We start from the raw sequence: 288,358 nt of genomic DNA on the forward strand, positions 1-288,358 counted from the left end.
ATTTTCCACAGTTTATTGTGATCCACACAGTCAAAGGCGTTGGCATAGTCAATAAAGCAGATGTAGATGTTTTTCGGAACTCTCTTGCTTTTTCCATGATCCAGCGGATGTTGGCAATTTCATCTCTGGTTCCTGTAACTTTTCTAAATCCGGCTTGAATATCTGGAATTCATGATTCATGTACTGTTGAAACCTGGCTTGGAGAATTTTGAGCATTACTTTACTGTGCTTTATTAAACCCATCTTTGCCTGAAATGTCCCCTTAGTATCTCTAACTTTCTTGAAAAGATCTCTTGTTTTTCCCATTCTGTTGCTTTCCTGTATTTCTTTGCATTGATCACTGAAGAAGGCTTTCTTCTCTCTCCTTGCTATTCTTTGAAACTCTGCATTCAAATGGGTATATCTTTCCTTTTCTCCTTTGCTTTTGGCTTCTCTTCTTTTCACAGCTATTTGTAAGGCCTCCTTAGACAGCCATTTTGCTTTTTTGCATTTGTTTTTCTTGGGGATGGTCTTCATCCCTGTCTCCTGTACAATGTCATGAACCTCCATCCATAGTTCATCAGGCACTCTGTCTATCAGATCTAGTCCCTTAAATCTATTTCTCAATTCCACTGTATAATCATAAGGGATTTGATTTAGGTCACACCTGAATGGTCTAGTGGTTTTCCCTACTTTCTTCAATTTAAGTCTGAATTTGGCAATAAGGGGTTCATAATCTGAGCCACAGTCAGTTTTTGCTCTCTGTATAGAGCTTCTCCATCTTTGGCTTCAAAGAATATAATCAATCTGATTTCAGTGTTGACCATCTGGTGATGTCCATGTATAGAGTCTTCTCTTGTGTTGTTGGAAGAGGGTGTTTGCTACTTTATTTTATGGCATCTTACTGTTATCTAATCTCTTGAGGTTATTTACATACCTTGAATCTGCATGGTGAAAATGCTACATAATGATTTAATACATACATACTCTTTACAACTTCATGGTTAGTGACATCACATTGATAGCCTTGAATTGACCACAGTAGAAGTATTTACACCAGTGTTTTTGTTGTCTAATTGCTCAGTCATATCTGACTCTTTAATGACTCCATGGATTGTAACTCCTCTGTCCATAGGATTTGCCGGGTCAGAATACTGGAGTGGGTTGCCATTTCCTCCTCCAGGGCATCTTCCTGACCAAGAGATTGGACCCAAGTCTCTTGCTTGGCATGAGGCACAATATACACCATGGTGAAGTGACAAATGCTACCACTCAGCCTGATGTTAAACATTTACTAATAAACCTCTGATCAAGACTAATGTTTGCTATAGGCTCTAACGCTTTCCTAGCCTGCTGATTAAAGGAAAGGAACTTAAGGGTGAAAAAGATGGAGAGTGTGAGGGGAATGAGAAGGAAATGAAAGTAAAAGGGAAGGAAGAAGACAGGAAGAGAAGACAGAAAAGCGTCAATCAATGTGTTAATCGGAATGTGGTGTTTTTCCTCCCAGATAACTGTGATGCTCCTCTGGCGTCCTCCTTGCCCCGGGCTTCCTTCACCAGTTCCTCAGAGCTGTCTAGTAGCCATGGCCCTGGCTTTGCAAGTCTTAATCGCAGGGACGGTGAGTCTGCAACTGTTTGCTGTTCCTCTACCTTTTTAGTTTTAGAACAGGTTATAGAAGGGTGACTAATCAAGTGTGCTGGTCAGGAATAACTAAAACAACACATGTAGAACCAGGGTCACAGCCACTGGGGAAAACTGAATAGGCCACTGAGTATGTCTGTGAGATGTGAAGCTGCCATAGGATATGATGGGAAAATGACTTCATGCCAGGACTTGGCCTGAGGAGACCAGGTGAAGACTGCTACTGAAAATAAAGGTCCCCTACCTATTAGTGGGAAAGGAGTTAGTGACTTATTTTTTGGAGAGATATTCATCCACTTTTGCTACTTGAATGCTGTTGAGTAAATTACTTTTTCTGTTGCACAAATATTAATTCAGTGGTTTAAATACATTAATATGTACATGCAAAGCTTAAATGTTTTGATGTTTTTTTAAGAGATAGATTTTTTAAATGAAAGATTTATCCAGAAAGTAAAAGTTAAAATTAACCATCTCATGTAAAAGCACTGCTGTAAACTCTGGAGATACTACTAGGAGATTGACTGTGTTTCTCCCTCTTTGAAATTTTCTAAGATTAGTGTTTAAGTCTAGCTTGAATTTACTGTGTCCTTAAGAATCAAATTCCAAAACCTAGTAAGTGATCAATAAATGGGCAGGGAAAGGTAAGAAAACAGGTGAAGAAATTCATTGAACTCATGGTGGGAGGGCATGTCCATTAATTGCCCACCTTCATGATCTTTGCCCAGGAAAAGGAATTTTTATGGGCAGATATTTACTCCTCAAAGCATCATTCATAATCTAGATTTCAATGAGATCAATTAAATTATCAAATTACCCATTTTTGGTCTGATGGTTACTCTAATATCAGTTTATCATATAAACTTTCCAGTGGTTGCCCTAAAATTGTAAAACCTAAATAAGCCATATTTAATTAGTTTAAAGAAGCTCAAGGGGCTTGTGTGTTGTGTTTCAAATTTGCATATGTCGAATGTGTTTATGATTCAGGACTCTACTATTGTCAGTATGGTAGCACTGGAAAGTTTATAAACATTAGAAGGGAAAACCGTGAAGTTTAAGATGAACTTATTTCTATTATATTTAATTAAAAAATTAATAACTCAGTATGATAAGCCATCATTATAAAATGCTAAGTACAAAGCTTATCTTCTATATTTAAACTACTCTCTTTGCAAATTTAAATTAATTAAAGAGAGTGGCAATCAGCTAATGAGGTTTTTTTTTTAATGGTTGTTGCTATTCTGATTGCATATAGTGTAGATTTTGCTAAATATTTCTAGATGCTACCAACTGATTTCAGACCCATTTCTAAAGCATGCTTTAGATAGCACAATTTATCAATATTCCTTCTAAAGGATTATTTATGTGTGTGTTTTCTGTTAAAAGTCAGCATGTTGGAGTCTTTTTTTGCCATTTCCTTTGCCTTGGTGAATGCTGGAGAACATATTCCTTCACTTTAGATTACTGTGAGGTAAAATATGGATAGTATAAAATGTGGATGAGCAGAATGAGCATAATGATGACGGTGATTCTTAATATATAGTAGTTTTAGCTTTTAAAAAATATTTTGTGTATGATCTAGCAATGAAAATCATGTTGGACTCCCTGATATATGGTTAAAATTCCCTTGGTCTATGTTATGATATTCGCAGGTTTTAAAGAAGGTGGTCTGTCTTACATTCCTAGTTTCTTATTTTGCCCAGAAGTCACTGAACTTCTAGAATGTTCATTAGAATTAGAAATGTCTCCAATATTATAGCTTCCACCAAGAGCTTTATACATAATAGCCCATCACTTTGTCTACCTGATATATAAAAGTGATAAGAGAATAATCTATGTATAACTTTTGATTGTGTGAGTGTGTATCTATCTATAAATTTGACCCCATGTATAAACCAAAGTCAAAAAATTCAAAATTGAAGGTATGTGATGATTTTAAAGTACATCACTGATTCAACACATAAAAATACTTATTTATTAGAATTTATTGCACATTTAATGTTTTTCATTTTATGTATTTTTTGCTTTTACATTTTATTTATGTATTTATTTTGTTTTCTATTAATTTATGAAAAGGAGTAAACTATTTCTTAGAGAAGACTTTCCTATAAATAGAAAAAAGAGATCTGTGAAGGATATTGAGAGGGATGAGCAGAGAAGTCAGGGTAGATCCATGTGTTTCCAGGGACAGGCAGAACCCAAGCAGAGAGTCTAATCATATTGGCTGCTGTTGTTTCCATTAATATTAAGTTGATATTTCCTAGAATTATGTTACCAAACATTTCTCATAAAAATAAGATTGCTGAAATCTGTATATTCTAAATAAGAATGTTGTAATATAACTTCATTTTTTTCATCTAAAAAATCTAAGGAAACTTTATCCAGTTTATCCAAGTTTTTCCAGATGAAAGTTAAAAAAACAAAACCCAAACCAAAGACTATCTTAGGGTAAACCATTCTGGACTTTCATTCTGTATCTTGCATATAAAAATAGCCTTTTGTTTTTACAATTATTGTTACTCCTCAGACTGGCTCTGTAGCATTTCAGATTCCACATCGCTGTGTTCTCTTTAATCATGTGATCTGTAAACACAGGTGTGATAGTGAAATATGTGGTTCTGACCAGAAGCTAATTGAAGTTGATTAGAAGGACGTATTGGAGAAGGCAATGGCAACCCACTCCAGTACTCTTGCCTGGCAAATCCCATGGACGGAGGAGCCTGGTAGGCTGCACTCCATGGGGTCTCTAGGAGTCGGACACAACTGAGAGACTTCACTTTCACTTTTCACTTTCATGCACTGGAGAAGGCAATGGCAACCCACTCCAGTGTTCTTGCCTGGAGAATCCCAGGGACGGGGTAGCCTGGTGGGATGCCATCTATGGGGTCATACAGAGTCGGTCATGACTGAAGCGACTTAGCAGCAGCAGCATAAGGAAGTATACACACATTTGGGCTTCCCTGGTGGTTCAGCTGATAAAGAATACATGTACAATGCAGGAGATCCCAATTCAATTCCTGGATTGGAAAGATCCCCTGGAGAAGGGGATAGGCTACCCTCTCGAGTATTCTTGGGCTTCCCTGGTGGCTCAGATGGTAAAGAATCTGCCTGTAATGCAGGAGACTTGGGTTTGATCCCTGGGTTGGGAAGATTCCCCTAGAGGAGGGCATAGCAACCTACTCCAGCATTCTTGTTGCAGGAAGGGGGAGTCCTTCCAGAGCCCGAAAGTGGGCTCTTGTCTAACACTCAGAATTAAATTGTCCAAAGAGACACATGTGCTGATAAAGCAAGAGATTTTATTGGGAAGGGGTGCCTGGGTAGAGAGCAGTAGGGTAAGGGAACCTGGGAGAACTGCTGTCACGTGGTTTGCAGTCTTGGGTTTTATGGTGATGGGATTAGTTTCCAGGTTGTCTTTGGCCAATCATTCTGACTCAGAGTCCTTCAGGGTGGCACATGCATTGCTCAGCCCAGCAAGAAGGATTCCGGGAGATGGTTGGACACATGGTGTCACCTCTTGACCTTTCCCAAACTTTTCCTGTTGGTGGTGGCTTATTAGTTCTGTGTTCCTTACCAAGACCTTCTGTTGCAAAACAACTTATACAAGTGTTTACTAGGGTGCCTGGCCAGGGTGGGCAGTTTCAGTCAGTGTGCTTCCCCTATCACTCTTGGCTGGAGAATCCCCATGGACAGAAGACTGGCAGGCTATAGTCCATGAGGTCCCAAAGAGTCGGACACAACTGAATGACTAAGCACAGCAGCATACACACATTTTGTTTGAGGCTGATAGCTCAGTTTCTCTGTACACTGGTGCTGAATTGAATCTAAGAAAGAGTGAAAGGCTGTTGTTGAAACACGCAAAGATGCTGGGATTCTTGGCCTCCAGAGGAGAAGAATTCAATCTGGGGTCAGAAAAGAGGCTTGATGGCTCGAGTTTTGTGTAATAAAGTTTTATTAAAGTATAAAGGAGATAGAGAAAGCTTCTGACATAGACATCAGAAGAGGGTAGAAAGAGTACCCGCTTGCTAGTGTTAGCAATGGAGTTATATACTCGCCAGTGAATCCAAAGAATGTCTGGAGGTTGTAAAGACCTCACCAGACCTACTCCCATAATTTACATTTTAAGATAACAGGATTAGCCAGAAGGTTTAATCCAGAGACAGTCCTCAGGCAGGATACATTATTGTTACATAACTTCCAGATGTTCAAGCTGGTTTTAGAAAAGGCAGAGGAACCAGAGACCAAATTGCCAACATCTGCTGGATCATCAAAAAAGCAAGAGAGTTCCAGAAAAACATCTATTTCTGCTTTATTGACTATGCCAAAGCCTTTGACTGAGTGGATCACAATAAACTGTGGAAAATTCTTCAAGAGATGGGAATACCAGACCACCTGACCTGCCTCTTGAGAAATCTGTATGCAGGCCAGGAAGCAACAGTTAGAACTGGACATGGAACAACAGACTGGTTCCAAATAGGAAAAGGAGTATGTCAAGGCTGTATATTGTCACCCTGCTTATTTAAATTTTATGCAGAGTACATCATGAGAAACACTAGGCTGGAAGAAGCACAAGCTGGAATCAAGATTGCTGGAAGAAATATCAGTAACCTCAGATATGCAGATGACACCACCCTTATGGCAGAAAGTGAAGAGGAACTAAAAAGCCTCTTGATGAAGGTGAAAGAGGAGAGTGAAAAAGTTGGCTTAAAGCTCAACATTCAGAAAACGAAGATCATGGCATCTGGTCCCATCACGTCATGGGAAATAGATGGGGAAACAGTGCAAACAGTGTCAGACTTTATCTTTGGGGGCTCCAAAATCACTGTAGATGGTGACTGCAGCCTTGAAATTAAAAGACGCTTACTCCTTGGAAGAAAAACTATGACCAACCTAGATAGCATATTGAAAAGCAGAGACATTACTTTGCCAACAAAGGTCCATCTAGTCAAGGCTATGGTTTTTCCAGTGGTCATGTGTGGATGTGAGAGTTGGACTGTGAAGAAAGCTGAGTGCCAAAGAATTGATGCTTTTGAACTGTGGTGTTGGAGAAGACTCTTGAGAGTCCCTTGGACTGCAAGGAGATCCAACCAGTCCATTCTGAAGGAGATCAGCCCTGGGATTTCTTTGGAAGCAATGATGCTAAAGCTGAAACTCCAATACTTTGGCCACCTCATGCGAAGAGTTGACTCATTGGAAAGGACTCTGTTGCTGGGAGGGATTGGGGGCAGGAGGAGAAGGGGACGACAGAGGATGAGATGGCTGGATGGCATCACTGACTCGATGGACATGAGTCTGAGTGAACTCCGGGGGTTGGTGGTGGACAGGGAGGCCTGGCATGCTGCGATTCATGGGGTCGCAAAGAGTCGGACACAACTGAGCAACTGAACTGAATCCTAAGGAATGTAGAGGGAAAAAAAGTTTGTCCTTTCTTCCACCTTGAGAATTCCAGACCCCTCTCCCCTTGGGGACCCCTAGACTTCTTATCAACCTGCCTAGGAAATGACTCTCTCAAGAGTTTGGGGTGAAGTAGTAAAGGATAACTTTATTACTTTGCCAGGCAAAGAGGGCCACGGTGGGATTAATGCTTTTAAAATCATGTGTCCACACTTCGGAAAGATAATGAGAGTTTTTATAGCAGTTGTTCAAAGAGGATGTGATCAGGTCATGGATGTTCTTTTGATGGTTTGGTGGTGAGGTAAATGGAGTCAACCTTCAGGTCCAACTGGCCTGGGGTTTCCAGGCTTGTGGGCAGCATACTGTTATTAATCATTAACTTCTCCCACCTCAGGGCAGCTTCAGTATCTGCAAAATAGCTCAAAGATACTGTTGTGTATATCCATTGATAGGGAAACAGGACCTTGTCCAAAGGCTGCTCTTGACTGTTTCTTCCTGGTCTCACATCCCTCCCTTCCCTAATTAACAACTGCATGAATCTGCCCACTGGAACTCAGGGGAGGTCATAGAGGCTGAATGAAGGCTGTTTCCTGTAATCAAAGAAATGAGGGACATAGAAAGTTGTGCTCAGGAGCCCCATAGGGCCCTGCATGGTATCATGTTCTTTTTTGTTTCTCCAAAATGCTTGCATAAACCATCATTCCCAGAAAGAGGAACCACTCTATTCATGGCCCAGATGCTGAAATTCATGCACTCTACTGCAGCAAGCCACTCGTCAGTGACAGTGCAGATGAGATTGCTTCAGATTTACCTTGATCAAAAGTGACATTTCAGATTGCTGTATTGTGTATTGCCAACAGAAAGTAGATGGAAACAAGCTGAAATGACTGGATGTTTTCCTTTCTCTTTGTAATTCTTCACCTTTCTCATACTGAGACATTGATCCCATTTCCTCGAAATAGACATATATTTTGGTGGAGCCAAGAAAGATTTTTGTCTAAAGTTCCAATACAGTGAATGACTAAGCATTTTAGTACTATTCTCAGTTTTAAGATACTTATTTTTCAAGTTAGGAAGTACATTTACTAGTACAAGTTAACTCAATAGGTTCTAGCAGAAAATAAAGATGTATTACATTAGGAGAAAATGCTTAGACCTGGGCATTAGACAGTGAACATTTTCTTATAACCTGCAACGTCTGATTATTTGGATTCTGCAGTATCCCAGATAAGATATGATATAAAACTCACTCTTTGTTATAACAAAGTTAAAAAAAAATGGAAAGAGTAAATAATAATTTAAAATGTCTAGGAATATGTCAATTCCTGATATAAATCAGAATATTACATCAAAAATTTCTGATTCAAATCTTATAAAAATTAACTTTCCCCTCATATTTTTTCATAGAATCATAGTTCTCAAATATTCCTATCTTTTATTCACAGGCTAGAAGCCTGGTAGAATTGGTCAGTATTCCCAAATACTAGTCTGAGCAATTCAAATTGCCATAAAAGAGCTTGTAAATCAAATTTTTATAGATATATGAATATACTGGAAAATTTTTGCTCTGGATGTCAGATTTTGCATTCTGTTTGTCTGTGCTTCTAAAAGTTTTTAGACCAATTAAGGCCAATACACATTTTTTCTTGAAGCCACCATTTTTTTCTGTTGTTATTATAATTTTTTAAACAAGTGATCCTGCAGATGCACTGTGGTTGTTGAGTGCAATGAATAAGCCAAGTGTAACAGCATCTGTAAAATAACTGACATACTAAGGCCTGGGCAGCACGGTCCTGACAACCATGTAACTTTACTAAATCACAGCTCCTCTAAAATGCATGATTGTAGGGACTTCCTTGGGATCCAATGGTTGACTCACGATTCCAATACAGGGGACTTAGTTTCAATCCCTGGTCAGGGAACCAAGATCTCACATGCCATGGGGCAAGGCCAAATAAATAAATAAAATAATAAAATGCATGTTAGTAGCATGTGGGAGGAGAAACCATCAAATCCTAGAGTTTGTGCAGACCGGGCCATAGAGTTGTCATATGGAATTGCACAGAACTCATCTTTTCTGATCCTTCCATGGTCCTTTTCAAGATCTAGAGTCTTCAGTTTACCCCCGTAGAGCCTAAGGTACTAGATGACACAAACCAGAACAAACCAAGCATGTTTTCAGTGACGTCAACAACCTCCAGGGAGACAGTGTTGTTGTTTCTGTCTATCATGTAGCCCAAATTATAGAACTACCCCCCAAATAAGGCAATCTTCAGTCTCTTTTGGATTCATAGCCTCTTTTGAACAGAAGAACATCTTCCAGGGATGCTCAGATTTTTTTGCTCCTACTTCTTTCCAAGACAGTATTTGGGTTTACAGACAGGTTCCTGCCCTCATGGAGCTGAACAGTGGGAAGGGTGCCCCATGTTGGGGTCTCAGGTCCTTGTTATCTACTGAGGGACGTTTGTCTGCTCTTAACTCTGGGGGTTACTGGGCACCCATTCCTGAAACCTGTGGCAGATATACCTCTTGGTAAGATCATGTTCCCAGGGAATAAGTCACTGTCCCTTTGGGAATCTGTCTGGTGTCACTCCTTGCCTCCTTGACGCCTGACCTTGAGTCTCATTTGGTTTCCAGCCTGAATTACCTTGATTATAGGTTTAATTTGTCTTTGTCAATTTAACCTGTTCAGATTCAGTCAGACTCTCATTTAACTTCTATGCCCCCTTTTAATGGCCTGTGGGGAATTCTGGGTCACTATGTGGGGGGGTGGGGTGGGACAGGGAATCCTTTGAATGGTTTTGTCCTATCCAGAAGTGACCTATCAGCTTGTTGGCCAGAGGTGGTCACATAGCCCCTCTCAACCACCAGGGGGCATGTAAGTGCAATCCTCCCTGTGCCTGGAGGGAGAAAACCAGAAATTGTTGAAAACTGTTAGTAATGACTGCACAGCCCCTACAAGGTTCAGTTCAGTTCAGTTGCTCAGTAGTGTCCGACTCTTTGCAACCCCATGAATCACAGCATGCCAGGCCTCCCTGTCCATCACCAACCCCCGGAGTTCACTCAGACTCACATCCATCAAGTCTGTGATGCCATCCAGCCATCTCATCCTCTGTCATCCCCTTCTCCTCCTGCTCCCAATCCCTCCCAGCATCAGTCTTTTCCAATGAGTCAAGTCTTTGCATGAGGTCGCCAAAGTACTGGAGTTTCAACTTTAGCATCATTGCTTCCAAAGAAATCCCAGGGCTGATCTCCTTCAGAATAGACTGGTTGGATCTCCTTGCAGTCCAAGGGACTCTCAAGAGTCTTCTCCAACACCACAGTTCAAAAGCATCAATTCTTCGGTGCTCAGCCTTCTTCACAGTCCAACTCTCACATCCATACATGACCACAGGAAAAGCCATAGCCTTTACTAGACGGACCTTTGTTGGCAAAGTAATGTCTCTGCTTTTTAATATGCTATCTAGGTTGGACATAACTTTCTTTCCAAGGAGTAAGCATCTTTTAATTTCACGGCTGCAATCACCATCTGCAGTAATTTTGGATCCCCCCAAAATAAAGTCTGACACTGTTTCCTCTGTTTCCCCATCTATTTCCCATGACGTGATGGGACCAGATGCCATGATCTTTGTTTTCTGAATGTTGAGCTTTAAGCCAACTTTTTCACTCTCCACTCTCACTTTTATCAAGAGGCTTTTTAGTTCCTCTTCACTTTCTGCCATAAGGGTGGTGTCATCTGCATATCTGAGGTTATTGATATTTCTCCTGGCAATCTTGATTCCAGCTTGTGCTTCTTCCAGTCCAGCGTTTCTCATGATGTGCTCTGCATAGAAGTTAAATAAGCAGGGTGACAATATACAGCCTTGACGTACTCCTTTTCCTATTTGGAATCAGTCTGTTGTTCCATGTCCAGTTCTAACTGTTGCTTCCTGACCTGCATACAGATTTCTCAAGAGGCAGGTCAGGTGGTTTGGTATTCCCATCTCTTTCAGAATTTTCCACAGTTTATTGTGATCCACACAGTCAAAAGATCTATTATCACCCTACAAGGTGATTGCCCCAAATTCCAAATGGGCCCCAGAAAGCCTCTCCTCTGCTTGTTTATGCCTCTCACTTTCTTTATCCCCCTGGGACTTCATTCCTGAACAAGGTGTCTGAATCACTTCTCCCACCACCTTTTACCCTTCCTCCATTTCCCTTCTTTCCCACAGTCCTCTGGGCTTCCATCTCTTCCTGACAAAGAGGGAGACACCACACGTACTGTTTCCTATTTTCTGAGTTGGTCTTTGTCCTCCTTGTCTTCTCTAGAGCATAAGGGGATAGTGATCACTGGCTAACAGGATTTGCTTGCGAGAGGAGTGAAAAACACAATGGATTATCTTTGCAGAATTATGTCTGTGTTTATAACCTGCACAGTAAGTATCTCAAGGTGGCAACAATTTTGCCATAGTGTTTTTTCCAGGAGTAAATACTACCTATGACGTACTTGACAACTTCCCCAAAGGTATGTAGAAGCTCATCTAAGCACTATCCAAATTCTAAAATAGTTGTCTAGCAAATTCAGCTGTTTTTTTTTCCCCCAAAGTAATTCACTTTTATGTTGTGTGTAATATACAGAAATGTTCATGAAAGTTATTTACTTTACAGTATGTATCCTTGAGATGAATGAGGGCAAGTGGCTTAGTCAGTAAAGAATCTGCCTGCAATGCAGGAGACCCAGGTTCAATTCCTGGATCAGGAAGATCCCCTGGAGAAGAGAATGGCCACCTACTCCAGTATTCTTGCCTGCGAAATTCCATGGATAGAGGAGCCTGGTGGGCTACAGTTCACGGAGTCGCAAGAGTCAGACATGGCTTAGCGAGTAAACCATCACCATCCTGAATACACCATGATGTCATTGTTTATTCCACTTTTAATATTGGCATCCCTATGAAGATATGCTTTGCCCCATCACCTCATACTACTTTACTCATACAATGTAATTCCATTGCTTCTCTTGGGGATATTCCTTTTTTCTTTTTTGGAGTCATGAGGAAAGACATCCCAGTTGAGGTGGTCTTCAATCCTGCCAAAGGGGTGAGGTTCAATTAAAAACCATTCATGAGGCATGTGGTATCACTCAAGATACAAGAGTCCCATGTTAAAGCACAGAGCAACCCTGAATTGCTAGTTTAACTGGTGACATAGAAACTGATCCAGGAAGACCATAGCCAGTGACTAAGGCTGATGGAATATCTTAGTGGAACCTTTTGTCAGCTGCTCCTACCTTTGCTCTGAACATAATGAGGAGCTTTGGACCAGTTGCTGACTGGAAGATGGTATTTCAGGGGTTTCCTGTTCTCTCTACAGTGTGATTTTTGCAGTGGATTCCTCCCTTGTTGCTGTGTTTCCTTCAAGGAAATCCAGTGGAGGGGCTTCGCCCTGACAGATAATAGTTCCATAGTCACCATCTGCAGGGCTCCAAAATCACTGTAGATGGTGACTGCAGCCATGAAATTAAAAGAAGCTTACTCCTTGGAAGGAAATTTATGTCCAACCTTGATAACATATTCAAAAGCAGAGACATTACTTTGCTAACAAAGGTCCGTCTAGTCAAGGCTATTGTTTTTCCTGTGGTCATGTATGGATGTGAGAGTTGGACTGTGAAGAAGGCTGAGCGCCGAAGAATTGATGCTTTTGAACTGTGGTGTTGGAGAAGACTCTTGAGAGTCCCTTGGACTGCAAGGAGATCCAACCAGTCTATTCTGAAGGAGATCAGCCCTGGGATTTCTTTGGAGGGAATGATGCTGAAGCTGAAACTCCAGTACTTTGGCCACCTCATGCAAAGAGTTGACTCATTGGAAAAGACTGATGGTGGGAGGGATTGGGAGCAGGAGGAGAAGGGGATGACAGAGGATGAGATGGCTGGATGGCACCACTGACTCGCTGGACGTGAGTTTGAGTGAACTGGAGTTGGTGATGGACAGGGAGGCCTGGCGTGCTGCGATTCATGGGGTCACAAAGAGTCAGATACGACTGAGTGACTGAACTGAACTGAACTGAACTTACTGGGGATGAATGCCAACTCTCCCCCAAATGCTCCTTTATCAGTTGTATTTGCATTTTGTGATGCTTAGGTCTAATCCTTTTTGCAGTCTCACTTTACTGCTCTGTTTTATATAACAGGTTCTCAGTACATACTCTTTTTATCCAAGGCTTTCACAGTGTGCTTACAAAGTGTAATGAATACAGCTAAATAACATCACTAAAGAAAATGTAACTTTTACCATCAATGGAACTTTTTCCAGAGGCTTCTGGCTGAGTGGGCAGTCAAATATGGATGGACAATTTAGTTCTCATGGTTATTTCCCTGACATGATTCTATACTGTATTTAATTGAAAAAGGAGCCATTGACTTAAGAAGTGTAATGGCGTGTCCGTGGGAAGTGGTGGGGGCCTTGGAGTAGAGTGCCTGGCCTCCTGGCCTTCTGGGCATCCTGGATTCCCCACCGTTCTCTACATATCAGAGGGAAATGATGCCTATTCTGAGTGACCCCACAAATGATCCGGACTCATATCTGTTCTGAGCAACTCAGGGGCCCTCTGAAAAATGTACAATGATGCTTTTATAGAATTAGACCAGATCTCAGAGCTGCACCTTTGGTAAACATGAAGATTTCATAGGAGATGAACAAATAAGCTTGGTCATACACGTTATTTAGTCATAATGAAGTACTACTACATGTTTGGATGGTTTATAGGCTTGCTGGGCAATTCTTATTTTATTTCTAAGATGAGAAATTAGCAGAATCGTCTTATAGTCTTATGAGTACAGAACTTCAAATAAGAACTGAAAAGCTAAAAATCAACTCAACTCTGATTGCCTCTCTACTGTATGTTTTCTAACACTTGGTTAGGAGTGTCAGATTGGTTTACAAAGATTTGGAAGGATGGATTAATTACAGCTCATGCAGGTAGGATATCTCAGGCTCCTGTCTTGTTGTGGCAAGAATTTAAAACAGACTGGTTTACAGCTCAGTTACAGCTCAAGCAGACAGATCTTTTATTAGACAGTGAATAGTACACTCCTGAGAGGAGGGAGTACCTGACCCTGAAGGAGTGGCCACGATCTCTCTTGCCTTTCCCATCTTCTCCTCTTGGTTCTGCCTTGTGAGAGGTAGGGCTTGTACCAGCCACCAATCAGGAAAAGGAATGCAAATAGATGTATGCTCAAGGCTGGCTGACAGTTGCAAGTTACATAACAGTAGGCTTTATTGCACATGACTTTCCCATAATTTAGTCTGTTATAATCTGATGGATATATGTATAGAATAGTTATGAACCCTTAATGGGCCCCTGGCTGCCTAAGGTCACTTGAGGACGCATCTGTGCATCAAGGGCACCCTGTGCTGGAGTTGGAGAAGCCCCTGTGGTTAGTTTGTATCCACTATGTGCCTAGAATGCTTGTGCAGCAGTTGGAAAAGTCTCTGTGGTTACTTTTGTAGCGTATCTGTGAGCTTTCCTGGGCATGTCTGGGTGAGATTTAGAGCTCAGCTTGCATCCCTTTAGGCTAGGCCCTCCCTTGTTGCTAATGCCTAACTCCCTCCCTACCTAACATTAGTGTATATGAGAAGCAAAACAAAACACACAGTAGCAATGGATATTTCTTTATTTTATGCAGAAAGAGCTGCAGCAGTGAATGTTAAATGCCACAGGCATTGAAAGTTGTCCCTTGGGATGCTTCAGACAGAAATTCAGGGAGTCACAGGTGAACAGTCACACTGTGTTTTTTTCCCCTTAATACTACTGGCATTTAACTGAAATCACAAATTAATCAGTATACACTTTAAAATTTTATTTTGAATTGTCTTCTTACAAAGCCATCACAGGGTATGTTTGCATTTAGTACAGGAACGTGTTTTACTAGGCTGCTATGTGATTTTTTTCCCCCTTATGGATGCACTTTTTGGAAAACGGTCTGTTCTCTCCTGCTCAGGCTGCTAGCAGATTGCTGGGAGCACAGCAGAAAGGGGATCAGAGGTTACCTAGACAGGTCCCAGAGGCAAAGTTTCTGTGTTTTCTCTACATCTTTATAGTCAGGAATGGTATATGTAGATAGTTGAAACTGCTTCTTAAGAAATCAGAGCTGGAGCAAATGCTTAAATTTTCCTCAGCTCTGTAGGTGGGGTTGTGACAAAAACATCAGTATTTAAAGCCCAGAGATCTCTGAGCAGGCAGGTCAGAGAGCATCCCCAGGGCCTGCCCACCCATCAGCCCCTCTTGCCTGTCATTCCTGGTTCTCTCATCCTCTCCCTACTCACCCAGCCCCACCTGGAATCAGTAATATGTCTCCTGTGAATTTGCTGTTGTTGTTCAGTTGTTAAATTGTGTCTGACTCTTTATGATCCCATGGACTGCAGTACGCCAGGCTTTCTTGTCCTTCACTATCTCCCGGAGTTTGCTCAGATTCGTGTTCATTGAATCAGTAATGCTATCCAACCATCTCATACTCTGCTTTCCCCTTATTCTTTTGCCTTCAATCTTTCCCAGCATCAGGGTCTTCTCCAGTGAGTCAGCTTTTCACATCAGGTGTCCAAAGTATTGGAGCTTCAGCTTCAGCATCAGTCCTTCCAATGACTATTCAGGGTTGATTTCCTTTAGGATTGACTGGTTTGATCTCCTTGCAGGCCAAGGGACTCTCAAGAGTCTTCTCCAGCACCACAATTCAGAGGCATCAATTCTTCGGCACTCAGCCTTCTTTATGGTCCAGTTCTCACATCCATACATGACTACTGGAAAAACCATAGCCCACCAGGCTCCTGTGTCCATGGAATTCTCTAGGCAAGGACACTGAAGTGGGTAGTCATTCCCTTCTCCAGGGAATCTTCATGACCCAGATATCAAGCCTGGGTCCATCTGAGTCACCAGGGAAGCCTCTTCTGTGAATTACGATGCATTTAAGTGAGGAAAAAAAACACACAGAGCTTGATAAAATTCATTTGAGACAATGTAATGGAGATCTTGAAGGGAAACTTTCCTTGGTGACAGTTTCAATTTAGCCATTTACTTACTTGACATATAGATGCCCTGGAGACGGGTGGGTCTCTTCGCTTCAAATTAACCCATTTGACATTGGTCCCTTGGGTATTTCTCTGCTCTGAATCTTGTTGAAAGTTGAGGAAGGCATGAAATTATTTTTCTTTTCAGCTCTGGGTAATTTCCCTCTCGGCACAAAGCTGACAATCTTTATGAAAGTTCATGCCCCGTGGTCATCAGGAGCAGGGGTCATTGTCTTTGTGGTCAGTGACCAGGATAATTAAGGCCCCAGTTGAGAGTTTCCTGTTTAACCTTTCCTCTCCTCCAAAGACACAAGTCACTGCCTGTGTCTGAGCCAACCAAAGGTGGGGGAAGCAGTCACATAGGAATAAGTGGAGACAAATCTTCCAATATATCTGCCAATTGTTTGCTGTTTTTTTAGTCCCTGAGTCTTGTTCAACTCTTTGGGACCCCATGGACTATAGCCTGCCAGGCTTCTCTGTCCATGGGATTTCCCAGGCAAGAATACTGGAGTGGGTTGCCATTTCCTTCTCCAGAGGATCTTCCAGACCCAGGGATTGAACCTGTGCCTCCTGCATTGGCAGGTGGATTCTTCACCACTGAACCACCTGGGAAGTCCATGTCTGCCAGTATAGAAATATTAAATACAGTCTGGCTATCAATAAACAAACAATACTGAACAACTGACAAATCACAGAGATACGTTCTTAGAAGGGGTAGAGAATGAAAAGGGAGCTAAGCTTTAATAAAACACCCTCATCAGAACCTAAAATGGTTGTTTCTTCTTTGCAAAGCAGAGACTGTAACACCTGTCTTACTAGCAGGGTGTGTGTCAACACTTGGAGCATCTGGGAAGGTCCTTAGCACATCCCATGCTTGTGAGAAGTTTTGGCTACTTCATTTTCTCTCGTTTATCTCGTTTATTGTGGAACAGTGGTTCAGCTCTACTGGTCAGTAAAACTGCTCGGTGCTCCCTGACAGTGTTCGGGTTATACTTGTGTATTTCTCACTTTTTTCAGTCATTAGAAAAAAAGGCAGTCACCTCGGTGGACTATGTGGATGAGCAAAAGCACAGTAACTCACATCGTCAGCCAGCAGGTATCTGGGGATTACCCCGTGGCTGTGTTACCTAACTGAAATGAATTGCCCTATGGCACAGGGGATTCTGCAGTTTCATTACTTTAGCAGAGTACCTACTTAATCAAATAGCTTAATTTGCATACCTCCTCACCACAGGTAAGGGATATGAAGTGTTCAAGGTCGATTACCTGCAGATGTTGAAGACTGGTTGACAGAGATGTAGATGTATCTGTGAGAGAGAGGCTGGTCCCGAGGCAACATGCTGGAAACATGCTGATACTTTTTAGTCTGATGTGCTTCTGTACATGTGGTACTCATAACATGTTAATGTTACTTCCTGACTTCAAAAGAGATTAAAAATGACACAGAAAGATTGTCAAGTTTTTTAAAGAAGTGTATCATCAGTACATCCTTTGATACTAACTAATATAAGTCAGAATACAGGACATTTAATAGTTTCTCAGAGATTTAAAAGGATTCATAAAAAATTTTGTATGTAGAACCTCTAAGTTAAAAAGACAGCTAAATGCCAACACCTAATATTTGACATATTTTGGTTACAAAATTACAGGCAATTGCCTAGTAATGTTACTTGGGACTATTAGTTAGCCCTCAGGTAGAACTCAGAGGGACTTCTCATTCATCAGATATTAGTTGGGACCTTTGCACAAATGAATAGAAGTAGCAGGAAGGTGTTGGGTGATGATCAGTCCTGTGATTAAAGACAAAGAAAGATTGAGAAACTTTCACAGGTTGTAGAACACTAAGGAGACACAGCGACTAAATGCAACACAGGATCCTGGAACAGAAAAGTGAGTTAGTAGGAAAACCGGAGACATCAAAATAAAGTTGATCATTTCTTTAACCTTGTACCAGTGTTAATAGCTTAGTTTTGATCAAAGTGCCATGGTGATGTCAGAAATTAACATTAGGAGACATTAGGCAAAAAGTAGACAGGAATTCCCTACCCATCTTTGCAACTCTTTTGTAAATCTGAAATTATTTCAAAATAGAAAGTTTAAAAATGTATTACAGAACAACCAAAAATGTGGCATATTTAAGATTCTGGATCAAAAGAAAAGATATTGTGCTTGTGAAACAGTGAGAAGAAACTTTATAATATTGGAACAAAGATTTACTACAGGAAATGAGGAAGTCACAGAAAGAATCTGTAAGCGTCAGACTTAACTAAGGGTTATACATGCAGTGCAATTAACAGAGGACGTAGTGAAGGGATAGATATGCCCACTTGCTGGTGACTTGCTGGCCATAGCTCCACACACTGATGTAAGTACCCCACTTCCGTTTCCCTTTGAGCTATCCTGTAACCATGTCACACATCTCCTGATGTGCACGGAGTCATAACAGTTTTAGTAAACAGGGTGTGGATGTTAATAATTGCCCTTAATAAGAAGATAATAAATGTTGCCTACAGTATCAGGCTTTATTATGAGAGTCTCAAATTAGGTGTAAGAATAATGGGAAAAAACTTTTAAAGCTACTTTTTTCATGTTAGGGGTTGTTTACATGACACTGTTTTCTGGACATGGATAATTAGCAAAATATCAGTTCTAGAATTCATTTCAGATCTATTTCCCAATTTTATATTGCATAATAATTTAAATGAACAAAACGTATTATATAATATGATATCTAAATCCAAATTCAAAACTCATGTTTCTAATAAATGGAAGAACAAAATATACCAATAATACATTCTCAGAAATCTGTAATTCTTTGGTTTCTTCCCGGCACTGGTGAAAACAAAGCCCAGTGATTTCTACTTTGCACCTATTTTCATCAATATGCGAGAAACTCCTTATTGTTAGCCTCCTCTGGATTCTCATTCATCCTCCCTCCTGCCTGTTCAGAACCCTCGCTCCCCTGCACAGAAATTAATTTCATCTTCACCACTCCCATGTTGCCTTTCAAGTTATTCTTTGAGTTGTTCTCAAGTTATTCTCTCTGAGTTCATGAGCACCTTGAGTGCAGGGCTATGCCATAACTATCTTTGTTATCCCAGTACTCAACACTGTAGTTCCTCATGTTAGGAATCCAGAACTAAGATTTTCTAGTTCTGCTATAGCCTGCATATTTTCCTTATGGCCAACAGAGGGCAAGTCATGCATTAAAGCCAATAAAGACACTAGTTCCAAGCACTGATGTGATGGCCTGTTGTCCACCTGTTATATTAAGCACTTTTACTTAGTGGGACCCCCAAACTACAAAGAATTAGGGGTTACAGACCATCCAGTTAATATAAGCTCCATTCATTTACACTTAACTTGTGTTTTTATTTTTATTTTTTTGTATAAGTGTGTGCAATTATGAGGCATTATATAAGGAAGAATGTGAAACTATGATTTTTATAAATTTCATTTATGATACTATTCTTCCAGGTTAATAAAAATTTCAAAGATTTCTCCATCTTTATCATTTTTCTTTTTTCTATTCCCCACAAAAAGGAGCTGGTGGTTGGTCTCCTCTTGTGTCAAATAAATACCAGTGGCTGCAGATTGACCTTGGAGAGAGAATGGAGGTCACAGCTGTGGCCACCCAGGGAGGATACGGGAGCTCCGACTGGGTGACCAGCTACCTCCTGATGTTCAGTGATGGCGGGAGGAACTGGAAGCAATATCGACGAGAGGAAAGCATCTGGGTATGTGCATCTATTGAAAAGCAGTCTGTCAGAGTATGCACTATGCCAGTTACAACATTTTGCTGCCCATCTGTCAGGTCAAGTACAGAAACAGAGCCTCCTAAATTACTCAAAAATATTCCCACTGAATGTAAGGCACAGGTGACATTTTAGAATACACTGTCTATGTATAATTTATGAAATAAGTAAAAAGTAAAATAATGTAGGGGGAATGTCTTCCCATTGTTTCTTCAAACAGTGTGTAGTCTAAGGTTTAAATAAATCATATGCAGCTCACTTTATTTTTGTTTAATATCAGGCACAGTAGTTTGTATTGCCTGAGCACATTTTGATTAAAACATATTCATTTTTTTTTCTGTGCCTTCTGATAAATTGAAATTTCTAAAAGACTCAGAACATTTAAAAATTGATGTAATGGAGAGTCTTTCTGTGGAGGACTTCTTGAGGCATGTGTTGAGTTCCTGCTCCAACAGGAACCCAAGCACTGTGTGGCTCCTTGTAATTTATGGACAGTATATGGTTAGGATTCGTTGAATCATAACTACTTTAATTTACATCAGTGACATAGTTTCTATTCTGATCACATGCTCATGCTCCTTTTAGAAGAATTAAGTTTTGTTTGCTTAACTTTTGGAATTTTAAAATATATGTAATCGACTACATAGTTAGGGTTTCATATCTTTAAATCACAGTTTGCTCCAAGTGAAAAGCTTCCAAAGAAGAGTGTTGTAAAGATCTGCCCAGGGTTTGCAATTTGGTGATGGGGCAACCAATGGGCTGGGTGGGGTGTGGGGTGGTGTGGTCTGAAGATTTGTCAAATGGAGACAAAATTACTTTTTTCCTTTTTATTAAAAATGTAATTTAGGAATTTGAAGGAGCAAAGAATGAACTGTTAGTGTTTAATGGGGACAGGGTTTCAGTTTGAGAAGATGAAAAATTCTGGAAATGGGTGTTGGTCATGGTTGCACAGCAGTGTGAATGTTAATGTCTAGAATTGTGCATTTCAAAATGTCTAAAGGGCTAAATGTTACATTATAGATGTTTTACCACAATAAAATATATACAGTGTGTCTTCCATTTAACTTAGTCTAAGGATGTTGTAAAACTTAATTTTTTTTTCTGAATTGTCATGGTAAGAGGAAAAATGTCAGGTAAAAACCTATTATCAATAAGGCTAATAGGCAACAAAATGATAATACGACTTGGGTAACAAATTGCCCTCGTTTGACTTTCCTTAGACACTAATGTTATGTTAAGACCTAATAGATTGTGGTCTACTTAATTTTTTTGTCTCTGGAGCGCTTATTATTAAGTTTGTCAGTAAATGCTGATGTAAATTGAATCAAGAAGAACTAGTTAATTATCTAACACTAATTAAAAGAATAAAATGGGAAGGAATTTGTGAGTGTTTTTAGGGCTGCCTGACAAAGTTTCCAAACAAGCACTTGCCATGTATATAATTGGAAGCAGTTATTCAGTTCAGTTCAGTTCAGTCACTCAGTCTAGTCCGACTCTTTGCGACCCCATGAATCGCAGCACGCCAGGCCTCCCTGTCCATAACCAACTCCCGGAGTTCACTCAAACTCACATCCGTCGAGTCGGTAATGCCATCCAGGCATCTCATCCTCTGTCGTCCCCTTCTCCTCCTGCCCCCAATCCCTCCCAGCATCAGAGTCTTTTCCAATGAGTCAACTCTTTGCATGAGGTGGCCAAAGTATTGGAGTTTCAGCTTCAGTCCTTCCAAAGAACACCCAGGACTGATCTCCTTTAAAATGGACAGATTGGATCTCCTTGCAGTCCAAGGGACTCTCAAGAGTCTTCTCCAAAACCACAGTTCAAAAGCATCAATTCTTCGGCGCTCAGCCTTCTTCACAGTCCAACTTTCACATCCATACATGACCACTGGAAAAACCATAGCCTTGACTAGACAGACCTTTGTTGTCAAAGTAATGACTCTGCTTTTGAATATGCTATCTAGGTTGGTCATAACTTTCCTTCCAAGGAGTAAGCATATTTTAATTTCATGGCTGCAGTCACCATTTGTAGTGATTTTGGAGCCCCCCAAAATGAAGTCTGTCACTGTTTCCACTTATTCCCCATCTATTTGGCATGAAGTGATGGGACTGGATGCCATGATCTTAGTTTTCTGAATGTTGAACTTTAAGCCAACTTTTTCACTCTCCTCTTTCACTTTCATCAGGAGGCTCTTTAGTTCTTCTTCACTTTCTGCCATAAGGGTGGTATTATCTGCATCAGATCAGATCAGATCAGATCAGTCGCTCAGTCGTGTCTGACTCTTTGCGACCCCATGAATCTCAGCACGCCAGGCCTCCCTGTCCATCACCAACTCCCAGAGTTCACTCAGACTCACGTCCATCGAGTCAGTGATGCCATCCAGCCATCTCATCCTCTGTCGTCCCCTTCTCCTCTTGCCCCCAATCCCTCCCAGCATCAGAGTCTTTTCCAATAAGTCAACTCTTCGCATGAGGTGGCCAAAGTACTGGAGTTTCAGCTTCAGCATCATTCCTTCCAAAGAATATCTGAGGTTATTGATATTTCTCCCAGCAATCTTGATTCCAGCTTGTGCTTCATCTAGCCCAGCGTGTCTCATGATGTACTCTGCATAAAAGTTAAATAAGCAGGGTGACAATATACAGCTTTGACGTACTCCTATTTCTATTTGGAACCAGTCTGTTGTTCCATGTCTAGTTCTAACTGTTGCTTCCTGACCTACTTACAGATTTCTCAAGAGGCAGGTCAAGTGGTCTAAGGTATTATTTAAGAATAAGCAGGTTTAACTGTATAACACAGGGAACTTTGCTCAATATTATGTGGCAGCCTGGATGGGAGAGCAGTTTAGGGGAGAAAGGATATGTGTATATCTATGGCTGAGTCTGTTTGCTGTCCACCTGAAACTATCACAACATTGCTAATTGGCTATACTCCAATATGAAATAAAAAGTTTTTTTTTTTTAAAGAATAAGTTAAAGTTAAATGAAGCACTTATAAAAACTTTCTACTTATAAAGAGAAACTTTATTCAAAATTGCATATAATTTTTCAAAATTAGGTAACTAATGGTTGTGCTTATTCTCTCAGTCATATGCAATCTTTGAAGCCCATGGACTGTAGCCTGCCAGGCTCCTCTGTCCATGGGATTTCCCAGGCAAGAATACTGGAGTGGGTAGCCATTCCTTTCTCCAGAGGATCTTCCAGACTCAGGGATCAAACCCTCATCTCCTGCATTGCAGGCAGATTCTTTACTGTCTGAGCCTTCAGGGTGCCTGCTTATTCTTCTTGTATGAATTAAGGTTTATGTTTTTCCCACCTTCAACTCCATTTGATTGAGAAAGTGTGAAAATTCTTATTTTTCAGTGAATCAGGTTCTAGGGGAACCACATCTAAGCATCACCTTCTGTCAGTCTGTTTAATGATCAAGTGCCCTGTGGAAGTAGGGTCAAGAATGGTGGCGTTGTTAATACTAGACCATACAGGTGAGGACAGAAGGATCCCTCAGATCTATGCATCGTATCACACAGAAAAGACTGGTGAAGTAGCCTGCCTCCCACTCCTGAACTTATATAAATAGAGACCTGGCCTACCCTGCCTGTGCCCCCAGCACTTCATGGTGCCTGGGTCTGAGCAGAAAGTTGGTCAATGTTTGCTGAATTATTGAGTGAGTGGACTCTATCTTCTGGCAGCTTGCCTTTCTTGAGCTCTCTGCTCTGTGCTTCTCTGTAGCCCTTTGTCCCAGCTTGTAGCCCTTGGTCCTTGAAGGTCTAGTGTAGGTGTTTCTCCTCTCTTAGCATTTTTAGTTCCTTTAGGAAATGGGCTCATCCTTGCATCTTCAGCATTCATTATCATGGGGTAAGTGAATTCACCTCTTACTCCGGGCCCATTGTACACAATTGGCATTGACAGCAGTAAGTCTTACTACTTGATAATTATGAATTATACTTTCAGTTACTTTAAAAACATTAGGCACAGTGAGCCACCCTTATCATGAGTCTTGGGAATGGGCCAGCCTTGCAAGCAGGCCTTTCAGATGGTAGCAGTCAGAATTTCCCTGCTGACTCTTCTGTGTACATGCTCACTTACTTCCTTGTGGGTGTAGGACTGCAGCCCTGGAGGCTGTTAGCTGGGGGCTGGTCTTTGCTCCTAGAGGTCTCCTGCCTCCCTTGTGCTTTCTGTGTGGCCTGCTCTTGCAGCAGCAGGTCAAGTCCCTTTCACCTGGTGATATGTTTCACATTAACATTCATTGATGGGTGACTGCTTCCATGGCTAAATTAGATTTCTGTTTGAAAATAACCAAATAAATCACAGTACTCAGAACTGTAAAATACACTCTAAAAGGATTTTATTTAAATAAAATATAGGACTGTGTCTTAAATGAAGGTAAAATTATTGCCATCTCTTGCCAAGTGGTGCCCTACTTCTCAGGACACACACACTCTTTTGATGTGCAGAGTAAATGTCCTCATTTGAAATGCAGTGGAAGAGATATCACTGAAAAAAAAAAAGGTGAGAATAAGGGGTTCATTTCCTATAAGATGTGAACAAGCATGGATTATAGTCCGTTGGGAAACCAGGTGGCTTGACAAGGCTTGATACTGAACATTCATAGGACTTAGAAGATGTTTGTAAGTTCAGTCCAACTAAATAAGAAAATGGCCAGAATCTTCAGATGCTGAGGGTCATGGAACAGCACTGAAGTGAACAATACAACAGATCAGTGATCACTGGCAAAGTTCAGTAATGTTTATTTTATTTTTTATAATTAACTTATTTTATTTATTTTTTGATTATTTTATTTATTAATTTTTGGCAGCACTGGGTCTTCATCGCTGCATGTGCTTTATCTGGTTGCTATGATCAGGGGCTACTCTTCCTTGCAAAGCATGGCTTTCGTAAGTGGTGGCATGTGGGCTCAGTAGTTGTGGCTTGCGAGCTCTAACTCACAGGCTCAGTAGTTGTGGCACACATGGGCTTAGTTGCTCCCTGGCATGTGGGATCTTCCCAGACAAGGGATCAAACCCTTGTCCCCTGCATTGGCAGGCAGATTCTTAACCACTGGACCACCAGGGAATTCCCAGTCATGTTTATTTTCTACTTTTCCCTGAGAATAAATCAACTAACACATATCAATCTACTGTGATTCTTGGATTCAGACAAGAATTTTGTGAGGCAGTCCTTGTGTATCAGGATTCTTATCTATAGGGCAATGTGAGCTCTGAGTTCCATGGGGGCCTCTGGACCAGGCTGGGGAGAGGTGTGGGCTCCATCCACTCTCCTGCTCTGGGGTTGTGGTCTGTGAGCATGCCTGGTGGGCAGGAGAGGTCCGTGGGTGGGCAGTCTAAAGCTCTGACGTATTCCAGGTGGATGTCAGGGCTCCAGCTCCATCCCTGCCTACCTGAACATCTGTTAGGTCTTCCTGGGGCTCTGTCACAGACTTTGACCAGTTATCTTTTTCAGGCTACTAGCCTGCCCTGACTTTGTCTCTTCTCCCTCTCAGTTCCATTTGGTGGGAACAGTGGGCTGACTCTATAAAAGCCAGACTGATGCACCCTCTCCCGTCAGGCGACCATAGCTAATAGCTTGCTCTGCAATGGTGTCCTTTTGTCGAGGCTCATCTGGCCCATTACCACTGGGTCCCTGCTCAGCCATGGGCACCTTTCCTCCTAGAGGGTGTTTTTTTCTTCTGTCTTACTTTGGCTTCACTCTCATCATCTGTTTCTCCCTCTTTTCTTCTATCCTTTTGTTCTTTATTTTTTCATCTATCATTAAATATTTTTCTCCTCATTTCTCTCTTCTCTCCATTTCCTCCTATATTCTCCCTCCTTTCTGTATTGCTACAAACTCTAGAGAATCAACTCAAAGCAGTCTAGGTACTTGCGAGTCCAGTGACACTGAGAAGGGGAGGATTTAGCTGGGTCTCTGGCATGGTTGTAACTAGGAATCAGCCCGGCCTTGTACCTTCTGTGAACTGGCTTCTGATATTCATGTTTTCCTGTACTGGCTCAGAAATCTGAGGAAACATGCTGACTTCTGTGGCTCTGGCTGAGGGTCATCTCATATCTCATGGCTTATGGCCAGAGAAAGAGCTGGTCTGATCAGGACAGCTCTCAGACTACCCTGTACCAAGCACTGAAACCCCTGGGTTGGTAGGTGGGGCCATATAAGGACTTCATGTCCACCCTGATGAGAGCACTTAGGAGGGAGAGATGTTGGGAGGGCCATACTATCACATTTCCTGTTTGTTTGTGTTTTTTTGGTCTCTCTTTCACTCTCTCCCCATGACCTTTTGCTTTCTTTTCTATTTCTCTGGTTTCCTCTTCTCACACATCTTATCTTTCTACTCCTCTCTTTCCCATTTTCTCTACAAAAGAAAGGACCTAGACTGCTATGGGTCCTGCTAATCAGCAGGTGGCCAATGGACCAGCAGCATCACTTGATAGATCTTGATAGAAATATGGACTTTCAGCCCCCACCCAAATATATTGAATAGAATCTGCATTTTAACAAGATGACCAGGTGATTCCAGTGCAGTTTAGACTGTGAAAAGGACAGACTGGAATGACCCAAGTCCCATCTGTGGGGAAAACTGTTCCGCACCTTAACCTAACCTCCAGCTTTCCAGATCAGAGGGGACTGTGCTCCCTGCTTGAGGATGTAGCTCATCCCACCCATGTGTTATGCTGGGCAGGTCATGCTTTCTGTAACAAGACTTCAGGAACCTCACTTCAGTAATATTTGGCTACAGGCCATCCTCTTTATCCCTGATAGTCACCAACCTCATGGGGTGAAGCCCAGGTATTTTTTCATTGTTATCAATAAATAACAAGTGGTTAAAGTTAGTTCTACCTTGGAAAACTATAATATACCCTGACTCTACACTCTGCATTTGTTAGGGGTTTATTCTTCATATGAAAAACTCATCAGAACTCTAGTTCAAAAGTTACACTCTATGAATTTAAGATGGAAGTTGCTATTTGTAAGGCAATGAACTTAGATTTTTAAGTGGATAAAGTGGATTTTTCTTCCTATGCAGGCCCTTTGCGTGAAAAAAGACATTCTTCTAAGAAATGAGTGGCAAAATATATTTGAGAAAGATAAGAAAAGAAATGATTTGAAATAAACATAAGTTCTAGTATAAATAATTCCATTTAAGGATTTCTTTTGCCTTGAAAAAATAAGTAGCAGTAGGTCCTTAAATGAATATAAAATAGAGCAAATCATCTGAAACTTTGTTCTTCTTTGGATAATTTCCAACCTAGAACACCAAGTAGACTAATTAATGAGATTAATTAATATTGAATTGAAAGATTCACAAGAATTGCACAGTGTTCTAAGAGAGCAACAAAGGTGAGCCCAAGGGTGTAGGGTAGAAAAAAGACAGGGAAATATTGGAAGCATGAGGGTTGTGTTGGAGGCCATTTGTTGGTTATATATGCACCAATTTATTTTAGAGAAAGAGCTGATGCACACATGGCAAAATATTTACCTTGTTAAAATAGATCTAGATTGTTGGTACATGTATATCTGTTTCGGCAGGGATGTTTGAAATGTTGCATAATCAAATTAATAAAACATATTGGATTCAAGTTTAAATGAATTATGTTTACTTGGTATAAATAGAAAGATCATATGACTGTGTGTAGTTTCAAAATAAAGAGGGATAAAAGCAGTGTTGAATCAGAATAAGAAAAACTGGACTCAGAGACAAGGAAGAGGGTTTGTATGTAAGGAAGTAGGTACTATGCTACATGTGAAGCTCTGTCGAGATAGAAGGAGCAGAAATTCTCTTGACAGAGATTTCTGCTAATTCAGTCATTAAATATATGTTGGTTTATTTCAGGTCTATGTTGATACATTTATTGCTAATGAGTTGATGACCCAACAGAGCCAATCCCTGCATCAGGTAGGAGGTTGCTCAGAAGGGTCTGCCGAGTGTACCTCGGCTGTCTGAGGCTTGTACTAGTTCTGGACTCATTGATTTCAAGTTTGGCTCTGAGACTGGATGGTTTCGAGCACAGCAGGAGCAACACTTCAGTGATTCTGTATTGATCTCTTCCACGTCCTTGGCCTTGGTGAGGACATGGCCTTCCACTTCCTAACCATCCACATCATAGACGTGGAATGCATTGATTTCTAAGGCAGTGACTGTGTACCGAGGTCAGTCTTGTTGATTGCATTTACCATCACGGACCACAGTTGAATTTTCTGTACACATCTCCCCCTCCTGGGCTCTGAGAGCTATTAGTTCAGGGATTGATTGCCCCAGAAGGCCAGGCCTATTACAGTTTCTCAATAAGGAGTTGTTAGATTGAGTTAAGGAAAAGTTGCTATTCTCAAACAGACCTCAACCCAGATGGTTAGTTAGGTTAAAACTTAGCCAACCATGTGATGCTGCTTATATGATGGGAGGCTTTCAGTGCCAGGTCTAACAAGAGGCTTGACACTTTTCTCCCACAAAGTTGTACCAGGATGATGCCCTATTGAACCAAAGACAGAGGTAGTCCCATTTGCCCTTCACTGCAGGTCTCAGTGACAATAGAGATGAACACTGGATTTAGTCTGTCAAAACTGTTCAAAGTTGGAAAGTTTGAGGCAGAGCAGTGAATGAATCTGATCTGTGACAACAAAGTAATTGATGGGTCCCCAGAAGCCTGGGATCCAGTATAACAACTGCTTCTTGCCAGGCTGACTGCATCCAGTGGGTGTGGAGCATCCTTCCTTCCATTTGTCAATTACAGTCCTTCCCAGTCTGAAAACCTTGGCTCACATCCCTTTCTCCTTGTATGAAAATTGCTTAGACTCTCCCTTCTTTTTCTACTCCTAGGAATTTTTGTTTTTATTTCTCAAGTATCACTATTCTTTTACCATATTTATTCATCTCATGCCTATTTCACATCAATTCTGGCATCAAGGACTACAGTTTGTTTATAACTATATCCCTTGACTGCAGCCATGAAATTAAAAGACTCTTACTCCTTGGAAGGAAAGCTATGACCAACCTAGATAGCATATTCAAAAGCAGAGACATTACTTTGCCAACAAAGGTTCGTCTAGTCAAGGCTATGGTTTTCCCTGTGGTCATGTATGGATGTGAAAGTTGGGCTGTGAAGAAGGCTGAGCACCGAAGAATTGATGCTTTTGAACTGTGGTGTTGGAGAAGACTCTTGAGAGTCCCTTGGACTGCAAGGAGATCCAACCAGTCTATTCTGAAGGAGATCAGCCCTGGGATTTCTTTGGAAGGAATGATGCTGAAGCTGAAACTCCAGTACTTTGGCCACCTCATGCGAAGAGTTGACTCATTGGAAAAGACTCAGATGCTAGGAGGGATTGGGGGCAGGAGGAGAAGGGGACGACAGAGGATGAGATGGCTGGATGGCATCACTGATTCGATGGACGTGAGTCTCAGCGAACTCTGGGAGTTGGTGATAGACAGGGAGGCCTGGTGTGCTGCGATTCATGGGGTTGCAAAGAGTTGGACATGACTAAGCGACTGATCTGATCTGATCTGATCTTGTACAGACTTTATTGCTTTGCAAAAGTAACGATTTTGCTTATCTGAATTGCCATGTGTTGTCAGGTTGAGAGGAAGGGATGTGGTGGCAAGTAGAATTTTAAATATGTAGCAGGATAAACAGCAACTCTTGAGACATCTTACAAATTACAATTTTACCTTTCACAGATTGAAGTTGTTGCAGAAGTGGTGTTATTGGAGATCTATGTAAATTAGGGTATGTTTTATGAAAAAGGTAAATCTTAAACAGTAACATGGACAGAGTATGGAAGAGTTGTGGGGGAAATTGCTTTATAAGTAGAATTTTTTACCCATTTGGGAGAGGACACTGTTTTTAAGCAAGAATGTTGTTTTTAAGCAGGAAAAGTATATGATGGAAAAAGTAAATTTTTACCGAGAAAGGTACTCTGGCAGCACACCCATCTTAAGGAAATGTTGCTGAGCCGACTTTTAGGACGGTGGAAGAAAGGGCAGCTCAGGGAGCATCCTTCCAGGATTTCATGGAAATTCTTCCTACTGACTGCAGTTCTGGCACTTAGCTTCATTAAGACTGAGTTTCATAGGGAATGACTGTTAAAGTCTACAAAGTCTACAACTTTCACACATAATATAAACATAAAGAATGCGCAGATATGCTGTGTACTTCATGGGTGATTTCCTGGGTCTGTAGTTCTGACATAAAGACAGGTATTTGGTATAGTTTGGTACCAGACTAACTGGGCTCTTGAGAAAATGGCCCACAGTGGCGGCAGCGTGAGTAGAGTGACGCCACGTTCACAGCCCTCTGCGGTTTCTGCACTTCCAGTTAAATTTTCTACTGTTGATGCGGACCACATTTTATAAATTTGTACAAACAAAAGCACTAATGGAATTTCTTAGTTATATTTATTTATTTTTGGTCGTACTGGTTCTTCGTTGCTGTGTGCAGGCTTTTTCCGGTTGCAGTGCAAGGGCTTGTCCTTGCTGTGGCTTCTCTTGTTGCAGAGCACAGGCCCCATGCACATGGGTTTCAGCAGCTGCAGCATGTGGTCTCAGTCGTTGTGACTCACAGGTGCTACAGCTCATAGGTTTCAGTAATGGTGGCTTGTGGGCTTAATCCTGGACCAGGGATGGAATCCATGTCTCCTGTGTTGGCAGGTGGATTCTTATCCACTGTGCCACCAGCATGGGACACAATAATGAAATTTTAAAATTTTGCAAAAAGGAAGACAGGCTTTGAGGATTTTTTTTTAATATTAATATAGGAGTCTCAAAATTTTGAGAAAATAAGAATTTCTGATGAGCAAACATCAGACTTTCAGAGCAGTTATGATTAGGACAGCAGTTGAGAAGCTGGATGCTATTCAGTCATGTTTAAAGGTCTCAGACAGAAAGAAATATTGGTTCGACCAGGGGCCAGACAACTTCCCCTGTGAACGGACAGATAATAAATATTTTTGGCTTTGTAAACCTTATAGTCTCTCTTGTGACTGCTCAGCTATGCTGTCCTGTGAAAGTAGCCACAGGTAATATGTACTAATAAATGAAGGAGTGTGGCAGTGTTCCAATAAAACTTTATTTACAAAGCTATGCAGTCAGCTGGTTCTGGGTTTAGGTTGTTTATCCCTGGTCTAGTCCATTTTAAAAAATCTATTTAAGGTGTAATGTAGGGATCCAGTATGAGAAATGAAAATTATAGCATCAATGTGACACAGTATAACCTCTCAGACTTGCATTCCACAGAATTTTGCTAATATTCCTGCTTAGGACAGTACTTTTCAAATTGTATCCTAGGAAAACTTTCTTTTCATTGTAAATGTATGCATGTAATTTGATGTCTTTCAGGATAAGATATAAATACTACATATCTGACCTATGATATCATTACATCACACTTAGCGTAAAACTAAGTTTAAAAAAAAGAATCAGTTTAAAGAAAAATGTTAAAACAGTAAGAAGTGCTAACCCACACTGAGTACTTAGCAAGCGCCTGACACTACTTCATGTGTTTTATACATATTTATTAAATATATCCTCATACCAGCCCTCTAATGCCCAGTTTACAGAAAAGGACGCTGAGGTATGAAGAGTTCAAGTTCAGTATCCTAGACTCACAGAGCTTGTTTGTGAAGTCACAAAGGTTTAAACTCCAGCTGTCTGGCCACAGGGCCCACATTCAAACCACCTTGCCACAGTACAGAGGGTTCATGCTGGAGAGGGATAAAACGATGGTGCAGAATGGGGATCCTCTTCCTTAGGACACGGGAAGCAGGCACTCTCAGACAGTGCTAGCAGCATAACATGTCATAAAATGGGTTCATGTTCAACTCATGTCTCCTGCATTGGCAGGTAGATTTCTTTACCACTGAGCCACCAGGGAAGCCAAGATGCTCAAAACGTATACCCAAAGCAGGATCTGGAAGAGATGTTTGCACACCCATGTTTATCACAGCATCGTGCACATCCTTAGAAGATGATTTCTATCAACTTAAGTGTTCAAAAGCACCCACAAAAATACACCCACTATTTAGAATTCTGAAGATGGCAATCCAAAAAGAGTGGTGCTATTAAATTCCATCAATATATTGTCTACACCAAGTAACAATTCTACGAGTTAGTCCCACCAGAATACTAAGAGATGAGCAGAAAGTGCCTTTGAGAAAATTAAGTACATTGTTTATAGTCATGATCCAGTAGTCTGTCAATCGGTGAATACATAAATACTTCATTTTATGGAATGATATAATATATGGAATTCTTTCCTTTCAAAACAAAGAAGTTACTTAATTAATCTATTTATTTATTTGAAGTAACATGGGTTTAAAACATTATATAATTTTCATGTGTACAACATTATCAAATACATTTACTGATAAAGAGCTTTAAGAAATAATTTTTTATAGCAAGGAAAGAGTATGTATTTATTGTGTTTCCATTAGAAATTTCCAAGATGAACATATACATACATGTGCATACAAATATATAGAGACTATTTCTGGAAGCACACAAGATAAATTATGAATAGCATTTCTCATTTTGGGTAGATATGAAATGAGTAGGCAATTAATGCTATTTTTAAACTACATACATGTATTGCTGCTCAATTAGATACAAATTTTGAAAGGATTGAAGGAAAAAACAAAGGAAATACAAAGTAGTATCTTAATTCTGGTAAAGAATTGTTCTTCAGTTGCTAAGTCATGTCCGACTCTTAATGATCCCATGAACTGCAGCATGCCTGTCTTCTCTGTCCTTCACTATTTCCCTGAGTTTGCTCAAACTCATGTCCATTGAGTCAGTGATGCCATCCAACCATCTCATCCTCTGTCACCCCCTTCTCCTCCTGCCCTCAATCTTTCCCAGCATCACAGTCTTTTCCAGTGAATCAGCTCTTCGCATCAGGTTGCCAAAGTATTGAAGCTTCAGCCTCAGTATCAGTCCCTCCAATGAATACCCAGGGTTGATTTCCTTTAGGATTGACTGGTTTGATCGTCTTGCAGTCCAAGAGACTCTTAAGAGTCTTCTCCAACTCCACAGTTCAAAGCATCAATTCTTTGGCACTCAGCCTTCTTTATGGTCCAACTCACATCCATACATGACTATTGGAAAAACCATAGCTTTGACTATAAGAACCTTTGTTGGCAAAGTGATGTCTCTGCTTTTTAGTACTGTCTTTAGTGCTGTCTAAGTTTGTCACCAATATTTGCTGGATTATAGAGAAAGCAAGGGAATTTCAGAAAAATATCTATCTCTGTTTCATCAAATACACTAAAGCCTTTGACTGTCTGGATCATGACAAACCGTGGAAAGCTCTTAGAGAGATGGAAATACCAGACCATCTCTCCTATCTCCTGAGAAATCTGTATGCATATCAAGAAGCAACAGTTAGAACCCTGTATGGAACAACTGATTGGTTCAAGATCAAGAAAGGAGTATGACGGGGCTGTCTGCTGTCACCCTGTTTGTTTAACTTATACACTGAGCACATCATGAAAAATGCTGGGCTACATGAGTCACAGGCCAGAATCGAGATAGGCAGGAGAAACATCAACAACATCAGATATGTGGATGATACCACTCTAATGGCAGAAAGTGAAGAGGAATTAAAGAGCCTCTTGATGAGGGTGAAGGAGCAGAGTGAAAAAGCCAGCTTAAGACTAAATATTAAAAAAATACCATGGCATCCAGCCCCATTAATTCATGCAGATGGAAGGGGAAAGGTGGAAGTAGTGACAGATATCCTCTTCTTGGGCTCCAAAATTACTGTGGATGGTGACTGCAGCCGTGAAATCAGAAGATGATTATTTCTTGGCAGAAAATCCATGACAAACCTAGACAGTGTGAAAAGCAGAGACATTATTCTGCTGACAAAGATCTGTATTGTCAAGGGTATGGTCTTCCCAGTGGTCACGTAAGGTTGTGAGAGCTGGACCATAAAGAAAGCAGAGCATCAGAGAATTGATGCCTTTGAGCTGTGGTGCTGGAGAAGACTCCTGAAAGTCCCTTGGACAGCAAATGAGTGGAAAACTCATTTGATCAGCAAACAGATCAAATGAGTCAATATTAAGGGAGATCAACCCTCAATATTCACTGGAAGGAATGATGCTGAAGCTGAAACTCCAGTATTGTGGTCATCTTTTGCAAACAAATGACTCATTGGAAAAGACCCTGATGCTGGGAAAGATCGAGGACAGAAGGAAAAGAGGGTGTCAGAGGATTAGATGGCTGGACAGCACCACTGATGCAAAGAACATGAACTTGAGCAGACTCTGGGAGATGGTGAGGGACAGGGAAGCCTGGCATGCTGCAGTCCATGAGGTGGCAAAGAGTTGGACGTGACTGGCAGACTGAACAAAAACAACTAGTTTTGTCATAGCTATTCTTCCAAGGAGCAAGTGTCTTTTAATCTCCTGGCTGCAGTTAACGTCTGCAGTTATTTAGGAGCGCAAGAAAATGAAATCTGACACTGTTTCCACTTTTTCCCCATCTGTTTGCCATGAAGTGATAGGACCAGATACCATGATCTTCGTTTTTTGAATGTTGAATTTTAAGCCAGCTTTTCCACTCTCCTATTTCACCTTCATTAAGAGGCTCTTTAGTTCCTCTTCACATTCTGCTGCTGCTGCTGCTGCAAGTCGCTTCAGTTGTGTCTGACTCTGTGTGACCCCATAGACAGCAGCCCACCAGGCTCCGCCATCCCTGGGATTCTCCAGGCAAGAACACTGGAGTGGGATGCCATTTCCTTCTCTGATGCATGAAAATTAAAATTGAAAGTGAAGTTGCTCAGTCGTGTTCGACTCCTAGCGACCCCATGGACTGCAGCCTACCAGGCTCCTCTGTCCATGGGATTTTCCAGGCAAGAGTACTGGAGTGGGGTGCCATCCTCTTCACATACCAGCAATTAAAGTGCATGGCACCTGCTTATCTTGCTGTTATTGTTCGGTCGTCCAGTCGACTATTCTCTGCATTCAGTTGGATATATCTTTCCCTTTCTCCTTTTCCTTTCATGGTAAAGACTATAACATTAAATTTACCATTCTTACCATTTTTAAGTGTACGATTCAGTAGTGTTAAGTATAGTCATAGTGTTAGAAATAGAAATAGATCTGTGTAACTTTCTCACCTTGTAAAACAAACTGAGTAAACACAAAGTTCCCGCCCTGCCCCTAGCCATTGGCAATCCCCTTTCTACTATCTGTTTCAGTGCTTGTTGGTGCCTTAGATTCTTCACATTAGTGGAATCCTACAGTATTTGCCCTTTTGTGGTGATTTATTTCACGATGCATAATGTTCTTTTGGTTTATCCATATTATGTGAAAGTTAAAGTTGCTCAGTCGTGTCCAACTCTTTGTGAACCCATGGACTGTAGCCTGCCAGGCTCCTCTGTCCATGGAATTCCCCAGGCCAGAATACTAGAGTGGGTAGCTGTTCCCTTCTCCAGGGGAACCTCCCAATCCAGTTATTGAACTGGGGTCTCCTGCATTGCAGGTGGATTCTTTACCAGCTGAGCCACCAGGGAAGCCTGAATGTATGTAAATAGATTCGGTATCATTTTTACAGTGAATATATTCCTAATACAGGCTTTTAGATGGTATGGATAAGAAAAAGTACTATTTCAACTTAGAGAAAACATTTTAGGTGACTTTCTTTTTTTAACGTGTGTCATTGAAATGTGGTTGATTTATAATGTGTTAATTTCTACTGTATAACAAAATGATTTAGTTATATATCTGTATATATGTATGTGTGTGTGTACATATCCCTGGGAATGGTTACCTACTCCAGTATTGTTGCCTGGAGTATTCCACGGACAGAGAAACCTGGCAGGCTACAGTCCATGGTGTTGCAAAGGGCTCAACACAACTAAGTGACTAACACACACACACACACACACACACACACATATACTTTTGCGACCCCATGGACTGTAGTTCACCAGGCTCCTCTATCCATGGAGATTTCCTAGGCAAGAATGCTGGAGTGGGTTGCCATTTCCTTTTCCAAGGGATCTTCCCAAAACAGGGATTGAACCCGAGTCTCCTGCATTGCAGGTAGATTCTTTCCTGCTGAGTCACCAGGAAATATATATATATATATAATTTATATATATTCATAATTATTTTTCATATTCTTCCCATTATTATCACAGAATATTGAATATAGTTATCTGTGCTATGCAGTAGGACCTTGTTGTTTATCCATTCTATATATAATAATTTGTATCTGCTAATCTCAAACTCCTACTCCATCCCTCACCTACCTTCCCTCCACTTTGGCAACCACAGTCTGTTCTCTATGTCTGAGTCTGTTTCACAGATAAATTCATCATTTGTGTCATACTTTAGATTCTGCATATAAGTGTTGTCATATGATATTTGTCTTTCTCTGACTTACTTCACTTAGTAGGTCCATCCATGTTGCTGCAAATGACATTATTTTATTCGTTTTTTTTATTACTGAGTAGCATTCTATTGTATATATGTATCATATCTTTATCCATTCATTTCTTGATGATCATTTATGTTGTTTCCATGTCTTTTGGTTATTGTAAATAGTATGCAATGAACATTTTGGTGAATTTGTCTTTTTTAATTATAGTTTCCTCCAGATATATGCCCAAGAGTGAGATTGAAGGATTATATAGCTACTCTATTTTTAGCTTTTTGAGAAACTTCTGTACTGCTTTCCATGGTGACTGTACTAGTTTACATTCTCACCAACCATGTAGGAGGTTTCCCTTTTCTCCACACCCTCTCATTTGCTATTTGTGCTTTTTCATGATGGCTGTTTTGACTGGTGTGAAGTGGTACCTCATTGTAGTTTCTTGTGTAATTTTGATTTGCATTTCTCTAATAATTAGCGATGTTGAGCATCTGTGTTGGCCATTTGTTTGTCTCCTTTGGAGAGATGTCTATTTAGGTCTTCTGCCCATTTTCAACAATGTTGTTTGTTTTTTGTCTTTGAGTTGTATGAGCTGTTTGTGTGTTTTGGAAATTAAGCCCTTGTTGGTTGCATTGTCTGCAAATATCCTCCTCACTTCCACATGTTTTCTTTTCATTTTGTTTATAGTTCCCTTTGCTGTACAAAAGCTTGTAAGGTTGAATGGATCACATTTGTTTACTTTTGCATTTATTTATCTTGTCTTGACATAAGAACACATTGGTATGATTTATGTCAGAGAATGTTTTGCCTATGTTCTCTTCTAAGAGTTTTTTGGTGAGGTGCTTTTCTTCTTGCATATAAAAGAGCAGGCTGTCTCTGGGATTATATTACAGAGATTTGTGTGTGTGGACAGAAGTGCGCTTGTCTACCATGTTGTGTAAGTATCTATAGGGTGAAGCTCCAGACATGAAGCACATGACTCATCTTCCATTCATATTCCCAATTACTCTTTTGCCGTGCTGGAGATTCTGTGCTTATTTCTTTAGGAGGGATCAGTTAAGAGCCAAGGAAGAGAAGTTTTGAAAAAGGGTTGAAGGTCAGGACATTTTTCTAGAAGGGGCTATGAACAAGAAAGAAGAAGGGCCGGCAGTGGAAATATGAGACCTTAGCCTCACACTGCATCTGTGACCCAGAGACAGAAGTTCAAAATAAATCAGTTTTGATGCATATTAGGCAAGTGGAGTTTATTTGGATTTGAACTCCTGTCTTCTCTTTTGTGTTTTTTTTTTTTTAATGTTCCTAATCATTCAGCCTGAGTGGCTTATCTTCCTTTCAGAGCTTTGAACATTTTAATGATTCAATATCCTTCTTTTTTAAAAAAGAAGAGAAAAATTATGTGAGCAGTAGAAAGAGCTCCCTGGGGAGCTCTTGTGTATGCTGCAGCAAAAGCTTTATTAGCTAAAGTTCCCACTGATGGAAAATTCAGACATAGGAAAAGCTCCTGCATATTATAAGTAAATTTGAGAGCTACCAAAAATATCTTCAGAATGCAATGCAAAATTACTGTGGCAACAGGTTTTCATCCTCATATCCCCAAGTAATAAAAAGTGAAATGGTCAGTAAATTACATCACCAGGCTTTCTGTCCTTCAGTTCAGTTCAGTCACTCAGTTGTGTCCAACTCTTTGCGACCCCATGGACTGCAGCACACCAGGCTTCCCTGTCCTTAGATTAAATAAATAAATAAATAGATGAATCAATTATTTGAGGAACCTGGAAGTGACATCCAGGGTCTTTTGTAAAAATGCCTATCAAACACCCTGTATGTGTGTGTGTGCTCAGTCGCTTCAATTGTGTCCGAATCTTTGTGGCCCTATGGATTGTAGCCCACCAGGCTCCTCTGTCCATGGGGATTCTCTAGGCAGGAATACTGGAGTGGGTTCCCATGCCCTCCTCCAGGGCATCTTCCAGACCCGTGGATTGAACCCACATCTCATGTCTCCTGCATCGGCAGGTGGGTTCTTTATCACTAGTGCCACCTGGGAAGTCCCATCAAATACTCTAGGGCACCTTCAAATGGAAAGGGATTAAATCTATCCCTGTATTAGTTTCCTAGGGCCACTGTCATGAAGTAGCGGAAAGTGGGGGGCTTAAAAAAACAGAAATTCTGGAGGCTAGAAGTTAAAAATCAATGTCTTGTCAGGGCATGGTCAGGATAAACGTCTCTGGAGAACCTCTTCCAGGTTGTTGTCTTAACTTATGATGTTAATAGTAATTCTTGGAGTTCTTTGGCTTGTAGATCATCATTGCAATCTCTGCCTCCATTGCCATGGGCTTTCTTCCTCTGTATCTTTATCTCATCTTCCCTCTTTGTGTGTCTCCCCTCTTCTTTAGACTTTCCTGGTGGCTCAGATGATAAAGCATCTGCCTACAATGCCTCAGATGATAAAGCATCTGCCTACAATGCCTCAGATGATAAAGCGTCTGCCTACAATGTGGAAGACCCAGGTTCTATCCCTGGATTGGGAATATCCACTGGAGAAGGAAATGGCAACCCACTCCAGTGGTCTTGTCTGGAAAATCCCATGGATGAAGGAGCCTGGTAGGCTACAGTCCACAGGGTCACAAAGCCTGGTAGGCTACAGTCCACAGGGTTGTAAAGAGTCGGACATGAATGAGCGACTTCACTTCACTTCCTCTTCTTATAAGGACCCAGGTCATATTGGATTAAGGCCCTCTGTCATGACCCCATCTGAAACTGATGACATCTGCAAAAGCAAAATTTCCAAAGAAGTTCACATTCACAGGTTCTGGAGTTAGGATTCCAATATATCTCATCATGGCAGTTGTCTAGAAGGACAGAGGTGTGCATGTGTACTAAGTTGCTTCAGTCATGTCTGACTCTTTGCAACCCTATGGACTCTAGTCTGCCAGCCTCCTCTGTCCATTGGGATTCTCCAGGTAAGAATATTGGAGTGGGTTGCCATGCCCTTCTCCAGGGTATCTTCCCCGCCCAGGAATCGAACCAGCATTTCTTATGACTCCTGCATTGGCAGGAAGATTCTTTACCACTAGTGCCACCTGGGGGTGAAAGTGAAGTCTCTCAGTTGTGTCTGACTCTTCGACCCCATGGACTCTAACCTACCATGCTCCTCTGTCCATGGGATTTTCCAGGCAAGAGTACTGGAGTGGGTTGCCATTTGCTCAGGGGATCTTCCCAACGCAAGGATCAAACCCGGGTCTCCTGCATTGTAGGCAGACGATTTACCATCAAAGCCACCAGGGAAGCCACCTGGAGGGTAGCTGTAGTCAAATTACGCTTATTGAAAAGAAAATGAAGCACTTTCTCATGTTGCTTGTTGTGCCCACTCTTTGTTAGGGGAGAAGAGGATTAATCTGGAATTGATAAGAAATGTTTCTGGACCTCATAGCAAATAGAATCTGAGAAAATGAGCAAACAGCACCCTGGAGTGCTACAGGGAGTAGGATCTAGAAAGGGAGACTGGAATTTGAGTCAATGTGAAGATCAGTTGGTATCTAACATTTACTGAGTGTTCATTGTGAGCCAGGCATGGTTTTAAGCATTTCAGGGGCATCATATCATTTAATCTTTCTCCATGAGTTTCTTCATTTTACAAAGAAACTCTGAAGCTCAGTTACACAATGATCAATTTCTATGTTACTCTGGAATATTCTAAGGTATGATTGAAGTAGCCCTTTATTTTTCTATTATTATTATTTATTTTTTATTACCTTTAATGAGATAAATTCCCAGAGCTCACAGAAGAAAGAGAAGATGGAAGGGAGGAAGACTTTATAACATCATCATGTTTGTGGTGAGGCAGAGGCAAGTCTGAGTCACCTGAGGGCTGGGTTTAGGAGGTAAGAGTGTGCCCAAGGATACTGTTCAGAAATGGTATGGAGAATTGCCGACCTCAGCATACTGAATGAAAGTCTGTGTGCCGTGGTTTTGTGGCTATCCCAGCTCAGACTGTGCCCCTGTGCTTAGGGGTCTACCATCTTTGTTCAAGGTTCCGGACAGAAACAAAGACGCTGAATTTTTGGTGCCTTTGTAAATTCTGTCTGTTTACTGGGAGTGAGATGGAAACTATACCCAGATGTTCCTGCCAGGTTTGGAGCGAGTTCAGTGTTGAACAAAACACATTCCCTGCTTCATAAAAGAGTGCTCAGCTCAAGACTTGGGGCATCTTGGTTCACAGAAATGAGAAACAGAGCAGTTTTAGGTCAGTCTTTGCTTTTATGCACTTTTGTCTGGGCACAGCATCTCTGAACATCAGTTTTTTCAGTCTCTGTCCTTTATTGGTCCTTTACTCAGTCATAGGAAGCCCTCAAGATGCATGCAGATGTATGAATGAGCGAGTGCTCAGTCATGTCCAACTCTTTACGACCCCACGGACTGTTGCCCACCAGGCTCCTCTGTCCATGGAATTCTCCAGGCAAGAATACTGAGTGGGCTGCTGTTTCCTTTTCCAGGGGACCTTCCTGATCCAGGAATTGAACCATATCTCTTGTGTCTCCTGTGCTTGCAGGTGGAATCTTTGCCACAGAGTCACCTCAGAAGCCCTTCCAGATGTATATTAGTCCCTAAATCAATCTGAACCCAAAACCTGGTCCTTAGTACTACCATAGGCCAAAAAACAACCAGGAAAGGGAAGGAAGGATGAAAAGAAGGTGCAGGTGGGAGGTGCACAGGTAAGGGTCCTGGTTCAGCTGTCACCTGCAGAACAGAAGCAAGTTGTCACACCTTGCTTTCTCTGCCTCCAGGTTGGAGCCTAGAGAGCTTGACTGGATTCAGTTCTGTCTATTAAAAAGTTGCTAGGTCATTTTCAAATTTTATTTTATTTTCTCATTTACACTTAGTTTGCAGTTGAGCTTGTTTGGGTTTTGCTTTCTCCTTTTCTTCTCTTGATTTGGCTTTATTACTTTCAAGTAATACTTTTCTTTCAATCACCATTTTCTTCTTATTAATGCTATTTTACATTGCTTGCTGAGCGCCGATTTTGTTACCCTCACTGCTGTTTTGTCTTCTTGGCAGCCCCCTGAGACGATCTATTTACTACACTGTGTTCTCCAAGAAACTGTGGAGAGGCTGCCTAACAGACAATCTCCTGAGAGACTTTCTGTTATCCATTTTCAATGGGAAGCAGTTTCAGCCAGAACTAGGTAATTACCCAGTTTCATAGTAGCTGGGTAATACAAGCATCCAAATCATAGGGGGTGGGAGGATGTGAATTCTGAGCATTTATTTTGATCGAATCATGGGTGTAACTTTTCCTCTTTTGGCTCCTGACGTGGATTAATGATTCAGAGGTCGTTGTGTGTATGCTAAGTTCCTTCAGTCGTGTCTGACTCTGTGCAACCATATGGACTGTAGCCTGCCAGGCTCCTCTGTCCATGGGCTTCTCCAAGCAAGAATGCTGGAGTGGGTTGCCATGCCCTTCTCCAGGGGATTTTCCCATCCAAGGGATTGAACCTGGCTCTCTTATATCTCCTGCATTGGCAGTCGGGTTATTTACCACTAGCGCCACCTGGGAAACCCTCAGAGGTCATTACCTTAATATAAAAAGGTGTTCATGCTGGCAAGAGCTAGATAAGCTAGTAGGCATTTTGTGACTCTCACTATATTCCCTGGTAAGGAATGAGAAATTATGCCACGTGTCCTGCCACTGTGTGACACCAAATAAGGTGCAATGTCAGCGGGCTTCATGTGACGTGAAGCTGAGAATGGGTGTGTTGGCAGCCGCCCAGAGTGCCTGGAAATCTACAACCGTGGCTGGGATGAGTGGTTGCCCTTAACCACAGGAGGTTCATATGCAGGAAACTTGGTGATACTCTTTGTATCAGTCTGGGTCATAGTGATGACATTCACATAAATGAAAATGCTCCTTTTCTTTGTTTAAATTTTTGTGATTATAAAATATACATAACATACAATTTACCATTTTAAGTATTTTAAGTGGCATTAAGTACACTTACTTGTGTTTCTGTCACCCCACTATTCATCTTCAGAATTTTTGAGAAATAAAAGAACTGATATTTATTGAATGTGTGTATTTTTATATAATTTTAAAGGTTACACTCCATTTACAGTTATTACAAAATATTGGCTATATTTTTCATGGCATATATCCTTGTAGCCTATCTTACATCAATAGTTTATACCTCCCACTCCCCACTCCTGTTTTGCCCCCCCTGACCTGGTAAACACTATTTTTTTCTCTGTGAGTTTGATTCTGTTTTTTGTTATATTTACTAGTTTCTTGTAAGTTTTAGATTCCACATGTAAGTAAGAAAGAGAAAGACAAGAGTTCCAGAGAATAGCAAAGAGAGATAAGAAGGTCTTCTTAAGTGAACAATGAAGAGAAGCAGAGGAAAGTAAGAATGGGAAAGGCTAGAGATCTCTTTAAGAAAATTAGAGATACTCTAACCCTAAACCCTAACCCTAACCCCTAACCACAACCCTAACTGTAACCCCTTAGCCTTTGTCCATGCAAAGATAGACACAATAAAGGAAAGAAATGGTAAGACTTTAGAAGCATAAGAGATTAAGAAGAGATGGCAAGAGTACACAGAAGAACTATACAGAAAAGATTGTAATGATCCAGATAATCACGATGGTGTGGTCATTCACATAGAACCAGACATCCTGAAGTGTGAAGTCCAGTGGGCCTTAGGAAGAATAACTATGAACAAAGCTAGTGGAGGTGATAGAATTCCAGTCGAGCTATTTCAAATCCTAAAAGATGATGCTGTGAAAGTGCTGCACTCAATATGCTGGCAAATTTGGAAAATTCAGCAGTGGCTACAGGACTGGGAAAGGTCAGTTTTCATTCCAATCCCAAAGAAAGGCAATGCCAAAGGATGTTCAAACTACCATACAATTGTACTCATTTCACATGCTAGCAAGGTAATGCTCAAAATCCTTCAAGCTAGACTTTAGTAGCACATGAACTGAGAACTTCCATATGTACAAGCTACATGTAGAAAAGGCAGAGAAACCACAGATCAAATTTCCAACACCCATTATGTCATAGAAAAGGCAAGGGAATTAAAAAAATATCTGCTTTTACTTCATTGATTAGGCTAAAACCTTTGACTGTGTGCTTTCCGGTGCTTAGTCGCTCAGTCATGTCCAAGTCTTTGTGACCCCATAGTCCATGGGGATTCTCCAGGCAAGAATACTGGAGTGGGTTGCCATGTCCTCCTCTAGGGAATCTTCCCAATCCAGTGATTGAACCATGTCTTCCGCATTGCAGGTGGATTCTTTACCATCTGAGCCACCTGGGAAGCCTTTGACTGTGTGATTCACAACAAACTATGGAAAATTCTTAAAGAGTTGTAAATATCAGACCACCTTATCTGTCTCCTTAGAAACCTGTATGCAGGCCAAGAAGCAACTGGACATGAAATGATGGACTGGTTCAAAATTGGGAAATGAGTACATCAAGGCTGTATATTGTCATCCTTCTTATTTAACTTACATTCAGAGTCCATCATGTGAAATGCTGGCTGGATGAATTACAAGTTGGAATTAATATTGCCGAGAGAAATATCAACAACCTCAGATATGCAGATGATAACACTTTAATGGCAGAAAGTGAAGAGGAACTAAAGAGCCTCTTGATGAGGGTAAAAGAAGAGAATGAAAAAGCATGCTTAAAACCCAACATCTGAAGAACTAAGATCACCGCATCTGGTCCCATCTCTTCATGGCAAATAGAAGGGGAAAAAGTAGAAACGGTGACAGATTTTATTTTCTTGGGCTCCAAAATCACTGCAGACATTGCCTGCAGCCATGAAATTAAAAGATGCTTGCTCCTTGGAAGAAAAACTGTGACAAACTTAGCAGCATATTAAAAACCAGAGACACCACTTTGCTGACAAATGCCCATATAGTCCAAGCTATGATTTTTCCAGTAGTCATGTATGGATGTGAGAACTGGACTGAGCACTGAACGATTGATGCTTTCAAATTGTGTTGCTGAAGAAGACTCTTGAGAGTCCCTTGGACTGCAAGGAGAATCAGCCAGTCAATCACAAAGGAAGTCAACCCTGAATATTCATTGGAAAGCCTGATGTTGCAGCTGATCCTCCAATACTTTGGCCACCTGATGGGAAGAGTCAACTCATTGACAAAGACCCTGATGCTGGAAAAGATTGAGAGCAGGAGGAGAAGGGAGTGACAGAGAATGAGATGGTTAAATGCAACATAGACTCAATGGACATGAGTTTGAACAAACTCCTGGGGATAGTGAAAGCTGGGAAGCCTGGTGTGCTGCAGTCCAAAGGGTCACAAATAGTTGGACAGGAATTAGCGACTGAACTCCAACATCAATGTAATGCTGTTTTAGTCCGTTTCTTGTAGTTTACTTAATGCTTCTATGGAGAAATGAGGCCTTCAATTTCTTTGTCTGTTGCCTAGCTCACATCACTCACTTTTATTTTTAAAGTATCACATCTTTTTCAGCATGTGCTGAGGTGTACATTTTCACATTTTGTAATTTTTGCCTGTCTTTTCCTATATTTTTAAAATGAAAATAAAAACAGGAACATATCCTCATCACTGCTAGAATAAAAAGAAGCTTTACTCTACCAGAATACCCTGTGAAGTGTCTACAAGGGCCTTTTAAACTACATGTATCAGTTTTTCAGAGAACCAATTGACCTTGTATGACTGGAGATGCTTCCCCTCAAACACAGGTCTGCTTCCTCTGTTGAAGGTGGTGTTGGTCTCTCCAGATGGTGCTATAAATGGAACCCAGCATGCCTGCACACCCCCACAGAAATTCAAGGGCACTGACAATGCTCCCAAGCCAGTACTTGTTCAGGAGGTGACAGAAGTACTATAAATATAAAACATGCCAGTTTCTAAGGCAGCCTTCACTCCACATAGGAAGTATGTGGCCAGAATTTGATTTGATAAAAAACGAGTGTCAGTTAGAAGCCAGCATTGACCCCTTGCTCCTTTAATGACTTCATCTAACATCTTTTTGTTGACCCACCCAGACGTGTCTTATCCTGTGTCCAGCTATCATTGGCTCTGCAAGTCCCCTAAGACTTTCCCTCCTCCAGTATCTGCTCCCTTCAGGTGACCTACACTTGACCATTTTCTATTAGATGTTTCCTGAAGGCCATCCTGATGTGATTCTAACAGCCTGGGCTGAGCACTGCCACTTCATGAACTCACTAAAGAACACATTCCTGTGGGTCATGTTCTCCCAGCCCAATGACTCTAAGAAGCTCCAGCACAGAGGCTGCCAGCAAATGCTGGGAGGAGCCCTTGGTGCCACAGGCAGGCAGCCATGGCCCCAAACCAAGGGCTTCTTCCAGGAGAGACGCCCCAGGAGGGAAAGGTGGGTGTCTCCCCATGTGGACAGAGGGACAGCTCACCTCTCTGACCTCAGGCTGGAGAAGGTGGAGAGTTCAGGACTGTGGAAGTCTCTGCAGGGCACTTGCTTCCTTCCTGAGAGTCTGTGTGACCCACATACAAGCAAGGAGGTGAGATCCTGCTCATGTCTCTCCCTCGAGAGTGGAGTCACTGTTACTGGAAATCTGCCCTCACCCTAATTTCATTGTGGCTGGTTAGAAAGCAGGAAAAAAGCAAAACCAAAACCTGACTGTGCTCCAGAAGATACATGAGCCTGCATCTGTATGTAGCACCTTCTAAAAACAGAAGAGTGAAAGTGTTAGTCACTCAGTCGTGTCTGACTCTTTGAGACCCCATGGACTGTAGCCGACCAAGCTCTCCGTGGGCTTTCCCAAGCAAGAATACTGAAGTGGCTTTCCATTTCCTCCTCCAGGGGAGCTTCCCGACCCAGGGATCAAACCCAGATCTTCTGCACTGCTGGAAGATTCTTTACCATCTGAGCCACCAGGCTTATTATAGCACCTTCTAAGAATTGGAATTCTAATTCCAAATGAAATGGTCTCTATTTTAACTCATTACTGATTAACTCATTACTCATAACTCATTACTCATAACTTTCCATTTCATATACAGTCTTTAACAATAGATCCCTGTTCTGTGTTCTGAAGCAAATCCCCTAGCCTTGCCTCCCAACCCTGTGGGGCCAGGAGAGGCATTTTCCCCTAGAAAAGTGGGAGTATTCTGTCCCACTCTGTGCTTTCCTGAGTGCCCTCTCCCCTGGTCTGTTCTTGGGACTCCGATCTCCCTTCCTTACTCTGATCCTTACTCTGACACTCCAGGGCCCTCACAGGGTGGCCCTGACCCAGACTCTTCTTTCTTAGCCATCTTGTTTCCTATGCTTCAGCTGGGTAGAAGCAGGAAGTTCTACCCAGCATCCTGCTTGTCCTGAGAGCGCTCTGCCTCATTCCAAGTCTTGGCCTTTGCATGGAGTTTCCCTTTATTGGAAATGCTCCTCATCTCCTGATAACAGTTTAAATTCCTCTTCGTGATTAAAGTCAGAAATCTGTGGCCTCTTTCTCCTCTGAGCATTGCCTGATTTCCCAGCAAACGCATCTGTTGTGGCTCCCTCGAGGGTCAAGTCAGGGGCCATGTGATGCTAGTTTTGGTTTCTGCATTACCAGCCTGCATGTCCCTGAGCGCACAGCGCTGTCTCATTGGTCTCTGCCTTGCGTGTTTCCTCATCAGTTACTCTTTGTAAATGTTGGGAGTGAAACATTTACCACATTTCTGGTTGTAAGCTGCTGCTGCCTCATAAGATAACTTTATTAAAAGAAGTGATTCATAGAGTACAGAGATTACTGTAGCTCAACCAATGGTGGGGGACAGGGTTGATACAAATTTCTTCTTGTTTTTAGTGCCAAATCACCAGAGTGATGCTTAAAGGCAAGGACAGTTCTGCTAATCTTTGCAGAATAATTTTTTAGTTCACAAAAATCATTCATTCTAAGCCTAAAAAGTAGTATGTGAGATAAGCATATGGTTAATTCATCCAAAAGCAAATTTTTATAGTCCCTGGACATTGTGATGCACTTGAATCCTCTTGGAACAGGTTGAAATTTAAACTGCATTGACGATTTCTGAATTGCTTATACAGTAACATACCATAGTTCTATAACCTGATTTAATAGAATGAGATTTCAAAATCACATGCAAAATGGAGCAAAAGCCAAACTGACTCTTTTCATATTAATTAAATGATAACAGTGGGAAGTGTGATTGTCCTTTTCATGAAACATACCAAAATTATATGTTATATTACATTCACTTGGCACAAAATGTCTTTAAAAAATAAATTGTAAGCACAAAACAACCCGAGGCATACGCTTGCACAGTTTTAGTTGCGTGTCTGCCTGTGCATGACTGACATCCCTGACAGCTTGCAATTCATGTTGACAAAATTATTCACTGTTTTAAAAGGATATAGCAGAAGGATGGCTTCTTATGCCTAAATCACTTGTGCATGGTCCCCACTCTAGTGCATTTTGCACAACAGGATTTTATTAGTCATAAACCATGGCTGATGGTCATGAGCACTGGGGTTAATGGGAGAAATAAAAATAAAGATGGGGCCTGAGAAGCTGAGCTATTGTGAGTGAATGTCCAGGAAACAGACTGTCTAATAGCTTATTAGGTATCTAGGAGCCAACAGAACCTTCTAGATAGTCTGTGTAGAAGAGAGTATAGCTTTCCCAAACTGCATATATTTGGAATTAAAATTCCATTTGCTGCCAGTATCATTGTAAATGAAGGAGTAAGTCTCCCATGTAGGGTCTTAAAGGACCACTGCAATATTTCTACAAAAGAAATTAAAGGGTTTATTATACTCACAGATGCTTGAGAGGGAGGCAGGGCATACCTCACCACACAGCAGCCACCTACCTGTGGGGAGTTGAAAGAGAGGACCTCAGGCAAGTCTTGGAGGAGAAAGGAAGGCTTGAGAAGATTTCATTGTTTCCTGGAATGTCTAAGTCATAGTCAATGTGTGTGCTTAGTCACTAAATTGTGTCCAACTCTTTTGTGACTCCATGGACTGTACCTTACCAGTCTCCACTGTTTATGGAATTCTCTAAGCAATAATACTGGAGTAAGTTGCCATTTCCTCCTGCAGGGGATCTTCCTGACCCAGGGATCCAACCTGCATCTCTTGCACCTCCTATATTAATAGGCACATTCTTTACTACTGCATCACCTGGGAAGCCCAAGGTTACAGTCAGAGGAGGGGAAAAAGGAAATATTGTAGCAGGAAACAGCCTGAACACACTGGCACACTGGGTTCCCTGAGTGGACACTCACAGCCTGTTTGTGTTGAGACAGCAGAGAACTAGGAAATATAAAACAATTTACAATCCAATCATCTTCACTCTTTATTCTCATTTTCAACCTTATTTTCCTTCCTCAAGGTGAGAGAAGCAAGACTTTGCTGTTGCTCAGGGAAGTTCCAAAATGTCCAATCCTTAGTCTTCTGAAAGTTAGGGAGAGGAAACGGACATCCTATTAGTTAATGGTGATGCGGCATTGAAATACCAGACATCCAGCTGAGGTTTCTATGGTGCCCACTGGGCTCATCAACACCCAGCTACGGGCATTTTTCAGACTCCTCAGTGCATTCATTATAATGCAAAAGAAAAGAACACCTTGTCTTTCTGTTTTTGTTCCTTCTGTCACTGTTTTTATTCTTGTTGTTGTCTTTCAGTCGCTAAGTTGTGTCCGACTCTTTGCAATCCTGTAGACTGCAGTACGCCAGGCTTCCCTGTCCTTCACTATCTCTTAGAATTGGCTCAAAATGTTATTCTACCTTGCCTCATTCTATAGACTGTTGGCCATGGAACTCTGGTGTAGTTTTTCATTTTATATATAGCATCAATACTTCTTCCCTCCTTGGCAGGGGTAGTCAGGGAGTCACTGTTAACATCTGTTTTGTACAAGAAATTGGAAGTTCATGGAGATTAAGAGATTTATCCAAGCCAGAATCACAAGAGGTCAGGAATTCTTAGTTCTTGTGACTTAAAAAAAAAAAAATGTCCTCTACCTAAATTCATCGCTGCCTCACTAAGGTTATATGAATGGAAAACATGGGCAGAAAAGGCTCTGAGGGCTTCAGTACCTGGGCATCCATCACGACCTCCAGGTAGGGAGTCTAGGGGCAGCAGTGCTGAGAGTATTCACTGCCCTCAGTCTCCCTCTTTACTCTCCTGGGCTGAGGTAGGACTCTGTGGGCAGCTCATGTGGTCCTCCAGGCCTCTCTTAATGGGTCCAGCTTTGAAGCCGAGATGCAGACCCCATGGGGCCTGTAAACCACCTGCCAGTTTGCACAAGGATGACAGGCACTCAGTGATGGGACAGGCAGAGCTTGCACAGAAGCAACGAGGCAGTCAGCTGCTCCTCTGTGCTTACTTGAACCTTTGAGAAACACACAAGGAACTGAAAATGCCATCCTTCTATCAGGACATCTACCACACTTGTATTGCTTTCAATTTATAGCATACTCAAAAACACAAACTAAAAGCTTCTTCAAGGCAGAAAAACAGGAGCGTTCTGCCTTTGAATATTCCTACAATATCTGAAGTTAGTATTTAAAATGAGAAAAAAAAAATAGTTGAAGTATTGTTCTTAAAATCACCCAGTAAGCAGCTATAAAATTCTTTAAGAAAAATAGCTCAGGACAGAAATATAATAGAGACTGCACACATTCATGAATTTATCTGCCTCCTAACAAGCCCAACCTGTGAAGTGTGGAGCATTTTATATGTTAGAGGCGTAATTATAAATCGCTAAAATACTCACTTGATCATGCTGCAGTACATTTTTATTGCTTTACTTGAATGCTCACTTAAGATTTTTCTCTGAAATGTACTCAGAGCAGAGACAGTTATACAATAAAAGTGAGAAATTGTAAGAGCATAACACTGTCTTAGAAAAAGTCCATATAGAAACCACTTACTCAGGCACAGCCTTTCCACATGTTTTATGTTCTGTCCACGGAGCTAGCCCAGGGCAGAATAGTAAGGCGGTCAAAGAAAGTGTCCTGTCATTTCCCTCTTGCCAACTCAAACATCAACATCTTCTCCCACTCTTTCAGTGCCAGTTGCTCTCAGGTGAGAATAAAGGAGGTGAAAATGTGAGCTCTTTTAGGAAAACTCTTTCTCTGTCTCCCCCATCCTTTGCAGAGCCTTGCACGATGCCTGCTGGCAACTGTGGTCCAATAATATTGTTGGATGGATACATGGATGAGAGACCCTGACTTAGAAGAATGCTGCAAAGGGTAGTTTCGTTTCAGAAAGACACCTCTTAAGATGGAAAATCTTTGAAATTCACAGTAAATCAATATTTCAATGCCATAGTGGCTCCTTAGGAGGAATAGAACAGTTATTTTGAGAGACAGTGGCCATTTCTGGTATATTTCAAGTCACACCTCATAGTTTGCTCACTGTTTATAAATTTCATGCAGTTCATCATATCATCCTTTTTTATAGTTTGTCTTCTATAGACCTTTAATCATTTGCACTACCTATAGTAGTCAGGTGTCAGGTTTGAATTGTTAATTTTGTTATCTTGTTTTTTTTTTTAGCATATTCATGAATGATATGGAGAAGGCAATGGCACCCCACTCCAGTACTCTTGCCTGGCAAATCCCATGGACGAAGGAGCCTGGTGGGCTACAGTCCATGGGGTCGCGAAGAGTCGGACACGACTGAGCGACTTCCCTTTCACTTTTCACTTTCATGGATTGGAGAAGGAAATGGCAACCCACTCCAGTGTTCTTGCCTGGAGAATCCCAAGGATGGGGGAGCCTGGTGGGCTGCTGTCTATGGGGTCACACAGAGTCGGACACGACTGAAGTGACTTAGCAGCAGCGTGAATGATATAAATCTTTGCTTTTATTTGTTTGTAAAGAATATATTATACTACATTATACTATATTTGCATTTCTGAAATTTTTATAGCTAAGATGTGATAAAGATAAAGGAATATCTCCTAAGCTAAAATGGGGAATTTTCTTCTAACGCTTCAGTCTAATGTCTGCGAAATGATCCAGAAGAAAAGTGATAATAAGCAATTTTCTTTACAAACTAAGAAACATCAGTGAATTCCTCCTTGCATTTCAGACAGTCAGACTGATTGAATTCATGTTTAGGTGAGAAAGACTATGTCACTGAGAAAATTAGGTGAGGTTATATAAGCACTGTATGGATGTGAGAGTTGGACTGTAAAGAAAGCTCAGCGCCGAAGAATTGATGCTTTTGAACTGTGATGTTGGAGAAGACTCTTGAGAGTCCCTGGGACTGCAAGGAGATCCAACCAGTCCATCCTAAGGAGATAAGTCCTGGGTGTTCATTGGAAGGACTGATGTTGAAGCTGGAACTCCAATACTTTGGCTACCTGATGCTAAGAGCTTACTTATTTGAAAAGACCCTAATGTTGGGAAAGATTGAGGGCAGGAGAAGAAGGGGACGACAGAGGATGAGATGGTTGGATGGCATAACCAACACAATGGACATGGGTTTGGGTAGACTCTGGCAGTTGGTGATGGCAGGGATGCCTGGTGTGCTGCGGTTCATGGGGTCGCAAAGACTCGGACACGACTGAACGACTGAACTGAACTGATATAAGCACTTGTGCTTGGCTCAGGACTTCATTTATGGGAAGCACTCCACAAGGACACAGTGAAATGGTTACTTCTCTTGGTAGCTCCCATATATATGAATAAACTTTTTCCCTTGTTAATTGGTCTTTTGTCATTTTAATTTGCAGGCCCCTAATTACTAAACCTAAGCTGGCAGAGGAAAAGTCTGCTTCCTGACAGTAGCAGTTGTTTGAAGAATAATGCCATCATTTCCTGTGACTATGAAATCACAAGGTCACAGATTAACCTGCATACTTAGCAAGTATAAAACATTCTCTGAGTTAAAAAATAAGATCATCAAAGCATACTGAAGCATTGATAGAAACATTTTGAAATGATGAAGATCTGACTGTACAAATAACATAGTATGCCATGCCATGCTCATTTGCATCAGTCATATCTGACTCTTTAGGACCCCATGAACTGTTACCTACCAGGCTCCTCTGTCCATGGGATTCTCCAGGCAAGAATACTGGAGTGGGTTGCCATGTCCTCCTGCAGGGATCTTCCCAACTCAGGGATCGAAACTGAGTCTCTAGCAATGCAGGCGGATTCTTTACTGCTGAGCTACCAGGGAAGCCCATAATAAACTATAAAAAATGGTTAAATTTAGTGCTGGATGAAAGAGTGGATTCTTCATTCTTTAAGCTTTTGTGTATTATTTGAGTTTTCTAGCCAGGCATGTCAGTGTCTATTACTTGTTTTATATGTCACCAGGGATTTTCTGACTAGTGAGATCATAGACTATATTTTTATTGTTATTTTCTATCAAAAAGCAATGTAATACATACTATTTTTAAAAAGGAAGCAAAGGAGAACTTCTAATCATGCATCAATAAAAAAAGAAAAGAGCAGAAATGTATAAAATAGCAGATCAATATGTTAAAATATATAAACATTTCCATAGTGACTTGAATTAAATAGATTATGTCGTTGCAGATGTTTTCATACACATTCTCTAGTAAGTCTTCTGGGAGATAAACTTTAATCTTTCCATCCAGAACTTTGGAGTGTCTGACCCTTTGCCCTATTTGCTACATGTTAACCGAAGAATTGATGCTTTTGAACTGTGGTGTTGGAGAAGACTCTTGAGAGTCCCTTGGACTGCAAGGAGATCCAACCAGTCCATTGTAAAGGAGATCAGCCCTGGGTGTTCTTTGGAAGGAATGATGCTAAAGCTGAAACTCCAGTACTTTGGCCACCTCATGCAAAGAGTTGACTCATTGGAAAAGACTCTGATGCTTGGAGGGTTTGGGGGCAGGAGGAGAAGGGGACGACAGAGGATGAGATGGCTGGGTGGCATTACCGACTCGATGGATGTGAGTTTGAGTGAACTCTGGGAGTTGGTGATGGACAGGGAGGCCTGGCGTGCTGCGATTCACGGGGTCGCAAGGAGTCGGACATGACTGAACTACTGATCTGAACTGAACCTGCCATTTTCATGGATGCCATAGAAGACATGAGACTTCTGGGTCAGAGACAAAGGTCTCTATTTCCTACTTGGTTACTCATCAAGCACCACAGGCAGCATGAGTCTCAGAATATCTGCCTTGGTTCTCCTTCACCCTGAGTCACACAGAGGCCATGTGGGTAAGCCCAGATGGATGTCGGCATGCACAATGGGTTATGTTGCAAGATCTCGGGGAATCAGAATCTTTTGGGAGGTAACAGTGCTTGCCCTTTGCTTTGGAAGAAGACGTTATCTTACAAGGCTGTTTTCTATATAAACATCTTTGGAAAGAGAGCTGGGAATAAAGGGCAGTTGGTGCTTCTCTTAATAGGATGTGCAGAAATGCGAGAAACCCATGGCAAATTGTCTTACCTCTGCTCTGACACACTCACAGACTTTTACTTTTCTTATAAAATAGCAATTATATGTTGCAAATGACTTATTTTACATTTGCTTAAACTTAGTTTTCAAATATATATTTCTTTATCCTGTTTTAAAATTAACTCCTCTTGTGTAAGAGTTAATTTTGCACTTATAGTATGAATCAATATGACCCTAATCATTCTGGTTTAACTGTATTGCTGACTCAGATTTAAAATGCTGAGAAAAAAGCACCTCTATTTTATCATTAAAACTACCAAAACAGCTTTAAATGCACAATTAGTTTAAAAACAGCTGTTTTATCTTGACATATTTTTAAACATATTTGGCTAAATCCTACTTAAGTTAATACTTCCTTTGAAAACAGAATTGTGAAAAGCACTTTGAATGCATTATTATTTTTCTGCAGAAATAATAGCAAAATCTTGTGGCAGTAGTATGTCTCTCTTATAAATACAGTGTAGGATAAATCTAAATATCTGATTTGAGAAGAAAATTTTGAATGGAGGAATTTTTTATTCCACTGCTGCAGGATTGTCTGTATGTTGTATGTTTAGTTGCTCAGCCGTGTCCAACCCTTTGCAATCCCATGGGCTGTAGCCCACCAGGCTCCTCTGTCCATGGGATTCTCCAGGCAAGAATACTGGAGTAGGTGGCCATTTCCTACTCCAGAGGGTTTTCTGGACTCAGGGATCAAACTCCTGTCTCTTGAGTCTCCTTAACTGGCAAGTGGATTCTTTGATCACTAGCACCGCCTTGGGACTCTTTTTCTTTTCTTTCTTTTTTTCTGCTTTTGGACACAATATATAGCCATTTATTGTTTTGGGTCCATTTCTAAAATTTCATAAACAAAGGATAGATGTAAAGTCATGAATTTTGAAGAAGCGTAATTAGAATAATAGAACATAAAATACTTATCATTTTGAAAATAATTCATAGACAGGATTACATTATCTATCTATCTGGTCATTAACCCACATAACATTGTTCCATTTTTAAACAATCCAGTAATAAGGGAATAGAGAGGGAGAGAGAAAGGGAGAGAAAGAGGGAAAAGGAAGGAGGGAGAAAAGAGCAGAGAGAGAGAACCCTAACAGTATGTACATTCTTGTGACACTAAGTATTGTAACTTTTCATGGACTGATTTTAAAAGACAGCTAAGGAGTGTCATATATATGTTAAAGATTTGTAGAAATGTGATGGTTTTGAAATGCTGCAATTTCTAGCTTTACTTGTTAAAGATTTTCAGTATTTCTTGCAACTAAAGTAAAATTTGATAAAGAATAAGCTTTTAGGAAGTTTAAGAGATTTGTTTTAGAAAGTACTGATTTACAAATATGGTAAAGAAGAAAAATATTTCTTCAAGATATTCCAGTGGGGGGAGAATTCATAAATGATATTAATATCATGTGCTTCAATCTCATCTGTAAAGTATATGGCATAATTTCTTACATCTTTTCAATACTTCTATAGAAATAAGAAGTCCATAAGGGACTCACTGATCCAAGTCACTCAGCAAGACCACCAGAGCCCAATCCAGAAGCTAAGAGTATTATTTTGCTCCACCTATGGTCACAAAATACCACATTCAGATGGTTTAAACAACAGAAATCAGTGTTTTCACACTTCTGGTGGCTAGAAGTCCCAGACTAAGGAGTTGACAGGGTTGTTTTTTTTCTGAAACCTCTCTGCATGGCTAACAAATGGCTGGCCTCTTGTTGTGTGCTCACAACCATCAGTCTTTCCACTGTGTGCAGGCTTCCCTGATACCTCTCTGCGTTCAGACTTCCTCTTCTAGTAAGGACACCAGTCAGATTGAATTAGGACTGATGCTAATGGCTTCATTTTACCGTTAGTCACATCTTTAATGACCCTTTCTTCAAATACAGTCACAGTCTGTGATACTGGGGGTTCGGATTTCAACCTATAAATTTGGGGGTGGCATGCAGTTGGGCCCATTCCCTAACATTGGAAGTATTTTAATGTTGAACTTTAGAACCGGACATGAAACAACAGACTGGTTCCAAATAGGAAAAGGAGTACGTCACAGCTGTATATTGTCACCCTGCTTATTTAACTTCTATGCAGAGTACATCATGAGAAATGCTGGGCTGGAAGAAGCACAAGATGGAATCAAGATTGCTGGGAGAAATATCAATAACCTCAGATATGCAGATGACACCACCCTTATGGCAGAAAGTAAAGAGGAACTAAAAAGCCTCTTGATAAAAGTGAAAGAGGGGGAGTTGGCTTAAAGCTCAACATTCAGAAAACGAAGATCATGGCATCTGGTCCCATCACTTCATGGGAAATAGATGGGGAAACAGTGCAAACAGTGTCAGACTTTATTTTTGGGGGCTCCAAAATTACTGCAGATGGTGACTGCAGCCATGAAATTAAAAGACGCTTACTCCTTGGAAGAGAAGTTCTGACCAACCTAGATAGCATATTCAAAAGCAGAGACATTACTTTGCCAACAAAGGTCCATCTAGTCAAGGCTATGGTTTTTCCAGTGGTCATGTGTGGATGTGAGAGTTGGACTGTGAAGAAAGCTGAGCGCTGAAGAATTGATGCTTTTGACCTGTGGTGTTGGAGAAGACTCTTGAGAGTCCCTCGGACTTCAAGGAGATCCAACCAGTCCATTGTAAAGGAGATCAGCCCTGGGTGTTCTTTGGAAGGAATGATGCTAAATCTGAAACTCCAATACTTTGGCCACCTCATGCAAAGAGTTGACTCATTGGAAAAGACTCTGATTCTTGGAGGAATTGGGGGCAGGAGGAGAAGGGGATGACAGAGGATGAGATGGCTGGATGGCATCACTGACTTGATAGGCATGAGTCTGAGTGAACTCCGGGAGTTGGTGATGGACAGGGAGGCCTGGCATGCTGCAATTCATGGGGTCGCAAAGAGTCAGACATGACTGAGTGACTGAACTGAACTGAAACTCATGTTGGTATCACTTTAAGTCAACAAAACTTCTTATTGGAAATCTTCCTGCTGCTGTTGCTAAATCGCTTCAGTCATGTCCGACTCTGTACGACCCCATAGACGGCAGCCCACCAGGCTCCGCTGTCCCTGGGATTCTCCAGACAAGAACACTGGAGTGGGTGGAAATCTTCCTAATTCTATACAAATCACCCAATTTGCATATTACTATTTTCAATGTCTACAGCAGGCCACTGGGTTAGTGCTATTATCCCAATAGTCTCAAAATGATCTACACTCAGAGTTAAATACTTCAATTCCTTTAATTTTGTTTATTTAATTACTTGAAGCTGCCAATAGAGTATGCACATCATCCAATACTCATTTGAGGCATTCCTTATAACACTAACTACATTTTATTCTTGTAGGTTACTCTTGAAATATTGGAAGCTAGTTTATTTGTCAAAACTAAATTTGTGCCCATGTATCAAATTACATGTAGTTTTATTTGCAGTGTTCTGGCACTGTTTTCAATAACAATACATTGATTTTAAAAATATGGTCTTAATGGAAATAATTTTTCTTGGCTTTTTAAAAATCTCTTTTAAACCTCTTTGTCCCCCTCCCAAATATGTTTCCAGATGTCTTCTAAAATGTTTTCTTCCTGATCATTTAGAAAGATTGGGAAAGAAAGAATATTGAGAAACTTGGCCTGTGCTTTTGCTGCACAGGAAGGGTGACTTGTCTTTCATCCTGGTGATTTAGTTGCCAAATCATGTCTGATTCTTGTGGTCCCATGGACGGTAGCCCATTAGGCTCCTCTGTCCATGTGATTTCCCAGGCAAGAATACTGAAGTGGGTTGCCATTTCCTTCTCTAGGGGGTCTTCCTGATCCAGGGATTGAACCCAAATTTCTTGTGCCTCCTGCATTGGCAGGTGGGTTCTTTAGCGCCCCCTGGGAAGTCCATCTTTCACCCTAGATTAATATTTCAAGCATGAGGGAAAAAACAGTTAAAAACCTGTAACTTTAGCAATGTGTTTGAAAAATATTTGATAGAATATTAGAGTGGGTTGCCATGTCCTCTCCAGGGGATCTTCCTGACCCAGGGATCAAACCTGCACCTCCTGCATCTCCTGCATTGCAGGTGGATTCTTTTATCCACTGAGTCACCTGGGAAGTCCAGGAAAAGTATGCACTTAATCCATATTTTCAGTTTTGGTTTACAGCCTCTTGGTGGAAGCAAGTCACCAAGCAAAAAAATAAAACAAAAACAAAGCAAAAAGAAGCAGCCATCTCTATGGGTCCTACCACCTTCTTCTGCAGCAAGAGGGAACCTAAGCTGCCTCATAGTGGAGCACAGCTACACCACACAGGAATCTACAGCATCTGGGCCTGGAATAATCCAAAAACCAGGGCCAATGCAGGTATGTGAAATGAAGTCCTATATGGATTAAGTGCATACTTTTCCTGGACTTCCCAGGTGACTTAGTGGATAAAAGAATCCACCTGCAATACAGGAGATGCAGGAGGTGCAGGTTTGATCCCTGGGTCAGGAAGATCCCCTGGAGAGGACATGGCAACCCACTCTAATATTCTTGTGTGGAGAATCTCATGGACAGAGGAGAGTGGAGGGCTACAATTCATGGGATCACAAAGAGTCAGACATGCTGAAGCAACTGAACACACATACACATGTACTTTTCCCAACACATTGACCACAACCTGACATTTTCACGGCAGAATGTATTATATAAATGTCTGGAAAGAAAATGTTTTAAGTGTACTTTAGGTAGATGTTTGCTTAATCAAGCAGAAGCAGAGATTATTTTCTTATTTTCTGGAACATGTTGAGGTAAAAGTATCTACACAAGGGAAAACTTTAGAGTTCCTCTGGTACAAAGCACCCTTCTTTGGATGAACTGAAGTCTCAAGGAGTGAGTAATCAGTCCAGGTCACATATTTGACATCATGAACCAGGTTACTGAATTTTCAGCTCACTTGATAAAACTAAAGTGAAAGGAGGATACTTTCCTCAATTTTATTCATGTATAAATAATGTAGTATTTTGCAGTTCATGAAGATGCTAAAAATAATTAACAAGAACATCTGTTTTAAAGCTATTGAGTACAACTTTTTCATGGTCCAATTATAGGAAATCATTTGAGTATACATTTTTGTGGTCTGTGAGTGTCTGGAAATAACATGGACAAAGTATTATTATTTTGAACAATTATTGGTATTCCCACATTACTCATGAAGAAGCTGAGAGTTGGGAATGTAAAATGTTTTGTCTGTTCATAGTCCAGCAATTAAAAGGGTCGGAATTAGAACTTGGGGATTCCTGTGCACCCTCTTCATCCCAGCAACATCCTACCCCTTACCTCAGGGGTGGCAAAATGCAATTAACATTGTGCTTGAATTATGGATGCCAGAATTCCTAGTGGCACAGAGTAGAGACAGTCTTCATTTATTTCTAATGCATTGAGACCTATTTCTAGAAACAGTGCCTCTCACATCTTGAAATAAAGAATTGATAAAAATCTTTCTTAAGACACAAATACTTCAAACTTAAAATGATGAATGCATTATAGGCATCTTGAAGGTCATTCAACACAGAATTGTGATGACTCACATTACACCAGAGACCTTGGCCCAGCAAGAGCCTCTTACCAATTTTATTTCATGTTTGTTTAGATGCCACTGATGTGATTGCTAAGCAGACTAAATGGGGACTTAGTAGCTTTTCAGAAATATCATCAATTTCTAAATAAATTATTTTGGAAACACTATTGTAGCATGTGAGTGGACCCCAAGCCACAGATTTCAGTCACTTTCATGCATAGTGAAAGCTTGTGGAAATCGAAAACTTTATCAAACAATGTTTGTTCTTAATTGTTGTTGCTGTTCAGTTGTTTAGTTGTGTCCAACTCTTTGTAACCCTGTGGACTGCAGCATGCCATGCTTCCCTGTCCTTTACCAACTCCTGGAGCTTGCTCAAACTCATGTCCATCAAGTCACTGATGCCGTCCAACCATCTCATCCTCTGTCACCCCCTTCTCCTCCTGCCTTCAATCTTTCCAGCATCAGGGTCTTTTCTAATGAATTGGCTCTTGGCATCAGGTTGCCAGAATATTGTAGCTTTAGCATCAGTCTTTCCAATGACTATTCAGGACTGATTTCCTTTAGGGTTAACTGGTTTGATCTTGCAGTCCAAGAGATTCTCAAGAGTCTTATCCAATACCACAATTCAAAAGCATCAGTTCTTCAACACTCAGCCTTCTTTATGGTCCAACTCTCACATATATACATGACTACTGAAAAAACCATAGCCTTGAATAGATGGACCTTTGTGGGAAAATGATGTCTCTGCTTTTTAATATGCTGTCTAGTTTTGTTATAGCTTTTCTTCCAGGGAGCAAGAGTCTTTTAATTTTATGGTTTCAATCACCATCTGCAGTGATTTTGGAGCCCAAGACAATAAATTCTGTCATTGTTTCCACTGTTTCCCCATTTATTTGCCATGAAGTGATGGGTCTGGATGCCATGATCTTCATTTTTTGAATGTTGAGTTTTCAGCCAGCTTTTAAACTTTTCTCTTTCACATTCATCAAGAGGCTCTTTAGCACATCTTCACTTTTCTGCCATAAGGGTGGTGTCATCTGCATATCTGAGGTTATTGATATTTCTTACCTCAATCTTGATTCCAGCTTGTACTTCATCTAGCCTGGCATTTTGCATGATGTACTCTTCATATAAGTTAAATAATCAGGGTGACAATATACAGCCTTGACGTACTCCTTTCCCAGTTTGGAACCGGTCCTTTGTTCCATGTCTGGTTCTAACTGTTGCTTCTTAACCTGCATACAGGTTTCTCAGAGGCAAATAAAGTGGTCTGGTATTCCCATCTCTTTAAGAATTTTTCAGAGTTTGTTGTGATCCACATTGTCAAAGGCTTTAGGGTAGTCAACGAAGCTGAAGTAGATGTTTTTCTGGAATTATCTTGCTTTTTCTATGATCCAGCAGATGTTGGCAATTTGATCTCTGGTTCTTCTGTCTTTTCTAAATCCAACTTGAACATCTGAAAGTTCTTAGTTCACGTACTGTTGAAGCCTAGCTTGGGGAATGTTGCGCATTACTTTGCTAGTGTGAAATGAGTACAATTGTGCAATAATTTAAACATTCTTTGTCTTTGCCTTTCTTTGGGATTGGAATGAAAATTGACCTTTTCCAGTCCTGTGGCCACTGCTGAATTTTCCAAATTTGGTGGCATACTGAGTGCAGCACTTTAATAGCACCATCTTTTAGGATTTAAAATACCTCAGCTGGAATTCCATCACCTCAACAAAATATTCAATTGGAATGCCCTTAAGTTATTGAATATTGAGTCTATATCAAACTAAAGAGTTTCTGGTGATCAATAATGGAAAACATTGTGTTGGCTTTTTAAAAAATTATATGATAACTAACAGGATAATGCTATTAAGAAAATGCTTAGATGATAAGCCTTTTAAATTCCTTACGCTGACTTATAAAAATTCCAGGATAGATAGTCTTGTTCCTTCTTTACACACGGAAATACTGACTCCCACATGGTTACACAGGTAACAAGATGGAGAAAAGATTTTTTTGAAGCCTACTGCCACATGTTCATTCTGCACAGCATTGACTCACCCACTATCGAATCTCTGAACCTACAGTAGGTCTTCTGAGGAAGCACCAGTGGCTGATTTCTCTCTGAGGATTTTCATCCTGTTCACTCAGTTCAGTTTAGTCGCTCAGTTGTGTCCAACCTTTTGTGACCCCATGGACTGCAGCAGGCCAGGCCTCCCTGTCCATGACTAACTCCTGGAGTTTACTCAAACTCATGTCCGGTGAGTCGGTGATGCCATCCAACCATCTCATCCTCTGACATCCCCTTCTCCTCCCACCTTCGCTCTTTCCCAGCATTAGGGTCTTTTTCAATGAGTCAGTTCTTTGCATCAGGTGGTCAAAGTATCAGAGTTTCAGCTTCAGCATCAGTCCTTCCAATGAATATTCAGGACTGATTTCCTTTAGGATAGACTGGTTGGATCTCCTTGCAGTTCAAAGGACTCTGAAGTGTCTTCTCCAACACCACAGTTCAAAAGCAGCAATTCTTCGGCACTCAGCCTTCTTCACAGTCTGGAAGTTCATGGTTCACGTACTGTTGAAGTCTGGCTTGGAGAATGTTGAGCATTACTTTGCTGGTGTGTGAGATGAATGCAATTGTGGGGTAGTTTAAGCATTCTTTGCAATTGCCTTTCTTTGGGTTTGGAATGAAAACTGATCTTTTTCCAGTCCTGTGGCCACTGCTGAGTTTCCAAATTTGCTGGCATATTGAGTGCAGCACTTTCACAGCATCATCTTTTAGTATTTGAAATAGCTCAAACTGGAATTCCATCACCTCCACTAGCTTTGTTCGTAGTGATGCTTCCTAAGGCCCACTTGACTTCACATTCCAGGATGTCTGGCTCTAGGTCAGTGAACATACCATTGTGATTATCTGGGTCGTGAAGATCTTTTTTGTATAGTTCTGTGTATTCTTGCCACTTGTTCTTAATATCATCTGCTTCTGTTTAGGTCCATACCATTTCTGTCCTTAATTGTGCCCATCTTTGCCTGAAGTGTTCCCTTGGTATCTCTAATTTTCTTGAAGAGATCTCTAGTCTTTCCCTTTCTATTGTTTTCCTCTATTTCTTTGCATTAAATGCAGAGGAAGGCTTTCTTATCTCTCCTTGCTATTCTTTGGAATTCTGAATTTAAATGGGTTTATCTTTCCTTTTCTCCTTTGCCTTTTACTTGTCTTTTCATAACTGTAAGGCCTGCTCAGACAATCATTTTTCCTTTCTGTATTTCTTTTTCTTGGGGATGGTCTTGATCACTGCCTCCTGTATAATTTCATGAACCTCCATCCATAGTTCTTCAGGCACTCTGTCTATCAGATCTGATCCCTTGAATCTATTTGTCACGTCCACTGTATAGACATAAGGGATTTGATTTAGGTCATACTTGAATGGTCTAGTGATTTTCCCTACTTTCTTCAATTTAAGTCTGAGTTTGGCAATAAGGAGTTTATGATCTGAGCCACAGTCAGCTCCCAGTCTTGTTTTTGCTGACTGAATAAAACTTCCCCATCTTTGGCTGCAAAGAATATAATCAGTCTGATTTCAGTATTGACCATCTAGTGATGCCCATGAGTAGAGTCTTCTCTTCTGTTGTTGGAAGAGGGTGTTTGCTATGACCAGTGTGTTCTCTTTGGCAAAACTCTGTTAGTCTTTGCCCTGCTTCATTCTGTACTCCAAGGCCAAATTTGCCTCTTACTCCAGGTATCTCTTGACTTCCTACTTTTGCATTTCAGTCCACTATAATGAAAAGGACATATTTTTGGGGTGTTAGTTCTAGAAGGTCTTGTAGGTCTTCATAAAACTGTTCAACCTCAGCTTCTTCAGCATTATTGGTCTGGACATAGCCTTGGATTACTGTGGCATTGAATGGTTTGCCTTGGAAATGAACAGAGATCATTCTATCGTTTTTGATATTGCATCCAAGTACTGCCTTTTGGACTCTTTTGTTGACTATAATGGCTACTCCATTTCTTTTAAGGGATTCTTGCCCACAGTAGTAGATATAATGGTCATCTGAGTTAAATTCATCCATTCCAGTCCATTTTAGTTCACTGATTCCTAAAATGTTGATGTTTACTCTAGCCATCTCCTGTTTGACCACTTCCAATTTGCCTTGATTCATGGACCTGACATTCCAGGTTCCTATGCAATATTGCTCTTTATAGCATCAGACTTACTTTCATCACCAGTCACATCCACAACTGAGTGTTGTGTTTGCTTTGGCTCCATCTTTTTATTCTTTTGGGAGTTATTTCTCCACTGATCTCCAGTAGCATATTGGGCACCTACCAACCTGGGGAGTTCATCTTTTAGTGTCCTATATTTTTGCCCTTTCATACTGTTCATGGGGTTTTCAAGGCAAGAATACTGAAGTGGTTTGCCATTCCCTTCTCCAGTGAACCACATTTTCTCAGAACTCTCCACTATGACCCATCTGTCTTAGGTGGGCCTACATGGCATGGCTTATAGTTTCATTGAGTTAGACAAGGCTGTGGTCCATGTTTTGGTGTTGACCATCTGGTGATGTCCATGTGTAGAGTCTTCTCTTGTGTTGTTGGAAGAGGGTGTTTGTTATGACCAGTGCATTTTCTTGGCAAAACTCTATTAGTCTTTGCCCTGCTTCATTCCGTATTCCAAGGCCAAATTTGCCTGTTACTCCAGGTGTTTCTTGACTTCCTACTTTTGCATTCCAGTCCCCTATAATGAAAAGGACATATTTTTGGGGTGTTAGTTCCAGAAGGTCTTGTAGGTCTTCATAGAACTGTTCAGCTTCTTCAGCATTATTGGTCTGGGCATAGACTTGGATTATTGTGGCATTGAATGGTTTGCCTTGGAAATGAACAGAGATCATTCTATCGTTTTTGATATTGCATCCAAGTACTGCCTTTTGGACTCTTTTGTTGACTATAATGGCTACTCCATTTCTTTTAAGGGATTCTTGCCCACAGTAGTAGATATAATGGTCATCTGAGTTAAATTCATCCATTCCAGTCCATTTTAGTTCACTGATTCCTAAAATGTTGATGTTTACTCTAGCCATCTCCTGTTTGACCACTTCCAATTTGCCTTGATTCATGGACCTGACATTCCAGGTTCCTATGCAATATTGCTCTTTACAGCATCAGACTTTACTTTCATCACCAGTCACATCCACAACTGAGTGTTTGCTTTGGCTCCATCTTTTTATTCTTTTGGGAGTTAATTCTCCACTGATCTCCAGTAGCATATTGGGCACCTACCAACCTGGGGAGTTCATCTTTTAGTGTCCTATATTTTTGCCCTTTCATACTGTTCATGGGGTTTTCAAGGCAAGAATACTGAAGTGGTTTGCCATTCCCTTCTCCAGTGAACCATGTTTTGTCAGAACTCTCCACTATGACCCATCCATTTTAGGTGGGCCTACATAGCATGGCTTATAGTTTCATTGAGTTAGACAAGGCTGTGGTCCATGTGATCAGATTGGTTAGTTTTCTGTGATTGTGGTTTTAAGTCTGTCTGCTCTCTGATGGAGAAGGATAAGAGGCTTATGAAAGCTTCCTGATGGGAGAGACTGACTGAAGGGGAAACTGGGTCTTGTTCTGATGGGCAGGGCCATGCTCAGTAAATTTTAATCCAATTTTCTGTTGAAGGCTGGGGCTATGTCCCCTCCCTGTTATTTGACCTGAGGCCAAACTATGGTGGAGGTAATGAAGATAATGGTGATGAATGCTACACTCAGTGCCCCCAACCCTACAGCAGGCCACTGCCAACCCATGCCTCCACCAGAGACTCCTGGACACTCATGGGCAAGTCTGGGTCAGTCTCTTTTGGTGTCACTGCTCCTTTCCCCTGGGTCTAGTGTGCACAAGATTCTGTTTGTGCCCACCCAGAGTCTGTTTCCCCAGTCCTGTGTGAGTTCCAGTGGCTCTGTGGTGGGTTAATGGTGACCTCCTTCAAGAGGGCTTATTCCATACCCAGGTCTACTGCACCCAGAGTCCTTGCCCCTGCAGCAGGCCACTGCTGACCTATACCTTCACAGGAGACACTCAAACACAGTTCTGTCTCAGTCTCTGTGGGGTCTCTGAGTCCTGGTGCACACAAGGTATGTTTGAGCCCTCTGAGCATCTCTGGTGGTTATGGGGTTTGATTCTAAATGTGATTTCGTCCCTCCTACCATCTTGCTGGGGCTTCTCCTTTGCCTTTGGACGTGGGATATCTCCTCAAAGTCGCTCCAGCACCACACAGCCACTGCTCCAGTGGCTTCCCTGGTAGCTCAGCTGGTAAAGAATCTTATTCCTACAAGCTTCATTTTTTTTTACTTGTTAGAACAAGGCAAGAGTAAACCTTTGTTCCTGACATTCTGTGCTCAGCCTGTGCATTTATGCCTGTTCTGGAAACATGAAAGCAAAATTATATAACGATAGATTATGCCACATTTAAAAAAGAATAAATGTCAGCTTATGTCTTCTTTGGAGAAATGTCTATTTAGTTCTTTGGCCCATTTTTTGATTGGGCCATTTATTTTTCTGGAATTGAGCTGTAGGAGTTGCTTGCATATTTTTGAGATTAGTTGTTTGTCAGTTGCTTCATTTGCTATTATTTTCTCCCATTCTGAAAGCTGTCCTTCACCTTGCTTATAGTTTCCTTTGTTGTGCAAAAGCTTTTAAGTTTAATTAGGTCCCATTTGTTTATTTTTGCTTTTATTTCCAATATTCTGGGAGGTGGGTCATAGAGGATCCTGCTGTGATGTATGTCGGAGAGTGTTTTGCCTATGTTCTCCTCTAGGAATTTTATAGTTTCTGGTCTTACGTTTAGATCTTTAATCCATTTTGAGTTTATTTTTGTGTATGGTGTTAGAAAGTATTCTAGTTTCATTCTTTTACAAGTGGTTGACCAGTTTTCCCAGTATCACTTGTTAAAGAGATTGTCTTTAATCCATTGTATATTCTTGCCCCCTTTGTCAAAGATAAGGTGTCCATAGGTACGTGGATTTATCTCTGGGCTTTCTATTTTGTTCCATTGATCTATATTTCTGTCTTTGTGCCAGTACCATACTGTTTTGATGACTGTGGCTTTGTAGTAGAGCCTGAAGTCAGGCAGGTTGATTCCTCCAGTTCCATTCTTCTTACTCAAGATTGCTTTGGCTATTCGAGGTTTTTTGTATTTCCATACAAATTGTGAAATTATTTGTTGTAGCTCTGTGAAGAATACCCTTGGTAGCTTGATAGGGATTGCATCGAATCTGTAAATGCTTTGGGTAGTATACTCATTTTCACTATATTGATTCTTCCAATCCATGAACATGGTATATTTCTCCATCTATTAGTGTCCTCTTTGATTTCTTCCACCAGTGTTTTATAGTTTTCTATATATAGGTCTTTAGTTTCTTTAGGTAGATATATTCCTAAGAATTTTATTCTTTTCGTTGCAATGGTGATGCAAAGATGCTCAACATCACTCATTATCAGAGAAATGCAAATCAAAAGCACTATGAGGTACCATGTCATGCCAGTCAGAATGGCTGCAATCCAAAAGTCTACAAGCAATACATTCTGGAGAGGGTGTGGAGAAAAGGGAAGCCTCTTACACTGTTGGTGGGAATGCAAACTAGTACAGCCACTATGGAGAACAGTGTGGAGAGTCCTTAAAAAACTGGAAATAGAACTGCCTTATGATCCAGCAATCCCACTGCTAGGCATACACACCGAGGAAACCAGAATTGAAAGAGACACGTGTACCCCAATGTTCATCGCAGCACTGTTTATAATAGCCAGGACATGGAAGCAACCTAGATGTCCATCAGCAGATGAATGGATAAGACAGCTGTGGTACATATACACAATGGAGTATTACTCAGCCATTAAAAAGAATACATTTGAATCAGTTCTAATGAGGTGGATGAAACTGGAGCCTATTATACAGAGTGAAGTAAGCCAGAAAGAAAAACACCAATAGAGTATACTAACGCATATATATGGAATTTAGAAATATGGTAGCAATAATCCTGTATGCGAGACAGCAAAAGAGACACTGATGTATAGAACAGTCTTTTGGACTCTGTGGGAGAGGGAGAGAGTGGGATGATTTGGGAGAATGGCATTGAAACATGCATAATATCATGTATGAAACGAGTCACCAGTCCAGGTTCAATGCACGATACTGGATGCTTGGGGCTGGTGCACAGTGACGACCCGGGGGGATGGTATGGGGAGGGAAGAGGGAGGAGGGTTCAGGATGGGGAACACATGTATACCTGTGGCGGATTCATTTTGATGTATGGCAAAACCAATACAATATTGTAAAGTTAAAAAAAAAAGTCAGCTTAGTAAAAAATATGAGATCATTTCAGTAATAAACCCTAGATGTCAGAGTGGGGTGTTACTAGAGATATGTTCTACTCCAAATTAATTCACTTAAATTTCTGTATCTTTAAGAAATGTATCATTTATTTATTTTCAAAGGAACTATTAATAGTTCTATATAAGACAAAATAATGTAATTTCTTAAAATTAGAATAATTTATGATAATCCCATGGGTACAGGTATGTATGTGCTGTGCTTAGTCACTCAGTCATGTCTGACTCTTTGTGACCATAGCCCACCAGGCTCCTTTGTCCATGAAAATTCTTCAGGCAAGAATATTGGAGTGGGTTGCCATTCCCTCCTCCTGGGGATTTTTCCAAACCAGGGATAGAACCCAGGTCTCCTGCATTGCAGGCAGATTCTTTACCATCTGAGCCACCAGGGAAGCCTACAAATACTGGAGTGTGTAGCCTATCCCTTCTCCAGGGGATCTTCCACACCCAGGAATCGAACCAGGGTCTCTTGCATTGCAGGCAGATTCTTTACCAGCTGAGCTACCAGGGAAGCCCACATGTATGTATACATATATACATACATACAATTCAAATATTGATTAGGATTAAAATCACGTATAGTGAATGTTTTGTATGCAGATCGCAGAAACTGTAAACAGTAAGTTCTTACGCTCCTCTATTCATAGACTATTAGCATTGGTTATTCTCACTTGAAGTATTTCTCAAAAGAGTATTCTGTCTTAAATTTCAATAAAACAAAAAGAGAAATCCCTTTTGTTTTAGAACATTATCATCATACCAATCTGAAATACAGCTTGTATTCAATAAACAGAGTACTTCAGAAAGAAGTAATAATGTATAAGGAAAATTTTAAAAATAAAATATCATTCCTAGCAAATAATTTGATTTCCTAGCTATGCTAAAATAAATATCAACTTTACTTCTTAGCTTCAATTATAATGTTGGAATTACAGTGAATGTAGAAAGTGATGTTCCTTTCCAGTTTACCTGGATGTCATAGATATTATGGAGTAGGAAATGGCAACCTACTCCAGTATTCTTGCCTGGAACATTCCATGGACTGAAGAGCCAGGCTTCAGCAATACATGAACCATGAACTTCCAGATGTTCAAGCTGGTTTTAGAAAAGGCAGGGGAAGCAGAGATAAAATTGCCAACATCTGCTGGATCATGAAAAAAGCAAGAGAGTTCTAGAAAAACATCTATTTCTGCTTTATTGATTATGCTAAAGCCTTTGACTTTATTGTGTGGATCACAATAAACTGTGGAAAATTCTGAAAGAGTTGGGAATACCAGACCACCTGACCTGCCTCTTGAGAAACCTATATTCAGCTCATGAAGCAACAGTTAGAACTGGACATGGAACAACAGACTGATTCCAAATAGGAAAAGGAGCACATCAAGGCTGTATATAGTCACCCTGCTTATTTAACTTATATGCAGAGTACATCATGAGAAACGCTGGGCTGGTGGAAGCACAAGCTGGAATCAAGATTGCCAGCAGAAATATCAATAGCCTCAGATATGCAATGACACCAACTTTATGGCAGAAAGTGAAGAGGAACTAAAAAGCCTCTTGATGAAAATGAAAGAGCAGAGTGAAAAAGTTGGCTTAAAGCTCAATATTCAGAAAACGAAGATCATGACATATGGTCCCATCACTTCATGGGAAATAGATGGGGAAACAGTGGAAACAGTGTCAGACTTTATTTTTCTGGCCTACAAAATCACTGCAGATGGTGATTGCAGCCATGAAATTAAAAGACACTTACTCCTTGGAAGGAAAATTCTGACCAACGTAGACAGCATATTCAAAAGCAGAGACATTACTTTGCCAACAAAGGTCCATCTAGTCAAGGCTATGGTTTTTCCAGTAGTCATGTATGGATGTGAGAGTTGGACTGTGAAGAAAGCTGAGCGCTGAAGAATTGATGCTTTTGAACTGTAGTGTTGGAGAAGACTCTTGAGAGTCCCTTGGACTGCAAGGAGATCCAACCAGTCCATTCTAAAGGAGATCAGCCCTGGGTGTTCTTTGGAACACTGAAACTCCAGTACTTTGGCCACCTCATGCAAAGAGTTGACTCATTGGAAAAGACTCTGATGCTGGGAGGGATTGGGGGCAGGAGGAGAAGGGGATGACAGAGGATGAGATGGCTGGATGGCATCACTGACTCGATGGATGTGAGTCTGAGTGAACTCCAGGAGTTGGTGATGGACAGGGAGGCCTGGCGTGCTGCGATTCATGGGGTCACAAAGAGTCAGACACGACTGAGAGACAGAACTGAACTGAAACTCCCCAATGGCTTTCAGGGGAAGATTTTTAAAGATAGGTAAGGAAAGGGGGTTTGTGAGGTATGTGATCAGCTCATGGACATTCTTCTGATTGGTTGGTGATGAGATAATCACAAGTCAACATCATCAACTTCTGATTCCAACCCATCTGGGATCTATGTGCTTACGGCAGCACACAGTTAACTTCTTGCCCCTAGTGGAGGTTTTTATATTTTCAAAACAGCTCAAAGGACATGGCTCAAAATAATATCTATAGCCCTTGAGGAGCTACTAAAGGTCTTTAACTTTAATAGCTAAAGGTCTTTAACTTTAATAGCTAAACTTATTATTTTGCTTTATTTCTTTTTTTTTTTTTTTTGCATTTTTTCACTTCTATGATTAAATTTACTCTTTGGAACTCAGGGAAGGCCTAGGAAGCTAAAGTTTCTCTATAGATAGGAGACAAGTGGAGGGCATGGTGCAGGGGAGTCTCTTCCAGGAAGGTCCCATGTGATCCTGCTTGGTTTCACATGGTTTCTCTTTGAAGGCAGAGACAAAAGGAATTCTTTACAGATGACTTGTGATGCTCTTTCAGATTGTCATGAAACTTCAGGACAGAGATTGATGTACAGTTGTTAATGTACCAAGATTGGCAAGATGGCAGAGGTGAGAGGGAAGTAGATTCTATAATATGAGGCAGCTAGATTCATTTCATCTGGAACCCACCCATCATTTTTTAAAGTACAGTAAACTCTGGGGCTTCCCCAGGGGCTTAGTGGTAAAGAATTCACTTGCAATCCAGGAGCCGCATGAAATGTAGGTTTGATCTCTGGGTTGGGAAGATCCTTTGGAGAATAAAATGGCAGCCCACTCCAGTATTCTTGTCTGTAGAGACCCATGGACAGAAGAGCCTATAGGGGCTACAGTCCATGGGGCTGCAAAGAGTCAGACATGACTGAAGCGACTTAGCATGAGCTCACGTACAATAAACTCTGGGCTTACCAGGTGGGAAGCCTGGGAAATAGTAAAGAATCCACCTTCCAAGCAGGAGATGTGGATCTAATCCCTGGGTCAGGAAGATCCCCTGAAGAAGGAAATGGCAACCCACTCCAGTATTCTTGTCTGTAGAGTCCCATGGACAGAAGAGCCTACAGGGGCTACAGTCCATGGGGCCTCAAAGAGTCAGACACAACTGAAGTGACTTAGCATGAACTCACATACAATAAACTCTGGGCCAAAGCCTTTGACTGTGTGGATCACATTAAACTGTGGAAAATTATTCAAGAGATGGGAATACCAGACCACCTGATCTGCCTCTTGAGAAATTTGTATGCAGGTCAGGAAGAAACAGTTAGAACTGGACATGGAACAACAGACTGGTTCCAAATAGAAAAAGGAGTTTGTCAAGGCTGTATATTGTCACCCTGTTTATTTAACTTATATGCAGAGTACATCATGAGAAACGCTGGACTGGAAGAAGCACAAGCTGGAATCAAGATTGCCAGGAGAAATATCAATCACCTCAGATATGCAGATGACACCACCCTTATGGCAGAAAGTGAAGAGGAACTCAAAAGCCTCGTGATGCAAGTTAAAGTGGAGAGTGAAAAAGTTGGCTTAAAGCTCAACATTCAGAAAACGAAGATCATGGCATCTGGTCCCACCACTTCATGGGAAATAGATGGGGAAACAGTGTCAGACTTTATTTTTCTGGGCTCCAAAATCACTATAGGTGGTGACTGCAGCCATGAAATTAAAAGACGCTTACTCCTTGGAAGGAAAGTTATGACCGACCTAGATAGCATATTCAAAAGCAGAGACATTACTTTGCCAACAAAGGTCCGTCAAGTCAAGGCTATGGTTTTTTCCTGTGGTCATGTATGGATGTGAGAGTTGGACTGTGACGAAGGCTGAGCGCCGAAGAATTGATGCTTTTGAACTGTGGTGTTGGAGAAGACTCTTGAGAGTCCCTTGGACTGCAAGGAGATCCAACCAGTCCATTCTGAAGGAGATCAGCGCTGGGATTTCTTTGGAAGGAATGATGCTGAAGCTGAAACTCCAGTACTTTGGCCACCTCATGCGAAGTGTTGACTCATTGGAAAAGACTCTGATGCTGGGAGGGATTGGGGGCAGGAGGAGAAGGGGATGACAGAGGATGAGATGGCTGGATGGCATCACTGACTCGATGAACATGAGTCTGAGTGAACTCCAGGAGTTGGTGAGGGACAGGGAGGCCTGGCGTGCTGCGATTCATGCGGTAACAAAGAGTCAGACACGACTGAACGACTGATCTGATCTGATCTGATCTGACCAGGTGGGAAGCCTGGGAAATGGTAAAGAATCCACCTGCCAAGCAGGAGAAGTGGATTTAATCCCTGGGTCAGGAAGATCCCCTGAGGAAGGAAATGGCAACCCACTTCAGTATTCTTGCCTGGGAAATCCCATGGACAGTGGAGCCTGGCGGGCTACAGTCCATGGGGTTGCAAAGAACCAGGTGCAACTAAGTGACTAAACAACAGAACAGTAAACACTATTAAATAGAGGTTTGCCAGGATGACTGGAGAAGTTGCATTGGAATGCACTTCCTGTGTGTTGGAGTTTATGCTGTGTTTATGCAAGCTTTCTCACCTACATATAAGTCTTTTTAAAATGAATAAGTCATTAGTAACATATCTGTAATTGATGTATATGTCTACAACAATACCATCCATTTTTTTGATTTCCCTAGTTTCTGATATTTACATTAAAAACAACACCATGAAAAAGAAGTCATACTGCTTATAACAAGTTTCTTTGCTCTCATGCTGACCCCTTCTAGCATGAAGCCAGATGCCCAAGTTGAGAAATCACACCTCTTATCTTGTGGCAGGTGGCGTTGGTGTGTTTCCCCAAGCACCTTCTAAATGCTGATAACTTGGGGCAACCTGACAAAGCACAGTGAACACAGATCAAAATTTGAATCCCCATGATCTTGTCCTGGCCACAGTGGAGAATAGCTGTCCTGCCTGCATAGACTCTTCATTTCCTTAGGCTTGAGTTTTGCATTGGTGGTTCAGCAGTGAAGAATCTGCCTACAGTGCAGGAAATGCAGGTTCAATCCCTGGATTGGAAAGATCCCCTGGAGGAGGGCATGCCAACCCACTCCAGTATTCTTGCCTGGGAAATCCCATGGACAGAGAAACCTGGCAGGCTACAGTCCCTGGGGTTGCAAAGAGTCAGACATGTCTAAGTAACTAACATTTTTGCATTTATAAGTTAAGGGTTTTGAACTAGAACACTGGTCAGATCCCCCCCACCTCTCAAGTTTTAGGGTCAAGGATTCTTTTTGTACATCCTGGAAGCTGACATTGTGCTTGTTTGTCCTGAAAGTGAGGTTGTGTGTCTTGACTACTTGGAGATTAGGAAATGATTTAGGTGGGGGCTGAGCCACTTTCTAAAAGCAAGTCTTGGAAAGCAGCAGTTTTATAGCCAGTTTAATGGTGCCATTGAAGCTTAAACTACCCTACAAACAAGGAAAGTTTAGATGATGATGACTAATCCAGGCATTGAAGAGAGATTGTCACATGCCTCAAATATTAGCAGAGTTGCTCTAAAGCAGCCATGAATTTGCATACTAACAAAGTGAAGCATTGTTTGCCATTATTAGCCTGTGAGGTGAGAGCAGGAAGATGGTATTATGCAGACACATTGATTCCTTTCTGTGTTTTCTCTCAGGGTTTTCCAGGAAACACAAATGCAGACAGTGTGGTACACTACAGACTCCAGCCTACCTTCGAAGCCAGATTCCTGCGCTTCCTCCCCTTAACCTGGAACCCCAAAGGCAGGATTGGGATGCGGATTGAAGTGTATGGATGTGCCTACAGTAAGTGGCGTTTATTCCTCAAATGAAGTTTTTGGTGGAGTGTTGTGTTCTAAACACTAAATTGAAAACGGAACTTGACTTTTCAGCTTTTTAAATATCTGTGCAGGCAGAGCTGATTTTATGGAAAGTCTTAATAATATTACAGTTATTTTAAGGTTGAATTCGGAGGAGGACCCGAAATGAGCTTTAAAATCTTAGATTGTCAGAGGTTAGCCGAATACCTGTTATACAGCAGGCACTTCATAAAATAAACAAAGCTCAAATTAAGAGCAGTTATATTTATTGTGATTGATGGAATGATCCTCCTGTGGGAGAACAGGTAAGAACAGATGTCCCCATGTTCCCTGGTCCCCATGGTGACTCACTTTTCTCTGTACTTGCGTCACTGTGGAAACTTCTTTTGAACATCAATTATGTTTTATGGCTTCTGGCTTTTCCCCACTGACAATAAAAATAAAGATGCTGGCAGTCAATTTGAGCATAAAGACAAGCATAAAAGCATTCCATGAAATACATGGGGGATCAAATCTACAGCTGCCATTTTGAAGGTCTAGAATATTCTGGTATTTTGTAAGTGAACACAAAAATGAAAAAATTAATTTAAAATATAATCTTCTAGAAAACTGGAAGAATGACCTGAAGAATAAGTTGGTTGGGAACATCTTGGGGTTTTTGTCACACTTCATTCTGTCCCTGATCAAAGGATTAACTTTGTAGAGAAGTGTAACCATAAGATATACCATACACAGGATATTTAATATGTCAGATCCTGCCCCCTGCAACATTTTCTCCTTCAACTCCCACTCTAACCAAATGAATTCAGTATAGTAGTAACCTCACTGCTTCAGAAAAGAAAGAAACCAAACCTTTGAGAAATTAGATGTTTGCGAGAGCTATTACATATTGGATCTAAGATTTAAAACTGTCTTTTTTCCTCATTTTGTATTCACGACTACCATTCTATTCAGACATTGATTTCTTTATTCCCTCACTGGTCATATATGAATTTATCTGCAGAGAACTGAGTTGTATGTAGAGGATGCTTTTGAGATTATTTATTTCTTTGTCAGGAGTTTGTGAGAAGTCATAAAATCATACAAAGCAAATATATTTTAACATGATGATGGGGCATGGGGAATAGAGGGGTTGGGTTGGAAAAGGAAACTTTTTCAAAACAATTCAGTTTTCAAAATAAAGGTCATGGGCAGTGAGACGGGGGTAGGGATGGTGCTTGTTAGACAAAACCACATATATAAACTGGGGGAGTAGGAATTTAGTGTTCCTGTGGTGCAGGGATGGGCGTGGGCATGAGTTGTTGAACAGCGGAGATGTCAGTTCCACTTTGATAACCCCCATAGACAATGGAGATGATGGCATCTGGTCCCACCACTTCATGGGAAATAGATGGGGAAACAGTGGAAACAGTGTCAGATTTTCTTTTTCTGGGCTCCAAAATCACTACAGATGGTGATTGCAGCCATGAAATTAAAAGACGCTTACTCCTTGGAAGGAAAGTTATGACCAACCTAGATAGCATATTCAAAAGCAGAGACATTACTTTGCCAACAAAGGTCTGGCTAGTCAAGGCTATGGTTTTTCCTGTGATCATGTATGGATGTGAGAGTTCGACTGTGACGAAGGCTGAGCGCCGAAGAATTGATGCTTTTGAACTGTGGTGTTGGAGAAGACTCTTGAGAGTCCCTTGGACTGTAAGGAGATCCAACCAGTCCATTCTGAAGGAGATCAGCCCTGGGATTTCTTTGGAAGGACTGATGCTAAAGCTGAAACTCCAGTACTTTGGCCACCTCATGCGAAGAGTTGATTCATTGGAAAAGACCCTGATGCTGGGAGGGATTGGGGGCAGGAGGAGAAGGGGACGACAGAGGATGAGATGGCTGGATGGCATCACTGACTCAATGGACGTGAGTCTGAGTGAACTCCGGGAGTTGGTGAGGGACAGGGAGGCCTGGCATGCTGCAATTCATGGGATCACAAAGAGTCAGACATGACTGAGCAACTGATCTGATCTGATCTGATCTGATAGAGAATGGGTGGTTCTGGAGCTGAGGCTCACCCAAGCCACCCATCCCACATTCAAGCGTCACCTTCAGCCTCTGTTTCATACCCCTTCCTAATGGCATGTTCTACTCTGGCTCTGCTTCCTAACCCCACCTCAGCTCTCTAGTGTTTATGAGTCCGTGGACCATTCAGCACAGATGGTGCTGGGTTGCCATCAACCTATTTTCCCTCTTTCTGTTGATCATTTCCTTCCATCCTTTCGGTTCTGGGGTCTGTCAGTGTGCTCACTGCTGTGATGGCTAGGATGCCTGATGTTTAGAGTTTCTCTTTGATCCCATGAAATTAATGTCTCCTTCTCCCATTACTCTGGAAGCAACTTCAGGTTTACTGACTTCAAAGCAGAACATGCTCTTTGATGGGGATTTGCTGTTAGCTTGATGTTCTTGGTGAAGAGATACTACTCCAGTTTCTTGGGTTAGAGGTCAGTACCAGGAAGATCAAAGCTGCGTGTCTGGTGCCTGGAAGGGCCAATTGACTGTACAGCTGTCACGGAACCCATGTGCATCCTAAATTCAGCAAACATGAACTGTTGGGCATAAGGGACTCCTAGCATAAAAATGCAAACAGGAAATAATCATCACTTGTAAAACAACACAAAATATATTTCTCAATATTAGTGGCTCTGTTTGTCTTCATTCTTATTATTAATAATGATTCAAGTGTAGCACTTTGCATTTTTATTTTTGGCAGTAATTTAATCTGATTTGGTTTATAGCTCAAAGTGATAATTATTATCTTTTTTCATGTGTACTTCCTCTGCCCTGTTGTTAGTGAGAGAATGTCCAGATTGCTTATCTCTTTTTAGTGTCATCTTTTTACATTCCATTTACAATGATATTTACTATTCCTATAAACACTGAATATCTTCATGGCTTCTTGGGTTGGCATATATATTTTCACTAACTGAAAAGCCTTTCCCCCATCTCTAGAGTAAAAGTGGAAAGTGGCAGGTCTTCTTAGAGTCCCTACTGACCTACACACCAAGGCCAGGATCTAGTATAGGACTCTTCACTTTCCCCTACCCCTCCCCTCTCTAGCATTCCCATCCATTCAAAGTTAACATTTCTTATGTACTTGTTCTAGGCTATCTATTCTACTCAAAATTGTTCTCTGAGCTTTCATCCCATTTCATAAATTTTCAGCAACATTTACATACAGTCTGATCAATTCCAACTTGACATCCTTGACACAGGTCTATGAAGCCCCAGACATCTGCTCAGTTGCTTCAGTCATGTCCGACTCTGTGCAACCCCATAGACTGCAGCCCACCAGGATCCCCCGTCCCTGGGATCCTCCAGGCAAGAACACTGGAGTGGGTTGCCATTTCCTTCTCCAATGCATGAAAGTGAAAAGTGAAAGTAAAGTCGCTCAGTCGTGTCCAACTCTTAGCGACCCCATGGACCGTAGCCCACCAGGCTCCTCCATCCATGGGAGTTTCCAGGCAAGAGTACTGGAGTGGGTTGCCATTGCCTTCTCCGCAGACATCTAGATAATTCTCTGCAGTTTCACCATCATTTCTTTAATGAGGTTGTTAGTCATCTTTTGATTCTTTTCTGCCGTTTACTTTGACTCCACATGTTCATATTCAGTGTCATTCTCAAGTGTTCCCTCATCATATTGTGTTGTATTAGCCCCACAGTTGTAATGAAATTTTATATTCATCACTGTGTTTATTGTTGGAGTGAGAGAGGGAAGAAAGGAAGAGAGGAGAGGAGGGGAGAAGAAATGAGGGACATAGTTCATAAATTCAGAAATGTAGACTAGATAGGCACAGAATGGGGACCCCCATTGGGGTCTACAGTCATCCAAGTGGCACTTCCGTCCTGTGTCAAATCATGCATTGAAAATCAAATGGGTTAAGAGGGAAGAGAAGAAGGGACTAGAACATGTACTTGCCTGTTTTAAAACCTTGTGTTTATTTTACTTAAAAAAATACATTGATTGTTGCAGTGAAAAATGTTCTTTGTAACAACAGCACCATGTGTCAATGTTTATAAACCTGTTCCTAATGTTTTATAAAAATAAAGAATGTTTATTTTGTAATATTTAGGGAGAATGTTGAGAGAAAAGTCTGCATATGGAACTTCCTTCTGTTAAGCACTGATTCTACTCGAAGTAGATTTCAGTTTCGAAAATGCATTAATAGGAATAGAGGAACATAGGATGAAAGGATAAGTAGTCACCATGACAAATAAAAACTCCGGAAGTTAATAATGATCTTTAGTCATATGAGAGAATGCTGATCTGTATTATCCATTACAATTATGGAAAAAGTAGAAAATATTCAAACTAGATTAGAGAAAGTATTAGTTCAATACATGTTTATAAAACTTTTACCCCATGCAAGCCACCCTGCTGAATAAAGTGAATAAGGCACAATCTTTGTCCCCCAGATACTAAGGAGTGAGTAGAGGTGAAGGGAATTGCCTATTCTTTGTAGATCAAATAAATTTGGGCATGGATTTCTCATTCTCAATTTGTGTCCAAGTATAAAGATTCCCTGGAGAAGGGAAAGGCTACCCACTCCAGTATTCTGGCCTAGAGAATTCCATGGACTGCATAGCCCATGGGGTCTCAAAGAGTTAGACATGACTGAGCAACTTTCACTTCACATAAATAGAAGATGGGGCTTCCCTATTGCCTTAGTGGTAAAAAATCTGCCTGCGATGCCAGAGATGCAGGTTTGATCTTTGAATCAGGAAGGGCCCCTGGAGAAGGAAATGGCAACCCACTCTAGTATTCTTGCCTGGAGAATCCCATGGACAGGGGAACCAGGAGAGGTACAGTCCATTGGGTGGCAAAGAGTCAGACATGACTGAAGTGACTTACTACTAACAATAATGATGTAGCCCATGCCCATTGTGGACTAGACATGTCTCAGACATTGCTATACATACTGTATAGATAAGTTTTTTAGTAACAATATAATTAGTGTTGTGTGGGAGAGACTTCTTTATCCTTTTACAGGTGAGGAAACTGAGGCACAGAGAGGTTGAGTAAGTTTTCCACTATGGAACCAATATTCAAATCCTTACAGGACAACTTCACAGATTCTTTCTATGAGCAACTGTTCTGTGTTATGAAGGGCTGTTTGTGGGACCAGATCCAGAGGCTCTAAATATATCAGCACTAACTTATTCTCCCTGCTGATAAAATGGCAAGCATGTGTGGGTTTTCTTTAATAATATTGTTACTGATGCATTTATCAAAATATAGCCTCAGTTAATAAAGCAAATGTTTATAACATGTGACATTGGAAAACTACTTCCTATTTTCAGCTAAATATTACATTTCCCCTACTCTTTTTGGAATGTAGGTTCTGTACTCTTACAATAGAGGAAACTATTGTTTTCTATTTCAACACATAATGAGTGACTTCTGTGTCAAGTACCCCAATTGTTTAAATAATTGAATTGCATACAAAAGCATTTTATAAATATGAGGATTTCTTGTAAAAGTTAAGTATGATGCCAATTGATAATTTAATGCACTATTTTGGTGTTTTCATTCAAATAAATATAGTGGATTATTTGTATTAGTTGTGGGCATATAACATTTGATTTGCTCTTATAGGAGTACAATAGCAAAAATTTTATGCTTAGGGGACTGGTGGAAACAAGTTCATCTTAGCATTCATTACCAGTAAGCCCTGAGATGTGAAAGTTGGCTTCTGCAGGTCATGGCATGATTGATGATTTGAAGCTAAAGACAGCCTCTACTTAGTGGAGATTAAACTCAAGGAGGATCACCAAGGGTTCTCCCCCATTCATATTGGGAGAGCTCATTGCTGCTGACTTACTGAACAAAATGCTCTCTATCCCAAAATATGACTATCTTTAAAATTTTTACATTTAGCTTTTACAAATCATGTTTCAGTATTTAGTGCTAAAATTTAAAATATACATATATATTGACTTGCCAATTTGTTTTCAAATATCCAGATTAGTTTATGAACACTTGGTAGTGAATGATATTTTATAAAATAGATTCTGTTCAATGAGGCTTATTATAACTGAGTTTCCAATCTAAGTATTCTATGTGATCATGTGTATTCTTATTTGTTGTGTGGGCTTACCTGGAGGGCTTCTTGGTTAACACTGCAGCCCAGTTTTTGAACCATGGTTGGCAACTTTCCAATGCCTATGTGTAAATTTTGTATGAAGAGTATTTATTGTGTGATAGTTTGATACCTAGATAATCTTGATTCTTTGCATTCTTTCTTTCCAAACACTTTCACCAGAGAAGTCTTTGTTTCTCCTATCTCCATCCTGAGCTCTAAAAGATTTCCTTGTCACTGTAGTTTCCTAGCAACCCACAGTAAGACATTGGATATTACAGGTGCGATTGGTTTTTCCTGATAGTAGAAATGAGAAAGTGAGGGAAGAACTGTTAGTTCCAGGAGGGCTGGGCCATATCTGTCCTCTCCTGTCTTGTCCCAGCATCCAGCAGAGTTTGTAATACTTGCATCAATATCAACTGAAAATAAAGCTGTGCTTGTGGAATGGATGGAAATTAGTTTGAGGTTGGGGGATAGGGAAGATGGAAAGAAGTGTTTTTTTTAATAAGAAAATTTCGTTATACCAAAGCAAAATCCTTGCCAAAGTAGAATTTGAAGCTATGGAAGACTGTGTATAGAAACCAGTCTTTTATATTATATGCAGAAATATATAGCCAGGAGAAGAAATATTGACCTATTCTTTACCTCATAAAATATATATTCGAAAATAGTCAGAGTATATTGAATTATGTAATAGGAAAGTCAACAAAAATAATGACATTTGTGATTTCCTATATAAAATAGGATTTTTGATTTTTCAATCATAGAAAAGTCACAAAATGTCTGGTTGGGAGTTCATTCTTACTGGTTGACCATCAGGAGCCAGGTCCAGGAATAATCGCTAAGTGGTTCTGCTGAGTGGGGATGGCAAACTTCTGTAAAGGATCAGCCAGCAAATGTTTTTTGGCTTTGTAGGTTCTTATACTCTCTGCCAACTCTTCTTTGTTTTCAAGCTTGATTCTTTTTAAATAAATCTTGAAAAATTAGCTCATGGGACTGTACAATAACAGGCTGCAGCGTGATGTGGATGGTTTCAGATGAAGGGAAGTTTAAAAGTCTAGATTTCTAAAAGCAATTTTTGAATTTTATCTCTATAGTAACCTCTTCAATTGAGCTCAAGTTATTATCATTTAAGATTTTAGTTAAACTGTAACAAGATACATGATTTTTAAGTGGTTACATATCTGTATTATAATTTAGTCACTTTAGGCTTAAAAAATCTGTCAAAATACATGTTGAATCTGCCTCATAAAATATAATTTGATGACTCACATGTGGTTAATTGTTCTAGAAACTAGTGTTAGTGATCACATTAGAAAGAGAGTCAAACATTAGGATAAAAGAATTTTTTTAAGCCATGTTTTTGTGTTTATATCACATAATACATTTTTCATGACTCCATTTTGCCTGAGGAGAATATTCTGGGAAATATAATTTAGGTGATTTGGAGCAGTGGTTCTTAAAATATAGGCATAGATCAGCAGCATCAATATCACAGGGGACTTTTTAGAAACCCAGATACTCAGGGCCGCCCCCCTCACACACACACACACACCTGGTCAGTCAGAAACCCTGAGATGGGACCCAGCAGTCTGTGTTTAACAAACACTCCAAGAGATTCTGATCCCTAGAATATGAGTATTACTATTACAAAGCAATACAGCAAGAGGGAATGAGGAAAAAAAAAATTCAATCAAAATAATCCTGGGAAAATCACTTACAGAAAAAAAATTTATTGACTGACTGCAAAAATAAGCATTGCCTTTCAGTGACACATAAACTGTACTGCAAAAATGTAAGAGCATTTAAATTCTTTACTGTCAAGTTTTCATTAGTTTATTATTATCTAATACTCTAAGGGACACATTTGAATTTAACAGAGTTATGTTTTTATTAATCATGTTTATTTAATTATGCAACAAAGAACAATTGTTTGATTATATGGCTTAGAGACAGAGTTAAGAGTTTATATATTTTACATTTTATATGTGAATCTAAGAGAAGAGGTGGCAAGAATACACAGAAGAACTATACAAGAAAGATCTTCATGACCCAGACAACCACAATGGTGTGATCACTCACCTAATAGCCAGACATCCTGGAATGTGAAGCCAAGTGGGCCTTAGAAAGCATCACTATGAACAAAGCTAGTGGAGGTGATTCCAGTAGAGCTATTTCAAATCCTAAAAGATGATGCTGTGAAAGTGTTGCACTCAATATGCCAGCACATTTGGAAAACTCAGCAGTGGCCACAGGACTGGAAAAGGTCAGTTTTCATTCCAATCCCAAAGAAAGACAATGCCAAAGAATGCTCAAACTACCGCACAATTGCACTCATCTCACATGCTAGTAAAGTAATGCTCAAAATTCTCCAAGCCAGGCTTCAACAGTACTTGAACTGTGAATTTCCAGATGTTCAAACTGGATTTAGAAAAGGCAGAGGAACCAGAGATCAAATTGCCAACATCTACTGAATCATTGAAAAAGCAAGAGAGTTCCAGAAAAACAGCTACTTCTGCTTTATTAACTATGCCAAAGCCTTTGACTGTGTGGATCACAACAAACTGGAAAATTCTGAAAGAGATGGGAATACCAGACCACCTGACCTGCCTCCAGAGAAATCTGCATGCAGGTCAGGAAGCAACAATTAGAACTGGATATGGTTTCAAATTGGGATAGGAGTACGTTAAGGCTGTATGTTTTCACCCTGCTTATTTAACTTATATTCAGAACATCATACGAAATGTCAGACTGGATAAAGCACAAGCTGGAATCAAGACTGCCGGGAGAAATATCAATAACCTCAGATATGCAGATGACACCACCCTTATGGCAGAAAGCGAAGAACTAAAGAGCCTCTTGATGAAAGTGAAAGAGGAGAGTGAAAAAGTTGGCTAAAAACTCAACATTCAGAAAACTAAGATCATGGCATCTGGTCCCATAACTTCATGACAAATAGTTGGGGAAACAATGGAAATGGTGAGAGCCTTTATTATTTGGGGCTCCAAAATCACTGCAGATGGTGACTGCAGCCATGAAATTAAAAGACACTTGCTCCTTGGAAGAAAAGCTATGACCAACCTAGATATAGTATTAAAAAGCAGAGACATTACTTGTCCAACAAAGGTCTGTCTAGTCAAGGCTTTTTTTTTTCCAGTAGTCATGTATGGATGTGAGAGTTGGACTATAAAGAAAGCTGAGCGCCGATGAATTGATGCTTTGAATTGTGTTGGAGAAGACTCTTGAGAGTCCCTTGGACTGCAAGGAGATCCAAACTGTCCATCCTAAATGAAATCAGTCCTGAATACTCATTGGAAGGACTGATGCTGAAGCTGAAACTCCAATACTTTGGCCACCTGATACGAAGAACTGACTCATCTGAAAAGACCCTGATGCTGGGAAAGATTGAAGGTGGGAGGAGAAGGGGATGACAGAGGGTAAGATAGTTGGATGGCATCCCCGAATCGATGGACATGAGTTTTGAATAATCTCTGGGAGTTGGTGATGGACAATGAAGCCTGGCATGGTGCAGTCCATGGGATTGCAAAAAGTTGGTTCAGTTCTGTCGACTGAGCGACTGAACTGGACTGACTGACATGAATCAAACTTCTGCATTTTTCAAAAGGTACCTGCATAAAATGGATGATTCTTTTTAAGCTGTGAATATAAAGGGTTTTCTGGAAATAGTCAAAGTGAAGTGAAGTCGCTCAGTCATGTCCGACCCTTTGCGACCCCATGGACTGTAGCCCACTAGGCTCCTCCATCTATGGAATTTTCCAGGCAAGAGTACTGGAATGGGTTGCCATTTCCTTCTCCAGGGGATCTTCCTGACCCAGGGATCGAACCTGGGTCTCCCACATTGTAGGCAAATGCTTTACTGTTTGAGCCACCAGAGAAGCCCACAGATTGAAAGAAATGAAAGTTGCTCAGTAATGTTGGATTCTTTGCGACCCCATGTGCTATACAGTCCAGGAATTCTCCAGGCCAGAATACTGGAGTGGGTAGCCTCTCCCTTCTCTAGGGGATCTTCCCAACCCAGGGATTGAACCCACATCTCCTACAATGAAGGCAGATTCTTTTCCAGCTGAGCCACAAGGGAAGCCCTGGAAATAGTTAACCTGAATGAAATGCATGTCCATGTACACATTAGACACAGAGTACTTGGCAAAACAATCTTCCTAGTGTGCTTAAGGTACAACACAAAATAGCCGTGCCCTTTTGTGCTGTCACGGAACCAAAATGTTGGAATAAAAATACATCCCTGTTTAGTGAGAACCCTTTAATATGGTCTGCAGTAGTATTTAGTATATCTGGTATCTTTATGTGTGTCTTTTATGGCCAGACAAAAATATATTAAAGTGACTGCTTATGTGAGAATTGTTAAAAGTCAGTTTCTGGTTCAGAAATAATTAAGCCCTTTACATTGAATGACACTATTATTAATTTCTTATCAGTCTGTGAGAACTAGTATAGCTTTTCAGAAAAACAGAAATGTTGAATGATTATTAAATGTACAAGGAGATTTTATTCAGGGGAAATTGACTTTAACTTTTTTTCCTGATCTTTGTTATTTACAGGATGGAAATAGGCCAGTAAAAGATAGGAGAAATTGAAATTAACCAACATTTCTAGCTGATACATTTTGGGGAAGATGTGAGAAAAGGCAAACAGTCGAGTTTAGATATGTCAAATATGTTAGATACTCTAAACAAGCCAGAGATATGCTATGTATGTATATGTGTGTGCTGACTTACACATTTCAATGCACTAATAAGACTATATTATAATTAGACCACATTAATGTCTTCCATTGTAGGATCCGAGATGGTTCATTTTGATGGGAAGAGTTCTTTGCTGTACACATTTAATCATAAATCCATGAATCCAATCAAAGAAGTTATTTCTCTGAAATTTAAAACCAGAGAGAACAATGGGATTCTACTCCACAGAGAAGGACAAAATGACAAACACATCACCCTGGAGTTAGTTAAAGGAAAACTCATCTTATTTCTTACTTCAGGTAAAAAAAAAAAAAAAAAAAAAAGGTGTTTCGGGAAATACTATTTAGATGAAAGTATCTTTTGTGATGAATTTTTCTTCACAATTAAGTAGTTAATTTAAAACCAGAGTACTTTTGGATGTGAGGGTGATCTGGCTTGGCTAGAAAGGTGTTCCCTTCCTCCCTCACAGCTCCATGTGCGTTCCTCCCGCACATGGAGGAACATGTTCCTCCCAAAGCTGTGCACTTGGTTGAAGAGGACCACCTTCTCCTCTAGAGGAGGGCCGTTCTTTGGCCAAGGGTATATGCATAGCTTTGCTTCTCTGCTAGAACCTCAAAATAAGCTCTCAAGGTCCATCTGCAGGAGAACGTAGGGTCGTCAAGCTTCCAAGACTCCAGACACATCCAAATGAGGCATTCCATGTGGCAGTCTGCCTTTCTTTAAAAAACAAAACAAACATACAACAAAAAAGAACACTTTTGTGAAAGAAAGCAGACCCTATAAATAATTATTCTGAAGACCAGAACTGTCCAGGCAAATGGACACATGGTCACCTACAGTTGAGCTATACTAAGAACAGCATGTGTGATCTTCAGTATGCTTTTATGTAAAAAGTTTTATTTCTTGATAATCATGTAAGATCAGTAGTAGATGCTCAATAAATAACCCGATAATATGATGGCAAGGGTGGCTTATCAGAAACTTTTGAAGTAGTCCTATGAATGAGGACCTAGGAAGAAAATATTTTCAAGAAGAATGAAAATTCAGTACATAATAATAATAAAACAAGTTAGATAGAAGATGTTACTCAATATCAAAGAAGATTGTATTTAAGATTAAGATAAAAGCAGCTTGCCAGTTCTTGGGATAAAAGAATGTAAGGAAAGTGTAACTGATGTGAAAAATGCTAAACCTGAAAACATTGATAGAAATCATGGTATTGAGCTAGATGGAATGGTGCATTTACACTTCCTTTCTTCTCAGGTCATACTCACTTGCCCTCACCTGATGCTCTCATGCTGGGCAGTTTGCTGGATGATGAACACTGGCATTCTGTTCTCATTGAGCTCCTCAATACAGATGTCAACTTCACTGTGGACACGCACACTCATCATTTTCGGGCAAAAGGAGGGTCCAATTATGTGGATCTCGATTATAAGGTGTGAAATGACCTTTTAAGTATTACAGATTTTATCATTTGATTGCAGCGTAATCTTCTAGAGAAAATACTACTACATTGAAAAGTTCCCTTTCCTAATAATTCAGAATTCTCATAAAATATTTCCTATGTGTGGTAACTTCACACTGGACGATACATGCTCAAGCTATTGAGACATTTTATTCCTTACAGATGTTAGTCTTCACATGAGAGTAAATACTTGTTAAATTTAGGAAATCCATACATGAAGACCTACCAGTTCAACAAAGAATATTTTTAAATGCATTTGTTCACACAGTTCTTCTGTATTCCATCTGGTGTTTGGCTGTGAATATTACCTTGGAGATTTCTTTGTTTTAGGGCAATCCTAAACAGAATTAGCTACCTAGGATAATTTAGAGAAGTAATCCACATATATTCCAATCTGAATTTTTTAAGTAACAAGAAAGCCAAATGCACAGATCTCAGAATACTGTTTTTTGGGGTTTTTAAACACCTGACGATATTAGCAGTATGTTGTCCATGTGTGTCTAATATACACTGAAATGCATTGTTTGTTCTGCCAGTTCTGCTGAGCACATCTGTCAGCAAACCAGGTTTCAACATTCACTTGGTATGAGTGGCCTCAGCAGCAGAGATCAGCTGGAGATTCTGGTCTTGAATGATATTAGTGGCTTTGTAATTCTCATCTATCAGAGTTGTGGCAAAGAGCAGGATCTCACAGTCTAGTTTATAAAGTCGAATATCATCACAGTAGGCTGCCTTGTCACAAAAATTGAAATTTACGGTGAGCATAAAGATGCAATATTCCCCATCAACAAAAATAACAGAACTATATGAGTAGCAGCAAATTATAAGAAGGATATTTAATATATTTATCTCAATCTAATAAATAAAGCATTGGTAAATACATATAAAATATCCTTTGAAATTAGCATAATAATATAAAATAATGCCAAGCAGATTTGAGACAATTACCATTATACCTGATAATCATACATGTTTAGTCAGATAATCAGAAAATCATTAAACAATGTTATTTATGTCATTTTTTTCTTTCTAAGATCAGCTTCGGAGGGATTCCTGGACATGGAAAATCAGTGGCATTCCCACATAAAAACTTTCATGGCTGTTTTGAAAATCTCTATTATAACGGAGTGGATATCATTGATTTGTCCAAGAAACACAAGCCACAGGTCCTCATCATGGTAAGAAAGTCTATACGCAAGTTCAAGAGAAAAGGGAACTGCAGTTTGATTGATTCAGCTTTAAAATATACCTCTTCTGAAGGCAGGGAAGGTACAAATCACATGAATCGTTATCCTTAGATATCCTTGGGGAATTGGTTCCAGGACCCCCGAATTGGAGCAATGGATGCTCAAGTCCCTTGTATAAAATGGCACAGTATTTGCATATAACCTAGTCATATCCTCCCATATACTTTAAATTGACTCTAGATTATGTATAGTACCTAACACGATGTAAATGATATGTAAATAGTTGTAAATACAATGCAATTGTTATGTGAGTAGTTGCTGGTGCTGGTCAAGTTCAAGTTTTGCTCTTTGGAACTTTCTGAAATTTTTCTTTCTAAATATTTTCCTGGTTGGTTGGTTGCATATGAGGATGCAGAACCTGGATATACAGAAAGCCTACTGTACTTTTTCAGTTTATGTGTGGTTTCGTTTTCATGTGTTTGTGGAAATAGATGAATAGTTTCACAAAAATGTTAAAGTGCAATCATATTAAGGCATTTTAATGCAGTGTTTTTCTTTTCAGTTGGTTTCTTCCTTCTTTCTCCATATTCTCCACGTGGCTACAGTCCCTCTGTCAAGCTGGGATGTTACTAAGCTAATATTTGTCCTTCCTTGTTTGGTCCATAGTAATGGAATCCTCTATAGATAGATAGACTCATACTCACACATGTATTTATGAATCTGTATGCTTCCACATTTGACATTGTTTACAAAAAAATCATTTTATAAAAGTTTTTCTCCATCTAGATTTTTTGATTCAACGATACCTTGTACGAATTCTTTTCCATTATCAGGAATAGTTCTACATTAGAATGTCTACATCACTATCCATTAGGAAAACGTACCATTATTTATCTAGTCATTTCCTACTCAGGGCATTGCTCTATCTCAACTTTTTTTACCACTATAAGCTGACAGTGCACATGTGTGCTCAGTACAGGGGCTTCCCTTTTGATGGGATAAAATTCCAGAAGTAGAATTTCTTGGTCACAAGTTTTATACAGTTTTACATTTTAATAAACGTTGTTGGATTGCTTTCCAAAAAGCAATAACATGACATTTTCCACCAGCAATGTATGTTAGAGCCTTCTAGCACATCTCAGACAACCCTCATATAACCCTGCCAGCTCAAGGAACATGAACTAATATCTCTTTGTTACTTTGTGTTTATGGGACTACTGGTGAATTAAATAATCTTCTCACCTGTTTTTTTGTCCATTTGGACTTGTTTTTCTGATCATTGTTCACTCTTATTCTTTTGCCTAATTTTTATTTTATTTCTTTAATTTTTGGTCAATTTACAAGACAGTTTTATATTTGATAGATAACCCTCTGTCATTCATGGTCCATATATTGTTTCAGATTTATCAATCTTATATTAAATATTACATAATATGTTGAGTTTATAAATATTTTCACTTATATGTGGTCATTAGGTCTGTATATTTCTTTATAGCTTTGGAGTGTCTCTAAAACCCTATAATCTATACATGGTCTCATGGGTTTTCCTGTAAGAACTTTTAATTGGTTTTATTTAGTTTTTAAATAAAAAAAACTAAATCTTTGATATTTATTCTTTATGTGATATAGGATTAATTTTTGTATTCTACCTGATAGATATCCATTTGGTCCTACACTATTTAATAACTAACCCACCCTTTATTCCACATAGCTGAATTTCCTTACATACTAAGTTTTACCAGGTGGCTCATTGGTAAAGAATCCACCTGCCAATGCAGGAAATGTAGGGGATGAAGGCTCGATAGCTGGGATGGGAAGATACCCTCGTAGGGGGAAATGGCAATACACTCCAGTATTCTCGCCTAACAAAATCGCGTGGAAAGAGGAGCCTGGCCAGCTAAGTTCATGGGGTTGAGAAGAATTGGACATGACTGAGCACACATACATGCTAGCTTTATTAATATGTAACTATATAATGTATATTGTATATTATTTATGTATTATAGCTATATATTATATATTAATATATAACTAATATATTCTCAGATGTTTTTGTGAGTTCCTTATTCTGTCCCATTGCTATGTATATTCCTATATCAATAACACACTGATCTGCTTACAGTAAGTTCATAGTATGCTTTGCTATCTGTTAAGTTCTGTCTCACTGGTTTTTTATTTGCATTATTTTTTTTGGAGAGGAAGAGTAATGTTTGGGTATGTATTCTGCTATCTGAAATCTATAGAAAAGTTTTTAATTTCAGACAAAATTCTTTTAGAGGGTTTAATTGGAATTATATTGAGCCTGTCCCATCCAAGCACTATGATTAAAAATAGTGTGTTCTTGGAGCAGTAGACATATCATAAGGATTAAAAATACCTTTAAAAACAGAATTATATACAAATAAAAACAGCCTGCTAGACAGATCAGATTTTAGGCTGGGTGACAGCCTTGGGTGATTTGGTTTGTAAGAACTTCAGAGAAGAGATCAGCCTACCTATGGCAGGACCAGCCTGGCCACATTCTTTTCTTCAGACATGCAAAAGCACATCACTTATAATCACATTTACATAATCAAGACAAGTACAAAAAAGTTCTTGGAGTAAGTTATCCTTTGTGCTAGCCTTCACATTGGAGAAAAACATCTAGCACCTCAAGAGAGGAAAATTGTCTCTTTTATGTTGTATCCCACACCCAGCATTGTTGCTATTGTTGTTCAGTCACTCAGTTGAGTCTCTTTAGGACCCCATGGACTGCAGCATGCCAGGCTTCCCTGTCCTTCACTATCTCCCACAGTTTGCTCAGATTCATGTCCATTGAGTCTATAAGGCCATCCAGCCATTTCCCATCCTCTGTGCCCACTTCTCCTCCTGCCCTCAGCATCAGGGTCTTTTCCAATGAGTTGGCTCTTCACATCAGGGGGCCAAAGTATAGGTGTTTGATCATCAGTCCTTCCAATGAATATTCAGGGTTGATTTCCTTTAGGATTGACTGGTTTGATCTCCTTGCTGTCCAAGGGACTTTTTAGAGTCTTCTCAAGCCCTATTCAAAAGCATCAATTCTTTGATGCTCAGCCTTCTGTATGGTCCAGCTCTCTGGTACGTGTGAGAACGTACCATAGTTTGGACACCCAGCATTAAGTCTGGGAAAGATTTGGCTCATGATTCCTTTGCAAATGCTTAGTAATGGAGATAGACAGTTCCTCAGAAACTCATAAATAGGTTTGCCCAGCTGAACAGCACTTTTTCTTTTCATTTTTATGTTTATATATTTTTGGCTGCATTGGGTCTTCATTGCCCTTTCGTTGCTGTGCATGCACGGGCTTTCTCTAGTTGCGGTGAGTAGGGACGATTCTCTAACTGCATTGCATGGGCTTCTCACTGTGGTGGTGCCTCTTGTTGCAGAGCGTGGCTCTAGGGCTCACAGATTACAGTTGTGGTGCATGGGCTTAGTTGCCCCGCGGGATGTGGGATTCTAGTTCCTGGACCAAGAGTCGAACCCACGTGCCCTGCATTGACAGGCAAATTCTTAACTACTGGGCTACCAGGGAAGTCCTTGAACAGTGCTTTAAGGGACCTATAAGGTAAATCTGGATTTAAGTTTGATGGGGAAGCCTCATTTTAAAAATCCTAGATTGCTGAATTGTTGATAAGAAATTCAGTAAGTCTTGGAAAATCTGTTGTCTGTGAAATGGAAGCATTCCAACTGTGCTTTCCTAAAGTCTGTTTCACTGTGTTCACAGGGAAATGTGTCCTTCTCCTGCTCACACACACAAACTGTCCCCATGACTTTTCTGAGCTCCAGGAGTTACTTGGTGCTGCCAGGCACTTCCAGAGAGGACAAAGTGTCTGTGATCTTCCAATTTCGAACATGGAACAGAGCAGGACTGTTGCTGACCAGTCAGTTTCAGCACAAGTCAGGAGCTCTCATCCTTGTTCTTAGTGATGGAAAACTCAAGCTGCGTCTCTCCCAGCCTGGACATCCAGCCAGGGACATCACAGCAGGTAATAAATGTCCTCCCTGAGATAACGCATAGGTATTTGTTGTGACTGTATCTTCTTGCATGTAAACCTAAGATGGGTAATCTTTAAAATAAATGAATGGTTGAATACATAAGATGGTCATAATCCTACTAGAGAGAACTAGATTGCTTTTTCCTTTGAAATAGGTAACTCCAGGCTGTTGGTGTGTCAGTCAATATGATGTAGCATAATTATCAAAAGGTTTAAAAATAAATGATCATAAACTTGTGGTTACCAAAGGGATAAATTAGGAGTTTGGGATTGACGGATATTCACTACTATTAATAAAAAATGGATAACCATTAAGGACCTACTGTTATAGCACAGGGAAGTTTACTCAGTATTTTGTAATAACCTATAAGGGAAAAGAATATGAAAATGAATATGTATATTTATACATATATATGTATATACACGTGTGTATATATGAATCACTTTGCTGCACACTTGAAGCTAACACAACATTGTAAACCAACTATACTTTAATAAAAAATTAATGAAAGAAAAAATATTTATTTGTAAGTTTGAGTTAGAACCTAGAAGTAAACTTGAATTACTGGAAGGCATTAGACTATCCTAAGGAATCTTAAGAAAATAGATTTCTTTGAACTGTTTTTTAAACCTGTATACACATTGATTTTCAAAATATTATAAGTTACTTTTCTTTCTTATGTCTGAGCCATTGCTTCCTTTGTTCCTACTTGTTTTTGGTGAGGCTGCTTCTAAATGGGTGAATGTTCTATAGTTTCTTGAGAAGAACCTGTTTATTTCTAGACTCACTTCTGAGTCGTGTTATTTTTTAACTTTGGGGACTGCTTTACATTTAAAACTGATAAAATTTAAACCTAGGTAGACTTATGGCATGTCATTCCTTGAATGTTTCATGTGGAAGGCCTGTCTTGTCTGATCTCTGGTTATCAGTTTGGGACTGAAAAGCTAGGAATGAAGACTAAATTTTCCTTTTTTTATATAAATAAAAACATATATATGACGATTAGCATGTAAATGAACAGAGTCCACAGTGTCAATTCAGATTCAGTCAACTGCTTAAATCTTGGCTCAGCGGTAAACTATCTGCCTGCAATGCAGGAGCCACAGGTGACGTGGGTTCAATTCCTGGGTCAGGAAGATCCGCTGGTGGAGGAAATGACAACCCACTCCAGTATTCTTGCCTGGAGAATCCTATGAACACAGGAGCCTGGCAGGCTTCAGTCCATAGGGTTGCAAAGAGTCAGACATGACTGAGGCAACCTAGCATGCACACATAATTTACATGTAATATGAACTAAAAGAGATAGCTTTTTAGTGTTGTTCATGTGGGTACACACTGTCCTTCCCCGCCCCCCACATATATATGTCAGGTATTGAATATTTTGTAAGCTGGCACTGACACAACACATAAATATTTTATTGCACTATTTTTAAAGGTTTTACAGTGTAATGTGCCATTTTTCAGAAGCAAACCAAAGGTGAATTTCTCGAGATGCTTGCTTCTTACTTTAGCAACATTTGAAAGGGAATCTTTTATGTAGTTGAAGTAGATGGAAAGTAAGACAGGCTGCAAATTTTTTTCACTTTAAATGTTGTATCAAGTACCCAAATGTGTACCAAATTGAAACTTAAATTTCATTAAATGATATTGAAAAAGCATCTTGTATCCTATTTCCAGGTTATAGATAATTTTTCCTAATAGTTATCTCAAGATAGTTCTGAAGAACTGGAGAAATGTACCAAAGGTGTAGATTCTAGTGCATGTGTGTTTCTGGGGCAGGGCTAGGGAAGTGGGTCATAGAAACAGAGGAAAAGTAGGAGCAATAAAGGAAAAGGAAAAAATGAATGTCTGTATTCACCCTTTACGACCGAGGATAAGATGGCTGGATGGCATCACCGACCTGATGCGCATGAGTTTGGGTGAACTCCAGGAGTTGGTGATGGACAGGGAGGCCTGGCGTGCTGCGATTCATGGGGTCGCAAGGAGTTGGACATGACTGAGCAACTGAACTGAACTGAACTGATTCACCCTTTATAAGAAAAGACACAATTCTACCCTTTGCTATGTTGTATGTAGTGCTATGGTCATTATCCTCTGTTATTAGAATAAATTATTTGACTTATGAGGTGGTGTGTGAGAGGACTCCTCTCCCTTGCATATTTCCAGGTCTGCCTTTGATAAGCAGCCCACTTGTTCTCCTGAAGCCTCAGGGTCTTCGTCTTTAAAATGACACTAATAGGTGTTATGGTGAGAATGCAGGGATTTAACGTATTTAAACGCTTGGCACCATAGGGTCAATCAGTAATAACACAACAACCATTAGTTATCAATATTTCAACACTAGCATTACAATCATGGCATCACCCCCAAGATTGAGGCCTTTAGAGGGATTGGAAGGGTGTGGTAGAATTAGCATCATATCTATAGTTGCACAAATCAAAAGTCCAAAATCTATTTTCTGGTCTCCATCTATCCTTTGACAATCATGTTGCCTGGGAAACAGACTGTCCTTTCATCAGAAGTGGGCTAAATTGAAATCACACTGAAGAAAAACAAAGGATGAGATTTATAATGGAGAGAAGGAGACAATGAATATAAATGCCTGCATTTTATTTTTAAATTAGAATGGCTAATTTTTACTAAGAACAGTCTTGTGTCACATAGACGGATGACATCTACTACAAATTCAAGATATTCTGGAGTGCTTTCTGCAAATTCTCCATGTGAAATACCTCAATATGCTAGATCAGTGGTCCCAGCCTTTTTTGGCACCAGGGACTGGTTTTGTATAAGACAGTTTTTCCACAAACCTGGTGGGGATGATCAACTCCACCTCAGATCATCAAGCATTAGATCCCAGAGGTTGGGGACCCCTGTGCTACATAGAGAAAGACAGAGAGAGAGAGAAAGTGAGACAGAGAGAGAGAGGGAAGGAAAAGGTGGTTGGGTAAAGGAGAGAAAGGAAATATTTCACAAAATTAAACTAGGTTTTAGTGACAGATTTTAAGTGAATATAGTTATTATACTGACAAGTATACGATATAACAATTAAGATAAACCCCAAATGATAAGGCTGAAAAGAACATGTAGAGATTTTTTTTTTCTGGTTCATCCTCTTTAGCTTTAAGATTACAGAACTTCTTTCAAAACTTTATTTCAGGTTCAGTTTCATAATATATGTTTTAAGTGTCTAACTTGAATCCTCCATATTCTAGTTTTCAACTTTTCTCATTTTTTTTCATGAATGTTGAATCTTCGAAAATATTTCTGACTTCACCAATAAAAAACAAAAAGCAAGAGTGCAGCATTTTTACTGTCTGCACATGGTAATAGTAACTAGTGACTTTAAAGCTATCCCCTTCCTGAAAATGAAAACGTTTTGGGATGCATTCTAACTAATATTTAACAGTATGAGAAAAACAAAATTTTAGCTGCTTCACAGCAGGATCTTTGAACTTCTGGGTCATGCTGGAAACATTTCTGGCTCAAGTGGATCTTACATGTGTGCCAAGTCGTGTCCAACTCCTTGTAACCCTATGGACTATAGCCCACCAGGCTCCTCTGTGCTTGGGATTCTCCAGGCAAAGATACTGGAGCAAGTTGCCATTTCCTGCTCCAGGAAACAGAGTGGTTTGGAGTGGATTAGATTGGAGTGGATATTGGACTGGATTGCCATTACTTCCTCCAGGTGATCTTCCTGATCCAGGGATCGAACCCGTGTCACCTAAGCTCCTACATAACTGGCAGACTCTTAATTGCTGAGCCACAGGGGAAGCCCCAAGTAGATCTTGGTGGTGGTAGTTTAGTTCCTAAGTTGTGTCCAACTCTTGTGACCCCATGGACTGTAGCCTGCCAGGCTCCTCTATCTGTGGGATTCTCCAGGCAAGACTACTGGAGTGGGTTGCCATTTTCTTCTCCAGGGGATCTCCACCCAGAAATTGAACCCAGGTCTCTTGCATTGCAGGCAGATTCTTTATCAACTAATCTATGAGGGAAGCCCCAAGTGAATCTTGAGTCCAAGTCATTAATGAGAGATCCAGCAGGAAAAAAAAAAAAAAAAAAGCTGGTTTGAAGAGCATTTGAAGGACATGGATTTATATGGTCACATGGGTTGTAAATACCAAAATGTGATATTAATTAGATAAGACTGGTTAACTTTCTATCAGAAATATGCACTTATTTTTGAGGGGTAGACTAAAATCCCCACTATTCTCTAACATAACTTCTAATTCATAAGATCAACTTCTAAACTTACAGAGCTGTAAAAAGTCTGTACCTTTAACATTTGTAAAATGTGTTAGTTAAATATATTGGGACATACCAGAAGATGCTCAGATTGGAGTCGTTCAAGCTTACTAGTACAGTCAGTCAGTCAGTCAGTCAGATCAATTGCTCAGTCGTGTCCGACTCTGCGACCCCATGGACTGCAGCATGCCAGGGTTTCTTGTCCATTGCCAACGCTTGGAGCCTACTCAAGCTCATGTCCATCGCATCAGTAATGCCATCTAACCATCTCATCCTGTCTTCCCCTTTGCCTCCTGCCTTCAATCTTTCCCAGCATTAGGGTCTTTCTAATGAGTCAGTTCTTTGTTTCAGGTAGTCAAAGTATTGGGGTTTCAGCTGCAGCATCACTTTCCAATGAATATTCAGGACTGATTTCCTTTAGGATTGAGAGGTTGAATCTCCTTGCAGTCCAAGGGACTCTCAAGAGTCTTCTCCAACACCACAGTTCAAAAGCATCAATTCTTCGGCTCTCAGCTTTGTTTATAGTCCAACTCTCACATCCACACATGACTACTGGAAAAAAAAAAGCTTTGACTAGATGGACCTTTGTTGGTAAAGTAATGTCTCTGCTTTTTAATATGCTGTCTAGGTTGGTCATAGCTTTTCTTCCAAGGAGAAAACATCTTTTAAATTTCATGGCTGCAGTCACCATCTGCAGTGATTTTGGAGCCCCCCAAAATAAAGTCTGACACTGTTTCCATTGTTTCCCCATCTATTTGCCATGAAGTTATGGGACTGGATGCCATGATCTTAGTTTTCTGTATCTTGAGTTTTAAGCCAAGTTTTTCACTCTCTCTTTCACTTTCATCAAGAGGCACCTTAGTTCTTCGCTTTCTGCCATAAGGGTGGTGTCATCTGCATATCTGAGATTAATGATATTTCTCCTGGCAATCTTGATTCCAGCTGTGCTTCTTCCAGCCCGGCATTTTGCATGATGTGCTCTGCATGTAAGTTAAATAAGCAGGGTGACAATATACAGCTTTGATGTACTCCTTTCCTGATTTGGAACCAGTCTGTTGTTCCATGTCCAGTTCTTACTGTTGCTTCCTGAACTGCATACAGATTTCTCAGGAGACAGGTCAGGTGGTCTGGTATTCCCATCTCTTTAAGAATTTTCCACAGTTGTGATTCACACAGTCAAAGGCTTTGGCATAGTCAGTAAAGCAAAAGTAGATGTTTTTCTGGAACTCTCTTGCTTTTTCAATGACCCAGTGGATGTTGGCAATCTGATCTCTGGTTCCTCTGCCTTTTCTAAATCCAGCTTGAACAAGTGGAAGTTCACGATCCATACACTGTTGAAGCCTGGCTTGGAGAATTTTGAGCATTACTTTACTGGCGTGTGAGATGAGTGCAATTGCGTGGTAGTTTGAGCATTCTTTGGCATTGCCTTTCTTTGGGATTGAAATGGAAACTGACTTTCCCAGTCCTGTGGCCACTGCTGAATTTTCCAAATTTGCTGGCATATTGAGTGCAGCACTTTCACAGCATCATGTTTTAGGATTTGAAATAGCTCTACTGGAATTCCATCACTTCCCCTAGCTTTGTTCATAGTGATGCTTCCTAAGGCCCACTTGACTTTGCATTCCAGAATGTCTGGCTCTAGGTGCGTGATCACACCATCGTGATTATCTGGGTCGTGAAGATCTTTTTTGTACAGTTCTTCTGTGTACTCTTACCACCTCTTAATATCTTCTGCTTCTGTTAGGTCCATGCCATTTCTGTCCTTTATTGTGCTCATCTTTGCATGAAATGTTCCCTTGGTATCTCTCATTTTCTTGAAGAGATCTCCAGTCTTTCCCATTCTGTTGTTTTTCTCTATTTCTTTGCACTAATTGAGAGGAAGGCTTTCTTATCTCTCCTTACTATTCTTTGGAACTCTGCATTCAAATGGGTATATCTTTCCTTTTCTCCTTTGCCTTTAGCTTCTCTTTTCTCTTTCTTTGTAAGGCCTCATATGACAACTATTTTGCCTTTTAGCATTTCTTTTTCTTGAGCATGGTGTCAAAAAAATCAAGTAGTCATCTCACTGTTGCTTTTCAATGAATGAAAATTGATTTTTTTTTATGACCCTCTTCCTTGTTGACCAAGACAATTTCTAAAGATTCCAATTATTCCTGCCCCCACCCCCTGAATTGAAACATTCATGTCTGGGGCCTGCTGTGCAAGCTGCAGCGGCCTCCTGTGGAGGGGACAAATCCCTTGCTGTTAGCCAAATAACTCATTTTGGCCACTGGCATGCGAGCAGAAGGGGCCTGTGCCACATCTGACTAGAAACTGCCAACACCATAGCAAGATTCTGCCAGATGCTGTTTTCTCTGCAGAAAGACAGGGGGTCGGCCTGTGTATTAGCCTGGTGCTGCTTGAATGAATGCCTAGAGCACAAAGGATAGAGAGCCAGGCGGCCTGGGGCCAGATCAAGAAACAAACCCTAGCTGTTACTCATTGAAACTTTGCTGTTGTTTATGTCCACAAAATAGCCTAGTAGAAGCTAACACACACACGCTGTGTGGGTGAGTGTACTGGGACACCTAAGGCTTGATGTATTTGCATGATGCAGCACTGGGTTTTCATTCAATAGAAGACCCTACAAGTTGGTCTGTAGTAGATGTTAGAGTCATGCACAGTTGGTGGGCAGTCAGTGATTCAACTAATTTATCATTCCAGCTCCATCACTTGAAGAAAATATAGATATTTCATCTGATAGATTCAAGAGACAATGACCTGCTTTGAAGGAATTAATAGTAGTTTTAAAAATTGATAGGCTTCCCAGGTGGCTCAGTGGTAAAGAATCCATCTGCCAATACATGAGACACGGGTACAATCCCTGGGTCAGGAAGATCCCCTGGAGTGGGCAATCCACTCTAATATTCTTGCCTGGAAAATCCCATGGACAGAGGATCATGGAAGGCTGCAGTTCATCAGGGCACAAAGAGTTGAACACAAACATGACTGAGCGTGCACGCATGTGGTGTGATGATAGCTGGAATACATTGTATCTTATTTGGAAAGAAAAACAGAAAATGTAAAAATGACATAAAACGAAAAACAATTCCTGCAACCAAAAATGAAGGTTAATATTTAAGAATATTTCTTGCCACCCTTTTCCATCTTTATCCAATGTTTGAATATGTACAGACACACTTTAATGTAATGCTTTTATAAACTTTTATTCTATTCTATGAATTTTCATGTTTTATTAATACTTAAATTGTTATTTTTAAAGACTGTCAGTATATTTTTTTAAATAGTCTGCCAAGAATATTATAGATAATGACAATATATGAAAGTGAGAATAAGTTTTTATTTTTATAGCTTGCATTTTTGGAAACTATCAGCATCACAAACTATCAATGGGCTAGATGAGGCTAAAATATATCCAATGCCATGTAATTGGAAATACTTTATGATTTCATGATTGTTCAGGGTCATTCATAGAAATTTTATTCTCTTAAGGCCCTAGGACTGAAACAAACCAATGCTGTGTTTTTCAAAGCAGGATGAGTGATGCACTCTTCTTTTCACTTTACCCCTTCATTCTGATTTCTTTCTTTGTCCCCCCGCCTGCTTTTTTTTTTTTTATGTGCATCTTTTTGACTAAACTGAATGATGAGAAACTGAAGTATATCCCTGGCACTGTGCATAGAGGCCATAGTAATCCTTAACTGAACATAATCATTTTTGTTATTACATAAACAAATACCAGACAAGCCAGTCCATGACTGATGGATCAAACACAAGGATCCTCTGCAACCACAAAATTTACTCAAAAAGACCCTCTTCCAGCTGACATGGGTAGCACCTTCTTCTAGATAAGCATGACCAACATACCACATAACCTAATTGCCTGCTTAGAAGCCCCCAGACAAGTCCACATCTATCCTTCACCTTTCTCTGTCTCTCTGTGTTCCCTGTGGGGCATTCTTCATTGGTCAACCAGCTGAGTGACCTAGGTGGGCTTCAGGTGAGTTCTTGGTGGTCTGTGGAAGGTGGCCCAAGGTATGCATCATATTGTTTTCAAGTACTTGCTCTGTTGAGGTATTAACAAGGTTTATAGGAATTTATTTTAACCCATTTTGTTTACTTCCAGGTGCTGGATTAAATGATGGGCAGTGGCATTCTGTGTCCTTATCTGCAAGAGGGAATCACTTGAGTATGATGGTGGATGGTGAGGCAGCCTCCATGGCTCATTCCTTGCGTGGGCAGATTGAGTCAGGCGACACCTACTATTTGGGGGGTAAGTGAAGGGAACTGGGCTGCATTGGCGGTCAAACCATCTTTACCTTTTATGCTCCTGCCTTCTAAGGCAATTCATATTTTTACATGAAAATTAATAGTGAAGAATGATTTTTCTCTTTTAGTTATAGTCATTGAGAATTTTGAGTGATCAAAGATGATAAATTGTGGTCTAAAAATGAAAGCCAGATAGATGGCCTTGTTTAAAAGTGCACATCATAAGGTTGGTTTTAAATTTGGCATTTGTTTTCAACTACGGTTGCATATTGCAATCACCTGGAAGGACTCAAAATGCTGATGCCTGGATGCATCCCCAGAAATTCTGATTTACCTGGTTCCATGCTGTGTGCTTATGCCTAGTTGCTCAGGTGCATTCTTTACCTGCAGTGTGGTCTGAGCCACCAGGGAAGCCCAAGAATTCAGGAGTGGGTAGCCTATCCCTTCTTCAGGGGAACTTCTTGACCAAGGAATTGAACTGGGGTCTCCTGCATTGCAGGCGAATTCTTTATGAGCTGAGCTTCTAGGGAAGCCTGACCTGGACAACCGGTTTTTGAATACTCTCTGGTGATTCTGTGTGGAGGCAATACTGAGGGTCATTGCTCTCTATTTCTTACCTTTAATACCTTGCCATCAGGAATTTTCCTAATGCCAAATGACGCTTATAATCTTTCCTTCAGCTTTTATGTGCCAGGTTTTTTTGCTGCATGGAGGTGTTCTTCTGCCTATTGGCTTCTTTTCTGCCCAGGGCCTGGCTACTCAAAGTGTGGTCCATGGACCAACAGTATCAGCATCATCCAGCAGCTCTTAGAAATGCAGATGTGCCATCCGGACTTCCTGAAACAGAATCTGCATTTCACCAAGATCCCCAGGAGGTCTGCTGCATTTTAAAATTTAAGAAACTTGGACTTCCCTGGTGGTTCAGTGGTTGGGATTCTGCCAATGCAGGGGACACAGGTTTAATCCCTGGAACGGGAGGATTCACATGCTAAGGCAGCTAAGCCCATGCACTACAACTGCTGAAGCCCAAGGCCTTAGGGCCCATGCTCCCCAACCGGAGAAGCCACCCCAATGAAAAGCCCACAACCACAATAGAGGGCAGCCCCTGCTCACTGCAACTAGCAAAACCCATGTGCAACGAAGACCCAGCACAACCAAAAATAAATAAGTAAATAAATAATTAAAAGAAAAAGATGTCTATTCCCACTGCCTAATACAGAAGGGCATCATTATATACAACAGAGGAAGAGATTAATTCAATGGCTGTTAATATGTCATGCACGCATATTCAGTCGTGACCGACTCTTTGCGACGTTATGGATCATACCCTCCAGTCTCCTCTGTCCATGGGATTTCCCAGGCAAGAGTATTGGAGTGGGTTGCCATGCCCTCCTCCAGGGGATCTTCCTGACCCAGGGATTGAACTGTGTTTCCTGCATCTCCTGCACTGCAGATGGATTCTTTACTGCTGAGCCACAGAAGAAGCCCATTAATATGTCACTCATTGCTTAGTGATGGATTTTACCAAGACATCACCAGTCCATCTCCCTGGGATGTAGTCAGTGGGTGTTTTGTCTGCTTAGTGAACCTTGATTGAGTCCATCCAGGATCTTTTCCACCAGGGAGGGGGAACTTCTGGGGGTAATAAATCTCCATCCCTGGAGCATTCAAGTGAAAAATCCTCAGCCACTGGAAGCTTAGAACTGTCAATAGTAAGACTTATTTTTAATCTTGGCTTGAAGCCCTCTCTGACATTATTGCTGTTTTGCATTTTATACTTTTTATTTTTTTCTAAAATAAGTTTGGAATCATGGTGGAGATAGCTTGATAGCTCAACAAGAAAGTATAAAATTCTCCCTTGAGAATTGACAATAAGTACATCAACCGTCAATTGGGTTGTTTAATCTTTGAAGTCTCCTAAAGCAAACTTCATGGGGAAAGGTGGAATTGTGCCAGCAGCTTTAAAAGTTAAGATTGCTTGCTTTTCTTGTTTGCTAAATGTGATGCATTTCTGACCCAGATACTCTTTTAAACCTTTACACTTAAATGATAGGTTTTATAGCTCAAGAGAGGAACAAATTCCTTCAAAGCTAAATAAAGAATTTATCCAAGAACTGTAACTTAAAAGATAAAATATTTTGAAGCACTGACAGATACAGAAAGAACAATCTTGTCTACTGTTTAATGACACAAAATAAAATACCTTTAACATTTTGTATTAAAAAGTAAAAGAAAAATACTTCTCAAATCATCTTTTGTATTGAACATACTGCATACTCAGAATGCATGGCTACTTGAGAGTAGGTACTTTCCATAAATATTTACATACTGATGCAACATGAGTCAGTTGTTACTGTGAAATAGATCATATGCACACACTTTAAAAAGACTGTAATATTTCATAAAAAGAATATATATGGGTGCATCCTCTTGTCTACAAAATTAGCCACTACAATACTTGAGGCTTCTGTTGCTCCTCTAGACTTTCATTCCCCTAGTTAAGTATTACTCTGCTTTTTTAAAGCCAATCTTTGTATATTGCTTTTTAAATAATCTATCATCTATGTAGATAACTTTAAACAATAAATTGTCTTGTGTTGCCTCACTTTTAACTTTTTTAAAGAGGATAAACCTGCGTTCATTCTTCTGTGACTTGCTTTTTCTGTTCTACATTAGTTTTTGAAATCCAGCCATGTGGCTATGAATAGCTGAATTTAATTAATTTTCATGGATGTGTGGCTTTTTGATGCATATTGTACCATATTTTACTCTTCCATTTTATCATTTTATGTTGATGGACATTTTGATTGTGCCCATTTTTATTTTAAAAATGCTGTAAATATCAGTGTAGCTGCTAAGAGACATCTTGCCAGTGATTTTTAAGTTTTTCCTTATGCATAAACTATCTGACTCCTAATAAGTGCAGTTAATTTAGTGAAACAACATTCAGTACTGGGGTTTTAGTGGCGTGCTCCAATGGTTAAGATGAATGAATGCTCAAGAACCCACAGGTGTCCCACTGGTTGTGCACGTACACCTGGCCTTTGGCTTCATTACTATCTATTCAAGGATCCTAGAGAGCTAGAGGAAATGTGTTGAAAAAGATGTAATAAGCCTTTCTTATGTATTTTCATAAAATTGTGTTGATATACAAAGAACTGTCTTGTTAATATGGTTTCCAAGAAGAAACAGTGTTCCTAAGACGAGTAGAATTGCAAAGTTTAAATATCCCACGAGATGGCATAACGACTTTTCTTCATTACAACTTTCCTGTTTTTCTATTGTAATTCTGTGTTGGCACTGAGTGGCAAAAATAGGACTTGCAATCACAGCACTTTGTTCCTAACTAGTGTATATTTAGAGTAGCCTCTATAAGCATAGCTATAAATATCTAGTTGACTCCTACAGAACAGTTTCAGACACTGATTCAAATGAAGCCAGTCAACTGTATATTTTACACCAACATAACAGCATCTTTTTTCCTAGAGAAAGAATATATACTATTAAAATTCAAGTAAAGCCTTTTCCAGATTAAAACAAACAAAGTAAAACCAAAATGGACTAATTTACTGATGTTAAATAAAAAGATAGATACTATTTTTACTCAAGGAAAACCAGGAGAGGCAGGTCTAGGACCAATGAGCATGAAGTTCTGATTCTCAGTAGATTTATTATATTCACAATTTTTATGCACATGTAGAACCTTTGCTCAAGGTTTCCATATTTGTCTCCATGATATGTTGGACTTTCCAATGCTGTTCTGGGTAAAGTAGGGTAAGTCAGCTACAGCTTGAGCTCTACTCCTGAAAACTCTAATGTCCAAAGGGTAGCTTCTGTCAGTATCTGTTTACTTACCTTCTTGCTCAGTGTCTGTAAGTACCAGAATATGTATGATGTTGACAAAGAAGTGAAGTTCATCCAGTCTATGCTCTGTAGCAATATTGAGACTAATAAAGTCAGTGTTCCTGGGTCATCTAGGTGAAAACCAGTTAATGATATTTGAGTTTTCAAGGAAAACAATACTCCCTGTTCTGAAATACTACTTGACCAGGTTTTCTTCCCATTACTGTTTTTCCTGATGGACAGTCAACTGCAAGTTTCCAATTATCATTATATGGTCAGTTGAATTTTGTTGTGATGCTTCCCCATGAAAGCAGACTAGTATGGCTTGTTATTACAGTTTCTTTTTTTTTTTTTTAATTGAAGGATAATTGTTTTACAGTATTGTGTCGGTTTCAGCCAAACATCAACATTTTTTGTGTTGTTCAGTTGCTAAGTCATGTCCGACTCTTTGCGACCTCTTGGACTGCAACATGCTAGGCTTCCCTGTCCTCCATTATCTCCCAGAGCTTGCTCAGACTCATGTCCATTGATTTGGTGATGCCATCCAACCATCCTGTCCTCTATTGTCCCCTTCTCTCCCTGCCCTCAATCTTTCCCTGGATCAGGGTCTTTTCTAATCAGCTGGCTCTTGGTATCAGGTGGCCAGAGTATTGGAACTTTAGCGTGAGTCTTTCCAATGAATATTCAGGGTTGATTTCCTTTAGGATTGACCAGTTTGGTCTCCTGCTATCCAAGGGACTCTCAAGAGTCTTCTCCTGCACTACAATTTAAAGGCATCAATTCTTTGGGGCTCAGACTTCTTTATGGTCCAACTCTCACATCCATATATGACTACTGGAAAAATCATAGCTTTAACTATATGGACTTTTGTCAGCAAAGTGATGTCTCTTAATACACTATATGGGTTTGTCATAGCTTTTCTTCCAAGCAGCAAGCATCTTTTAATTTCACAGCTGCAGTCACTGCCCACAGTGATTTTGGAACCCAAGAAAATAAAATTAATAAAATCTGTCACTGTTTCCAGTTTTTCCCCATCTATTTACTATTAAGTGATGGGACCAGATGCTGTGATCTTAGTTTTTGGGATGTTGGGTTTTAGCCAGCTCTCCTCCTTATAGTTAGGGTGACCATATAATTTCAGGACACTTTAGCAATGAAAGAGGTGATTTCAGTGATTATTGCAGGATCACAGCCTAAACCAAGGCTCTCTGGCCACCTGGAAATCTCTATTCCATCTTGGCCTGGCAATCTCAGAGCGCACTATCTTACAGTAAAAAGGATCATCTATAAAATAACAATATTTCTAAAAGTCCCATCAGAATTCTGTGACCTAGGTATCACTTTTTATCACTTTTTAAAATTTTATATACCCTCCTGGGTGTCTTTTCGGGGCTGTGCTGGGTCTCTGTTGAGGCATCCAGACTTTCTCTAGCTGTGGCACACAGGCTTAGTTGCCCCGCTGCATGTGGGATCTTAGTTCTCTGGCCAGTGATCGAACCCACATCCCCTGCACTGGAAGGCAAATTTTTAATCACTGGACCACCAGGGAAGTCACAAGCTATCCCTTTTTCCTTTTTGCCTTTTCTTAGTCTGAACTTTTTTTTGTAATTTTCCTCTAACAGCAGTTTCACTAATAGTCCACCGTACATAAATTTTTGGTGCCTGCTATTAGGGGTAGTGGAAAGTAAAGCTTTAATAAATTCCCTTCTATTGAATCTTTGTACTGCTCAATAGCATACTTGCACTACAGAGTTGGGGAATATTAAGTAATGTTCAAAATCCCCTGAGTGTCCTTCTGTGAAATGTTAGCAGGCCAGTGAGCCTATGACAAGTCTAATGAAGTCTCATCTGAGGACCCATTCTGGTGTATTGACATAAATGACAATTTATCTGTCATCCTCAGAGGTACTTAAACTTCTGAGTCCCTCAATCGTGATGGATATCTTTCATTAATTTAGCAGTAACTACTCATTGTCCACTTCACTGTCCATCCCAAATCAGGTCATTGATGAATGGCCCACTAGGGCTGTGGGGCAACCATCTGTATGGAAAAATGGCTCCTGCCCCGAGCTTCTCTTGGGCTGTGGTACCCTTACTTCTTGACTTTTATATCATAGTTGGAGAATAGAACACTCATTGGTTTGACCTTTCCTTCTCTGAAGTTTCACTTTCAGAAAGTTTTCCTTGTGACTAACTGGATATGGTTTTTCTTTGTCCTAACAGGTATAGTTAGATACTGTGATGTGTTCTGGATGAGTTTGAGGATGACGATCTGGAGAAAAGGAAGAAAACAGAAAAGGATTAACAGGGATTCCACAAAATTATTTACTGACTTCATGTTTCCTATGTTTTATCCTATCATTCTTAGTTACTTAGTGCAGTAAGTAGAAGTCACCTAGATGATACAAGGGCTTCCTAGGTGGCTTAGCAGTAAAGAACCTGTCTGCCAGTGGAGGAGTTGTAAGAGACATGAGTTCGATTCTTGGATCAGGAAGATCCCCTGGAGGAGGGCATGGCAGCCCACTCCAGTATTCTTGCCTGGAGAATCCCACAGACAGAGGATCCTGGCAGGCTATGGTCCGTGGGGTCGCAAAGAGTTGGACATGACTGAAGCGACTTAGCATAGCACACAGCACAGCATATAACGTGTAAAGATATACCAAGTTTCTTCCAAATATATCCAATCCTTCAGAAATTCTCTTATAAATGAAAATGTGTGTGTTTTCACATAAGACAAGAAAATGGTAAAGGAAAGCTGCAGAGTTAAACAGTTCTTTATGATATAATGTTCAAATGGAAACGTCAAAGTCCCTTTGAAGTTAATTTCTGAGGTTTCATTGTGCCTTTCCTGGTTTCAACCTGATGCAGTCCTTGGTTTGTTTTGAATTCTATTTGTCAGAAATACAAACCATTAAAGCCCCAGTCACTGAAAGAAAAGTATAGAAAAACTGTGTGTATTTTATGAAAATTCTTAGGCAGAAAGCTAGCATCCATTATGCAGGAACAAGAAGAGGCTCTGTCTTCAGTTCTTGCTCTTTGAAAGTACACCAGCAATTTCAAGACACAAGTACAAAGAGAGATGAATGAAAAACACATAAGTACAATGAGCAAAATCTTTACTTTACAAAATTACTTATTCCTTTTGATTTAAAAAATAAGAATCTTATAAAATAACCCCAAACTGTAAATATTAACATAAGAATTTCTGAATATTAAAATTATTGGAAAATACAAAGCAAAATAGTTAAAATAGTTCTATAAGTGATATAAATGAAACATTGTAAGGCAAAGCATAAATAAAATAGGTAAATTTCATGTCAAGCATAAAATTTGCTTGACGATTTTTGGGAATTATTACAATGTTAATCATTTAGAATATTGTCCTTGTTTCATATTTGCAGATGAAAATAAAGTGTTCAATTCAGTTAAACACTTTGAGCTTTTTTCCCTTGTAGAGTTGTAGCTTTCATTCTGTAGGAAGCTGCCTCTGCATGGGAGTTTTGCGTGTGGGTGGGTTAGTAGGGGTAATTCTTTGAAACAGCACCTGGAAGGTTGAAAGAGTAACTGTGATGGGCAGAGAGACAAGTTGAACTGCAATGCAGTTGCAGAAGAAGCCTCTGAAGACCCCAAGGGGTTCTCTGAAGCAGGCATGCACTTTAAGGAGGTCCCAGTTGAAAAAATGGTGTGCAGCCCCTGTGTTGCGTCACTCCATTGCATCCTCGGGCACTGTTGTTCCTGAGGACAGACACAGCCTTATGAGAGTAGCTCCCTGCAGCCCAGCTGTTCCTAGGGAGGACCTCAGTCTTGAGTAGAGGGGAGTAATGCGATCTGGACTCTGTACAGCAGGTTTCTCCAAACTGTTGCCTTTTTCAGAAGCATTTCACGGTGACAGCATCCTCTTAGCCTAACTTTCCCCATCCTCTCCTACATTGTCAGTCTTGCAGTAGACGAATCTAAGAACCTGTGATTTCTTTAGGAGACAATTTAGGGGAGGGTGAGAGGACACTCTAAACCCTGCTGGCCTTACAAGTGGAAAAGAAGGTGGCTCTGGACCCCACTTGCTTTGATTTTGATTTTAAAGTCTTGTCCTTGTTCATAATCATTCTAAGAACATTATCTCTTGGGAGACCCAGGAGGATAAAACAGAACTACTCTGTAGGAATTATGGTTGGTAACTGTACAGCAAACCAAGTAATGTCTGTAACAGAACTTGTAAATTTTACTCTTATTATTGAAATTAATCAAAGGTCATTTCTTTTTTCCATAGAACATTGTGTTGCTTGTTTTCTCCATTATTCACAATGCTATATAGTTATGAGATATTGTTAATTTGTTTGTCTATTCATGTTGAAATATATTTGACTAAAATGCCTAATTAAAAAAATAAAAGTAAGTATAAATTACTATTAGACCAGTTATTATCAGAAGTGTTTAAAAATATGCCTGTGAATTCAAACATGTGGATATTTAACAATATTTAGATGAATGGAGGGTATCCAGGTCAATTCTCAATTTAAGATTATTTTTAAGCATTTGAAATTTATTAAGTCCTCTTATGCCTATAATTTTTTTTCTGATTCTGCTTTCACATGCCTTTAGTTCATCTAGTTTAACATCATACTAAAAGGAGTGATGTCTTAAATGTACTTTCAAAAAAGAAATCAGACTGCTTAAATTAAAAGTGAAGTAACTCTGTTTGTCAGATTTCACATCTTCCCTTCCTCTCATCTCTCTGTAAGCCTGGCTTTAGTCATTATTTTTACAGTTTACCAATACCAACACATTTTGTTCCTGTCAGCTCTCCACCACCCTATCCATGAGTGATGTGCCCTTCTCAAATTATGTTTTTCAGTAACTAAATTGTGTCCGGCTCTTTGGGACCCCATGGATTCCAGCATGCCAGGCTTTCCTGTCCTTCACTATCTCCCAGAGTTTGCTCAAACTCATGTACATTGAGCCGGCGATACCATCCAACCATCGCATCCTCTGTTGTCTCCCTCTCTTCTTGCCCTCAATCTTTCCCAGAATCAGGATCTTTTCCAATAAGTCAGCTCTTCAAATCAAGTGGTCTAAGTATGGGTGCTTCAGCGTCAGTCCTTCCAATGAATATTCAGAGTTGATTTCCTCTAGGATTGACTGGTTTGATCTTCTTGCTGTCCAAGGAACGCTCAAGAGTCTTCTCCAGCACAATTGGAAAGCACCAGTTCTTCGGCTCTTGGCCTTTTCTATGGTCCAACTGTCACATCTGTACATGACTACTGCGCAAACCGTAGCTTTGACTAAATGGACCTTTCCTGGCAAAGTGATGTGTTTGCTTTTTAATATGCTGTCTAGGTTTGCCATAGCTGTTCTTGCTTCAGATGTCTACTAGCAAATGGAGGTAACAATTTTTGCTAATGAGAAATACTGTACAATATTTTTTCATAACTGTTTTTATCTCCTCTGTCTCCGTGTTCATTCAGGCTGTCCTGACAACAGTTCTCATCCTGGATGTACTAATTCCCTGGGTGGATTTCAGGGCTGCCTGAGGCTCATTTCCATTGGCGACAAAGCAGTGGATCCCATATCCGTACAGCAGGGGGCGCTAGGGAGTTTCCGTGACCTCCAGATAGACACCTGTGGCCTCACAGATAGGTAGGCAATCTCACGTCAGCATGCCAGTTTTCAGGGTGTTTTTTGTTTGTTTGTTTGTTTGTTTTAATGTTTAATTGGAGGGTATTTGTTTTACAATGTTGTGTTGGTTTCTGCCATACAACAATGTGAACCAGCCATAAGTATACATGTGTCCCCTCCCTCTTGAACCTCCCTCCTTCCCCCACCCCATCCCACCCCTCTAGATTGTCACTGAGCACCAGCTTGAGTTCCCTGCATCATATGGCAAATTCCCACTGGCTACCTGTAAATATTTTATATATGGTAATGTGTATGTTTCAATGCTACTCTCTCAGTTAATCCCACCCCCTGCTGTTTTCGATTTTTGATAGTAGACTAGAAACAAATAAGCTGGTGAAAGGGAGCATATTTTTGCCCTTTCTCCATTCCCAATATTCCATTCCATAGGGGAAAATTATATTTATACAGAAAACAAAAACGAGAAACTTTAAGTAATCGTTTATTTCCAATGATACTTGTTTAGAATACACACTGTCATGAATTTTCCTTGTATATGCCTCCAGGCTACTGAATTCATACAGAATACTATTGATGCTGTTATAATTATTGATGACTGTATACTTTAGAAATTTCTAACACTTCAAAGACAGATTAGAATATTCTAAAGAGATATGGAGGACCCAGAAATAAAAATTCTGTGTGGTTAGCTGCATTCACCTTACATTCTCTATTCTATAGGAAAAATGAAAAGTAACTCTTTGATAAAAGTTGAAGCTTTAGGGATTTCTAGTGATGGACAATACTGAGCGACTTCCCTTTCACTTTTCACTTTCATACATTGGAGAAGGAAATGGCAACCCACTCCAGTGTTCTTGCCTGGAGAATCCCAGGGACAGGGGAGCCTGGTGGGCTGCTGTCTATGGGGTCGGACACGACTGAAGTGACTTAGCAGCAGCAGCAGCAGCAGCAGTGATGTGGTAAACACAGCAGAGTGGACAATATTCAGTTGCCACATATTGAGCAAAGTACTCCACTTTACTGGAGAAGATTAGAAAGGCAAAGCTTTAAAACAATAACATAAAAAAAAAAAACAATAACATATTAAAATTTCTAAGCATTACAACTTTACCAAAGTTATTTGTTAGCCATACTATCAGACTTGTAAGTAATTTTGGCTAAAAGGGATGGCTTAATCATCACACATGCACCTTTTTTCTGTGCCTAGTATGTCTGACTTTTCTGCAATAGCAGTGCATTAAGTTTGTGTTGAACAAATGTACACACCCCGGACATCCCCACACATCCACACATAGGGCACTTTTCAAAAGTTCACACTGCACAGAGTCCGTTGTGGAGTAAATCTAACCCAAATTTAACACTAATTGAAATTCCCTGTCATTCCCAATTAACTACAAGTTACAGCGCAATCTAGCAATGTATGAGAAGATCACAAATTCCCAGTATGTAAAATACTGACTCAGAAGAACTTGATGCTTTAATGCAAATGCTCATGGCTGTATGTTCACATTCTATTCATTTGTAGTGGAAAAGAAGATTTAAATAATTTAGACAAAACTCTCAATACTAATTTTCAGATTATAAAAAAAAATTGGCATAGGAACTATAGCATCATCTGTAGGTTTTAATTGCAGTCATTTCTGGAATCTTGAGTCTTGGGAGAGGGTTAGAAATGTTCTTTTGGACGTAGACTGCTGCCCTCACCCATGGGAATGACTTAGTAGGGCAAGAGGGTGAGAGATCAAGTTCACAGGCAGTAGCAGGGTTGTCACTTCAGTCAGGAAGCTCAAAGAAAGTTATTTTAGTGCCTGGAGAATTCCATCCCAGCATATGTTGCAATCACGATATTTTTCACACATAATGTTGGTCCCTTTGTGCATAAAAATTTCTTGTCCAAAAATAAAAAAGCAAACAAACATATCTATGTGTGTGTGACCAAAATAGAAAATAGAAACATTTTCCACATCACATTTTAAGAAGATTTTCAGATATATGTACTAATCTAGGGAGACTTCTGTAGTGTTAAGCTATCTTCTATAAAATTCAGGTTCCTCTGTAAGTGGGTATAAAAATAGCTGGGGGCACTTTGGATGGCCTGCTGCTGCTGCTGCTGAGTCGCTTCAGTCATGTCCGACTCTGTGCGACCCCATAGACGGCAGCCCACCAGGCTCCCCGTCCCTGGGATTCTCCAGGCATTGGATGGCCTATATAGTCACTAACTGTAATTTTTTATGGCTCAACATCTAAAGACATGTCCTTATTCTCCATTCTTCTTATTACCAAAAATGTTCATTTTCCTCAGCCCTTTAGTCCATACCTACTAACTGCATGTCCAATGTACCATGAAATAGATTCACTTAAAAGCTCAGCAAAGCAGACACCCACACCTGGGCTGTCTTTGGGCGCTGTGTACTGTGACCGGCCATCCGCCTAGCCCACGGCTCTGCCTGCCCCGAGCAAGTCTTAATGTGCTCAAGTGAAGCTGAGCTTTATTATTAAAATGCAGCTAGTTTTATAACTTCTATCCATCAGGCACAGGAATTAATAATTCATAGCGGCATTCCTCCTCACACTGCAAATACTGCAAAGATGTTTGAAATCTAAGGGGTGCTTAGAAAACCTTCCTGAGCCACACAAAGACTTGTGCTCATGACACTCTGCCTTCCTGTGGCTCTGATGTCACTTTACAGGAAAGAGCTCCCTGTCCTTTGGGACGAGGCTGTGGGGTAAGGATAGCAGTGAGGAGAGATCGTGTCTTATACTCTTTGGGTTTTGGCCATTAGGATTTCACGTGGTGTGACTCAGGCTACATAGCCCTTTTCAGGTTCCTCTTAGGCTCAAGTATTTGCCATCTGCAGTCATGGACTGTGTTGATGGGGTCACTTTTTCCAGTTCCACTGCTTTTGATCTAACATTAACCTTCTAAATGCTAAATGCAAAATTGTGAAACATACATCTTATTTTTTAAATAAATAATACATTTAAAAGAAAATTAATTACCACAAACTCAAACATTTGTTTTTGAAAAAATCTTATACCCAATTTTAGATAACCCTATAATATTCTTTATCATAGAAGAGTCATCTTCATCCTATTAAAAAGTATGAAATCTATTTAAGTGAGATTTTAGAGAGTTTCAACTTATAAAAAAAAAAAAAAAAGAAAAGCCAAGAAGCTGCTTTGTTCAAATGAGGTGCAAAGGGGATGGGCCATGCTTGGGTCAGGTCACCTCTTCAGCCCCAAGAGGATCTGCAGAACACCATCTGAAATACCACCACTCCAGATACTTGGTGACTTTGCTCTTGACTGTCCATTTCTTTAACTATTATTGTAATTTGCTGACTGTCAAATTATGGATAAGGGCTTCCCTGGTGGCTCAGTAGTAAAGAATCTGCCTGCAATGCAGGAGACTCAGATTGGATCCCAGGGTTTGGGAAGATCCCCTGGAGAAGGAAATGGCAACCCATTTCCAATATTCTTGCCTAAAAAATTCCATGGACAGAGGAGCCTGGCAAGCTACAGTCCATGGGGTTGCAAAAGAGACACAATTTAGAGATTTAAACAACAACAGCTAAGGTATGGATGCCCCATCCTATGCATTCACCTAGTAGACCTCTTCAGAAAGATAAACAATGTGGATACCATTTATTCTACATGTGAATCCCACTGGTATAAACTGATTTTGAAGCTCACAATCTTAAAGTTGACAAACGGGTTCTGAAATTTGTCAGTAATTAACAATAAGCATGTCCAGGAAATATTTCAAAAATCTAATATTTATCCTTTTATTTTTTTAAGTAAAAATGAGTTTGCCTATTTCTAGTTCTTACTGACAGCTGAGATTTTTTTCTATACTTTTCCAAAGAAAGCCAAAATAGTTGTTTGGTTACATCTACTGGAATTTCAGTGTTTGGGTGCATAATTTGTACAGTATTAGAGGAGAAAAAAATCATTAAATAGCCAGATGTTCCCTTTCATCTTTTGTTTTTCCTACTTTCTTCCTAATGATGTTTGCTTTGCCTTTTCTGATTTCCTGATAAGTGACTGTAGGGGAGCAGAGTGGGATGAAATGGGAGGTGTATGTTGATCTCTGTGCATTTCTACATGTTCACACAGTACTGTCTTCCAAGCAGAGTTCCTTTCATTACTATAAATCTCTCTTGTTCTTAGTACAATTTGTAGTAGTTTGTTATGGCACTAACAGAAAAATAATACAATATTTATGTAAAATTATTTATAAATTTATACACACATATTTTGGAGAAGGAAATGACAACCTGCTCCAGTATTCTTGCCTGGGAAATCCCATGGACAGAGAAGCCTGGTGGTGCAGTCCATGGGGTTGCAGAGAGTTGGACATGACTGAGCAATTAAGCATACACACACATTTTTTTTTTTTGAGTGAATTTCATATACTTGCCTGTATTGATTGAGTCCCTTACAATGAACATTTTTAATTAATACACTTCATTTTTTTAGAGCAGTTTTAGGCTTGCAGAAAGTATAGAGAGTTCTCCTCTATCTCCTCTTTTTCCAGTCTCCCCACACAGCAAGATGTATTTTTAACATCTTGCATTATCATTGTACACTTATTAGAATTGATGAACTGATACTGATACATTCTTGTTAACCAAAGTCCCTGCTTTACATGGGCTTCCCAGCTGGTAAAGAATCCACCTGCAATGTGGGAGACCTGGGTTCGTTTCCTGGGTTGGGAACATCCCCTGGAGAAGGGAAAGGCTACCGCTCCAGTATTCTGGCCTGGAAAATTCCATGGCCTATAGTCCATGGAGTCGCAAAGAGTCGGATAAGGCTGAGTGACTTTCACAGACACACTGATTTACATTATAGTTCATTCTTGGTGTTAGACAGTTCTATGGGGTTTTACAAATGCATACTGTTATGTCTTCACCATTATGGTATCATGTACAGTGGTTTCACTGCCCTAAAAATCTTACATGCATCACCTATTCAATCATCCCTCCCTTTTCCCAACCTCCGGCCTGGAAATCACCAATCATTTTACTCTCTTCATAGTTGTGCCAATTCCAGGATGTCATGTGTAGGAATCATGTGCTACATACATAGCCTTTCATTTAATAACATGAATTTAAGACTCTTCCATCTGTTTTGTGACTGTACAGCTCATTTGTTTTTAGTGCTAAACAATATTATATACCACCAGTTTATCCATTCACCTGAAGGACATCTTGGTTCCTTCCAGGTTTTCACAATTAGCAAAGTTACTATAAAAATTTATGTGCAGGTTTTTGTATGGAAGTTTTCAGCTCATCTGAGTAAATACCAGGGAGCCCAATTACTGGATCATGTAGTAAGAAGATGTTGAGTTTTGTGAAATATTGTCAAACTGCCTTACAGAGTGCCTGTGTCCTTTTGCATTCCCACCAAGAATGAATGAGAGCTCCTGTTATCCTCATCCCTGCCGATATTTGGTGTTGTCAGTGTCTTGGATTTTTGCTTTCCTAACAGGTCTGTAGTGTTATCTCATTGCTTTAATTTGCATTTCTCTACTGACATATGATTCTGAAGATCTTTCTGTATTTTTATTTGCAGTCTTGTTACCTTCTTTAGTCAGGTGTCCATTCACATCCTTTGCCCAAGTTTTTAATTGGTTATATTCTTCTTGTTGAATTTTAAGTGCGTGCATGCGTGCTCAGTTGCTGTCGTGTCAGATTCTTGCAAACCCATGGACTGTATAGCCTGCCAGACTGACTCCTCTGTCCATGGGATTTTCAAGACAAGAATATTGTAGTGGGTTGCCATTTCTTTCTCCAGTTCTTCCTGTATTTTATACCCCAATCTTTGTTAGATACATGTTTTACAAAAGCTACCTATTAGTCTGTAGCTTATCTTTTCATTCTCTTAGTGTGATTCATAGAAAAGATTTTTTTAATTTTACTGAAGTGCGGATTACCATTTTTTTCTTTTGTGGACTGTATCTGAAAAGTCATTGTCAAACCAAGGTCACCTAGATTTTCTCCTATATTATATTCTGAGAGCTTAACTGTTTTGCATTTTGTATTTAAAAATTCTGAGATCTAGTCTGAGTTCACTGTTGTGAAAGATGTAAAACCTGTGTTTATAATATTATTTTTTTGCATGTGGAGGCCCAGTTGTTTTAGCATTATTTGTTGAAAAAATTGTCCTTTCTTCAGTGAATTGCCTTTGCATCTTTGTTAAAGATGAGTTGACTACATTTGTGTAAACTTGTTTCTGGACCTTCTATGCTGTTTCCTTAGTCTTGTTTGTTCTTTTGCCAGTGCCACATGGCCTTGATTTCTTCTGTAGCTTTATAACAAGTCTTGAAGTTGGGTAATGTTAGTTCTTTGATCTTTTTCATTTTTAATATTCTCTTGGATCTTTTACTTTTACATATAAACTTTAGAATTAGTTTGTTGACATCCATAAAATTACATGCAGTGATTTTGATTAAGATTCTTTGCCGCTATAGATCAAATTGGGAATAACTGAAATCTTGACAATTTTGAACCTTACTCTCCATGAACATGGAATATCCTCACTTATTTAGATTATTTTTGTTCATCAGAATCTTATAGTTTTTCTCATATAAATCTTGCATATGTCTTGTTATATTTGTATCCAAATATTCTATTTTTTGATGGTGTTAATGTACGTGCTGTGTTTTTTATTTTAGGTTTCAGTTCATTGTTCATTTATAAGAAATAATCCTGCACCTTTGCTCTCATCACTTATTAGTTTCAGAAGTTATTTTGTTTATTATTTCAGAATTTCTACATAGACAATCATGTCATCTGTGAACAAAGATAGTTTTATTTCTTCCTTCCCAGTCTACATATCTTTTATTCCATTTTTTGTCTAATTGCATTAGCTAAGACTTTCAGTATGATGTTTGAATAAGAGTGGTGAGAACAAATCTTTGCTTTACTCCTACACTTAGAAGAAAGCATTTTTGCTCCTATACTTAGAAGAAAGCATCTTGTTTCTCTCCAATAATATGACATTGCTCTAGGATTTTGAAAGGTTTTTTTTAATCAGTTGATGAAATTGTATTACTAGTTTCCCTAGGTGTTTTGTTGTTACTGTTTTTGTTTTGTTTTTTTTTTTATCATGAATTGGTGTTAGAGTTTGTCAAATACTTTTTCTGCATCTATTGATGTGAACTTATAGTTTTTCTTCTTTAACTTATTTGTGTAATAGATTGCATTAATTTTCAAATTATTTTTTTCAGATTTTGGAGCAGCCTTTATACTTGCAATAAATTCCACTTGATTATATTGTATATATTTTTATACATATTTGAATTCAATTTTCTATTACTTTGAGGATAGCATTTATTTGTGATAATGAAAAATTAAATAACCTCTTACAATTAAAATTTTAATCTTATAAACAAACATTAAAATCTCACCTTTGATTTTGAGAAGTGAGATGTAACAGTGTCCATGAGACATAAGTGGTTATTTGGTTTACCTGAGTGATTTTGTGGTTTATTCAATTACATGGGGAAAAATAAAAATAAGGCCCTCAGTCACAAGTGCTCTCTAATTCCTGAGGGCATTTTCAGTCTGACTAAAGTTGATGACATTCAGAATCCCTGGTACTGTGATACTACATGGATAAAAAAAAAAGTGTCTCCATTTTCCTGCCTTCTTCCCTTCTCTTTAAAATGTTTTCTTATGTACTAAGTCAACATGGCAATATATTACAGTGTGGTATACATAATACATCAGCTAGTTTTGGCTGCACAATAGATTATCTTTAAAACATACTAGCCCCAAACAGCAGCTATTTGTTTATCTCACAATTCTGTATTTGCTGCTGGGCTCTCTTGTGCATCTGTGGTTGCCTGAGGGTTCAGCTGACAGCTGAACTTATAATCCTCCCATTCACTTGTCCTATGGTTTAGAACCCACCAGAGTGACTGGACCACATAAACCAACCCAGGTTTCTCCATGTGGTTGTGCTTTCAGGGTTCAAAACTCAGTAAGAGAGAAAGCCCACTGCCTGGGCACTTTTCTAGCCTCTGCTGTGTCAGTTTGCTGACGCCTCATTGATCCAAGCAGGTCACACGCCCAACCCTGATTCAAGATGGAGAAGTAAGCTATACCTTCTGATGGAAGTATCTGTAGGTCGCACTGCAAGGACATGGAAGCAAGGACAGAAAATGTGCTATTTGTGGCCACTGCAGGCAATTTATATCCTTAGTCATGTATGAAATTAATCTTGCCTTATTTGTGAAAAGGCAAACACGTTTTCTGATGTAATGAGATGTGTAGAAAATTTGCCTATCATAAATACATGACAGCTGGTAGCATCTAATGGATTTTTTAGTCTGTAATTGATATTACATTTGGAAATTTCTATGACAGACCCAGCAAGTGTTGTCCATGTTAAGTTTTCTGGTCAATTCACTGTTGTTATCTATCTTTCAGTACAACATTTTAAGATACAATTTATCATCACCAAATGTGAGAAACAGTGCTGTGTCTGCTTTCTCCTAGGTGTTTGCCCAGCTACTGTGAACATGGGGGTGAATGTTCCCAGTCCTGGAACACCTTCTCCTGCGACTGTGCACACACTGGTTACACGGGTGCCACCTGCCATTCCTGTAAGCCTCGCACTCCTTTGTCCTGATTTCCATGTAGCTGTTTTTCTTTCCATTATTTTGTGTATATGTGCATGTCTGTGCAACTCCGTGCTAGAAAGCAACAACAAAAATAGTTACTTTAGACATTAATTTTTGTCTGATTTATTTAATTTTTTTTACCTTTTATACTTTTTATTTTGCATTATTTCATATGAGTGGTAAGGCAGCTTACAGAAATACATGTATCCTAAGACAGGAAAAATAGTAGGTGAAAGAAAATAAGGATAAGAAAAGAAAATATAGTCAAAGGTAAAAATAAAATCTAGAATTCATGTTTTATAAACAACGTGTATAAAATTAAGCAGGAAGAATCTCAGCAGTGCAGGGTGGAAGCTAACCTGATTGGGTTTCTCAATATCAGTAAGAAGCCAGGTGAACACTCGGGTCCCTTTGGAATCTTGATGTTCTTTGTGATGATGGTGGTGGTTAATATACTGGAACTTACCATGTACTTGCATAATTCTAGCTCTCTTATTTCAACTCTTTTAATCCTTGAAACAACTCTAGGAGATAAATGTCCAATTATCTGTGTATTGCACTTGAGAAGCTAAGTTGTTTACCCAATGTCACACTCTCGATCACCTCTCACTGGTGTTTCTTTTGTTTGGAACATCAGTCTCTTTTCTGAAGAAGTAGTCTTTCATCTTTAAAGCTAACAAATCTTTATGGAGAATAATCCATTATCTACAAGAAACTTATGACAGAAAGCCCTGAAATGTCCTTGGTTTTCTAATTATTGGCTGTTGTTTAAGCTTTTGTTTTATTGTTTTCCTTATTTCCTTTTCATTACTGACACTTCTGAAGCTTTCTCTCATAGCACCCCTCCCTTTTGGTCTTTAGAGACAGCATGATATGAAAATTCACTCATCTCACCGCATTCAGTCCCTCCTACTGGGAGAATACATTGCACTGTTAAGAACTCTTCCCTGTGAATTATTTAATTGTATTTCCACATAAGGGAGAAAGACAGAAATTGGACTGGCATAAATTTGTCATTTTGGGAAGTGTATCCCAGGAAGGCAGGCATTGGGGTGAGAACCCTGAGTCCCCACCACTACCAGGGTTCTGCAGAGGAACTCCAAGTCTCTTGGAAGACAAAGGGAGATGATTCATGCCTTAAATATCCCCTAAACAAGTTCAGCCAGAGCAATCCTACCTGCAACTCAATTTGCTATACTAGTGCCAAGTAAGAATTTACCAGAATAACTATTTATTTGAAAGGACCTAGACATCTGGGAAACCTGAAGCTAAGTGATTTTGCCCAGTCACAGTTTGGAATAGGGTAATCTCTTTCTTAGAGTGTTCTGCATCATACTTATATGAAGAAGATACCAACTGAATATTAATGATTAAGGAGTGATGGCTAAATGCTATCAGTAACTGTGATCTAAACATCATTCCAAACAACTCTGTATCATAAAGATTTAAAACTAACAGATATATATTATGTATTTTATATATATTATACATCCTGTTACACATATGTTAGGTTTTTTGCTTGTGGCCCATGATTTGGTCTAATAATTGAATTGACTTTCTTGGAATTCTGCAATTGATCAGTCACATGAAGATGAGCTATTACCAAATCAATGTAAGTGATCATAAGACCATTATTTTGGAGTCTAAGCACACAATTAGTACATGTGTATGTTCTTGTTTAAAGCAAGTTTTCTCCTAAGTCATTCCTCCACTACTCTTGTTTTCCTAGGCAATTGCAGCCCCAACACAACACAGACACTGTTATCAATCTATGTGTATCCCTCTGGACACTTAGGTGGTTATAACCATGTGTATATATGATAGAAATGTCAACGTGAGTGGCCAAAATGCAAGCATGGTGGAAAAGCAATCCAAATTGCTTTTCCATCAGTGTCTCTGTGTCTATCAGTGTAAATGATGGTAACCATGCTGTTGAGTTGGGGGAAATCTAACTTGATACATTTGATACTTGGCCATATTTAATAAAAGGATTTTTTCCTTTACAGAATCTCTGGACAAAAAGCATTCCCTTCATGTTCTTGTTCTTTGAGATGCGAGAACAACCACTCCTAAACTTCTCCCAGGATTTTTCTTGATTATTTGAAATAAGCAAAGTTAGAAATGTAGGTAATCCAGTCATTATAGCATGGCATAAAGCCATATCCTACTAGGATCACTCTAGTTTGTGGATCTTGTCTAACTACCACCTGAGTCTCTCTGTGTGGATGCCAGATTGGATCCTTAGAGCTGACTTAAAGACCCAGTCCAACTCTGTGCCAGAATTAGTGCCACACTTCCCTCCCAGCAGCCGTTAGCAGCTTTTCAGGTTTTCAAAGGGTCTTTCCTGTCAAGGTAAAGGGGGATGCTCAAGAAAGCTGTTACTTGACTGATCATTCATTTAATGCATGCTGAATATTAATTGAGTTCATCATCTACAGATGCTAATCACTTGCCTTGTAAAACATTCATTGTATACATAGAAAATTCATTTATGAATTAGGATAAATTGAAACTACAAAGAGACTTTTCATATATATTATATATATTTCTTTGAATTTTGATTTTCTTGAATAATCATTTCCAAAGCATTTTAGGATGTTTCTTTTTAAAATGAACTTTAAAAACGGAATGAAGTAGAGCTGCTGATTTGTGAAATCCATCTCATTGAAAAAAATGCATTTCATGTGGAAATTGTCTTAAGTAAACAAAGAGTATAGTTACTGAGTAATTTTTTTAAAATAGCATGATTATTAGATAATAACATATCATTTAGGGAGATTAAGCCAATGCATTTCAGATGCTTAGATATTGTGAAACAGCAAAGAATTAGACTAGAGTAAATCCAGTTACCCTGATTTTGACAGGAATTCTGTGTTTCTAGAGCATAAGGTATTCAGATCCACATGTCCCATAGTGATACTTCTTAAAATCTTTCACTCTGTGCCTGAGAATCTTTATGCTACCCGAGTGAAACAGGGGAACACTCCTCTAGAGAATATGTCCCTGAGAGCAAGGCAGAATGAGTGTTACTGGGGAAAATATCACTTAATTAACAACATGGAGGGATGCATTCTATTGTCGTTCCTGTCTGAGATCTCTGTCCTCTGCAGCTCTCTACGAGCAGTCATGTGAAGCCCACTGGCACAGAGGAAACTCTTCAGGGCTCTATTATATCGACTCAGATGGAAGTGGCCCTCTGGAACCATCCCTGGTATATTGCAACATGACAGGTATGCTAATAAGCTTTTTTAATGACAAACTCATGTAGCTGTGTATGAAAAATCCATATGCAGTAAGCACAGTTTACCTAGTGGCAGCTTTACTTAGATGTGCATTTTGATTGTAATTGTAATATGATTGTTAAGAAGTATTAAATGTAATGTTCTAAAATAGTTAAGAGGTGGTAATTAAAAGTTATGTCATTATTTTCCTGGAAATGTTCTTTATTTATGCAAAAATTAGCAATAAATCACTGTTTATTAATCTACAACATAAAAGGGTAAACTTTATTTCTTAGTTCATGTCAATAAGTGCCAAAGTCTTAGGAGAATGTTCACTTCTTAAATTTATGAAAATATCCATTTATATTCTTTTGAATCTGTAGTCAGGTGAGTTTATCTGTGTGCATGTGTGCTAAGTCACTTCAGTCATGTCTGACTCCTTGTGACTCTATGGACTGTAGCCCACCAGGCTCCTCTGTCCATGGGATTCTCTAGGCAAGAATACTGGAGTGGATTGTCATGTCCTCCTCCAGGGGATCTTCTGGACCCAGGGGTTGAACCTGCATCTCTTATGTCTCCTGGGTTGGCAGGAAGATTCTTTACCACTACCACCTGGGAAGCCCTGAGTTTATCTAAGGAATAATAAATGTTTCTAAAGTGTATATGGACTTCCCAGGTGGCACAGTGGTGAAGAATCCGCCTGCCAATGCAGGAGGCACAAGAGACCTGGGTTCAGTCCCTGGGTCAGGAAGATCCCCTGGATTAGGAAATGACAACCTACTCCACTCTTCCTGCCTGGAAAATTCCTTGGACAGAGGAGCCTGATGGGCTACAAGTCCATGGGGTCACAAAGAGTCAGACATGACTGAGTGACTAACACACACACCAAGTGTATAACTTCATCTAATAATACTATTCATGTGCAACTATGTAAATAATATTTCATCTTCCTTAAAAACCTGATTATTAATATGTGTTAAAGGACTTGTGTTTACATAGTGTTTATGACGCCTTTAATTCTTTAAAACTTTCTAATTTAAGCTCTCTGCCTAAATGTATAGGAGCACAAAGGACCAAAACTTCCACTGCAATGAATGACAACTGCCCTGATGGAACTGATACAAATTTTTTATACCTCTTCTCTACCTGTATCTGTATGTGTTTGTACCCATAAATTTTTCTCCATGCTCATATAAAGTTTGCCCAATAAAGAGGACAAAGCTCCTTTAGAAAACTTTCTGTTACTCTAGCAGTGTAGCCCTAACAGATACTTCAACAACCACAGAATTTGAGTGCAAATTCTGAGATAATTATCAGAAAAAAATCAACTATATATGGTTCTTAGGTAACTATAAATTAGTTATAATTTGGTTTCTCTGTTGTTATGGCTCTATATCACTGGGGAAGGGTTGCAGATCTCACGAGGAGATTATTTATGGGTAAAATTATAATGATGGTTTGTGAATAGCTTGCAATCTCAATGTGGTTTTTATATAAATACCTATTGTCATTCCATACATGAAAAAAATCTAAGCATTTTTGGCAGTGGTTAATATGTGATCTGATCTAAATTCAGTCAAATATGTATTCCAGTCCCAAAACCACCCCCGAAGTTGTTACAGAAGATGCAGGAACTCCCAGGGCATTGCACTGGGTGTGAGTATGGCTGTTTGGGGCTTTTAGGCAAATATTTTATCATAAATACTGACCAGAATATTGCAGTGTGATGACAGAGTTAAATACATCAACTTACTTTTACTGAAAGATATGTGATCAGTGAAATATGTGAAGAAACGGCCCAGGGGATCTTTCTAGATATACTGGATTCCAGTGGTTTATAACCTTCAAGTGATTCGATTTCTGCTTTGATTTGCTTTCATTACCATGACTCAAGTGAATGCCAAGAATAAAGAAAGCTAAATAAAGAAGCTAGCATCCCAATAATACATTTCCTTTATATCAATTAGGTTCTTAATTATCAAAAAGTCTAGGGCATGTTAAAGATTTTCATATATATTATCTTGGGTTAATCCTATGAGCAGAGTTCCATGTACACTGAAAAATTCCAAGAATCATAGAAAGGTAGCTGCTGATGCTGCTAAGTTGCTTCAGTCGTGTCCGACCCTGTGCGATCCTATAGACGGCAGCCCACCAGGCTCCCCAGTCCCTGGGATTCTCCAGGCAAGAACACTGGAGTGGGTTGCCATTTCCTTCTCCAACGCATGAAAGTGAAAAGTGAAAGTGATGTTGCTCAGTCGTGTCCGACTCTGTGTGACCCCATAGACAGCAGTCTACCAGGCTCCTCCATTCATGGAATTTTCCAAGCAAGAGTACTGGAGTGGGGTGCCATTGCCTTCTCTCATAGAAAGGTAGAAATAATCCCAAATAACATGTCCCAAGATGAGTAAAGTTTCAAAGGTATTTGCTGATAATTAACTGTTGGCAGGCTTGGTAAGGCTGAGGTCAAGTTTATAAGTGTGCCAAGAGAAATAACTGAGAGCTGATTGCCTGATCTTCTCCAGTTTATGGTTGTAATAAAAGAGAAACATTTTAATCATCATAGTGAACACATGATCTAAGCTTTGCCATGAAGCTTTAGTTGTGCATATTTCTAAAGCCCATTTGGAGTGTGTAACTATCTCAAAGGTGTTCTGTTTTGATACTGATTGCTGCAATAGTGGATACATTTTGATTCCCTGGAAATGCTATTACCTCTTCAGAGTGAACCTAGGTCCCTACCACCATAGACAAGAATAATTATCAAAATGCAAAGGGACAGTAAAAACAAATGCTCAGCTTTTGATTTCAATTAACTTAGGATAATACTTGATGATATATAAGCATGTTTTTCTTACCCTAGAGATAAGAAAGAACCTCTAAAAAAGGGAGGGAAAAGGTAAAATCTACTGATTACCCATCCTGATTAATTTATACACATGATGGCCTTGAAAACTGTCTGCCAAGGACATGAATCATTCCCTTTCCCAGGGTGACGTGAAGAAATGTCCAAGTTAAGGCACAAAACTGAAGAGATGCAAGAAAACTTTTTTTTTTTTTTTTTAACGAGGATATATTCCTTTAATTTTGGGAACTGGAAAATTCCTTTAATTCGGTCTATGCTTGTATAACACAAAGATGACCAAGAATCCACCAGCCAACCCCCCCCCCGCCCCAATCTGATGTTCAGGCCTGTTTGTAAGTGGCCGGCCACACACGTGTGCACATGGCTATTAGGTAGCTTTTCCAAACAACTCAATGAAAAAAGGTCGTATTTATATGTATAGAGATTGTATATATATATGTATGTATGTAGATAAAACCATGGCAATCTTCATTCCAGCCCAACATAAGAAATCACACACCCGGTGCCACTCACCAAATACCCAGCAAATGCAGGACATGCCATTCGAGGGTCTTGTCTGCTCATCATGGGCAAGAAAACTTCTGACAACATTGAACACGAGTGCTCAGCGCCTGCCCTGAGCCGACACAGCTGGGGTCATAACAGACGGTGAATCTGAACACCTCCCTCCCATGGTCTGGGGCACTTTTTTGGGTGGGGAACCAAACCCTTGCCAGAAGCAAATCAAATACATGGCATGTTATAAGGCAGTGGGTGCTGTGAAGTGGAACAAAGCAGGGAATGGGGCACAGACTGCAGAAGGAAGGGTTACAGTTTTAAATAGAGAGATCAGAAAAAGACTCAGTTGGAAAGTTGACATTTTCACTTATTACATCAAAGCAGTGGCACTGAGACAAGAGGAGGTGGAGCCTTCACGGGGAGGGAGCAGACAAGGGCAGAAGGCCTACAGCCACAGGGAGCCTGGCCTGTTGGACAGACCCAGGTGGAAGGACCAGGAGGTGGCCTTTCCTCAAGTCATGTGGCTGGAAAGGGGCTGGTCCAGATTTCACACAGTTATGACCTTTAACCATCATGATGCACCAAGGGGAGGCAAGGAGACCAGTTAGGACTTTGCTCTAGTAATTTAGCCAAGATGGTGGTGATGGTGGGGAGCAGGGTAGGAGAGAGGAGGAGGAGAGAAAGATTGCTTTAGAACCACCCGACTGGATATGGACAGAGAGAAAGAGAGGCATCAAGCAGGGCTCCCCTGTTTGGATCTGACCCCTGGAAAGAAGGTGCAGTTATTGTTTATGGAGATGGAAGGACCATGTTTTAATGGAAGACCAGGATTCCAGTTGTGAACATGTGAAGTTTGGTTTGCCTGTTGGTCATGTAATTAGATAGTAGGGATCTCTTGTTTATAAAAACAAGTGTAATATATCTTCTTAAAGCTTACTGGTTGGTTATAATATCCTTGGCGATACAAACTTTAAAAAATATAATTTGTACTGTGATTTTACAAATTAACCTGACCAGCAGGCTGTTATTTGCTTTACTGTCACTAGTGGACACAGTCCAGCAGGATGAGGCTTTTCCAGGTCCCTACATGTTTGTCCCCCTAGGGAAGCTCTGCTTTCTACAGAAGGATCCTTTGGCAGCATCCAGGAAAGGCTGTATTATTATTATTAAGCTTCTCTACAGATGCTTAGGGTTTTCCAGGTGGTGCTAGGCTAAAGAACCAGCCTGCCAAGGCAGGAGACATAAGAGATGTGGGCTTGATCCCTGGGTCGGGAAGATCTCCTAGAGAAGGGCATGGCAATTCACTCCAGTATTCTTGGCTGGAGAATCCCATGGACAGAGGAGCCTGGGAGGCTACAGTCCATGGGGTCACAAAGAGTCAGACAAGACTGAACACAGCACAGCCCAGGGATGCTTATTTGCACACAGGTTTAGAAACCACAGTTGTGAAGCTGAGGAGCTTTGATTTCAGTGAGCACAGCCTCCTCTATCTTCAAAAAATTAAAACAGAATGGGAGTAAAGGGCACCACACAGTGGAGAAATAAAACTAATGGAGATGTAAAATTTTGGTGCTGCTATTTATTTCACAGTCCAAGCAATTATTCTGTTGTTCCTATTAATGTAGGTTGCTGTGGGTGAGGTTGCACGATCCATCATTGAATCCTTGTGGCTATGATTTGTCCACAATGCAACAAGAATTGTTCACATGTATTAAGATAAAGTCTAAGACATTAATTCTCTAAAGTAAATATTTTCTAAACACTCTAACTTAATCTTGGAAAGTTTTAAGAGCTCTAAGGTGTATGTGTGTATGTGTTCATGAAAATCATTGCTAATAATTTAATGATTTATGTTGGTATGTAAATGTCTATTATTAAAGCATACTTAGTAACTATGCCTTTATATTACATTGCAAATGAACAAACATTAAGTCCAGATTATTGTATCACTATGACTTTTGCATAATTAAGTTTTTTAGAAAAGTTTGTGGTTGCCTAACTCTTACCTAAAACTCCTGAAATTAGTGTCGTCTTGTTCTATGTGAAAAGATTAATATTCTAAGAGTTCTATAATTGCAATTAAGGTAGAGAATCAAATGGATCATGGAGCTGGAGTGCAAGAGTTAAATATTTCAGTGAAGATTTCCAAATAATATTAAATGCCAAGGATTTTTTTAAAACTCAAAGCCATAAAGAAAGCAGTGGCATACAGGCCAAATGACCAATGACTACCTCCAAAAGCTAGGCAACAAAATATTTAACTGAAAAATTTAAAAATCCAGATTGTTCCTAGAGAAAATCCAAAGAATGAGTCAGGGTTATAGCTCAGTGGTAAAGAATCTGCCTGCCAATGCAGGAGACTTGAGTTAGATCTCTGGGTCTGGAAAATCCCCTGGAGTAGAAAATGGCAACCCACTCCAATATTCTTGCCTGGAGAATCCCTTGGACAGAGGAGCCTGGTGGGCTACAGTCCATGGGGTCACAAAGAGCTGGACACTACTGAGCAGGCACACACACATAGCTAAACAGTTCTTACTGATCCAGGGGTCACATGAGTTGCCCTCAAAGTCTTTGTATTGATAGAAGAAAGATCTTAGGGTCCTGATTCTGTTCTTCCAACCTGGAAATATTTATGTTATAGTAATTTCTCCTTCTCCATAGGCTGCAGTGCCTGTGGACAATTAAACATTCTTTAATTATTCAAAAAACAAGTACTAACACTTGGAAAAATATACCCCAAACAAAATTCTAAACCAATGATTAAAATTAAATCCTTGGTAATAGCCTTCAGAAATGTAGTCCTAGGACCTACAAAAAAATCCTATAAAATGACACTCTTCAAGTCTTTTTTAGCACCTTTAGTACTGAGACATCCACAACAAGACAGAAAATGAAATATTTTGAATGGACTGCTTGTGAAATTTGTTGATGGGTCTATTCCCTTTCTAAAGAGAAGGAACAGAACATGATTTCTTTGATGACAATATGAGGAGGGTCAATATCTCTCCCCACTGAGATGGAGATGACTGTGTCCACACTATACCCAGGATGTTATTATTAGTCACTCAGTCAGTCTAACTCACTGTGACCTTATGGACAGTAGCCCTCCCAGCTCCTCTGTCCATGGAATTCTCCAGAGAAGAACACTGGAGTGGGTAGCCATTCCTTCTCCAGGGGTTCTTCCCAATGCAGGGATTGAACCTGCATCTCCACATTGCAGGCAGATTCTTTACAAACTAAGCCACCAGAGAAGCCCCAGGGTAGTTGTTTGCTATTATAACGTCATAGTTGTGAGGTTCAGAAACTGGGTCTTAGACAATGCACTGTGAGAATGACTGTTGCTGGAAGAAAAGGGGTTGCAGTCAGAGCAGTGACTCAACTTCCGGTCCATAAGAATCCCTGGAGGCTTAATGAACAAGCTGAGGACTGGGTCTATTGCCTCCCTGACCATTCCCCCTTCAGATCTTAATTTATTGACTACTGCTACTGCTAATTCACTTCAGTTGTGTCCGACTCTGTGCGACCCCATGGACGACAGCCTACCAGGCTCGCCCGTCCCTGGGATTCTCCAGGCAAGAACACTGGAGTGGGTTGCCATTTCCTTCTCCAATGCATGAAAGTGAAAAGTGAAAGTGAAGTCGCTCAGTTGTGTCCGAATCTGTGCGACCCCATAGACTGCAGCCTACCAGGCTCCTCCATCCATGGGATTTTCCAGGCAAGAGTGCTGGAGTGGGGTGCCATTGCCTAACCAGTTAATAATGCAGAACTTTTTACTCATTATTATTGTTGAGTCACTCGCCTTCATGCAAACCAAGCAGTTGTGTTTCTTTTCTTGAGACATAGTTGATTTACAAGGTTGTGTTAATTTCAGATGTACAACAAAATGATTTAGTAGTACAGACATCTATATCTATTTTTTTCAGATTTTTTCCCCTTATAGGTTATTACAAAATATTGAATATAGTTCCCTGTGTTGCATAGTAGGTCCTTGTTGATTATCTATTTTATATATAGTAGTGTGTATTTTGGAGAAGGCAATGGCAACCCACTCCAGTACTCTTACCTGGAAAATCCCATGGACAGAGGAGCCTGGTAGGTTGCAGTCCATGGGGTTGCAAAGAGTCATACACGACTGAGCGACTTCACTTTCACTTTTCACTTAAATGCATTGGAGAAGGAAATGGCAGCCCACTCCAGTATTCTTGCCTGGAGAATCCCAGGGACTGGGGAACCTGGTGGGCTGCCGTCTATGGGCTCGCCCAGAGTCGGACATGACTGAAGCGACTTAGCAGCAGCAGCAGCAGCAGTTTGTATTTTGTTGTTGGTTCAGTTGCTCAGTTGTGTCTGACTCTCTGCAACCCCACGGACTGCAGTATGCCAGGCTCCCCTGACCTTCACTATCTCCAGGAGTTTGCTCAAACTCATGTCCATTGAGTTGATGATTCCATCCAACCATCTCATCCTCTGTCACCCCCTTCTCCTCCTGCCCTCAATCTTTCCAGCATCAGGGTCTTTTCTAATGAGTTGGTTCTTTGCTTTAGGTGGCCAGAGTATTGGCGCTTCAGCATCAGTCCTTCCAATGAGTATTCAGGGTTGATTTCCTTTAGGATTGACTGGTTTGATCTTGCTGTCCAAAGAACTCTCGAGAGTCTTCTCCAGCACCACAGTTCGAAAACATCACTTCTTCAGTGCTCAGCCTTTTTCATGGTCCAACTCTCACATCCATACATGACTACTAGAAAAACCATAGCTTTGACTGTCCAGACCTTTTTTGGAAAAGTAATGTCTCTGCTTTTTAATATACTGTCTAGGTTTGTAGTATGTATATTTTGAATCTAAAAAATGATACAAATGAACTTATGTTACAAAATATAAATAGACTCATAGACATGGGAAAGAAAATTGGTTACCAAAGGTGAAAGTAGGGTATAAATTAGGAATTTGAGGTTAAAATATATGCAATTGTGTTTCTTCAACAGCCATTTTCCTGTGTCGGAAACTGTGTCAGGTCTCCAGCACTGTGGTTTAGCAAAGGGCAGTCAGTCCAGTTGTCTTACACACAACACAAGCTATTTTTGGAGCATGAGAAGTAGATTTATTACTATAAGAACACTTATAAGAGATGTAAGCAGTAAAGAGAGGGGATTCTGCCAAGCTATTTTTTTTAAGTCCTTTATAGGCTGGGTGCTGATAGCCCCATATGGCTATGTGTTTAACGTTAGTATAGATTTTCTTCCTTTCTTCTCTCTTTTGCTTGAATTCCTGTCTTGGCATAACCAGACAGCTCCCTTTTCAGTTACCCATTCAGTTCATACATTTATTCAATCATACACACTTTATACTACGAAGTTGCAGGCACTAAGCTATATGTGAGGAATGAAAGGGAAAGTAACTGTTCTCATAGACCTTCAGATGAATGAGATAGACAGATGTTAATTCAACTAACGAATAATGTTATGAATATCATTAGTTCTACATTTCCTATTTTAAGTAGATATCAGCACTTGTTGGAAATTTGTCAAAAAGAGGTGGTAAGTGTAGACTGGAGAGTTCATTCATGAGTAAATGCATAGTTGCTGCAACATATATTTTCTTTGCTTGTAAAAAGTTGGGATTTCATTGTTCTCTGCTCTGCTCTTGAAAATTGAGATTGGCAGGAAGCATAGCATTATTGTGCATTCATTACATGTAGCAAGTTTTGTTTGGAACTAGTGTTTCTTACAAAAAATGTTTTAAAGTTGAAATGTTGGAATTTTTAAGGAAAATGAAAGAAGAGCTGCACTTTGATGATTATCATACATAGTGAACCTGCATTTCTTTTATACTGGCTTTTGCCTGGAAAGAACTCTTTTCCACCTCCACTGGGGAGACATTATTCTGACTTGCCTCTTGACACTTCTAAAGGTAGTTTGTAAAACATGCAGCGTGGTGTGATTGGCAATGCAGAATTTCTGGGGCAGGACTTGTCATTGTGCCCAAAGGGTTAAAAAACAAATGCTTCAGAAAAGCTTATTTTCCTGCTTTTCTGTCAGCCACACAGTCTGCCCCAACCTTGTGGGTGGGCATAGTGAATGGTCTGGATGAACAATAAAAATATAGATGCTCAGAGGGCCGCTAGGCCAGAAACATGCCAGGTTCACGGCCTTAGCATTCAAAGGTGGCTAGAATGATAGCATTTGGTCTTCAGCATTTACTAAATACGGAATTGGAGTCTCAGAGATTTTTTTTTTACTTTTCTAAGACCATTCCTCCCCTGTGGCTCAGCAGTAAAGAATCCTCCTGCAATGCAAGAGATGCAGCAGGAGCTGCAAGTTCAATCCCTGGGTCAAGAAGATTCCCTCGAAAAGAAAATAGCAACCTACTCCAGTATTCTTGCCTGGAAAACCCCCCGGACAGAGGAGGCTGGTGGGCTACAGTCCATGGGGTTGCAAAGAGTTGGACATGACTTAGTGACTAAATGAGACCATAGGTTATAACCCATATCTCTTATTGACCATGACCCTGTACTCTGTCTGTATCTAATTTTATGAATGAATTATATAATGTGCTCTTTGAGAAAATTATTTTGCTCTGGAGCTGTATGATGGGCTGACACACAAGGGGAGATATTAATATCTTCCAAAAACTGAGCTCCTAGGAGGTTCCAGATATGGGGCCAGGCACATATATGTATTGCCTGAAGACAATGTAAGTCATGTTGAGTAAATGTCCATTGTTGCTAAATAGCAGATGTCTGTCCTTATGAATGAGCAGACACACATTCAATGTGGCCTAGTAAGTGAAAGCATCATCCTCTGAAATCCCAAGAAAGAAGGCTGTGAAGTAGCTACATTCCCTTGAAGCTATCAAGTTGTATCCTATAGCATTTTCTTGTGTTAAAATATTAAAGTAAGCCAGAAAAGCCTCAAGGCCCCAGAATTACGGCAGGAACGGCAACCCTTATAAGGATGCTCCTATAAATATTAATCAGGAGGGACCCGAGATGTGGGGCCAAGATGAGTGCCATCTCTGGGCCCCCCAGGGCCTGGCAACTGTCTCCCTAGAGCTGTCATCGCTTCTCTTTGGTAAAATGCACACACCAGTCATCCTCAGCTTTGACAAACAGATGACATGGCAGGGACCAAGGCCTCTGCAATCTAGGGCAGGGCCAGGTGAGAGCTGACCATCTTCCTCAGGACACCCTCTGAACATCTGGAGTAGTGGGCTTGGCCTTTACTGGCCCTATGAACACATAAATGACCAGGATCCAGTTCTATTTTTGTTGGAAATATAGGAGAGGGCTCAGGTGAGTAAGACTGTCTGGAAAAATTACAGACCTTAGCACTCTGAGAAGTTTACTCAGAAAGCTCAGTGACTTACACTGTATTACTTAGAAATGTGTGGCTAAATTACATAGTTTCGTGAATTTAGTTTTGCAAGTGAGTTTTTCTAGACTTCCATTTCCTTATCTGTGTGGCAAGAGGGTTGAGGTGAATAAAAATGAAAGCTAGTTGTAATGATATTTCTCTCTGTATAGTAGTAACACAATTTTTAAGAAGGCTGTCTTGGGTCTCTATTGTTGTTGTTCAGTCCCTAAGTCATATCTGACTCTTTGCAACCTCATGGACTGCAGCATGCCAGGCTTCCCTGTGCTTCATGATTTCCCTGAGTTTGCTCAAATTCGTGTCTATTGAGTTGGTAATGCCAGGCAATCATCTCATCCTCCTTCAGCCCCTTCTCCCCCTGACTTCAGTCTTTCCCAGCATCAGGGTCTTTCCCAGTGAGTCGATTCTTCACATCTGGTGACCAAAGTATTGGAGCTTCAGCTTCAGCATCAGTCCTTCTAATGAATATTCATGGTGGATTTCCTTTAGCAGTGATTGGTTTGATCTCGTTGCTGTCCTTGCTGTTCATCAAGAGACTCTAATTCTTCCTCGCTTTCTGCCATTGGGTGGTATCATCTGCATACCTAAGGTTATTGATATTTCTCTACTGTAGTATTCAGATTATCTTTGTGGGTTCAGGAATGGCTGCTAGTGTTTACATCTGTCTATCCTTATTTATTACCCTGATTGCATCTTCTTGACTAGCCCTATCTGGAGATAGATGTGACAAATTAAGTCATCTGTCATTTTGCCTTCTCAGTCTTCTCAGAACACGTACCCTCTTCTCATCAGAAGAAACAAAGGCAGATGGCTTAATTTTAAAAAATGTTCTATTTGGACACAAATGCAAAATGCTGGGCTCGATGAATCACAAGCTGCAATCAAGATTGCCAGGAGAAATATCAATAACCTCAGATATGCAAATGATACCCCCCTTATGGCAGAAAGTGAAGAGGAACTAAAGACCCTCTTGATGAAAGTGAAAGAGGAGAATGAAAAGGCTGGTTTAAAACTCAACATTCAAAAAACTAAGATCATAGCCTCTGGTCCCATCATTTCCTGGCAAAGAGATGGGGAAACAATGGAAACAGTGACAGACTATATTTTCTTGGGCTCCAAAATCACTGCAGATGGTGATTGCAGCCATGAAATTAAAAGGAGCTTGCTCATTGGAAGAAAAGCTATGACAAATCTAGACAGCATATTAAAAAGCAGAGACATTACTTTGCCAACAAAGGTCCATCTAGTTGAAGCTATGGTTTTCTCAATAGTTATGTATGGATGTGAGAGTTGGACTGTGAAGAAAGCTGAGTGCCGAAGAATTGATGCTTTTGAGCTGTGGTGTTGGAGAAGACTCTTGAGAGTCCCTTGGACTGCAAGGAGATCCAACCAGTCCATCCTAAAGGAAATCAGTCCTGAATATTCACTGGGAGGACTGATGCTGAAGCTGAAACCTCAGTACTTTGGCCACCTGATGAAATGAACTCACTCACTGGTAAAGACCCTGATGCTGGGAAAGATTGAAGGCAGGAGAAGGGAATGACAGAGGATGAGATGGTTGGATGGCATCACCAACTTGATGGACTTGAGTTTGAGCAAGCTCCAGGAGTTGGTGACAAACAGGGAAGCCTGGCATGCTGCAGTCCATGGGGTCCCAAAGAGTCACACATGACGGAGCGACTGAACTAACTGAACACAAATTGGACTTCATTTCAGGCATCTGTGGGAAAAGGAATTTTTACCTTCACTTTCTTTGAGGTTAATTTCCAGATCATGAGTGATGAACCTACCAACTATAAAGGCATCAGATTTTTCATAATGAAGCCTTATTTTCTGTCTACTTCTCAGAGAAATAGAAATGAGTATAGTAGATATGCTTTCAATGTATATTTACCTGAATGTGTAAAATAAAGAGCTGATTCTTTTTCCATAACTGATTGTTTTGCTATAAAAGACTCCTTGTATAGTCCAGAGGTCTATTATAAAGTGTAAAATGTGTTGCCAGTTGCAAAGTGGATATAACTTGGCAAAAAGAAAAAGCAAATCAAACTGAAGGATAGCATATGATATGGTCGGTGTGATTACTATGAAACATCAAACCAAACCAGCAAATTAACTTGGCTACAGGTTCATTTGTCCAGGCAAAATGGTTGACCAAGTGCTACCAATGGTCTCCCTGCTCCTGTGCAGAGGAAAGACCCCACTGAGTTCGATTAACATGTTCTGAAAGGGTCTAGTTTAACGATAGTTCAAAATTCGTGTTTAAATTTGCCCATGATTAAAAAGTAGCTCAGTCAGTAAAGAGTCTGTCTGCAATGCAGGAGACTGGGTTCAATTCCTGGGTCAGGAAGATCCCCTGGAGAAGGAAATGGCAACCCACTCCAGTATTCTTGCCTGGAGAATCCTACAGACAGAGGAGCCTGGCAAGCTACAGTCCATGGGGTCGCAAGGGTCAGACATGACTTAGCAACTAAACCACCACCACCACCAAAATTAGTTACTTCAGGTCCAAAGCTGTGCTTCAGACTACCTTGAATAACAGCTAAGTTGAGCAAAGTCCAGGAGATAGTGGTGGACAGAGGAACCTGGCAAACTGTAGCCCTTGGGGTTGAAAAGAGTTGTACACAACTTAGTGACTTAACAACAATTTTTCCATCATGCTGGTCACGTTAATTCATTAGTCTGTCTCCTTGTGCTTGAAAATTAAGGTTACGTAGCGTGTCAGAGGTTCATGGTTTTGAAATCTATGAAAATAATGTGTTGTGGAATATTAGAGAAATATGTGTTGTTGTTGGGGTATTTTAAATAATATTTCTAGAAAGAGCAGTCATTTAAAGTATTTTTCAGAAGAGCAGTTTTGAGGTTCTTTTCAACTGTTTCCTTCTCTCCACTCGAAAAGATTTCTATTATTATACCTTAACCATGCAAGACCATAAATCTATCATACTGACCACTGGCCTATATGAACCATTCAGGCACATCGTTTTTTTTTGTGCCCTAAGCCATGAAAATAAATGATGCAGTGGCACTGGAATTCATGAACTGCCAAACCTAACACAGTCTTCTGCATGACTCCCTGTACCTTCATTTCATTTGATGGAAGAAAGACTGGGGGTGAATGGGAGTAGGTAATTACCAAAAATAATGCCAGACCCATTTAAGTAATTTTCCAGGAAAATGTTGAAATGTAAAATGTCTAGTGAAAACATGAATAAGGAAGAAACAAAATTTATGGATTTCAAGTTGCCATGGGAACACTCACAGCCCCCTCTAGTGAGCAGATAGGTGGGTGATCCATTAAGTCTTTTTTAAATAGAATATAAAACTGCATTGGTCATGTTGACTCACAGTTTGTTCCTGTTCTTGCTAATTTTTGCATATTTTATCATGTTTTTCCCCATAGGCTTTGAACCAGAGTTTTTTCCATGGCCCTTGGGGTTCTTTTCTGAGTCTCTCCATGTATTTCATGTATTAAGGGTTTGTGAGCACCAGTACATCTGTTAGGTTTTTCCCAGACCCACATCCCCAGGGTAGGAAAGGAACAGGGACCTGTGGGGACCCCTAAGTGAATTCCTTGTGTTGTTGTTTTGGTTTTTTGCTCTTTTGCTTATATATTAATTATTAAGAAATAATATAAACTCAATAAGACTGTTTCCTGCTCTGTAATATAGAAAGTTTGTGTGGCAGACTGATCATTTATCAAATACATACTACAGAGAAAGTTAAATGACATTATAGAGGTAGTTGGATTAAGGTAGCTTGAACTCAGCCTTTTAGCACTAAGCCATGGCCTTCTATACTGTGGGAGCTTCTATACTTTTATGGAGGGAGGTATATTGGGGGGAGATATTTATGGTGGGATGTATATTGAGGGGAAGATAAAAGAAGTCAGGTTGTTTTTCTTCTGTTATAAGTGTTATGGAGTGTGCATTGTTTTTTATATCTCTCTGAAAAATAGATGTAATCAATGTAATAGAAATATGTGAGAATTTTCCAACAGACATTCATGTAGCTATGATTACTGCTGGGATGGTCATATTCCTAGGCCCTGTGTTTTTTCACTGCTGGCCATTGAACAGGTTGCTGACACACTATTAGTTAATTTTTGTAAAAAATACTTAGTTTCTGTTATTTTCATGATCATGTTTGAAGCTTATTCCTCACATATGTCTTTTACACATTTCTCTGATTATCAGAGGAAAAGATGCTCAGTCAGATGACAAATATAATTGTAAAAAGATAAATATATACACAGTAACGTTTGGCTTTCTCCTTATAGTAATGGAAAGAAAAATATTAGGGCCATAAAATTATATTTATAGCTTTGAGCATTATAATGCATAATTTTAAAAATTAGCTGCCTGACAATGTTGCCTATAATTATGGTAGTGAAAATTTCAATAAAGAGAATCTCTCCTGTTAAACATTTTGAGAATTCCACTCATTGATTCTAATTGCAAAGAGATCTGATGACTACAAAAAAATAAAAGAAAACTGAATTCAGATGCTCTGCTTTCCATATTTACATTTAATGATTCCATCCTCATTATGGTCTCCTTTCTTTCTCTCAACCTCTCTTCTGCCCACCAGACACTGCATGGACCTCAGTGCAGCATAACGGCTCCCACTTGGTCAAGGTCAAAAGCTTGAATGGAGAAAGCCCCCATCCAGTATTTTTCAAGTACATAGCCAGCATGGACCAGCTCCAGACCATCATTGACTATGCAGACAACTGCCAACAGGAGCTGACTTTCCACTGCAAAAAGTCAAGGCTTTCAACTCCCCAAGGTGAGTAATCAGAGTAATTAGACATCATGAGCTTTTGTCCCCACAGGTCACAAGGCTTGCCACAGATGCATGAGAATCTGTGCCCATAGCACCTAGGTCACAATCTGAGATATTTTTGGAGCAAAGACCAAAATCTTTGCCCAAAGCCATAAATGATCTGAAGTTCCCTCCCATCCCCAGACTCAGCTGGGCAACTGAGCAGTAAAAGCCTCTTAAAAAGGCCCCTGGAGGGCTCAGTAATCATCTGCCATAAAGGGCAGGGACATCTCAATCCTGTGGTATCTTGGGAAGCATTACTAATAACAACATGACTTACTTATCTGGAGGTGATTATTTGGTGAGATCCTTTTTCCTACGCTGAATGTGATTAGTGTCTGGGCTAAATATAAAGTAGGGAAAAATGTTGGTATCACCAGTTCTTTCACACGTTAAGTGCTAGTAGTTTATTTTACATATCTTTTCTTCTTTTGAAAATTTTTATTTTTGATTTTCTATTTTCTTCCTTTGAAATACCTTATTTTGTTGGAATGTGCAACCTGCCTGCATGAAGCATAAAACTGCTTGGTTTTCTGGAGGCTGGCCTGCCGCTCCTCTGATCAGGCATTTGGGGATTGGAATGAGCAGAGAGTGCTAGGCAGGTCCTCAGAATTCAGGCTTGTCACTCAACAGCTATGGGACTTAGGAAATCATTTTTTTTCTGAGTGTTCGGGGCTAAGGCACTAACTCTGCTAGAACCTAATTGCACCATACCTATAAATGGCATGAAGTAAATGCTACTTATTTGCATCTCTCCGGTTTATTGAATTTATAGTTAGTGCTAGTGGGTTTAGTGCTTACTGTTAGTTGATTGCTAACTAGATTGCTAATTAGATCTATTGCCAAATAGATCACTGAACTAAAATTCTATGTTCCCAAAAGAATGAGAAAGCTGCCTCCGGGAGAGTATTATTCATAGGTTCTCTAACCAGTGAAAACAAGGCAAAGACAGAGTAGCATTGAAACCAACCACTAACAAAGGCATAAAACAAAGCCACCCAGTGAGCCAGGGGGCAAACTCATACACAGAAGCAGATGGTCTATTCCAGAACCTGGACATGACCCAGATCACCAAAGGATTCCCACCTGGAAGGCCAGTGTCTATTTGCGTGTGGTTACTCAATTGTTAGCCCTTTGATATAAATACATAAAATAGCACCACCACCACCACCAACAGGTATTTAAAAGCGTATTTCATTGAGGCTAGGGGAAAAGATGGAAAGAGAAAAGACTTATAAACTTGATAAACACCTACTAAAGAAGCAAAATAAAGGACTTCATTAAATATACATGCTCAAGTTATTTGCATTTCTTATATGCTGCTGCTGGAGAATTTTTAGTACAAATTTAATTTAAACAAATTCACTGCAGACCTACATATTTCCAGATGTGCTTAATTAAGGTTGAGATGAGGCAGGCAAATAGTGTAGCCTGATACACCTTAAAATTTTTGCACTAATTTGTTCAGTTTTATCAATAGACACAAATGAGCATGCAGAGCTTTGAAGTTACACTTGTGTGGAAGGAGTGAAAACAACAAAGCCTGGGTCCCTCGTTGCTGCTGTTTAGTTGCTAAGTTTTGTCTGATTCTTTGCAACCCCACAGACTGTAGCTCCCAGGCTCCTCTGTCCCTGGGATTTCCCAGGCAAGAAGACTGGAGCAGGTTACCATTTCTTTCTCCAGGGGATCTTCCCTACCCAGGGATCAAACCCACAGCTCCTGCATTGCAAGCAGATTCTTGACACTGAACCTGGGTCCCTCCTTGGATGGCTGCAATGTGAAAACAGCACAAGGGGACTGCAGTATGGGAAGCAAGTAGCTTAGGAATTTTATAGGACAGGTTGGAGGCCATCAGTCAAAATTCAGCCTTATCTCAGGAATTTTCCACACTCATATTCTCAGAAGTTATCAGGAGAGTGGTGGTGGTAATCTTGACAGGAGATATAACAAGCCTGGGTTCTCAGTGCAGCAGCCCTTGTGTTGATTTTCATTTCCAAGAGGGCTGGGGAGGAGCAGTGGGCCTAGGATCTCGCTCAGGTCCTGGAACATTTTTCCTTCAGCATCTTTAAGGTCTCTGTGTTACATACAGATAGTTTCGGGGATATGATTACAGGTGGCTAAAGAGGAAGTTGTGTGACTGTGTTGACTTTAGGAAACCATTCCATCACCATACTATGAATGCTTAAGGTCATTGAGAATGGCAGCAGTGGCTGGCGAGGCCAGTGACCCATAGGCTAAAATAATTGAGAAAGTGGAGTGGTGAACCCTGGTCATTGCTATCTTTCCTTTTCCTTTTCATTTCAGCCTCTAATTCTTCTTCATGTTATTCCTAATACTTTCTTATGCAAATTCTCTAGGTTACTCAAAGGAATTTTCAATGGAGCCACATACATTTTGTACCTTTAAAAACCCTTAATGGTTCTCATTTTAGAGAGAAAAATGTAAACACAGTTGTGCATTTGCATATAATGATTTCTTTGCTCTTCAATCAATGAAAGAAGATGTTGAATAATTACATTTTTAAGATGGAATTTTGAAAAATACCTATTAAATATTTATTAAATATTAAGCTGAAAAGATCTTCCACCCCCTAGAGATGTTTTCAACACATTTAGAAAACTGATGGTTGATATTGATTTCTTGGCTCACATTGCACCCACTGGGCCTGCAGTGCATGGTAATGAATGCAGTCTATGTATTTACAAGCTGGGAGGTTGTCAGCAGAAGCAAAAGTCTTATTGAATAGGGAGCCATAATGAGCAGTGGCGATTGTAAGTTACGAAGAAGCTGCTACAGATTCTTGGTGGGGGCCTGATGGGGACAACTTAAGACTGTGACAAACACAAGCATCTTTACAGATTTAATGTCACTTCCATTCCCTGCTCCCCCCGTGCCCTGAATCTCTGTTTACTAGGGACTGTTTCTTTTCCATCTTCCTGTGTGCTCCGCCTTTTCTGAACATCCTCCTCCAGGTGCTCTATAATCCCACAGTGGGGCTTCGGCAGCATCTTCAGCATAAATAAGCAATCTTGCAGAGCTGAGGCAGCCTCTGCTCCTGTCACTTATGCATTGTACTGAGGAGTGGGTTTTGCTGAAGATCCACTCTGTAGTTGTCTCGGATTTGTCCAAACCAAAGACTCACTTCAGGCATGAAGAAGGCTAATTAGTGCCATTTCTTTAGTTTCCAGAGTAACCCATTTAGTCTAAGTACGTATCCCCAAGAAACTTCAAAGATATGCTAGGAAGTGCCAGTGTTTTTAGCTAATACATAAAGTGAAAGAATTCTTTATTTTGCGTAACATGAAACATTTTAATCACATTTTATTAATAGGATCGCAAACAGATTTTAGATTCAATGTATAAATTACTCTGGTTTCTATTTTTATGACAATTCTTTCTTGAACATTATTTCTGCAGAAATGATGTAATTGGAGTTCTCAAGAGAAATATGTAAACATCATACTTGAATGATTTAGGGACAATTTGCTCATTTTCTGATAAAAGAAAAAAAATGGTTAATGATGATATGACTTGACACTAAAGTATATATTTTCAAATAGTTGGAAGTCCTCCTAAAAATGATCCTATTGCAGAGTTAAAATATAAAATATACTTCTAAAAGAGTCTCTCTATGCTTTAAATAAAGAGGAGTAAAGGAACTATTTTGGGGAGGCAGGTAGTGGGGGTCAAAGTAGGTGTCACCTTTCTCATACTTGTCTTTCAGATGGAACCCCAGTGAGCTGGTGGGTTGGAAGAACCAATGAAACACACACTTACTGGGGAGGTTCTCAGCCTGATGCTCAAAAATGTACTTGTGGATTAGAGGGGAACTGCATTGATTCTCAATATTACTGCAACTGTGATGCTGACCGGAATGAATGGTGATTTCCATATAATTTCCCTGTGCGAACTGTAATTTGTTTGTTGCTTAAACTATGTACCTTAGGCAGACATTGGACATGACAGTACAATAAAGAGAATAAATTAAAGTATGCCCTAGCAACTTAAAAGTATAAGCTGTGATGTGTATAGTGTCATTAATCAGAAGCCTAAAATATTAGGTAGCTATTTTCGTTTACCGGTGAATAACTAAGCATGTCTGTTCTCTTTTTCTTCTAAGACAAAATAGGAATGAATGTTTCCCATTCACTGAAAGTGAAATAGAAGACTTCTTAAAGTTAATTCAGTTAATAAGATGACCACCCCATGACTCACCTGGGATTATTTACTGACTTTCTTAAACTTCAGGCTGATTTCTTGAATGGCCACATAGGGGAAACCAGACAAGGCCTTGAGTCCATGAAAGAGAATACAGAGAACACAAAATTCTCCATGCCCCTGAAGGTCTCAAAGGGCTACAAACCCCCCAAAAGTGAATGAGGACAGATCTTCTCGTTAGCACTCTGAGTAGAAAAAAAAATCTCCCTGAAAACTCATGTCTACAGACTTGCTCTCACACAGATGTGGTGCCCAAGTTGACATAACTTGGATGGTCCTTAAATTGGTTAACATGGCCACAGGTTGGCAGCACCAATGGCTCATCCTAAGACCACATGATATTCTCCCTGGAGATCTGCCCTCTCCCTTCACACAGGTCTCACAAGATTCCTTCAGATAAAATGCTTCCAAACACGAACTCACAATCCAGTTATACAACACCAGAGGACACACTTGAGAGGCAGAAGAAACCCCAAAGAGTAGATCCAATGCCTAAAAATCTCAGATTATGGATATGTTAAAAACATAAAATAAATGAGTAAGCTGCTCAAAAAATTAAAACTGGAATTGAAATATGAGAATCTTCCTGTTAACAAAGAAGGCTGTGATTTACCAAAGAACCAAATGAATGCTTAGAAATGAATATATTAGCATGTATATCAATATATATTAAAAATGAATATGTTGTCATTAGTAATGACAGTATTACTCAGTTTAAAACTTTGGGATCAGATATTAGTGGAAAAGGTGTGTAAATTAAATGACACACAAAATGAATGGAGAAAACCAAAATGGGACCTAGGAAAGTGGTGACATTGAAGAGTCATGTGAAGAAGATCAAACATGTGTATGATTAAAGTTTCAGAAGAAAAGATTTGAGGTATAATAATTAAAAAGAGGCAGTATTCAAAATAGCTGAGGAATTTCCAGATTGAGAAAATATTAAAATACCAAGCTAAAAGTAAATAAATGGGCTTCCTTGGTGGCTCAGAGGTTAAAGCATCCACCTCCAATGACAGAGACCGGGGTTCGATCCCTGGGTCGGGAAGATCCCTGGAGAAGGAAATGGTAACCCACTCCAGTATTCTTGCCTGGAGAATCCCATGGACGGAGAAGCCTGGTAGGCTACAGTCCACGGGGTTGCAAAGAATTGGACACGACTGAAGATCAAACGTGTGTGATTAAAGTTTCAGAAGAAAAGATTTGAGATATAATAATTAAAAAGAGGCAGTACTCAAAATAGCTGAGGAATTTCCAGATTGAGAAAATATTAAAATACCAAGCTAAAAGTAAATAAATAAAAGTAAATCCATATCTAGACACCCATGGTGAAATCAAAGAACACTAAAGAGAATGTTTAAAGTAGGAGAAAGGAAAGGATGACTTTTTAAAGGAAAGACCGCCAGACAGCTGACCTTCCCCGACCAGCCCAGAGCCCAGCCCACAGAGGGTGGAGCATGCCCCTTATAGGGCAGAAGTGAAATATCTGTCAAACTCCCAGTGTTTACCAAGCTGATATTTTAAGAAGTGGGATAAAATTAAGATCTAGACAAACAACACTGGAGAAATTTATCTGCAGCAGACTCCACAAAAGGGATTTTTTTTTTTAAGCAAGCTATATTTTTTTAATCACAGGCCACTAAAAAGGTCTGTAGCATCTGTGAGATTTATTTAAACAGTTGCTGGGAAGAATTTTTTTCTCAGTAAACACAGCAAACCTTAGACAAATTTTTTGATCGCGTCTTTGACGGTGTTAACATTAACACATGAGACCATTTGCTTCATTGTGATGGTCTCTAAGTTGACTGATTATACCAGCAACTCGTCAACCCATTAACTATTACAATGTTACCACACTTAAGCATTTTAAAACTTCATGATCCTGTTTCTGCTATTTTTTGAAATTAAGGCTTCAAAAAAAAAAAAAAATACCCTCATGTAACCAGGACTATTTTTGACAAAACTAAATAATGTAGAAATCTAAATGTTCTCCCCCTACAGCTTTTAAGATGAAATTACACAAAAGGGATTTTTAAGAATGGTTTTCAGAATGAAAGAAAGTGATATTACAAGGAAGGTTTCAGAAGCAGGAAGAAACACTGAGGAAAAAAGTTGTAAACATAGAGGTGGAAAACCTGTACTGATAACATAGGACTATATGTTTGAAGCTGAAGCATAAGAAAGCAGTCAGATCCTATTAACAAAGATGATTATGGTTTACAAAGGAACTAAAAGACTGCTTAGAAATAAAAATATTGTTGAAATTTAAACTTGTTTTGTAAATATTTATTAGAATTAAATTGCTTAAAGTGTATATATTGAAATTTATGTAACCCTTAAAGAATTATTTCAATTCAGCAGAGGGAAGAAAGAAAAAATGGGATTTTAAAAATTTAGTTAATGCAAAAGAAGATAGAACATGAGATTGAAAAAGAAGAGAAAGCAACAAGTCTGAGATAAAAATGTGTGAACAATCATGCACAATAAATGTGACAAAAATAACCATTTAGATCCAGATCTCATACTACGTCTTATTTGTACAAGTAGAAATATTGAAAGCAAAGAATTACCAGCTAAATATCACAAAGTCAGTAAATTTTAAAGGTTTTTTAGGTGGACTAAGATCACTGTTACTATGTAATGATACTTCTTAATTTCACCAGAGAAAATTAACAATCCTAAACATGTATGCTTCCAATAAAAATGACTAGAAATATATATAGAAAAAATTTGACAGAACTGAAAGAAGAAATTCACAAATCAACCATGATAAGAATATCTGTTTGTAATTGGTAATCAAATGAACAAAAATTAGTAAGAACATAGAATATTTTCAAATTAAATTGATTTGTTGGGAACATAAAATTATAGAACACATAATTTTCTCAAGCACTTGTGGTGCATTTCTGCAAACTGATTTTCCCAATGTTCCATAAAGCAAAATTCAAAAACTTTTAGTGTGGTTGTTATCCTATGGACAGTTTCTCTGATAGCAATGCAATTAGGTTAGAAATGAATAATAGAAAGCTAAAAAATACATATGAGTTAATTCAAAACCGCAATTGGAAAGATTGGAAACAAGGAAATAAAGATTATATTACTCATAGAAAATATGGTTGTCAGCAAAGAAAACCTAAGAGAACAAACAGAAATATTATTGAAATTAATGAGAGCTTAGTAAGACTATTTACTGAGTCGTAGAACAACTGAATTCTTATCAAGAATGTGTTATAAGAAAGTCCTATAAAAACCAGTTGCAAAAGCAACAAAATAGTAATGTATCTTGAAATAAAGATAGCAAAAATATGCAAGACTTTGATTAAAAAAGACATTATAAAACTTTATTATGAAAATCAAGAAGACCTGAATAAATGGAGACATCACACTGCTGCCATGAATAGGAAATCTAAGCATCTCTCCTCCAAATAAATTTCTTGATTCCCTTTAATTCCAAACAAATGCTAGACATTTGTTTATTATTTTTAAGTAGTGACAAAATGGCTCTAAAGCTTAATTTGGAAAAGAATGGTGCATAAATAGTTAAGACAACTATGAAGATGAAAACAAGGTGGGGAGACCAGCCCTGCCAGACATGAAGAAGTCTTAATGATGCCTCAGTAATTAATACAGCATGACTTTGCCAAAGGGGTGAGCCAGTAGAACAGCAAAACCTGATAAAGAGCTTGGAACTTTCAAAGTACGTAATTCTGGATGATGAAAACTGTACTGTCACCAGTCCCTCTTTCTCCCCGATGATTATAACACTTAAAGTTGACACAGTATTTCTCCTCCTGCAACTTTCTCAACAACTCAAAGTTCTTACAGCTCTGTTATACCTCAAAAATATCTAATGACAAACAGCGAACAGTAAGAATTTCTAAAGCATTAGACTCTGAAAAAAGCGAATTTGGGAATTCTCTTACTGAATGTTTAAAACTGTTGTGAGAAATTTTTGTGCCTAGAAACGCAATCTTTACAAATTTTGGAGAAAATTGAAAAGCAAGAAAAGTGAGATATAATCATAAATTAGGCAGTTTTAAATGAGTCTGGTGACCATAGCATCGCAGAGTCAAGCACCACTGTGTGACTGAGCGTGAACACGAGCTGTTGACCATGGGTTACAATATTTTGCAGAAAGCATGCGCAATTGGGAATGATCTATACTAATAAAGGACTTTGAAGTAAGAATTGTTTAACAGTTTTTCAGATTCAGGAAGGTACTTTATGATATTATCTACCTTAATACACACTATTTGCATTATGATTTTTTAAAGATATTTTTAGGTTTGTGAATGCATTGTCAGTGTTAAAAACAGGACTACAGTGTAGCTTTTTCCTATATTAGACAGCATAGCTTTTAAAAGTTTCCTTAAAATTCAAAGTTTCTCAATAAAGAACTAATACACTTACATTTTTTCTCTAAGATATCTGCCAAAATAGCAGTCATAGGAATTAAAATATTTATTTGTAATGCTTACTGGTATTTAATACCAGGAATTAATTTGGTGTGCTATTCCTGTGTTTATAACAAAATAGCTTTCCATACTGATCGCCCTGTGATTCAGTGGCACCTTCTAGCTTGTGATCCCAACAAAGTCGGGTATTTTGTGTTTAGGATGAAGCTTGTGTGCTTCTGTCGGCAGCAGTCGCAGGGGCTTCCCCAGATAAAACCATGTGGCTTAATTCAGTCTGATTTTTTGAAGCAATTTGATTTTTAATGTTTGTTTCTTCAATTTTAGGGTGTTTAGTTCCTATTTTTCATATCTTACCACATGCACTGCCAGTCCCTGTGCTCAAATTTTTTAATAAAATAAAAATCTTAATAATTTTTAATTTTCCAACTTACAAGAATATTTTGATGCCTAACAGCACTGGAATGATTAACTATTAAGTTAAGAAGGTTTTTTTTTTTTTTTTGGCAGCAAAGCTGTGAGGTGACCTGGACTATTTTTGATAATGCTTCAACTTATATAAATACACATATAATTTGGAACAGTTACTATATATATATATATGGGTGACTGGTGATTTTGTAATTGTTAAAAATGAAAACTTGCTAGGTTCTACACAGAACAATAGACAAACCATTTGTCCATAAATTAAAAGTACATATGTAATTGAAATATACAATGAAAAATATGAACAGCTTACAGAAACCTTTCTACTTTGTCCAGAGAGAACACTGGCAATACAAACAGCTTACCAACCAGGTCCTCTGGCTTTTGTTCCAGTCATTAAATTGTATTGAACCACAGATTTTAATATGTCCCCAAATAGTCACTTACATGATGGTATTATTGTTATTTCTATTATTTGTAACATCCACTAGGTTTCTGGGGGACATTGACAATGGGCTTTCTGTTCACTTCCCCCACACACAGGGCGTGACTAATAGAGGATGTGTAATAAGTGTTGAATGAATGGATGGTGAAAATCATTGGCAAAGCACTTTCCCATGCCTTAGCCCATTTATTAATTTTAAGAATACATTGTCTCATATCTTCATCATGGTTTTGAATCAGTATTTTGTTTTGATTTTGTTTTTAAATTTAAGACTTCAACACATAAGGAAATGCCTCATAACCACAGTAGGAATTTCTGAAACTTTCAGTAATTAAAAAAGGCCCAAAAATTGAAAACCTATTTCTTGTCAGTCAGATGGGTTTGGTTTTTTGTCTTTTGCTTTTTTTTTTTTTTTTAATCAAGGCAGATTACTCTTGCCTCTGTAAATTTTGCATTCCAGTATGACACAATGGCTGAATTGCAAACAGCAAAAAGCTGCTTCAGTTCAGTTCGGTTCAGTCGCTCAGTCGTGTCCGACTCTTTGCGACCCCATGAATCACAGCACGCCAGGCCTCCCTGTCCATCACCATCTCCCGGAGTTCACTCAAACTCACATCCATCGAGTTGCTGATGCCATCCAGCCATCTCATCCTCTGTCGTCCCCTTCTCCTCCTGCCCCCAATCCCTCCCAGCATCAGAGTCTTTTCCAATGAGTCAACTCTTCGCATGCAGTGGCCAAAGTACTGGAGTTTCAGCTTTAGCATCATTCTTTCCAAAGAAATCCCAGGGCTGATCTCCTTTAGAATGGACTGGTTGGATCTCCTTGCAGTCCAAGGGACTCTCAAGAGTCTTAATTGCTTTGAAATGTAGTTTCATGTCTGTTCCTATGACCACAATTTTGGACCTGCCTGCTTTCTTCTCTATGGTCCTGTAGATGAACAAAGGTCTCTGGTCCTCAGAAGACCTTATTCAGTACATTAGTATGTTTGTAAGTGTTCAGATGAGCTGTTTGATTTCCCTACTGTTACATGTTTACAAATTCAGCTTAATACCCCTTGAACTGCAATAAAATGCTTTTACTTTTCTGTACATTATTAAGAATGATATTAAGGTGGTTGTGTTTGTTTTCTAGGACCAGCAACACAGTAGTCCTTTCCCATAAGAAGCACCTGCCGGTTACTCAGGTTGTGATGAGAGACACAGGGCAACCACATTCTGAAGCGGCTTATTCACTGGGTCCTCTGCTCTGCTCGGGGGACAGTAAGTAGTGGCAAGAGGAACTGCCTTGATCACTGCTAATGTATTTCAGTGTTTTATGAGAAATCTAGCTGCCTGGGTTCATAGAATCACTGTCTATACTGATAATATGTACTTCATTAGGAATGTATTAACCTATAAAATAAGTATATATTGCTAATATATTTGAAAAAAAATACTACCTCTGGATTATACATTTTTATATAGCATTTAGGGCTTCCCATGTGGCACTAGCGGTAAAAATCTCACCTGCCAATGCAGGAGACATGGGTTCAATCCTTGGGTTGGAAAGATACCCTGGAAAAGGGTATGACAACCCACTCCAGTACTCTTGCCTGGCGAATTTTAATCCTGTGGGCAGAGGGGCCTGGTGGCCTAAAGTCCATAGGGTTGCAAACAGTTGGACATGATTGAAGTGACGTAGTACGCAGGCACACATACAGCCTTTACATCATACTCTGCTGAAACACTCATGGAATTATTTGAAATATCATGTAACTTGTTCAGCAAACATCTAATATGTATCTACTAAGTATAAGACATTTTGCTGAAGGCTGAGATGCCTGAAATTAGTAAAATAATGAGAAAATGAGAGGACAGAATCCATCAAGTATCAGTTCAATCCAGTTGCTCAGTCATGTCCGACTCTTTGCGACCAAAGCACGCCAGGCCTCCCTGTCCATCACCAATTCCCAGAGTTTACCCAAATTCATGTCCATTGAGATGGTGATGCCATCCAACCATCTCATCCTCTGTCGTCCCCTTCTCCTCCTGCCCTCAATCTTTCCCAGCATCAGGGTCTTTTCCAATGAGTCAACTCTTTGCATGAGGTGGCCAAAGTACTGGAGTTTCAGCTTTAGCATCAGTCTTTCCAAAGAAATCCCAGGACTGATCTCCTTTAGGGTGGACTGGTTGGATCTCCCTGCAGTCCAAAGGACTCTCAAGAGTCTTCTCCAACACCACAGTTCAAAAGCATCAATTCTTTGGTGCTCAGCTTTCTTCACAGTCCAACTTTCACATCCATACATGACCACTGGAAAAACCATAGCCTTGACTAGATGGACCTTTGTTGGCAAAGTAATGTCTCTGCTTTTGAATATGCTATCTAGGTTGGTCATAACTTTCCTTCCAAGGAGTAAGCGTCTTTTAATTTCATGGCTGCCATCACCATCTACAGTGATTTTGGAGCCCCCAAAAGTAAAGTTTGCCACTGTTTCCACTGTTTCCCCATCTATTTGCCATGAAGTGATGGGACCAGATGCCATGATCTTCGTTTTCTGAATGTTGAGCTTTAAGCCCACTTTTTCACTCTCCTCTTTCACTTTCATCATGAGGCTTTAGTTCCTCTTCACTCTCTGCCATAAGGGTGGTGTCATCTGCATACCTGAGGTTATTGATATTTCTCCTGACAATCTTGATTCCACCTTGTGCTTCTTCCAGCCCAGTGTTTCTCATGATGTACTTTGCATATAAGTTAAATAAGCAGGGTGACAATATACATCCTTGACGTACTCCTTTTCCTATTTGGGACCAGTCTGTTGTTCCATGTCCAGTTCTAACTGTTGCTTCCTGACCTGCTTATAGGTTTCTCAAGAGGCAGGTCAGGCGGTCTGGTATTCCCGTCTCTTTTAGAATTTTCCACAGTTTATTGTGATCCACACAGTCAAAGGCTTTGACATAGTCAATAAAGCAGAAATAGATGTTTTTCTGGAACTCTCTTGCTTTTTCGATGATCCAGCAGATGTTGACAATTTGATCTCTGATTCCTATCTATGCATTAATGCCTTTTGGTAGTTCTGAATATTTACACTAGAAGCCTTGATGCTCTTAATTCCACATACCTCTCCAACTGCAACTTAATTTCTTTCATATCCTTTACAACCCCCAAATAACTGAAATAAAATAAGAGTTCCATCTTTAATTTCCCTAATTCTAGTCTCCTTGAATATAAGACAGATATTGTCATTCATCACTCCTCAGAAACTGAGGTCACCAATGAGAACTCGACATTGCTAAGTCCAGTTCTTATTCTCTGATAAATATCTGAATTGACCTGTCAGCAACTTTGGAATTCTCCCATGATTCTCTCTTCTTTTAGTCACTTTCTTTACTTGGTGGCCAGCATACCACAAAATTCTGGTTTTTCTTCCCTTCTCTCCTTAACCTTTCTTCATCTTACCAGTGGGATAATCTTGGGGTTCCCCAAGGCTCTATTCTCTGCCTTCTTTCCTGTCTATTCTCCACTGGTGGTCTTTTCCCATCATCTCATGGCTTTAAATACTGCACAGACAGAATTCATGAAGCAGTTATCTCAAGACTCTGAAAAGCAAACAGTAATAGGGAACAGAAAGCAGAATTCACCATGTACTTTCCTCCAATATCTCTTAGCCATGGGATCACAAATGGAGAGAGTTCCAGGAGAAGTCCTCTAGTCCTGATTGGAGGAGGGGACAAGGGGCTTCAGTCAGTGAGTACAGGAATCTCATCCCTCTCCCCTTTATCTCTGTTTTCTGACGTTCCAGTTCCCAGGAAATCCCATGGCAACAATGGCAGAAACTGCCTCAAGAGCATGCAAGAGCCAGAGCTCTGAAAAAGGAATCTTCTACTCTGGATAGGACAGCCCTGACTCCCAAACAGTGGCAGACTCACGTTACTTTTGTTTTCTTTCTCTGTTCACCCATCACTTGGCAACGGATATAGGTACAGGAACAGAAGTAAATAGGAAAACACAATAAAACAGGCTAAATAGAGCCCTAGTTTTCTGGCTGTGTGCATGAAGAGAGAGCCCAGGGAACTGGAAAGAATTGAAAGAGCACAGAGAGGAAAGAGTTCACAAAAGTGATGATAAAACTTGTTTATGAAGTCCTGGGTTTACCCCCGAGCTACACATGCCTCAAACTGGTCCTAATTATGGGCCAAGAAATTGAGAATGAGCGAAGAAGCTACCACCCAGGACTCAGACTGGCTACTATGTGGTGCAAAGGTGAGGCAGATCTGAAAAGTACTGCAAAAACTTTGAAAACTGGACTGCCATAGGAGCCACGGACCACAGAGGGAAGGTTGAAATGTGTGGGCAGATCATAACCAGGCCAACAGGGCTGAAAAATAAAAATATCAACTTACTCCTTGAATTTAAACAAAGCTCCCAGTTTGTTAACATAATATTGTAAATATCTAGAAAATAATCCAAAATTACTTAACATACAAAGAACTGGAAAAATCGAAGTTTGCATAAGAAAATGTAATCAATAGATAACCAATAACGCAGAGGTTAAAATTAACTGATAAAGACATTAAAACAACTATTACACAAAAACTGTAAGGAATAATAATAAATGCTTTTGAAACAAATAGAAAAAGAGAATGTTTCAACAAAGAAATAGGCTATATAAAGGAGGGCTAAAAGGAAACTTTAGAACTGAGAAGTATAGCAATGGAACTAAAAGATGCACTGGATGGGCTAAGCAGAAAACTTGAGATGAAACAGCCAAAGGCCTTGAAGATAGATAAATAGAAATTATCCAGTCTAAGCAAGAAAAAGAAAAAAAGACTGAAAAAAATGAATAGGGTCTCAGGGATCTGTGGGTTAATAATAAAAATATATATAATATTCATGTAAGTGAATTTCCAGAAGAAGAGAGGAAAAGTGTTGGTCCTGAAAAAATATTTGAAAACATAATGGCTGAAAACTTTCCAAGTTTGGCAAAAGAGAAACTGGGAAGTTGAATGAATCTGAAACAGGATAAACTCAAAGAAATTCACATCTAGATATATATTGAAAGCAAACTAATGAAAACTAAAGACAATGAGAAGAATTTTTTGAAAGTAGCCAGAGAGAATAATAATGTGTTGCCTATAGGAAAACACCAATTCAAATGACAGTAAGTTTCTCATCAGAAATATGGGGGCCAGAAAGAAATGGAAAAATATTTCTATTTTGAAAGTATTGTCAGTTGAGAATTCTGTGTTCAGCAAAAATGTCCTTTAGGAATGAAGGTAAAAGTTTTAAGTATCTCCAATGAAAGCTCAACATTCAGAAAACGAAGATCATGGCATTTGGTCCCATTACTTCATGGGAAATATATGGGGAAACAGTGGAAACAGTGTCAGACTTTATTTTTGGGGGCTCCAAAATCACTGCAGGTGGTGACTGCAGCCATGAAATTAAAAGACGCTTACTCCTTGGAAGGAAAGTTATGACCAACCTAGATAGCATATTCAAAAGCAGAGACATTACTTTGCCAGCAAAGGTCTGGCTAGTCAAGGCTATGGTTTTTCCAGTGGTCATGTATGGATGTGAGAGTTGGACTGTGAAGAAAGCTGAGCGCCGAAGAATTGATGCTTTTGAACTGTGGTGTTGGAGAAGACTCTTGAGAGTCCCTTGAACTGCAGGGAGATCCAACCAGTCCATTCTAAAGGAGATCATCCCTGGGATTTCTTTGGAAAGAATGATGCTAAAGCTGAAACTCCAGTCCTTTGGCCACCTCATGCGAAGAGTTGACTCATTGGAAAAGACCCTGATGCTGGGAGGGATTGGGGGCAGGAGGAGAAGGGGGCGACAGAGGATGAGATGGCTGGATGGCATCACTGACTCGATGCATGTGAGTCTGAGTGAACTCCAGGAGTTGGTGATGGACAGGGAGGCCTGGCATGCTGCGATTCATGGGATCACAAAGAGTTGGACATGACTGAGCAACTGAATGAAAGAAAACTAAAAGCATTCATCGCCAGAAAGAATCCTTTAAAGGAATTTCTAAAGGAAGGTTCTTAGAAAGAAAATGGTATCAGAAGGAAATTTGGAACTTCAGGGATAAAACAATCAGCATCAGAAATGGTAAATACCTGGGTAATTTAATAAGTTATTTTCCTATTGAGTTATTTTAAATGTATCTGAGGACTGAAAGCACAACTCTATTTCACAGGGATTTTATTTTATGTAGATGTAATACAAGTAGCACAACATCAACAGGAGTAGATAAGGGTCAAAATTGTTTCCAGGGTTTTTACAAATCACTTAAAGTGGTTAAAATATAGATTTTAAGCAGACTGAGAAAGTAAGTATATATATTTTAATCCCTAAAAGAACCAATTAAGAATCTGCTACAGGCAAATACAAATAGAATACTGAAAAGTATTTAGATAATCCAAAAGAAGGCAGAAAGGGGGAAACAAAAGAATGAAAATTAGGACAAATAAGAAAAAATAATGAAATGAAGAACTAACATATCAACATTTGTATTTAATGTAAGTGGTCTAAATAAACTCATAAAAGACACTGTTATGACTCAACTGTATACTGTCTATAAGAAGTTCAATTCAAATATAATGACATAATAAAAGAAAATAGATATACTACACAAACACTGGAGTTTCTATATTAAAATTTTTACTTGAAAGCAAAGTAAATTAATAGATATAAAAAAAGAACTAGAAGACCTAAGAATCTTAAATATGTGTGCAAATAACTGAGCTTCAAATACATAAAGCAAAATTTGACAGGATGGAAAGGAGAGATAGAGACATGCATAATTATAATTAGAATCTAATACTCCTTTCTCATTAATATATGGAACTAATAGAGGGAAAATTAGCAAGGATATGGAAGGCCTGAATGACACCAGAATCCAACTGACATTTATAGAATACCCTACCAACAGTAGAATGCACATTCTTTTCAAATGCACATGAATCTTTAATCCAGAAACAGCATATTCTTCTGTGTCATAAAACAAACCTTCAGTTCAGTTCAGTTTAGTCGCTCAGTTGTGTCTGACTCTTTGCGACCCCATGAATCTCAGCACGCCAGGCCTACCTGTCCATCACCATCTCCCGGAGTTCACTCAAACTCACATCCATCGAGTTGCTGATGCCATCCAGCCATCTCATCCTCCAGAGTTCACTCAAACTCACATCCATCAAGTCACTGATGCCATCCAGGCATCTCATCCTCTGTTGTCCCATTGTCCTCCTGCCCCCAATCCCTCCCAGCATCAGGGTCTTTTGCAATGAGTCAACTCTTCGCATGAGGTGGCCAAAGTACTGGAGTTTCAGCTTTAGCATCATTCCTTCCAAAGAAATCCCAGGGCTGATCTCCTTTAGAATGGACTGGTTGGATCTCCCTGCAGTTCAAGGGACTCTCAAGAGTCTTCTCCAACACCACAGTTCAAAAGCATCAATTCTTTGCCGCTCAGCTTTCTTCATAGTCCAACTCTCTCATCCATATATGACCACTGGAAAAACCATAGCCTTGAGTAGACGGACCTTTGCTGGCAAAGTAATGTCTCTGCTTTTGAATATGCTATCTAGGTTGGTCATAACTTTTCTTCCAAGGAGCAAGCGTCTTTTAATTTCATGGCTGCAGTCACCATCTGCAGTGATTTTGGAGCCCAAAGAAATAAAGTCTGACACTGTTTCCACTGTTTCCCCATCTATTTCCCATGAAGTGATGGGACCAGATGCCATGATCTAATTGAAATCATACAAAATGCATTCACTAGTACAATCAAATTAAATTAGAAATAAATAAAAAATAAGAAAATCTCCAAACACTTAGAAATTAAACTTCAGATCCTTAAATAATACCCAAGTCAAGGGCAAGGTCTCAATAGATCTGATAATATATTTTGAAGTGAATGAAAATTAAAATACAGACTATCAAAATTTGTAGTATTAAATTTTGTGATAGCAGTGGTCAGCAGGATGTTTGTAGCAATAAGTACTTATATTATGAAATAAAAAAGATCTCAGTTCAATAATGTAAGCTTTCACCCAAAGAAACTAGAAAGAGGAGAAAAATAAGCCTTAAACCTAAAACAAGCAGAAAGAATAGAAAGACAAGAATAGAAATCAATTAAATTAAAAGAATATACACTGATCTATAAAAATTAAAAGTGATTCTTCTTATACTCTTTAAAAATACTAATAAAATAGTTAAGCCTCTAACAAAACTATCCAAGAAATGATAAACGTTACCAATATGGAAATTGAGTGTTGGGAAAACACTGCAGACACCACTGACATCAAGAGTATAAAAGAGTACACTACAAACAATTGTACAAGTATTAAATCTATTATACAGATGAAGTGGACCAGTTCTTTGAAAACCATTAACAACCAAAACCACAATGAAATATGAGACAACTGGAATAGACCTAATAGTATTAATGGAATTGAATTTGTAATTAAAAACTTTCAAAAAAATCCAGACCAAACTTGATTCACTGATGAATTCTACCCAAGAAATAATATCATATCTATAAAATCTCTTTCAGAAAGTAGAAGAGGAAATTCTTTCCAACATTTAAAGCAGAATATTGTTCTGATATTGAAACTAGACAAAGACAGTAAAAAAAAAGTATAACAACTAACAACGTTATTACTAACACAGATGCAAAAAATATTGACAAAACATTAACAAATAACCCAGGGATATATATATTTTTAAATGCACCATCACCAACTGCAGTTTATCCAGGATGCAAGGCTGATTCAGTATTTGGAAGTTGATTAATGTAATCTACCATGTTAACATGGTTAAAGGAAGAAAAATCATGCCAGATGCTTTTTCTGTATCAATTAATAAGAACATTGTAATTTAAATTACTAAAATAACAGATTAAAAATTATGATTTATATCATAATAGCATTTACAATGAAGTTCTTAGCAAACTAGGTGTAAAAGAAAATTCTTCAGCCTAATAAGACAGCATCTATTACAAAAGTATCATAATTACTGGTAAAAAACTGAATGCTTTTCCCCTCAGGATGCGAACAAGATTAGGCTATCCAATCTCACCACTTTTATTCAACAATATTTATCATTGTCTTAGCCAGGGCAATAATGTAAGAAAGAAAATAAGTGCTTAAAGACTGGAAAGCAAGAAAGAAAACTCTATTTGCATATGTACACTTGGTTGGTTTGTTGGTTGTTTAGTCACTAAGTTGTATCCAACTCTTCTATGATTCCATGAACTGTAGCCTGCCAGTTTCCTCTGTCTATGGGATGTTCCCAGAGAAGGCAATGGCACCCCACTCCAGTACTCTTGCCTGGAAAATCCCATGGACGGAGAAGCCTGGTGGGCTGCAGTCCATGGGGGTCGCTAAAAGTTGGACACAAGTGAGCGATTTCACTTTCACTTTTTACTTTCATGCATTGGAGAAGGAAATGGCAACCCACTCCAGTGTTCTTGCCTGGAGAATCCCAGGGATGGGGGAGCCTGGTGGGCTGCTGTCTATGGGGTCGCACAGAGTCGGACATGACTGAAGTGACTTAGCAGCAGCAGCAGCAGCATGGGATGTTCCAGGCAAGCATACTGGAATGGGTTGCCATTTCCTTCTCTAGGGGATCTTCCCATCTCAGTGATTGAACCCACATATTCTGCATTACAAGCAGATTCTTTGCCACTGAGCCACCAGGGAAGCCTACATATATGATTGTCTACATAGAAAATCTCAAGGAATGTACTACCCAAAACAGAAAAAAAACCTTATTAGGTCTTATAAGTGAGCTCAACAAGATCTCAAGATGCAGTGTCAACAACAGACAGATCAGTTATATATGCTAGCAATGTAAACTGGAAACCAAAATCTATAAGAGAATATCATTTTCAGTATCTCCAAAGAACATATAATGCTCAAGTGTATGTTTAAGAAAAACATGTATAAAATCTGTAAACCAAATAAATGACTAAATACTTAAGAATCAAAAAATCTGAATAAAGGAAGAGATATACTCTGCTCGTGGATTGGAAGACTCAACATAAGAAAGATGTCAGTTCCCCCCAAGCTGAACACACTCTTCACCAAAGAGGACATAAAATGGCAAATAAGTACATGAGATGCCCAACATCATTATCTACTAGGGAAGGGAAATTAAAACCACAATGAAATGCTACTTTACATCAATTTGAATTGCTAAGATAAAAAAAATATGTATACTAACAATGTAAAATGCTGGTAAAGATATAAAACAACTGTATCTGTTACACACTGATCATGGGAATTAAAAATGGTATGATCACTCTGGAAAACTGTTTGGCAGTAACTTATAAACATATACTTACCATATGACCCAGGAATCATGCTTCTGGGAATTTACCCTAGAGAAATAAAAACATATGCTCACACAAAAACTTTTCACAAATGTTTGTTCTTGTGGTTGTGCTCAGTTGCCCAGTCATGTCTGCCTCTTTGCAACTCCGTGGACTATATAGCCCAACACCAGGCTCTTCTGTCCATGGAACTTTCCAGGCAAGAATACTGGAGTGGGCTGCCGTTTCCTACTCCAAGGGATCTTCCTGACCCAGGAATCAAACCTATGTCTCCTGCATTGGCATGCAGATTCTTTACCACTATGCCATGCAAATTTTTAGAGTAGTTCTATTTGTAATTGACCAAATTTGGAAACAACTTTAGTGTTCTTAAATATGGATAAATAAACTATGGCACATTCATGTGATAGAATAACTACAGAGCAGTAAAAAAAGACTAGGTGTTGACATGCAACATCTCAAATGAATCTCAAAGGCTTTATGTTATTGCATACTGCTTGACTCCATTTATATGTTATTTGGGAAAGGTAAAACTGTAATACAGAGACTAGTTCATGACTGCCAGGCTGAAGGGTGGGCAGAGGGTGTGACTATAAAGAAATAGCAAGAGAGAGTTTTTTGGGGGTGATGGACTGTTCTTTATTCTGATTTTGATGATGGTTACACAAATCCATGCATGTGTTAAAATTCATATAACTGTAAAAGTCTGTAAACTTTATATAACTGTAAAACCCTAAAAAGTCAATTTTACTCTATAATAATTTAGTTAAAAAAAGAGAACAACAACAACAAAAAAAAACCCAGGCCTTTATCAAAGTGATTATCCATCCACTCACTTGCAGCCGTGTCCATATTCTTAATCCTCAAAAGAATCACTATTTAGACATTCATCTCATGGCCACATGTTCAGAAGAACTCCCATAAGAAGGCTTGTATGGATAAATAATGCTTTGAATGGATAAATAATGCATCAAATGGTAAAAATTCTAGAAATATAAAAGGCAATTGTTATTTGTTGTATTTTACTGCTATTGTCATTGTCTTTTTTTTTTTCTTTTTGTAAACAGATTCATTTTGGAATTCAGCTTCCTTCAATACTGAGACTTCATACCTTCATTTCCCCACGTTCCGAGGAGAGCTTAGTGCTGACGTGTCTTTCTTTTTTAAGACCACAGCCTCTTCAGGGGTGTTTTTAGAGAACCTGGGAATCACAGACTTCATCAGGCTAGAGCTGCGAGGTGAGTTGTCCACCCTGCACAAAGCCACTGGGGTACTCAGTAATTAACAATAACCTTGGTGGTAACCTAACTCCTAATACACTGACATGCTTCCTTTGTCAATTATATTTTTTCTTAAATACTAAGTGGAAAGTGAAACAGTAATTTCCGAAACACACAACAGTCTGTACAGTTCCTTGTTGTCTTAATTCTATGTGCAAAAAGGGTATTAAACCAAACTGGTCAAATAACTTCTTACTAAATCACAACATTATGTGATTTAATTGACTAAACACATTGTTTATATATATGTAGACAAAACTTAATGTCTTGCTTTCTGAAATTTACCTAGTGCTTTTAAAACTTCATAAAGGTTTAAATCACCTTTAAATAAAATCATTTCTATGTATAAAGTCAGATAAAATATTAGTTTTGCTTCTGTAGGTAAATATCTCTATTGCTTAGGGCTTAGCAGGATGAACAGTAAACTCTGGGGAGAAATACATTAAAATCAGCTTCACCTTCCTTTTTTCAGGATACAGGTTTATTCTCTACCCCAACCCCTCCCCAACCAACTCAGACTGACATCTGTCTGCATCCCTTGTGTGTCTTCTTTCATAAGGAGCATGTCATGGTGGTTTTTTCAGATCTACTCAAGACTGAATTTTCCCTCCTGTGAATGAACTCGGGCATCTCTCATATTTTTATTTCCAGCCCCAACAGAAGTAACCTTTTCCTTTGATGTGGGGAATGGGCCCTGTGAGGTCACAGTGCAGTCTCCCACTGCCTTCAATGACAATCGGTGGCACCACGTGAAGGCAGACCGGAACGTTAAAGAAGCATCCCTTCAAGTGGGCCAGCACCCTCGCAAGACCCGACCTGCCCCAGCTGATGGGCATGCCCGCTTGCAGCTCAACAGCCAGCTTTTCGTGGGTGAGTGCCGCTGGCGGCTTCTAACTGTACTGTGCTCTGAGTGCAAAGACACACCAAGAGGAGATCGCAGCTACAACAGTAGTGATGATAACAGCTGCCACGACTACTATAGGCACTGGTGGGAGAAGGAGGTACTGCATAAAATCCTCTTTAACTCTCTCCTCCCACTGTGTCCATAAGTTCGTTCTCTACGTCTGCGTCTCCATTCTTTCCCTCAGATAGGTTCATCAACACTATTTTTCTAGATTCAATACATATACATTAATATACGATACTTGTTTGAGCCCAGCCTGGTACTCTGTGATTCTGTGATTACCTAGAGAGGTGGGATGAGGGGTGGGAGGGAGTCTCAAGAGCAAGGGGAGATATATATATGTGTGTGTATATATATACACACACACACATACATGAGTGAAGTGAGTGAGTGAAGTCACTCAGTCGTGTCCAACTCTTTGCGACCCCATGGACTGTAGCCTAACCAGGTTCCTCTATCCATGGGATTTTTCCAGGCAAGAATACTGGAGTAGGTTGCCATTTCCTTCTCCAGGAGATCTTCCTGACCCAGGGATTGAACCCAGGTCTCCCGCATTGTAGGCAGACACTTTACCATCTGAGCCACCAGGGAAGATATATGTATATATATATAATTATGCCTGATTCACACTGTTGTTCAGCAGAAATCAACACAACGTTCTAAAGAAATTATCCTCCAATTAAAAGGTAAATTAAAAAGAAAGTGTTATGAACTGAAAAGGAACTTTGAGACTGAAAATGCAGGCAACTCCATAAAGTACAGTTCTGATGTTAGCTCTGGGTAAATTACATCCAGGGGATGATGAGCCAGAGGCATTCACAGTGGCATCTTGTGCCATGGAAAGGGATCCTGGGGGAATCTGAAGGGGCAAAGCTAAAAATAGAATCTGACTACCAGTGAGAGGACGCATGGCCCAGTCCTAGGATTTTTCTGCCCCCATGGAGATCTCATGATCACCTGCATCAGCAAAAGACACTTCCAGTTTTCATATCAGGTGAAGGCAAGGGTAAAGGTTGGTAGGGAAATATCTGGCTGGGATGCTTTCCTTGTGAGTAGGCTAAAGATCAGTCATCCAAAAACAGGGGGGCGGGGTGGGGTTGCAGGGCTAAGATGGAGCCAATAAAGAAAAAAGAGTCAGTGAGGTTCAGCCACACAGACACTGTGTACCAAGAACTCATTTAATATGAGTATCTCTGCCATAGATTATGTGACTCAATGGCTCAGTCATGCCCGATTCTTTACAACCCCATGGACTGTAACCCACCATGCTCCTCTGTCCATGGGATTCTCCAGGCAAGAATACTGGAGTGGGTTGCCATTTTCTACTCCAAGGGATCTTTCTGACCCAGAAACTGAACTCACATCTCTTGCATTTTCTGCAATGACAAGTGGATTCTTTACCACTGGGCCACAGATTATTATACCCAATTTACAGATGAGATCATGGAGGGTCAGAGAGATCAAGGGACTTGATCACAGAAACCCAACTGGAAGGGAAATCCAAACCCCTGTTGGACTGATTCCTAGGCTTGCACTCAATATCATAGATGATTTATGTTTGTTTCAGTTAACTCTGTTTATTTAAAAAATTAGCATTTTTCTATCCATTTCTCTCATTTCACTTTTTAGTGAAGTTAGAGAATCAGACTTGTAATTGGGACAAAATCCTCCAGTGTCCCCCCAAAATCAGACGGTTGGAGGCCAGTCCGACAGAAGCAGCCTCAGGTGACTCTGCACGGCAGTATTTAATCCAGCCCAGTGCCCGGTTCCTCTCCACCCTGCTCCCTCTCTGCTGCTCTCATTGCAAGCTTCATGTTTAGAACCAGAGTGGACTCATTATTCTGCTGTCCCTTCTTTAAAGATAAACACTCTGGGTAGTGGAAGTCTTCCCTCTAATTTACTTGCTTAGTCTTTATTATTGTTTGTTTTTCCCAAAGGGAGGAATAAGTTTTGCTACATTGCTTTTTAGACAACTCTATTCTAATTTGGAAACTAAGCAGATTAACGAAGTAGCTCTCACTTGGTCTGATCTCACGTATTTTAAAGTAAATAAGGACACAGTCCAATTAAAAATTGATGTAAATCACAAATTAGCACAGAGTCTGCTTTGCCAGAAGTTACCTACTACAATGTTCAGGAACGGATGCTATTGAATGAATTTGTGTGTGTGTGTGAGAGTGTGTGGTGTAGCCCATAGCACCATTAAACTCAGCTTCAAGCACATTAGTTCTCACTGAGTCGAGGAGGCTTCCCTGAAAGTTATCAAATTGTGAATCAAACTAAACAGTTCTATTTTCTGATTCAAATTCTGAGGATTAATTAACAGAACTTCTAGGAACAAAGTTTGAATGGAAACCTACCTAGAGCTAGTATTTCCATTATGGCAATGTTTCTAAATCCTGAGGTGTTAGTTGAAAATTCAGTGAATCAGGATCTTTGGGAATAAATCCAAAATCTGTTTTTAGCAGGCACTTCAGATGACTCCTGTGCTCCCATATTTATTATGTTCACATGATAAATGATATAAAAATAAGGAGATATATATTATTTGGTTGATGTTATACCACCTAACCTCAGAGCTTCCAGGATGGAGTGTGAAAGGCCTGAGGTCCTAGATTTTGGTTTTACCTCTTCTGCCTTCTCCTTCTTTGGTCTCTTCTCAGTTCTTTTTCACAGCTTTATTATTCAGAGCTCATCTAAGTAAGAATTAGCATTATATAACACACACAATATATATAGGGTTGGCCAAAAAGTTCATTTGGCTTTTTCTATAAGATGTTACAATAAATCTTAAATGAACTTTTTGGTCAATTGAATACATAAATTTGTAATACATCTATTATACAAAAATTTTAATATATATAAAATACATGTACAAATTTATGTACCACACATTTGTAATAAATATTACATTGCAAAGATTTTTAACTATATAATCTTTATTATACATGTCACTGTTTATAAATTTAAACTTTAAAAGGATCAGTGGTCTTCATTTTGTCCTTTAAGAGAGGAACAAATGTAAAAATGTAAGTCTTTCTAAATTATTTAAAATAAATATTACCAAGTTCACCTTAAAAAATATTTTTATTAATGCTTTTAACTCAGTGCCATTTGATGATTCTTAACATTTGATCACAGACTATGTTTTCAGAATTGTATTTGTTCATAAAACTTTGAACGATGACTTTTTTGTCATTATCTATATGGGGCTTCCCTGGTGGCTCAGAGGTAAAGAATCTACCTGCAATTCATGGGGTGCAGGAGATCCAAGTTTGATGCCTGGATCAGGAAGATCCCCTGAAGGAGAGCATGGCAACCCATGCCAGTGTTCTTGCCTGGAGAATCCCATGGACATGGATAGAGGAGCCTGGTGGGCTACAGTCCACAGGGTCGCAGAGTCAGACCTGATGACTGAGCAAAGACCAGAGATACGGCCTCAGTTCAGCTGAAGGTGAAATCTTGAATAAGACACAGAGGAATGCGTTTGCATTTGCAGTGTTTCCCTTGTAGGTGGAACCGCAAGCCGACAGAGAGGCTTCCTGGGGTGCATTCGGTCTCTGCGATTGAACGGGCTGGCCCTGGATCTGGAAGAAAGAGCCATGATGACCCCAGGAGTGGAGCCAGGGTGTCCAGGACACTGCAGCACGTACGGCCATCTGTGTCACAATGGAGGGAGGTGTAGAGAAAAGCGCAGAGGGATCACATGTGACTGCACCGTCTCTGCATATGACGGGCCATTCTGCGAGAACGGTGAGTGTGCCCAAGGAACAGGGAAAGGCTGGAGCACGAGAAGTCCATGAAGATGCCTCTGGTATTTGACTCTGTAATGAAAAGATAAGGCAGTTCTCTGTGATTAGCTGAAATAGAATTGTTTCTATCCCAAATGCCTCCATTTCCCTTGGGAGGAGGTAAGCTTGTATTCTTAACAAGGCTATGACTACTTCTAGTAGATCAGAGGGGCATCAGTGAGGTCTCCTTGAGGAAAGCAGTAAACTTTAACGTGCATTTACACTGGACATTTAATTTTGCATTTTTGAGGCAATAATAAAATACTGTTACTCAATTCTGGGTTATGGGATATGGAGGGATTATCTCTTTACTTAAGCTTTATTATTTTTCATTTTAATTTTTTTTAATTAAAAAACAGCAAAGGAGGAGGTCCCTGGTGGCCTAGTGGTTAGGATTTGATGCTTTCACTGCTATGGCCCGGGTCCAATCTCTGATCAGGGAACTGAGATACTGCAAGCCATGTGTCACAGCCAAAATAAAAACATATAATACTAAACTAAAAAATACCCAGCAGAGCATGACATTATTATTTTTCCCTTTTGACATATTTGAGGATTAGAAATATTCTTTGCATATATAGAAATATACACAATAAGACATGTGCACTTACATATTGCTAATGCAACCAAAATTGCTTGCCATTCCAGACATTTCTGCCTATTTTGGAGCTGGCTCCTCGGTGATCTACAATTTTCAGGAACATTACAATGACACCTTTAGCAAGAACTCCAGCTCCTTCGCAGCTTTATTTCATGAGGATCTGACATTGACAGGAGAAATGGCCACACTGAGCTTCCGGACCACAGGGACACCCAGCTTACTGCTCTATGTGAGCTCATTCTATGAGGAATACCTTTCAGTTATCCTTGCCCCAAACGGTGAGTGTCTTTACTTTAAGAACAAGAAGACTGACTTGGGTGGTGTCCATGTCCTGGCTATTGTAGATAGTGCTTCTGTGAACATTGGGATACACATATCTTTTTGAATTATGGTCCATCAACAGAGGAATGGATAAAGAAGATGCAGAGCAGATATGCACAAAAAATTACTCAACCATAAAAAGCAACAAAATTGGGTCATTTGTAGAGGTGTGGCTGGACCTAGAGAGTGTCATACAGAGTGAAGTAAGTCAGAAAGAGAAAAACAAATACTGTACATTAATGCATATATGTGGAATCTAGAAAAGCATATAGATAATACTATTTGCAAATAGAGACACAAATGCAGAGAACAATTGCATGGTTACCAAGAGGGAAAGGGTGGGGGTGGGAAAAACTGGGAGGTTGAAATTGACTTATATACACGGTTGATACTATGTATAAGATAGAACTAATGAGAATATACTGTATAATATGGCAGTGGGGTGAGGGAGTCTTGCCTTCTGAAATTAAATAATTAGTTTCACTGTACGGATATGCAGCAACACAAGAGATGACTCTACACATGGACATCACCAGACAGTCAATACCAAAATCAGATTGACTATATTCTTTGTAGCCAAAGATGGAGAAGCTCTAGACAGTCAGAAAAAACAAGACCAGGACCTGACTGTGGCTCAGACCATGAACTCCTTATTGCCAAATTCAGACTTAAATTGAAAAACATAGGGAAAACCATTAGGTCATTAAGGCATGACCTAAATCAAATCCCTTATGAGTATACAGTGGAAGTGAAAAATAGATGCAAGGGATTAGATCTGATAGACAGAGTGCCTGAAGAACTATGGATGAAGGTTCATAACATTGTGCAGGAGGTGGTGATCAAAACCATCTTCAAAAAAAAAGAAATGCAAAAAGGCAAAATGGTTGTCTGAGGAAGCCTTACAAATAGGTGAGAAAAGAAGAGAAGTGAAAGGCAAAGGAGAAAAGGAAAGATATACTCATCTGAATGCAGAGTTCCAAAGAATAGCAAGGAGAGAGCAGAAATCTCTTCTAAGTGAACAATGCAAAGAAATAGAGGAAAACAATAGAATGGGAAAGACTAGAGACCTCTTCAAGAAAATTATAGATACTAAGGGAACATTTCATGCAAAGATGGGCACAATAAAAGACAGAAATGGTAGGGACCTATCAGAAGCAGAAGAGATTAAGAAGAGTTGGCAAGGATACACAGAAGAACTATACAAAAAAGATCTTAATGACCCAGAAAACCATGATGTGATCACTCACCTAGAGCCAGAAATCCCACTCACCTAGAGCCAGAATGCGAAGTCAAGTGGGCCTTAGAAAGCCTCACTATGAACAAAGTTAGTGGAGGTGATGAAATTCCAGCTGACTTATTTCAAGTCCTAAAAGATGATGCTATTAAAATGCTGCACTGAGTATGCCAGAAAATTTGGAAAACTCAGCAGTGGCCACAGGACTGGAAAAGGTCAGTTTTCATTCCAATCCTAAAGAAAGGCAATGCCAAAGAATGTTCAGACTACCACACAATTGCACTTCTTTCATGTTCTAGCAAAGTCATGCTCAAAATTCTTCAAGTGAGATTTTAGCAGCACCTGAACCATGAACTTCCAGATGTTCAAGCTGGATTTAGAAAAGGCAGAGCAACCAGAGGTCAAATTGCCAATATCCACTGGAACATGAAAAAGCAAGAAGGTTCCAGAAAAACATCTACTTTTGCTTCATTGACTACACTAAAGCCTTTGTCTATGTGGATCACAACAAACTGTGGAAAATTCTTAAACAGATGGGAATGCCAGACCACTTTACCTGACTCCTGAGAAATTTGTATGCTATTCAAGAAGCAACAGTTAGAACTGGACATGGAACAATGGACTGGTTCAAAATTGGGCAAAGGAGTATATCAAGGCTGTATATTGTCACTCTGCTTGTTTCACTTATATGCAAAGTACATCATGTGAAATGCTGGGCTGGATGAAGCACAAACTGGAATCAAGATTTCTGGAAGAAATATCAATAACCTCAGGTATGCATATGACCATCCTTATGGCAGAAAGTGAAGAGGAACTAAAGGGCTTCTTGATGAAAGTTAAAGAGGAGAGTGAAAAAGCTGGCTTAAAACTCAACAATCAAAAAAGGAAGATCATGGCATCCAGTCCCATCATGTCATGGCAAATAAATGGGGAAACAGTGGAAACAGTGACAGACTTTATTTTCCTGGGCTCCAAAATCACTGCAGATGGTGACTACAGCCATGAAATTAAAAGACGCTTGCTCCTTGGAAGAAAAGCTTTGACAAACCTAGACAGCATATTAAAAAGCAGAGACATTACTTTGTTGACAAAGGTCAGTATTGTCAAAGCTATGGTTTTTCAGTAGTCATGTATGGATGTGAGAGTTGGACCATGAAGAAGGCTGAGTGCCAAAGAATTGATGTTTTTGAACTGTGGTGTTCAAGAAGACTTCAGAATCCTTGTGGCAGCAAAGAGATCAAACCAGTCAATCCTAAAAGAAATCAACCCTGAATATTCATTGGAAGGACTGATTCTGAAGCTGACGTTCCAATACTTTGGCCACCTGGTGTGAAGAGCTGACTCATTGGAAATGACCCCGGTGCTGGGAAAGATTGAGGGCAAGAGGAGAAGGGGATGACAGAGGATGAGATGATTAGATGGCATCACCAACTCAATGGACATGAGTTTAAGCAAACTCCAGATACAGTGAAGGACAGGGAAGCCTGGTGTGCTGCTGTCCATGGGGGTCACAAAGAGTGACTGAACAACAACAACATATGTGAGAATTGTATAATAAAGAAGGCTGACAGCCAAAGAATTGATGTTTTCATACTGTGGTGCTGGAGAAAACTCTTGAGGGTCCCTTGGACAGAAAAGAGATCAAACCAGTCAGTCCTAAAGAAAATCAACCCTGACTATTCATTGAAAAGACTGATGCTGAAACTGAAGCTCTAATACTTTGGCCACCTGATGCAAAGAGCTGACTCATTGGAAAAGACACTGATGCTGGGAAAAATTGAAAGCAGGTGGAGGAGGGGATGACAGAGTATGAGATGGTTGGATGGCATCACCTATTCACTGGACCTGAGTTTGAGCAAACTCTGAGAGATGGTGATGGATAGGGAAGCCTGGCGTGCTGCAGTCTGTGGTGTCAGAGTGCCAGACACGATTGAGAGACTGAACAGCAACAACACTGTTCATTCTGAAAGACGGTATCTCATTTTATATATAGAAAATATTTCCTCCTCCTTGGAAATGAAATCATGAAGTGTATTAAATCATATCAAACCCAATTTCCTTGAGCATCAGATAAATGTGATTGTTCTTTACCCATCAGTGGTTGGGAAGTCAGTCATGCCCTGTTGCCTGCGTGCGTGCTAAGTTACTTCAGTCATGTCCGACTCTGTGACCCTGTGGATTCCAGCCCTCCAGGCTTCTCTGTCCCTGGGATTCTCCAGGCAAGAATACTGGAGTGGGTTGCCATGCCCTCCTCCAGAGGATTTTCCTAACCCAGGGATCGAACAAGAGTCTCTCATTTCTCCTGCTTTGGCAGGCGGGTTCTTTACCACTTACACCAGCTGGGAAACCCCCATGCCCTATCCACGTGTAAAGAAAAGTAGAATGAGTGTTCCCTAACCCATGGTCACCAGGAAAAGTGCAGAACTAACACTCTCCCATTAGAGAACAAAACTAACCTTTAACCCTTTCTCATGGAGAATAAAGGGAGAAACTTCTGGAAAAGATTTCTACAATCACTGACTAATAGAATCTATTATAGGTGATAGCATAGTTATGGGTGGAGAGTGCATCTGTGAAGAAGAGCAGTGTGTGGATTGGGCAATTTGAATATTGTAGCAAATCACTCACTTTTCTCTTTTTGCTATTTCTTGATTATGGTAGAAACATTAGAAAATATTTCTGGTTGTGCAAAAAAAATAATGTAAATGTCAGTGATACATTAAAATGCATTAAAGTAAGTCACATTAAAAGAAGTTATGCTTGTAGAAACTGAAAGTTAATACAAAATTGCTTGAGGTTTTACCATTTAATAATACGAATACCACATGAATAATTAACTTCAAGCCTCACTTGGTGTTTTCATATGCTTAACTTGGACTTTTTCCTCTGGTTCAGGAAAATGGAAGAACTTGGAAAAACTGTTTGGTCTTGACTTTTAAGACTGTGTAATTGGATTCTGAATATGGCCCCAGAACAGCACATAAATAATTGCTAGTCTGGGAAAAATGACTGTATGCACTCAAGTAAAGGCTCCATAGATTCAAACTGTATTAATTTTTTTTAATGTGTGTTAGGACCTGCATTGCCAGTTTTTGTAAAATTCTATTTTAGTTAAAATGTCATTTTTCTCTTCTTTAGGAAGTTTGCAGATCAGGTATAAACTAGACAGACACCGAGAACCTGATGTTTTTAACTTTGGTTTTAAAAACCTGGCTGATGGGCAGCTTCACCATGTGAGGATTAACAGAGAAGCAGCAGTGATGTTTGTAGAGGTAAGGTCGTAAATTCAACAACAGCAACAGTAATCAAAATCATGATGCTCAGAACGTATAACTTAAAGCCAAAATTCGATAAATCCTAATAAAAGAAATACACATTCGGTACTGTCCTTCCATAAGTCTAGGATAGGAAATGTAGTCAAGATGTTTTATTTCATTTAGCAATGTTAGTTTATCAAGAGACTGTCAAAAGTTTTTATTAATATTTGACCTTTTAAAATACCATGCTCTCCTCACTGGTTTCACTTTATTTGATTGGGAAATATTGCCTAGTTTTTAATAGGGACTACTGGAGATATTCCAATGGGAACCTATTCCCATTGGATTACAAAAGAACAAATGCTACTGAAATTTAAACACACAGTAAAAAGCAAGATATTGCTTAAAGTAGAACTACATTTTGAAAAACAGTGGAGTCTTTAAATTATGCATTGTCGCTGGGTTTTGAAGAGTAATCTTTTATATTGAATCTGTATGAATAATACATTTTTTTCTGTTCATGTTATAAATTTCCTCTAAATAAGTAAAAACTTTGAGGTTCAAAGTAGCTCTTGCATCTCTTTTGAGCACTGTACCAATTATGATACTTAAATCATGAAGACAAATGTAGGGGAAAAGGATGGGGTGGAGTGGAATTTGAGGTGCTATAGAAGTTGTTTATAAAATATGAACATATGGATTATTTTTTATCATTTTTCTTGGTTTTCCTTTGATTCCCATCCTTTTATCAAAATTGCTTGCCATTTTGATGTTTACATCTTGTGGAACATTTAATAGGTTAACCAGAATGCAAGGAGACAAGTCATCCTGTCTTCAGGGACAGAATTCAATGCTGTCAAGTCCCTTATGTTGGGGACAGTTTTAGGTAAGTGGAAGAAAGAGGGCCCCTCTCCCCCTACCACCCTATGATTGAGATCAGAAGTGTTAAGTTGCAAATATGGGAAGCATTCATCATGCTGAAAGAAGCTCCTTGACATATTCATGATTTCCCAGTGAGTGACAATCAAGGTAGAAGCTTGCACTCTTGTCTGAGTGCACATATAATCACGACTAAGTGCTGCTTGTGAGTTAAACAGGAGCGTTCCTTGAAAACTGCCTCCACACTTACCCTCTCACTTAGCAATCAAGCATAATGAAACTTTGCATTTTTCTAACAATTCAGGAAAGACAAAATCAAAGCAGATAGCAAGTTCACAAACTCTTTAGTAATCAGGGGTCAAATGCAGAAATCATTTTAATGATAAATCTAGACTTAGCCTTAAGAAAAAGCTACTCTTAGCAAACAAATAAGATTAGAGCTGTGACCTGGGCCCTGCCTTGCCTGTGGGCTGAGGTGAAATGTTTTCATTACTCTCAGCTACTCTTGGAAAATCACACTCTAAATATCCCACAGACGTCCTGTCCTTTATGGCTGCTAGTTATTCTCCATAAAACTGCCAAAGTAAAAGCATACTTTACTGTTTAAATGTCAAAACCCTGATCTCTTTTTTCCCCCTTTTCACTGAGAATTACATTGAAATAAAAACAAATATTGAAAGGTATTTCTTTTCTTTTTGATTATTTATAAACTATATTATTTATTGATATTTAAATGTTATCTAGGGGAAATTCTCCATGGCACATTTATTATTCCTTCTCTAGTACTTGTTATTCATATAATTTTGTTTTGTCCTAAATAATCGATGGAAACTTACTAGGTGTTCAGTCATTTATGCATTGATTCTTTTGGTCATTTCTTCTACGCTACATATATATATAGTACATCACAAACTTGAGAATGTTAGAGAAGGCACATGAATGGATGTTCCAAAATATGTCGAGAAGCATAGTAACTATTAAAACTATCACATCTTTCAAACAGATGGACAATAAAACGATGACTTCTAATTTTTCAGACAGAGGAAATGTTATGAATCCTAGTGCTTTCCAAGGGTGCTCTTGTAAATGGTAATAACAAAAGTGTAAGTTTTAGATACTACAGCCTAACTGTTAAAAAGCCCAGCTGTTAAGAAGGGTAAGAAGAAGGGTAAGAATATAGTTTTAGCTTGGTATGGTAAATAACAACTTCATGCTGAAGTGGTGATGGTCCTGCACTGTAATCATCCCTTAAAGATGGATATAGAATCTGTCTGGCCTTGATAATGTATTTGGTAGACAGGCAGCTTGTGCTGGATATCTTTTCCTGTGGTTCATTGTTCTTCACACTCCCCACATGTGGGATAGTGGTGCTGTAATTAACACAGAAATAAAAATGAAAATATTTGCTTCTCATTGAATGCTGGGAGATGTTTATACTTATCATAGCCTATTGTAGAGGTGAGTATTCCACTCTCTAATGTGTCATTTGGATGTTTACCAGGCACTTCTGACATCTCTGTTTTCATGATATTAGTAGATTTTTTATTCTGTTTAAATAGTGGCATAATTTTAAAAGAATGGGAAAGCAAACAAAAACAACCCCCCCCCAAAAAAGAGTTGGAAAAACAATTCAAAAGAATAACTGCTTTCTCAACTTTCACCCATGAGAATGAGAATATATGTTTAAATAGAGATTATGAAATTCCTAAAAGCTCAAAGACCACCTTGAGTTTTAGAGAACAGGGAGATAAAACCCTCTCTTTGGTTGTCAGCCTAACATAATTATTTTTAATATTCAAATGGAGAACAATTTGCTCCCTTTTTATCTGATTTTGAGCTCTACTCTCTGGCCCTATTGATCTTTGGTTTGAGAAAAGTAAGTAATCGATCACCTAAAATGTTTGCAAGGGGCTTCACTGGCAGCTCAGTTGGTAAAGACTCTGCCTGCATTGTGAGAAACCTCGGTTGGATCCCTGGGTCGGGAAAATCCCCTGCAGAAAGGAATGCCTACCCACTCCAGTATTCTTGCCTGGAGAATTCCATGGACAGAGGAGCCTGGCTATAGTATTGGAGTCACAGAGTCAGACACAACTGAGCAACTAACACTTTCACTTTCAAAGGATGTGCAAGCCTCATAGCTGCATTTCTGTCAAGTGGGTGCAAGCTGTGGGTGGAATAATTGTCCTGTCTGCACCTAGATCTGATCCCTCCGCTGCTGTAGAGGAGAAGTCTGTGTGCACTCTTTTCCCAGCCCAAAGGACAGATATGGTCAAAACAAACACATCACACACAACTCCATGCCCTCAGTGACTACAGCATCCAACAGGAGAAATGAGGCATGTTCAGAGATGCCCATGTCCCCACGTAGAAAGTTGCCATCAGTAGGTATGAAATTGACAAAGGAGTATTCTAAAGGCAAATTAGGTTCAAATGTCTGATCTATAAAGAAATAGGCAATAGATTATGGAAATCAACTTAATTACTAAACTGTATTATATGAAAAGGTTCATTTTAATTAAAAAGTAGAATAGGTTTTGTTATATGAATTTTTATTTTCCTGTGATTTAATATATAGAGAACAGTAGCATGGAATTGAAGGTGTTAATGTTTTTATTCAAGGATGATATATTCAAATGCATCTCTCTCAGGCCATAAAAATTAAAGTTGAAACTCAGCAATGAAGTTTATAGCCTGAAGCAATTGAATCTAATAAAATTATAAATATTCATTTCATCTGTACCTAGAGGTATGTATCTTGATCAAAGGCTAATAAAACTTTTCATGTTTTGGATAACTTTATCTTTGGATGGCTTCTGTTCTTCTACCACTCTCAATATCAGTTACTGAGAATAAGACTACAGTTTTGTATTTGGATTTGGCAAGTAGGTAAAAATTCACTTCGCTAACATAGTAAAATAGACCAACAGATTGGTTAATAAGGAACTATTAAATTCTCTGGAAAGTTGTCCCAAACTATGATGAGATATCTAGTACTTATTTTTTTTGTGTGGAGGTATTTTTACAATCTTGTAGAGGAGAAAGTCATTCCAAACATGTTTAAAAAAATCAGGAATTATTAAATTAAAGAGTTTAAAATTACAGCATGAGATTTAATAACATCTATAAAGAAAAATATAAATAAGGTTAAGGGACCAAAAACAATAAAGTGGTCAAAATTTTGTAATACAAAATAATAATTAAAATTCTCTAACACAAGATAATAAAATGTCTTTAACATACATAATTCTCAAAATCATTAAGATTCTGTTTAACGCAAAAGTATATAGCTATTAAAGACAATATAAAACTATATTTATTTCCATGTACAACATTGACATTAAGTAAAAGAAGCAACGTAGAAAGCCCTACATAGAGTCTGACCTCAGTATTTCTTGTTAGCTATTTTGGCTCATGGATTTATCCATTCTGAAATGTTTGGTGGTTCCTAGTATGTGCCTGTATTTCACTGGACATTTTGAATGCCTCATAGCAAAACACATACTGTACCTGCCCTCAAAGCACTTGTGATATAATACAAAATATAAACAATAAAATAGTGTTTAATGATTAACTAATCTAGTTAGTTATTATTATTGTTTTCCCTAGTGAGTTTTGAAAAACGCTTTGAAAGTGACTTCTGATTAACAGTCCCTACGTTCTTTCCATTCTTCAATGATTGTATTAGTGATGACCAATCAGGTTAAGTTTTCCCAATTACTATAAAATAATTTCAGTATAATCCTACTTTAAGTGTAAATCTTTGAATTTCTAGTGTTCTGTGTAGTTTTGACTCTGATAGGACTTATAATCCCAAAGTATGAGAACTTTAAAATACCAAGTAAGGTACCCTAGCATTTTTGCTACTTTTTATTTCTCTAAAGATTTTGTATAATTGATATTCTATTCATTTTGGGTTTTGAGCATTTAAAAAAAAACAGCCAAAATAGCAAACCTCAAATATCAAAACAAAACAAACTAAGGATATATCTTCCTGTCTTTTCCTAGGGGAGAATACAGTTCAAATCAATATAGTCATGTGAATAAACTTTAGTAGGCCAATTATCTGAGTGGGAAAAGAAATCCACTGAAGGACTGTATGTGGAAATGGAACTCCATATATGATAATTGGGTAATAAATAATTCATGGAAATTACCTACTGAGATCTGCATGGAGAAACTAGAGTTTAGATATTAAAATTCCCTTGACTTATGTGACATGTATTAGTCTTTCCTATACTCTCCCTAAGAATTTATCTCATTTAGAAGAAATTTATGTAGAAAGACACAAAGAGTTTATAAAATTTCAGGAATATGAATGTAAATGCAAAAATGCTCAGCAAAGTATTAACAAGTCTAATGTAATAATATATAACAATTATTATATGCCATGACCAAGTAAGATTTCTTCCAGGAATTTAAGGTTGGCACAACAGATAAAAATCAATGTAATTCACTATATTAATAGAGCTAAGGACAAAAAACACATGATCGCCTCAATAGACACAGAAAAAGCATTTGAAAAAAATCCAGTATGCTTTCATAGTAAAAATACTGAACAAATTAGGAATGAAAGGAACTTCCTCATGTGTAAAAAAGGCATCTGCAAAACCCACACAGCTATGGTGAAATAATGGAAGTCTTTCCCTAAGATCAGTAATGAGATAAGGATGTCCACTCTTACCATTTTTGTTCAAGACTGTAGTACAAATTTGAATGAGGGCTACTAGGCAAGGAAAAGAGCAAAAAATATCCAGATAAAAAAGGAAGTAAAATTATCTGTATTTGTAAAGGACATGATCTCCATGGAAAAAGCTATTAGAACCAATATGTAGTTTTGGCAAAGATGCAAGATCAACACACAAGAATTTATTGTATTTCTATATACTAGCAATGAATAATACAAGGATAAAATGAATGAAATATAAATTCTATTTACAATAGCATTAAAAGAAGCAAATACTTTGAAATAACTTTAACAAAAGAAGTACAAGATATGTACAATGAAACCCATAAAATATTGTTGGAAGGAATTATGCAAGAGTTACATAAATAGAAATATATCTGTGTTCATGCATTAAAAGATTCCGTGTTGCTAAGATGGCAGTCAGGACCACCTGACTGCCATCTTAGCAACACGGAATCTTTTAATCCATGAACACAGATAGACCTGCCTCTTGAGAAACCTATATGCAGGTCAGGAAGCAACAGTTAGAACTGGACATGGAACAACAGACTGGTTCCAAATAGGAAAAGGAGTACGTCAGGCTGTATATTGTCACCCTGCTTATTTAACTTATATGCAGAGTACATCATCAGAAATGCTAGGCTGGAAGAAGCACAAGGTGGAATCAAGATTGCCAGGAGAAATATCAATAACCTCAGATATGCAGATGACACCACCCTTATGGCAGAGAGTGAAGAGGAACTAAAGCCTCATAATGAAAGTGAAAGAGGAGAGTGAAAAAGTTGGCTTAAGGCTCAACATTCAGAAAACGAAGATCATGGCATCTGGTCCCATCACTTCATGGCAAATAGATGGGGAAACAGTGGAAACAGTGGCAGATTTTATTTTTGGGGGCTCCAAAATCACTGTAGATGGTGATGGCAGCCACGAAATTAAAAGACACTTACTCCTTGGAAGGAAAGTTATGACCAACTTAGATAGCATATTCAAAAGCAGAGACATTACTTTGCCAACAAAGGTCCATCTAGTCAAGGCTATGGTTTTCCCAGTGGTCATGTATGGATGCGAAAGTTGGACTGTGAAGAAAGCTGAGTATTGAAGGATTGATGCTTTTGAACTGTGGTGTTGGAGAAGACTCTTGAGAGTCCTTTGGACTGTAGGGAGATCCAACCAGTCCGTCCTAAAGGAGATCAGTCCTGGGTGTTCATTGGAAGGACTGATGCTAAAGCTGAAACTCCAATACTTTGGCCACCTGATGCAAAGAGTTGACTCATTGGAAAAGACCCTGATGCTGGGAGGGATTGGGGACAGGAGGAGAAGGGGATGGCAGAGGATGAGATGGCATCACTGACTCGATGGACGTGAGTTTGGGTGGACTCCTGGAGTTGGTGATGGACAGGGAGGCCTGGTGTGCCGCAATTCATGGGGTCGCAAAGAGTCAGACAGGACTGAGCGACTGAACTGAACTGAACTGAAGATGGCAGTGCTCCCCAAGTTTACCTACAGATTCCTATCCAAATCCAAATGGCCTTTTCTACAGAAATTGAAAAGTTGATTCCAGAATTCACATAGAAATGAAATGGTTCCAAGTAGCCAAAACAATCTTGAGAGGAAGGATGAAGATGGAGGTCTCATCCTTCATGATTTCAAAACTTAGTACAAGGCCACAGTAATCAAAACTATGTGGTATTGGCTTGAGTGAAAGTGAAAGTCACTCAGTCGTGTCCGACTCTTTGCGGCCCCATAGACTATACAGCCCATGGAATTCCCAGGCCAGAATACTGGAGTGGGTAGCCTTTCCCTTCTCCAGGGGATCTTCCCAACCCAGGGATCGAATCCAGGTCTCCCGCATTATAGGCGGATTCTTTACCAGCTGAGCTAAAAGATACATAATGATTAGCGAACTAGATCAACAGTCAAGAAGTAAAGCTATGTATTAATGATCCACTGACTTTTAACATTGGTGCCAAGGCCATTTAGTAGAGGGAAAAAAAAAAAATAGTCTCTTTGACAAATGGTGCTTGTCCAACTGGATATCCCCAAGTTTAAAAAGTGAGGTAGGACCCATACCTAACACCATACACAAAAATTAACTCAAAATGGATGATAGACCTAACTTTGTAGCTAAAAGTATAAAATTCTTAGAACGAAACATAACTGTAAGTCTTTGTAACCTTGGATTAGGCAATGATTTCTTGGAGAAGGTTTTTCAAAAGCCTTGGGTTAGATCAAAGTTTCTCAAAAGCATAAGCAGCAAAGAAAAATATATAAATTGGACCTCATTAAAATTAAAACTTCTGTAATTCAAAGGACACTATTAAGAAAGTAAAAAGACAACCCACAAAATGAGGAAAAATATTTGCCAGTCATGTATCTGATAAGAGACTTTTATAGAGAATATATAAAGAACTATAACTAAACAATAAAAAAATAGGTAAAGTAGTTTAAAAATGACCAAAGGTTCTGGGTAGACAGGTTTTAAAAGAAGACACACAAATGATGAGCAAAAAATGTTTAGAATAACTAGTCATCAACAAAATGCAAGTCAAAACCACAAGATATCATTTCACAACCTTCCCTGTTGGCTCAGCAGTGAAGAATCCACCTGCAATGCAGGAGACACGGGTTCTGTCCCTTGGTTGGGAAGATCCCCTGGAGGAGGGCTGGTAACCCACTCCAGTGTTCTTGCATGGAGAATCCCATGGACAGAGGAGCCTGGTGGGCTACAGTCCATAGCGTCACAAAGAAACAGACAAAACTGAAACGACTAAGCACACACACACCGTTTCACACCTAATAAGATGGCAATGATCATAAAGACAGACAGTAGCAAATGTCATAGAGGATATGGAGAAATTGGAACTCTTGTGCATTGCTGATGAGAATGTAAAAGTGTGCAGCTGCTGGGGAAAAACAGTTTGGCAGTTCCCTAAAATGTTAAACACAGTTACCAAGTGACCCAGGAATCCCACTCACAGGTAAATACCCAAAGAAATTGAAAAATATATATCCACATACAAAAAGTGTACACGAGTCTTCAGAGAAGTGTTATTCATAAGAATTAAAAATTGGAAACAACTCCATTGTCTATCAACTGAGGAACAAACAAAAGTTGTATACAATGGAATGCTAGCCCATAAAAAGTAACTAAGTACTCATACATGGGACCATATGGATGAACCTTGAAAACATTACACTAAATGAAAGAAGATAAACACAAAAGATTACATATTGTATGACTTCTTCTATATGAAATGTCCAGAATAGTTAAATCCATAGAAACAGAAAGCAGTTTAGATTTACCAGGGACTGGGGGCAGGTAGGAGTGAGGAGTGACCACTAATACGTACAGGATTTCTTTGGGGGTGATAGATTCTGCAGTTACATGCTGGGAATAGTTTTATAACTGTAAAAAACCCACTGAACTGTACACTTTAAAAGGGTGAAATTTATGAGATGTGAATTGTATCTGAATACTAAAAAATCCATTAGAGATTTATTTCTTTTGCTAATAATGCATTTTCTGCACATGTCCCTGGGAGAGTTGGAACACTGAGTCGTAACTGGACATTTCTTCTATTGTATGAATGAGTTTATTCAAGAATAGGATTTTATGGAAAACAGAGAGGGAAGAACTTGGACCTCTGAATTGGAGTAAGGGTATATCAAGGAGAGGCTACATGAGCCTACTCACAATTTACAGAAGGACTGATGAGCTGAAAGCAGCAAACATGTAGAATTCTGACAATGTTTCTTTGTTATGTGAAAGACTACTCAAATGTTATTACAGGAAGAGTCTTTTTAGTTTACTACAGACTATTCTTCCAATTGGGCTTCCCAGAGTGACTCAGTGGTAAAGAAGCCATCTGCCAAACAGGAGATGAGGGTTCTATCCTTGCGTTGGGAAGATCCCCTGGAGGAGGAAATGATAATCCACTCCAGTATTCTTGCTAGGAAAATCCACGGACAGAGGAGCCTGGTGGGCTGTAGTCCATGGTGTCGCAAAGAGTCAGACACAAGTTAGTGACTAAACAACAATTATTCCAGGAAATACCTTCTGGGAGTGCTTGTTAAAGTGCTCAGAGTTTCAAATCACCCCTGATTTCTTCCCGGGTATTGGCTGCAAGTGCCAGCGATAGTTTGGTGTGGTGGAAGTAGGGTGCAGGGAAGGGAGAATAAGTCACTTCTTGCTGACTCTGAAAATCAGGTCCCTCCAATGATGAATTGTTCAAAAGACAGAGTGAAGATTCTACTTAGCATCATTTTCTAATCATGTCATTTATTTAGCATAAAGGATGTTCACTGTTGTTTCATCAAGTCCAAAATAAATAGCAGGTTGATATTTATATTCAGTTTAGCCAATTCCATTTGCCAAAATGTTTTTTTAACATTTGTTGCATATAGTCATGGTTCACTAGCTTTTTTGCTTGATAGTCTTTTGTTGCATGAATATACCAGTTTGTTTATTCTCATGTTAATGTGAAGCTGAATTACTTCCAGTTTGGGCCTGTTAATCTTCGGTATCAGCTTTATAATTTAGCAGTTACTCCAAAGATTACTCAAACTTGATTTATTACATTCTAATTTGAATGTACACTTCCCAAACTACATAAAAACCTTATTTGTATTCCCATTTTACTTCTTCTTCCACCCTTTTTGCCATTGTTGTCATGCACTTCACTTATGGATATTATTTTTTCCTTAAGATATTATTACTGCTGTTGTTTCAACAGTCAGTATTCACTTAACTACATATTTACACTTTCTGATGCTCTTAATTGCTTCCTGCAATTCTATGGACAACTCACTTTTCCTGATACTCGCTTGCAGATGAGAGCCTTAGGGAATCTTGGAAATACTCTTTTTGCTATTCTACTGTTTACTGCTAGTGCCTTCCAGAAGCACTGTTCATTGTGGGTAGCAGAATTCACACACACCTCAATTCTTTGCTCCTTCCCTTCCTTGTGGACCTTTCATCAACATGCTTGTTCCTCACAAAACCAGAAATCATCTCTTGTGTTAGAATGCATGGCCTTGGCAATATATTTTAAAGGCAACACTAGCAACATCTGAGACAGCTGAGAATGTTTATGTCCTGAATTGTTGGAAATCTGATACTGCTCTCAAGATTTTGTACCATAGACATTTTTTAAGAGAAAAAATAGATTAAATCTGTTTTCATTCAAAGTGATTTAAGGGGGTTTACTCAAAATTACAGTGGAAATGAACTTTATTATCAGCCATTATCACACTCTTTCCTAAACTTTTCTTTGCTTCACATTCACACTCAAACCACTTTCTTGTCCCCTCCTTACCCTACCTTGAAGGTGCACCTGTTTTGCCCTTATTTCTTGTTGATGCCTGTGTTCTCAAGCTAAGGGTTGATCAGACATTTTCATCCTAATATGTAAATTTTTAATATGCATTAAGTTTTGCCTAAGGTTTCCTCCACTTTTTTTTTCTTTGCACTTAAAGGGAAAATTTTTTAGCCAAAAGGAAGGATCCTTAAGGACGGGATTTCAGGAGTCAGCTAATAGGGAAGACAGATTCACACTGTGTTTCTAAGTACAGTTCTGTTAATTTGAATGCTGACTTTGTGTGGACATAGGGCCGTAAGACTTGTTTCTACTCTCAATTCAACATACTTGTACCCCTAAACCCAGGAACTATAGGGCCAGCCCAGCAGGCAGAAGAGGGCAGGCAAGTGTGAATAAGAGAGCAGAGGTGAGGATTTGCCCCCTGGACTGGAGGAGGACATTGGAGAAGGAAATGGCAACTCACTCCAGTACTCTTGCCTAGAGAATTCCATGGACAGAGGAGCCTGGTGGGCTGTTGTCCATGGGGTCGCACAGAGTCAGACATGACTGAAGTGACTTAGCAGCAGCAGCAGCTGGAGGAGGACATAGCAGAGTCTTGGGTGGTGTGTGAAGCCTGTGGATCCTGGGGAAAGCTTGCCTTTCAGAGAACTCAAGACTTCCATAGGGAAGGTCAACATTGCTCCACATGATGATCCCGGTTCTCTCTGCTCCTTCTGAAGCTGATAAAGGGCTGGATCATTGGGTCATATCTTTCCTACCATGGTGAAGGCAAGGGTGAGAGACCTCTTCTTATGCTTTGTAAGAAGTCAGACAGTCTGCCTACAGGTCTGCTGATGACTACAGGGGCAGAGAAGTGGCCCTGTCCAGAGTGTCAGGACTTGTATCTTGTATAACGTCTCCAACCGTGGAGTTCCAACAAGCCATCCCAATAAATATATAAGTAAATGATGATGCCACCAGTAAGAGAATCTAAAAGTAAGAGTGGGGATGGGGCAAAAAGAAAAAACAACAAATAAAATTTCCACATCAATTTAGAGCTATTGAAGAAGACAGAAAACTAGGATAAAACTTGGCACTCAAGGATATTTTAATAAAATCACACATACAGATACAAACATAAACTCTGGGAGTTAATATGACTTTTCAAAATGTCACTGGATGATCTAAAGAAGAGAATCATCACTGATTTTCCTTAAAAGTGACATGGAGTATCATGCCATAAGCAAAAAGATTAAGAAGCAGAAATTAGGAGGGAAAATAAAAGGGACTTGGAAGTTAGATCTAGAACACTTAGTATGAATAATTGGAGATCCAAAAAGAGAATTAAAAGCAAAGACAAAGATTATGTATTAAAAAATTTCTCTTAACCAAAGGAAAAGCTGAGTTGCAGATTGAGAGGACTTATTGATCCTAATGAGAAAAGACACACATCTGCAGAAGTTCTGCGAAAATCCCTGAATTACAAAACCATGGAGAAAAGTCTTCCAAATGTTTCAGGCAGAAGTTGCTGCAATAAAAATAATAGTATAGGTATCAGCATCTAATTTTTCATTTGCAACAACAGAATAAAAATGATATAATGATATAGCTAAACTGCTAAGAAGAATGATTGAAGCTCAAGCATCTACTATATAATTTATCTGACAAGGTTATAAAAGATATTTTGGATAACAAGGAAAGATAGAGATTAAATATTAATCAAGCATCCCATCTGAAGAATATACTAGAGAATTACTCCAATCAAAAAAAAAAAAAAAGAATCAAAACCATGACACATAATTAAAGCTACATGATTAATGATAGGCTTTTCAGATACATACAAATCCCCCATACATATTCACATTCTTAAATCCACATACACATATATATATATAAATAAAGTATCTTGAAATATGGGAAAATATAATGCAGTATAATATACTACTGATGTTTCTTTCTTTAGTAATAACACTATCTATAGATATGAACTGAGAAGGCTATGGCACCCCATTCCAGTACTCTTGCCTGGAAAATCCCATGGATGGAGGAGCCTGGTGGGCTGCAGTCCATGGGGTTGCTAAGAGTCGGACACGACTGAGCGACTTCACTTTCACTGTTTCACATTCATGCATTGGAGAAGGAAATGGCAACCCACTCCAGTGTTCTTGCCTGGAGAATCCCAGGGACGGGGGAGCCTGGTGGGCTGCTGTCTATGTCGGACACGACTAAAGTGACTTAGTAGTAGTAGTATATCTATGAAGCCAGGTTATCTTTAAAAAAATAAATTCCACAAAATTGATCTAACTTATTATGATATATGTCTGCCCTGGGTTCCTTCTGTTACCCTTGCCTGGTAGTGCTCAGGTCAAAACTTTGACCAGAAAAGCTAGTGATGTCTAGTTGCTCTTTTTGTCCAACAGCTAAAACTTTTATTTTACCTGTAATTTTTTTTCCAGTATTTTAACCTTGCAAAAGTCCTGGGTTACACAAGCAAAGGTGTCTTCCTTTAAGAAACAGATACTGTCTGAATGCAAAATTTAAAAAATAAAGTCATCTTTCAAGTACTGTTTTAATTGATAATCCTTTAGTGGGGTTGTTTCAAGCTCATTTTACTTCAGTGTACTTAGGAATCTACCTAAAATTCCACATGCATAAAGCTATTTGATATTTCATATAATCAAGTTGGCCAATATAGCTATGTGTGTCAGAGAGATGTTTATGATGATTCAGTTCAGTTCAGTCAGTCAGTCGTGTCCGACTCTTTGCGACCCCATGAACCGCAGCACGCCAGGCCTCCCTGTCCATCACCAACTCCCGGAATTCACTCAGACTCACGTCCATCGAGTCAGTGATGCCATCTAACAATGCAAATGCATGACCCTTGAGTTTAGGTCTTTTTAGAGGTCTTTTCCATAGCAAACATTATTTTTGCAACTCTAAACTCATAAACAAAATTTTGTAAGCCCAAATAGTTCCCTGTGAGTTTACTGAAAATCTCAAAGTTAGACCATTTTTCTTGAAGGTACAGCTCTTTGTCAAGCCAGGAGAAATAAAGATACAAAATTTATCTCATTATGAAATGAAGTTTAATAGGAGAAAAAGTAACAACCTGTAATAAGATTCAAGAAATCCACCCCATGAGTTTGTAGGGGAGACAATGCTTGACCTCTTTTCTCTTAAGATCTATGACTGGGCCTGAGAATTATATTTACTTAAGATATATTAACAGGAGAAAAACATAAAGATTTGTAAATGTACATGTGGCCCCCATAGGAAACTGAAGACCCAAAAAGCAGGTAGGCCCAAGTATTTATATACTAATTTGAACAAAGAGTGGTGATTGTGAAAAAGTAAGTAAAATGCATGAGGAGAGTGAAGGAAGGTATTGTTTTAACAATCTGTTAACAATGTTTGTAGGTACAGATTTCTCTGGGCTGGACTGCTTATCTCTGGTCATAAGAATGCATTATCCCTCCTGGTACAGAGAGGGCAGCTTTTCCATGGGAATTTTATCTGCTGCTTTCAAGAAGAAAAATGGACATCAGTGGCCTTCTACCTGCTGTTTTCAAGTAAATAACCCTTATGCCAAAGTGGCATATTTGGGAGTGGCATATTTTTTCACCCTTCAAAAGAAGCTTCAGAGTATGTTGGTTACCTTTAATGACAATAAGGACGTGTTTAGTTACCATGACATTTAGTAAAACTCAGTGGCATAAGATGTCAGCCAACTATGGACATGCATCCTTAGCTGAAGTCAGTACAAGTCATCTTTTATTACAAGGTGGTGGTGGTGGTGGTGGTGTTCAGTTGCTCAGTTGTGTCTGACTCTTTGTGACCCTGTGGACTGCAACACACCAGGATTCTCTGTCCTTCACCATCTCCTGGAGTTTGCTCAAACTCAGGTCTGTTGAGTCAGTGATGCCATCCAACAATCTCATCCTCTGTTATCCCCTTCTTCTGCCTTCGGTCTTTCCCAGAATCACAAGGAGGGACCTCTGAATTTCTCAGACCACACCTTGAGAGGGCCACATTTTAAAAATTTCAACAGCCAGACTGTCCACAGGAGGGTGGTAATAGGACTAAATTTATTCTTTGATTATAAAATATATATTGCATATGTCCTATGTAACAGACACTAAGCTAAGTGCAGGGGAAGACAAGAATAAAACACACTGTCCACCAGGAGCTTCCACATGTTGCATGAGAGACATGGATGAGCTAAGGACAGTGACCTTCTGTAACTGATGCACCAGATAAAGCTAGCTGACAAAGCTTGCTGGCAGCGAGGTTATATTCCTGGCTTTAGAATTCAAATGCTCCTATTCAAAAGTTCTCTCCATCTGCTTACTAGTGGTATAGCATGAAGCAAGGCATCAAATCCTGCTCTAAATGCTCACTTTATTTTTATGATAACAATAGCCCTTTATTTGTCAGTGTCTAGCATGTATGTACTGGATGATACATGTCCCATAAAAGCTATTTATTATTATTTATATTCATCAGGAAATAGAGACAAAAGAGCAGTGCTCCTCAAAAACTCAAACTCAACAGAAATAAAGGTTGTCCTCTTGAGAGTTTATCCAAAACATCATGATAGATTGGATCAGAGCTCAGATTCTCAGGATGAACTTAAAGGCTGACTATTATGCCAGCCCCCTGGAGGAGGGCACGACAACCACTCCAGTATTCTTGCCTGGAGAATCCCATGGACAGAGGAGGCTAGTGAGCTACAGTCCACGGGGTCACAAAGAGTAGGACCTTTGTCACAAAGAGTAGAACCTAAGTCATGACTGAAGTGATTTAGCATGCATGCATTATGCCAGCTAAAAAACTTACAGAATATATACACATAATCTATGGCATGTACATGCATTCATTAAAGAAGAAAGAAGAATATAATGATCCCACTTACTTGTCCCTTAGTTCAGTTCAGTTCAGTTGCTCAGTCCTGTCCGACTCTTTGCGACCCCATGAATCGCAGCACGCCAGGCCTCCCTGTCCATCACCAACTCCCGGAGTCCACCCAAACTCACATCTATTGAGTCTGTGATGCCATCCAGCCACCTCATCCTCTGTCGTCCCCTTCTCCTCCTGCCCCCAATCCCTCCCAGCATCAGGGTCTTTTCCAATGAGTCAACTCTTCGCATGAGGTGGCCAAAGTATTGGAGTTTCAGCCTCAGCATCAGTCCTTCCAATGAACACCCAGGACTGATCTCCTTTAGGATGGACTGGTTGGATCTCCTTGCAGTCCAAGGGACTCTCAAGAGTCTCCTCCAGCACCACAGTTTAAAAGCATCAATTCTTCGGCTCTCGGCTTTCTTTACAGTCCAACTCTCACATCCATACATGACCACTGGAAAAACCATAGCCTTGACTAGACGGACCTTTGTTGGCAAAGTTATGTCTCTGTTTTTGAATATGCTATCTAGGTTGGTCATAACTTTCCTTCCAAGGAGTGTCTTTTAATTTCATAGCTGCAATAACCATTTGCAGTGATTTTGGAGCCCCCAAAAATAAAGTCTGCCACTGTTTCCACTGTATCCCCATCTATTTCCCATGAAGTGATAGGACCAGATGCCATGATCTTCGTTTTCTGAATGTTGAGCCTTAAGCCAATTTTTTCACTCTCCTCTTTCACTTGCATCAAGAGGCTTTTTAGTTCCTCTTCACTTTCTGCCATAAGGGTGGTGTCATCTGCATATCTGAGGTTATTGGTATTTCTCCTGGCAATCTTGATTCCAGCTTGTGCTTTTTCCAGCCCAGCATTTCTGATGATGTACTCTGCATATAAGTTAAATAAGCAGGGTGACAATATACAGCCTTGACATACTCCTTTTCCTATTTGGAACCAGTGTTAATTTAACTTCAAATAGGAATAAAAGTACTCAGGGTGGTTTGAGCATTAAGAAATAACCTCTATAAATCACTTAACACAATGTCCAGACTATGGGAGTCATTTGGTAAATTCTTGGTAACTGATTGTTTGAAAAAGAAGAGACTCTGGGCCTTTCTATACATGATGAAGCAGGAAGGAGTTTGACAGCAGATGCCAAAGTTGCCTCATACTGACGTGGTTTCCTCTGTGGGTGACGCAGACTCTTCCTTCCCTGATTGACACATTTAAACTTGAAGTCTACAACTAAGGGGCCTTGGGTCAGACTTCGTGCCCACTGAGCAAGTGCACTGCGGGATGCAGGCATCACTGAAACGAAGGAATTGATGCTCTGCTCTCCTGTGTCAATCGCGGCTCTTCTTTAGGTCATAATAACCAACCTCTGTCAGTTTGGGGTGAGAACGGGGATCAGGATAGGGTTGGTGAGGGCAAGTCTTTATTTATAGAGTAGGGACAGAGATCACCCTTGTGAAGAGGGGAAAAGAAAGTGGGGTGCGGAGTTCCCAGGACAGCAGTTGTGGGTAAGGAGATGCCCTCACTGTGAGCCTCAGAACAGTCAGCAAGACTAAAATATTAATTAGGAGGTAACTTCAGAAGGAGTTCCCAGAACTCTGCTGCTGCTGCTGCTGCTAAGTCGCTTCAGTTGTGTCCAACTCTGTGCGACCCCATAGAGAGCAGCCCACCAGGCTCCCCCGTCCCTGGGATTCTCCAGGCAAGAACACTGGAGTGGGTTGCCATTTCCTTCTCCAATGCATGAAAGTGAAAAGTGAAAGTGAAGTCACTCAGTCGTGTCTGACTCTTAGCGACCCCATGGACTGCAGCCCACCAGGCTCCTCCATCCATGGGATTTTCCAGGCAAGAGTACTGGAGTGGGATGCCATTCCCAGAACTCTGCCGTTCCCCAACTCATGAGACCTAGGTCACTAACCGTCTAGAATACTGGTCACAAATCCTGTTCAAAATATTTTGAAAACTGCATTGGTGGCGGAGGATTTCATTAGCCCGTTAACAGTGACTGCATTCAAGGAAGCTTTAATTTTTTCCCACAGGGAGTGAACAACCAACCGCAGGGTATCAACCAAGGCCTCTCTGCCACGGGCTGTGGATCTTTTTCTAAGGAAGAAAGGAGGAAGGGCTTGGAGGGAGGCTCAGTTCATCACTGCTGCTCAGAGGCGGGCTAGTCTGGCGTCCCTGCCAGATGCCCAAGAGCCCTAACGGTGTGTCCTGCTTCTTTGTCCGCAGAGCCCCTCGGCGCGGACCCGGACACGCTGCGGGCAGGCGCGCGCGGCTTCACGGGCTGCCTTTCTGCGGTACGCTTCGGGCCTGCAGTCCCTCTGAAGGCGGCGCTGCGCTCTGGCGGCCATTCTCAGGTCACCGTCCGGGGACACGTGGCCACCGCGTCCCGCTGCGCGGATGGGGCGGGGCCCGGAGCCCCAGCGCGGGAGGCGACCCGCCCTCTCGCAGGCGGTGCAGGTGTGTGGCTCGCTCCCTCCGGTCTTCCACTCCATCTCCATCCCAGTACAACTGCACTCGTTTCACATGCCAGCAAGATTATGCTCAGAATCTCCATGCCAGAGGTTTCCCAAAGTCCTCAATTCATCTTCTCACTTCTCTGGTCTTTCCATTCTTGGTTCCTCGTTTCAAATTCGTTTCTGTCACTGCATTATCTGCTCCTCTTTCAAATGTGTGTGGATTTCTCAAAATTCCTCCTTTCCACTCTCTGTCATTCTCCCTTTTTCTACTGTAGGTCGTTCTGGACCAACGGATGAGGGACGGCCCTTAGTTAATGCGGACAGAAGTGACTCCGCGGTCATCGGAGGTAATGGGGCCGCAAATGACCTCTTCCTTGGTTCTGCTGTCACTGTTAGCAAAGTCCAAAAAATATCTGAGAATCCGTGATGACTGTGAGGTCAATGGCAGACCACGTACATTTGCTAATGTTCTTGATGTAACTGTACCGAACTCAACTCCTTCGAAAAAGCTTTGTAGAAGGAACTAATGGCTCCTCTTTTTTAAAGGATGGTTGCCAAACTATAATAAGAAGAGATTTTCCACTCGAAAATAGTCATTAGTTTCTCTCAGAATGTATGCATATTTAAGACATATTTACTTTTACTTCTTTGATTTAAAATAGCCAGAGGTCAGCCCCTTAGCCCAGAACACTTAAAAATAAGATTAAAAATAAAACATAAAGCAACATTGACATATATACACTACCATGTGTAAAACAGCAAGTGGAAGGCTGCTGATTCACCTTGTTGTATAATAGAAGCTAACACAACATTGCAAAACAATTATTCTCTAAATTTAAAAAGAAAATAAATTTTATTTAAAATAAAAAATGCAACATTTATTGGGAGAAGCACCTAAATTATACAAATTGTCATTTACCTAAACATAAAGATGTAAAACTGTATCTAGCATCAAGCTTATCTTTGGACAGAGAGATAGGTAGCTATCTATCTAGATAGATAGATATAGATATCCATTAAATAAATCACTCATATATATATAGATATATATATGAAGAAGTAAAAGTAATTGCATTTTAAATATCTTCTGTTATATCCCCTGAAACAAAACTTATCCAGGTAGGACTCAAACATTAATATACAATTCTCCCTCCATATCATTCAAAGAACATTTTAATTTGTTTAATTAGATTATGGAAATGTAAGTCAGTTGCAAACTCTGCTTGGTGAGTAGAAGTAAACTACTCTCCATTCTTTGCTACCTCAAAGTGAGGTAATTACTTCTAGAGCTGGGTGATTGGACTGGGTTAGGCCAGCTACATACCTGCTCAGATTGGATCTGCCTGCATTTATTAAGATACCAGGTTTCTCCAGACAACTAGTGAAATATTCAGACATTTTAAAGTGCTGATGAAATCTATGTAAGAATGTCATTATTTCCATTTCTGTATCAATTACTTTTATTTTTGTAATGAGTGAGGAATATGACCTTCATCTTGTAACTCCAAAAACAAAAACTATAAATATTATTTATAATGCATATCCAAAAGGAATAACTTTCTTGTTAAAATTTAAATTAAGTCTTAATCCTAAATCATTCTGATTTATTTTTAATGACAAAACTTCACTATAATGTCAAAGTTAAGTGAAAATAAATCAACTTAAATGTGATTAATATTTACAAAGTAGGAACCAAAGTTCAAAATTTTGCAGATTATAATAGTTGGTGCCCTTTTATTAGAGAGAACAAAGATAAACGTCAAATTGATGATAGAACAAAGATGTGGTCCTTAGAGTTTTATTGCCTGCGTGTGTGTGTGTGCTCAGTCATTCAGTCATGTCTGACTTGTTGGGACCTCATGAACTGTAGCTGGCCAGGGTCTTCTGTCTATGGGATTTCCCTGGCAAGAATACTGGAGTGGGTTGCCATTCTCAGGAATTGAATCCATGTCTTCTGCGTCTCCAGCATTGGCAGGCAGATTCTTTGCCACTGAACAGAGTTGTATTGCTTTTGCTAAACATCATTAGCAAGATGTACAAAGTAAATTACTCTAGTGTCACTCCCCTGAGAAATCCTTTTTGGCTCCTGATACATGGGAGCGAAGCACAGAAGGTCTTAGGGACAGAAGGGTTCAGTTTACTGGACCCTACAATGTACTTGAACCTGCCTTCCATCTGTATGGCAGCTGGTGGCTGTGTGGTTTGTCAGTTACTGAGTACCTAGACCTCCAGTGTATTGTTCCTGAAAGAACTATCAGACTTTTAAAAAATTGTTCATAGACTTCACCTCTGTATGAAATATTTGATCTGTTTAAAGGATTATCCCAATGGGTGAATTTCTTCATATTCTGCATTTTGCATTTTTATTTTCTACCCTGTAAACAAAGGAAGCACTAAGAAAGGAGTATTAACCTAATCAATATTCAAACCTGGTAAACCAGAGATCACAGAGGATTTCTTGCCAAGCGATCTATGCTGTGGATGGGCAGATGGATGGATAGAGAAAGATACAGACGTGTAGACAGAGACACAGACACAGGCACGAGCACTTGTCAAAAACACATTTACACTGGAGTTGCTGATAGGAAGGTTATGGAAGCCATCAGATGCATTCTTCAAATTATCTCAATCTCTTCAGCTAGAGGGTGGAGATGGAAGTTATTCTAGGATCCCACCAAACCTCACAAAACAAAAACAAGGTAGAGTTAGAGGTGATCAATCACATACAGAAAATCCTGGATGTATAGTGGGTCAGTGTAATGGTGACAATCATCATATAATCAAGTGGTTTGATCACTGTTACTGAGTTAGTGGTCCCTGACGCTAAAATTGGACATGATATAGCTCTTAGAACAAAGCTCTATGACTATACATAAAAATAATTAAAGTAACTCTGTTATTGGTTCTCACATGAGATGGAAAATATATTGAAAGCAATGAATATTCTACTTATGAATAAATATTTAAGAATATTCATAGAGTAATAAATATGCTACCTCTTCTCAGCTAAGGAGTCTGAGTTCCTGATAGCATGTGCTCAGGAATCTTTGTGACCAATTGCATCCAACCAAGCTTCAAGTTTGTTGGGCTCCATCACACTTGCTTAAGTCTGTCCTAGAGTATAATAAAGAAACTTCATTTTGCAATACAAATTTTGATTTACATAGCTAAACACTAACATGTATTTCCTTACATTTATTAATTGGAAATACTAATTAATGGCTGTGCCAATCATCTTAAAACTATATTGACTAGTTAATGTTCCTTTTTGCCTGTTTCAGAATGGATTGGATATTTATTCTTCACTAATGTGATATAACTTGACTTAACATCCCTATGGCTTAGCTTGATGGTGCATTAAAATAATCCATGAAACTTTCAAAATAATACTGATACCCCAGCCTCCCACCCAAAATTCTGTTATCGTCTACTATGTAGCCAAGGTTGAGAACAACTGGCAAAGTTAATGTCTTCAATACTTAAAACATTTCCAACATGAGAAATGTTTTACTTTCCATATAACTGAATGTTACTAATATTTCTACAGATTTTTATAATATAGTATATTAGTTATCAATTGCTGCATGACAAATCACCTATTTAGCAACTTAACACAACCCTTGTGTGTTATTCCTCAGTTTATATGGGTCAGGAGTTTGGACACATTTCAACTAGGTCCTCTGCTTAGGGTCTCACAATCCTGAAATGAATGTGTGTCATTTGGGATCTTGGGCTGGGGTCACATTTGACGTTTCCACTGGGGATGGAGCCTTTTTCACTTGCATAGATTGTTGGCTGCATTCAGTGTCTTGCAGCTGTAGCACTGAGAGCTTCTGAATTTTCACTGGTTCATAGACAAGTGTTCCTTGTCATGTGGTGGTTTCCCAGCATGGCTCTTGCCAGCTCATAACCAGCAGGAAGAAGGAGACTCCAAGAGTACAGGTGCTACAGTCTTATGTAACGTAATCATGTAATCATGTACAAATAATCAGGTACAGACCGTCAACTTTGTCATATTGTACTAGTTAGAAGCAAGTCACAAGGGGATCACACAAGAGTGTAGACCCCCAGAGGCAACAATCACTTAAGACTCTCTTGGTCTCATAGACATAGATGAAATATACACCACATTATTGTAGTTCAACTGTATATCAGCATAACAGTTTAATCAAATTTTCATTAAAACACATAGAAATTTGGCCACTTGATGCAAAAAGCTGACTCATTGGAAGAGACTCTGATGCTAGGAAAGATTGAGGTGAAAAGAAAAATGCGGCAGCAGAGGATGAGACTGTTAGATAGCATCATTAACTCAATGGACATAAATTTGAGCTCCCTGGTGACTCAGATGGTAAAGAAGCTGCCTGCAATGCAGGAGACCTGGGTTAGATCCCTGGGTTGGGAAGATCCCCTGGAGGAGGGTATGGCAACCCACTCCAGTATTCTTGCCTGGAGAATCTCCATGAACAGAGGAGCCTGGCAGGCTATACAGTCCATAGGGTCTCAAAAGAGTCGGACACAACTGGGTAACTAAGCACACTAGGAGATAGATAAGCCCACTAGAAGGATAGAGGAACCTGGCACACTGCAGTCCATGCTCTCACAAAGTATCGGTCACAACTTAGCAATTGCAAAACAACAACAACAAAGCATTTAATCGCTCTATAATAGGGCTACACAGTCTATACCTTTTAAAAATAAAAACCTGCTTACTCAGTTAGCCATGCAGGCATGACCTAAGAGGCCTATGGTGTTTCTGCACTTTAGTGTGAAGGCATTAACTGGAATCCAATCAGATATGTCTTTGGAATTAAGGCATAAAATCTCTGTGTCTGAAGTTTGCATGGACTTAGAAGTAACCTTAATGTTATAATATTACTTGGTTTCAAATTTTCTGATGATAAATGGTGCTAGGGTAGATTCTAGTTAAGCTGACATTTACGGTTTATAATCTGACTTTGTATTTTCCCTTCTCTCTAGGTGTGATAGCGGTTGTGATCTTTATTTTGCTCTGCATCACTGCCATTGCTATACGCATTTATCAGCAGAGATGGCTATACCAAAAAAACGAAACAAATATTCCAAAAACTGGAGACAATGCTGAAACTGCTCTGAAAAGTGAGATCAACATGCAATGTACAGTCAATGAAAGCCAGAAAGAGTATTTCTTCTGATCTGCTATTGTGATTTGCTGATTACTAAGATGATGTGACTTTCTTGCTAAGCCAGGGGCTCCCAGTGGATGAAACCCACCTGTTGTCCTTCTGGGACAGGCAGTGGCGGTCCAGTGCCATCAGCTTGCTCACAAACAGTCCCTGGAGGCTCTGCTCAGTGCTCCTTCCTGATCCATTTATGTAACAGTGACTTTGGTGTGCTCATTAATCACTGATTGGCAGTTTCTGACTGTTCTGACTTGATCTTCTAAAAGGCAAATGTATTTTACATAATTACTTCGGGTTTTAAGTGAGAAGAAGGATTCAAGCTGTGGCCATAGTCTCTTAAAAATACAACATGGAAGTTTATCAACATTGGACTCTAATGTTTTGTGTTACATGGAAACCTACAGTAAGCTTCCTTTATCAATCACTTGCTGACATTTTTAAACCAGGAAGTGCTTCTCAGATGGCCTTCAGCTGCATTTCCATATTCCTGTGAACCAGAGCCCATTGGCCAAACACCTGAGAAAACATTTTTTGGCTGATTGTTTTTCCTTTTGTGTCTTTTAAATCAATTTTGATATATTTTAACAATGAAATGAGTGTTGAATATCAGCTATGAATTTCTACTATTAAGTTCAGATGTGAAACAGAGAATTCATGGGTAGAAAAATGTGTAAAGGATTTTAATATGTGCTAATTTGCTTATTTTCTTTGTGATTTGTCATTATATTCTTTGTAAATTGTAATAAGGATCACCTAGTAATCTCACAGAAATGTTTATTTTCTAACTAAATTTGTGCCCATGTATAAATTCCATATTTAACACTGGAAATGTATCCATCCACACCTGAATGAAATATAATCCTAATTTTGTTTTCTTTATGTATGGGATGGTTAGGTCACTTTTCTTTGCAGTTCTGTGATTTTTTTTCTGGAGGTTATAACAACTCTTTGCTTTTCCTGTGACTGTATGTTCATTTATTAGGGAATAAGTCACATTTTAAACTAAATCTCTCCATTTCCCTTTCTAAATTTTGAGCTTATCTAGGCAAAACATTGAGTTACCTTCTCACCTACCTACTATTTGGAATATTAGTGGAAGAATGCTTATGCTGAGGGAAAATGCAAGCCATACGATCTGAACTAACTGTCATTTCAGGAAAAATTCTAGGATCTTGAGATCTATTTCCAATAGAGCACCCCAAATAGGCTAGTTCATTTTAAGTAGGGCATATTTGAACATTAGGAGAGCAAAAAATCATATTAACTATAAGAATTTATCCAGTAACTACTTTTGTGGCAGTGGTCATTAGATACTCACATGACGTCACCATTTGTATTGAAAAGCCAGTTATAATAAAAATGCACTGCCCTCTCCATATCCCACCTGCCATGTGCCTGCTAGGTACTAACTTTGACCACAGAAAGATCACTTGGAATTAGATGCGTTTTACCTTGCTATTACCTTTTGTGTGTATACCTACTTTTCTGTGTTCTTTTTAATGAATGGGAAAAGATATCCTCTATATTGTTTTTTCTCAAACATTTTTTCTTATATTTTCTTATATTAATTTTCTATAAGGTATAAAAAGCTACTACACATTTAACACAATACACATTTATTATCGTATAGTTTCTGTGAGTCAGGAGCTAGGCATGAGTTTACTGAGACTTTTGCAAGGTTGCAGTCAAGTGTCTGTCAGGGCTGTGTTCACATACGGAAAGTCAGTCAGGAAGGGATCTGCCTCCTTGCTCCCACGATTATTGACAGCACTTCATTCCTTACTGCTGGAGGACTTATGAAAGCTTGCTTCTTCAAGGCTAGTGGAGGAGAGACTCTAGAGCAAGTACGCTAGCAAGAGGGAGTCTTATTTAAGGTAAATATGATCATAGGAATGACATCTCCCAATTTGCCATAGTCTGTTGGTTAGAAGGGTTTCCCTGGTAGCTCAACTGGTAAAGAATCTGCCTGCAATGCCAGAGATCCAGATTCTATTCCTGGATTGGGAAGATAACCTGGAGAAGGGATAGGCTGCCCACCAGGGCTTCCCTGGTGACTTAGATGTAAAGAATCTGCCTGCAATGCGGAAACCTGGGTTCAATCCCTGGGTTGGGAAGACCTCCTGGAGGAGGGCATGGCAACCCACTCCAGTATTCTTGCCTAGAACATCCCCAAGGACAGAGAAGCCTGGTGGGTTACAGTCCATGGGGTCACAAACAGCTGGACATGACTGAGCGACTAAGCACACACATTGGTTAGAACAAGTCACTAGTCCCACACATACTAAGGGGAGGGATTATATCAAGACTTAACAAGCTGAGATCATGGAGACCACTTTAAAGTCTATTTGCCATAATACTGTATCTATACTGATGTTTATTTAAATGATGAAAGAAGTTTAGGATCTCAATATAGCAATATATAAAGGACTACTTTGGTAAATGGCGTGTGTAGACTTTTCCCAAAGGTCTGTGTAGTTTGGGGAAGGATTCAACATAAAAATTATAGGGTCCATTAAACACATAGCTGAGTATAAACATCATTAAATTACTGCAACTTTAACAAGTGATCACCTTATGTTCCAAAAGAATGCATCACTTTGGTACCTGAAATTTTACAGATTTCTAGATAGTGAAATCCACTGCACTCTGATCTCTTTTCTAAAGGGCAAACTTTAAAATATTTTTACTGAATTTCGGTGATGCACCATCCACATTCCCTGACTGATTTGTAAACTTTTCCTGCTTACTTGTTAATTAAAAAAAAAAACAAAAACACTTTTGAATTAAATTAGAAAAATATTTTTAAGAGTTGAATGAAATTTGAATTATGAAATTATATTGTTTCTCCCCTAAAATATTAAAAAATGTGTGAATGTATGCATTCTGTACTGGTGTGTATTTTCCTTTATCTCTACTTATTCTCTATATAGGGAATACTGTGATCTGTTAATATTATTTATGATGGTATTTAACTTGTCATATGAAAAGTGAAACACAAAGTAGTTGATACTTACTGACTGCTACAAATCGGGGCTTTTCCAGGTGGTGCTAGTGGTAAAGAGCCCACCTGCCAATGCAGGAGACTTAAGAGGTGCGGGTTCGATCCCTGGGCTAGGAAGATGCCCTGGATGAGGGCATGGCAATCCATTCTAGTATTCTTGCCCAGGGCCATGGACAGAGGAGCCTGGTGGGCTAAAGTCCCTAGTGTCACAAAGAGTCAGACACAAGTGAATCGACTTAGTACTCACGCACAAATTAAAATACCTATAAATGCAGATATTTCAAACTTTGCCAGAGAACTACAATTTAACAGTCAGTAAGTTATTTGTTGAATGTTTGTACTCAAAACTGGTTAAATGTGATTTTCCCCAAACTGTTGGTTTCTAGAGCACTAATTACAGATGTCAGTTGCAGACAGTTCAAAGATAATAAGTCCTCAAGTTTTATTTTCAAATAGAAAGGGAAAATAGCATATAACTAACACTCATTATTAAAACTAGAACTTAGGAATTCTTGTTTACCTCATTATGAAGTAAAACCCTCCCCCCCATTACCTCCTCAGTATTATTTAGTAACTTTGACAAATATATTGGGACATTTATACGATAGAAGCACTTTCCATCTAATATATATTAAATCCAACTATGCAGTTGGATTATCAAACCATGCTTTAAACAAAGAGGATGAAATGGACATATGTTAAATAAAAACATATATAGTGGGTTACTTAATTCTACTGTTTTGCAATCTATGTACAACAATGTTTGAGTCCCTCCATGCCTTGAATAGATCCTGGCTGTCTTTTTCCCTTTTTAAGTGTGGCTTATGGTAAATGGCAACATGGAGGAAAGAATAAAAAAGAAAGTGATAGACATGAAATGCCCTACACATGAAGTGGAAGGGGACTTGGATTTGGTGTTTATGTGTACCGACAGCCAAATGGGAACCCATGGGCATGTTTACAGGTTGAAGGAGATTGATAGATTTTATGCACATTGAAAATAACTTACTACTTCAGTTGAACAAAAATATTATTAATGGGATAGATCTATGGACTACCTAAACATACATGCAATTACTACCACTTTTCGAGAGGATGAAAGTATTCATAAACACTGGTTTAGCAAATTTAAATTCAGAGAAAGAATTGAGGTTTTATAAGAAAAAATTCTTATTCTCAGAATTAGAGAGATTGTCTATTGACAGGAGAATCATCAAATATCCTTCCATCTGATCCTTAGCTTGAGTCTAAGTTGCTTCTTCCAAAGTAACATCATTAATTTGTAGTTAAGTCTGGTTATCTGAGCCTTGCTTTGCTATACAAGTTTTCATGGGTGCAGCTTCTGCTAGTTTTTGCTGCAAATTTCATCAGAACATCAGCCTTTAGTATGTGCTATAATTCAAGTACAAGTATGGGTTTTGTTTTAGGATGATAGGTATGTGTGACTGAGGTGTATGGCAGGATTTATCATACATAGATCACATTGCTGGGAAAATAAGCTGAATTGCTACTTACTATGAAACTTCTGTTTCAAAATTACTAGTAATGCAATACATTCGCCAACCTTTGATTATGACTGAAAAATGATGCATATTCCATTTATTTTATCATTATTTGTGTTGTGTACTGTGCTGTGCTTAGTTGCTCAGTCGTGCCTGACTCTTTCTTACCCCATGGACTGTAGCCTGCCAGGTTCCTCTGTCCATGAGATTCTCCAGGCAAGAACATTGGAGTGGGTTGCCATGCCCTCTTCCAGGGGTCTTTCCTGACCCAGTGTTAAGTATTACCAAATAGAAGTTTGTGTGTCCAATGCCCAGTAAGACCAACAAACCAAAGTTCTGGAGCAGAGAGAGGTTTATTGCAAGGTCATGCAAGGAGATGGGTGGCTCATTCCCACACCCCATCCCAACCCCATCCCCCCAAAAAAACCCAGATCCCTGAAGGGTTTCAGAAAAGCATTTTTAAAGGCAAGTTGAAGGAGGGGCATGGTTAGTTATTGCAAACTGCTTGGTGTCATAATCCTTTGTTCTTGAAACTCCCCGCGTAGGTCAGGTCATGATGTTCCTTTAAACCTCTAGCAATACAAATGCTATTCCCTATTTTGCAACTTTTTATCTCTATATAAATGGATAAGTGTTGTATTCTTTAAGGTCAGAGCCATGAGAATATATGCTATCCTGTATATTTCAGGCTATGCTGCTGCTGCTGCTAAGTCGCTTCAGTCGTGTCCGACTCTGTGAGACCCCAGAGACGGCAGCCCACCAGGCTTCCCCCTCCCTGGGATTCTCCAGGCAAGAACACTGGAGAAGTAGCATCTTTTTACAAAAGATGCAGAGCCAGAGTGACTAAGCACAGCCAACAGAGCACAAAGGAACAGATCTAATACAGAGCTGGATTTGTTTTTCTCTATTACAAGAGGATGAGATGCTGGATTCAGAGTTTATCATTGACTTTGTAAACACTAATTCTCAGATCTAAACCTGCCTTTATATTTGAAAGGTGAAATCTTATAATCTACCAAGACAAGAAATTTCTTAACATGGAACATCTATAACTGAATGTAGTACTTTGTATCACTAATCTTTGACTTTAATTCTTAAAACCAATCAATGGTGTACAATATTTATAATTGTCTTCTTCTTTACAGATCAGAAAATCTGCAGCACAAGGGCTTTCATTGCTTAGATAAGTGTCACACAGATAATAAATTACTGACGGAGAGTAGAATGCAGGTTTTGACACTTCCAACAGTTGACTTGCTCTCATTTTCTGAAGCAAGTAAATATAATCCATGGCTAGATTTCTCTTTTGTTTGAAGATATGATTTATATGTCTAAAAATATGAAATTCAAACTATTCTGCCTAAAAACACACTTGCACAGTCACACCACACACACACACACACACACACACACACACACATGACATGAAGGTGTCAGATCTGTGTTTTTAATGTTTCCTAGAAGGCAATGGCACCCCACTCCAGTACTCTTGCCTGGAAAATCCCATGGATGGAGGAGCGTGGTAGGCTCCAGTCCATGGGGTCACTAAGAGTTGGACACGACTGAGCAACTTCACTTTCACTTTTCACTTTCATGCATTGGAGAAGGAAATGGCAACCCGCTCCAGTGTTCTTGCCTGGAGAATCCCAGGGACGGTGGAGCCTGATGGGCTGCCATCTATGGGGTCGCACAGAGTCGGACACGACTGAAGTGACTTAGCAGCAGCAGAATGTTTTATGTGTATAGAGAAATAATACTGGTGTTTTCTTTAATTCTCAATATTTTAACCACATATGAATCCATCAAGTAGAATTTTTCTGAACATCATATACACAAATACACAATACACAAATTAGTTTGTAAATATTAGTTTTATAAATAAAATTACTTTAAAAATTGCTTTATAAATAAAATCAGGCTGACTAAAGCCATCATCAAATTACCTTAAGTATTTTATTAGTTAGAATGTTTAATCTGTCAGTTTCTCTAAATTTTTAAATTAACCTTGCTGCTGCTGCTGCTGCTAAGTCGCTTCAGTCGTGTCCGACTCTATGCGACCCCATAGACAGACGGAGGCAGCCCGCTAGGCTGCCCCGTCCCTGGGATTCTCCAGGCAAGAACACTGGAGTGGGTTGCCATTTCCTTCTCCAATGCATGAAAGTGAAAAGTGAAAGTGAAGTCACTCAGTCGTTTCCGACTCTTAGCGACCCCATGGACTGCAGCCTATCAGGCTCCTCCATCCATGGGATTTTCCAGGCAAGAGTACTGGAGTGGGGTGCCATTGCCTTCTCCAAAATTAACCTTAAAACCAGAAAAAAAGAATACTCAAATTAAGAAGTGATTTGAAAATTTTGGTAACATTTACGCCCAATCCATTACAAAACCATTGATAATGGGGTTTAATTCTTTTGTATTGTTTTCAATGTATCTGCTTTGCTGAAGTTTACAGCAATACATATGTTCATACCTTCTAGCAGATTTAACAATTTGCTACACCTAAAATAAAAATACATTCTCTCAAACAAGCCAGGGTGGAAGCTTTCAGCTGCCAGCCAAGGATTCTCGGCTGGGATGAGCACTGGATGCCTCTTTCAGTATCTGTGAAGAGACTGTGAATTAATTATCTTGCCATGCTGTTTGACCTGATATCTATTTAGTTAATTTATGTGAATTTCAGAACCTCTGTTTTGAGGGCAGAAATTACTTTTTAAGAAAATGTATCATAATTCCATTTATTCAGCCTTTCCTACTGTTACACATAAGCCAATAAAAATTTCTTAAATACAGAGATCAACTAAATTAAGGAGAAAAATTATTAATTTTTATTCTAATTCTAATTAGAATTATTTGTACAATAATTTTAGAAAAACAGCTATATTTTATCTCCTTAATATCAAACTTTCATTTAATCGATCTTACAGTCTCAACTTGTTCCAAAGACCTGTAATTACTATGATAAGTGATATTCTCATGGCTGATCCAATTGTATGGTGTCCCCTGACTCCATTGTTCTTCCAGAATTATTCCAGATATTTTTTTTAAACAATCCTTGCTTTCTGTCAGCAACATGATGTTCCATCATGTCTTGCTTTTCTCTAAGACATGAAATTATCTACCCTTAAGGAGTTCTCTTTCCATTTAGTAAATTATTGGAAACCCAAATAAAAACAATAAGGTACATATGAAAATGTTTCTCATGTATACTGTGGGAAGATAGGATTGTCAGAGCACTTTGGAGACAAGATTGGAAAGAATATTTTAAGGTAATCAATTTAAAGTAATTGTCCCAGTTTTATTAGTGGATTTGGAGAGAGGGAAATTTGAAGGGTTCCTCTCTTCTGAACCTTGGTTCTTGGTAAGGATACAAAGAAGAATCTGAGGTCTTGTTGCAAAAACAAGTTTATTGAGGCAGGAACAGAACACCTCAAGGGAGAGGTGGGCCAAGCCAAGAGAGGCACTGGCACTGAAATGGTGAGGCAAGAGGCCTTTTAAGACAGGGTTTTTACATATTCATCTAGCCAGGTGTGGACTGGCAGTGTTGATTGACAGTTACATAACAACGGGTTCTATCATGCATGTCTTTTCCATAATCCAGTCTATTATAATAATCAGATGTATGTATGTATAGAATATTTATGAACCCTTAATGGGCTCTGGGTTCCCTAAATTCACTTGAGGACACAGTTTTGCATCAAGAATGCATGTGACTGAGTTGGAGAAGCCCCGGTGGTTAGTTTGTATCCACTGTGTGCCTAGGGTACCTGCTCTGGAGTTGTAGAAGTGTCTGTGGTTATTTTGTAGCACATCTTTGAACTCTCCCAGGCCCCATTGGGGTGTATCTGGGTTGAGATTTTAGAGATAAGCTTGCATCCTTTTCAGCTAGGCCACCCCTGGTTGCTTATGCCTAACATCCTACCTAACAGTTTCAGGCTAATTATGGGCTAACAAAAAGCTGACTAACCCATGTGAAAGGCTTAGCGTGGCCCATTGCACACAGTAGATACTCTTATAATTTACTGCTTTGACTGCTTTGATTGTTAGTTTGAACATTATGTATATATATATAGATATCGGAGAAGGCAATGGCACCCCACTCCAGTACTCTTGCCTGGAAAATCCCCTGGATGGAGGAGCCTGGTAGGCTACAGCCCATGGGGTCACACAGAGTTGGACACGACTGAGCGACTTCACTTTCACTTTTCACTTTCATGCCCTGGAAAAGGAAATGGCAACCCACTCCAGTGTTCTTGCCTGGAGAATCCCAGGGAAGGGGGGCCCTGGTGGGCTGCCGTCTATGGGGTCGCACAGAGTCAGACATGACTGAAGCGACTTAGCAGCAGCAGATATAGATATAGATATATAGATACAGGAGGCTGAAATGGAAATTTAAATCATTATTTGGCTATTTTTTCAATATGAGTTGTTGATTCAAAGATTTTAGACCCTGTGGGAAAACTGCATGAACTGAAAGTAACCAGTTATTTGCCATTTTCCATGCTGGAAACATTTGGGCCATTATACCTACTAAGTCTGAGCTTCCCAGATGGCACTAGTGGTAAAGAACCCGCTTGCCAATGCAGAAGATGTAAGAGACTCAGGGTTTAATCCCTGGGTCAGGAAAATCCCCTGGAGGAGGGCACGGCAGCCCACTCCGGTTTTCTTGTTTGGAAAATCCCATGGACAGAGGAGCCTGGTGGGCTACAGTCCATAGTGTCCCAAAGAGCCAGACATGACTGAAGTGACATAGCATGCACTCACACACCTATTGAGTCTTGAGAAGTAATAGAAGTACAAGGTATGGTCCTCCACATCAGGAGAAACTCACAGTGACAGGAGTAAGGACACATGAGGACTGGGCCCTAATCTGCGCCCCCCCCCCCACCCCCACCACTTGGGGGCTGACATGAGGATCAGATTTCTAAGCTGCATGACTACTCAAGCACCAGCCATTCTCTTGTATGCAAATGTAGGCATTCAATCTAGACTCCTATACTCAGAAGATTTTGAAAAAGGAGGGGCAAAATAAAGATATTTTGGAAAAACAAAAAGATGAGCAAGTCTGTTTCATTTAGAGTCTCATCAATGAAATTTTAATTAATTTCACTGCCCAGTAGAAATTTCTATGAGGATAGAAAAGAAGTTACCAGCCACGTGTGGCTATTGAACATATGGAATATGGTTACTCATGAAAGCAGCTCTTCCCAGGAAACTACCCTCAGCAAGAAGCTCTTTTCCTTGCCACTTTAGCAAAGCTATATAGTAACTAACTTTTAAGTAGGCACCTCTATGCCCTACATATCTCTGGCCTGAACACATCTTTCAAATCTTTTAATCACACAATACCTTGCCTTGTTCTTTCTGTAGATCAGAAGCACTAGGAATAAAGAATAAGTAATTTACAGATGACTGGGTCTCTTCCTTAGCTTCCCCTTCAGTAATCTCCAAAAAAAACTGTGTGACCAAACTCTGTGAAGAAGACATTTAGAGGAAGATCGTAAGAATTCTACAAGCCTGCACACAGTGGGGGATGGCAATGACTCTGGCCCCCTATCTCAATGATTAACTGAGCTTACTTTCCACCTTTCCTTCAAAGTGTTGATGGCTAAGCAGACTCTTCAGAGGTGGATTACTGAGGACACTGAATCCACCATCTGCCCAGATTGCTGGCATTCTGATCAAAGACAACTTTTCTTTCTACCAAAAACATTTATGAATTTGACTTTATAAGAGGTAAGCAGCAGGACCTGATTTATCTAAAAACACTCTGACTTAGGAACTAAATTTTAATTTTGTTTAATGCTAAATATTGTTAATTCAAATAACCACATGTGGATGATGTCGGGTCGCCTCAGCCTACAGTGGCTTGAAGCATGGCTTTGGTTCTCAGGCAGAGATTGAGGCCAGGCCATGGTGGTGAGAGCTCCAAATCCTAGCCACTAGACTAGTGGTCAGTGACAAGGCCCTGGCCCTTGGAGTTTGCAGAAAAAGAATTCCTACAAAGAAAGCAGTGAAACAAGTAAAGTATTGATGAGGAGGAAAAAAGTGTAGTACATGTGGATAAACATATGGGTAGACTCAGAGAGAGAGAGTTGAGCCCTCAAAGTAGTTTAAATCACTTTTATGGGGCATTTCTTCTGAGTTTCCTTTAGCCAATCATTTTGATTTGTCTGTTCCTGAGGCCATATTTGGTTTATCTCAGGAACGTCTTGTTTGTGCTCATCTCTTAGCCAAGATGGATTCTAGGGAGGAGGCTTCTGAGTAATTGACATCATTTACTATGAGGTGATTCCCCTTCCCTTTTTGACCTCCAAGGAGCCTTTCCTTGAGTTTGAAAATGAGGAATACATGGTCTTCTATCTGTGGAGGACTCAGCCTCCTCCATTATTCTGCTTTTGTGGAGTTTCTGCTATTATGGAGTTTTTGTCCACAGGGGAGAAATTGTTTCGTCTGGGGCCCATCTATCACCTGCCTCCTGGCCATTGGCTACCAAACTGAATGGCTACAAAAGATGTAAAACAAGCATGAAGAAGGCATTCCTAGGAACTGGAAGGTGTGAGATTCAAGAAGGAAGGAAGTGCATAAGGAGTTAAATGTGTGACTAAACCAGAATAAGAATTGACTATATGAAGTAATGATGATGATGAAGTTCTTGTAGGATGTTTAAAAAGAATGAATAACATATGTCAATAAGATGATGAGTCTGTTAATATTCAGATGAACTGTTAATATTATTAACATGGTAGTTACATATGGTTCAACTTAATTTGTTCTAGGTTCTTACATTGTTAGGGAAGAGAATAAGGGTATGATTGAAAAGAGAGACTGCTTTAAAAGACTGGTAGTCAACCAAAAGGCACAACTGGGAGAGAATTATCTCAGTATTCTGGTTTGAGCCCTTTGTATTTAGGTGCAGACAGCTGGACACTGTCTACTCTATCCAGTCGCACTTTTTTAAGGGATTAGAGGGTTCAGGGAACAGAGTTGCATGAGGCTTTTATACATAAGCTATTCTTTGTGTTTTATTCTTTCTTCCCCACCTGAGCTGTGTGGTTTTACAAAGTGTCTGGGTTGTGTGTCCCTTCCCTCTTAATGTGTCCCAGGCGTGAAGACAATCCCAGACATCAGCAGTCAAAATCTTTTCACAAAAATTCTAAGTCCTGGTGGACTGAAGTTCTACACTTATTCAAAGAACAAATACTTCCAATGTACTTGTAGTGCTAATGTACCTTTGAAAGAATATTTCAGGTTAAACAAACACATGTGTGATGGTAAAGCTAGACAAAGATAATATAAATGACACCTTTAAATGGTGGTTTATTGAAGGCTGTATCCAAGGAAAGGATGTTGATCTTATCAGTACTTTTTCTGTAACAGCTGACCTGACTATGTGGTTTTTGTCCTTCATTTTGGTAGTGTTGTGTATTATATTGATTGATTTTCATATGTTAAATCATTCTTATATTCCAAGACTAAACCTTCTTTGGTCAAGGTGTGTAATCCTTTGAACATGCTGTTGAATTCAGGTTACTAGCAGTTTGTTAAGGGTTTTTGCATTGACATGCATCAGGGTTATTGGTCTATAATTTTCTTTTCTTGTAGTTTTCCTTATCTGACTTTGGTCTCGTGGTAATTCTGCCCTCATGGATTGAGCTTGGAAGTGCTCCCTCCTGCTCAATTTTTTTGAAAGAATTTCAGAAGATTAGTGGTAATTCTTCTTTAATTGTTTGGTGGAATTCTCCAGTGAAGCCATCTGGTCTTGAGCTTTTCATTGTTGAGCAATTTTTGATTAATGATTTAATCTCCTTACTAATTATTGGTCTGTGTAAAATTTCTAGTTTTTCATGACTCAGTCTTGGTAATTTGTGGGCTTCTAGAAATTTTTCCATTTTTTTCTAGGTTATCCAATTTATTAGCATACAACTTTTCATAGTATTCCATAGTATTCATCCCTTTTTATTTCTTCAGCATTTGTTGTAATGTTCCCTTTTTCATTTCCAATTATATTTGTTTGAGTATTCTCTGTTCTTTCTTACATAATCTAGTTAAAATTATCTTTTCAAAAATTTAGTATCATTGAAAAATGTTGTCATATGTTACAAGATGGATGAATCTTGAGGACATGATGCTAAGTCATATAAGCCGGTCACAAAAAAATAACTGCTGTATGTTTCCATATATATGAGATAACAAATGTATTTAAATAGATAGAAACAGAAATTATAATGGTAGTTACCATGGACTGAGGGAGAAGGGAATAGGGAATTGTTTCATGGGTATAGAGTTTCAGTTTTGTAAGATATTAATGTTCTGAGATCGGTTTTACAAGGTGGATATACTTAAAACTACTGAATCTGAATCACTGGACACTTTATATTGTGCTTTTTATTACCACAATTAAAACATACCCACACCCAAATGTCCTCTGTCTAGCCACAGGACACAGGAAGGGGCAGCCTACAAGACAGAAAAAGTTTAGACAGGAGCTTCTCTACTTCAGGCCACACCACTGAAAAACTTGTAGTCTTATGTTCAAACTATGAAAAGTCAAGTGGAGATCCTAGACTTCTATCCTCTCAAAGCCATAATAAATTACCCCAGGTCATGCTCCCCACCAGCTTAGTGTCAGAAAACTTTGACTATACAGTCAGCACTTCCTTTCCCAAACAGACGGTATCATGGAAAACACAAAGGAGAGTGAATTTTCACCTCCACCCTGCAGTCATAAGGTGCCCCTACAGGGGTGGTGGCACCAGAGGCCTGGTGGGTAGTCAGTACTTTCCCTACCTGCCTTTGTCAACAAGGATACTGCCTGCTCCCAGCAGTGTTGTTGAGGCCATAGGGAGAGAAGTCTCAAGATACTTCTACCTGTCCAAACAAGGGAGGTATCTTAGAGACCCAACTAGAGAGTCAAAACCCCTACCCTTGCCTAGGAGTAACAAGGATCCCTCATGGGGGTCAAGCAGGCAGAGTGGAAGGACTCCTACTCGACCTGGCAGAATTAAGCTGGTATTCTCGACTTCCTATACAGGACCAGTGTCAAAATAAGTGAGCTAAAATAGGAGGTTTAGAGATGAAGATTCTTGTAAATATAATACCCCAAATGTTCCATTTCAGTAGAAAATCACTCATCATATCAAGAATGAGGGGCGATCCCAAATGGAATGAGAAAAAGCAATCAGTAAATCCCAAGACCAAGGCGGCAGAGATGTTAGAATATCTGACAAAGACATTGTCAGCTACCATTAAAAAGCTTCAATAAACAATTATGGACAAATAAATTTGACTAGTCTAGGTCAATGTGTAAAACTTTTTGAATTTATTCTGTTTGGAAGTTGTTTAGTTTCCTGCATGTGTAGATATTTTAGATCATATTTGATGTGTTTTTTCAGCCATTATTTCTTCAATACTTTTTTCTATACCTTTTTCTTTCTTTTCTCTTGCTGGAATTCTTATGATGCATGTGTTGGTATACTTAAGAGTATGCCCACATCTCTCTGAGGCTTATTTCATTTTTATTCATTCTTGCGTCTTCTCAGCTCCTTAGATTGAATAATCTCACTTAATCTATCTTAATGTTTAATTATCCTTTCTTTTTCCAGTTCAAATTGATTATCAAATTTTTCTGGTGAATTTGTAACTGTACAGAGAATTTCTATTAGTTCTCATTTATAATTTCTATGTCCTTACTGATTTCTCAATTTGGTGAGATATTCTTGTTGTACTTTCAATTATTTAGATGTAGTTGGCTTGGTTTACAGTTTTTGGATGTATTTGTAATAGCTGATTGTATATTTTTGTCTGAAAATTCCAACAACTAGGTCATATCAGATTTTTCTCTTGTACTTTTCCACTTTCTTTGCATGTTTTGTAATTTTTTGTTGAAACTGAACCTTACAGATAATATATTGTAACAAGTCTGGAATCAAATCCTTTATTCTTCAGTGAATTTCTTACTGTCAAAAGATTTCTGTTGTTATTGTTATTTCTCTCATTGTTGCTTATTTATCTAGGTACTTTTCTGAACTAATTATACTAATTCTATATTCCCAGGAGTGTGTGGCCACTGAGTTCTCTTCTCACTTTTTTTAAAAGAAGTTTTTGTTTTTATATGAAGCCTGAATTCATAGGGGCCAATGATGGTTAGTGTAATTTATTGGCTAGCCAAAGATCTATAAAGTGAAAGTGAAGTTGCTCAGTCGTGTCTGACTCTTTGCGACCCCATAAACTGTAGCCTACCAGGTTCCACCATCCATGGGATTTTCCAGGCAAGAATACTGGAATGGGTTGCCATTTCCTTCTCCAGGAGATCTTCCCGACCCAGAGATTGAACCCGGGTCTTCCGCATTGTAGGCAAATATTTTATCGTCTGAGCCACCAGGGAAGTCTAAAGATCTATAAGACTTCCCTAAATTCTGTATTTGTACATCTTCCATTCTTTGCCAAGGGTATCTACATGAGAAGGATTATGGTCAAATTTCAAGTGGTTTACAAAGCAGCCTTAGCTTTCACTTCCTGCTTGTTCAGGGTCTCAGGGTTGAATGATTGGTTTCTTCTCCTTTCCCAAGTCTCTGCTGGGCATGAACACAGTATTGTACATGTACTCAGCTTTTTAGATACTCAGAAATATGTGAAGATTTTAATAGTCCTTATGATTATCTTCTTTTCTAGATCTTCTTTAAAAAATCCCAGCTAAGTTTTTGTTTGTCCCAACTGAAATAATAGACCTAGGCAGCTGCAGTGTCCCTAAAAAATGGCTATGCTTTTGGAAATACACTAGGGATAGGACATAGACTCTGCTTCCCTCTCCCTTTTGATCTGAGCTCTGTGTTTAAGAAAATAGTTGAAAAAGCCTGGAAATAGAAATGTTCTATAAAGCTGGACACTCAGAGAAAATTTTGACGGTGTAGTTGAAGATGAAGTGTAGTTTTAAATGAAGCTCCAAAATAAGTCTGCCCTCACCACTGGCTGTGTGACTGTCAATGACTGCCACTGAGCTGGGGCTGGGTGGGGGAGGAGGGGAGTTGTTTTAGTCTCTAAGTCATGTTTGACTCTTTTGCAACCCCATGGAATATAGTTCACCAGGCTCCTCTGTCCATGGGATTTCCCAGGCAAGAATACTGGAGTGGGTTGCTATTTCCTTCTCCAGGGGATCTTCCCGACCCAGGGACTGAACCTGCATCTCCTGCATTGACAGGCAGAGTCTTTACCACTGAGCCACCAGATACTCCAAAAACAGGCATGGTACAAAGGTTTAGTAGTTTCTGTTGCATAGGTGATTGTTCTGTGGCTTGATTAATTTTCAGAGCTCAAAAATAGTTCAATTCAAATGTCTGGTTGGTATTTTGCTTTTTTTTTTCCCCTCAAGAAGAGCAGTCGATCAGAGTCCTCACACTACCATTTAGGAAACATGCATTCTAGTGTGTTTTGTGGTTGGACTAGGTCAGGGGTCCTCCTGCAAACAAGCTGCTCTGTTTCTCCTGGTTTCTGACAGTTTGTGATATTGACAAAAGTGCTCTGCTACTAACATTGAAGAATGGTATTTTCCTATGAATTAGGAAAATATATTTCCTCTGTTAGGTTTAATTTTGTTATATTTCTGGTTTTTAATATCACCTGTTATTTAATATCAGCTGGCATCTGATCTAGCACAAATTATGTGTTAAAGTTATTCCTGGTTTATTCTATCAATTAATGTGCTCTTTAAAGAGTATGTTTAAAGGTGGATGAGCAGGGCATATGCAATAGAATTCATTATTTTATACCCTCAAGCACATATCTTAATAATTTGTATTTAATTTAGTGGAAGTTTAGTTTGTAAAGAACTGTACATAGACACATAAAGAGGCAATTATAATTCATTGTAGAAGGTAGAATCAATAGATGCTTTCCAACTGAACTACGTATGCAGACAAAATACAGTGAGGCATAGTTTGAATTCAAGGCATCACAGCAGTATAGTTTTTAAAATTATTAATAATTCTATGCGTTCATAAATGTATGGCCCAGGTCATTGACTGTAAAGACTCCAGGAAGCTGAGTGATTCCTGAAATGTCCAATGTGGGGATGCCAGGGCATGATTTGGAAGGATCCTTTTCTCAAGTTCTTAAGCTACTGAGAATCCACATGATAATAACATCACTGAAGAGACATGGAAACCACCTGACATGATGGTAAATGTAGCACAGCAGGATGGACAGAAATGTGGGGGAAGAACCAGAAGGTAGACCAAAAAGGCTGAGAAACTCTGATAAGTATTTCCATCTTTTTTTCCATCTACTTCTTTCAAAATACCTGGCATCATTTTCTTACTGTCATCTGCTCTGCCAAGAGTCTTCAGAACTTTGTGTTGCTGTTGATTTTGAAGGTTCATGTCTCCTCTGAAAGAAGAAAGTCATCTCCCTTCTGGACTGCCTGCATCTTTTTTGATAGATCAGTGATTGTATAAGCCAGAGAGTTAGAGGCAGTGCACAGCACGTGCTAAGCTGCCCATCCACAAAATACTGTAAAAGTATTTCCTGCCCTTTGTTTTCTGACTTATGCCAATTCATTCTTTTTTTTTTTTCTCTCATAAACAGGTGAAAGCTGCTTTGTTTCCTTTCCCTCTGACTCAGTCTCACAGTTACTGGTAGGGAATTTACATTTTAAATTTGGTCTGTAAAATAGGGTTCATAATAACCATTTTCTCTTGCAAACAGAATTGTGTCCATGTGGCTGTGACTCTGACCACCATCAAGGGAATGGTCATGTTACATTTCTAGACCTCGTATTATTGACTTAGGCTTATTTTTAATTGATTTTAAAATCATTTAAACATAGGTTTGTGTAATCAATTTCCTCATCACAAGGCACTGCTTATTTAGAACAAAGCCTTTCTGTTGGAATGCTTTCTGATATTTTCCTAGTCATCAGCAAAACATATAATTTTATTTTCTTCCAGAAAAACTATAGGTATCCAGATAAAGTCATTCTCTCATGAACCCCCTTTATTTCTTGGTTTTAACATTATTAACAGAATGATTAGCAACTCAGTACTGAAGAGGGTAAGTAAAGCACAATTTTAACACTGTCACCAGAACATATGTGTTAATAATTCTGATTTTTTAAAAAATCCTATAATATGTCTTCTGAACACATGACCTAGACATTGGTGATAAAACCTTGGGGAATGAAGGACTCCTCATTCTGAGGCCATTGTGTGATCTGCATGCATATGAATATTTTATACATCATCATTTGAGGTTTATAGCTGTATCATGCATTTGCATTGGTATATTGCTGCTAATATTCTCTGCACACTGAAGTCCACTCTGTAGTTTTCTTTATTCAGTATGAGGATGTTATGCTGGGAGAAACTGCATGGTGCCTTCTTTTGAGAGATTGATATCTGAAAGAATTAGAATTTTCTTCCATACCAGTGACCAGACCTACAAGCAGAAACTCTTCTGACGTGCCATCTGGAATTGTTCAAACATCTGTCATGTGAAGGGACCCCAGGAGCTTCTCACAGATTTTGGAGGGTCTCTGTGGAAGGATTCATACCCTGCAGGCACCAGCCTGTCCTCTTTAAAGCATGGTGGGCAGGCAGACAAAACCTACTCAATATCACACCTGCTCACTGCTGCACTGGCCACCTGCTGATACCTCAGCCAAGGGATAGAGGAGGAGAGGCAGGGCAGCAGATTCCACATGGCATCCTAATTAGGTTCACTCCTGAGCATTTCTGAGGTGTGGGTTGTGTAGGGAAAATGTGTCCCTCAGAGGAAAGTGTGCATTGTCTGCATAGGACAACTTTCTGGGTAATCTAAAGCTGACTCTATAGGAGTTATTTTACAACTCTGCAAGTTGTAGGTAAAAGTCACCAATGCAGAGTAATTCTTGCCTCTAGACATGCAAATGGAATGTCTGAAGGGACAGCCCCCTTATTTAAAAAACAAAACTGTTCTGTCTCTATTTATGTATTCTACTTGATTCCTTCATTTAATTGATGAGTTAAACAGCCTTTAAGCATTTATTTCAGATGTTTATGAGAGCCGTGATTTTCTCCTTTTTGGAAAATTATCTTTAATAACTTCCAGGAATGACATCACCGAGATGTAGATATAGGTTGTTCCTGACTCCTCTCCCCATTGCAAGAAGAGCAATTAACAACTATTTATGAACAAGATAAGACAGAATCCTAGAACATGCGAAACAGGCTGAAGGCCCCCTGCACCACAGAGACCAAGCCAGATAGTGTTAGAAAGTTAAGAGGAACACTGACTGCATTTCCCTTCTCACAGAACAGGGCAGCACCACACACTGAGGTCTACCCTGAACCTATTCTTCCTCTAGTGGGAAAAGATAGCCTGGGGAGACAACTGTACCCCCAGCACTGTGGGTTGCTTTGTGGGAGTCCCTATCCCAAGTTTCCCTGGTGGCTCAATTGGTGAAGAGCCTGCCTGCAAATGCAGGAGATGCAACAGACGCAGGTTCAATCCCCGGGCAGGGACGATCCCCTGGATAAGGGAATGACAACCCACTCCAGTATTCTTGCCTGGAGAATTCCATAGATATTAGCCCATGGAGTCATAAAGAGTCAGACACAACTGAACGACTACTTTGGTTGTCTCATTTTCTTTCTACTCTGGTCTTGCCCCATAGGGATTAAAGGGGTCTACAGAGCTCAACCACTGGGAATCTGACTGTGACAGAAAAGAGAAGTAGGGGCTTGCAAAAACCAGCACATGGATCTTGACAGACTGAGTCTATACCTGTGGTGCCCAAATAGTAATCCCAACAAGTGGGTTTGCTCATGTGCAGAAGCAACTTGGTGGTAGACAGACCAGAGAGCTCACTGGGATGCAGATCTGCCTGCTTAAAATCTTCAAAGGAGGAATTTTGCCAAGCGTGGAACCTAGTTTGCCCAAACACTGGCATGGAGCTGAGTCATAGCCCCACCCATTGAGGAGACTGTCTCTGGCCACATCTGGACAGAAGGATTGGTGAAAGCCTCTGGAAGCTGTGTAACCAGCAGTGCAAAAGCCAAGAAATGAGTACACAGTGTTGATCAACCCCAGAGCAAAACTAGTACTAGACATGGAGGCTTCTGTGGCTATAATCAGGAAGGGAGATTAATTCATAGCCAAGGCTGAGAGGAGGTCTTGGCCCTTCCCAAATGGTAGAGGTATGGGTGGCCCTTCTCCATCTGGCCCAGGGAAGGAAACTGAGATACAACCCCACTTGCTGTGGAGAGTGTCTTCTGGACCCTACTGATCAGAAGGGCAGGTGAGAACACCTTAAAGTTGCATAAGCCAGTAACACGTAAGCACAGAGACATACAGGCAGAGTTGATAATGGGCAGACCAGCCAGTGTCCCTGTTCCATGAGGGAACTTGGGGGACATGGACTGGCTTGCAGAGTTTTTGCTTCTAATCAGTTGATAATCTAATGGGAGTTCCCTTGTATGTAGCTTGTGACTTCCCTTACTGCTTTTTTTTATTAATTAAAGAAATTTTTATTGATGATAATTTATTTATAACATCATATTCCCTTATCGTTTTTAATATTTTGTCTTTATCTTTAGTTTTTGCCATTTTAATTAAAATGTATCTTGGTGTGACCCTCTTTGGCTTGATCATGTTTCCAGCTTTCTGTGTTTATTGGATTCAGGTGTCAGTTTACTTAATGTTTTTAGCTAGTGTGTCTTCAAAAATATTCTTTGTTTCTTTCTCTCTCTTTTCTCCTTCTGGGATCGCTAATATGAACATTAGTAGACTCAGTGTTGTCTCAGAGTTCTCTTAACCAGTCATAATTTTTTTTAAATTCTTTTTTCACTTCAGTTTGAGTGATTTCTCCTCTTACCCATTTCATTGTAGCTCTTCTTTACATCATTTATTTCTGCTAGTCTTCAGGCTGTTCTCACTGAGAGGATCTCTGTAACTAGTTGTCATTTTGGTGTGTTCATAAAAGAGCTAAGCTCATGGCCTTCCTGCTATGTCATCTTGGCCTCTCCTTTCCTTCTGCAATATCTTGTTTGATGGCAGAAATAAAATGTATTTTTTGCTGTCGATGCTCATTCTTTATGTAAATATAACAAAATGTAACGTATTTCCATTTGAGTCAGGCTTCAAAAATTTTGGGAATTTATCAATTAAAATTAGCAGATTACAGTATTTATTTAGTGCTATTCTCTACTTACAAGGCACTATAAAATTTGCACTATTTGGTCAGGTAGAGCAGTATCTAAACTATAAACTCAGATTTAAAAGTAAAGATTACATATACATTTCTAAATAGCTTAACTGCCCTGGTTAGCTATTAGACTAGGTCATTAGTTATGGAATGTATTCAATTGGCTGGGTTAATTACAGCTTGGCCTACTTTATTTCTTAATGAATGATTTGTACTCCAACATCTTAAATTTTTGCTCTGCTCCTGGAGTGTGCATTGTAAAGGACTATAGTTTCTAATTAAGCTCTCAAATATTAGCCATTCTTATAAATTATTTATAGTATGCCTGTTGGATGCAATCTGGATTAATGAGATTTTAGGAAAAATCTTGAAACACTTGAATAATATTATTACCCATCATCTGAAATCTGGGTTAGGTCCACAGAGATGCTAAACTCTAAGTGATAATTCTCAAATCATCTGGACTCAGCAAGTCCAGAACAACTTGCTCACCAGATTCTGGTTTTCATCTTAGATTCTTGCTGCTCCTTCTAAGTTTTCTTAACTGAGTCCCCTTCACGTAACTGTGAAATGTCAGAGGCCCTCAATGCCATTTGTGAATCTTTTCATGTAGCTATACTCTCTCTGTATGTAATTCCAGTGTCTCTCAATAAATTCAGTTTGAACTTCTCCAGACAAATGTGCTCATTTGTATGTCAAATAGATAACTTAAAATACAAAAGCACCCAAATGGAACTCTTAGCTTTCCCCTCCCCCTGTCCTGACTTCCTCAATATTTTCTACATCAGTGAATACCAGTGCTATCTATAGAGTTACTGCAATTCAAGACTTACATCATTCTTCTTTTGCCTCAAGTGTCTGGTTCACTGTTTCTCTCAGGTCCTAGAAAGTTCATGGCACATGGGAGATGCTCAACGCTCTGTCACCGAGCACTGAATAGAACATATTCCCTGAAAAGTCAAGAGAGATGAGAATCATGCACTCGATGGTGAAATTTAATAGGACTGTGCTTTGACTTGAGATTAATTTTTTTAATATTAATAAAAGCTGGAAAAAGGGAGAGGAAGGTAATGATCTCTGCAGTTGAGCAGTCCTGAAAAGAGATCTTACTTAGTTCCTTGCCCAGGGATTAAACTTGTGTAACCTGGATGAAAACTAGGAATCCTTAGTGACCAGACCAGCAGGGGCTAGAGGCTAAAAGCAAAGTGGCCCTGGCTCTTGCCCCTGTCTGAAAGCAAGAATGTTTCAAGGAAGCAAAAACTAAAAATAGGTATGGAGTTTATTATTAGAGACACAGCAGGAAGTATGGGAGAGCACACAGGAAAAGAGTTTGTTTATCTAACTCAGAAATAGGGCAGAGATACATACCCAGAGAGAAAGAATATAAGCATCTTCGATAATGAGGAGGAGTGCAGTAAGTCAGAAGCTAGGCAGAGATATACACCTGCAGAAGAGTGCAGGCATCCTGAATGAGAACATAATAAAGAGGTGATTTAAAGCACACGACTTCTGGTGGCTCAGAGAGTAAAGCATCTGCCTACAATAGGGGAGACTGGGGTTCAATCCCTGAGTTGGGAAGATCTCCTGGAGAAGGAAATGGCAACCCATTCCAGTATTCTTGCCTGGAAAACCCCATGGACGGAGGAGCCTGGTGGGCTGCAGTCCATGGGGTCACAAAGAGTCAGACATGACTGAGCAACTTCACTTTCACTTTTAAATCACTTATATAGGACAGTCCTTCAGGGTCTTTGTTTACCTTTGGCCAATTATCTTGTTTCTTTCTTCACACCTGATTGGTCCATGGATGCTCCTTAAGATGTACCAACAACTTTTTGCTAAGATAGGTCCCACCCCAAAGGCCTATGGGTGCAAGTCCACAATTATTATGGGGGCCCCTCCCTTTTTGACTCCCAAGAAGCCTTCCTGCACATGTGCAGACAAGGAGTCTGCCTTTGCTTCAGGAGTGTGCACCTTATCTCTGCTTTAGCAGAGCTTAGCTTTTGACACTAGCTTTGTTCTTGGAGTATTTGGGTGAGAACAAAGCTTATGAATTTTATGCCACTTAACAAAGTGGCTCAGGTGGTAAAGAATCTGTTTGCAATGCAGGAGATTGTGGGTTTGATCCCTGGCTCAGGGAGGTCCCCTACAGAGGGGAATGGCTAGCCACTCCAGTATTCTTGCCTGGAAAATCCCATGGAGAGAGGAGCCTGGCAGGTTACAGTCCATGGGGTTGCAATCAGATACAACTGAGTGACTAACAGTTTTACTTTGACAAACACCATGTATCCAGCCCAAAGTCACACTATTTCCTACCTCAGCAAGAGCACACATAGATGGAAAGGTGACAAAGTTTCTAATGTCTTTTCTCATAAAGTATGGACCAAGGACAGCTCAGGTAGGTAAAAGTGATGTTGGGTTGGGATAGTTAAAAAAATTAGACAATATATCAAAGTGTCTTCTTTACTAATAGGAGATAGAGTTTATTAGAGCAACATATAGGATTGCTGGGCACTTTTCAGTGCTCATTTGAGGTGGCTCTGAATTAATTATAGTGATGTCACTCAGCTCTTCTAATTTTATCCAGTAAAACTCAGCTACTTAAAGCTGGCATGAGGTAGTTGATTAAGTTCATTCAGACAGAAACTTGGAGAGTGAGTTTGAAGGAAGAATGAGGAGTGAGGAGCAAACCTGCTTTTTGCTGATTTTACTGTTGACCAGTCAGTCTTACTGTAATTGAGTAGAAGTCTATATTTTCATTAATTTAAATTATACTTCACATGTTTTTATTTTCCTCTTCAGAGTGCTGTGTCTTCCATAAATGCCTATTATAGACTATCATGTTAATATATAGGTCTTAGAATTATCAGTAATAATTGATAAGGAATCATATTAGGTACATGCTGATCATCAGGGCCTTAGCAATGAACCGTTTAAGCACAGGCCTTTACTTGTCTAGGTGCTTTGCATTTCTGCTTTTGAATAGTTATTAGAGTAAGAGAATATGGCACATTAATGTGTACTAATCAGCATTGCTGTGGCAGTAAACCACTCACAAACCTCAGGTATTATAAGAATAAGCATGTATTTCTTGCTGTCTATTTGGCAGTGAGTGAAGGTCTACTCTTCACATGTATTTTTCCTCTGACTCACTCATTCTCTTGCCTCTAGGTCTCACTGGTACTCAAAACCACCAGCCATAGCACGGGAAGATTTCAAAGTGACCCCACTTGTTGTCTGTTCACCTGTGCATAGACTTGGAAAATCTTTTTCTAAGCCCTGTTACCCGCACACAAAACAGGAGGTAGATCTAGACCAGACCTTCCCCATTCACAACAACTCCAGGCAAGAGTACTGGAGTGGGGTGCCATTGCCTTCTCCGTATGCGCGGTTAAGGGAGGGGATTTTGAGATAGTGCATAAAAATCTTGCAACTCCTTGGGAACTGTGCCAAATCAATATTCAACAAGGCAGTGTCATCTCAAATGGACATTTCTTGGATCTTGCCTGGTAATTCTGCTGCATTTAATAATTAGGCATCTATTTCATTTCTCAAAATTTTCATTTATGACATTATTTTCTATGACATCACTCTCCACATTTCCTCTTCTTTTCTGGTCTCTACTTTTTAGGAGCCCTACAGCCTTCTTTGTCCTCTGTTTTCTATCTTCAGCTTGCACAGATACTCTGAGTCACCAGATTTATAGCTGAACTTTCAATTACCATTTCTTTGCTAATAACAATAAATCTATCTATCTATCATCTATCTGTCTATCTAAGATCTCATTTCTAAGCTCCAAAGTCACATCCATTATTCTTTTATTGAATAGGTACTTTTGAACCAATATGAACTCTAGTGAGAATTGTAGATAGAACTAGGAACAAAAGAAAACATCTCACCTTATGAGGCTTACATTTCAGTAAGGGCAATAATAAAATTGAAATAAACATGAGTATAATATGTCAGATAGCTATAAATTCTTTGAAGAAAAATTAAGCAGTATATGGTGAGGGCTGACAGAGTATCCTGGGATGGAAAATGAGGCTTGTGGTTCAATTTGGGGTGGTCAGCAGAGACCTGATCCCTGTAGAGTATCATATGATGGTAAGGAGCACCTTAAGAATTTGAATTGCTCTTGCCTTTGTTAGACAGTTCAGAATCCTAGATTCTGAGAATGGAAATTTTATGACAGTGAGGTGAATAAAATTGCAAAATGGCAACAGTTCATTCTGTGATTCAGCAGACATAGTACAAGTGATAAGACCTTTGTTTCAATATTAAGATACTTAGGGAATTATTATTTTATCATGTAATAATAAATGCATTAGTCCAGCATTGATAAGGAGAAGGCAATGGCACCCCACTCCAGTACTCTTGCCTGGAAAATCCCATGGATGAGGGAGCCTGGAAGGCTGCAGTCCATGGGGCTGCTGGGAGTTGAGCACGACTGAGCCACTTCACTTTCACTTTTCACTTTCATGCATTGGAGAAGGAAATGGCAACCCACTCCAGTGTTCTTGCCTGGAGAATCCCAGGGACGGGGGAGCCTGGTGGGCTGCCATCTACGGGGTCACATAGAGTCGGACACGACTGAAGTGACTTAGCAGTAGCAGCAGCAGCATTGATATGTACCTCAAAGTTCAATAAATATAAAAATATGGTATTATTTACTGATGTGTAGAGCAAAAACATCATAATTATTTAAAAAATACATTATAAACATTACACAGCTAGTCCCTGTGGATAAACAGTATTTTTTATTTCAGATTAAGCTCCTATATTAGTCAGATAAGCAACAGGAAACAGATGACACACACCATGGAAGATTTTTCAAGGAGTGTTGACCAGAAATTATCACAACATTGTTAAGCAGTTACACACCCAACACAAAATAAAAGGTTAAAATAAAATAGTTTAACAAGAAAAAAAAAAAAAACACCACAAAGAACCTAATTGCAAAGTGTGGGCAGGCTTCAGGGAAGCCACAAAGGATAGTCCAGGGACCCAAGACTGGCAGCAGTAAAACTGCCACGATCCCTAGTGAGAAGGCACATGGGGAGAGATTACCAGAACCTGAAAAGAGGAAGAGTCCATACAACGGGTGACCTTGAGAACAACAGTGACCTCTTGTCTTGAGACGCAGCTCGAGACAACCACACAGAAAGAGAACTGGGAAAATGACACCGAGACCTCCCTCCTTCTCTCTCTGTTCTCCTGACTGAGCTCCTCACTGGCCAGAAGGCACAGGCACTCATTTGCTATCATCCACTCTGGTTATTCTCAAGCAGACGGCAGGGTGCAAAGTAGTAGAGAAAAGACATACAGGTCCAAGAGACTCCAGGATGAATCAGTGAGATGGAACTGCATAAAAGTTATTGGATCACTTTTTAACATATAGGCTTTGGAAATTGTAAACTTGGAAATTTATGTTTAGAAAAATGGCATCTTTAAACAGAAGTTCATCTTTTTAAAATACAAGTAAAATTTATTGTTGTTGTTTCAAAATCTCAGCATTCTCATAAAATTTGAGACAACAAAGTTACATGAGGAAAAGATGGACCCTCCTTGGAAAGACCATCTTTAGAAATCAAGTAGAAATCAATATATAACAAAAACAGATTGAGAGGCAAAGTGATTTCGTGATGTGTTGAAATCATAGTAAATTTTGTCAACAAGAGAAAAGGAGTAACAATTAGAAACTCCAGAAGGAAAAATATCTGAGAAAGAAAACAGTGTTTCAAATGTGATGCAAATTAAAATGAAGCGTAATTTTGAGTAAGTAGTAGAAAATGAGAAAATCTAATTTACCTTGGTGCTAGAAGCATTTTTCTCTGAGTAGCCCAGGAATCATGACCTTGGATTGACATACGAATATTTGATGAGACTATATAGCAAAGAATGTTCACATGCAGTTGTAATACTAATAAGCTGGTTTGGATCAGAAAAAAATAATTACCATATGCTTATAAAATATATTGAAAGACTTTGACTAAGTAAAGCCTAAGTTATAGCTGAAAGAAGTTGGAATGTATGGAGAGAGGAAAAAAAGGTTAAAGGGATAATAACAGCACTTGTTTTCTTTCTCATCTCACCTTCTGGGATTCCAGGGGATTAAAGATGAAAAAAACAGGTATGTTTATTACTTAAAGTTATAAAAATAAACAGCATACATGTGTGGTAAGGAATCTGGCTTTTCTTAAAGAGAGGTATGGCCTTTATGCCCTTCTAAAAATAACTTCTAGTAATTTATTGAGTGATGAGAGCAATTTTTTTCATTCATGGTGGCCTCCTGGAGCCATATTTGATGGTTTTTACTAACAAGGTGATTTAGGGTGGGATCTTTGGGCCCTGTGATAAGCATGACCTCCAGAGAAGGGAAAGGGGAATGAAGATTTAATTCAGTCACATGGAAAATGAATAAATCAGTTATGCCAGCATAGTGAGGCCTCAATAAAACCTCTGGGCTCAAAGTTTAGGAGGGCTTCCCTCGTTGGCAATAGTTTGTGTATATTGTTATCACTGTGCGTGGGAGGGAGTGCTGTCGTCCGCAACTCCATGGGGAATTACGGAGTCATGACATTTGGGGAAGCTCTGCACTTGGACACCTCTAACCTTCCTAAGAGAAAATCCAGAGGTTCTCCAAATAGACCAAGTCGAGTGACCTCAGCAAGCATGCCTGGGGACTTATCAAAATACTGGCAAGAGGTATCCTGACATCCAGAATACCACTTTCCTGCTTCCCCAGAATAATTCCTCAGTGTAGGATGTCCAGAGTGGTCCAAGCAGGAGAAAGAGAGGAATGTCCTCAAGACAAAGACAGCCTTGGCAACTGTTAGGGCAGTCTCTCTTCTGCAGTCTACTGTACCTCAGAGTTCCAGCTGCTGGAATGGTGGGCAGATTATAATTGGGGCTCAGCCTTTCCAGCAAGGATCCCAGGTGATCTGATCTCTGAAGGAATTCTCTAATCTTTTGCTCTCTAAAAAGAGGGTGTAATGGAGAAATCCTCGGAGCATCTAAACAAGCCAAGGGACACCCCTCCTGGGTTCATCCCTGTGTTGGTCCCATGTTGGGGGCCAAAACTAATGCTGAAAACTCAACTTATCTGTACACCAGTGACAAATCAAATCTCAGAGACAGAGCTTTGGGTGAAGTAGAAAAGACCAGCTTTATTTTCCAGGCAAAGGGGGAGACAGTGGACTCCTGCCTTGAAAAACTATGTGTCCCAACTTGGAGAAGATAGTGAGAAGCATTATAGTAATGATTCAAAGAGAGTGTGATCAGCTCATTCTTCTGATTGGTGATGAGGCAAGTAGGAGTCAGCATGATCAACCTTCAGGTTTCAACTTCTCAGGATCTATGTGCTTTTGGGCAGAATACCATCATTAATCATTAATTCTTCTACTTGGAGGAGGTTTCAGTATCTGCATGCCTGTGTGCGTGTGTGCTCAGTTATGTCTAATTCTTTTCAACCCCATGTGATCCTGCCAGGCTTCTCTGTCCATGGGCTTTTCCAGGCAAGAATACTGGAGTGAATTGCCATTCCCTTCTCCAGGGGATCCTCCTGACCTAGAGATCAAACCCACATCTCCTGCATCTCTTGCACCGGCAGATCATTGTCATTTCACCACCAGGGAAACCCTTCAGTAGCTGCAAAACAACTCAAAGATAGAGAGTGTGTATCCCTTCAAGGGGAAAAAAGGACCTTGCCCCAAGGTTTTACTATTGTTTCTCTTGACTGTTTGTTTCTCCCTGGTCTTGCATCCCCTCCATTCCCTAATTACCAATTGCTTACATCTGCTCATTGGAATTCAGAGAAGGTCATGGAGGCTGAATGAAGGCTATTTATGGTAATCAAAGAAATGGGGGACACAGAATTTGTGCTAGGAGCCCCACAGGGCCCCACTTAGTAACAACATCTGGCGGGAAGAATTCAGAGAAGAAATTTATGAGCTTGGGGAATTTCTCTTCATTATAAGCATAGCTGTCCTAATTTATTATTTTTTTTTACATGTCATTGTGAAAAAAAAAATTGGCATGAAAAGCCTAAATGCAAAATACATGAAATAAAGGAAACATCTCAGACTCTGCAGCTAAAAGTTCAGTGCAGAATCAGGTGAACTTAATTTGTACAAGCCCCCTAGACTGTATTTTTCAGAACTATTCCTTGAGCAATTATGAGTAGAGGTAAAATCCTAAACAAAACAAGGCATTTAAAAATTTCTCTTTGTTGTGTGTCCTTGCTTCATGTGCATCTCTTTATTATACCAAAAAATTGTGTTTGTGAGATTTACCTAAGTAATTAGACAACTCAGTTGATACAAAGAAGAAAACAAACCTCCCCCTAAGCAGTGTCAACCTTGCAGCTGAGCTCTGGAGCTGTCACAGTGAAGAAGCAATGAGAAGAATGGCTAGAAAAATTACAAGTTAGGAATTGGGATTTACAGGAGCTTAATTCAATTTCTCAATGCCCCTTTCTATTCTAATACTCCTTTTTAGACCACAGATGAATATTCTGTATTTGAGATAACACAAGGACAGTTTTGAATATTGCCTGGCAAGACATTTTGTAAAGTATAATGAGCAGTTTCCAGATGACAAAAAATAAAAATGAAAAATACAAAGAGCTCTGGGACCTTAATTCTAAATATAGCACTGAAATTGGAGTCCAGTGAGCTCAACAAATTATTTATTGCCGTCTGCTTAGGGTATGGCTGTTCCTTTTGTCCCCTAAGAGATTTTTTTAGCAGGATCCCAGATTGCAACTCAGTGTTCAGTTAAAAACACAACAGACTCAAAATGATGTTGCTGTGCTAAGCCCCATCTCATTAAACCAGGACTTAATTAAAGTTTCAACACTCCCAGAAATGGAATGTTAAACTGGTCAATCAGGAACTGCCTAGTCAGCACTGGGAGTAACTTACATGATAACCCTCTGCCCTGCCCTATCACCTCGCAATAACCAATCTGCATGTTTTTTTTTCTTTCTATGACTTTCTTGTTTCTACTTCCTTCTGCCTAAAAAAGTCTTTCATTTTGTATATCTCCTAGGAACTCCTTTCTATCTGCTAGACTAAATGGTGCCCAAATCAAATCGATTTTTACTCAAAGTCTTAATAATTTTAATATGCTTCCATTAAGCTAAAGCTTAACTCAAGTTAAAAGTTTTAGCAGTTCCTAACACTGAAGTTGTCAGCTGTGAGGGCCATGCCACAGTTTCACAACTCACCTTTGCCATCAACAGATCCAAAGACAGATTCACCTGGATGCTAAGGAAGCTTAAGCTTGAGACTGTCACGCGTGTCAGCCTGTTCCAAGGCATGTACCTAGATCTCTATTGTTTGGCTCACAGAGGAACCCAAACCACTTTATCAAACCTGTGCCTGCAGCATATATAATAGAAAAAGTCACATTAATTTTCCCCTCCTATCTATTATGATTCCAAGCAGAGCCCTGTGGGCTCCTGGGTACAAAAGATTTCCTGCGTCACTCATTTCTTTGATAACAGGGAATAGGGTTCATTCAGCTTCCATGACCTTCCCTGAGTTGTAACAAGCAGATTCAAGCAGTTGCTAATCAGAGAAGGGAGGGGATGCTGACACAAGGGAGGAGCAGTCAAGAGAAACCATAGCACAGCCTTGGGGCAGGGTCTTGGTTTCCCACCAAGGGATATACAAAACAGTACCTTCAGGCTGTTTTGATGATGCTAAAACCCCCACCAAGTGGGAGAAGTTAACATTAATGATGATATGCTGCCCACAAGCACATAGACCCCAGACCAGTTGGAACCAGAAGGTTCATGACGCTGACTCCCATTTACCTCACCACCAACCTATCAGGAGAATGTCTATGAGATGATTTCACCTTTTGAACCATTACTATAAAACTTCTCTGACTACTCCCTCCAGGTTTTGAGGGCATTAGCCCTCTGCCCACTTTGCCTGGCAAATAAAACTATTCTTTTCTACTTTACCCAAAACTCTGTCTCCAAGAATTAGCTTGGTGTCATGGCAGAGAAGCCAAATCCATCTCCAGAAAAAATGTTTTACTTCTGTACTTCCCACTTCTTTTTAATTTTCTTTTACCTCATTTAGGAAAAACAGGCCAGTGAAAATTGTTTCCTTACTCTTAGTTCCAGGAACCAAAAGACTTAAGAATGCAGAGTTCTGTATTCTCAATTATGTGTGTATTCAATCACTCAACACAATTTATTTAGCACTGCCTATATTCAAAAGCAGAGACATTACTTTGCCAACAAAGGTTCGTCTAGTCAAGGCTATGGTTTTTCCTGTGGTCATGTATGGATGTGGGAGTTGGACTGTGAAGAAGGTTGAGCACCGAAGAATTGATGCTTTTGAACTGTGGTGTTGGAGAAAACTCTTGAGAGTCCCTTGGACTGCAAGGAGATCCAACCAGTCCATTCTGAAGGAATCAGCCCTGGGATTTCTTTGGAAGGAATGATGCTAAAGCTGAAACTCCAATACTTTGGCCACCTCATGTGAAGAGTTGACTCATTGGAAAAGACTCTGATGATGGGAGGGATTGGGGGCAGGTGGAGAAGGGGACAACAGAGGATGAGATGGCTGGATGGCATCACTGACTCGATGGATGTGAGTCTGAGTGAACTCCGGGAGTTGGTGATGGACAGGGAGGCCAGGCAGGCTGCGATTCATGGAGTCGCAAAGAGTTGGTTACAACTGAGTGACTGAACTGAACTGAACTGAAGCCTTAACAATACCCAGGTAAGTTAGACATGGCCCTAGATAGCAAAGGATCAAAACCTCTGATCAAGAGAAACAGACACACAAACACATCTCCTAAACTCCTCTAAGATTCAACAACCCAATGAGAACAACAAAAGGCTATTTACTCAGCGTTTGCTAGAGCAAGGAGGTTGGCCACCACTACTTGAGTTTGCCAAAGACTCAAAATTGGAGAGCAAAAGGGAGAGTTCTCATACTCTGCAAGGATAGCAGAGCCCACCAGTAAGAAATACTTCTTTTTGCCCTGCAAGAGCTCAGCCAATAAGAGACAGTCACACCTCAGCCCATGAAAAGCCACTGTACTCCAACTCTCAATTCCTCCAAGGCACTGTATTGACTATAGCCCTCTGTCTTGCTGTATCCTATCAACTATGCCAATTGTCTTGCTGTATTTAATTGTTCACTGAACCCAGGGTAGGCAAGGTGAGAAGAAGATGTGGGGAGCCTTAGGAAATGCAGACATTATTCACTGTGGCAAGGCAGACATGCTTTACTCTCTAATGGCTGATACAGCAGCACCAATGACTAGGCAACTCAACATGACTGGACTTGAAGCTCCTAGGGCTTCTAAGGTGATGCTTATATAGGACCATATCACAGTGTGCATGCACAGTGCCACAAATGATCCCAGCTGTAGAACTAGAGTGGTGTGGGGCAAGAGAGCCTAACCACCTCCACCTCGCCAATTGCTCTCTCCCTACAGCCTCCCAACTTCCTTTTCCCCTCTATATGAGTTTCCTCCCATTTTTTCTGGGGGACTTGCACATGGTCTGCTGTGGTTGTAATCCTAAATTGCAGTTCTTAGTGATCCCAAATAAACTTTTTTTTTTTTTCTGGAAAAATAACTTGCAGTCTGTTGTAGTTCAACATTCTGATGGCCCATACTAGAATCCAGAGAAGACTCCCAAACACTTCAAGGCTGGTGAGCAAACAGCTACGGGATTTACACTGAGCACATTGTTGCTCATTGCTTTTCTTGTCAACCCTGGGGTTTGAGAATAAATTTTTTTCCTGGATCCAAGCTTCTGCCCCCATTGCATTTTGAAGCATTTCAGGTTTTATTTGAGATCTATTTTAAGATTTTTTCCTCTCTGGTCTTGTTCTGTATGTGAGTACTCATTTGGCACTTTGACCTGATTTTGAAATCAGATTGCTTCAACTGGACCTGGCTAATCTTTGGTCGATTCCTTTGGGAACAGGGGCTATTTCATTGAACTGTGCCAGTTCGGCCTTAGGCCAAATTCCTTTTGGAATAGGGGCTGTTTTATTGGAACTGTGCTCAGCAGTTTCAGCCTTGTTCCTCTGAGATCAGACTGTTCCTTGAACACTGACTGGTATCAGGTCTAGAGGCTATTTTTGAGCTATTTGAGTTGTTTAGGCAGTTTGAAAATTATTCTTTTACTCTAGAGAAAAACTTATGAGAAGTTGGATTCTAGTTATATACATATTTGAGGGTGAACCCCCACCCCAGGGACCATGACCAATTTTTATGTTTGAAAGCCATAATTCTTCCTCATGTTCATTTCAAACTAAATGGACTGACCTGATGAAAGACAGTTTAGAATATCAATGACCATTATGAGGAACTTTTGAAATCCTTAAGTTTGTTTTTTAAAATAAATTGAATAAGCATAGCTTTAAAAACCAGCTTCTAAATGTGACTGAGCCTAAAATTGTCTCTCTGCAAAATAAGATTCTAAGATTAACTGAGGCAAACAATTAAAGAAAGATAAAATGGCTTCTAAAGGCTCATGCTCCCCTTCCTTGGCTTCTTTGTCTAAAGCTCACCAACATCATCTTCCTCCTTCTCTTCTATGCTGCTGCCACCTCATCTATACCCTCAGTTCCCTCATATCAAACTTTCCTTTTGCTCTGAAACTCTCCACTCCCTTTTCTTCTGAACGTATCAGAACATGTCTCTTTAACATTAAACCTTCTGAGGACCAAAAGGCTAAACCCTTATATTCTTTTATTTCCTGAACTAAAGCCAAACTGTGAGCCATAGTCAAAGATTTTCTCAGAGGAAATGAAGATCCTCACAGATTTGTTGGGGAATTTAATATAGTCATTCACACTTATTAGCCTAGTTTCCCTGACTTATATCAGCTGGTTCATAAGTTTGTCAGTGGAGCTCAGGTCCAGCATTCAATGAAAATTGATCATCAGAAAATTTTGAAAGGTCTCTAGAGTTAGAACTTGGAGACCAGTATGATTATGATTAGGCTTGGGCAGTGCCAGTCAACTTCATCAGGCAAATCCCAGGGCTTTTTCAGAGCCTGATAACTGGAGCAAAGTTCAGTCTTTCACACAAAAATCTGGTGAACCTGTTCATGACTATTATATTGACTTGAGTTTTTTTTTTTTTTTTTTTTTAAGAGGAGTCGAGTTGCAGTACAGTGCTTTGTTAGTTTCTGCTGTAGACTTCCCGATTGTTTCTAAAGAAAATTATGTTCTTTCTGCAGACATTGATTCCAGTCAGGTAGCTTTTAACTCTATTAATGGATTGAACTGGGACCTTTCCCTTCTAGTTAAAAGGGCCAGGACACAATGGGAAGCCATGTCCAGTCCAGATTCAGTTAATTTGGCAAATCAGTTCCCAACCCTAGATGAGTCACCTAAAAAAAGACTGCTAAGATTCTTAATCTTCTACTTTAGTGAATGAAAGTTCCTAAACAAAACTCTCCTAGTTTCTGCTATTGTTGTAAGGCGTCAGGACATCGGTGCTTGAGGTGCCTTCAGCCCTCTAATGGGGCTTCCTAGGTGGCTCAGTGGTAAAGAATCTGCCTAATGAAGGAGACACAGGAGACATGAGTTCAATCCTTGGGTGGAAAGATCCCCTGGAGGAGGAAATGGCAACCCACTCCAACATTCTTGCCTGGGAAATCCCGTGACAGAGGAGCCTGGTGGGCTACAGTCCATGGGGTCAGAAAGAGTTGGACATGACTGAATCAACTGAGTACAGCACAGCATATGGATAGTTTAGTATATATGTTTTTGGAGTACCTCATGAATTTACAATGTTCTGGAAGCAATGTGGCTTCCTTCCTTACAGTCGAAATTAAATTTAAAATGGCCCTTATGTTCAGAAATTATTGGATGCAATATTTTTACATTGTCATTTTATCTGCTATTAAGATTCTGGAGCATATTATGTTTGACTCTCTGGAAGCTAAGGAAAATCACCTTGCTGATATTTCTGCAAGGAATTCTGCCCTTAAAGGAACTGACAGCAGCCAAACCTCTGCCATGTTCTGGAGGGGTATTTACACAAATGATAACCATAAAAATTGACTATGGAAGCCCAGTTGGTCTCAGAAAAGGAAGTGCAAGATTGGAAATTCAGCAATTGTTTAATTAAAAAAAAAAAAAAGATCTGGTTCTGACCTAGTAATAGCATAGTCCTACCAGGGAGCCTAATCTTTCTACTCCTCACCACTGTATGTGCATTAAACCATTGGTTTGCTGACAAAATAAAAGCATTCATGAATCAATATGGATGGGGAAACATTAAAAAGTGCCTATTTAACTATTATAATTTTTTAATTAAAAAAAAATTTAAGTACTTCATTACTCCTTTAATTGTCATTTTTATAACCTACTTTTACCTTGCAAAATAAGACACTATTTTTAAAGCAAATTTCCTATATATATATTTATAATTTTTGTGATTGATTTTGTTTTGTATTTTTAATATTGTATTTTTCAGAGTCTAACCTCTACTCTAGATTTTTAATCTTTGTTTTTTGGTATTTGTTATAAATTTTGTACTTTTAAGAATCTAATCTTCAGTACCCATTTTTGCTTAAGGGTGTGATTACTGGTTTGATTGCACTCTCCCCTTTTGATTCTCCCTTTTCTCCCCCAGTTTACCTCTATCTCCTCACTCCCCTTTCTCTTCTCTACTTAACTCTGTGAATCTCTCTGGGTGTTCCAGGCTGTGAAGAACACTTAGGGAACTGATTACTGGCTAGATTGGTCTCTCTCCTTTTGACTCCCCCTCTTCTTCTCCTGGTCACCTCTATCTCCTTCCTCCCACTTCTCTTTCCTATATAACTCCCTGAACCTCTCTGGATGTTCCAGACTGTGGATAGCAGATAAGGAATTGATTACCGTAATAGATTACTCTCACACCTTTTGATACCCCCTCTTCTCTTCCTGGTCACCTCTATCTCCCTCCTCCCTCTTCTCTTCTCCATGTAACTCTGTAAACCTCTCTGGGTGTCCCTCACTGTGGAGAATCTTATCACCATTAACCTAGAGGTTTTATCATTGGTGCTTTATAGATGGAGAAGTCTTGAGGCTACTGTAAGAATAAGACTAAAAGTCAGAGGCAGGAGGCATAAATCCAAAACTTGAGAACACCAGAAAACTCCTGGCTCCAGGGAACATTAATTGACAAGAGCTCATCCAAAAGCCTCCATACTTACACTGAAACCAAGCTCCACCCAAGAGCCAAAAAGTTCCAGAGCAAGGCATACCATGCTAATTCTCCAGCAACACAGGATCATAGCCCTGAGCATTAAAATACAGGCTGCCCAAAGTCACACAAAACCCACAGACATCTCAAAACTCACTACTGGACGCTTCACTGCGCTCCAGAGAGAAGAGATCCAGCTCCACCCACCAGAACACCGATGCAATCTTCCCTAACCAGGAAACCTTGACAAGCCTCTAGTCCAACCCCAACCACAGGCAGCAACATCCACAATAAAGAGGAACCAGAAACTTCCAGCATACAGGAAGGCTACCCCAAACACAGCAATCTAAACAAAATGAAAAGGCAGAGAAATATTCAGTAGGTAAAGAAACATGATAAATGCCCACCAAACCAAACAGAAGAGGAGGATATAAGGAATCTACTTGAAAAAGAATCCAGAATAATGACAGAAAAGATGATCCAAAATATTGAAAACAAAATGGAGTTACAGATAAGTAGACTAGAGACAAGGATTGAGAAGATCCAAGAAATGTTTAACAAGGACCTATAAGAAATAAAAAAGAGTCAATCTATAATGAATAATGCAATAACTGAGATCAAAAACACTCTGGAGGGAACCAACAGTAGAATAACTGAGGCAGAAGATAGGATAAGTGAGGTGGAAGATAGAATGGTGGAAATAAATGAAGCAGAGAGGAAAAAAGAAAAAAAAGAATTCAAAGAAATGAGGACAGCCTCAGAGATCTCTGGGACAATGTCAAACGCTCCAACATTCAATCATAGGAGTTCCAGAAGAAGAATACAAAAAGAAAGGCCATGTGAAAATACTTGAGGAGGTAATAATTTAAAACTTCCCTAAAATGGGGAAGAAAATAGCCACCTAAGTCCAAGAAGCCCAGAGAGTCCCAAACAGGATACACTCAAGGTAAAACACCCCAAGACACATATTAATCAAATTAACAAAGATCAAACATAAAGAGCAGATATTAAAAGCAGTAAGGAAGAAAGCAACAAATAACACACAAGGGGATCTCCATAAGGATAACAGCTGATCTTTCAATAGAAATTCTTCAGGCCAGAAGGGAATGGCAGGACATACTTAAAGTGGTGAAAAAAAAAAAACCACAAAAAACAAAAAAGGGAACCCTCTTACACTGTTGGTAAGAATGCAAACTAGTACAGCCACTATGGAGAACAGTATGGAGATTCCTTAAAAAACTGGGAATAGAACTGCCTTATGATCCAGCAATCCCACTGCTGGGCATACACACTGAGGAAACCAGAAGGGAAAGAGACACGTGTACCCCAGTGTTCATCCCAGCACTGTTTATAATAGCCAGGACATGGAAGTAACCTAGATGTCCATCAGCAGATGAATGGATAAGAAAGCTGTGGTTTATACACAATGGAGTATTACTCAGCCATTAAAAAGAATACATTTGAATCAGTTCTAATGAGGTGGATGAAACTGGAGCCTATTATACAGAGTGAAGTAAGCCAGAAAGAAAAACACCAATACAGTATACTAATGCATATATATGGAATTTAGAAATATGGTAACAATAACCCTGTGTACGAGACAGCAAAAGAGACACTGATGTATAGAACAGTCTTATGGACTCTGTGGGAGAGGGAGAGGGTGGGAAGATTTGGGAGAATGGCATTGAAGCATGTAAAATATCATGTATGAAACGAGTTGCCAGTCTAGGTTCGATGCACGATACTGGATGCTTGGGGCTGGTGCACTGGGATGACCCAGAGGGATGGTATGGGGAGGGAGGAGGGTTCAGGATGGGGAACTCATGTATACCTGTGGCGGATTCATTTTGATATTTGGCAAAACTAATACAATTATGTAAAGTTTAAAAATAAAATAAAATAAAAAACAAACAAACAAACAAAAAACACACAAAAAACCCTACAACCCAGATTACTATAACCAGCAAGGATCCTATTCAAATATGAAGGAGAAATAAAAGCTTTACAGACAAGCAAAAGCTGAGAGAATTCAGCACCACCAAACCAGCTTTTCAACAAATGCTAAAGGATCTTCTCTAGACAGGAAACACAGAGAGGGTGTATAAACTCAAACCCAAAACAACAAAGTAAATGGCAATGGGATCATACTTATTAATAATTACCTTAAATGTAAATGGGTTGAATGCCCCAACCAAAAGACAAAGACTGGCTGAATGGATACAAAAACAGGACCCCTATATATGCTACCTACAAGAGACCCACCTCAGAACAAGGGACACATACAGACTGGAAGTGAAGGGGCTGGAAAAAGATACTTCATGCAAATAGAGACCAAAAGAAAACAGAAGTAGCAAAACTCATATCAGATAAAATAAACTTTGAAATAAAGGCCATGAAAAGAGACAAAGAAAGACACTACATAATGATCAAAGGATCAATCCAAGAAGAAGATCCAACAATTATAAATATATATGTACCAAACATAGGAGCACCGCAATATGGAAGTCAAATACTAACAAGTATGAAAGGGTAAATTAACAGTAACACAATAATAGTGGGAGACTTTAATACCCCACTGACATCTATGGATAGATCAACCGAACAGAAAATTAGCAAGGAAACACAAATTTGAAATGATGCAATGGACCTGTTAGACCTAATTGCTATCTATAGGACATTTCACCCCAAAACAATGAATTTCACCTTTTTCTCAAGCACACATGGAACATTCTCCAGGGTTGGTCACATCCTGGGCCATAAATCTAGCCTTGGTAAATCCAACAAAATTGAAATCACTTCAAGCATCTTTTCTGATCACAATGTGGTTAGATTAGATGTCAACTACAGGAAAAACACTAACAAAATTACAAACGTATGGAGGCTAAACAACACGCTTCTGCATAACCAACAAATCACAGAAGAAATTAAAAAATCAAAATATGCATAGAAACGAATGAAAATAAAAACACTATAACCCAAAACCTATGGGATACAGTAAAAGCAGTGCTAAGGGGAAGGTTCATAGCAATACAAGCTTACCTCAGGAAACAAGAGAAAAATCAAGTAAAGAACCTAACTTTACACCTAAAGCAACTAGAAAAAGAAGAAATGAAGAATCCCAGGGTTAGTAGAAGGAAAGAAATCATAAAAATTAAGGCAGAAATAAATGAAAAAGAAACAACGGAGAGTATAGCAAAAATCAACAAAACTAAAAGCTGGTTTTTTGAGAAGATAAATAAACAAACCATTAGCCAGACACATTAAGAGAAAAAAAGGGAGAAGAATGAAATCAGCAAAATTAGAAATGAAAATGGAGACATCACAACAGACAACACAGAAATACAAAGGATCATAAGAGACTACTATCAGCAACTATATGCCAATAAAATGGACATCTTGGAAGAAATGGACAAATTCTTAGAAAAGTATAACCTTCCAAAACTGAACCAGGAAGAAATAGAAAATCTTAACAGACTCATCACATGTACGGGAATCGAAACTGTAATAAAAAATCTTCCAATAAACAAAAGCCCAGCACCAGATGGCTTCACAGGTGAATTCTACCAAAACTTTAGAGAAGAGCTAACATCTATCCTACTTAAACTCTTCCAGAAAATTGCAGAGGAAGGTAAACTGCCAAACTCAGGACCAAGGCAAGGGTGCCCACTCTCACCACTACTGTTCAACATAGTTTTGGAAGTTTTAACCACAGCAATCAGAGAAGAAAAGAGAATAAAAGGAATCCAACTTGGAAAAGAAGTAAAACTCTCACTGTTTGCAGATGACTGATCTTCTACATAGAAAACCCTAAAGATTCCACCAGAAAATTACTAGAGCTAATAAATGGATATAGATATACCTGTTTCTGAACTCATGAACACTCACCCTCTGACATAATCCCAGGACACCCAATGCTCTTGGCTCCTGTTTTTTTTTTTTTTTTGACACACAACTGATAATACAAGAGATACTCCAATATTGCAAAGGTCTAGAGAGCATATTGAAAAGCAGAGACATTACTTTGCAAACAAAGGTCCGTCTAGTCAAAGCTATGGGTTTCCCAGTGGTCATGTACGGATGTGAAAGTTGGACTGTGAAGAAAGCTGAGCACTGAAGAATTGATGCTTTTGAGCTGTGGTGTTGGAGACTCTTGAGAGTCCCTTGGACTGCAAGGAGATCCAACCAGTCCATTCTGAAGGAGATCAGCCCTGGGATTTCTTTGGAAGGAATGATGCTAAAGCTGAAACTCCAGTACTTTGGGCACCTCATGAGAAGAGTTCTCATTGGAAAAGACCCTGATGCTGGGAGGGATTGGGAGCAGGAGGGGAAGGGGATGACAGAGGATGAGATGGCTGGATGGCATCACTGACTTGATGGACGTGAGTCTGAGTGAACTCCAGGAGTTGGTGATGGACAGGGAGGCCTGGCGTGCTGCGATTCATGGGGTCGCAAAGAGTTGGACACGATTGAGCGACTGAACTGAACTGAACTGAACTGATTTGCTTCTACTAAAAATAATCTTGCTTTCATATAGCAAGGTTTTCACAGTGTGCTTTCTGAAGATGAAGTACATAAGCATCACACCTTGCAATCTGGAGATTTTGTCCATTGGAAGAGTGATCCAAAGAAGGACTCTCTTGTTGGAAAGGTCCCTATCAGGTATAGCTAACCAATCATTTTGCTGCCAAACTCCAGGGAACAGACTCTTGGATTCACATACCACACTTTAAAAAAAAGCACCAAACTCTGACAGTTCATCATCTGGTGACTAGTAAGTAAAGATTTCCCAGAATTGAAGCATGACATTTGAAGATGACATTTGAAATTAGGGAGTCTGATTCCTACAGTTCCACTTTTATTTTTCATTATTATTTTGGCTAGTTGGAATTTTTTGTGTTTCTATACAAATTGTACAAATTTTTTTGTTCAGACTCTGTGAAAAATGCCATTGGTAATTTGATCAGGATTGCACTGAATCTGTAGATTGCTTTGGGTAGTGTAGTCATTTTCACAATATTGATTCTTCCAATCCCAAAACACAGTTTATCTCTCCATTTGTTTGGGTTATCTTTGATTTCTTTCATCAATGTCTTATATTTTTATGAGTCCATGTCTTTTGCTTCGTTTAGTAGGTTTATTCCTAGGGGTTTTTGTTGTTTTTGCGATGGTAAATGGAATTGTTCCTTAATTTCTCTTTCTAAGCTTTCATTGTTAGTTTATAGGATTACCAAATTCATTATAGTCTATAATGAATTACCAGATTCATTGATGAGCTTTAGTAGTTTGCTGGTAGCACCTTGAGGATTTTCTATGTATAGTATTATGTGAAGCAGATGACATCTGGTGAGACAGATTTCCCAAAATATCCAGACCAGGTCTGTTGGAAGTTAGTCTGGGAAATCATTGATGATGACATTAAGATGCAGATGATCTCCAATGTCTATGTCTTCCCTAATAGCTCAGTTGGTAAAGAATCTGCCTGCAATACAGGAGACCCTGGTTTGATTCCTGGGTCAGGAAGATCCTCTGGAGAAGGGATAGGCTACCCACTCCAGTATTCTTGGGCTTCCCTTCTGGATCAGCTGGTAAAGAATCTGCCTGCAATGCAGGAGACCTGGGTTCAATCCCTGGGTTGGGAAGATCACCTGGAGAAGGGAAAAGCTACCCAATCCAGTATTCTGGCCTGGAGAATTCCATGTACTGTATAGTCTATGGGGTCACAAATAATCGGACATGATTGAGCAACTTTCACACATAAACACAATGTCTATAATCTTGATAACAAATGGACTTTAGAAATTCAGTACCTGAGAGTTTTCTCTCCCACCCTGCCTTGTTACTTTAATGTAACCCCAGTAGGTTTCCAACCTGTGCACTTTCCCTCCAACATAGGATGCTACACTGAGGAAAGTTTCTTAGTGACATTAATGGGCACAAAAGCTGTTGAAATCAGAAAACCTGTGGCAACTGCCAATCTGTCCTCTATATCTTTGAGTTCCTTCTCTTTCTTTTTTTCAAGGGCTACTCATGTTGTCACACATAGCAAGATTTCCTTCTTTTTTATGCCTGAATAGATGAGGAGATACACCTCGTCCAAGGTAAGGAGCATTGGCTGCGCTTTGCTGGAGCAGCCGTGAAGAGATACCCCACACCCAAGGTAAGAGAAACCCAAGAAAGATGGTAGGTGTTGCAAGAGGGCATCAGAGGGCAGACACACTGAAACCATACTCACAGAAAACTAGTCAATCTAATCACACTAGGACCACAGCCTTGTCTAACTCAGTGAAACTAAGCCATGCCCGTGGGGCAACCCAAGATGGGCGGGTCATGGTGGAGAGGTCTGACAGAATGTGGTCCACTGGAGAAGGGAATGGCAAACCACTTCAATATTCTTGCCTTGAGAACCCCATGAACAGTATGAAAGGCAAAATGATAGGATACTGAAAGAGGAACTCCCCAGGTCAGTAGGTGCCCAATATGCTACTGGAGATCAGTGGAGAAATAACTCCAGAAAGAATGAAGGGATGGAGCCAAAGCAAAAACAATACCCAGCTGTGGATATGACTGGTGATAGAAGCAAGGTCCGATGCCATAAAAAGCAAGGAACCTGGAATGTCAGGTCCCTTAATCAAGGCAAATTGGAAGTGGTCAAACAAGAGATGGCAAGAGTGAATGTCGACATTCTAGGAATCAGCGAACTGAAATGGACTGGAATGGGTGAATTTAACTCAGATGACCATTATATCTACTACTGCAGGCAGGAATCCCTCAGAAGAAATGGAGTAGCCATCATGGTCAACAAAAGAGTCTGAAATGCAGTACTTGGAAAACGACAGAATGATGGAAAATGCAGTACTCAAAAACGACAGAATGATCTCTGTTCGTTTCCAAGGCAAACCATTCAATATCACAGTAATCCAAGTCTATGCCCCTACCAGTAACGCTGAAGAAGCTGAAGTTGAATGGTTTTATGAAGACCTACAAGACCTTTTAGAACTAACACCCAAAAAAGATGTCCTTTTCATTATAGGGGACTGGAATGCAAAAGTAGGAAGTCAAGAAACACCTGGAGTAACAGGCAAATTTGGCCTTGGAATACGGAATGAAGCAGGGCAAAGGCTAATAGAGTTTTGCCAAGAAAATGCACTGGTCATAACAAACACCCTCTTCCAACAACACAAGAGAAGACTCTATACATGGACATCACCAGATGGTCAACACCGAAATCAGATTGATTATATTCTTTGCAGCCAAAGATGGAGAAGCTCTATACAGTCAGCAAAATCAAGACCAGGCACTGACTGTGGCTCAGACCATGAACTCCTTATTGCCAAATTCAGACTTAAATTGAAGAAAGTAGGGAAAACCACTAGACCATTCAGGTATGACCTAAATCAAATCCCTTATGATTATACAGTGAAAGTGAGAAATAGATTTAAGGGCCTAGATCTGATAGATAGACTGCCTGATGAGCTATGGAATGGGGTTCGTGACATTGTACAGGAGACAGGAATCAAGACCATCCCCATGGAAAAGAAATGCAAAAAAGCAAAATGGCTGTCTGGGGGGGCCTTACAAATAGCTGTGAAAACAAGAGAAGTGAAAAGCAAAGGAGAAAAGGAAAGCTATAAACATCTGAATACAGAGTTCCAAAGAATAGTAAAAAGAGATAAGAAAGCCTTCTTCAGCCATCAATGCAAAGAAATAGAGGAAAACAACAGAATGGGAAAGACTAGAGATCTCTTCAAGAAAATCAGAGATACCAAAGGAACATTTCCTGCAAAGATGGGCTCGATAAAGGACACAAATGGTATGGACATAACAGAAGCAGAAGATATCAAGAAGAGATGGCAAGAATACACAGAAGAACTGTACAAAAAAGATCTTCATGACCCAGATAATCACGATGGTGTGATCACTCACCTAGAGCCAGACATCCTGGAATGTGAAGTCAAGTGGGCCTTAGAAAGCATCACTACGAACAAAGCTAGTGGAGGTGATAGAATTCCAGTTGAGCTACTCCAAATCCTGAAAGATGATGCTGTGAAAGTGCTGCACTCAATATGGCAGCAAACTCAGCAGTGGCCACAGGACTGGAAAAGGTCAGTTTTCATTCCAATCCCAAAGAAAGGCAATGCCAAAGAATGTTCAAACTACCGCACAATTGCACTCATCTCACATGCTAGTAAAGTAATGCTCAAAATTCTCCAAGCAGGCTTCAGCAATATGTGAATCATAAACTTCCTGATGTTCAAGCTGGTTTTAGAAAAGGCAGAGGAACCAGAGATCAAATTGCCAACATCCGCTGGATCATGGAAAAAGCAAGAGAGTTCCAGAAAAACATCTATTTCTGCTTTATTGACTATACCAAAGCCTTTGACTGTGTGGATCACAATAAACTGTGGAAAATTCTGAAAGAGATGGGAATACCAGACCACCTGACTTGCCTCTTGAGAAACCTATTTGCAGGTCAGGAAGCAACAGTTAGAACTGGACATGGAACAATAGACTGGTTCCAAATAGGAAAAGGAGTACATCAAGGCTGTATATTGTCACCCTGCTTATTTAATTTCTATGCAGAGTACATCATGAGAAATGCTGGACTGGAAGAAACACAAGCTGGAATCAAGATTGTCGGGGGAAATATCAATCACCTCAGATATGCAGATGACACCACCCTTATGGCAGAAATTGAAGAGGAACTGAAAAGCCTCTTGATGAATGTGAAAGTGGAGAGTGAAAAAGTGGGCTTAAAGCTCAACATTCAGAAAACGAAGATCATGGCATCTGGTCCCATCACTTCATGGGAAATAGATGGAGAAACAGTGGAAACAGTGTCAGACTTTATTTTTCTGGGCTCCAAAATCACTACAGATGGTGACTGCAGCCATGAAATTAAAAGACGCTTACTCCTTGGAAGAAAAGTTATGACCAACCTAGATAGCATATTCAAAAGTAGAGACATTACTTTGTCAACAAAGGTCCATCTAGTCAAGGCTATGGTTTTTCCTGTGGTCATGTATGGATGTGAGAGTTGGACTGTGAAGAAGGCTGAGTGCCGAAGAATTGATGCTTTTGAACTGTGGTGTTGGAGAAGACTCTTGGGAGTCCCTTGGACTGCAAGGAGATCCACCCAGTCCATTCAGAAGATCAGCCCTTGGATTTCTTTGGAAGGAATGATGCTAAAGCTGAAAGTCCAGTACTTTGGCCACCTCATGCGAAGAGTTGACTCATTGGAAAAGACTCTGATGCTGGGAGGGATTGGGGACAGGAGGAGAGGGGACGGCAGAGGATGAGATGGCTGGATGGCATCACCGACTCGATGGACATGAGTCTGAGTGAACTCTGGGAGTTGGTAATGGACAGGGAGGCCTGGCGTGTTGTGATTCATGGGGTCGCAAAGAGTCAGACACGATTGAGCGACTGATCTGATCTGATCTGAATATTCCAATTAATATATTTATATGATACATGTATCACATTTTGTTTGTCCATTCATCATTGATGAACACATAGGCTATTTACATATCTTGGCTATTGGAAATGAACCTGCAATTAATATATAGCATCAATATCATTTTGAAATAGTGTTTTCATTTTTAAAAACCAAATATCCAGAAGTAAAATTGCTGGATCGTATGGTAGTTCTACTTTTAATCTTTGAGAAACTTCCAAACTCCTTTCCACAGTGGCTGATTCAAATTTACATTCCCACCAACAATACACATAAGTTCTCTTTTCTCTACATCCTCACTAACACTTACTATCTCTGTCTTTTGATAATGGCCATTCTAACAAGTGTGAGGTTCTATCTCACTGTGGTTGTGATTTGCATTTCCCTGATGACCCATGATGTTGAACATCTTTTCATGGACATGTTGACCATTTATTTGTCGTTTTTGGAAGAATGCCTATTCATTCTTCCCATTCATCTGCCTATTTTTTAATCAGATTGTTTGGGTATTTTTCTATTGAGTTATATGAGTGAATGTGCATTTCTTAAAAAGAAATTTATATTTGAATTTATGAGAGGGCTTTTTAAAAAACACATTTATTTGAGTGATATTTTTCTTAGAAATTGAATCACCTCTTTAAGCAGCCAAACAATGTGATTCGTTTATGCTAACATGATGGTAAATAGTTACAAGAGCAGTGTCAGGAAAATTGTAAATGGCTTTGAATTGGGTGTCCTGACAGCACCTCCTTTGCAGTTAGCTCCTTCCTTCATTCTTCTGAGCTATTACACATTCCGTGAGTTATAGATATCTTTAGCAATGCAAATGATTCTTGTTCATAGACACACACATGAATTGTCTGGTGAAATGCAATTGATTTTCCTCCCCTTCCTGTGGAGGAAGCCAGTTTTCCTTTCAGCATTCTTAATATTTTTTATATTGTCCACTTTTGGGATTCTTTTTCAAGTTGCTTATTATATTCTACTAACTCCCTAATTAATGAACTAAATAAATCTCTGCAACGTGTTTCTTTTGTATTCCTTTGAGAACAATGAGAAAGTGAAAGTGTTAGTCTCTCGATGGTGTCTTTGTGACCCCATGGATTGTAGCCTGCCAGGTTCCTCTGTCCATGGAATTCTCCAGGCAAGAATACTGGAGTGGGTTGCCATGCCCTTCTCCAGGGGATCTTCCCGACCCAAGGATCACACCTGGGTCTTCTGCATTGCAGGTAGATTCTTTACCATCTGAGCCACCTGGGAAGTCCTCTGAGAACAATAATTTTGCCTTAAAATAAAAGTCCTGTCAGAAAGGGAATATCATAGATAGGAAGATAAAGTACTTCATTTTGAATAGAATTACTTTCTAAGTAGCTGCATTCTCTTGATGTGAACACTGGTTGTGAGTCTTGACAATTATAGGTAAATGAAAATGGCTATATTCATCAATCAATGAGTCAAAATATACTTGTGAAGTGCCCCCCTGCCCCCGACATCTTTAAGGCAAGAAGATAAAGAGCATGATTTTCACATCAATGCAGCCTATGTGGTGTATAAATATTGAAATGACCAAAAGAAAATCTACACACAGATGCCTTTCAAGAGGTGAACAACACTATATACTTTCTGTTTTTAGCACAGTTGTTTCATTTAATGCAGTTCAGATTAAACTTCAGGATATGCTTCAAGCTTTTAATAGTCTTTAGGAATTCAAGATGAGGGAAATAAATTTTGTTCTTTTTTTAGTGCCACCCATAAAGCTTAATTTTTATTTTAAATTGAAACGACATTGCTTTAAACAGATACTAAGTGTGTGTGACTATACATTGCTTTATGCAGTTGGTATAAATATGGATGCATATTCTAAATTATGAAATAATGAGGAAGACAACAGTTTTAAATTTTTATCAGAAACTTATGAATAACCATTTTCTATGAATGATGTAAAAGTAAATATTCCAGAGGTTAAGATGTTTTTATATAGAGAGTATTTCTTGCTGCATAATATGTCTGATATTTTATAACTCTTAAAAATAACATAGCAATTGTTGAATGTGAACATACGTAGGAATATATTTCAAATGAACCTAACTAAATGTAAGTTACATTGAATATATTTAAGAATTCAGATTTAAATAAGAATTAGTTGATTATACCCTTGAACAAAGAAGAATAGGTGGTGCAAAAGAGTTTTGAAGAGTTACTATTGGTTGATTTGACAAAGGACAGATACACACAGAATCAGTCTTGTCACCATGTTCTACTGATCACTTGTATTACTGTCATATCAACCATACTTTATCAGCATGGAACCAATTAGCAGTGAAAATGATAATGTTGATGTTCAATTGTATTTCTCAATAAAGCATTGATCTTAGGTTGGACCACTAATTGCTTAACAATTGTGTGGTAATGTGCACATTTCCTCAAAGTGTTCACATGATGATAGTTGTAGAAAAGCGCAGCGTGAGAGTACATGATATCCCCTTAATTATTTTTAGATGTTTCTGTATGCTTTTTCAAAACATCTTCATAGCTTTATTGTATTACAATAAAGATATATAATACTTCTTGAAAATAATGTTTTCAAATTCCAAGAAGCATCCAGGCAAAGAAAATAAGCAAAAGAGAGAATATCAACATCAGTCTTTTTTTTTTTTTTAATGCTTCTCCTTTTTTATGACTACCTGTGAGATGGAAAAGAGTTACATGCTTCCAGCTCAGCAGATAGTATGAATGAAAATTATTTAATATTTAACATAAGTAAATTACCTCAGTCAGTTTACTCACTTGGTCATGTCTGACTCTTTGCGAACCCATGGATTGCAGCACACCAGGCTTCTCTGTCCATCACCAACTTCTGGAGCTTGCTCAAACTCATGTCCAATAAATCTGTGATGCCATCCAACCATCTCATCCTCTGTCATGCCCTTCTCCTCCTGCTTTCATTCTTTCCCGACATCGGGGTCTTTTCCAATGAGTCAGTTCTTTGCAGCAGGTGGCCAAAGTATTGGAGTTTCAGCTTCAGCATCAGTCCTTCCAATGAATATTCAGGACTGATCTCCTTTAGGATGGTCTGGTTGGATCTTCTTACTATCCAAGGGACTCTCAGGAATCTTTTCCAACATCACAGTTCAAAAGCATCAATTCTTTGGCATTTGGCTTTCTTTCTAGTCCAACCCTCACATCCATACATGACTACTGGAAAAACTATAGCTTTGACTAGATGAACCTTTGTTGACAAAGTAATGCCTCTGCTTTTTAATATGCTATCTAGGTTGGTCATAACTTTTCTTCCAAGGAGCAAGCATCTTTTAATTACATGGCTGCAGTCACCATCTGTAGTATTTTTGAAGGCCCCCAAAATAAAGTCTGTCACTGTTTCCATTGTTTCCCCATCTATTTGCCATGAAGTAATGGGACTGCTTGCCATGATCTTAGTTTCCTGAATACTGAGTTTTAAGCCAATTTTTTTTCACTCTCCTCTTTCACTTTCATCAAGAGGCTCTTTAGTTTTTCTTCACTTTCTGCCATAAGGGTAGTATCGTCTGCATATTTGAGGTTATTGATATTTCTTCTGGCAATCTTGATTCCAGTTCCTGCCTCATCCAGCCTGGCATTTCACATGATGTACTCTGCATATAAGTTAAATAAGCAGGGTGACAATATACAGCCTTGATGTACTCCTTTCCCTATTTGGAACCAGTCTGTTGTTCCATGTCTGGTTCTAACTGTTGCCTCTTGACCTGCATACAGATTTCTCAGGAGGCAGGTAAGGTGCTCTGGTATTCCCATCTCTTTAAGAATTTTTCACAGTTTGTTGTGATCAACACAGTCAAAGGCTTTGGCGTAGTCAATAAAGCAGAAGTAGCTGTTTTTCTGGAACTCTTTTGGTTTTTTGATGATCCAATACATGTTAGCAATTTGATCTCTGGTTCCTCTGCCTTTTATAATTCCAGCTTTAACAAATGAAAGTTCATGATTCATGTACTGTTGAAGCCTGGCTTGGAGAATTTTGAGCATTACTTTTCTAGCATGTGAGATGGGTGGAATTTTGCAGTAGTTTAATTGATTTAAATAATCATAGCCTGGACTTGGAAGGAAATGGGGAATTCTAAAATTAAACAATGAACCTCCACTGAAAGCACTAATTCAGGTTTTACTTTAAGAATCTTTTCTTGTGTTTAGAGGAATATGTGGCATCTTAGGGGCATCAGAAAGATATACAGGTGAACTTGTGCAGTGGGTTAACTAATAGAACTCATATTACTTTATTTGTCTAATATTGATTTGTCGTCTTAGTCTCCATGAATTAGGTAGGGAGAAAATCCAAAATTAATAACTTGAAACAGTCCAATCAAAGTTAGTGACTAAATGGCCTATACAATCTATCTCTATCCTGCTCTGATTACAAAGTGCTTTAGGCAGTGAAGTAATGTTCAGACTCAAGGCAGTGTTCCTTCCCAACACTTATGTGCATGTTTGAAGCAGGAATATAGATCTTCCATGGGTTATTGGGGTTGTGGACATGAGAGTAGCCTCCATTTTCACTATGTCCTGGGATGTCTCCTGGGACATATCCTGGTCACTGGGTGCCCTGGTAGCTTCCAGCAACCAAGACTTCACCATGATTTGTTGCTTGGTCTTGGGCTATTTACTGAAGAAATAATGCTTTTGAATTGTAGTGCTAGAGAAGACTCTTGAGAGTCCCTTGGACATGCGAGGACCTCAAACCAGTCAATCCCAAAGGAAATCAACCCTAAATAGTCATTGGAAGGACTGATGCTGAAGCTGAAGCTCTAATACTTTTGGCCACCTGATGCGAAGAGTCGACTCATTGAAAAAGACCCTGATGCTAGGAAAGATTGAGGGCAAAAGGAGATGAGGGTGGCAGAAGATGAGATGGTTAGATAGCATCACTGACTTAATGGAAATGAATTTGAGCAAACTCTGGGAGTTAGTAAAGGACAGGGGACCCTGGTAGGCTGTAGTCCATGGGGTCTCAAAGATGTAGATAGCACTTAGCAAAAGAACAATATTAACAACTGAGTGGTAGCAACCACAGTTCAGTCCTGACTTAGCTTGCCTTACCTTCTTGCGGGCTTCATACACTTAAGACTTTGCCATTTCCCCATTTGGCCAACTATGCCTAGTTTTTGTTTTGAAGTCATCTCTCTGCCATGGCAGGTGCTGAAGAAGCAGTTCCCATACGCTCATATCTGGGCTACAAGGCAAAGCCAGTTTATTGAGTGGTCAATCTGTTCAAAACTCATCAGTACAATATTGTAAAGTAATTAGCCTCTAATTAAAATAAATATATTTAAATTTTAAAAAAACCTCATTTGCCGAATGTGTTTCTTTCCACTGTTTGAAGTTGACTCATTTTCATGTTTTCTTCATATGAGTATGAAGACTGTTATACTTCTTCATATTCACGTATAGAATGATATACTTTTACATGTTAAGGAATGTCCAATTTATCTGCAACAGTTCCCTGTAGCTGTAGCTGAAAGCTAAAAAAGTGAGAGGCAAGCTGGTAGGACATAAGAAAAATCTGTCCATATGAATGTGCTGGTGAATGAGATTATTTCTTCTCAATAAAGTTTTTCCATGAATATATTTTTCTGACTGCTGAATGCTTATTATAAGTCTATTCTTAAATATACACACTAGGAATATATTCCTAAAGAATGTACTTTTTTACATACATATGTATCCTTGAGTATGTTCTTGAATAGAAAGAATATTGTATGAATGCAAACTGATGAATAAGAATATAGTAATAAAAAGACATTCTTCACCATTCATCCTATTCAACAATCCTATGAATATATTTCTGTTCTCTAGCTCGTTTTCTATTCCAAAGTCTCCAGAATCAGGAATTCAGTGATAAATCAGATGTTCCTTAAAATGCTGCTGAAGAGGAAAAATGAAAACTGGTCAAACTAAAACTGAAGTGAAAAGAACTTAGTAAAGTTGGGGCAGCGCTCATTTGATGAAGGGCCTATAAGACTCTGACCTTCCTAGGTGGTGCCAGTGGTAAAGAATCCACCTAAATGCAGGTGTCACAAGAGATATGGTTCAACCCCTGGATCAGGAAGATCCCTTGGAGTAGGAAATGGCAACCCAGTCAAAGTCAACAACGTCATGATCTGAGCAGTCACTGGCAATGGTTGCCAGGCAGCCCTGCCTCCTGGGAGGCTGAGTCATGATGCACATGGAGAATGGTGATGCTGAGGTTCATGACTGCTTGCATCCACGGAGGTACCTGTGGACTAGAAATGATGCCACCTCTCTGCCAGCTGGACCACTGGACTGGGACCCACAGAGGATCCAGAGGAAAATGGGGCCACAGAGGAAAATGGAGAACACCTGTCCTTACTGCAATCCCTTTAAAGGTGGGGAGCACTGGCCAAGAAAAAAGGGAGTTGGATCACCAGAAAGAAAGACAAAACTATAGCAACACACCAGTGAGAAGACTTGGAAGCTCGATGTAAGCTTCTTTCAGCATGAGTCATGCTAAGCAGAGGTTTTGCTATGAACAGCTTCTGAGGGCACCAGAGATAACTGCCTTGCCCCTTTTGTGTTGCCTTGTATTGCTCACTCTGTTGATAGGAGAATGACATAGGCCACCAGGATGTTGACCTTGGCTCAAGGTGGCATTGACCCAGGGATTTTCATTTTTACCTCCAAAGGAGATGACTATATACATCTGAAAGGAATCTCTATGTGTCCATCACCTACTATCTATCTATATATCTACCTATCATCCTCTTATCTATCTAATAGAAACTGCAGAAATTTCAGAGGTTCTTTATTAAGCAACTTCATGAGAATCACAGAAAAAAAATAATATTTCTTCATTACTTTGTATTATTTTCTAATCTCTCAAAATCCAAACAATCAAAACCCCAAATATAAATATATTTCTATCAACTCTTTGGTATAAATATAAGGTATATGATGAAATTTACATGTTTTTTACTACCCTGCCATTCAGTTTTTCATGTGTTTTTTATGACATTTGTGCCTTTTTGAAGTATTTCTGTAGTTACATTTACGCAAAACATTCTCTTTGCTTTTCTACCTAGGACTCTATCTCATTCACACTAATGAAAGAAATATGCTGGAGAAAATGTCTGCTTACTAATGTTTCAGATGTTGTTTTTATATTAACATTTTAGGTATGTTTCTTGCTCTCTAATAATAGTTCAATGAGAATTAATACCTAATTAATCTTTTTGTTGAATAAGCAAAAATAAAGAACTGTTATGGATAAAAGTATTTTTTCTATTGAGATCTGGATTGACTTATTCTGAAGATATAATAACTCATAAGCAATTATTTCTAATCTAGGTTATATATTTTAGTTAAAATAATAACTTGATATATTAGAAACTGAGTTCAAGAAAAATGGAAATATGGAAAATTCAGAAATGTCAAATACCAACTTACCAACACATGTTGCCTTAAATTTATATTCCTGTACCTGGAGACAGTTATAGAATAGAGTCAATTCTGTGTGTCAACACTTATAATACATTTAATATCAGGATTTGTTATTAAAGTTAAATCTTCACTTTCTTTTTATTCAAGAGTTGTTTAAGGAAAGAACCTGGGCCTTCATATAGGATAAATAGACAACTGTTGTGTTCAATTTGAGATAAATATCTTTAGTGTCCTATAACACACATTTTGTATCAAGTTTTTCAACTTTGTGAAAAATAAATAATCTTAGAAAGCCATTATCATGATGTGCTCAGTGTCCCCTGAAGGCATGCTCTGATTTTCTAGCGTGGTGGTGATGTCTAATGGAATTGCATTAACATGGACCAGGCAGGTTGCCTAGAGAAAAGGATTTAGATGTGCTCTGAAAAATGGACTTTGCGTGATGAATTTTCTGGTTTGATAAGCAAAGCGGTAAGAGTATATCACTCTAATATAAAACTTAGTGATTTGAAATAAAGCAAACATACCACTTAATTTACCAGTGTAATGATAACTCATACATTGTATAAACAGATATCAGAACCCTGGCTTCCTGCCTGGTGCCTGACGGGCAGGATTTAGAATAGATACACAATTTCTTTCTTCTTTTTAGTGAAGCTCTTGCTTTCTCAGATTTCCTCTTTCATCAAGTCTTATGGATAACACCCAGTTCAGCTAAACTCTTACCTGTTAGGACGCATGCCCTAACTCTGAGGCACCACCACAAACTGCAGCCAATGGGTCACCAGTTTCTTTGTGCTCTGGGGCCAAGTTTTGTGGCTTCCAGAGCCCTCAGTTGTATCAGTCTCATGGGCTACCTTTCAGTCTTCAGTCATTTCCTGCCCCTTCCTCTATAAGGACTATGCTCTGCTAACTTTTCTGGTTAAAATTCTCTACTGACTGCCTTCCATACACTCCTCTGTGTTGATTAAAACTTCATTATCCCTCAGATCTTGGCCTGGTAGTCAAATCTCAGAGTGGCCTTCCCTTATCCTTCAGTCCTGTGCTTTACAAAACCATCTCACAGAAACTTGCTCTTTTCCATCAGAATGAGGGTTTTGGTTTCCTATAACCATGTCTTACATCAGCCTGTATAAATGCAAATGCATGAATCAATGAAAAAATATATTCTCTAGATTTCTGCCAGCATGCAGAAACGTGAAGAGCCAATATGAAACATGAACACCAATATGAAAGTGAAGTGAAAGTGTAAGTCGCTCAATCGTATCTGATTCTTTGAGACCCCACGGACTGTAGATAACCAGACTCCTCTGTCCATGGAATTCTCCAGGCAGTGCAAGTTCGATGCAGATGCATGAAGCAGGGCACTCAAAGCCAGTGCTTTGGGACAACCCAGAGGGATGGAGTGGGGAGGAGGGTGGAAGGGGAGTTCAGGATGGGGGGACACATGTACACTTATGGCTGATTCATATTGATGTATGGGAAAAACCACCACATTATTGTAAAGTAATTAGCCTTCAATTAAAAAAAAAAAAAAAAAGTACTGAAGTGGGTAGCCATTTCCTTCTCCAGAGGATCAATTCTTGACCCAGGTTTTTGGACATTCTTTACCATTTGAGCTACCAGGGAAGCCCGAAGGCCAACATGGTCAGCTTCTATTTTGGAGGCAGATATAATTGCAAATATAATAATGAATCCTGATATGTTGCTTAAAATATCCCACATGTTGTTCTAAACACATTAGGTATTTCAATTTGCTTACCTTATATAATGATTCTATGATGTGGGATATTATTATTTTCTATTTTATATGTGAGGACCCTGAGGCAGAGGAAAGTTAAATGCATTGTTCAAGGTCAGTCATTTTAAATATGCACTGAATCTTTTTGGGGATGATCAAACTTTTCACTGGGGAAGTATTTTACTTGTTATTATTAAAGAACCATGACTGGTAACTTGATATTTGCTGTCTTTGATCTGTTGGCTCAGAATAAATTGTGGGGACAGATAGTAAAATGGGTCAACAGTGGGCTTATCTATGGAAACTGACTGGTTCCTGCTCTTCTAGCTAATCCTGTCAGGAGTGGTAAGGATAGGCCTTTGGGATGGACTCATATGTTGGACAGCTGCCAATAACAGATGCTTTGGGAGAGAACTAGCCATGAACTTTAAAAGAATAAGAACACAGGGAATTTCATGTTTCTCTCTTTCTGTCCTCACCTCCACCCTCCATTTTCTAAATGGTTTGTTCTTGTAATGCCAGCTTCTCTCTGTGTTTTTCACTTCAAAGGGTTTACAGCACTTGGTGGGAGGAGGAAACTGTCTATCATGATATGAGCTGGAAGAAATGTGGACACTGCAATGAGATTTAACTCCTTTTTTCGTCCAGTTACAAAGTAAATATCTCTGCTAAGAAGATTATGTCTTCTTTTTACAGTATTTTAAACTATAGTCACCATGTTGCTTATCACACCCCATTACATATGTATCCTATAACTGGAAATTTGTTTTTTGTTTTTGACTGCCTTAATGCATTTTTCCTACCACTCTAACCCTGCTTTGCTTCTGGCTGCCACCAATCTGTTCTCTGTGTTGATGGGTTCATTTTTTAGTTGTTGCTTTGTTTATTTTTAGATTCCACAAGTAAGTGAGATAATAAGATATTTGTCTTTCTCTGTCTGGTTATTTAATTTAGCATGATGACCTAAAGGTCCACCTATGCAGTTGTAAATGGCAAAATTTTATTTTTATTATAGTATAGTAAATAGTATATAGTAAATAGTATTCACACTATAGCTGAATAATATTTAATTATAAATATACATTATATATACACAAACATATATATGTATATATACATATATAGGTGGCTCAGTGGTAAATAATCTGCTTGCCAATGCAGAAGATGGAGGTTTGATCCTTGGGTTGAGAAGATCCCCTGGAGAAGGAAATGGCAACTTATTCCAGTATTTTTGCCTGAGAATCCCATGGACAGAGTAGCCTGGTGGGCTACAGTCCATGGGATCACAAAGAGTTGGACACGACTTAGTGACTAAAAAAAAAAATATATATATATACACACACACACACACACACACACACTATATCTTCCAGATCTTTATCCTTTCATCCATGGACAGACAGGTTGTTTTCATATCTCAGCTATTGTAAATAATGCTACTATTAACATGGGGGTGCAGATATCTTTTTGAGTTTTCATCAGATAAATACCCAGAAGTATGGATCATATAGTGGTTCTTATTTCAATAGCCTGATTATAGGCTTTAATCTTCTTATTTTTGAGATGAAGAGACTGATTCAGAGGTGATGGTGACTTTGGTAAAGACCTAGAATCAAAGAGCTCTGGGGACTCAGAACCCTGAGTCATTGATGGACAGGGCTCATAGCCCACAGCTTCTGGTCTCAGGGTGGGATTTTTTTTTTTTTTATTCACTATGATAAGCATTGGAAAATGGTGGTGTAAGGGTTAAATTCTGACCAGGAACAAGTTTTACATTTTTTTCCCAATTAAATATTTTCAGGCATAGCCTAAAAACTAGAGCTGTCTGCATTTTTTGAGTATGCTTTGATCTCTAAATACTAAGAATAATATCCCCCACTTGGTTCATCTCTTTGCCCTAAGGTTATCCTACTATAAAGGATTTCCCCAGCTGTCTAATGAAACAACAGCAAGCTCACCCCCACTGCTGTCGTGTCCCATGGCTCTCCCCTGTGTACCTATAGCATTGGACATCTGACAGTTCTTTGTGTTCCTTCACTCGAACTTTCACTCCAAGGCAGAAAGAATTTTATTTGATCACTGTTTACCCAATGTCTAGAAAGTGACTGACTTATGGTATTCACGAAGTGAATACCAAATTTATTTGGTGAATAAATATGGCTTCTTTTTATTACTTTATATTTATTATTCAGTTCAGTTCAGTTCAGTCGCTCAGTTGTGTCCGGCTCTTTGCGACCCCATGAATCGCAGCACGCCAGGCCTCCCTGTCCATCACCAACTCCCGGAGTCCACCCAAACTCACGTCTATTGAGTCTGTGATGCCATCCAGCCATCTCATCCTCTGTCATCCCCTTCTCCTCCTGCCCCCAATCCCTCCCAGCATCAGAGTCTTTTCCAATGAGTCAACTCTTTGCATGAGGTGGCCAAAGTACTGGAGTTTCAGCTTTAGCATCATTCCTTCCAAAGAAATCCCAGGACTGATCTCCTTTAGAATGGACTGGTTGGATCTCCTTGCAGTCCAAGGGACTCTCAAGAGTCTTCTCCAACACCACAGTTCAAAAGCATCAATTCTTCGGCGCTCAGCTTTCTTCATAGTCCAACTCTCACATCTATACATGACTACTGGAATAACCATAGCCTTGACTAGATGGACCTTTGTTGGCAAAGTAATGTCTCTGCTTTTGAATATGCTATCTAGGTTGGTCATAACTTTTCTTCTAAAGAGTAAGCGTCTTTTAATTTCATGGCTGCAATCACCATCTGCAGTGATTTTGGAGCCCCCCAAAAATAAAGTCTGCCACTGTTTCCCCATCTATTTGCCATGAATAGGGACCAGATGCCATGATCTTCGTTTTCTGAATGTTGAGCTTTAAGCCAACTTTTTCACTCTCCTCTTTCACTTTCATCAACAGGCTTTTTAGTTCCTCTTCACTTTCTGCCATAAGGGTGGTGTCATCTCAAATATGCTCATATTTATTTGAAGAATAAGTGAACATTTCCCAAGGCAAACATTCACTGCTGCTCAGCAGTGGTTCTCCTCTCTATTGAAAACAGAGCATCGTGTTTGCCACAGTCCCTATGAACTTTATGATGCCTCCAAAGCTGAGACCAAGTGGATTCAAATGCCAAGTTATTTCATTACTAATTTGTAATATGTTATGAAAATTCCCCAGGAGATAGTGTTGGCAAAAGTGTAACAAAGTCAGAATGACCATGACTTAGTTTTCCAGGTTGGTGACAAGGAAAATATAACAAAAGGCTTTATACTCATTACAGCTGAGTAACTGTGACTGGAGAAAAGACAATACACTGGCTAAATTTTGGATGAGAGTTTCTGAACCTGAGACCACTATGCTGCTGCTGCTGCTGTTTAGTTGCTAAGTCATGTTTGACTCTTTGAGACCAGGCATACATTTCTTTCTTATGTATTTTTTCTGCTTTTTGCAAAACTGTCTTCAGGCAAATACGTATTACATCATTTTGCCCCAGACAGAAGTAAGATTGCCATGGGGTTAGTGTACAGTGTCAGAAACACACCAGCAAACCAGGACACCTAGAATAGCATCACCTTGTGAGAGGTGAGAGCAAGTAGTATGGCCACCAAGGAAATCCCAGTACCCGTCTGCCTGGATCATGGAAGATGTCCAGTTGCTGGAGCTAAGAGGATTTGGGGTCATAGTCACCTGTAAAGCTGGTTGTTGAATCACCTGCACAGTAGCTGTTTGTGTTTATTCTCTTACCAGCATCATAGGAGAGCTCTTTTATCTCTACTTCAGCCATGCTTAATTCTCTACAGCTCTTTCATTTTTGCAAGTGCAGATAAAGAAAATTACAATCTCATTATTACTATTATGTGCATTTCTCTAATTACTAATGAGCCTGAGAATCTTTAGATATAGTCTTAATTTTTCTGTTTATTAAACTGATACTTTTGCCCTTTTTCTCTTCTTGTCCTTTCCTTTCCTTCTTTTTATTTCACCAGCCTTTCCCCCTTCAAGTCCCTTCTTTGTCTGTCTCTTTCTTTATTTAAAAGAAAAAAAAATCCTTATTGAAGCTTAGGAATTGAAGCTTAGGAATATTGAAATTTAGGAATATTAAAGTTTAGGAATATTGAAGTTTAGGAGGTCTTTATTTTGGATGTCAATATCTTTTCCTGTATGCCACAAACATCATTTTCCACCAAGTTTTAAGAATGTTATTTATTTTGCAATAACTGTAGAGTCACAGGTGTCGAAAAGCAAAACCACAGGACAGATTCCAGGTACACTTCACCCAGATAACCCAAGAGTTAACATCTTGCATAATTCTAGTGCAATATCACAACCAGGAAATTGACCTTGTTGCAATCCAGGCAACATGTTTGGATTTCATCAGTGTTATCTGCACTCATTGGTGTATCTGTGAACATAGGTCTATGAAATTTTGTAATTAATTGATTTTTATCTTACTCATTTTTATGTTGTACAGAATTTTTTATTTTGATATAGTCGAATTTCCTTTCCTTTGTGATATGTGATTTTTGGGGGGCCTTGTTAAAAAAAAAATCTCCTTCTATTCAAAGCCAAGAGAGTATTCTCTTTTTTCTTTATCATTTTGAAGTTTTATGGTTAATGTTTATTTCTGTTGGCCGCCTGACACTTATTGTTTAAGATGGCTTGAAGTTGAGCAACAGTTTTTTTCCATATGGGAAATGAGTTGCTCTAGCATCATATACTATAAAGTCCATCCATCTTTTCTTCTCTGACCTTCTATGTAATCCATATCATATATCAGTTATCATATAGAAATGTAGCTGCTTCTGGACTCTTCACTTGAGTCTGAAACAGCAAGTGTAAAATATGTCAAACAATTAGATTATATAATCGACCTGGAAAATTCCTCCACAGTAAATTCATAGGAGTCAATGATGTGATTAAACCTCTCCAATGTATGCATGTCCTACTGCTGCATGTGAAGTAAGTAGAACTTTCAGGTTTAGGGGATGGAATCCTGTCTACTCAGCACCAGTACTTACCCCACTAGGGTATCAGTACATGTGAAGTCCCTAGAAGAGTGGAAAAGAGTGGTCAAGATGAAGGAGGTCTCAGAACTCAGTCCGATGAAAGTGGTTGCCAAGCAAGCAGGAGGGACAAATGGGTGGAGCCAATGATCACCAAGTCCAAAGGTAAAAAGTGGCCATTAAGAAGATGAACTGCACTCATTTCCATTAGTTGCAAGTAGTATATTAACAATGCAAATTACTTTATGATTAAAAATGTAAAATGTTGGGGGCTTCCCTGGTGGCTCAGTGGTAAAGAATCTGTCTCCCAATGCAGTAGACTCAAGTTTGATCCCTGATTCAGGAGATCCCACATGCCACAGAGCAACTCAGTCCACTAGGCACATCTATTGAGCCCGTGCTCTAGAGCCTGGAATCTGAAACTATTGAGCCCAGGTGCCGCAACTTCTGAAGCTAGGTGCCCTTGAGCCTGTGCTTCACAACAAAAGAAGTCACTGAAATAAGAAGCCTGCACAATGCAATGAAGAGGAGCCCCTGCTCCCTGCAACTGGATAAAAGCCTGTGAGGCAACAGAGATGCAGCACAGCCAAAAATAAATAATTTAAAAGAATGACTGCTATCAAAAAGTCTATAAAAAAATAAATGCTGGAGAGGGTGTGGAGAAAAGGGAACCCTCTTACACTGTTGTGGGAATGCAAACTAGTACAGCCACTATGGAGAACAGTGTGGAGATTCCTTAAAAAACTCAAAGCCAGTGCACTGGGACAACCCTGAGGGATAGGATAGGGAGGGAGGTGGGAGGGGGGTTCAGGATGCGGGCCACTTGTACACCCATGGCTGATTCATGTCAATGTATGGCAAAAACCACTACAATATTGTAAAGTAATTAGCTTCCAATTAAAATAAATTAATTAATTAAAAAAAGCAAACAACGACAACAAAAAACTGGAAATAGAACTGCCATATGACCCAGCAATCCCATGGCTGGTCATACACACCGAGGAAACCAGAATTGAAAGAGACACATGTATCCCAATGTCCATTGCAGTACTTTTTGCAATATCTAGGACACTGAAGCAACCTAGATGTCCATAAGCAGATGAATGGATAAGAAAGTTGTGGTACATAAACACAATGGAGTATTACTCAGCTATTAAAAAGAACATATTTGAATCAGTTCTAAAAAGGTGGATGAAACTGGAGTCTATTATTCAGAGAGAAGTAAGTCAGAAAGAAAAATACCAAGTATAGTATATTAACACATATATATGAAATTTAAAAAGATGGTGACAATGACCCTATATGTGAGACAGCAAAAGAGACACAGATATAAAGAACGGACTTTTGGACTCTGTGGGATAAGGTAAGGGTGGGATGATTTAAGAGAATAGCATTGAAACATGTATATTACCATATGTGAAATAGATGACCAGTCCAAGTTTGATGCATGAAACAGGGCACTCAAAGCCGGTTAGGGAGGGAGGTGGGAGGGGGGTTCGGGATGGGGACACATGTACACCCATGGCTGATTCATGTCAATGTATGGCAAAACCCACCACAATATTGTAAAGTAATTAGCCTCCAATTAGGATAAATTAATTAATTTTAAAAAGATCATTTAAAAATGTGAAGTGTTGCTTCCATTTGACTTTAAACCATTCACACAGTCACAAAAAACAATAAACTTTGTTCACAATACCTCCATTTAAAATCACAAGGTTAAATATATGTTTGTGTAATATATTGAGTTGAGTAGCATCCCCACAATGTCCATGTCTACCCAAAACCTCAGAATGTGACTTCATTTGGGAATAGAATCTTTGCTAATGTAATCAAGGTAAGGACCAAGATAAGATTATACTGAGTTAAGTTGGGGTCTAAATCCAGTGAAAGTGTCCTAATAAGAAACAAGAAAACAGTGCATAGAGACAGAAAAGTTGGCCACATGAAGACTGAGGCAGAGATTGGAGTGAGGCTGCCATAAATCAAGGAACAACAGAAGCGGGAAGACACAACAAAAGATCTTTTCCTAAAGCCTTTGGAGAAAGCATCGTCTTGCCAGCAACTTGATTTTGAACTTCTGGCCTCTAAAAATATGATAATAAATTTCTGTTGTTTTAAAACATCTGTTTTGTGGTTATTTGTCATAGCAGCCCTAGAAAACTGATATAGATAATTTCTATGGATAATTGACAATAAGTAGATATTCAAGAAAAATAAAAATAATCCAGCCTGTATTATTTTAGTTCTTATATACAGCTATAAGCTATATATTTTGTAGTTTTTTATGGAGTAAAGGTCTCACAAAAGCAAAAGTTCAAAGGGTCCATACAAGTCATAAAAAGGCCCCATAGATAATAAGGATAAAAATCTCCTACAAACCAGAAACGTATAGACGTTTCTACTAAATACCACAAGTGTTGCTTAATGCTATTTGTTTTTTCTCCCTCCTCCTATCATTTTTTGCCTTCTGGGACTGAGCTTGTTTAAAGTAGACAGCAGCAAGCTATTTACTTTTTCCATAAAATGTAATGCCAGTACCAACAATCTTTTATCCTTGAAAGAATCTGAGCTCTGTCATTATGTTCTCTTTTATCCCCTTACTGAACAGATCAAGGGCTCAAAAAAAAAAAAAAAAAAAAGTCCAAGTAGCAATCTTAAGCTGTTGATCTCTTTGAATCTTTACTGGGGTTGTTTAAACATATATATGTGCCCCACTCCTATTTCTTTTTGTTTTAAATTTGACTTCATAGGAAATGCACATCTAACAGGAGGAAGGACATATCCAATTGGAGTACAGATATATCATATTGCAAGGCACACAAATCTAATAGAAGTGCTAATATTTATAATTAGAAAACAGATATATCTAAACAAAGAGATGTATTTCTAACAGGAGGTCATGACGGTCTAGTGGAAGAATATGCATATTTAACAGGTAGAAAGAGCTACCTAATTGGAGGGCACCCATCTGTAATTGAAGCCCTTTGAAATCTAATAGAATGACTGTATTTCTAATTGCAAAATAATGGATTAAGACAATTAATACCTGGATATTGAGTATGAAGGACTTCCTTAGTAGTTCAGTGGTAAAGAATCTGCCTGCCAATGGAGAAGACAGGGGTTCAATCCCTAGGTCAAGAAGATCCCCTGGAGAAGGAAATAGCAACTCACTCCAGTATTTTTGCCTGCGAAATCCCATAAACAGAAGAGCCTGGAGGGCTACAGTCCATGGGGTTGCAAAGAGTTGGACACGGTTTAACAACTAAAGAACAACAGCAACAACACAGAATATGAAAGTTTCTATGGAAATGAAGATTTTGTGGTATAGGGGAGAAAGTGACTGTTCTCAAAGACCTATTCTGGATGAACTTTCTCACCCAGAATAATGTGATAACTAAAGCTATGAAAATCAGCAAGTTCATATTAATATCTCTTGTTCAACATATTTATTATTTTGCTATATATGTTATATAGAATGAGCATTCCATTAGCTTTTAGTTTTTTTTTTTAATGACCTGATCAATGTTACAATAGGCAAAATTATTTTGACTTTAGTACATTAACTTATCATCACATTAGCTGATGGATAAAACAATAAGTAGCTACAAAATTCTTCACGGTCAAGACATTTCTGGTTTATTTATTTATTTATAGATGTACTGGATCTTAATTGCTGCATGGACTTTTCTCTAATTGCAGAAAGCAAGAGCTATGGTCTAGTTGCAATGTGAAGGCTTCTTATTGTGGTTGTTTGTGTTGTTGTGGAGCACAGGCTCTAGGAACTCGGACTCAGTGCTTGAGGCATATGGGGCTTAGTTGCTCTGTGGCATCTGGGATCTTCCCAGGCTAGGGATCAAACCTATGTCTCCTACATTGGCAAGCAGATTCTTTATCACTGAGCTACCAGGGCATTTCTGATCTATCATTTATGCATACTTACATCTGTATTCTGGAATGGCTTTCAGAATACCTCAAAATTATATCTCAGTTCATAATAAAAATATCTCATGTCAAAAAACATTTTAAAATAATTAAGTTGACAATATCCTTTGGAATAGTCCTGGTAATTATGTAAATATGAGCAATTAAGCTGCCAATATGCTTTGTAGGATTCCCAGCAGAAATATGAATTTGAAGGTAGTGACATTATGGATAAATTTGAAGACTGACATGCATTGAATTCATTAGATGTTCAGGCTTTGAAAAACCTGGCTCTCTTCAGCTGTTAACTTTGTTTTTGTTTATTTCTTGGCTTATTTTCATTTTATTTTGGTTCGTCTCATTTATAATCAGATCAACACTGAAAATGAGGTTTAACTGCTCCATTTGGGCAAGTTGCAGCAACCCTTTAAAAACACCTTGGAGAATATCACCCTATGTGCTGGACAGGTATATCTAGCAAACTGAAAAGACCACAGAAAAAAAGAATTTTATTTTGTTACATTTTGTTAACTTGCATCATATTCTTTTATCAAAAAAGCTGATTTTCAAGTGTATTTAATTATTACTAGAATGTACCTGTTACATGCTGGTGTGTCCTGAGCACCTACTTTAGAATCTGGTGTATAGAAGACCTTGAATACATATTTTGTAGGTGTGGAGGGAAGGCAAAGAGAAAAGAAGTAAGGGAAGGAGAAAGGGAGACAGAGGAGCCTGGCCCTGGAGGAGGAGAGTCAGAAACAACGCAGGGACCAAACAACGACAACAATAAATATTGACATTTATCGTAGTCTTGCAGAGGGCCGGCTAGGCTGTGCTCAGACTCCTGACCTACAGAAACTGTGAGATAATAAATGTGTGGTTGTTTGAAGCCTGTAAGTTTGTGGTAATTTGTTTCTCAGCAATAGATAACTAATACAAACGTCCCTCAATACGCAAATTTAGGTGACAACTCTTTAGTGTGATAAATCTTGTAATGATTATTGCTATAGCTTGTGTTAACACACATGATGAATTACTAACAGATATATTTTCTGTAAGTCTGTTAGTCCTGTCAGGTCTTTGTATTTTTTTGCCTGTGCACTTGAAAAGGGGTGAGTTTGTAAACTTACATTCTGATGTTGCAGCTTTTGACAGAGTAACTGTCAGCCTTGGCTTAGCTGAGGCCAATAAAGGGACACTCCAGTCACACCTCCTGGTTTCTGTTGTCATTCTGTGTCCTCTGTGCCTGTTAGTTTGAAGCAACTTCAAAACCCACTCGAAAAGATTTCAAGTCAGCTGAGCCTTTTTAACAGAACTATAACTGAAATAAAAGGAGTGAGGATGTTTTCTTGCAAGCACTATCCAAACCAACTGTGATTTAAAAAGTGATAAGCCAGGCTACTGGGAAAAAACTTCATATTAACATGAAAGAGGTTTCAAAGATTCTTATTCCTTATTTAATCAAAAAGATTTTTTTTGAAATTTAAAAATATAATCCATTCAATTTTTTAAAAAATCATTCATGTTCATTATTTGTGTTCTTGTCACTAAATTTCAGTCAATAATTCAGGTTTTAAATAACTCTGGTTTTAAACTGAACTATCAAAGCAGTGTTCAGTGAAAGTGACAGTCCCTCAATCGTGTCAGACTCTTTGTGACCCCATGGACTGTAGCCTGCCAGGCTCCTCTGTCGCTGTGATTATTCAGTCAAGAATACTGGAGTGGGTTGCCATGCTCTCCTCCAGGACACCTTCCAACCCAGGGATTGAACCCATGTCTCCTGTGCCTTCTACAGTGCAGGCAGATTCTTTTCCACTGAGCCACCAGGGATTATTTAAAGATTAGTATGAGGGAGCAATGTAGTTTCAAAATTCTATACAGAGCAGTACTAGAAATTCATTCATTAAGGCTCAGAAGCTCAGCTACCTGGTTATGAATCACTTTGTTATTTTCAATTATTATTAATTATTGGTAACTTCAGTTAATTAAAAACATGTCTTGAAATGATGACTGTAATATCCACTAGCTCACTACTTAGTGAGTACAAACAAGTAGCAGTTTGAAACAGATGAGACTACAACTACTTGTTCATACAATGCACATGCCTCTTAAATTGAGAAGAAAAGAATGATAGGATTTTAGAGACAACTGAGTAATCATTTTTCACCAAGAATCACCATTCTTCTAGATCAGGATCTGCTCTCCTATCTCCTGAAATTCCCCAAGACCCTTTACATCAAACTTTTGCCAAAGAGCTTTCTTTTCCAGACATGTTCTTCTCCGGCTGCCTGAATAATTTAGTGTGATTCACCTTCAGAGAAAATTCTTTGAGAATTGAGATTTTTTTCCTTGATAGTGTTTGTCATAATTTGCACACTATTGTGATTATATAATTACACTTTAAATTAAAACTTTACTTTTTAGAGCAATTTTATATTCACAGCAAAATCGAGAGGTAGGTCCAGAGATTTCCCATAACTCACCTGCCCCACACATGCATAGCCTATGCAATTATCAACATCCGCCACCAGAGTGGTACATTCATAGCAATTAATGAACCTACACTGACACATCATAATCACCCAATGTCCATAATTTATACAGCAGTTCACTATTAGTGTTGCATGTTTTATTGATTTAAACAAATGTGTAATGACAGCATCATCATTATAGTGTCTCACAGAGTGGTTTCACTGAAGCTAAAAATCATCTGTGCTCCACCTATTCATCTAAAATTCCTGCCAACCAGTGATCATCTTACTATCTGCACATTTTTTCCTTTTCCAGATTGTCTTATAGTTGAATTATACAGTATGTAACCTTTCCAGATCAATTTATTTCACTAGGCAATATACATTTAAGATTCTTCCATGTCATTTCATGGCTTGATAGCTCATTTATTTTTAGAGCTGAGTAATATTCCGTGGTCTGAAAATGCCAGTTTACTTATCCATTTACCTACTGAAAAATATTTTTGTTGCCTTCAGATTTGGAAAATTATTAATAAAGTTGCTATAAATAATGATGTGCAGGCTTTTTGTGTGGACATTAGCTTTCAAATCCTTTGGGTAAATACCAAGAAGTATGATGGCTGAGTCATATGGAAAGAATATGTTTATAAAACAAACAAACAAACACTGAACTGCCTTCCAAAGTGGCCATGCTATTTCACATTCTCACCAACCATAAATGAGAATTCTTACTGCTGTAACATCCTCTTGTCAGTATTCCAGATTTCAGTGATTTTAATAAGTGTGCAATGATATTTCATGTTGTTTTAATTTGCATGTCTCGAGTGACATATGGATGGAGAGCATCTTCATTTCTTGTTTACCACCTGTACCTTATTTGACATCAGTTTCAAGTTGGATTATTTTCTTCTTGTTGAGTTTTAAGACTTCTTTGTATATTTTTGATAACATTTATTTATTGAATGTGTCTTCTGCATATATTTTCTCCTATTTGTGTCCTCTTAGTTTCTTGACATATTTTACACAGCAGAAGTTTTTAACTTAATGAAGTCCAACTTACAAATGATTTCTTCCATGGATCATGTCTTTGATGTGTCATCTAAAAATGCATCCCCATACCAAAGGTCATCTGGATTTTCTATGTGATCTTACATCATCTTTCATAGTTTTACATTTTATATTTGTGTCTGTGATACATTTTGAGTTAATTTTATGAGTCCTCTATCTAGAGCGGATATCCAGTTGCTCTAACAGCATTTGATGAAGAGACTTCTGTACTCCATTGTAGTACTGCCTTGGCTCCTTTGTCAAAGGTCAGTTGACTATATGTATAAGAGTCTGTTTCTGGGCTCTTTATTCTTTTCAATTGATACACTTCTCTATTCTTATGCCAGTATGGCACTTTCTTGATTTCAGTAGATTTATATTAAGAGTAAGTCTTGAAGTTGGTTAGCATTAGTCCTCCAATTTGTCCTTCAATATTGTATTGTTCAATTTGAATCTTCTGCCTTTCCATATAAACATTAGAATCAGTTTGTTGATATCCATGAAACAACTTTCCATGATTTTAATTGGAATTGCATTGAATTTATAGATTCACTTGAGAATAACTGAAATCTTGAAAAAACTGAGTTTTTCTATCTATGAACATGGAATATTTCTCTACTTTGTTCTTCTTTGATTTAATTCATTAGACTTTTGTAGTTCTCCTTATATAGAATCTTGCACATATTTTGTTAGATATAAACCAAAGTATTTCATATTTTGGGATGAAAACACAATGGTTAACACAAGCCAGGTTTCAACAGTACATGAACCATGAACTTTCAGATGTTCAAGCTGGATTTAGAAAAGGCAGAGGAACCAGAGATCAAATTGCCAACATCCGTTGGATCATGGAAAAAGCAGGAGAGTTCCAGAAAAACATCTATTTCTGCTTTATTGACTATGCCAAAGCCTTTGACTGTGTGGACCACAACAAACTCTGGAAAATTCTTAAAGAGATGGGAATACCAGACCACCTGACCTGCCTCTTGAGAAACCTATATGCAGGTCAGGAAGCAACAGTTAGAACTGGACATGGAACAACAGACTGGTTCCAAATAGGAAAAGGAGTACGTCAAGGCTGTATATTGTCACCCTGCTTATTTAACTTCTATGCAGAGTACATCATGAGAAACACTGGGCTGGATGAAGCACAAGCTGGAATCAAGATTGCCGGGAGAAATATCAATACCCTCAGATATGCAGATGACACCACCCTTATGGCAGAAAGTGAGGAAGAACTAAAGAGCCTCTTGCTGAAAGTGAAAGACGAGAGTGGAAAAACTGGCTTAAAACTCAACATTCAGCAAACGAAGATCATGGCATCTGGTCCCATCACTTCATGGCAAATGGAGAAACAGTGGAAACAGTGACAGACTATACCTTTTTTGGGCTCCCAAATCACTGCGGATGGTGACTGAAACCATGAAATTAAAAGACACTTCCTCCTTGGAAGGAAAGTTATGACCAACCTAGACAGAATATTAAAAAGCAGAGACATTATTTTGCCAACAAATGTCCGTTTAGTCAAAGCTATGGTTTTTCTAGTAATCAAGTATGGATGTGAGAGTTGGACTATAAAAAGAGCTGAGCACCAAAGAATTGATGCTTTTGAACTGTGATGATGGACTAGACTCTTGAGAGTCCTTAGACTGCAAGGATATCCAACCAGTCCATCCTCCAGGAAATCAGTCCTGAGTTCAATGGAAGGACTGATGCTGAAGCTGAAACTCCAATACTTTGGCCACGTGATATGAAGAACTGACTCATTTGTAAAGACCCTGATGCTGGGAAAGATTGAAGGCAGGAGGAGAAAGGGATGACAGAGGATGAGATGGCTGGATGGCATCACCGAATCAATGGACCTGAGTCTGAGTGAACTCTGGGAGTTGGTGATGGACAGGGAGGCCTGGTGTGCTGCCGTCCATGGGGTCACAAAGAGTTGGACACGACTGAGCAACTGAACTGAACTGAACATAATGGTATTTTTTTTAATATCAAATTCCTTTTGTTCATTAATAGCACATAGGAAAGTGACTGACTTTCATATATTAACTTTGTGTTCTACAAACATGCTGTAATCACTTTAGTTTCAGGAGGTTTTGGTCAGTTCTTTTAGATTTTTTCACATAAATAATATGTTATCTGTGAACAAAGACAGTTTATTTCTCCCTTACTTATCTTTATACTTCTTATGTAGTCTTTTACATTAGCCAGGATTTTCTGTACAGTGCTGTAAAGGAGTGGTGGAAAGGAAATCCTTGCTCTGTACTTGATCTTAGTGGTGGGAAAGCTTTGAGATTTTCATCATTAACCTAAATGTTCCTGCATTGCAGGCAGATTCTTTACCATCTGACCCATCAGGGAAATCAAGCATGATCTTAGCTGGAGGGTTTTTGCAAATATACTTTAGCAGGTTGAAGAAGGTCACCTCTGTTCCTAGTTTACTGAGGACTTTTATCATGAGTGAGTGTTGGACTTTGTCAAACATCTTTTACTGCAACTATTCATATCATCATGTGATTTTTCTTTTATTATGTTGATGTGATGGATTACATTAATTAGTTACCATATGTTGAGTCATCCTTGCATATCTGGGGTAAGTCCTACTTATGTTGTATAATTTTGAGGAAGGAATGTAGAAGTCTCTCTCTTTGCAGTTCTATCAGTTTTTGCCTCCTGCAATTTGTTCTGTTGTTAAGCACACACAAGATAAGAATTGTTATGTCTTCTTGGAGAACTGACCCATTTATCAATATGTAATATCCTCAGCGATCAATGCAAAGAAATAGAGGAAAACAACAGAATGGGAATGAATAGAGATCTCTTCAAGAAAATTAGAGATACCAAGGGAACATTTCATGCAAAGATGTGCTCGATAAAGGACAGAAATGGTATGGACATAACAGAAGCAGAAGATATTAAGAAGAGATGGCAAGAATACACAGAACTGTACAAAAAAGATCTTCATGACCCAGATAATCACGATGGTGTGATCACTCACCTAGAGCCAGACATCCTGGAATGTGAAGTCAAGTGGGCCTTAGAAAGCATCACTACGAACAAAGCTAGTGGAGGTGATGGAATTCCAGTTGAGCTAGTTCAAATCCTGGAAGATGATGCTGTGAAAAGTGCTGCACTCAATATGCCAGCAAATTTGGAAAACTCAGCAGTGGCCACAGGACTGGAAAAGCTCAGTTTTCATTCCAATCCCAAAGAAAGGCAATGCCAAAGAATGCTCAAACTACCGCACAATTGCACTCATCTCACAGGCTAGTAAAGTAATGCTCAAAATTCTCCAAGCCAGGCTTCAGCACTACATGAACCGTGAACTTCCTGATGTTCAAGCTGGTTTTAGAAAAGGCAGAGGAACCAGAGATCAAATTGCCAACATCTGCTGGATCATGAAAAGGAAGAGAGTTCCAGAAAAACATCTATTTCTGCTTTATTGACTATGCCAAAGCCTTTGACTGTGTGGATCACAACAAACTGTGGAAAATTCTGAAAGAGATGGGAATACCAGAACACCTGACCTGCCTCTTGAGAAACCTATTTGCAGGTCAGGAAGCAACAGTTTGAACTGGACATGGAACAACAGACTGGTTCCAAATAGGAAAAGGAGTACATCAAGGCTGTATATTGTCACCCTGCTTATTTAACTTCTATGCAGAGTACATCATAAGAAACACTGGGCTGGAAGAAGCACAAGCTGGAATCAAGATTGCCAGCAGAAATATCAATACCCTCAGATATGCAGATGACACCACCCTTATGGCAGAAAGTGAAGAGGAAGTGAAAAGCCTCTTGATGAAGGTCAAAGAGGAGAGTGAAAAAGTTGGCTTAAAGCTCAACATTCAGAAACTGAAGATCATGGCACCCGGTCCCATCACTTCATGGGAAATAGATGGGCAAACAGTGGAAACAGTGTCAGACTTTATTTTTTGGGGCTCCAAAATCACTGCAGATGGTGATTGCAGCCATGAAATTAAAAGACACTTACTCCTTGGAAGGAAAGTTATGAGCAACCTAGATAGCATATTCAAAAGCAGAGATATACTTTGCCAACAAAAGTCCCTCTAGTCAAGGCTATGGTTTTTCCTGTGGTCATGTATGGATGTGAGAGTTGGACTTGAAGAAAGCTGAGCGCTGAAGAATTGATGCTTTTGAACTGTGCTGTTGGAGAAGACTGTTGAGAGTCACTTGGAATGCAAGGGGATCCAACCAGTCCATTCTGAAGGAGATCAGCCCTGGGATTTCTTTGGAAGGAATGATGCTAAAGCTGAAACTCCAGTACTCTGGCCACCTCATGCGAAGAGTTGACTCATTGGAAAAGACTGATGCTGGGAGGGATTGTGTGCAGGAGGAGAAGGGGACAACAGAGGAGGAGACTGCTGGATGGCATCAACCGACTCGATGGATGTGAGTTTGAGTGAACTACGGGAGTTGGTAATGGACAGGGAGGCCTGGCATGCTGCAATTCATGGGGTCACAAAGAGTAGAACATGACTGAGTGACTGAACTGAACTGAACGGAATGCCCTTCTTTATACTGAATAAATTTCCTTGCTCTAAAGCCTGCTTTGTTGAAATTATGTAGCTACTTTCTTTTAATTAGTGTTTGGATGGTACACTTTTGTCTATATATTTAGATTTATTCTATATGTGTCTTTATATATATAGTGAGAGTTGTTTTTATTGGCAAAATATAATTGGGTTCTGCTTTTTGAGCCACTCTTAATTGATGCAGTTAGACTATTGACATTCAAAGTGATTACTGATATAGTTGGATTTGTATTTACCACATTTAGTTCTGTTTTTTCTTTGTTGCCCTTGTTTGTTATTTTTGTATTTTACTCTTATTCTTCCTTTTAAGGTTTTAATTGTACATTTTATGATTCCATTTTCTCCCCTTAGCATATGAGTTTCTGTTTACTTTTTTAAGTGAGTATACAAGAATTTACCGTATGCATTTGTAGTTAATCCAGATCGATTTTCAAATAATGCTTACATATCATGCATAGTTTGAGTACCTTAAAACAACAAAGTAATGCTAATTCCTGCCTCCTATCCCTGATATTCTTCCTTTATTTCACACACACATATAAAACCATAAACATACATATTTTAATACATTGTTGGTGTTATTTTTTGAATTCTTACTTGTTTAACCAATTAAAAAATAGAAAAATATCTTTTAACCTTCACTATTCCTATTTTTCAATGATCTTCCCTTCTCATGTAAATCCATGTTTGTTTGGATTTTTTATAGATTTTAAAATGTAAATCCATATTTCTGATATATCATTGTTTATTCTTTGTAAAGAACCTCTTGTAACTTTTTTTTTTTTTTTAATCAAGGCAGGTCTTCTCACAACTGATTCCCTCAATTCTTGCTTGCCTGGAAAAATTCTTTATATTTCCTTCATTTTAAAGGATAATTTCACAGGATAAGGAGTTCTAGGTTAGTGATTTTATTCCCTCAAAACTAAATATTTCAATGTATTCTCTTGTCATTTTCATGGTTTCTGAAATGTTGGGTATATTTCTTACCTTCATTCCTCCATAGGTAACATGGTTTTGTTCCATCTAGCTTCTTTCAGGATTTTTGCTTTATCTTTTATTTTCTGTAGTAGTTTGACAATAATACATCTGGGTGTATGGGGAGTTTGGGGGCATATATCCTGCTGAATGTCACTCAAATCTTGGGGCCAACAGTTTTCCCTATGTCCTACTCTGTCTTCCAGTTCCCTGAAGAGTTGTTGATTTTTTTAGTCTATCCAGTTTTTTGCTAGTCGTTAAGATAGAGTTGTGATTTCTAAACATTTTAGATGTAGACCAATGCAATTATGTTTTAGTATCTGAATTATGTAGGAGAACAGGGAGGGTATCTCTTTTCAGTCCTGTATCTGTAGCCTCTTGTCTTTAACTGCTGTTAGTTAAATATTTGGTAGACGAGTAACCAACTGCTAACCAGTTATTCTGGTCAACCAGTGAAAGTCACCATAAGCCTTGGTGGTGGATCTATGTTTATGAGAGATATTGGTCACGTTATTAGAGATATTGGAGAGATATTGAAACTACTATTGAAATTCCAGGAAAATTCCAAGGAATGAAACAATCTGATTCTGCTCAGAATTTGGAGAATGTCTCTTTTTGTATAACTTATTATTGATTTTGAAATATTAACTAGTTTAAATACTTAAAATTTTAAACATAAATGTTTAAATGCTACCAAAGCACTTTAATGATATGGTGATGTTACTGATTCCAGCACAAAAAGTTTAAAACTCTTCCTCATTGAATTTTGAGGATAAAGGAATTGTCTCATGTTTAGAAATAATTCTGGTAACTATAGTTTGAAATACATAAAGTTTTAATCAAGTCACAATATGTTAGTTTTTCTAACATATAAACAAGAACATTATCTATTCAGAAATGTTATGACCTTTTCATGAACCCCAATTCTACAGGTAATTTAATAAAACAAAGATTAGTTTCTGACAGTTTTATTGGGCTTTAGTTGGCATATAATACACTTCACATATTTAAAATGTACAACTTGATCAGTTTTGATATATGTATCATCCTGAAATCACAACCGTGAGCAAGATAGGTCTTGATTGGTAATAATGGCTTTCTTTTTAGTCCAATTTATCCTAGGTTCTAATAAAGTTACAATTCTTTATTGTGTTGCAGTGTGTAGACCAATTTCCCTTTTAAGGAGGCAAGGAATTTTCCTTTGGTGCCGCATAAGCTTTAAAGTGGGCAGACATAGTCTGTGCTCTCCAAGGGCACAGGTACCCATTACTGTTCCTTCCTCAGCTGTATATAAATACATGTATGAGGGGGCACTGGGCAGTCTCCAGAGTACTCTGCATATCACTTACACTTGGTTGCTTATTAGATCATAGACTGGTGATTACCTGGAATGACATAGCACAACCTCTGGATGCAGTATCAGCTTCCACTCAGCCCCTGGAATTTGTCTGTGGAAGGGTCTTAACCATAGCCCTGTATCCAGGTGACTCTGGTCAAACCTCTCCCATGAGGCTCCCAGTATCCTTTGGGAGCCCACCTCCTGATTATCTGTGGTCATTCACTTTAAGAACAGAGTCCAGAGAGACACAGGCCATAGTTTTCTTCATTGCTCGGAAGATAGTTTCACTGACCATGGAGATTTTTTTTTTTTTTTTAACACAAATATGTCTTTTTGTTATTCTTTTTTAAAATTGTATCTTTTTAGGTGGTTCCAACACTAAAGGCAATATTTAGTACAGAGCAGGTACCTAATAATTAATTGCTTGAGAAAAGCCTGAATGGGTTGATGAGTCTTTCTAGTATCCGAATCTCTTAAAATACAGCAAAATTTTTCTTTTATACTTTTTCATTAGACTTCTGGTGATGTTTTATGTGTTATCATGTATATTTACAACCAATAACTACCAGTAGTGATTGACTCATCTCTTGGGCCCAGCCTTGTCTGGATCACTTGATGTGAATTTCTTCAACTTTCACAACTCCTCTGTGAGGCAAGTAATATGACAATCACCAAGGGGTAGAGATTAAGTGATTCGCCAATGCCACATGTCTAACAAGCACTGGAGTGAAACAAGTTTCATTTTCAAGCAGTTTGATGAAGGAGATTAAATTTTTAGGCTCTAGGTTATAGGACCTCTGGCCTTTTAACTTGCACACTTGGTAAATATCAAATCCTCTTCAATTGAAGAACTAAAATTTTCACATATTGGCTTGTAAAAATTGGCTGTTAGGACATTTAACTATTAGTATATGAAAATATTTTTTTCTGTAAATGCTTACACCTAATGCAAGGAAGCACTCACAATTAATGAAAACAATATTAAGAGCTAATGAAAAGGATATACTTCCTGGGATGTCAAAAATATGAAAAGAAGTATTAACATGATTAAGCCTCATCTTTTAAACCAAAGAGTATATTGACCTCAGAGATGTTTAGAGGGAAAGAGATGGATTCCTATCTGTGGGTACTACCAGCCTGACCTCCACCACAATCCCCTAAGGTCTTTTATCTCTCGAGTTAGGACCAAAGGTCATTATAAGCACAATGAAGATAGAACAAACATTACCTTTCAGCACCCTGCAAACAGGACAGTGGGCTGAACACTGAGTCCTAATGCCATTATCTAATTGTCGTTGTGCACAGTTCAAGTCCATCTATGGGAAGGATCAGGGCACTCTAGGAGAAAAGCTACATGGCGGGGGCAGTGAGGGGGAACAGTGACTGAGAGTGTGGGATGGTCTTCTGGGTGGGTCAGGATGCCCTTTAATCTGGGATGATTGAAAGACAAAATAATGTATCACATTTTCTTTATCTATAATTTGTTTTTGGACATGTGAATCTAAATACTTATTGGAAATTTATTTAAGTTCTATGATGATATAAATTAATATTAATTTAATATTTAAATCTAAAATTTATTGGAAATTATTTTTATCAAAAATGATGAAAATTATGTAAATTGAAAGTCACATTTCTGAAAGTGAATGAAGAGAAACTTCACAGAACTGAAAGTCCTGAAAGTCACATTTAAAAACAGTATGCATGAAAGCTGCAAAATTATTTTGAACAATGGAGATTCTAGTTTCTCCTATAAAGTCAGATTAATTGGCATGCTGCTAGATTTAGCATGTCAATAGAGGTCATAGTCATGACCTGTATTTATATACATGATTTGGGTTTATTTGTATCAGAGAGCCTGTTTCTTCCTGTGTTTGGACAGTTAATTCATGTTTGAAAGTATATTGGCAACTTAGAGTCATTTGCACTCATAAAATTAAGAGGATATCATGGCCCAAATAGACAATAATGTCTCTTGACTAGCAAGTATGAATTTACAAGTTATCATAATTTTTTGAGAGAAATAATTACATTTAGTAGTTTATGTTTGTGTCTATGAACAGAATAGCTAAATTTTATTAGAGCCCTCCGTAAAGCTTTGATCAGTTTTTTGTAGCTCCTGGCATGAAATGATGACTTTCACAAACACAATAGATTTCCTGATGGAGTTGATTGTCTATGGGAGAAATAGCAATTTGGGGGAAGCCAAGATTTTATTCATAAACCACAGATATATAAAGGTCTCATTTTACTTGAGCCACAGGTGAACCTAAAGACATTGTGGAAATAGGTAAAGCAGTGGGGGTGGAGAGAAAGCAGTGGGGAAAGTGCTTGGAGGGAACCCCATAGAACAGGTGCTTGCTGCTTATACAACTGTGAGGAATGACAAATTAATGTTGCTCACCTGCAAATGCCAGCAAAAGATCTAACTTTGTTTTCAAAATTTTCAAATTATAGACCTGTCACTTAAATTCAACTTTCCAATTTGAGATTCTATGAAAATTAAAATAATTCCTCAACTTTTTGGATTTCAGTTAGCTTCTAAACTTTAAGAATGGCTTATTTTACCCAAATATGGTAGGCAATAGAAAATTTTTAGGCTTTTGTTTTATCACAAATAAAATATCCTTTAAAAATGGTTTCAATTGATATAAAACACTAAAATCTATCATTGCACACATATGTGCTAAGTCACTTCAGTTGCATCTGACTCTCTACAACCCTATAGATTGTAGCCCACCAAGCTCCTCTGTCAATGGAATTCTCCAGGCAAGAATATTGGAGTGGGTTGCCATAGCCTCCTCTAAGGGATCTTCCCAACCCAGGGATTGAATCCACATCTCCTGTAGCTCCTGCATTGCAGGCAGATTCTTTACTGTTGAACCATGAGGGAAGCCCAAAATCAAACACTATATAATCATAAATCTGAAGTCTTTAGTTTAATTAAGCATAAGTTTTTGTGAAATCTTTGTATAAAATTGCATGTTGATCAGAGGCACTTAACTGACCTAACTGACCTTCCCTAGGGCTTATCATTTCCCAGTGAAAGTGACAAAATGAGGATCAAAAGTATGGATAAACTTAAACTGTCCTTAGAAAAATGAGGAAAGTGGCACAAAGTGATTTTTTTCCCTGAATTTTAAAGACTCCTTTTTTACTATTAGGTCTATTTTATATTTTATGTCCATTGATGACTTTTTCACTTTGAAGTAGTAGTAATAATAGATACAAAAGGCATAGGCTTGGAGATGAGATCATGACGGCAGAGGAGGAAGCTCTGACCTAACACCCAAAATTACAGGTATATATAGAACAGCTCTGAGAATGACCTGAACTACCAGAATGGTTGTGCTACAACTAAGAATGTAAAGAAAAACACATGTACCACCTCCCCACCACCCCGCTCCCCCCACACACATTGAGATTGGTAGGAGGGAGAGAGACACAATCTAATCAGGATCCACATCCCTGGTGAAGCAACCCACATGCAGGAGGGGATGTCATACATATGGGGGTCTGTTCTAAGGAGTGAGGTGTCTGGGTCCCACACTGGGCACCCCAGCCCTGGAGACATGCGCTGAGAAGATGAGCACTCATAACATCTGGCTTCAAAAATCAGCAGGGCTTAAATATGGGACATCTTGAGGGATTTAGATAGCTAGACTTTGCTCTTAAAGATCTTGAGCACAAACTCACTCTGAGCCCCAGCACACAGGCAGCAGTCTGACAAGCACCTGGGGCTCTAGCCAGCCTGTCAAGGTGATTCCAGCATGCTCTCTGATCACACTATACTACAAAGCTATAGTAATCAAAAACATATCATATTGACACAAAAACAGGCACAGAGATCAGTGGAACAGAATAGAGAACCAATGAATAACCCCACACTTATATGGTAAATTAATCTATGAAAAAGAAGGCAAGAATATGCAAAGATAGTCTCTTCAATAAATGTTGTAGTTAAAACTGGACAGCCACATATAAAAGAATGAAAGTCGACAATTTCTTATACCCTATGAAAAAAGAAACTCTAGATGGATTAAAAACGTAAACATGTAAGACATGAAAGTAAAATTCCTAAAAGAAATCATAAGCATTATGCTCCATGGCAGAAGTCTTAGCAATATTCTTTTGGGATTTATTTCCTCAGATAAGGGCAACAAAGGCAAAAATAAATAAATGGGACTATATCAAACTATATGAAAACTTTTACATAGCAAAGAAAGTCAAACAAAACAGAAAGACAGCCTACTAAATAGAGAAGATATTTGTAAATTCAATGAGATGACTATTCCAAAATATGTAATAAACTTATACAACTCAAATAACAACAACAACAACAGCAACAATCTAACAATCAGATTTTTTAAATGGGCAGAGAACTTGAATAGACATTTTTTCTAAAGAAGATGTTACAGCTGGGCAATAGGCATAAGAAAAGATGTTCAACATTACTGATCATCATAGAAATGCAAATCAAAACCATAATGAAATATGACCTGACACTTGTTAGATTGACTGTTGTCAAACAGACAAGAAATTACAAATGTTAAGGTGTGAAGAAAAGAAAATCCTGTGTAATGTTGGTGGGAATATAAGTTGGTGCAGCCAGTATGGAAAACAATATGGAGGTTCCTCAAAAAATTAAAAGAATTATCATATAATCCAGCAATTCTACATCTGGATATTTCTCTTAAGAAAATAAAAATACTATTTTTAAAAAGATTTATGCTTCCCAATGTTCACTGCAGCCTTATTTACAATAGTCAAGATATGGTGAAATCATAAGTGAAATAAGTGAAATCATATGGTATTTTTGTTTGTCTAACTTCCTTCACTTAGCATCGTACCCTCAAGATTCATCCACATTGACATGAATTTTATATATATATATATATATATATATATATATATATATATATATTCTTTATCCGTTCATCTACTGATGGCCATTTAGTCAAGATATGAAGGCAACCTAAATGTCCATCAGTAGATGAACGGATAAAGAAAAAATATATATATATATATTCAAGTCAATGTAGGTGAATCTTGAGAGTACTATGCTAAGTGAAAGAAGTTAGGCAAACAAAAATACCATATGATTTCACTTACATGTGGAATCTGAAAAACAAAACATGGAAACTCAACAGAATAGAAACAGACTAGTAGATACAGTGAACAAAGGAGAGGTTGTCAGAGCAGTGGGCTGGGGGTGTAATGTCTAGCACAGGGAATACAACCAATAACCTTGTATGGTAACAGATGGTAACTAGACTTATTGTGGTGGTCATCCCATAGGTATAAAAAGATCATATCACTATGTTGTATACAGAACAAATATTATATTGTACGTCAATTATAAGTCAATAAAATTAAAATTTAAAAATAAAGAGACACAAGCTTATGTTTAAAGGTTTTCTATGGCCTTATTTGGCCAGAAAACTTGGCAACACTATGCTTCTCTAGTGTGTCTGTACTCTAGTTCTCTGTGTGAGCGTGTGTTTTACGATCTCTGAAATTTTTTAAAGTCTGATGTTGGTAATGATTCTATCCTTTTAATTCTGAATAAACCAGGAAGTTTCACTGATTCTATCAAGTTTTACGGAAAATTCTCATGTCTAATCATACATTTGTTTGCTTGCCCTCACACACATCTCACTGGGCTGATACTAGCAACTAAATTCTATGGTACATAACTTGCTTGTCTCAATCATGTAATCCTGTTCTGAAGCAGCTCTGTGATTACTGTTTTGCATAAAATCTGGATTCTGCCCGTGGGTCCTCAGCAGTCTCCATGCACAGACCTGAATCCTTGTCTGGTATTCTCCTCTTATAAGAGCTCCAGTCTTTTCCTGAGCTCAGCCACCTGATGAGTCATAGGGGTCCCCTCTCCCACTGCAGGACAGAGTACCATCACATCAGGTTCTGTTCAGGACACTTGCTATGAATTTACTTCTGTTGTTTTTGAATAAAATTAAATTTGATGGAAACAATAATTGTTAAGGATGCTGTATAGGAATGTTAATTCCTAGATTTCTCTTGATCCCCTAGTTTAATTTTCAATGAAGCAGGATAAAGTGTGAGCTTAATGCCACTTTCATCAGGATGAAATAAATAATTTGTGAAGCATACTTTGGCCCCAGCAGAGAACAGCTTTTTCTGAAACACACTTCTGCATTATTACCATCATCTAACTTTGAAAGATTTTTAAAGGCGCAACCCATGAATATACCCTTCTGTTTAAATTGCTTAGTGTCATACTCAGGGTTCACTCTGTGAGGTCCTCATGGAGTGCATTTATCTGAGAACAGGCCAAGAGCCTGGTACCGTATCTGGGGATCTGGTCACATCACAGGTCAGCCTTGTGGCTAGGACTCGTTCCTCTTTGCACTGAATCCTAGAAAATTGAAAGACAACTTAATTGGCTACTTCTGCAGCTGTCATAGACCAGGTTTATATACCTGCTTTACCTTTGTCAGATTTTCACCACTTAGGTAGGGTTTGCTGTCACTTAGATTTAAAGGGAATTCTCCAGGCAAGAATACTGAAGTGGGTTGCCATTCTCTTCACCAGAAGATCTTCCTGACCCAGGGATCAAACTCAAGTCTCCTGCATTGCAGGTGGATTCTTTACCTTCTGAGCCACCAGGGAAGCCCAACACTTATCTTTGTCACATTTTCACCACTTAGGTGGGGTTTGCTGTCACTGTTGTTTAAATTTAAGGCAGAGTATACATCAGAAAACATTTAAAAGATGCCTGTCTGCAACTCAGGCACATAGAACCTTACAAAAGAGCAGGGAATATAAATGCTGAGACAAGAAGGAAAATGGCTCAGAGTCTTGGTTAAGTACAGACAGATTTGTAAGGAATTGAATACATAAAAATCAAATAATTTCAATACTGGACATGATAAATTTTTGTAAATCATAACAGTATTAGAGAGATGAAATATAAGAATTTTACTAGAATATCTTTTATGCTTCTGTTCCTATAATTTACCTAGTGAGCATAAATTTTATTCAAAGATGTTATTGGAGTGTTTTTAGAAATGTACTTAATGGACCCTTCTTTTCAGGCAAGTAATTTTTAAAATCTCCTCCTGACTCCTCCCCTAGACCTTCTCTTCATTATCAGAGGCTGTAGAGTGGCAAAGTCTGGGGGCCAGTCGTGTCGTGGAAGCAAGTCACCACATGACTCCAATTCCCTGGACCCTCAGAACAAATGACTTCTGGATTGGAAAGAGAATCTAGGAAGGTCACATATCTCTCATTTGACTGGGATACAGGACTCTCCTGAGAACTAATTTATTCTTTCAGGGAAAAAAGGGCTTTGGATTCATATTGTCTTGAAGAAGTACTACCATGGAGAACTATTATCTATGAAAAAGAGAGCTCTTAAAAATGCCTCCTACCCTGTGACTATGACCAGTTCCCTGAGCTGGACTGGTCTGGGGAGCAGCAGTGCTGCCCCCTGCTTCAGGACTGGACACTTTCAGCCCAGAATTTCCTAAAAGTATAGCTGCAGCCATGAAATTAAAAGACCCTCGCTCCTTGGAAAAGAAGCTATGACAAACCTAGACAGAATATTAAAAAGCAGAGACATCACCTTGATGACAAAGGTCCAGATAGTCAAAGCTATGGTTTTTACAATAGTCATGTATGAATGTGAGGGCTGGACCATAATTCTTTGGCTAAGCACCAAAGAATTGATGCTTTTGAACTGTGGTGCTGGAGAAGACTCTTCAGAGTCCCTTGGACAGCAAAGTCAATCCTAAAGGAAATCAACCCTGAATATTCATTGGAAGGACTGATGCTGAAGCTGAAGCTCCAATACTTTGGCCACCTGATGCAAAAGGCCGACTCCCTAGAAAAGATCCTGATGCTGGGAAAGATCCAGGGCAGGAGGAGAAGGGGCTGCAGAGGATGAGATGGTTAGATAGCATAACTAACTCAATAGACATGAGTTTGAGAAAACTCAGGGGATAGTGAAGGACAGGGAAGCCTGGCATGCTATAGTCCATGGGAGTTGCAAGGAGTTGGACATGATTTAGCAACAATAATAGCTGTGGATATTTTTCATAGGAAATTAAGAGCTACTCTTAAGTTTCATACTGTACATGTGCATTGATTTTCCATGGTGATGTGGTAGAAATACTTTTGAGTATTTAATTAGTTTCAAATAAGATTGTCTATATTTTGCCTTTACAGAAACTGACAGCATGGAAATAAGCTCAGATGAATTGAATTATTTTACCATGGCTAGATGCACAAGGCCATCCTTTATTTTTAGCTCCTATAAAATATTTAACATAAAATACAGATATAAATATATGCAATTTGGATGAATTTAATAAAGCCTTATAAATACTTGGACTTTATATTAGTAAACGTGTCAGTCATGAAAGATTAACAATTTTTGCGGCCAAGGGAAATATTACAGTTTAGGAAAACTTAGCTTGAGCCATAAACATGAGTCCCCAGATGTAAATTCAAGACAGTTGAAACTTAATTAACATGAGTTAGAGGAAGGAAAGTTTTGAACACGTGTTTGTGCCCCATTCTTGGCATAAAATGCAAATAAAATGCTTGCTTAGAGCAGCTGTCATACTGAATGATTTGATCCTTAAATTAAGAATTGCTTTATTTGTTTTCTTGAATCATAAACTTTATAAGTAAAGTCTGTAATTTTGGCGTAAAATAAATGCTAGAAATAAAAGTTCATTTGAGACTGAATAGTTATTGGTCTTATTTTTAACAGTCTGATATCAGCCTATTGTCAATACATCTTTTCAGGCAACTGAGTTGGATTTTTCATGTGAATCTGTTTATTTCAGTGGATTCAGTTTGCTAGTTGTGTCTTCCTTGTATGCCCTCGGGTGCTATAACACCAACATCAGCCCATTCCAGCCACAGAATGCACGGTGCTTAATTGCACACATCTCATATTTCCAGAAAGTCAAGAGTAGCAAATGTCCCTGAGGTCAGGCTATGCTGCCTCTGGGATCACTGATTTCAATAAGATCAAGTGGGCTCTACAAATTTACAAATTTTATGTCCCTTAGCTATTGCTGCAACAATAAACCACCTCTAAGTTCAATGGCTTAAAACAGTACTCCTTACTGTGTCCTGAGCTTTGAGGCTGGGGATTAACTGATCTCATCTGGGCTTGGCTCATTTCTGAGGGACTCACTCTAATTGAATTGTTTTCTGGTTTAGCCTCTTGTAAATACCTCTGTGGTCAGTTATTTCCATGTTGAAGGAAGTGAAGGTGGTGCTGTCATGGAAGATTCTTAAACAGTCCTTTAATTCCTCCATGGTTTCTTCCATCTCCATTAGCACAATCCACCTGCTTAGGCATGAGGTGTGTGTGGGGTGTGGGGGTTGGGGGTCCCTTCCCTGTTTCAACTGTGTCATCTGCCCTTTCTGGTTACAACTTTCTAGTGTGTACCAGAAATTCATCAATATTTCAGCTGACAGAACAATTACAGGTTTGATCCCTCTGTCCATTTTTACTCTAATTTCAATAGGACTTTGGGAGGAAAATGAGAAAAGAAACAAACATGTCTACATACATCTTTAATTCACCATTTTAAATTAGAAAGCCTAGATTGAGTTTCAAAACATAAGTTCATTATTAATCATTGGTATTTAATAAGTTTAAAGTTATGAAAATCAGTACTTTTGTATCTAAGCTTTCAAGCAATATTTTTATTAGGTCACATCTTTTATTTCTGTTTTCAAATTAATTTGATCAAAAATGGACTTTAAATTATGTATATTTAGTCATCACATTTCTTACTTGAGCACATTAGAAATTTAATTAATTTCTCATACAAAGACTTCTGTTAATGGATTTTGTATATGTTGCAAAACTATAGAGAGAATAGACTGAATTAAAGAAAAAGAGCTTCCAATTCATAAAAGCACATGGGAGAAAATCGATCCGTATATAGCATTTAGAGTGCTGCCTCCATGCTTATACCTTTATAATATCTTCTTACATCCATTCGGAAACATACCAAGATTTAACATCTCTGTAAGTCCGTGGCTGGGCTTCCCAGGTGGCTAAGTGGTAAAGAATCCTCCTGCCAAGTAGGAGATGCAGGTTCAATCCCTGAGTCAAGAAGGATTCCCTGGAGAAGGAAATGGCAACTCACTTCAGTATTCTTGCATGGGAAATCCCATGGACAGAGGAGCCTGGTGGGCTACAGTCCATGGGGTCACAAAAGAGGTGAACGTGACTTCAGTTCAGTTCAGTTCAGTTCAGTCGCTCAGTTGTGTCCGACTCTTTGCAACCCCATGAACTGCAGCACGCCAGGCCACCCTGTCCATCACAAACTCCCAGAGTTCACTCAGACTCACGTCCATTGAGTCGGTGATGCCATCCAGCCATCTCATGCTCTGTCATCCCCTTCTCCTCTTGCCCCCAATCCCTCCCAGCATCAGAGTCTTTTCCAATGAGTCAGCTTTTCGCATGAGGTGGCCAAAATACTGGAGTTTCAGCTTCATCATCATTGCCTCCAAAGAAATCCCAGGGCTGATCTCCTTCAGAATGGACTGGTTGGATCTCCTTGCAGTCCAAGGGACTCTCAAGAGTCTTCTCCAACACCACAGTTCAAAAGCATCAATTCTTCGGTGCTCAGCCTTCTTCACAGTCCAAGTGTCACATCCATACATGACCACAGGAAAAACCATAGCCTTGACTAGATGGACCTTTGTTGGCAAAGTAATGTCTCTGCTTTTGAATATGCTATCTAGGTTGGACATAACTTTCCTTCCAAGGAGTAAGCGTCTTTTAATTTCATGGCTGCAGTTACCATCTGCAGTGACTTTGGAGCCCCCAAAAAATAAAGTCTGACACTGTTTCCACTGTTTCCCTGTCTATTTCCCAAGAAGTGATGGGACTGGATGCCATGATCTTCGTTTTCTGAATGTTGAGCCTTAAGCCAACTTTTTCACTCTCCACTTTCACTTTCATCAAGAGGCTTTTTAGTTCGTCTTCACTTTCTGCCATGAGGGTGGTGTCATCTGCATATCTGAGGTTATTTATATTTCTCCCGGCAATCTTGATTCCAGCTTGTGTTTCTTCCAGTCCAGCGTTTCTCATGATGTACTCTGCATAGAAGTTAAATAAGCAGGGTGACAATACACAACCTTGACGTACTCCTTTTCCTATTTGGAACCAGTCTGTTGTTCCATGTCCAGTTAGAACTGTTGCTTCCTGATCTGCATACAGATTTCTCAAGAGGCAGGTCAGGGGGTCTGGTATTCCCATCTCTTAAAGAATTTTCCACAGCTTATTGTGATCCACACAGTCAAAGGCTTTGGCATAGTCAATAAAGCAGAAATAGATGTTTTTCTGGAACTCTCTTGCTTTTTCCATGATCCAACAGATGTTGGCAATTTGATCTCTGGTTCCTCTGCCTTTTCTAAAACCAGCTTGAACATGAGGAAATTCACGGTTCATGTATTGCTGAAGCCTGGCTTGGAGAATTTTGAGCATTACTTTACAAGCATGTGAGATGAGTGCAATTGTGCGGTAGTTTGAGCATTCTTTGGCATTGCCTTTCTTTGGGATTGGAATGAAAACTGAGCTTTTCCAGTCCTGTGGCCACTGCTGAGTTTTCTAAATTTGCTGGCATATTGAGTGCAGCACTTTCACAGCATCATCTTTCAGGATTTGAACTAGCTCAACTGGAATTCCATCACCTCCACTAGCTTTGTTCGTAGTGATGCTTTCTAAGGCCCACTTGTCTTTAAATTCCAGGATGTCTGGCTCTAGGTCAGTGATCACACCATCATGATTATCTTGGTCATGAAGATCTTTTTTGTACAGTTCTTCTGTGTATTCTTTCCACCTCTTCTTAATATCTTCTGCTTCTGTTAGGTCCCTACCATTTCTGTCCTTTATCAAGCCCATCTTTGCATGACATGTCCCCTTGGTATCTCTAATTTTCTTGAAGAGATCTCTAGTCTTTCCCATTCTGTTGTTTTCCTGTATTTCTTTGCATTGATCACTGAGGAAGGCTTTCTTATCTCTTCTTGCTATTCTTTGGAACATGACTTAACAGTAACTAAACGGTAGCAACAAAGTCTGTTGCCAACATAACATCCTCACAATGAAATCACAAAGCCTATTGCAGCATCTCTTCATGGAATTAATAATTCCTTGGAGATATTCAGGACACTTTACCCAGTTTTAGAACATGGCTTTCATGTGTACATCCACACACACACACACATACACACTCATACAGTTTAAAATGAGTAATAATTACATTATTCAGCAATTTGCTGAAATCACATGCAATATAGTTGACAGCTATCTTTATGAAAATATAGCTCTACTGAACATCAATAGTGTTTTACAATTAGCAAAACAATTGTGCTTTGAACATATTCTACTGGGGCTTCCCTGGTGGCTCAGATGGTAAAGAACATGCCTGTGATGCAGGAGGCCTTGGTTTGATCTCTGGGTCAAGAAGATTTCCTGGAGAAGGAAATGGCCACCCACTCTAGTATTCTTGCATGAACATATTTCATTACACATAAAAATAAATTTCTAATAGATAATTTATGGGACTGTGTTTAGTATTTTAATTCTTTATTTCAAAATTATTCTCAAATTCATCCTCTATTTCTCTTTCTAGGATATTAACTGCTATTAGCTGCTTCCAATGGTGGTCTTATTTCAGAAATGCATTTTTTATTTTGTTAATTATAACCATTTAGCTTTCTATTTATGTGTTTAACAGAGCGATGCCCTATATTGAAGGAAATATAAGATCAAATTTCAAATACCCAGGAGAAATTGAATTAGATGAACATCTTCTATTCTCAAGACTTCCCTGGTGGCTCAGATGGTATAGCGTCTGTCTACAATGCAGAGACCCGGGTTTGATCCTTGGGTTGGGAAGATCCCCTGGAGAAGCAAATGGCAACCCACTCCAGTACTATTGTTTGGAAAATCCCATGGATGGAGGAGCCTGGTAGGCTACAGTCCATGGGGTTGCAAAGAGTTGGACATGACTGAGCAACTTCACTTTCACTTTTATTCTCAAGGACCAGAGTAGAAATCACGAATATATTCACCTGTCTTCCCATATGGGGAGGGTGACAGTTGTAAGTTCATATATTATAACCAGTCCTTTTGCTAAATATTCATCACACAGGGACTTTTTAAAAAAAAATCTTATCGGTTTTATTCATCAATTTTTGACTAGGGCCATCTAGCAACTAGAAGGGCCCTGTAAAAGGTTACACAAAATGGAAAGGTTTTATAGGAAGAAGAGTGGGGTACGGGAGCAATTAGCAAAAGAAAAGAAGGGATTATTTTTAGGCCAGGACATCTTTTGGGGGATTTGGACCCTGAGGAGACTCACTACAAGATATTCATAAGTTACGAGTGGGATGGGCTCTGCCAGCCTAGTAGTATTGGGTTCTAGCCTGCTTTTTGGTTTCATTTTGATTGACTTGTTCTGCTGGTTAGAACAACGATTCTTGACGTTTTCTGCCTGTTAAAACCCCCTGGGGGAACTTTTCAAAAAGTATCGACAGGATACACATTCCAAAAAAATTAAGCTAGATTTCTTGTGGGTGGGGCATAATGTCATTGTGTGTTTGTGAGTAAAACTTTATCCTTGAAAGGCCCCTTAACTTTGTTCAGTCCAGACTTTATCACTCTTCAACTATTTCAAAAATGCCCCCCAGTGGTCATAACAGACTGAGACCAAGAGTTAGTTTATGTTTGTATGTACTGGTAAAAAGAAAGCTGTGTGTGCTCAGTCACTCAGTCATATTCAAATCTTTGTGACCCCACAGGCTGTAGCCTGCTAGGCTCCTTTGTCCATGGGATTTTCCAGGCAAGAATACTGGAGTGGGTTGCCATTTCCTCCTCCACTGAGCCACCTGGGATGCCCCCAAAGAGAAAGCTACAGGCCCTAAATGGCCTCACCTGTGCTAAAGCCCATGATACTAAACATGGGGTCTTAGTTATTTTTCATGAGGACACTCTAGGGAGAAGAGACTGTGCCTCAGTAGATAATGTGAAAGCTTGGAGAGCTAAGCCATTTTAAGTTGTGGAGCTGAAAGGAGCTGAAGTAGCTTTAAAACCCATGCCTGTCTGGCTCAAATGCTAGTATCTTCTAAAAATCATCTTTTGTGGTAGCATGTGTTCCAAAAGCAAATTTCTAAATCTACATATTACTTCTCACCTTCTTTGTGGGCATGCAATTCTCACAGGTACAATATTGACATCTTTTCTTGATACTCACTTTTGAACAAGAGAATTACAAATACCATGTGTGAGTGAATACCTCCTCTCTCCTTTTAAAGATTGTTAGAACCATGACAGGATCTGAGCCAGAGCCCAGAGAGTAGGTTAATGTGAAGATGGGGTCCTTGTGGCTGTTTGAAGTTAGAAGGTATTTCTTAAATCCTTTCTTCTCCTCCAAGAGACTGACTTACAAAATTCAGTTATATTGGCATGTGGATTGAGTTAAGGTCCTTTCTCTTCTCATGACTGTCTTAGGGGGACTTCAGAAAATACTTCAGTTGCTTAGCTGAGCTGAGCTGAACTTGCAGGTAAAAAAATCAAGATGCCTAGAAGAGATTGTTCCTCTCCTAGATAGATAGATAGTCATGATAGGTAGTCATGGATGTTAGATTACAGGTGCTCAGAGAGAAAGAGCGTCTCACAGAGGATTTTGCCTGAGTCTGATCCAAACCCTGGTAATTCCTTGGTATCTCTGAGCCAGAGTGTTGGAGAGTATCTTTTTCTTATACTAACTTGAGTTCAAAGAAGGCTGAGTGCTGAAGAATTGATGCTTTCAAACTTTGGTGCTGTAGAAGACTCTTGAGATTCCTTTGGACAGCAAGGAGATCAAACCAGTCAATCCTAAAGGATAACAATCCTGAATATTCATTGGAAGGACTGATGCTGAAGCTGAAGCTCCAATACTTTGGCCATCTGATGCGAAGAGCTGATTCATTGGAAAAGACCCTGATGCTGGAAAGATTGAAAGCAGGAGGAGAAAGGAATGACAGAGGATGAGATGGTTGAATGTCATCACCAACTCAATTGACATGTTTGAACAAATTCTGGAGATAATGAAGGACAGGGGATCCTGGCATGCTGCAGTCCATGGGGTGGCAAAGAGTCAGACATGACTAAGAGACTGAACAACAACAAGAGAGTTGAGTTTCTCTTGGCTTCTAATAGGACTGAAAAGAAGATAATAGAGGAAGTCTGTGGATTTTCTGTCGTTTCCTCTTCCTAACTACCTAGGAGGTATGTCTGCAGCTTTCCTGATCCCAGGTGGGCTTTCCAGGTGGTGCTAGTGATAAAGAATCTGCCTGCCAATATAGGAGGTGCAAGGGACACGGATTCAATCCCTGGGTCAGGAAGATCCCCTGGAGTAAGAAATGGCACCCCACTCCAGTATTCTTGCCTGGAAAATTTCTTGGGCAGAGGGCCCTGGTGAGCTACTGTCAATGGGGCTGCAAAGAGTCAGACATGACTGAACACACGCACACCCTCCTATCCTGTGCCCAGGTAAGCAGCTATCAACAGTGGTCTCCTTAACCTTCCCTTCATATTTCCAGGTATATAATTTTCACTCAAGATTTATGTGTTAAATTACTTGTGGGATTATCGATCAATACTTGTTTGGGAAAAGAACAGCAGTAGTGTTTCTTTCTCACCACTAATTGCTGATGCTGTTGAGGATTTCTTTCTTACGGAGGTTCTTCTTCATAGTCATTGACTGTTGGAGAAAGCACCTCCATGCTGTCACAGTGTTTTCCTTCTGCAAGGAAAACAAGTTCTTCAAGTTCTTCCACTCAGGTTAAGAACTAAGTTATCCTATAAAACCAGTGTTATCTGGTAAAATACTTGAGAGGAATATATTCAAACTTCAACCCTGTATTTCTCCATTTAAGAGAAATTGCTGGCAGTTCAGAGACTAAATTCCAGAAGCTGCTTACGGTAGTGTGTACTAAACTCTGAGATCTCTTTTTTTTAAGGAACATGTCACAGGGGAAAATTACCTGGAAAGAATGATGTAGTCATGGAAATCCTTCTGGAGGGTTAGGTTTAGGGATTGGCAGAGGGGTGTACAGCACTCTGACTTCTGAGGTGGTGCTTAGTGTTCTGACATTTGGGGATGAGGCTTTGGAAGGAAGAGGCAGGTGCTGAGGGTGGGACTGTGGGCAAGAGATGAGTCAATGAGATAATAAAGCTGTTCACAGTGGCTGAGAGATGTCTTTGATTGACAGATGAAGAAAACGTAAGCCACAGGAACCAGCTCAAGTGCAGAACTTGTTGTTTAAAAGGGACAGAGTGTGGAAATCGGGATCTTGAAGAGTCAGATTGGTAACCAAAAGTTCTAGTGGTGTCTTTGGAAGTTTGGACAAGAAACTGAGATCCAGATTGCAAATAACATGAATATATTTACATATATTATGAATATTATTCTCACAGAGATAACATTTGTGAGGAATATGTAAAGTTAAGCTATATCTAATATGTTATAAAAATATATAAGTACCATTTATTTAAACATAAAACCTGAGCTAATTATAAAGAAGTATAATTAATTTCTTTGGAAATTTAGGGAAGAAATGACAAACCATATTGGCCGAGAGAAAGGAATGCAGTTGAATTTTAGATGAACAGGGATGTGACTATATATGGCTAACATGAAAGTTTAAACAAAGGTCGTTAGTGTACACTTTGAAAACAATGAAAAAAAGAAAAGAAATACCAAATGCCAGAAGGATACAGTATCATCTTGAGTTCAATTAGTTGATGCTATTTGTGTTAAATTAACCAATATTGTCATCTGATTTTAAAGACAGGTAAAGTTTAGTTGTAAAAACTGAAATCAAGCCTGAGATAGGTCTTATTTTGAGATTCATAGACAGCAGGATTCTCAGGGCTGACTCTATATAATTGACTTGATTGGCATTAAACAACACGAATGAGCCCAGAAAAAGAGGATGCCTGTGAGATCACTCAATGCAGAAATGCAGAGGTACCCAGATTCATGTTCCCTGTAGGTCATTGTGATGCGGTTTGACCTGACCTGAGTCCAGAGCCATGCTCTTGGGGCTCAGATGAGATGGCTAGAAGACACACATGAAGATAAGAGAAGACCACACATATAACGTGGATACTAGTATATGGCTGAATACTGCAGGATTGAAAATGCAACTTAGTCTTTCCACTACTTTTTTTTTTTTTAACTTAAGTTTTATTTTATAAGGAAATGGTAACCCACTCCAGTATTCTTGCCTGGAAAATTCCATGAACAGAGGAGTCTGGCAGGCTACAGTTAATGGGGTCGCAGAGTCAGACACAACTGAGCACAGCATAGCACATAGCTGATTTACAATATTGTTTTAATTTCAGGTGTTCAGAAAAGTGATTCAATTATACATATGTAAATACCCATTCTTTTTCAGATTCTTTTCCCATATAGTGGCTCAGATGGTAAAGAATCTGCCTACAATGTGGGAGACCTGGGTTCAGTTCCTGGGTTGGGAAGATCCCCTAGAGAAGGGAATGGCAACCCACTCCAGTATCTTGCCTGGAGAATCCTGGGGGCATAGGAGCCTGATGGGCTACAGTCCATGGAGTCACAAAGAGTCAGACACGACTGAGCAACTAACTCTTCCCATATAGGTAATTACAGAATATTGGGTAGAGTTCTCTACAGTAGGCTAGTTGATTATTTATTTTACATATAGTAGTGTGTTCTTTGGGCTTTCCTGGTGGCTCACTGGTAAAGAGTCTGCCTAAAATACAGGAGCCACAGGAGTCTCGGGTTCCATCCCTTGATCAGGAAGATCCCCTGGACGAGGGCATGGCAACCCACTCCAGTATTCTTGCCTGGAGAATTCCATGGAGAGAGGAGCCTGGCAGGCTATGTTCCATAGGGTCTCAAAGGGTTGAACACGACTGAAGTGACTTAGCATGTATGCACAGTGTGTTCTTTGCATGACTTCATTTCACCTGGATCTTCATGATTGACACAAGTGATCATCTACATTCAGGTCTAGTCAGAACATGATGATTACTTACAGTTGAACCTCTTATGTATGCCACGTTTTCCTACTTCTTTCATTTCGTATTTCATATATGATTTCAAAAGATGTTTTAACTTTAGAGCCTAAAATGTGTCTGCAAAACTTTAAAATATACTCAGTGTGCTCTATTCCCTAGAGAAGGAAAAGGCAACCCACTCTAGCATTCTAACCTGGAGAATCCCAAGGACCGAGGAGCCCAGTGTGCTACAGTCCATGCAGTCAAAAAGAGTTGGACACGACTAAAGTGACTTAGCACTACAACCGCAAAAATATACTATTATGAATTTCTTTAATTATGTCAAATATCAATGTATAGGAATAGTGTTACAACCTGGAGATATCTTTTAACTGTATGGTTTAGGAAATTTCTGGGAGAAGGCAATGGCACCCCACTCCAGTACTCTTGCCTGGAAAATCCCATGGAAATTTCTATAGCATCATACTGAAATCCAGCCCTGTGTGTTAGAGAGGTTTGAGCTCACATTTATCAGTCATGAGAAAGTCCTATGTTACACGGTACCTTCTTTCCCTTGTCACTGGGTAATAACGTTCAGCCACTCTAGTTACAAGGACCACAGGCTGGTTTGGTATTATGTGTGTTTGTGTGCGTATGTAAAGGTGGTTTCACTGATGTTAGTTTTCTTTTCCAGTAATTTTCACAGCAGCATGAAATCCACTATCTATTATTTCCAAATCTCCTGGCTAGGACGAGGTGGCTTTGCTTGGTTATTATGTACTTCTCAACCTTCCAAAGACTCACAGTTAGGGGATAAAATCTGTAAGAAAGTTTCCAGTTAACAGCTTTGTCTGCTTTTACCAAACTCCTCTGTCTCTATGTGCTCCATCCCCATCAGCTTTTTGAGTCCTTTTCAATCTTCAGGATATTGATTTCAAATGTGTGAATGGGGCCATTGACTCAGACATCACCATGGGAGGATTTTAATGAGCTAATCTCACTGTGAAAATGTCTTTCTTTAGTTGTCTTCCAGCGTAACTTGGTGGAGCATTTGTATGAATGATATGAATAAACTTACCAATGAGCAGAACTACCTTCCATGAGAAAGGGGGTGAATTTTGCAGTGGGTTGATATGCTTTCCAGCAATCATGCTGTTCAAAGACCTGCCTCAAGACCTGCCTTGCTTTCCTGGCACATTTTCCTTCAACACCATTTTTTGAGTCCTGATTGATGGCTGGGAGGATGCTGGTGGCAATTTTAAAAATACATTTGTGTGTGTGTGCATGCTCAGTTATGTCCAACTCTTTGTGACCCCATAGACTGCAGTCCACCAGGCTCCTCTGTCCATGGGATTTCCCAGGCAAGAATACTGGAGTGGGTTGCCATTTCCTCCTCCCAGGTACCTTCCCAACCCAGGGACCAAACTTGCGTCTCCTGTGTCTCCTGCATTGGCAGGCAGATTCTTTACAATTTGTGCCACCTGGGAAGTCCCTTAAAATACATGTAAGATGACAAAACCCACCTGCTGCCTACTGAGGGTGACCAGTGTGGAGGGAGGTTGAGGCTCTCACACCACGCTGCAGCTCAGCATTGCTGAGCACGATCTGAGCCTGCTCATCCAGGCTCCTTCCTAAACCCAGGCAAAGAGGAGGTGGCAAGGAGGCAGGGTTAATTTAGCTTCTTCTTAACCTTGTTATTTGGTTGGCCAAAAAGTTCATTTGGGTTTTCCATAATGTCTTAGGGAAAAACCTGAACAAACATTTTGGCCAACCCTACACAATGCAAAACAATATGCCACGAGCAGCACTGTGTTTGTCATAGATGAGGCTGTCCCATAAGCTTGTGGACAGAGGACAAGATTCTCATTGTCTGGCAGCTGCAGGCCCCTGTGGAAAAGAAGCCCTGTAACAGCCTAAGGCATCCCCATGGGAACCCTGGGTATACAATGGAAAATCAGCTCTTACCCTCAAGCTAGGCTCATCAGATGGGTGGAGTCAGTGCAAAGATGACCCACCATACTAACCTGATGAATCAGGTGAGACAGCCCAGACAGTCAGAGCACACAGGAGGGAGAGTGGGTGGATCAAAGGAGACTCTTCTCACTGTTCTTGCTGGATGAGAGTCACACCTGGAAGACAAGAATCGGGAGCAGATGATCAGACCCGTGGTCACGGCGTCTCCTCTGGGATTCCTGAAGTGAGGACACTTGATGTAGGAATGGACTTAGCCCACGTCTAGGTTTGCTTACAGCTTCTGAAGCTCTATAAATAAGTGCCAAATCCAGTGGGAATGTCTTTGGTATTTGCAATGTTTGGTGCATTCTGATTTTGCTCTTTATCTCAGATCAGATCAGATCAGTCGCTCAGTCGTGTCCGACTCTTTGCAACCCCATGAATCGCAGCACGCCAGGTCTCCCTGTCCATCACCAACTCCCGGAGTTCACTGAGACCACGTCCATCGAGTCAGTGATGCCATCCAGCCATCTCATCCTCTGTCATCCCCTTCTCCTCTTGCCCCCAATCCCTCCCAGCATCAGAGTCTTTTCCAATGAGTCAACTCTTCACGTGAGGTGGCCAAAGTACTGGAGTTTCAGCTTTAGCATCATTCCTTCCAAAGAAATCCCAGGGCTGATCTCCTTCAGAATGGACTGGTTGGATCTCCTTGCAGTCCCAATGGCCCTACAATGGTGAAGCCCCCTGCCACATACCCTGGGCAAAGTCTGTGAAGTCATGTTCCTGAAGCAATGCTGTACCCTCATCTGGAGCACACCTGCTCCCAATCATCCCTTGTAGCCTCATCAGAACATTTCCAAATATGCAGTAATTTTGAAAAAAACCCATACACTTATCACTTTGATCCTACTGTTAACATTTTACTATATGTACTTTATCCTATTCAAATATTCATTTTCCTATTCATCACAGCATCTTATTTTTGATGCCTTTAGAAGTAAATTGCAAACATATTTACATGTCTTTCTAAAGATTTCAGCACACACATAATCAACCAGATTTCAGTATTTGCTTATGATTTTTCTTTCAATAGAAAATCTATATTTTGCCTTTAGCCCCTGTGTCTGTGTTGGTCCTCTGAGAAGAAATACTAAGATGGAATAAAATGTGTGAGAGATACTGGGGTAATGTCTGTGAAGGAAGGATGAGAGGACCCAAGGAGAGATACTAAACCCTGGTGGAAGTCTGGCACTAGGAAAGGGAAAGGAAGGAAGGGTGATTATAAGACTCTCAGAGTCCACTTCAGTTCTGGGAAATTTTTTGCTGGGCCAATGGGGAGTCATGAAGCCGAAGACACATTGTAGGAGGTCTGCATGGGGCAGGAATGGGCATGTATTAGTGCCACACTGCTGAGTCATGGGTCATGATCAGCCTGCAGAAATGTTGTTTCTACGCATCCAGTAGGTTGTTTATGATGTTTTAAGTTTGAATTTTCCCAGTAATAGATATACATAATCTTTCCCATTCTTCTATACGGAGAAGACTCTTGAGAGTTCCTTGGACAGCAAGGAGATCAAACCAGTCAATCCTAAAGGAAATCAGCCCTGAATATTTATTGGAAGGACTGATGCTGAAGCTGAAGCCCCAATACTTTGGCCACCTGATGTGAAGAGCCAACTCACTGGCAAAGACCATGATGCTGGGAAACGTTAAAAGCATGAGGAGAAGGGGACAACAGAGGGTGAGATGATTGAATGGCATCATCGACTCAATGGACTTGAGTCTGAACAAGGTTTGGAAGATGGTGAAGGACAGGGAATCCTGGCATGCTGTACTCCATGGGGTCACAAAGAGTCAGACATGACTGAGCAAGTGAAAAACAAAATATAGTGCTTGCCTGGAACAGCCTAAGCAGCATAAGGGAAAACTTGGGGAATGTGTCCTGTTCATGAACAAAGTTGTGGCCACTTTTAGACTCCACACAATTTTATATTGATTGCCTTTGACTCTCAAGTTATCACAGCTTGAATGTCCCAAATAATGTTTAATTAGCATCCAACACTTTTCTTTCCTAAGACCTTTCACGATGATAGTTAAATAGTGACTGGCACTCATTGAGTTGTGGTTATCTTCATGGCTAGAATGAAAGTTCCACATGGGTAGGGCCATTTCTTTCTGGTTTATCATCACATCTGCCGGATCAATACAAAATTGGATACAGAGTAGGGGGTCTGTACATATTTGTTGAATGAATGAATGAAATCGAGTGATAATATCTAAATGATGGTATTAAACCATTAGATGAGTCGAAGAGTACAGAAACACAATGACTTCTTTTTTTAAAAAATATTTTATATTAAAGTGTAGTTGATTAACAATCTTGTGTTAGTTTCAGGTGTACAACAAAGTGATTCAGTTATATATATACATATATCTATTCTTTTCCAGATTCTTTTCCCATTTAGGTTCACAATGACTGTGATCAGCCCACTTTTGTTTGGAGAGTCTTGGCAGAGTATTGAGTTCACCAAGCATGAAGTAGCAATAAATAAACGGCCGGTGTCATCACTGTTGACCGAATACTACTGTGGCGGCTCCCCATGGCGTGAATGGATTATTTCAGGGCCTTCCTGTGGAGAGGTCATAGGAGCCAGGAATTGGGAACAGACAAACACGGGTCAGTCCCTGGTCCCTTCACTGACGCTGTGAGTGATCTTGCTGGATTCCTTAACCCTCAGGCTTTTGCTTAGCCATCTGTGAAGTGGGATAACAGCAGTCCTCATGTTACAGTTTGTGGTAATATCCGGGAGACTCAGGATGGTGAGTGCATAAGGAGTGGCTCACCTGTGTGAACTGAGCTTCAGGTTAGTTTTGGAAGATGATTCCAGAGATACTGAAGAGCTGTTGTGTCTGGGAGGGGCCTGGAATTTGCAATTACAGGTATAGTTCAAAATACACACAGAAAACACCAAAGTTGTTTGATTCCATTAGTTGTCTAACTCTCTTTTAAACATTTCCAAAACTATATATTTTTTCATAAAAATCTAGAATACACGACTAAAGTCAATATTCTTGCCATAAGTTTCATCAGATTCTTCCAGAGGACCAACTGTTACACATTTTAATGTTTAAAGCCACTCAGTGCTTTTGAATCACCAGAATGTTCTTTCTCATGCTTGAGCAAAGCTTTATCAAATTTCTCTCAAGTGCTTTAAGAAGCTTATGATCTAAGCACTAGATTCATGCTTTTCATTCTAGATTCCCCTCCCATAATTGACTCAAAACCTTCATTTTGTGTGTAAAATTGTAGCGGTTGTTTTAGAGGTAAAATTTGCAATGTCAGTCCCAATCTTTTAAGATGATGCACCTGTTTATGCTTTTAAATAGGCTATAAATAAGTTTAATATTAAGGACTCAATGTATAGATTTTGAAAGTCTCAGACATCCATTATTCACATCTATTTTTAGAAACTAAA

The 288,358-nt window shown here is 39.3% G+C and overlaps 1 protein-coding gene across 2 annotated transcripts; it reads left to right on the plus strand.

The window, feature by feature from the left end:
* The first annotated feature begins 19,642 nt into the window (after positions 1-19,642).
* On the plus strand, positions 19,643-191,236 carry LOC129650319 (contactin-associated protein-like 3). Of its 2 annotated transcripts, none has more exons than XM_055578662.1 (22): positions 19,643-19,783; positions 73,442-73,589; positions 84,542-84,745; positions 85,710-85,885; positions 86,949-87,092; positions 90,842-91,103; positions 99,485-99,631; positions 108,933-109,104; positions 117,606-117,712; positions 120,841-120,960; positions 136,267-136,464; positions 140,225-140,381; positions 147,134-147,261; positions 157,376-157,546; positions 158,240-158,458; positions 162,006-162,245; positions 162,932-163,162; positions 167,578-167,711; positions 168,495-168,582; positions 185,692-185,922; positions 186,197-186,268; positions 190,902-191,236. In XM_055578662.1, the coding sequence occupies exons 1-22, from the start codon at positions 19,658-19,660 to the stop codon at positions 191,093-191,095; spliced, it is 3,669 nt and encodes a 1,222-aa protein (XP_055434637.1). In that variant the 5' UTR covers positions 19,643-19,657; the 3' UTR covers positions 191,096-191,236. The 2 variants fall into 2 exon arrangements, with proteins under 2 accessions (XP_055434637.1, XP_055434638.1); XM_055578663.1 differs by having other exon boundaries at positions 185,692-185,913.
* Positions 191,237-288,358: the final 97,122 nt, after the last annotated feature.

Source organism: Bubalus kerabau, chromosome 4 (assembly GCF_029407905.1).
Source record: "Bubalus kerabau isolate K-KA32 ecotype Philippines breed swamp buffalo chromosome 4, PCC_UOA_SB_1v2, whole genome shotgun sequence".
NCBI lineage: Eukaryota > Metazoa > Chordata > Mammalia > Artiodactyla > Bovidae > Bubalus > Bubalus kerabau.

What these genes read in the sequence shown, in the direction of transcription:
- LOC129650319 (XM_055578662.1), top strand. Translation starts at nt 19,658, where the DNA reads ATGGAGGTCACAGCTGTGGCCACCCAGGGAGGATACGGGAGCTCCGAC. An exon ending in CATCTTATTTCTTACTTCAG is followed by an intron (nt 84,746 to 85,709) that starts GTAAAAAAAAAA and finishes CTTTCTTCTCAG; the next exon opens with GTCATACTCACTTGCCCTCA. An exon ending in CGACACCTACTATTTGGGGG is followed by an intron (nt 99,632 to 108,932) that starts GTAAGTGAAGGG and finishes GTGTTCATTCAG; the next exon opens with GCTGTCCTGACAACAGTTCT.